This window comes from Trachurus japonicus, chromosome 8, assembly GCF_045865225.1.
Source record: "Trachurus japonicus isolate A0001 chromosome 8, Traja_1.0".
NCBI lineage: Eukaryota > Metazoa > Chordata > Actinopteri > Carangiformes > Carangidae > Trachurus > Trachurus japonicus.
This window is the reverse complement of record NC_140914.1, coordinates 19303363-19578400: the sequence shown is the minus strand read 5'-3', so window position 1 is coordinate 19578400 and position 275038 is coordinate 19303363. Positions and strand designations below refer to the sequence as shown.

General features: G+C 41.6%; 4 protein-coding genes across 9 annotated transcripts; 3 read left to right on the top strand and 1 right to left on the bottom strand.

Moving 5' to 3' along the window:
• The first annotated feature begins 53535 nt into the window (after window positions 1–53535).
• Window positions 53536–67227, top strand: sgsm3 (small G protein signaling modulator 3). Of its 3 annotated transcripts, XM_085784507.1 has the most exons (22): window positions 53566–53741; window positions 58549–58638; window positions 58909–58994; window positions 59298–59361; window positions 60220–60431; window positions 60626–60733; window positions 61187–61330; window positions 61447–61642; window positions 61769–61914; window positions 62110–62343; window positions 62428–62610; window positions 62826–62981; window positions 63091–63145; window positions 63244–63293; window positions 63388–63540; window positions 63651–63721; window positions 64027–64075; window positions 64302–64387; window positions 64482–64604; window positions 64851–64911; window positions 65031–65102; window positions 65507–65722. In XM_085784507.1, exons 2-21 carry the CDS (start codon window positions 58632–58634, stop codon window positions 65100–65102), a joined length of 2256 nt encoding a protein of 751 aa, XP_085640633.1. In that variant the 5' UTR covers window positions 53566–53741; window positions 58549–58631; the 3' UTR covers window positions 65507–65722. The 3 variants fall into 3 exon arrangements, with proteins under 3 accessions (XP_085640632.1, XP_085640633.1, XP_085640631.1); XM_085784506.1 differs by lacking the exon at window positions 65031–65102 and having other exon boundaries at window positions 53536–53749; window positions 65507–66239; XM_085784505.1 differs by lacking the exon at window positions 65031–65102 and having other exon boundaries at window positions 65507–67227.
• Window positions 67228–67470: 243 nt separating this feature from the next.
• On the bottom strand, window positions 67471–74801 carry gtpbp1 (GTP binding protein 1). Of its 2 annotated transcripts, XM_085784508.1 has the most exons (14): window positions 74308–74748; window positions 72863–72974; window positions 72547–72727; window positions 71784–71967; window positions 71250–71414; window positions 71006–71129; window positions 70789–70903; window positions 70371–70515; window positions 70100–70282; window positions 69535–69670; window positions 69243–69421; window positions 68774–68935; window positions 68425–68475; window positions 67471–68233 (listed from the first exon to the last, which is right to left on the bottom strand). In XM_085784508.1, exons 1-14 carry the CDS (start codon window positions 74500–74502, stop codon window positions 68117–68119), a joined length of 2049 nt encoding a protein of 682 aa, XP_085640634.1. In that variant the 5' UTR covers window positions 74503–74748; the 3' UTR covers window positions 67471–68116. The 2 variants fall into 2 exon arrangements, with proteins under 2 accessions (XP_085640634.1, XP_085640636.1); XM_085784510.1 differs by lacking the exon at window positions 68425–68475 and having other exon boundaries at window positions 74308–74801.
• Window positions 74802–79571: 4770 nt separating this feature from the next.
• Window positions 79572–83437, top strand: lgals2a (lectin, galactoside-binding, soluble, 2a). The gene is made up of 4 exons (XM_085784504.1): window positions 79572–79642; window positions 81694–81773; window positions 82380–82551; window positions 82783–83437. The coding sequence occupies exons 1-4, from the start codon at window positions 79634–79636 to the stop codon at window positions 82927–82929; spliced, it is 408 nt and encodes a 135-aa protein (XP_085640630.1). The 5' UTR covers window positions 79572–79633; the 3' UTR covers window positions 82930–83437.
• A 20374-nt stretch (window positions 83438–103811) lies between these two features.
• cacna1ia (calcium voltage-gated channel subunit alpha1 Ia) lies at window positions 103812–257199 on the top strand. 3 transcript variants are annotated; one of them, XM_085784484.1, is made up of 37 exons: window positions 103812–104821; window positions 145540–145804; window positions 181649–181760; window positions 187145–187278; window positions 192374–192471; window positions 197545–197704; window positions 202563–202911; window positions 203262–203354; window positions 206617–206941; window positions 208116–208510; window positions 212573–212724; window positions 214121–214306; window positions 216335–216452; window positions 216597–216752; window positions 217066–217156; window positions 218125–218279; window positions 218685–219443; window positions 220068–220168; window positions 221225–221348; window positions 221652–221720; window positions 223595–223773; window positions 223896–224022; window positions 224382–224507; window positions 225357–225446; window positions 225655–225847; window positions 226348–226499; window positions 227502–227611; window positions 231193–231326; window positions 231784–231854; window positions 235248–235326; window positions 236603–236724; window positions 238066–238509; window positions 242843–242992; window positions 248461–248595; window positions 251825–252011; window positions 252377–252615; window positions 252906–257199. In XM_085784484.1, exons 2-37 carry the CDS (start codon window positions 145557–145559, stop codon window positions 253635–253637), a joined length of 7095 nt encoding a protein of 2364 aa, XP_085640610.1. In that variant the 5' UTR covers window positions 103812–104821; window positions 145540–145556; the 3' UTR covers window positions 253638–257199. The 3 variants fall into 3 exon arrangements, with proteins under 3 accessions (XP_085640610.1, XP_085640609.1, XP_085640611.1); XM_085784483.1 differs by having other exon boundaries at window positions 248458–248595; XM_085784485.1 differs by having other exon boundaries at window positions 248458–248595; window positions 252470–252615; window positions 252906–253872.
• The last annotated feature ends 17839 nt before the right edge of the window (window positions 257200–275038 follow it).

Sequence of the window (275038 nt, the reverse complement as noted above, 5' to 3'; positions counted from 1 at the left end):
CAGACTGCTGGCTTAAAAGATATGGTGGCATGGCGACACGAAAACCTCCGAAGCGTGAATCAGTGCTCTGCTTCACGTGAACTGTGACACACAAACACATGCGCGTGCCGTGCACAGTGTACTGTTGGAGCAGATCACTAGGAAATATTCAGAAACTTCAAGCATTGGTCAGAACTGAACGCAGCATTCCTTTATAGCTTTCATTTCCATTCAATTATTAGGCAGGTGACAGGCATGTATTAGCACTGACCGTTGGTTGCAAATCCTTTCATTTGATATCAGAAGACCTTTTGTCTAATAGTCTTTTAAACCCATTAGCTTATTGTGTGGGAGATTAGCCTGTGTGGATAACATGCCAGATTTGATAAATGGGAAACTAGACTGTGTTGCCCTTCATGATAGCCACAGCAGGGCTTATGTGATGAAAATGAAAAGCGTGCCATTTTTTATTTTGCTCTGATGTGAATTTGTGTCTATCTAAAGAATGGAAGAGGACTTCGAGTAGAGACAAATGAAATATCATCTCAGTGTGACTGATGTCTCGGTCACTCTTCACACTTTTACGAGGCAGCTGTGACGGGCCGAGCACTGCCAACGCTTCCTTTCTGACTGCCAAGTACTCTGCAAAGGAGTTTTAAAAAAATGAAGAGAAAATCCCAAAATGAATGCCCCTGTTTGTTCTTGTTTGTCTGTGGCGTTTTTGTCATTCACTGACAACTAAATATTACAATGTTGCGGACCACACATGCCCATTTCTAATATGTTTTCACATCTCATTGGACAAAAATTAAAAACAATACAAGATAAATAGCTCAAAAAACAGGCATGTAGTCTGCACAGGGACTGATAATGAATTTATTGTCAGCTTTGTTGTGCAGGAAAAGGAATTGGAACTCCAAAATAAAGCATGGTTTCTGAGCAGAAAGGCATTTAAACAGGTAACCTGGGTTAAAATGGGCTAACATTTGCAACCTGATTGGATCTCTTTTTTCATGCCGATTTTTTTTCCCACAAAATATATATATATATTCTATATATGTTTATTTACACTTACACAATATGCATTAAATCTGCAAGTTTTAGTTTCCAAAGATGGATAAAGGACTTCAAGAAATATCTGTGAAATATCTGTGAATTTTGTACACTAGAAAAAGAAAAAAAAACATGCTAAGGTTATAAAAAAAATGCTTCTATGGATGTTTTATACGCAGCCTGATCTCTTGATATGTCTGTGTGTTTCTCTATTTTCAGTTGGCTGTTCGTCTTTGTTTATTTTGTTATGGGGTTTCTTTGGGGAGGGTAGAGGGTGGGGGTGGGTCAGTTACTGGGAATCAGGGGATTGACTTTTAGTACAATGATATATTATAAAGGTTTAAGAACAGAGAAAGCTTAACATAGTGTACTACATAAAAGAGAAGTTGTTATATTTGCATGATTCCCTGTATTTTTTGAGAGACAAAAATATATTGTTGTGTACAATGAGTGGACGTACAATGAAAACAAAAACTTTAGGGGCTGAAATACAGCATTGTCTTTAATTTGAACATTTAGGTTTAGCCACTTTTTTTTTAAATTCTATGTGACGTTTTATATTTACATCCTTATCTATTGTTTTGTTTTTTTTTTGGTTGATTGTATTATACACTGACACTGCAGTTACGATGTTACAATGTGACTCCTTCAGCCACAGGCTGCTGGAGTCTGCAGTGCAGCGAGGGGGTAAAAATGTTTGAGGCTGGTGGCTGTTCCATCCATCTATGATGAGAAACTGAACCACGCTCTACTGTTCTCCATTACTAAGCTTATTCTCCATCATAGACACTTAAAGCTGTCTTCTTTGGCTTGAGGTGGGGCCCTGTCACAGTTTGTGGTTGTATTTTCTTCCCTTTATGGACACATTTCCATCCAATTTTTCTATAATAATATAAGACAATATGTGCTGAAGAGGCGTGTGCTGAAGTGATGCCCGCGCACACACTTTGGTCCATTGTCTAATGGTTTTAACCTAATCCCAATCCATCACTTAGAAGTCATTGGCAAATCAATGCAGCATCGGCAGCTTCTCCTTCAGCCTTGGCCCACGGGCTGTTAGCTAAATCAGTGGTTTTCATTCCTCATCCCCTCCTCTCACAGCCTGCTGGTTTTCTCCCCACGCTGGTTAATTGAATTCACCTTATAACCAGACAGCTGTTAATCAGTCTTTTATCATCCATTTTTTTATGGTGCACTACTTTATTACTCCCTCACTAACTCAGTAGCTCTTTATGTGCGCAGAACAGGCTGACTTATTCTGTTCTGCCTTGATTCTGTAAAAGAAAATACCCATATAGAAAATAAATTGATGCATAATGTCTAAATTATTACACTGGTGAAATTATGTAAATTTAACAACATCGGATAAATTAGATAAATGGAGTCAGAATAACCACAAATAGAAATAACAATATTTGATGACTTTGGATGACATAAACTCAATGACAATATAATTAAATATAAGTGGCTCCAATGAGACAGAGTAGAGTCATTAAAGGAGGCAGATTCATTACATTAATTGAAGCAGAGTTGTTTTGGCCAATAATGTGTTGATAACACCACTGCAGCTCTGCTGATACATTACTTATTGCATTAGTGTCCATGCAGTGACAGCAGTTCATAAGTTACAGCCATGTTTACATTCTGCACTGATGATAAAAGACTTTCCAGCCAAGACGCTACAGCCCATTTTGTAGTGTAGCCTTTGCCACAACCTCCCCGTGTCAATAACAAAAAGGAAATGAAATGCATTAACCTCTGGGATAAGTCCGCATCCACAGCTTGTCAACATGGCTATGCTAAATTAGGCAGGTAGTTTATAATGTTATATTTTAATTGGTAAAACTGCACAGCAATCAGACAAGGCAGTTACTCTTTATTGGCACTAGAGGCTAATCTGTCACTCAGAGCTCCCACCCCTCTACCCTCTAATCAAGAGCGATGAAACTTTATACGCAGATGCCATTCAGTGTCATAGACCCATCACTCTGATCAGCAATGATGCTTCTGCTCTCACGGATGGCAGAGGCTGGTCATCCATTGCTATTCCGAACACACAGTCTGGCGCTGTGGTACTCCCGGAGGCAGAATGATTGGCCTTGTCAGTGCCAGAGATTGAAAAACTTAGCTGCTTCCAAAAATGGCTGTCAGTTCACAGAGAGAAGTCAGTGAGGAAATTAAATGTCTGTGGACCGATCTGTTTGAAAGCTAATAGTGTTTTGGCCTCGCAGCAACAAAAGAATTCAGTGTATATGTTTGCCTGAAAGTACTATTAAAGACTTAACTAAATCGAAGTATTATTCAGAAAGTATCAGTGATCGGGGAGTTGACTTCTTTACTTCAGATGTCAGAGACAATATAGAGCATGTTTCCAGAGGGTGAACCACGTTTCTTTTGCTTAATGAAATCATTTATCATCTTTTTGATGACATCGTCTTTGCCCTTGCATGAACCTAACATTAAATTCTTTTGTTTACAACAGGCAAGCCACTGTCTCACATGTTGTACCAGGTGAAAATAACTGCAGTACAAATACCGCCTCAAAGGATAATAGCATTTCCTGCCTGGTGTAACACTAACTATCCTTAATTAACAGTGTAATTACTGAAGTGCAGAAGTATAACCACCATCTGTGTGTTCCCTAAGGGCCAAGGGCCACAACAAATTCTCACATTAATATCATGTGATTTTAGTTCCTATTTGGACATGAATGTAACATTTGTGTCAAAAGATGGAGGTCTATACATATTCAAATGTGAGAGGTGGAAAGGGCCCCTAAGTGTATCAAATTAAAAGCTCCATGGTTGTACTCTATTCAAATCTTATGTGACTCTCCCCCCTGGTTTCAGCTCTACACCTATTCATGTTTAGAGACCACAAGGGAAAGACCAAACAAAGGTTTGGATGATGGGGACAATTCTTGGCTTTTTGCATTCTTTAATTATTTGTTGCTGATATTAACATGTTTTCCCTTTGCGATTTCTGTACAAAAGATCTATTTCTATATTTGCAATAAATTTGTAATTAAAAATTAACATGTGCAAGGTCTCTTTGATACACTGGGATATAGTGCTATACAAACATTCATAGTGCATGTCTTCTAGTGTGTGCTGTACAGTATATATAGTAACCTGTATAGAATACATGCTATTTTGGATGCAGATCCTGCAGCCTAATTCAGTTATTCATGCACTAAGGGCTGCTTTGTAAAGCACCTGGACTGTCTATTGTAAGAGATTGTGGGATTTCCCTTACCACCACCGCACACACAAACACACACTACAGGCCACTTGTACTCTATTAAAACCTCTCAGTTTTTTAGGCCCCTGGTAAACAGGCACTCAAAGAGAGGAAGGGGAAAAAATCACAAGTTGATGACTCATGAAAACGACATACACATCCACCTCAGTCATGGTTCCATGGAGAGTCAGATGTTTTAAGTCTAGCGTAAGCAAATGCTTTGCTGAACATACAAATTTTATGAGTATGATGACAAACAACAGCCAGGGAGTTTTCTGAACCTGAAGGCAAAAGAGGGTCGAGCATCTGGGCATTGCTGGTAACATTCAAAGTGCTGGTTGGACATGTTGGACACAAAACAGTTGGCAGGCTTTATATAGTCACAAAATGTGATGTGCAAAGGCTGGCTGCATAAAAAAAAAGTGAAAATCAGATTGAAGATTAAATACACTGTGAATTTTAAAGAGATGTTTAGAATTGGGAAAATGCAATTGAAAAGGACATTCATAATGCACATCCATGTATTAAAGATGGAGTATGGAAGAAATTTCCACCCACAGTGGTGAGTGGTCTGACAGTAGCACATACTCCATATTGTAATCACGCTGTCCAGATGGCAGAGGAGCATACAACGAAGGTCAGAAGAACAAGGGTCCCAGTCGGTCTGTAATGAAAGACCCCAGAGAGTTGAAGGGCATGAAGACTGGCGCATAGGTTGATCTGGTTCTGCTGAACTGTGCTTCACCAGCCAAGTTGGTTTGTCATGTTTGCTTACGCTTGTGAGAGCTAACCCTACCAGTTAGTTCACTAGTGTCACATCTGTTCACATTGGTCACAATAAATAACTCGCCCATACACATTTCTACTTTGCCAAGATGTTGTTGTTATGACCTTATCTAAAGAAAATTGTGAGTGTCACTGTTTGTAACCAATGTACTGGCTGCGGGAAGTGGGAACTCATCTCATTCTCTCTGCCTGTCTGACAGTTTTCTATTCACTTTAGTTATTGCACTTGGCCCTGTCTCAGAAATACCTTACCTCATAATATACTTAAGTCACTTTGGAAGGAATTACCTTGGTCTCCAGGGCTGCAGTGAGAAACCTTGGAGTCATTTGACCAGGACATGTCCTTAAATCCACATATAAAATGGGACTCTAACAGTCTCCTTCCACCTGCACAATATTGCAAAATAAAAAAGAGAAGCATCCGGCCTCAACTGGATGTTGACAAGTCCATACATTTGTTATATCTGGAGATTTCTATCAATTTATCATTAGCAAGATGTCCCTGTAGTTTTGTAAAAACAATCCAACAACTCATTTGGTTCAGTTTTTACTCATGTTTTGAGTAAAGTGTCATGTTTGACAATGTGTTTTTGTACATGTTTTGTTGAGATTCGCTCTCAGAGGACCTGTTTAACTGTTAGTCATGAGAGGGAGATTAGTCATCTGACTTTGCCCCGTTCAAAGTGAAGTCAGCGTGGCAAACATGAGCAGTGTTCTGTGGTAACACCAGTTCTATGATTAAAAGTAAAACCTCTCCACTGCACTGCTTTTCCTCTATAATCAGTGATATCTGATTTAGCTGACATGCTGAGATAAAGCCTTTCAGTGCCCATTTGATTCTTAATAGCTGTCATGATATTTTGCTAAAACAACAAAAACCTCATCCTCATGGTGGTGCTAGAGGGCAAACCACTTCTGTGCAGGTTTCACCAAAGTGAGTCGGACTCATCCTCTGGGGACCGCAGCATTATTTAAGCAACATAAAATGCTCTGTCAGTTTCAAATTTAATCTGATAGAAGCAGTAATCAGTAAGGATGTGCATGTGCCAGTCCGTGCTCATGTACTGTACAGTGTCAGCACATTCTACAAAAAGAAACCCTTGAAGACAGCGAGGTCATGGAAAAAAGTAATTTATTTTAGTCTCTCTGAGTGTCTGTCTCAGTACGGCCTGTCAGAGCAGAGGCTGCCTGGCCCACTTTTGTAACCTGGAGGAGGTGAAATCATTAAAAATGTATGTACCATCACAACTACCTCTGCAATCTGGGTTTCTATCGAAGTTATCCATCCATTTTATGTGAAAAAAAAGTGTGCAACTAAAAAGCCTATGTAATCTTAGAAACACATTGTAGACAGGGGTGTGTTCTTTTAAATTCAAATGTAATATTTATGATGTGAATGCCCTGCACAAAACGCATAAAACTTCATTTTAATATGTAACAGCTTGAGGCTGTGAAATATTCCAGGCACTGTGGCATCCAGTCTTGCTCTGTTTCTAACTACATGACATCATTCATCACCTCTTCCCTCTGTGTTTTACTCCTGTCTTATTTCTCTCTCTGTCTCTCACAATGTTTTGATTTGCCCATCTATTGTCAAATTAACAATTCCTCTCTGTCTGTCATCCTTATCATGTCTTCCCTTCCTGTTTTTCATCATTTCCTCGTTTCACCATCTTCTCTCAGACAGCCCCCCGCCCCTTCTCTTTTCATTGTTGCCTCCCAGCTAAGAGTTGTGTAAGCCAAACTTGGTGGCTATAGAAATATCCCATATTTCTAAATATCCATAACTCCCAACCATCCATGTTAAGCTCTTTATCGCTTGAGGATTAGGGAGTTGGATTAACCCTCGACTATCCATTCTGCATTTTAAACTAACAGTTAATCCTGCCTTCTATCTGCGTGTGCCCTTTCACGCCCGTATCTCTTATTGTGTTGCTGCATAGTGTGCGCATTTGTTTGTTAGCAGGTGAAAAAAAGACTGACAGACAAAGAGAAAATAAAAGATGTGAAAGAACAGATGATCAAAGCAGAGTGCAGGGAGAAAAAGAGAATAGAGACGACCTCAGATATTTTGTGGGAACTCCAGAGCTTCCATTGAGCAATCAGAGATTTACTGTAATCTCCCTTTGACCTCACATATCTTTGTCTTTCTCAGTTAGTTACACACACACACACACACACACACACACACACACACACACACACACACACACACACACACACACACACACACACACATACTTCTGATCATCCCTTGATCTTGATGCAGGAAACTGTTTGCAAGATTAAGAACAGCAAGTCCACTCAATGTAATGAATCAAAAGTGATCAAAGATACAAAGATAAACAGAAATGTGTGTGTGTTGGTAGATGTATGAGTGTGTAAGGGTATTTTGTGATTCTAAGATGTTTCCTCAAATGTTGAAGCATCTTGAGGCTTCTGTTAAACCGTCTAATGACTTTCATGTTCTGTTTTAATTAGGATCCTTAAACCTGCACAGCTTAAAGGAGCTCTTGGTAGGTTTTGTATATCTACTTTAATACTTTCTCTCTCTCATCTATGCCCACTTTGCCCCCTCCCCCTGCACCAACTTGCAATATTTAGCCTGTTGGGCAAAATCAGCAGATTCAGTTCTTCTGTTTCTTCATATGACAAGAAATGACAAATATATAAATGCGGAGCCAGCCCTTTCCTTTTTATGCATGCCTCTGTTTTTTTTGTTTTTTGCCTTGGTCTATCAATATAAAAAGAAAACTAGCATATTGTTTCAAGCCAGCACTTTTATCTGAAGTCTCACAGCCACAATGCTCAACATGACTCCTGAGAGTTTAATCAAACTCTGTTTTACCACCTCTTTTCCTATTCTTTCTTATCAAGTTATATGCTTGTGAGCTATTCTCTCACTGTTGGATACAATCAACTGTGGCTTCTAGTCTCTGCTGAAGAAGTAGCCTGGTGCGGTTCAGAGGTTCAGAGGGAGTATTAAAACCTCTTGTATTGCAACAATGGCTGAGGCTCTTGGCATGCGACCATAGTAACTATCATCCAGCAAGAAACAGTACTCAGCAGCAGAGAAAACTAATAAATAGCTCCTTTAAGCAACTTCTATTGGTGCGAAACACACAACACCACATAAAAATTATCCACCGAAACAGAGTGAAACTAATTAACTAAATTAATTTGACTGCAGTGCAAACACAGCACCAGAATAATGCATCTCTGGATAGGGTAATTAGGGTAGTTACTGCCAGAACCGGTCAGTTATGTCGGCTGTTGTCAAGTTTTTATTTCAGTTTTCTGTCTTTGTCTTTCTGTTTTATGTTTTAGTCCTTGTCCTACCTCAAGTTTCCAGCCTATGTGATTGCATGCCCCGCCCTAATGTGTTCCACCTGTGTCTCGTTATCACCTCTGTGTATAAGAGCCATGCTCCCTTTCACTTCAGTGCAAGTTCATCTTGTTATTGGTGTCTTCCACAGTGTTTTGCCTTGTGTCGTGTACTCCAGTGTGTTACCTCCCCAGTGAGTCCTTTTTGGTTTTTTTGGTTTTCTGAGTTGTTTTGACTCTTTTTGTGTTTTTCATGACCTCCGCGACTTAGACCCGTTAGTCCTTTTAGTTGGTACATGGCTTTCTTCTTGTTCACACTCTCTTTGCATTTGCCCCTTTTTGTTCCCTCAATCAATTCCTGGGAATCATTCACCTGTTTGTTTGTGTCTGCATTTGGGTCCAGCCCCTCTCAAACCATGACAGTTACATGAAGAAATCATGTTAATACATGTGGAAAGCCAGTTTCACTGCTTGAATCCATAGAAAGAGTTAGTGTTTTTTCTGGAGTCAAATTCATCACCTCTGGAGACACTCTCTGTAGCAAAAAGTACTACAAATGTGGATTTAACTCTTATCTCAATGGAAAAGTTTTCTCTCGGTGATAGGGCTGTGCAGGAAACACAATTCTGCAGATATGTACATCAGAATGAAACATGACTTTAATATGAGCCATGACTATTCTGTAGTCATGAAATAATATAGTAATGACTGCTGAGCACTCATGGACCAGATTTGTTAGATGCAAGGTAAACTGCGTCAACTCTAAGAGCCCAAACTTGCCTTCCCAGCTGAAAACCTTCTTTAAATACCAACTAGCCTTTGACATTTTTATGCATACCACGTGTCAGGCATGAGGTGTACAGTATGCACAAAAAAATTGGCAAGAAAAAAAACCTGGGGGAAAAAACATCTTTCAAAACAGACTTATCAATAATTCATTGTCTCTCTGGAAATCTTTCTATGTTCTCAGTCATAAATGGTTGCTTCCAAAGTTTGGGGAGGTGGAGGTTTGGAAAGCAAGAGCAGGAAAAATTGCAACTTTGCAGCATTAAAATTTTGCTCTCAGCAGCTTCTTCAAATTGGGAGGTGACCCTTTAAATGCAAAGCAGTAAAAGCTATTTCCCTTAGTTTGTTTTCTTCTTATTATTCACAGATTGCCAAAGTTAAATTGGTTGTGTAATTCACAGCGAAGACTTCTCTCAAACGTAAAGGGAACATTGCTCTGTCTGTTCAGGTGCATTGTTTGTGAAATGCTGGTGTTAGTGCAATACCTCATACTTATAGGGGCAGTGTGTCCTGAAAGATTACCCACTGTACATTAGTGGTTTACTGTGTTTTTCAGGTATTTGGTCATTGTTTTTCTGTTTAAGGAGTTGGTGCAGTAAAATGTGTGGAAATATGTCATTGCTTTGAACTCCCACTTTGAAAAACAGCACAGACTTTGAGGTGGCACCTGGGAGAAAGAACATGCACAGGGACCTGGAATGATTAGTGGTGCTTTCACAGAACTAGGCTACATGAACTCTCACTGAAAACACACTGTAAAACTAACCCTTTTCTGCTGCTGACACATCCATCACATGTCAGAGGTACTGTATATGCTAATGGGGGAGAAGGAAGTTTCCATCAAACTCCTTTAGAAGTCACTCAGAGTAAGGAGATCAAGGGTATGAGGGTGTGACCCAGAAAAGCTAATTAGGCAGCTTGTAGCATCCTCTAAGCAAGATGACACAGAATCAGCCTGAGGGATCACGTACACAAAATATTTCCCCTGATGAATAATGGCGAGAATTGAATGCCTTCTATTATCCCTTAGAGACTGACAATCATGTTTTCAAAGGATTCAATGGTAACATCAGAAAGGGGTGTTGGCTGCTGCATTCACTGATCTAATCATCTTTGTTCTTTATAGACTGCATTGTGCTTCCAAATCACAGTGGGTCAGTATTAACAGTTACATCTCAATTGAACACACACTTCACGGTAAAAGTTTTGGATTTGGATTAGTCCCAAAACGGTTCCACTAGTCCCTGTTTACATGGCCCATTGATGCACAATCTCTTGCTTCAACATAAACTGAAAAAACATAATCCTGACATTTGATTCGACATGAAGCATTGAGGTGCAGACCAGAGGTAGAAGACGATACAAACGCCACCTCTGAGACACACTCCTTCTCTATTTCCCTGCCATCAATCAGATGTTAGAACATTTTGCAGAGCTTCTGTTTCCCAGAGACCATCCTCCCCTCAAATAATGACACTATAGGGGGTCAGTATAATGATGGAAACAAAATAGGAAGTCAGGTCACGTTGCTATGGAGTGGATAAAGTACGCAACAAGAGCAGAGTGGATGATTGGATTGATGATGAGACACAGGAATTTGGCACAGGACATTGCATCTTTTATCCATCACCATTTCAACTGCATATTGTTGCTTTGTGACAGGGGTCTCCAACTATGTTTGTCTAAGGGCCAGAATTTTTCTCGACAGACACCTTAAGGGCCGGATATTCAAATAAAATGAAAAAGTAAATTCACATTTTTCGCCTAATAATATAGGTTCTGATATCTATTGTTTTGATATTTTTAATTTTCTTACAAAACTGAAAGTCAGGTTCCTATCACCTATTGGTTGATTTCGTATGAATTTTCAAAGTTTTGAAATGTAGAGGCTTGCAGTAACGCCACCATCAGGACTATTTTCTTGTGTGTCCAGCTGAGGACATCTGGCATTTTGGTATGTCATCTTCATCACCCTTGCTGGGGGTTGAACCCACATCCCCTGACACCAAGAACCGACCAGGCAGCAGTTGGTGATTTGTTTTTAACGATAAGTGTTTTGCATCATAAGAGAAAATCAGATGTCTGACTGCAGTTGTTCCCATGAGAGCAGAATTCAATTTTTTTCAGGAAGATTGAAAATGTATTTGGCAAGAATTGTATGTATTATGTTTACAACACTGTTCACAGTCAAACATTTTCATGCACTGTAGGGTCAATTTTCGATAAATCAAAAACCTGTGTGGATCGTTTGAGTAGGACAGTCTGAAGATGCTCTCTAGCAAATTTGGTGTCAATTGAGCAAAAATTGTGGGAGGAGTTTTACAGTTTTTGGTTATTGACATGTCATTGGAGATGAGTAAAGTAGGAATTCCTCAGAAGAAAAAGAAGAAGAAAGAAGAACATTGAGGAAAGGATACTGCCCGGCCCCTAATAATCAACTTCCTCAGAGGAAATTTGATACGCTGTTCAGCAGATCTGTTGTGGAATCTCAAGCTACTCAGGTACCTGTTACTGATAAAGTAATTTCAGTTTCTGTTGTTTTTTCAGTTGTTTTTATAGCAGGGACCACAAGATATTTTCTTTTCGATCTTCACAATTTTGGAATTCAGTTATGGGCTGGCTTGGAAGGTTCAGCAGGCCGGATTCGGCCCCCTGGCCACTAGCTGATGATCACTGCTATATGGTTTTTATTGTGGTCCTCTAACCTTTACTTCTGTAATAACTTTACTAAATCACAAGTATTCCTCCACCGTGTTCATTGTTGTTATCATGACGATTAAAGTATGGTTCATCATCGGCATGCTTGTAGGGGGCACTGATTAATAAATCTCTACAGGTCGAAGGGTAAGGGAGGAGGAACTGGACATAAGCATCATACAGCATGTTTTTGAAGACATAAAGGCATGGAAAATAAACAAAACCTTTGTCAATTGAATATCAGGATATATATAAGTTAGTTAGTTTATATATATATATAAAAGATCCTGATTAATGTTGACCGACACCAGTTTTGAAATACACACAAATAGTCTCTTAAAATCTTGTTACTGATAAGCAGTATCTGACTGTGATGTTCTTTCTTTCTGACACACAAGCACAGCACAGTCAGCTTCTGCTGGTAAGGATTTAAAAGCCTTTCCTGGCACCATGTAATTACTATGAATATTATGTGCCATCCTAGCTCCCGCATTAAAAGCATGTCAAGAATCACCCTGCGCAGTTTTAAAACTATTAACGCTCATTTGAATGTCTCTTCATCCCTCTTTTCAACCCTCTTTCACTCTTTTTTCAGACCACCCCCAACAGTTAATCCTTTTCTTATCTCTCTTTAGTTCATCTCTCTTCACATGGTATCCTCTCGTACAGTCGGCTGAGCGGAGCGCAGCTAATGGGGAATCCATGGTGTCAGTCAATTTGTTTGTTTCCACTGCTAGACAGTACACAACATTTTCAGCAGCCCCACCGTTCTTTAGCTGTGTCCACTAGAAATGCTGCAGATCTCTGTCAGCTGTCATCTTTTTGTTTTCAGTTCTCAGCTACCCTGGGTTTTCTTTGGTTTCCTCCTCTGTTTTGGAGGGGAAATAGGTGTGCCAGTCAGGTGTATGGTTCACCCCTTTCACCCTGACTGAACAACTACTGAATTGATTCCTAAAAAAGCACAAATGTTCATGTTTCCCATGAAGTTCACATTTGTGGTTTACTTTTTTTTTTAATTCACCATGAATTTGTCTAGAGTGCTAATTAGCAAACATCCATGAGAATGGTGAAAATTATACGCCCTCAACATCAGCATCTTACTAATGTCATTCTGAGCATGTTGGCAAGTTGATGTTAGCACTGCAGCACTCTAAGTGCATCCTCACACGGTGGCTTAGGCTGTCTCACCGGTGATAATGCTGGATGACTGGGAATCGTGTTTTTTTGAGTGCTTAACCTTGCTCAGTCCCTCCCTGTTTTTATATGGATGTGGAAACAGTGAATTGGCAAGAATGGCAAACTGACATACCCTGTCTGTGAACTTCACTTTACTGCTGCATTTAATTACCAACATTTAGACTACATGTGTAGACATTTCTCAATAAATAACCATCAAAATTAGTTTCACCACGCAATTTGTAATGGAGTGAACGTTTCATGGACAGCTTTTCTAAAACAATGGCAGATGTGTCAACTGTTTAGGATGTGCAAAAACTGCTGCATAACTTCAATCATTCTAATTACAATAATCAAGAATAGCAGCTTTGATTATGCAGTTCCGCACCATCTTGGAGGAAATAAAATGTGATTTTATTATAATTACCACAGCAGAGCCCTGCTGTTATTGACAGCAGTGAGATGAAGATATTAATTGTGCAGTGGAGTCAGTGCTTGAATACAAATATGTCATGGAGTAGAGCTGAGGTGTCCTAACAACATGGCACAAATGAACAACACTCACTCACATGGCTCCTCCAACCAGTCAGGCTCATTAAAAACCTGTTGGAAGGCTCCTCTGCATTTTTAATGTAGAGTGAGCATTCAGGATTCTGCCAGATGTTTTATTCATTGTGCTTAAATATAAATGGCATGTGATGAATGTTGAATGTGTTTTAGACGTATTTGCTCATAGCCCCCGTTGATTATGCAAGAGTAATGTGTGTGTGTGTTCTTCGCAACATTTCATTCACTTCTGTGTGTATGCATGAGTGTTCAAGAAACTGTGCAAGAAGACATAAGATGGGATGGGATGTATATACTGTAGTATGGCAATTAGAAATGTATATACTATAGATGTGTGTGCCTGCTTTTGTTTCTGTGTCAGATCTCCACTGGTGTTTTCGAATTATAAACTACTTCACTGCTGTAAGCAGGAGCGCTGAGGCTGGCTGTGTTAATTCGTTAGGGGGTAAGACTTTGTTAGCATTTCTTTTGATATTACTCCAACCCTCTCCTTCTTGTCAGTTCTGTTAATCAATGTCAATGTTGCATATTTATTTTCTCCAAGTTCTTATTGTTAGCCAACTAACTTCAAAGTCAAGCCGAAGTCGATTCATTGCCTTTCAACACAGCTGCTTTAATTATGATGATGCCAACTTTCCACATTTATGTTTAGCAATAAAGGGCAGGCTGCTGGACACACCTCATAAACTTCACCCAATACCGCTGTTCGAGGCCAATGTATGATGGATTCTTCTGTGTAGTAAGTGAGAAAGTAAGGGTGTGGAGGTCAAGGAGGCCAATATACCGCTAACCTGAACTCCCTGAACCCCTAACCCTGAATCAGTTGCCTTGAAGATACTCCAACCACTGCTTTCTTGCCAATAACCACAACCTTTTTAGCCTTTACTATACCATAGTTGGACACACTGGTACTGTATAAAAGCAGAAGAAAAGAAAGAGCAAAACAGTGGTTGAGGATGAGTCTGTGACCCATGTTTCTGACATGCACACAGCAAATATCCCCCAGGCATAATTTTTAGCATACCGTATTTATGCATTTAAGGTATTTGCAGCTGGCTCTAGTTATGAAAAAAAAAGAAATATTTAATAACATACTATTTTAAATGTGACAACCACCAGTATTAACACTTGCAATTGTGTCTTGAGGGAATACAACCATGCGCCCCTTTTGACCTCCACGCCAGCGTACTTTTCAGAAATAATATTTGGTGAACTCCCTGGGGGATGTTTGTGCCTGTTTATGTTTGTGAGAAGGGCTGTGGATCAGGAGTGTGATTCAGCAAGCTGCATGTGGGTGTCTGTGTGTGCGGTTGGAGACCTGTTAACCCCCAGCTTCAGTGACATCATTGTCCTCCAATGATCCATCAGATTGGGAGGCCAAATAACTGCAGTCGCACTCCAACAGCACCAAAACGCTTGCCCACAGAACTTCGACAAGCACATAAAAACACACACACGTACACAAACATATATCAGGGACTCAGAGCTGTTAACTCAGGCGTAGCGATGTCAGACCTCAGCTCAGCCTCAGCTTATGAACACCAGGCCAAAAGTAATCACCAACAGGCATTGACATACCCAGGAGCTTTACTTGAAACCTTGTGTATGTTTAGCCACTAGCAGCTGCTCTTGTCACAGCTATGCACACAGAGGCTATTAGCAAAGGAAAGCACATAATTGCACCTGTGAGACCTTTAAATATACAATAGCATCCCAGTATTGGCTCTCAGATCTAGGAAAACACTGGATATTTGCTCCTGTTCACATGAGAGCTTTCCATGTCAGCCCATAGACAAAATGCCAGAATAATATACTAAAAGTAATTTCAACCATGAGCAGAAAATAAGGATTTCAGTCTTTTATCTTTTCTGTAGGGAGCAGAAGCAGTTACATCATGTGAATGGAACATGATCTCAGAAATAGTCTTATCCCTCAAGGTGTTATTTACAAGTGGTTTTCCATCAGATGTTGTTTTGTTTTCATTTATACATATTGGTCTAAATTGTCATACTGGCTATACTGTTTTTAATCTAATGGTTCATATACATATACAAACACAAATGGCTATTTCAGTGCACCAGGGATGTATACCCAACATTATTAAACCTCAGCCATGAAATGATTCATATAGGTCACATCCAAAATACAAGCTGTATGCTACATTATTGTGAGCCCACATGCGCTATTTATTTTTGAGAAAGAAAGTGGCTTTTTTTGATCCTTTAAACCCTTTCAAGCAAAAATAAGATGCGATACAATCTCATATTCTCTCAATAAGAAACACAGGCCCTGCTTTACCCTTTGTTAGAAAACATTAGAAAAAAACACACACTGTTATAAAAACATTGTCATCACTCAGTGATTTTTCAGATTCTGAAGAGAGAAAAAATGTTATTTGTCCACTTCTGCCATCACTGCAACCTTACTGATACTTCACTTTCGACTAACCGTAATTCACTGCCAGACAAGAATAATAATCCTACTGACATCGATAAATGCTCAAATTAAGAACAAATAAAACAACACTCAAGCAATTTAGATGACACTTCATCATACAGCCTATAATTTACACTGTAATTCAATTATATGGATCAGGTACCAATAAAATACTTAATGGTTCCGACTAGTGCTTAAATGTTGGCAGAGAGGAGGAAAACAAGACTGTGGGGATCCAGAGTAAAACAGCAGGATATTTGAAGAAAGAAGAAGTAAATCCACAGCAAGTGCTTTTGTAAACACTGAGCGTCAGGTTACAGAACACAAAACAATACTGAAGGCTGGAGGTAAAAAAAAAAAAAAGTGTTAATAACCTCTGTTCTTACCATTCAATTAAATATTCAACAAGAGAGAGCAGTACATTTGATTACAATCTCCGTTGCTGGTTCTCAAAGGATTTGAAAAAATAATTTTCAGACATGCTTGTCCAACTTCGAAGGAGGTCAGAACAGGTATGGTGGTGTAGAAAACAAACACATCTTTAGAGCCATTCTGTTGGCACCTCAGAAGGAAATACTATATCATGAGGTCATTTGAAATAAAATAAAAATATAAATCAATAGTGTTAAATGAAATGTTAAAACCTAATATTATTTTGATTGCAGATGTGTAAAAGCCCAGTTTCTTGAAGCCTAAAAACAAATTCAAACAAAGAAGCAGCATCTCACAAACAGTGAGTAATGTACAGTATTACAAAGCACAAGCATAAATTGGCTGGGTTAACAAATAAGGCAGCTTTAACATAAATGTGCACTTAATGAGAAAGAAAGAACTGAAGGTGGCAAAAGCCAGACTGTGTTACAGTAATCAAATCAGGAAGATTCATTTCAATAATTCTATTTCTCGTGTAAATTTAATTCTTTGCTGACAGATTTCTTGTTGTTGTTGTTGCTGCTGCTGCTGCTGCTGTTGATTGCTTTAATATAGAGATTTTTTTCTCATTTTCATTTTGTCTCGCTTGGTTTTTTGGTTATACATTGACTGTTTAAACTTTTCATTTATTGGTTTCTTTTGAATACAGGACCTTCAAACATGAGCATAATAAAATTGCTACATTATCATTAAAATCATTTAATTAATGCTATATGGGACAATTCACATTTCTGAATGAGTTTGAGTATGACTGGTGGTTATTGGTACCTATAAATGTGTTGACAGTAGCTTATTATAAAATCATGGTAATGTGACTGGCAATGAGTGCCCATGTGCCAGGTTTTTCTAATTTATGGGGACTGAAATTGTTTGCTGACTTTGCAGAGGCTGTTGGAGGGACAGGAATTTGAAACAGCAGCAGAGACTGAGGCAGACAGAGTAAAGAGGAAGAAGCAGAGAGGTAGAGGGAGGCAGATGAGACATCACTTATAACGGCGAGGATACAGGAGCAAAGATAGCTACTGGATCCAAAAATGATACTTGGCATTTTAAGAGCTCCTTAATGGAAGACTCAAGTGTGTCAGGTAGGTCAACTACATCCTGACTTCAGCTGTGCTGGTTTCTCAGTGAAAAAGCAAACAGAAAGCTTATATACTAACTGATTCTGTAATCAAATTTTAAAATTATATAGATGACATAGAGCTAAACCAAATGTATTGGAAACAACTGAGCAGTGAGAAATTCTGCACTTAGATATGCTAACATCAACTAAAATTAGCTGATTGATCAGCTGAAAAGTGGGCCTAGTGCTCCAAAAGTCACTGACCATCTTCTTGGTCTTGGAGGCCATTATTACATCTCTGTAGCCTACACCTCTTCCTGCGTGTTCCTGATATACGCCACAATGAAAATGGTTCTGTAATCGTTGTAATTGTTTCTGGGTGTGGCAAGAGTCAGAGTTGTATATAAGGTCAGACAAGGTAAATAGGACTGGAGCCAGAACAGTCCCCTGTGGAGCCCCAGTGCTACTCAACACTGTTACCCAGACTGGCATGCTTAAATGTACTTTAAAAAATTAAGGAAATTTTCCTATCCACCTGGCTCAAGGAAGAAAGTTCAACCCAACAACATGTTTACAGATAAGACTCAGCACTTTGAATATCGGGTAACAGCTTTGAGATCTGTCTCTCTACAGACTTTTTTTTTTTATCTCATCTCCTCATGGGTGCTGAGCACGTTTTAAGAAAAAGAAAACCATTCAAACGGAGAAAAGAGTCAATTTTCTCTTTTTTTGCTTCACTGAAAATGTTCATTTCAAATCAACATTTCGACATGTCTATTGGAAATGATTTGCTTTACTGTACAGTAACATCCTTTTCCAAACATTTTCAGCCGTTTTTTTTCCTGCATCATACACTGTACTACTAAATGTTTCTGATTTGCCCATCTTTGAAATTTCTTTTCCATTGGTATATATTTTATATTTTGTGGTGAAGGACTACTGTCACATCCTCCAGCCACACTTGGTGCTGTGTTGTCTGTTACTGCTAATCCCACATGGGTTATATTGGTGATAAGGGTTTCAGTTTATCAATTACCTTTCTTTCTGTGTGTGTGTGTGTGTGTGTGTGTGTGTGTGTGTGTGTGTGTGTGTGTGTGTGAGAGAGAGAGAGAGAGAGAGAGAGAGAGAGAGAGAGAGAGAGGGCAGGTCTGTGCATGTGTTTGTTTGAATCTGTGCAGTGTTTACTTGCATATGTGCATGTACAGACTAGATACTGGGGGATATTTTCATAAAGTGTGATCTGAAAATTAATTTGTGTTGTGTTTGTTTGTCAGCTATGCTTTTTGTATATGGATCAGTGAAATATCCATGTTTATTTATATATAGCCACAGGACACAAATTGGTATCCAGATTCTGCCAGAAATTGGCTGTGGATGGCTGGTCTCACTTCTCTAAGCTACTTGTAAGTGTAATTTTATGCTGCTGTGGAATGCAAATGCATATATAACAAACCAAGGATCAGCATAGCTGCAGTGTGGTTGCTGTGCTAAGATTGTTATGACATGGTAAACATTGAAGATGCAATGTTAATATAACCAGTGTGGGAATTGTGTGTGGATGGTTAATTTTATTTTGTTCAGCCAATTTCTTGTGTCTTTCCCTGTGTGTGTGCGTGTGCATGTCTGCTAAATGCATGTAGGCTATGTGCTGCTGCTAACAGGCTACATATGTCCATACAGAATACAGGTTGTGGCACATTTTACAAAACCCCAAATTAAGTTCACTGTTGCATTATTGTGAATCTGGAATAACTCCTATTGCAGTATTTGAAAAATGAACTTGGTGGAAAGTCAATATGAACATTTGTTTACCCTGGACAGGGAACCAGTCTAGCACAGGGCTGACATATAGAGACAAACAACCTCAGAAACACACGTTCATATACCTATAGGGGCATAGAGTTGCCACTTGACTTAATTTGCACGTCTTTGGACCTGAGGAAGCCAGAGAACCCAGAGAGAAAACAAGCAGTGCTGGGAAAACATGCAAACTCCACACAGAAAGGCCCCAGGCACAGGGAGGGAATCCAGAACCTTCTTGCTGTGAGTCAACGGTGCTAACTACTGCACCACCATGCCACCCCATGGACTAAAGTCTAAATAGGATGATTAAAGCTTTTGTTTATTGTGTCTCTGGCCGGTGTTAACTGGTCATCACTAGCCTGGGTATACCCATGCTGCCTTGCGCACAATTTTATTTGCTCTGCAATTTTATTTGCTTTGCAAGTCAGCCTGGAAACCGTGGACCTCAACGAGGGAGCCAATCACAGAACGGGGGAGGGGGCAGCAAGACGATGACGACAGAAGCGACCGAAGCAACTTTGTTGACAGCTTGTCGATCCAACATGGCGGCAGATGCTTTACCTTTTCATGCAGCATTAGAAAGTGTTTTAAGTAGTTTAGACTGCAAGTTTATTTTGAAAAAAGAGCAATGTTTAGCGTTTTTTCCCTCATCGGATTTCTGTCGCTCTACATTGGGTCATCGGGTATGATTGATACGATTGGCTATATTGCAGCTCGGGGGTGATCAGGAAGGGCAGAAGACCGACAGACTGGGCATCTCAGACTCAATGCTGCAGCACAGGTCAGCGCGTGTTAAACCGAAACACCGGCTGGTCACGGCTTTTCACATGTCCGAAATCGTGGCAGCAGATTAACAAACAGGCGTTATTTGGATAAACTGACAGCATATGGGGAATCTATATGGCTGCTTTCTTGCCTGAAAAAATGTTAAACCATAATAATGGGACTCATAAACAGTCCCACTGTGAAAATTGCAGCTGCTTGTGGCTCTGCTAGTCTCCACTCTGTTCTCCTGCAGCCCTTGTCTATGGAGCTATTATTGTTGCAATATTATTTGCAAATGCGTATCTCAATCTGTGTGTGCGTATTCAGATCTGTGTGTGTAATATGATCTGTGTGTGTGTGTATTCAGATCTGTGTGTGCGTATTCAGATCTGTGTGTGTGTAATATGATCTGTGTGTGTGTATTCAGATCTGTGTGTGTGTAAAAAAAATCTGTGTCCGTATTCAGATTTGCAAGTGAAGACAAATCTGCAAGTGCATGCAAAGATCTGTGAATGTGAACACAGATCTGTAAGTGTACATAGATCTGTAAATGTGTAAACCGATCTGTAAATGCGTACTTAGATCTGTAAATGTCTGTCATCACTTACAACTCAGGCAGGAGCTCTCCATTGGCTGTGTTTTTACACGTGAATTTTGCAACACTTCTGCCGCGGCAGATCTGTGATCTGCAAATGTGTAGAAATGAGATTTGTCTGTGACCTCAGTGTTCCTTTGCCCTGAGCTCAGGCTCACAGGCTCACGCTGCCTGGCTGCAGTAGCAGTACCGACCCGGTCCGTGTACGAAGTATAATTCAATTACGTCGTTCACTTTGTACCATGAGAAATGTCGTTTTTACCGGTATTTCCTGTTTGATTGACGTGAGACGTATTAAGTATTTAATTCGTTTCGGAGTTTTTCTTCTTCTTTCTTTTAAATTGTCCGTTGCTGTAGCCATCAAAACGCGGAGCTTTTACTTTGAAGGCTGGTTCCGGCTCTCGACTTCCTTTTTCAATTTTCATTGTACAAGTTGGAGAAAGGAACAAGCGGGCACTTCGGTGCGCTGAATTGCGTTGTACGTCTCACGTCAATCAAACAGGAAATACCGGTAAAAACGACATTTCTCATGGTACAAAGTGAACAACGTAATTGAATTATACTTCGTACACGGACCGGGTCGGTACTGCTACTGCAGCCAGGCAGCGTGAGCCTGTGAGCCTGAGCTCAGGGCAAAGGAACACTGAGGTCACAGACAAATCTCATTTCTACACATTTGCAGATCACAGATCTGCCGCGGCAGAAGTGTTGCAAAATTCACGTGTAAAAACACAGCCAATGGAGAGCTCCTGCCTGAGTTGTAAGTGATGACAGACATTTACAGATCTAAGTACGCATTTACAGATCGGTTTACACATTTACAGATCTATGTACACTTACAGATCTGTGTTCACATTCACAGATCTTTGCATGCACTTGCAGATTTGTCTTCACTTGCAAATCTGAATACGGACACAGATATTTTTTTACACACACACAGGTCTGAATACACACACACAGATCTGAATACGCACACACAGATCTGAATACACACACACAGATCATATTACACACACACAGATCATATTACACACACAGAGATCATATTACACACACACAGATCTGAATACGCACACACAGATTGAGATACGCATTTGCAAATAATATTGCAACAATAATAGCTCCATACTTGTCCCCTAATGTCAGGTGTAACAGCCAATCAGAGAGCTTCTGACATCTCCGCTCAGAGCTCATTTGCATTGCAGTTTCTAAGCGTGGAGGACCAGAGGGGACACTGCTTTTCCAAAGTTGATTTCGAAAATCCATTTTCAAATCAGATTTGAAAATGCAATTAGGAAATGGAAATCCAAATAGAAAATGGAATTGCCCTATTAAAAGACTGATTAAAAGTTGCATTTTCTAATTGAGTTTTGAAATTCATTTATTTATTTCTGTTTTTCAAAATGCATTTTGAAATTGATTTTGAAATTCAGTTATTTATTTGGCAATTCAATAGTGTATTTTCTAAATGGTGTTTGTTTTAGAGTTTAAAATTCCCCTTTTTAATTGATGTGTCGCTTGTGATCCTCCATAGCATAATGCTTTCTTACAGTATGATGAAAATCTTAAATCTGAAAGTAAAAATATATAAGGAATATTGTGTTATGTGCTGTAGCAGCAAGTTGAGCGTGTATTGAGTCAATACTAAAATTGATCAAGAATTTGGTATTTTTATTTGCAACAGAAACATAAATGTGGTTGCCCAAAGTTTTAAGTGCGAAGGTTAAATTTCCCATCACGGTCTTTTAATTCAGCTCTTTACATTCACATCACACAAGCTGCTTAAACCTCTCTGTCCTAATCCTGCTGCTCCCATGTTGCATCGTGACTAACCTTTACCTCTTTCGCCTGCCTGAAGAACTGACCTTCCCAGAAGGCTGTGCACCATCAGCCCACCGCCAGGCCTGTCATGCTCCACTTGGAGCTCATCACGCCATGGACCCCAGCTGACAAGCTGTCGTGGCTGCAGACCTTGCTGTCCTCCTAGTGGGTCATGAAGGTGTTTTGGTGTTTGCTAAATAGGCATGTCTTCTGCTGCGCCCTTTTAGAATTATGAAAAATACCCCGAACAGCATTTTCACAATTTGTGACATTTTTTTTTAACATCTTTTCACATTTCATAGGCTATTTGAAATACAGACAGAAAAGTACATTTGAGTTAATAAAAGTTTCATTAAATTATATGAGGATTATCATTAAGCTTGCATATGAATGGCGTTTATTTCTCATTTGTTCGTATTTCTTCTTGTATTTCCTAATATTTCATTTCATGCTTACCAAGAATAATCAAACACAGCAGGAATTAAAATGTTCATAAATGACTTCCTGGGGTTTTAATAATACAGAAATGTCTCTAATTCTTCAAAATAAATGAATTGTTTCTTCCTTTTAATTTCTTTCCTTCAAGACATTAGTGTTAATTGCACATTATTACTTCAACGTACCTCTAGAATTTAAAATTTGATCACTCATATTTGGAGCTTGGAGACTCTTAGCGTCAGTGTTTTCAATTATTTGCGCAATCATCATCGCTACCAACAATTGTAATGGTGACATTTAGGATGCCCAGTGACAGATTAGATGACACAACGTCCCACATTCGAAAAGCACCTTTCACCCACTTATGGCCTGAGGCTGTACGTATATATGTTCTCAAGGTTCAATACCAGGGAAGAAACATTAAAATTTCAGTGAGGAATAACCTCTCAGAGTGCCCACATAAATATTTTATGTGCTCTATTTCTCAGTGCGAGGCCTCCAGTGTGTGAATGTGTGTGCATGAATGTGTGCAGACTGTAATTACGTCTCTGCTGCAAAAACACTAATAGAGGAAGAGAAGGAAAAGGGAGTGAGCAAGAGGATGAAAGAGAGGGCAGGATGGAGGGGAGGAAAAAAGTCAGACTACTCAGGAAAACATGATTATGATAATTTACACTGTTGAAGGGGCATTGTAAAGGTTTCAACTCCCCTGCACTGTAATTAGACGGAAGCATGTGTGCACTCTGGTGGGTGTACATCCGCACATGTATCCACACACAAATATCTGACTCTGGTTCGGTTGCTCAGAAACGGTGGTTGACATCTGAGAGACTCAGATAGAAGCCAAAGGACGCACAATAACTAAAATATCAAAAACAGGTATAATCAAGTGTTGTTCATATGTCAGTAGAGTTCAAAAATCTGAAAGTCCCCTGCACACATTTTCACCACCTGAGACGACTGACAGTGACCGCGCTCCAATCAAATCAATGTTTTGCTATTACTTATGTAGCTCTGTTGCAAAGCTATCTGAGTAATCAACCCTAAGGCAATACTTGGATAACTCCTGAATAGTCAAAAGTAACATTATCATGCTCTTGTTTCATGATTGCTACCTGTTATTTCACGTGATAGAAAAATTATTTTGTTATTATCATCCTCATATTAATGATAATTATCAAGTTATGCCTGAGGAATATGTTGACCAGTTGTGACTGTAGTAAATGGATACCATATGGTTTAGATTCATAGGTGAAGCAACCACAAGAACTCCGAAAGTCGTATTTTCTGTCTGAAATTTCTGACAGGATGTGCAGCTCATTAGTACTCACCCTCTTGATGTCATGGCAGGATGGTAATTAGGTCAACAAGTCAAAGACGAGGAATTTTACATTCACACATTAAACCACTGCGAATTTTAATTTGCACAGGACTGTTAGAACCTGAGGTAATGTTTGACAGAGCACTGAGAGAGAGAGGGGTGATGTGTGACATCGGTATTTGCTGGCACAGGAACATGCCAGTGACAAAAAGTGCTGGACAATGGACATTTTAACTTAAAATCATGATGCTTCTCTACAAAGATTTGTAATAGCATCAATGATATACTAATTGCAATAATGACCAAAGACAATCTACAATGGATTTTAACAATACAAGAATGCATATTGTTTGTCCTTTCCTTTTTCCATTGTCTCTATGATCTGCTGGATCAATAAGCTGCTTTAATGTAGAGGGTTAGAGCATCGAGATAAAGAGTCGGAAACGTAAGCTAGGATTTGAGGAGATAGATGAGACATTAAAGGGACATGGAGGTTGCCTGACTGTTGAAAGTGAACTGTTTAATTCTTTCCTCACTCTTATCTCACCCACCTCTACACTCCCTCCACTTATCTTCAGATAAGTGTTTCTTCTGAGACAATTTACCACTTAAGTGGTTTCTCTACAGGCATAAGAAAAGGGCAAATAATGGAGAACATGCAGGGATAACACGGTCATAAATATGGGGTTTGAGTGTAACCCCCCTCATGTGGAAATTGTTGAAATCTATGCTGCTGCATGAGTGAGAAACCAAACTGTAATATCAAAGGTTTAGCTGCAAACTTAACTGTCACTTCCTACACATACGTATATGATAGAAACCTTGAAAGGCAAAAAACTTTTAGAGGAACAATTGTTTTCCATTAGTGTAGAGGTGAAAGAACAGTTCATAGGTATAAGTACAATTAACATGATTAAAATGTGTTAAAAAGATACATAATTTGACAATAATATAGAATGTAAGATACATGATTTGATGATATACAGAGTTTAATGATACATCATTTCATTTAGTACATTGATTAAAAATGTTAAAAGCATACTAGAATTCATGTTTTATGTGATTTGGATTTGGCTACTTGCCCTTAAGACCGTATACACGCTACATATTCTGTTGATTTTGATCATGTTCAGTCAGTGCTTGAGAGCTAGGAAGCAAACGCTTTTCTTACCTTCCTTCCTGATTAGTAATTAGTTACAACAAGTGTATTAGCCAGCCACATTCATTTGTAAAGCAATGGAATTATAACTTTGAAACTGAGTAATAAAACTGAGATTTTTAAAATATTTTTTCTTTATTACAACAACATTTCTGAAGTGGACTTTTGTGGAACTGTAGCTGGGCTAGCTGCCTGTGGAGGTAACTAGGTTCTTGCTAGTAATAGACAACCGAGTAAGCCATTGCAAGATCTCAAGACAATTCAAACCTCAATTAGCATCATTCCAGGGTTGTACAGACCCTTGACAGCTTGAAAGTGTATGATTTGTTTCATTTTCAATAAAATAACAAACATTTCACAGCAGAACTACAGCGCCAGCTCCATAGGTCTGGATATTAAAAAAACTCCAGTTAATGATTAATGATTTTAACTTCACAGGAACAATTAGACATGAACAATAGAATTATTAGCCTCTATCAATCATAGTGAAAGTCATGGGTGAGCATCACTCAGTTCAATTATGTGAGTTTTCTATAGAAATATATTATGCATTGTGGTATGACATATGATCATCCTGAAAAAAATCACTTACCTATTGGGCACTGATTTTAAAGACAAAGGAAAAGAAAAAAAATATTGTTTTCTCTTTCAGGACTTCTGTATACTCTTTTTCAATATTCAATCTTGAATGAATTCTCTAAGTGACAACACAGTGTAATTTTATATCAACGTGCCTTGTTTATACAGTTATTGCACAGTCTGCATAATTTATTCCAACCAAATGTCATGCACAGCAGTAATTTAGTCGCGGCAGTGCCAACTCACTGATGCAAACTTACACATGCAAGTCATCCACTGGGTCGGCCAGAGTGCTGTTGGCTGGGAACATCAGGCAGTGGCATGGGAATAGCACATTGGTTTCACTGCCAGCAACATCAGGTTTGATTCTCAAATTATTATATTACAGTGTTTCTGACGGTTCAACCAAACCAGGTGCTCGTTGCTATTGTTACATTGCATATGACAGGAGGTGCTGTCTCTAACATGACAGGTGCAAGCTAGTAGAGAATGAATACTATAAGGGAAGAGTGACATATGGACTGTGGGTGTGAAAACAAAATTTAAGGACAAGACAACTTATCTTAACTCATGTGGTGCCCATCACAATGTTCAAGTGTGAGCAATGAGGTAACCACATATTGAGACTTTTCTGTATTTAAACAATGCAGAACATAGAACAATGACATTCAAAGCCTCTACTTTCATGAAGGAACAATGCTTAGTTGAAACAATATCCACTAGAACTCAGCCATGCATCATATGACTGCACTGTAGTATAAATCTAACAACTGCATCGTCTATGGCCCGACAATGTTTTTCTGTCATGTAAAATTAATTAACTCCTGTCAGGGCGCAATGCTTTCACTTGGGGGCTCGCTGACAACGTTTTTCAAAACCAATCAATATCAAAGTACCATGTACTTCATTAAGTGGAAGAATCAGACAACCGATCCAAAGTACTAATTTAATTCATCAATGTACAGTGTAAGAACAATAGAAGCACAACACACTGCCATGAGACGTCAGAGTAATACAATAATACTCGACAAAAATCAATGTTTTTGGTACACGCGGGAAGTCAAGCTTCAGCTATCACGTTTTTTTTTTCCCAATTTGAAATAAATTGATGAACATTAATTTACCAAATGATCGTGTCATTAGAAGTGCTAAAAGTGTTGTATGTCCTATTTTAATACATGAGCAAAGGTATGCGTTTAATTATGAGTTTCTCTGTATTGAGTCAGTGATACATGACATTATGACTACCGCAGATGTACGAGTCAGATCTTTTTCGGAAACCAGTCACTGGACAGAAGTCAGCCAGCACCATACAAGTGAGAAAAATGAGGAGAAAAGTAAATTAAAGCAGCCATGGATGAAGGAGCACAGAGGGCTGCTCTGTGGTTTGGCAGAGGGCTGAAAAATGCTGGGAGATATATGAAGGCTCATGATGTGAGGAGTGTGTGCTGAGCACAGACTCATTGTGTCTTTGGATATCATATATCATGTCATATGGATTTTAAAACCATATAGCGTTTGTATAGTGGTGAGAACACCGTCTTTATCTATGCATTACATTCAATCCCAAACTGTTAATTTCAGCCAGTCTGTGGTTGTCATCAATTTTGAGATACAGTATATGTTTAAAATGTTGACATACTGCTGGTATATTCCCAGGATATGATGCAGTTTTTCCAGACCATGTATATATCATTCAGTTAATTTGATCATTTTTGTATTATGGCTGCTTGCATGCACAGATACAGACAACAAGGTTATCATGTATGGAGCTAGAACAGTCTCATAATGAATAAATGCACAGAAATTAATAAATCCACAAAAGAAGATTTACAACTGTATTTGGGGGTTTATGACTCAAAACACATTTTCAATGCACACACAAATATGTTTCATTCCATATATAAGTAAAAAAGATTCACATATACAAAAATAAGACTTAAAAACATATTTCCGATGCACACACTAATAGAAAAAAAATTCACGAATATAAGCATGTAAAAAATATTAGCAATCTTCATCAAATACATATTTGGACCTGCATTTACAAAGTGCTTTTAATTTGTAAACCTCGCTCTATTTATGTGTGAGACTTTTGAGACTCCCCTGATGTGACTCTGATCCACAAATGCGTTTTTTCTAAGAGGAGATCGCCTGTAGCCAATCAGATGTCTCCCTCCTTTACAGCCAATCACATGAGTGCCTCAACACGAGGAGCGTTGACGTAATTAAAATGTGCGCAGGCGGCCAGAGGCTGCAGGTATTCAGCATGGATCGATCCCTTCCTGAACAGCCCCGATCAATCGCTACTGGCGGGCTAAAACTCTGCAGCCTCTGGCCTCCTGCATGCATTTTAATGACGTCATCAACCAACGTTTTACATGCATATATTTGTGATTTTTTTTTCTATTTGTGTGTGCATCGGAATTATGTGTATGAGTCTTATTTTTTATATGGGAATTTATTAATTTCTATGTGCATTTAGGGGACTGTTTTAGCTCCATAATCAGGAAATGTGGGTTTTTAATAGAATTTAGGGGAATAGTACTTTTTAATGGCCTAAAAGGGGATGCGAATGGAAAGTATGTGACTGTGTGCATTATGTACTGTACTTGTGTGGGTATGTGGGCATATACAGAAGTATAAATGGATTGATTTTTTTGTGTGTGTTTTCGTTCTGTATGCCAGGTGGATGGAGGGGAAGAAAAAGAAAAAAATGAAAGGCAGGCTGAGGGCAGCCAGGCAGGTGAGTGAGGAAGCCGGCCAGCAAGTTGAAGTGGCGTAGGCGGATGAGGAGGACACGCAATGGGTGAGAGATTGCAGGAATTCCTGAGCACTCAACACATTTAGTACAGGAACAAGGAAACACGGGAAATAGCTCAAGTATACTAGACACAGGAGTGGCCAGGAGAGTGACCACCGTGGAGGTTGGCTCAACAGTCCACTCATGAGTGGGCGAAAAGCAGGGTGTCCCACGTGGAGGTGAACAGGAGCCATGAGAGGGAGAACCACACCATTCACACACACACACACACATACACACAGGGTTGAAACAATCCCAACCACTTTGTCGTGGTTGGTGATAAAAAATTCACACTTCAACCTTGAACACACACAGTTTTGGTTTTCTAGAAAGAAGAAAATACAGTATATTTACAGTGTTCAGAGATAAATGATAAATCAACTGTGCTCTGTAACACTGTACATGTACAGGTCTGTGGGATTAAGATTGGATGTGTTTGTCATCTGTCATGTAGACACACACGTATAGACTGGAGAGGTGGAGACACACAGGAGACAGAGAGAGAAGGGAAACAACACAAGGCGTAGCTGGAGTCAAGATCTCTGTGGAAATTCTGCCATGACAGTTACACTGTTGTGTGTAAATATAGGCTACATTTGCAAGATTCTCAATGGATGCATTTCATTGGTGATCGTAATTTAATTTTATTGCTGGACAAGTGACAACTCGATGCCTCATGATGCACAGAGGCAGATACACACAAACACAGCAAATCTCCAAACACCAGCATTCACCCATCCCACCGGCCTTAAACAGCATATAATTGTAGTAGTAGTTAATGAGCACAGACTGATAATGGGTCGTTAACATAAAGTATTGCAGCTCTGAAAACTACAAGCAAAAGCAAAGCGTTGGATTCAGACACATGTTATGTACATGTTGCACTTAATGTTGTTTTTGTTATAGCTTCTGGGTTAAGGTATTTGACATCAACAAGGAGCACTTAAGTCTGTTTTGTATTTTGAAAATTGTACATGCCAAGGGTACACTGCATCCTCTCCAAGACACAAAGTCAAACACACACACTCACATGCACACTCACACACACACATCCACACAAACTGTGCACTGTAGGGCAAAGGGATCAGTCATGGACTCCCCAGAGCATGTCTGTGTTGTAGCGAATGCATTGCGACAGGGAACCTGACTCACCACAGCACCCGGGGAAGCTCGGAATCAGCGGCGAGCAGATCCAGCCAAGCGCTCGCAGCACCAAACCTCCTTTCGCAAAGGAGACAGCACCCAACGCGCAGGCATCCTACGACTGCCAGCGTCAATTACGATTACTTTTTTTTACAAAAAAAAAAAAAAACATCTTCATGCTTCAATTCATCTTGCCTAAGTGGAGCTGAATTGTCATCATCAGTTATGGTCTCAGGGGTTTGACTGAAAGTGCTCCACGATCAGACCTAATATGGGTTCAGTGTTTTCTTTGATGACACTGAATAAAAGTCAGTGTTAGAGTTAATAGTGCTTTTCATATTAGTGATAGCCTACACATCCCTCCATGGCCAGATACCAGATAATACAATGAAACGTTTGTCAGCTGACTGTGTCACACATGTCAGATATAGGCCTAATAGGATCAGCATTGCATGTTAGAGCATCAGTGTTCTGTAGGCTTTACTTCTGAATCCTGTGGGACGCAGTAAATCCCAAGAGAAGTTTTTTCAAGGGCATGCTAGTTTCAGAAAGGCGTGCTATTTTACAAATCTCTATGTTACATTGCTACAGGGACTGTTCCCCACTTCCACACTCAGATTACACATTGATTGAAAACTTTATTGAACAACGTTAAACAAGTGTTCAAAAGGATTAAAACACAATAAAGCCAAAAGGCTTGTTTCCATTGTGGTCCTGTGAGATGATAGACAACATGGAATTAAAACAAGGAAGACAACACAGGATTGATTTACGTTTCAAAGTTTCGAAGGTCCCATATTTTTTTTTACTTTCCCAATGTTTTACTTAAAAAGTTGATATCCACAAGAAGATGGATTTGTAATCTAATCAGTTGGGCACTCTTACTATAGTTTTACATCCCCCGATTTTCCCCACAAACTCATGGGAGGTGGGGTATTGGGTCCTAGGTTGAGCTTGGGGCATGGCTGTGGGCAGTGACTGTTTTATGTCACACCACAAAGTTATAGAAGTCCTAACGGTGTCTCTCGAGGCTCGGTTTTTAAATATAGGCTGCATGCATTTATCTAAGGACTGAATTCTTTGACACTTTCACAGTATCAATATTACAACATCAGCATTTTTTTTTTTTTAACTTATTGTTTTTCGCAGTCTGTAAAATTGCATCCTTAAATTCTAATGGATTAACTGTAGGTACATAATCCTATCCTTCAATACGATATAAGAAAGAATAGAAGAATGCATAATATTTAGTATTTTAGTATTGCGATTAAACAAATGATTTTTTTAAATCATTTGACAGCCCTAAAAATATCACATGGAAATTGCACCTACAGTATATAACATGTAACCTTTAAATAGGCCTACATTTGATGGTTTCTGAAGCCTACAACTTATCAAAATGAAACACAGTCGATTTCTCAGCATTTATTCCTTCATATAAACAGCTGTTATAGACCACTGTGGCCAGCTATGGTCATAGGAATTAATAATAACAATGTTTCCATTTCGTAGCTTTCGCGCATCTATTTTTTTTCTCAGCAGTTATTGTTCTCATATTGCCTAACATTCATTTTTATGCGCATAGGAGTGAGCGAGCAGCAGTGGTGACTCTGTCTTTTGAAATGCTGACACAAACATTTTAAAGCCTTCTCCCTCTCAGCTTTGATATCAACGTACCGTCTTCATCTTGGTGTTGATACTATAGATAGATTACAGATGGAAAGTGTCAAATAGTGATGAGAGGAAAACTGAATGTCTCTGCTGTGACAGAGTCTCATAATAGCCTGATGCCAATTGTTAAAAAAAGGCCCCTATTCTTGGTCCTCAAACCGTGTGAAGGAGTCACTGTTAGAAGATGTAAGGCATGGGACACTGAGTTTCTGGACTTGTCAGCAAAGAAAAGTTTCCTCATTGCATGTGCACTGAGAGACTGCATGCCCACTTTGGATCCACCTTCTTCTGTGAAATGTCATTTTCACAGATGAAAATATAATGAAAAGATGAAAAGTCCAGGAGGCGCTTTACTGACAGACTCCTTGCAGACTGCCTCAGACTGGTTTCTGTAGCTATGAGCCAAACAACAAAACACTCACAGACAGCATTCAGTCACAGCCATCACACTGGCTTCAAGGAGGAACACGGACTGCAACAGATTTGCCTTCTGTTGTTGGTGTGAAAAGGGACAGAGGGACATAAAATTATAATGATAAATGTAATAAATTGTATTATGAATCCTGACTTCCCAAGATGGAGCTATACAGTATACAAGATATACTTAAATTCAAATACAAACTATGTGGGCTAAGACTTAGTAAATGTATTTTTCTATCCTCAACTCAATATAAAAACATGTTTTACTGATGACAAAGGAGTGCAGTAGAAGAAAAACTGCCCACCAGTCATTCCCTGTCTCTCAGTTGTCATTCAAATCTCACATCTCCTTGTCCTTTTAGGCAAGGCATGACATCTTTATTTATATAGCACATTTTATACCAAGAGGCAACTCAATGTGCTTTATATAAAGACAAAGCATTTCAAAAGAACAACATGAAAAACATTTTAAAATTAAAACACACAGTTAAAGGCAATAACAAAGACAAAGAAAAAAAGAGAATATATAAAAGAATTAAGAGGACTTGCAGTGCAAATCCAAGATTACGATTTCAAATTCTTTAAAAGAGCTCAGCCATAAGCACATGCAAAGAGAAATGTTTTTAACCCAGATTTAAAAGTGCTTACAGTTGGGGCTGATTTCAGTTCTGCCGGTAGTTTGTTCCAGTTGTGTGCAGCATAACAGCTAAATGCTGCTTCACCATGTCTGGTTTGAACTCTGTGCTCTACTATCTGACCTGAGTCAGTAGATCTCAGAGTGGGTTTATATTATACTAACATGTCATTCATGTATTCTGGACCTAAACCATTCAGTGATTTGTAGACCAGTAGCAGAACTTATTCTGTGGCTGACTGGGAGCCAATGTAAAGACTTGAGAACTGGGGTGATCTGATCTGATCTCTTTGTTCTGGTTAAAACTCGAGCTGCAGCTGTTTGATACTTTTTTGGGGGAGTCCAGTCAGAAGACTGTTACAGTAGTCTAGTCTATTGGAGATGAAGGCATGAATCAGCTTCTCCTGATCAGTTTGGGACATAAAACACTTAATTCTGGATATGTTCTTAAGTTTATAAAAAAAAAGGCTATTGACTGATTTGATACTGTTGAAGGTCAGATCTGAGTCTATCAGCACGCCAAGCTTTCAGAGTTTCTAGAGACACGACTCTATGTGTTTACTGACAGCAACCCTCTTCTATTTATTACCAAAAACATTTACCCCATGTTTTTCTTGATTTAACTGAAGGACATTTTGGTTCATCCAGTTTTTGACTTGCTCTGCAGTGACACAATGTTCTATGCTCTTTCTGTGATTTCCTATGCATATATTGTTTTTCTTTTTTTTTTATAATTCACTGTCCACACTTGTTCTTATGCACGCTGACTTTTTTCTTTGTTTACTTTTTTTTTTTTACTTTCTCTCATGCTAAGGGACTCTGCTTCTGTTGTGTTCCCTCTCTCCTCATTGTATCTTCTCTTGCATATCTTTTCCCCTTGTCTCACTGAAGTCCAACCGGTCAATGGCGAACTGGATACAGAGCTTTAATTACACCCCAGAGGAGCTTCCTCCTCCTCCTCTCGCCTCATCCTCTTATCACTGCCTATTCCTGCTCTGCTTGCACACTTGCATATATATTTTCTTGCCTTTCTTTTATTCTCCATCTACATTGATGAAATTGTTGCATTTGCTGCTCTTTTTCTTGTAGCGTACTCTTTCTGCTCATGGTCACAATCAACTTGTCCTGCTCATTCTCTATATCCATGACAAGACTAGGAGTCCATAGCCTCTCCAGCAGGTCTGTAAGGCTGTATTTAGGCACAGCAGTGCTTTGACAGGTGTTGACAAAAAGACACGTGTTTTCTAGCTTCACAATCTCAGTTCAGTGTTCAAATCAGTTCACATCAAACACATTTAAGAGCATGTTAAAACATACAAATGGGAGACAGTCTAAACAGCAACAGTAAAAAATAAAATAAAAAAACAGAGAGAAAACACTATGAAATTACATAAAAATACATTCCAGTAGCTGTTGAGACATTTTTGTCTTGACCAAACTGGTGTAGTAGCCAGTGTACTGACTGAGTCTTTGACAATGTAGTGTATTGTTGAAGATGTACGACCACAATTTATTTTCCTGTGTGTGATGTACACTCATCAGATTACTTTAGCCTTTACTATGTTGTTGTTTTTCTGTTCTCATTGTCCTTTGTTTTGTAATTGCCCTTTGACAGTGGTTTGGTCCCTGTCAGGAAATTGTCTTAATGCTGTCCTTCCACAGGGAGGTCAAAGAATAAGAGTCAGCTCAAAAACGCTTCAGCAGAGCAGATGTTTGCTGTCATGTGGCCATGAACTCTCTGGGCAGCTGAGAGTCTGATCCCACACCACCATCTTGCCAAAGGCATCCACTGATTATGATTCACTCATCTGGATCTTCAGTGGTCTGGTGGTGGTTGAGCTGATGCTGAAACAACCCTAAGGTAGCTCAGCAGCTTAAGATGTGATAGGTCCACACTGCAACAAACACAACCCTGACCCTGCAACCATAATTACAATGTGGGGAGCCAAATAGCTCTATAACAGTGTAGGAAGTGGAAATGGTTGTCACACACACATTCCTTGATGAACATACTGTAGAAAGGACCTGGATCCCGAGGCCCATAACACTAACCCTAACCCTAATTTCACAGCAGGGTGCCAAAATGGCCCCATAATAGTGTAGTCAATGGAATTGGTTGTCACATTGAAATTCCTTGATGGACATAGACGTGACCTGGACCACAATGGCCACACTCAACGTGGCCAATCCCAAAACCCTAACCCTCGGCCCATAACCCGAACCCTAGGCCATTGGGGTTTTTCTTACACCTAAATGAACAAGTGCAGCAGAACATTTTAAAGATACAAACCCAAACGGTGTGAATCACTTTACTTATGGTGATAAAAAACAACAACACTGGGCTGTTATACTTGATTAGGTAAAAAGGTTACATTTGGCAAATATAATTTTCAGATGATGTTTTCTTATTTGGTTTTCATCACTGATTAATTTTTCAGGCAGTTGAGTCATTAGTCAGAAATAAAGACAAACCGATGATTAATATGTTTTGGTTAGTTACTTGCAGTGACTTTTGTTCTCTTCTCTACTTCAGGGCAACAGCATGAGTGGTGTTGGGGGACAATTTTAGTATTTGATGAACCAAGCTGTTTCCTCTCCTGTTGCTATTCTCTTTTTATTTTTAGTCCTCATGTCACTGTTTACTGAACATGTTAAAACAGTCATAGATTTTTACCATAAGAGCCAAAGTTTAAAGTTTTTTTTGTTAAGGACTATCTGGCACACTGCTCTTACTTAGCATCATATCTGATGTCCATCTAATCTGGCCATGGGTGGACGATTATCTATTTAAGATCATTGTTGCTTGAAGTATTTAAAATACTTCTAAGGTAGGTCTAGAGAGACAGAAGTGGTATTGACAAGACAAATTTTGATGCTAAGCGAGAGCAGTGTTTAACATACCTACATTTAAGACATTTGGATGTGCCAATATCTTAAAAATTATCCAAGTGTAATGAACACTGAGAACCCAAAAGCACAACACCGGAGACAGGCAAGTAGCAATAAGAAGTCAGTTTACTAAATCATTAAAGTCAGTCAGGCAGAGACAAAAAACCAGGGGATAAACAGAACTAGTCAAACAAATCCGATAAGACAGAGGCAGGCAGGAATCCAAAATCTGAAAAGGGTGACGAGCAGAGTTAGAACAGGAAGTTTAAACTAGAAATGCTGGGGAGCTTGACTGAGATACACAAGACAATCTGGCAGGGATCAAATGCAAATGAACAAGTATAAATACACTGAAGGACTGGTGAGCAAATGGGCTGCAAGTAAGGATATTTGCATGGGAGGGAGGCAGGATCTAAAATGATAGGATGGTTAATGATGAGATGTGGAAATAAATTCAAATAAGTTGTTGGGACAACAGTGGCACAGGAGGTAGAGTGGGTTGTTCAGTAACTGAAGGGTTGGTGGTTTGAATCCCGCTGGGCAAGACATCTTACCCTCCTTGCCTCATGCCGTTTGGTGCACATTGGCAGCCATGCTTCTGTCAGTCTGCAGCCTTAGCTTACTACCACCGGCGTGAATGTGGTATTAATGAATAATGGTTTCTGTAAAGTTTTATATGCAGATCCCTAGAGAGTCCCATTGCTACATCCTCACTACTATGGCATTAAGCTACAGTGAACAGCTTCAGAAAGGTGAGACTGTCTTGAGAGGAAATACAGCCAACTAATATTCAGCCTTCGCTGCCCCCGCTGGCCAACAATCTGTTTTTGTGGCACAGGACTCGCTTTGCCCAGTGCAGAATGGAAGCATCCTGGAATTGACACCACCTGCAGAGAATTATTGGAGAGTAGTCTTTGTTTTCTTTCATGCTGTTTATGTTAAGCTTTGAAAGGAATTCCACAAAGTACTACACAAAGCTGCCAGAAACATACCGTTTTTCTCATTTTGCTAATTACGCCAGCTCCAGCGTTTTGCTTCTTTGCATTACTTGTATTGCATTATATAAAACGGTAATTCTTTATAAAGGAATAAAAACTAATTGATTTCTCACATCTATCACTACTCAGATGTCAGAATGGCTGGATTGCAATCTTGATTTTTCTCCCAACATTCAGTATCAAGAGAAAACTTTTTTTTTTTTTTTTTTTTTTACAGTTGTAGTAATGCAGAATATTAATGAGGATTAAACAGACCTGCTCTGGCTTCTATCACATGTCACAACACCCCTTGTATCTTTATCAAATATATATTTCCAAATTCTACGTAACTTTATTCAAGCAACACAGGAGCAACAAGAAGGCTTGATCTAGCCAAACATTTCACAGGGACCTAGAGCTGCCAAGCCAGAAAAATTAATGTTCTGTTCATGAATTATGGCATTATTCATATCCATGTCTTGCTGCTTCAGCACTCCTATTGAAAGTGAAGCTAAAGACAGCCTTAAATTTCATTTCTTCATAGCCGGTGCTAGCCTGTTACCAGGTTGATGACTCATGGTGAAAATGGATAAATCAAACGTTTTCGAGTAACGTACATAAGTCAGTGTGTGGGTGTGAGTCAGTGCATGCATGTGTGTGTGTGCATGCGTGCCCCCTCTGTCTCTCCCTGTACACCATTCACATTCTTTGTGTGCAGCAGGGAGGAGAGCTGGTGAAGCGTAGCATTGCACAACCCTGCTTGTTATCAGGTGGAGAAGACGAGGACTGAAAGTGGGCTGACAGGCTGGCGAGTAGAGAGAAAGAGGTGAATAGAGGGATGAGCACAGATTGAGAAAAAAAAATATGGGAGAAGGGCACGGATGAATGGAGAGGCAGAAAGAAAAGGGATGGAGGGCAGCAGCAGGCATGGATAAATGAGAGAAAGAAAGAAAGAAAGGCAGACAGAGTGACACTTGAGTCTGTGCTGCAGACAAGAGACTAACAAATCCTCCTATGCTGTTTACAGATTTTAATACTGGTGATGGGATGCTTATCCCCTCTCTAACAGACCTTTGTCATTAGTAAAAGTTATATAATGATTGGTGGTGGTTGATGAGGTTAAGTTTGTGGCGCTGTCAAAGTTTAGTTTGGGTTTAGGCTCTAAAACTGCTTGAACTAAATCAGTGTAAGTCAAATAAACTGAGGAGTTAAAGCAGAAGTAAGCGATCCGGTCGTTTTGGCTAATGCTGCGTTCCAGGCAGGCTTTTGAAACCGTAAATTACAGCTTCAAGTCACAACTTACGACTTTGTAGCTTTTCAGGCAACCCACTCGTGTTTTTCCGACCTGTTTTACCTGTGAAAGTCACTATAACGGCCACTCGTAACTTCCGACCCGTTACTATTTAAGACTTATAAGACTATTTAAGACTTATATTAACACAAATATATCACTTACTTCTGCTTTAAAGGGAATATTAAAATGAGTTGTTTACCTAAAGACATTGGGAAATATTGTGAATTATGGGGGTGACAGTCTAAATATCAATTTAGGTTTGTTTACTACTACTAATTTCTTTACATGAACATGTTGGCTTTGAGTTAATTAATCCACTGCTGCTCTGAACCTTCTTTCTGGTCTCATGGGCCTGTTACACACACATACCACACCTACACATGCCACACACTAAAAAGCAGGGCAACATTTAGTATTGCACAGATTGTATTTGAAATCTATAAACACTCATGAGTATGAGTGTTGGTATAAGGAAAAATCTGAGGAAAAAACGTGGAAATATTGAGGACAAATGCCACTACGGTGTACATTTTAGGACATCCTCAGGATCAGACTTCAGTGTCAGACCTCAGATGAAAAGGTATATGGTCTGAGGAAAACCTCTGTCATACTCGCACCAAACTTCATCAGGTCTTCATCACTAAGCCTTCAGAGTTAGACTGAACGGCCTCACACGTTAGGCTGTCAATTATAAGCTCTCAGAATCAGCCTCAACGGCATCGCACGTTACGCTGTCATTTATAAGCTCTCAGAATCATCATGAACGGCCTCACACGTTACGCCGTCATTTATAAGCTCTCAGAATCATCATGAACGGCCTCACACGTTACGCCGTCATCTATAAGCTCTCAGAATCATCATGAACGGCCTCACACGTTACGCTGTCATTTATAAGCTCTCAGAATCATCATGAACGGCCTCACACGTTACGCCGTCATCTATAAGCTCTCAGAATCATCATGAACGGCCTCACACGTTACGCCGTCATTTATAAGCTCTCAGAATCATCATGAACGGCCTCACACGTTACGCCGTCATTTATAAGCTCTCAGAATCATCATGAACGGCCTCACACGTTACGCCGTCATCTATAAGCTCTCAGAATCATCATGAACGGCATCATGAAAAAATATGTCACAGTGTGTATCAGGACAACAGCTGATTCGCCAGCAACGACGCTGAAGTTCGCTTCCAACACACACACACACACACACACACACACACACACACACACACACACACACACACACACACACACACACACACACCTCGATTGCCTTCGTATTATCCTCGTCTTATTTTGAAAACCGGAAGTCATCTCGCTTGGTTCTAAACTAGCGCTAGCTTTGTCGGTGGACTCGGAGCATTCGCCGTAAGTTCTATGATACGGGCGCAGTTAAAATGTTTGTGCGGCTGGTTTGACTCCGCGAAGACGAACGACGGCTCATTTCCGTAACATCTATCTATCTATCTATCTATCTATCTATCTATCTATCTATCTATCTCCATCCATCCATCCATCCACCGTTTGAATAAAAAATTAAACTGGAACAACAGTTATTTCAAAATATAAATTCTTTATTTGAAACTGCATCTTTTATATTCATGGATTGCAGTGACGTCACGTCGAAGTGACCCCTAATACATCCATGAGTGACCCATACATGTGTATGGAAGTGACCGCTGCCGTATTTGTGTCCAATTTGACACTTCTCATCATGAGAGCATGCAAACCGCAGGATGGAAATGACAGTTTCTTGACAAAATGACAGGGTTTTTCATAGGCTACATCCTGTCTCGGTTTATTTCTCCATAATAGACAAACTCTATATTATCCCAAGTAGGACACGATTCATGAGTGAATTAATTTCATCCCATCGCAGTTATCTGATGGTGAGAGAACTTTTACATTTTTTCTCAATTGCTTTGGTGCTTTTTTCACATCACTCTTAACATTTGCACAACAGTTAGTGCATTTCTCAAAACAATTATTACCAACTGCAAAACCTAAGTGGACAACCTGCAAAAGCGCATCACTTGGTACACTTGCTCAAAATGGATAGTCCATCACTCAAAAGCAAGTAATTATGTCAGTGAAACTGTCAGTGTCGTCAAAATGAGAAGTCCTGACATCATCGTTTTTGAAGAAGACAGTCAAATGGCTTTGTCATGTTTTCATTATGGCACTTTATTCTCTATGTGTTTTTCAATCCAAAAAAAGATACTACCTGAAAATACTCAAGACAGCACCATACACTATACAGCCATGTGAAGTAGGTCTACAGTTACACATTAGGCTACTGGATGTAGTGGAGCTACTGAATGTTTCAAATTTTTACTGCATGCTCTTTGCAATTCTTATTTGTTCACAGCATTGTGCAAAGAGTAGGATTTTCATCTTTTAGGGAAATCTTTACTGTGTTTGCTGTAATACTAGCTACAGTAGGCTACAGTAAATCTGTTCTCTTGTGAAGCTGTAAGTCTAAATGTAAATCTAAAATATGATTGTCCCACTGTGGCTTACAGGACACAATGAGCAGTGCAGATTGTTTAGTGCTGAATTACCGTCCAATGCTATAGCTACCTGTTCTTCCTTATTGCAGATGAATAGTAATTTAATTTGCAGTGTTTCTCCCAACATTTACAATGAGTTTGACAGATTTTTAAAACTAGTTCAACAATTTTCTATGTAATGACTCAAGCAATGAAATGAGGACTATTAGCCTAGTTTTTTAGGGAAAGACTATTCAGCGTTCAAAAGTATAGTTCATTTTGACTGATGTTACACACTACTCCACTCCGTGTTTATTAACACAGCAATCTGAAAAACAAAACAACAGACACTTAATTGTGACTTGTAACATTTGTTGCCAAAGTAGCGCTGGACTTCCCTCATATCCTACTGGTTGCTACGACAACGGGGGCAGCCCGGCAGCAGCAACAAGAGCGACCATGTAACGTTTAGTACAATACGACACAACCAACACGATCCAACCGTCACGAAACAACCATGTAAACAACACAAACAACAGCGACTATGTCAGCACGTAAAGACGATACATTTACAACGTCGAGATATTGACGACATACCAACAACATACAACAACGGCCGCCAAATGCAGCCACCGAACTCTCACTAACTATAACATTTCTAACACATAGTAAACACAACGAACACCACCGCGATTGAAGAGAAAATACAGAAAACAGAGAAAACATCTAGACATGGGTGCTTGTGTGGACTAACGTTAGACTCATCTGAAAAAAACAACAACAACAGGCACTTAATTGTGGCTTGTAACATTAAGTTGCCAAAGTAGCGCTAGACTTCCCTCATATCCTACTGGTTGCTACGACAACGGGGGCCACAGCAACCACCCGCGGTTACCATGCGCCATCTACTGACGTAAGGTGGTAAACCAGGTCTGTCATTCCTGCAATCTATTAAAAATGTTCAGGGTGCCACACTGACATGACATTAACAAATTATAATGTTATAAGAATTTAATGAAAGAAACTTGTCCAAAAGCATTTGCTATTTGTTCAGAGGAAGGAGGAACTGCTACTATGATGTGAACAAATGACTAGGCTACATGTTGTGGAGGTTGAACTAATAGTTATGAGAACTTTCATTCTGATCTGAGAATAGCACCAAAGCGATTGAGGAAAAACTGTAGCCTATAACACTTAGGACATTACAAATGGCTTCAATGACTTCTTTGTTTGTTCAGTTTAAGTCATACGTTTCAGAGGAAAAAGTTAATGTCATTAAAAAAAAGGGATTTCATGAGTTAAATTAGTTAGTTGAGTTAAATACAAGCCAAATTACAGTACCGCCATCTACTGGCCGATTTTGGTGCAGCGGCTAGGATTTAATATTGAATGAAACCTTTATGCAGCAATCACAAATAATCTATCATTTTATTGTCATTGCAACAATTTCTCAACTTTCGCCACCAGGCCCCAGGGGGTTCCTGCACGTGTGTGCTGAAGGTGACAGGTTAACTTGACAGTACTACAGTAGTTCTGTTTGTTTATCATGTCAGTTTTGTGTGTGACAGTTTGTTGGGATTAAGAACATAATTCCCTGGTGATAGGCATGCTGAAAAGAAAAAAAGAGAGAGAGACGCGCCTGGGTATTGCAGCTGTAAAAAAAAAAAAAAAAAAAAGAAGAAGAAGAAGAAAGAAAAGAAATATGATGTGTCGGAATGGCGGTACCAAAAAGTGTGGGATTACCGGCATGTCTAGATAGAGGGATGTCGATATAGTATAGCTATATATATTTGATGCGGCCTCTTTTAAGTTGCATGTTCTGTCACTGCTGCAAATTTCTATTAAACTGTGCGTAATAGTCGCGCGTAATCCTCGCTGGTGAAACACTTCGTCCATTTATGGATAAATTAGTGGAAATTAGTTAGTAGCCAACATTAACTGAGAGTTATAATAATAATCATTAAAAAAACGACACACAACATTACATGTATGTTGAAAATAGTGTACTGTAGGCTATGGCATTGTGTGTGCCTTACAGTTTTATCAATCGGCCCGCTTCAAAACTCATTCCTGTGTGTGTGTGTGTGTGTGTGTGTGTGTGTGTGTGTGTGTGTGTGTGTGTTGGAAGCGAACTTCAGCGTCGTTGCTGGCGAATCAGCTGTTGTCCTGATACACACTGTGACATATTTTTTCATGATGCCGTTCATGATGATTCTGAGAGCTTATAGATGACGGCGTAACGTGTGATGCCGTTCATGATGATTCTGAGAGCTTATAGATGACGTCGTAACGTGTGAGGCCGTTCATGATGATTCTGAGAGCTTATAAATGACGGCGTAACGTGTGAGGCCGTTCATGATGATTCTGAGAGCTTATAAATGACGGCGTAACGTGTGAGGCCGTTCATGATGATTCTGAGAGCTTATAGATGACGGCGTAACGTGTGAGGCCGTTCATGATGATTCTGAGAGCTTATAAATGACGGCGTAACGTGTGAGGCCGTTCATGATGATTCTGAGAGCTTATAGATGACGGCGTAACGTGTGAGGCCGTTCATGATGATTCTGAGAGCTTATAAATGACGGCGTAACGTGTGAGGCCGTTCATGATGATTCTGAGAGCTTATAGATGACGGCGTAACGTGTGAGGCCGTTCATGATGATTCTGAGAGCTTATAAATGACAGCGTAACGTGCGATGCCGTTGAGGCTGATTCTGAGAGCTTATAATTGACAGCGTAACGTGTGAGGCCGTTCAGTCTAACTCTGAAGGCTTAGTGATGAAGACCTGATGAAGTTTGGTGCGAGTATGACAGAGGTTTTCCTCAGACCATATACCTTTTCATCTGAGGTCTGACACTGAAGTCTGATCCTGAGGATGTCCTAAAATGTACACCGTAGCCACAAATTTCTCACAAAAAGTCCTGTTAACACTAATAAACAATGTCATGAGATTTTCAGGGAGGTTCATGTAGAGGACAATTTATTCAAATGTCCAACAGCCCCGAGCTGGCAAAAGGCAAAAGGCGCTGCCGGAGAGCAAAACAGTTAAAATGACTGCAGCAATTGTGTCACTGTGTAATGTACTTTACTTTGAAACTCATAATTTGTCTCATCCCTGTTGTTCATCATCTGAAACCAGACAGCTGAATTCATGTCACATGTGCATCTAATGTAGGCTACCTCAGTGTCCAGAGTGCATGTGTCATCCCAGTGCAGCCACTGCATCATTTTGGAATGTGTATAATGTTTTCCCTATCTTTTACTGTCTTATTACACATGCAGTGCACATGTCAGCCTGTATCAAATGGAAGAAGAAGAAGAAGAAGAGCATTTCAGTCCTACTGATGTTCTAATCCCTGTGGGCTTCATATAAAGTGCTTAGGGGGATCTTGGATAACTAGGCAACACGCAGAGCCACAAATGTAATCTGGGCCATGGAATACTTGAGGCTGACCTCTTCTTCTTGAACATATTCTCCATGGTCAACGAATTGTCCAATGGATATATTATGAGTTCTGAAAAAAGTGTATTTCAAAGGCATTTTAGTCTTTACCTGGTGTGTGTGAGTGTGTGCATTTTCGTATCGTGAATATATCTTTGTGCATTCTCACGTAAATATGTAGTTTTGCATGCATATGTCCACAGAAACAGTCCTTTGTGTACCTGTAAGTGTGCAGCATGTGAAACTTTAACATAGAACTTCAATATTTGATTACTTGTACCAAAGCTTAAGGAATTAGTGATGTGAAATGAGTGTCTTAAATATTTGATCAGAGACAGGTACCAAATACTGCCATGAAAAAGTATGCATCACTGACTCAAAATAGATCATCTCATTACAAATTTTGGCTTTCGCTTGATACTGAACTAGTACCATTTTTTTTATCAGGTAAGTAAACAGCAGTTAATGCAAATGCTATGTTGCAATAGTAAAACTGACAACATAGCTCATTATAGCCTTATTATCAGGCTGGCTATTTGCATATATTGACAATAAAAATGACAGCACTTTCATTATTGTCAGATTCAAATTCTACTGTTCTAAATTCAATGAGCTGCTTGTTTACAACCATGCCTCAGAATTTTTTTTTTTTTTACATTTTACACAACATTTTGAGTTATGTCATAAAGTGATATTAGCACCCTACGAAGCTTTAAATTAAATACACAGGCAAAGGCAGAGATAATAACCTTTGCCACAAGAGGAAATGCACAGCAACCACTGTATTCTCTGCATGAGCATAACCGACCACTAACCGAGCTCTTGAGTTGGTAAACTAATTATATTGACCCCATGCAATGCAGGTTATTGAGAGCTGTTTCAAGCTGTCCAGGGGATTTGATGTGCAAAACACTTAAGTGAAAAGAGGCAGCTACTGAGCAATAAAATCCATAATATATTGATGCTGGAAAATCCTATATGTATAAACATATTTTACCAAACTGATGACCAACTTATTATCTACTCTACTAGATGTAATATCTCTAACAAACATGTGCGCTGCAATATGCACTTAGGCAAGCTGCATCTGGAGAATAAATAAATAAAACCCCTCAGCATTCATTAGTTGGCATGTTGCATGCACAAACCAAAGTGCTCAGACATACTGCTCCACTGGCACTGACTTATGGGGTAACAAAAGTAAAGATTAAGTCCAGTTGTTTGTCTTCTCATCTTGCTGCAGTGTATAAACGTGTGTTTTCCTGTTGCATCTGTGCCGTAACGAGTGCAACAAGAGAAAACAGTACAATACTGCTTTTCAACTGGAATTATGTTGCTATTGATTATAATTTGATTTTAAAAAAGCACAGCAAAAAAGCTGTTAAAACAGAAAGACTATACCTATCCATACTGACCTTACATACATTACATTCACCTAATGCACATACATTGACACACTAATTGTAAGACACCCACTGTAACTATATTTACTGTTTAAATTAGGAATTTGTTTGTGCTGTCTGGACCTTGTGTTGATGCTGCAGTTTGTACTCACTCAGTCAGACAGTCCTGGGGGGTTGCAAAGCTTTTAGGGCCATTTCACAGCAATAAATAAACCATTTGCTCAAAGCTCATTGCCATGTCTCTTTCTCACACATGCACAAATACAAATAGACATAGACACTGATGAGAAGAGATGGCTCTGTAAGAAACTGAAGAAGGTGTTGCAGCCTCAACCAATGCTGAGTTGATGCCATTGAAATTGGGAATTGGAAAAGTTTGTTGGTTACTCTTTGTGTGATTTTAGTCACTCCATACATAATAAATTAATAATGATTCTGTGAGTACTGAGTATATTTTGTATTTGTCATCTCCCACCTCCTCCTCTATCGCCATCCACTCCTCTTTGCTTTTTCCACCTCCTTCACTTCCTATTTTTTCCTGTGATTTGAATAAAGAGCCGCCACAATGTGATTAGCCCATTTGTTAGAAAAAAGACAAGCGTCCAAACAAGTCTGCAGCTACAGTTCATCACTTTCAAGCACAAGCTCAAGCAGAATTTTCCCCCCTCTTGTCATTAATTAAAAAGGTCCACGTATAAGTAAAGTGTATTTTAAGAGCAGTGCAGCACTCTATCTGCAATGCACCATACGTCATCACTGTATAATGTCCATAATGAAATTTCTCATTTATTTTAATGCTGAAATGGTGCACTTTGCACATTCTCTGACGCAGGGAGTGAGTGCATGTGATGGGATATGTGTAAGATGTTCTGCAGAAATATGTCTGTTCATCTGTGTTTTTGTGCAGGGCTTCATGTATTGTATAGCCTACCTGCAAACTGAGTTGAGAACAATTGATTTAGATACCCACTGGGATGTATTTAGGTTTTTAATTAAAGTCTCAGTGGTAACATTTAAGACATTAGTTGCATCTGTCCAGCATTTTTATTGAAAAGTAACCTCAACTGTGTTTATTCTTAGTCACATTTGTGTTATTATTTAACCTGTTTGTGTTTCCCTGCCATGTGATGCTTGAGTGGCTGCCTGGGATCTGTTAGAGAGACTGTCGAGGGCTTTTGCTGTCATCTCTTACCAAAGAACAAGAGATCATCAGGCCAGTTGGGAAGAGGAGACCCCAGTGACCTCTTTACTGCAGGCTCACACTAATACATATACATAACTATGACCTCTTATCCAGTTACACAACTGTTTATAGTGATGTTTCAGACACTCATACTCTCCGTCTTCACATGCATTTATGTTTCTTCTACTATGCACTGACACTTTCTTTCTTCTTTTTTTTTTTTTTACATGCACCCACACACACAAAAACCCGACAGCATTTATCAGCAGCCGGAGTGTTGACAGAAAGTAAACAGCACTGTCTCCATCAGCCGATGTGTATCAGGGCAACAGGGACCCCATTCATTCCCATTATCAGTGATTACCACCACTGAGTGCTCCTCCTGCTCCTGATGGTTATCTGCACGAGCAGGCAAAATGATCTCTATCAGACACTACAGGTATGAATACGTCCTTCATTTATCATTCTCTGTTAATTCATTCACACTTACAGGAAGAGGGTGAGGGGAATTATGTGATTGACAATGTCAATTATTTTCTCGGGGAAAATTGAAATAGATTTAACTGTGGACTTAAAGGGATAGTTCAGCTTTTTTTTGAAGTGTGGTTGTTATCAGACACAGACAGTAAACTGTTGTGAATGAGGGACAATTAATCAGAATATTTTCACCACCTACAAGAAGTCCCGTCTCAAAATAATACACCAGTTCAAGAGTACAATATAAAGTAAAAATGTATAACTGGTTGGAAAAAAGTTACCGTAGTTTATCTGGAACTAACCAACTCATTCAGTATTCCTCCACACAGACAGGTTCTGTAACGTGCTGTATCACTCCACCTATCAGCAGTAGAGTGATACAGCACGGAGCCTGCCTGCGCGGAGGAGTACCGAGGAGTACTGAGTGAGTTGGTTAGTTCCAGATAAACTAACTTTTACAGTACAAAAAGTTTGAGCAATAAATAGAGAAATACAACGAAATTTTGATGAAAAAGAAAAAGAGAGGGAAGTATTATGATTGCAGTCAGCAGGTTAGAGGAAATATCATTGTGTAATATAGTTTATATCTCTTCTGGGAATTTTATATATCTAAATATGACGCTAACCAAATAAACTGCCTGTAAATGATTTCTGTCGAGGTACCAACAGAAATCTAGAGCGCTATGACAAAAGACCATCTGTTAAAGCTGCATTACCACACACACACACATACATACACACTCACATGAAGTGGCTTCAGCAATTCTACTTTTAACAACTTTATTGACTGATCGACTTACACATGCATTTTCATAATCGTCCTGCTTTTTACCCATTAGAGCTTCATATCACGCCGTCTTTACTATCTAAATGTATGATTACAGCCATTATTGTCAATACATACTCTGTGTGTGCCCATTATTATTATAGCTGTGACATAAGTCAGCATAGGGATCAAGGACACACTGCTCTTTCATCCTCTTAGCCAGCACTTAGTGACAGATGTAGACCACATAGATGCACACACACATACAGTACATGTACACACAAATATGTAGACATAAGTCATGATCTATATTCAGCACTTTTTCTCTGAGAACTTTACTGTCCCCTGAATCTGTTGCTTGCCCTTTCTCTTTTCTCTCTCGACAGAGACTAATGGAGGAGACAAAGACAAGCTACAGTGAGGACCATCTTAATCCATCTCCATAAATGAAACAATTAGCATACACATCTTCTTCTGCCCACAGAGGAGCAGAGGCTTTTCGTCATAGTTAGATCAGGGTTTTTCTAACAATTTATTTGTTTCAGAATTATGTAACAAAAAAAAAGACACACATACACATATAGGCTCACCAGGATCTTAAAAAATACAATTTTGTTGAATTCAAGTGGATACTGTTCTTTAGGAAATGCTAATCCTGACACACCAGCTGACCATCTGTACAGAGATGTAGCCTACTGAATGTTGGTAATAACTGTGTCTGGGTTTAACGGCCTTATAAACCATAGCAGGAGCTCAGCAGTTTATTAAATGAACAACAGTGAAGCACACTCTCTGGCAACCCCACTGCTCCCTGCTGCAGTGTGTCTCTAATGCTTAGATGACAGGAATGTTTGGGGAAAAAATGCAAATGTTATGATCCATCTTATGAGACAGAAGCCATGTTCAGTTTCCCATAATGCAGGAGAGATCCCTAAAGTCAATATGCAGTTACTATTATCCTCTATTAGTGTGTAATGTGTATCACAAAACTAGTTCAGCCCATTACGCTCCCAATATTCAAACACGCGCTCTTATTATAGTCTGATTTCACCTCAACAAAAAACAACTGCATGAAAGCATCAGAATGCAAATGGAAAACACCAACAGTGTGCTCAGACTGATCTTTGCGAGAAACCATGATTGTCAGGGTTAGAGTCAGGGTTATTGTGGGGTTCAATTTTACTTTGATCATTCAAAACTGTATTTCACAATGTCTGAGTGAAAATATAATGCTGGGTTGAGGTAGCCTATGTTGTGCCTTCAGAACCACACTGCGGTTTTCACTTAGATTTGAACCTGTGTACATTAATCTGCTAGTTCTGCACTATTTTTAGAGGTCAGAATTAAATCCAAACAGGCACAGACACTGCAACACAGATAGCCAGGGGTTCAAGGGTTAACAAACATTACACTACAGGTCATTAATACAAGAAAGGAGGGGATGGGTTAGAGGGATTTATGTGGCGACAACATCCATTCATCTGTGTCTGTCACTATAAGACAAATAATGACTGGCCTCCCACCCAACAAATAGCCATGGCAGATGGAAGGAATGAAGAGACATAATTGTTATCCAAACAGCCACTCATGACAAGGAAGGAAATCAGTAATACATGACTGCATGGCTATACAAAGAACAGAATGAATGTTGTAATACAATTGATGCTATACTGTGTTGCAAAATTCAGATTTCCTTCCATGGTGATAACAGAGTGGCTCAGGGTTTTTGTGGTACTTTATTAAAGATTTTATTGCAGCGATGCATTAATGCGTGTCTTTTATATGCTGCTGTGAAAATAACATCAACAAATTCTGCTGTGGCTTTACGATCACAATCTCTTCCTCTCTCGGCTCTGTATTTTCCATCCCAGCGCTGTAAATCCAGCCCCCATGCTTCCCTCTGCCTCATTCGAACGTTCAGTATGTTTGTGCCTCTCGACCTTTGTGTCCATCAACACACTCACCTCATTTGCATTGCATCAACTCCCAGACTGCGTGGACGGGTTCGTATATGTGTGTCTACTTGTTGTGACTGCTCGGAGCATCATTACCCAAATGACCTGACCTCCATAAATAATGAAATATCCCATAGATGGAGAAAAGGAAACATGTAAGGTTTGCAAAGTCCATTAAAGATGTCATGATACACATGAGACTCCTGTCATTCATCCCCCCACCCCCAACCCCCTTTCATTCCTCCTCTACCGCTCACCCTCCTCATGACCCAGAAAACATGAAACATGACTTTTAAATATATTTTTTTCCTCCTGTCATGTCTATCTTTTTTTCCCCCACTTTCTCTCATCAGATCGATATACAGACATAAAACATGTTTTCCCTCCCTTCTCCTTGCTTCACGTGCTCCACCACATGTACAGTATGGATTTAAAAACACAGTCATAAATACAAAGAGCAGACACTCCCACTACAGCACCCAAGAGAAATCACTTGTCACCGCAATGTGTAGCCTAAGAGCGTCTGCCCTTTACCTTCAATCCCCCCTCATCATAGGAGAGCTCCTCTGAGACCGAGAGAACAGCTGCGTGAAAGCCCCATGACCCAGCCCAAGAGAGAAAGTAGTCTATCTTGGCCTTATATATACATAAATGATGTAAATTATCCCAAAGGCCAAGGCCACATCATTCAGGTTACATAAACCTGCAGGCTCTGAGTTGCTTAAAGGGTGCCCTATGCATTTCTGATATGACTGTGAAGACATTTACACTTAATCATGCTCCGGTTCAGTGGTTTCAATTTATTTCAAGTTGGGCTTAGTCCCCATTAAAATATTAGAGTGTGGACATTAGAGACACTTATGGCCCTTTTTTATTCCATTGTGCATGCTGGGAAATTTATATATAGGCGACATATAATAGAAATATTCATGCATGTGCACACATCAAGAATATGCATGGAACAGCCCTGATCCATGTGGGCACACAAGCCCGTTTTCGTAAGCATCACTACATGCTCGCACTCGTGCATATGCCGCCACACACACATTTGCATTTACAATAATCTACTCAAGTATGGCCCACATACATGTTTAATTGTGTATGGCGGCCTGATGTGATGCAACAGCGCTATCTTCTGTCCTGGGGAAAAACTGCAAGACTGCAGCAAATTGATCCAGTGTGAACAAGTGGTTCTCTGTGTTTTTTCTGTTCTTTCATCTATCTGCTGGTGTAACCTGCTGGTTCATCTGGATCAATGAAGTCTTTCACCTTACAATGAACATGTAGTGTATTATCCACCTGAGCTTTCTGCTCTAATATCTTATATCATCACCATGTATTACAGATATATAAAGATGTTCCATAAGGTGTTTAGTAACAGTGATAGATGGGACAGAGAAGAGTCACCCTTGTGAAATGTATCCTGGGAAAATGTGTGTTCTGTTAATCACATGTTTCCTGTGAGAGTCTTAACTAAGTTGATTAGCCTCATCTGGAGGATGATGCAAAGTCGTAAAATTACATAGGTTAGATCCTGCCTCATGTTCATGAATGTGGAACATGAACTGTGTATGTTAAACAGAAATAGAATTGATTAGATTTACAGGAAACGTGGAATGCTCATGTTAATGAGAAGCAATTATTGCCTAATATGGAAAACCATATCTTTATGTTTGGAGAAGGTGGAGTTTTGGAGTTAGAAAGCATAAAGCTATGGGTTTGAGCCATAAGGAGAGAGATCTCACATTGGCAACAGAGATGCTCTAGGATTTGGCATTTTTGAACACTGTTCTTCTTCTTGTTAATAAACTCCTTTTTGAATGCAAGTGAAGACGTGTCGGCGGTGATCCCTTCTTTTCATCAACACTTCAATATACCACAAACATGTCAGTAACACTTGTTCATGCGTGCGTACAAGCTTTTGAGCTGACTAAAAACCCATCCACCTATATACCGCCAGGCTGTGAGCCTTAGGTTTCTCTTTGTTCATGTGAACAATATATCAGAAAAATGCTACTTTCAGCCCACATCCTCTCTCCTATCTCTGCTTTCACCGCTCTCCACTACCTTCTCTTTATTCCTAACCTTACCCTGCCCTTAATCATTCCCTTTTCTTGTGCCTCAGCCACACACAGACACACACCCTCTTGAATCTCTTGCTCATCCTCCTGTATATTTTTTTTCCCACACACACACACACACGTCCCTTATCGCAGCTTTGTTTCTCTCCCCTCCCTCTCCTGTATCCTCCCACCCCCTCTGTGTTTCTCGATCTCTGTCTGTCTCCTCATTTTTCCCCTGACACCCTCCCACCCCTCTGCCTCTCTTTGCCTCTGTCTGACGTCATTGCAACCGCAGTGCACGATCCAGGGGCTCGCCTGACAGTCCACATCATTCTGTCAGAAGTGACGAAAACAGCCAGACAGATGAGCACAACAGCAGGTGGAGAAGGAGTTGGAGAGGGAGACGTGGCACAGACGGAGCGAGCCACACCCACACAACACAGTGGCATTTAAGGGTGGATGCGGTATTTTTAAGGCTATTTGGCCGGCGAGCTGTGGGCAAGGTCGGTCTAAGCTGCAGCATTTTTAATGATGTGACTCACAGTGGCATGGTGCAGCAAACTAGGCATGCAAGAGGCTTAGAAACAGCAGAGCATCACACTGATGTGTCAGAGGGCAGAGGCGGAAGGGAGGGAGACATAAACTTTTCATTGTATGTGTGAGCGTCACTGGCAAAAGAAGCAAGAACACAAGGAGCCTGAAGTAGAGATATGGGAACTGAAGGATGGACTCCTTTGTAGGTGAAATAGATAAAGACAGTGAAAGAAGGTGATTAGCATTTGAAAGGATCATTGAATCCTGCAGGAGGCTTTGCAATGTGTGATCTCATACACACACACACACACATGCACACAAAATCTCATTTTTTAAGAACAATAAATTAAAATGTAGTCTCACACTGTGCAAAATTTTCAGCTCAAGCATCAAAGCACCAGCTCCTGTCACGCATGAATCTTCTCAGAGATAGGAGAAGAGCGGATCATTTGGTTCCAATGCTCATTCAACTTGACTCCCACTAACTAATGTAAGATAACACAGGGCACTGCCCCCGAAGGCCAGTTGGTATTGCATGAGCACACATCTGCGAATATAGTCTAACATCTTATCACAGATGTGTGTGTGTTTGTGTGGGGTGTGTGTGTGTGTGTGTGTATGTGTGGAGATGTAGGATGGAGGCGTGCGTGGGCTGTAATAAGGAAAACACAGTATAATGTCTTTCATTCAGTGTTTAAGCTATAATGAGTGTGCCAGGAACTCTTACTGCACTAGAGACATCTTGTGGAGAAGAATGTAAAAAACATCATGTTATGTTGTAGCATAATTCACAAGAGAAACTGTTTTACAAGATGCTCAAATATCTAAAGATTCATTGTTGAATCCTTTTTTGTGGGTTAACCTATATTTTACAGTCAGATTTGTTTTTCCTGTTTGATTTAGCAATGTTATTTTGAGTAGTCTATAAAAAGTTAATAATATGTTATAGATCTAGGCTATATAGCCTGTGTTAACCTTAATAGAGCATAAACCTCTAAAAAAAAAAAAACCTTTTCTAGCACATAATGGCTCATAGGCCTAGAGCTTTTTCCTCTTATTGTCAGTTTATTAGAGGCAAACCTGTTTAAAAGCAAATACTAAACGGATAAACGCCTTATTCATACACAGACATCAACATAAACAAAAGCAGATCGGGTTTAGACCTCCACGATCATGTGCTGCTGATTGTATCTGACATGATAATATGCTGTTTTTTAATCGTGACTGCTGGTTGACGTCCGAGCTGCAGTGAATGAGGAAAGAAGAGAGGAAAAAAATGAATGAATGGAATGAAACACGTCGTATGCCTACGTCACCAGTCTTCTGCGGAAGGATACTTTCACCGAGAAGTGTAGTTCCGGGATGCGGAACTACTTCTCGGGGATTGCTAGGGAAAACGTTGAAGGGCGCAAGGATACAACGGAGGTGTGCGTTGCTAGCAGGTGCACAACGCAGGGAAATCACAAATACGGAATGAGTAATGGCATAGCATATGGCGTTTTACTGCTTCTAACGACCGAAGACTAGTCCGCCAGGAACCGTAACCGTGTGTTTTCACTGGGATAATGTCACGGTAAGTAGGTGAGTGAGGCCATTTAACAATATTGTATGTAACTGTAAGCTAAAAGCTAAAGGTAGCTTGTATTGCTAACAGCTGACAACTCAGTGATTACATTACTCTGATATATTAGACGGGTGTGTGTAAACATTATTGACATACTGCACGTTTTATATTGTAACATTTGTAGATAAATGCAGTCGACCACATTAAAAAAAAAAAAAATACGTGTCGTTCGTTTAACAGTCGTTTTACCCGACCTGACGTCAGCTGGGGTTTGACGAAACGTTAATTTGCTGAATTCAACATTGTGCTTTCTGCAGGATCACGATGAAATAACCGATTAGACACATGAATACCAAGTATGCAGAATACTTTCCTCACACCTAAAGTGAATCTTTTTTTGCTCCACCACTTGTGCGTCTAAAATGATCAACCGTGCACAACGTCAGCCTTAATGCACAACATCTGGTGCACTGGCTGTTGTAACAGTGACACATCCAAAGCGGATGAATTCTGCATTTTTTAATATTTGTGTATACACTATAATCTATCATCATGTTACACCCGAACATGCTGTATGTTCTCTAACCACCTACTAACCAAATCCAATTGAGTCACTTGTTGCTAGTTGTGATCCAATGTCTTGCGACTTGTTGTGAATTAAGTTTTAGAGCTATGGGCAGCTCAGTTTTAACCCAGAATGATCAAGGGATGTTAATACATATAAGCTCCTCCTCTGCCCTGTAGATTGGTGTGTTTAGACATGTATAAGTCCCTGGAAAGCAGAGGATTTGGGTGGATTGATTCTCCCATATCTTCTTATTTCCCTGTTCTTGGTGAAGTGATGTTCCTGTTCATCACTACAGCGACACATGACTAGCCTACATGTGTAACTCAAACTGTGAATGAATAGATGTGACGTGTGGCGGTGTGTGAATGAGACAGTCTGCCAAACAGAACAAGGCACTGTAATGATTCAGCCTAAGCAAACTTGGGGGAGGGGGGAAGGGGTAACTGTCTGACATACATGGCTGTGTGGGTGGGAGCGTTAAAGAGGGGAAACTGACTCATAGTTGTTGTGGTTACAGTGGGCACAGGGGGAGGTGTTGAGTAGGGCAAGTTGACAGGACAATAATAGAAATATGATAAGAACTTTCTCTACTTTATAGTTGGCAGGAACACACCTTTTTGTGTAGGGGAGGGTCTTGGGACAGAAGTGTGTTGTGTTGTGTTGTAATGCTCTCCCTTGAGGCTGTTTTGTGATTGTCATGTTGGGCTGTATAAATAAAATTTAACCTGAATTGAAAGCAGGATGTTAGTCTTTGCTATTCTTGCAGCAGGGTGTTGACCAGTGTGTGCAAACATGGGTGAGCACAGGCAGGCAGGCACACCTCAACAATAGCCAAGATCGTCTTGTGTTCAGAATAAAAGGGAAAGACTTCCTGTTCCAGGCCCAGCTTTTAAGTCTTCTGCTGTTACCAGATGAGATTTATTTTCTTCACTGTGTTTCTGGCAGTTTCTGACTGATTGAAACAAGTATCAGGGGTTATGTTTTAATGAGGCTTGTAACAGTAACTTACTGAAATGAATGATGTTTTCCAATGGGACAGCAGACTTTGAAGTCCACCACATTTTCTCTTCTTTAATCATCTGGTTGTATGTGGCCACTGTGGTAATGCTGTAAATGAGCAAGACTGATGTGTAGTTCACATAAAATCTCATAGACTTTGGTTGTGGACTGTTATTTATGTTTTGGAAATTCATTTTGATATTATGTTAATGGGTGGTCTTGACTAGAGCTGATACTGGGCTTTTAAGGTCAGTACCATTATTTGAATTTTGTAGTTTAAAGGCCATTATAATTGCTTCTATTCAAGGTTCTTTTTTATTTTTTAGTTAGTTTTTCAGTTTGCTTCTTTATTTCAGTTTAGTTTTAGTTAGTTCAACAAGTGAGTTTAGTTTTAGTTTAGTTTACATTTTTGAGGAATTGACTAGTTTTTATTTAGTCTTGGTCTAAGTTTTAGTTTTTCACGTATTAGGAGAAAGCCTGTGACCTCTGAAGATGAACTTCCCAATTTGTGTGATTTTTCCCTTCTAGTTGCATCCCATAAAAGTTTCCATCAGTCATCACGTTACTTTCACTCTTGTGAGTCGTACTCGAAGTTGTCCCATATTGAGCTGTGATGTTTTCTTCCTGCAACTTCAGCCATCTCTAAGAAAACTAAAACTAAGCAAATGTTATCTGCATTTCAGTTTTCTTTTTTTTTGCATTGCACATTGTATTTTTTTTTAATAGTTATTGTTTTTGGAAATATTTTCAGATTTCTCAATTATTTTTTCACTGCTAGTTTTAGTTTTAGTTAACTATGATAACTTTGGCTCTATTTCGTTTTAACACAGACATTTTTGACATGGTGTAACCATGAAATTATGCAATAGTAAGAAAATGTGTCATGTGTGACATAGCCTACCAAAATGGTTGATTTTTACAGTCACACCATACAAAATGTGAACCGGTAAATATGTCATAATGCTCTCAGAAGGATAACACAAGAAAACATTAATGCTCTCTAATCTATGTTCCTATATTTGCCAACATAGCCTACATTTAGGGCCTAACTGTGGTGGCTCAAAGCATTTGGTTGTCCTATAATTTTGATGTAATATAAAGTTGTTGATTGGTGATACTTTTAACTCCAAAACTAATATCAGCTGCAGTTATTTGATACTCAAAGCTTTAATGACTTGCTATCAAATTGTAAATATTCAAGTTGCTAAAAATGATATGATTTGCTATAATTATTTGCTGGAAGGATCAAAAATGCCCATGGTCACGATTTCACAGCGTTCATAATAACATCTTCAATTTGGACGAATGCTGGAAATCCAACAACAGCAGGTTTACAGTGGGCAAAATACGTTTTTAATCCCCTGCTGAAGTTTACTCCCCCACAAAGAAATGGACGGTCTATAGTTTTCATAAGTTAATTTTAACAAAGAGAGACAGAGTGTCAACAAAAAATCCAGAGTAATATCATCATATAAAGATTATAAATTAATTTACATTTGATGAAGGGAAATTAGAGCCAAAATAAGCTGGGGATCAAATACTTATTTTCCCCCACTGTAGTAGAGTATCGCATAAGACAAAGACAAAGCAGCACATCCTAATATTTAACAAACTAAGCAAATATTTGGGTTTTGTTTTGAAGAATGACTTTAAATCAATAGATTAATCAACTAATCATTTAACTCGCTGCATCCTTTGCAGTTACATAGTCAGTGCATGCAACAGTTTGTAGGGGGGGGGTTCTGTCATGTTGGTTTCCTTGGCAGGTGATTAAACTGTTTGTGTTCTTGTAAGGCAGCAGCTTCAAAATCCCAGTTCTCCCCTGAGCTCCACACAGAGCGAGTCTGAAAGTACTTGGCCATCCTCCAAACCTCAAATTGATTTCTCATCTCTCTTAAGTCCTAAATCCCTCTTCAGATGCCGCAAGTCTGCTGCTGGAATGAATCATTTTGGCAGTGTTTGCATGCTGGTGAGCCTCTTTTGGTTGTTTGGCTGTTGTGCGTGCGTGCGTGTGTGTGCACGCGGCCACGCGCGTGTGTGTTGTTGTGTGAGTGCTTGCATTTATGTGTCTTTATGTGTGGATTAGCAGCTTACATTCCAAATGCTGTCCCCTCTCACAGCTATACTCTACATTTTCTTCGACATATTGCCCCCTCATCTGTTTCACATGTGGTTTCACTGTAATGCTTAGGGGTTAGAGACTGATTGGGAGGAGCTGAGAGACGTTTTCCTGAATCTACTGAGATGTTACTGCTGCCGACTCATCAGTGTACAAGTCTTATTGTGATTTTATTGGCATACAAATTTCCTCCCCATACTCTTTATGGGTAGAATCTCTCCCTGTCTGTTTCTCTTCCTTTTTTCTATCACTATCTCTTTATCACCCTTTTTTCCCTTCTCAACACTAGATTTAGTTTGGCAGCAGCTTGCTTTGTTGTGGGTATTTTGGATGTGCTTTCTTTGGCTCTTGCTTCCACACTTCCAGTGTTTTATATGCAGCACATGTTGCTAATAGCAGTGCAACTCTGCAGTCATCCAAGAATATAGAGTAGCCTGAATGCCAATAGCCTGAGCAGAAATTGTTGCGACTGAACAAAGAAAAACAAACCACAATGAATCAGTTTGGGTGAACTGCTCTGTGGGTGTCATGCCAGCTGAATGTTTGCAGACAGAAGGAAAGGAGGAACGCGTTGGTGTTGCTAGACAGACACAAGATTTTGTTTTATTTGTGACAGAATTTTTAAAATTGCAGTCATATTCAAAAATTTACCAAGTGGTGGTGAGTTTCAAATCCCCAGAGAAAAAGTGAATACAGTCTTTGTTATGAGTTTCCAGACAGAAATGTCCAGAACTGTTGGTTAATTTTGCCCTAGGACTAAATAAAAATAGAGCATGAACAGACTGAAGCAAGATAATCAGCCTCTAGTAAATGCAGCAGTCATATGGCTAGAAGAGAGACAAGAATCTCTCACAAGAATCTTTCTCTCTCAACATCTCTCCTGTTGTTGTTTCATCCTTCGTGAAGTAGTGGGTATTGCTGCCTTTGTTCCAGGATTGTTTGATTTAAGTTTTGGACTCTGGTTAAGGTACTTGCGCTGTTTTCTTGAGACCAGCAATGGTAGGACACTGTCTGTATGGCAGGGTTAGAGAGTGTTACCTTGGCTTGTCTTACATTCTCTATACAGGTTTCCCATGTCCCATTTCCACCACCAACCTTTTTCTCTTTCTCCATTTGCACTGTCTCTACAGAGTGTGGACCATCTGTTGACCTTCCTTCTCCAGAGTGATTGCGGTCTCTGCACATACAAGCCATTCACTCCACCATCAACAAAATGTCAGGTATGGATTTGTGTAAATGAGCCTTTTCAACGTAAATGCTAAAAGCTCTCAGTCTAAAAGGGAGGGCTGTGTAAATTGGTTTCGGGTCAGCAGCACACCAACCTTGAACTGCAGAAAAACTGCCCCAATCATTAATATTTGATTTATTGCACTAGATTTAATCTCTTTGCCTTATATACAAATGCACTTTTAACTTTTAGCTTAGTTAATTTCAGAGTTTCCACATAGTATCTGTCATATTTGCTTTTCTAACACAAGTGTCTTTTGTAGGAACCTACACACCAGCCCCTGGTGGGCCATTCTCTGCTCTCACCCCAAGCATGTGGCCTCAGGACATTTTGGCAAAGTACCATCAAGTGAGTGCAAATCTTCATTAATAATTTCTTCTGTTTTGATGATGATACATAGAGATTGGAAAGAGATAAAGGATTTTGGAGCGAGGAATAAAGCTCATACAAATCACAGCACTTCTAAATAACAAAGCAACAGAAAATAAGATGACAAGTGACTCATCTACACAATATGATAATACGCTAATACAAAAAAAATGCCTCAGGAGTTTTGTCTTAATGTGATACTGATATCTGCTCTGTTGTCACCCAGCAGCATCTCTGTGCTATTAACTAACAAAAATGCATATTATTTGTTTGAATCTACAGAAAGACTCGTCAGAACAGCCTGAACTCCTATATGATGAGTTTGGCTTCAGAGTCGACCTTGAAGGTAGGCTACTAACACACACAGACACAACCTTTGTTTTCACGCCTTTTTGCCTGAATGATAAAATCCCTGAATCCCAGTCAAGAAGCACAGATCTTCATAGCTGGGTACAGTGGCTTCACAAATTAAGAGCATGTGATCTCAGAGTTAACTGAGTTGCTCTTTCAGTTTTTTGTTTTTCTCCGCTGGTCCGATTTTTTCCAGCAGCAGTACATTTTCTGCCTTCAGCTGATCAATGAAATATTTTATGAATACTTAATACATACACATTATAATTGAGAACAGTGCGTCTCCCATCAGAGAGTTTGAGTTTGGCCTACTGACTTACTTTCCTTGAGTTTACTTTTCTCTCTGTTTCAATCATGCTCAGTTACATACAGTTTTCCAGACTCACAGGTCACATTGCGTTTATCTATGTTACCATTATAATCACAGTGTTCCTACACAAGTATGGAAAAGCATGGGATTTGATTTTATACATTTCCAGGTCTGGAAAAGTATGGTCATGGAAACTATTGTATATTTATCTTAATACTTATCTGGGTTTGTTTTTATGTGAAGTTATTTGGGTTAATTATTTTGCTTGCCCTATTGGCTACAATCTCCTGGAAATTATTTGGTGACATAATGGCATACAAATTCAGAATAATGAAAATTATTAATTGCATAATTTATTTACACAATACACATCTAATTACTCAAATGTCACAAATTATTTTAAAAAAAAATTAACTGCGAACTCTGGAAATTAGGGTCTGGAAAAAGTATGGAATTTTGAAATTTCAAATGTGTAGGAAGTTGGAACCCTAAGGCAAACAGCTATGTATGTATATAGCAACATGTATTGCTCTTGTCATTTAGACGGTGAGGAGCCCAAGTCCTGGCTGGGCACTGAAGGCTCACCCCAGCGTGAAGACCCCCAGCAGCGACTGCGCTGGCAAGCCCACCTGGAGTTCACCCACAATCACACAGTGGGCGACCTGACATGGGAGCTCATCGACCCCGTCCTTTCGCGCTCTGAGCGTCTGCGTTCCCTGGTGCTGGGGGGCATACCTCACAGCATGAGGCCACAGGTAAATAGACTGGCACAGCAAGTGTGGACTATTTGTTGAACTGACTACAGGTGGTACACCTCTGGCTGAAGTGCCTTCCCTGTATTTGCATCCTTTATTGACACTAGCCGCAGTTCCCTTTGAGTGTTTACATCGTACAGTTATTAAGTACACAGAGGCAAGCTTTGGAGCTTTAAAGATGTTCTGTCTGCCAGCTTTGGATGCGTCTGTCCGGAGCCCTGCAGAAAAAGAGAACTTCTGAGATCTCCTACAGAGAAATCATCAAGAACAGCTCCAATGAGGAATCCACCACAGCTAAACAGGTAAAATCCCCTTGTGCATGTGCAAAAAACTCAATTCCATAGTGGTTATCATACCCAGCACTAAGGCACAGTGCTTCTGAAGCATATGACTAAATAGTATGGGAAACTACCTATGTGGAATGAGAGACTTGGTCTTCACTGGCTTGTTGATATTACACACTTTTGTAATTGATTACATGAATCCTGTTCAACCTCAAAACACGTGGATGAAGCAGCTATTAATCTGCTGCAGATCTGTGTAGGTATGCACATCATGTCCCAGTGCACCGTCACACCAAACGGTCAGCATTTGCCACGGTGCATTCACATGAAGAAAAAACAAGAACTACTGCGCCGTGAACTGCACAGCTGGGTTTAGTAAACAATCAAGTCTGACAGTCTGTTGTGGTGTCATTTCCATTTTAATCAGTGGTCTTTGTAATCATGATGTTATTTTTAACTTCTGTCTCTCAGATAGAGAAGGACCTGTTGCGGACCATGCCAACCAATGCATGTTTCTGTAGTTTGACGAGTGTTGGAGTGCCAAGGCTGAGACGGGTACTGAAAGGGCTAGCCTGGCTCTACCCAGACATTGGGTACTGTCAGGGTACTGGCATGGTAAGAAACACAACTGTCCACAGAACCTAATGTCCCAATTACAAAAACAACATTAAACCATCTCTGTCGTCCCTGCTGTCCTTTAACTGTCTCTTTCCCGTCCTTGGTTTCCGTAGGTCGTTTCCTGCCTGCTGCTCTTTCTTGAGGAGGAGGATGTTCTGTGGATGATGTGTGCCCTAATCGAAGACCTCCTTCCTCCGTCCTACTTCTCCTCCACTCTGCTCGGAGTCCAGACAGACCAGAGGGTTCTCCGACAGCTCATTGTTCAGTACCTGCCAGCCCTCGACCGCCTCCTGCAGGAGCATGACATAGGTATGGATGGGCATATTGAACGATGAGAATTATGAGATGGAACTGACTAATTGTTGTGTAGGTTTTTTTTGTGTAACAGCCTATTAGTATACAGAAAGTGTCATCCCTTTTATTTTGCACATCCAGAGCTGTCGCTGATCACACTCCATTGGTTCCTGACATCGTTTGCCAGTGTGGTGGACATCCGTCTGCTCCTGAGGATCTGGGATCTCCTCTTCTACCAGGGCTCATTGGTGCTTTTCCAGATCACACTGGGCATGCTCAAGATCAAGGTATTTCCTACTTCCCTGATACAGTTGAATTTGAATGTGCTAAAATGCTGTAGATTTATCTTTTTAATGAATTCTTTTTTATCGTTTCATTAATTTGTTCATCTTGCATGAAGGATGATGATGATACTGGTTTCTACACAGCACATTAGAAAAACTGCCTATTTATCCTTGTGAAATTTGCTCCCCAACCCCCAGGAGGAGGAGCTCGTAACATCAGAGAACTCTGCTTCCATTTTTAACACTCTGTCGGACCTGCCCAGTCAGCTGAGAGATGGGCCTGCAGTTCTTGGGGAAGCTATGAGACTAGCAGGGACGCTGTCCCAGGACACTCTGGAGGCCCACCGTCACAAACACCTAGCCTATATCTTAAATGAACAAGCCCAGCTCAACAATGGCAACAACACAGCACTCAACACAAATCTCAACAAGGTCAGTTCTAAACAAGCGGTGTGGTGGTACTTTTTATTAAAAGCAGTAATTAAACAAATGACTCCTTTTTTGTTTTGTGAGCAGGTGGTGAGGAGACAGTCCCTCCGCAGGAAGTCCACCCTGTCTTCCCTGCTGTTTGGGGAGGATGAGGCAGAGGCTCTCAAGTCTAAGAACATTAAGCAGACGGAGCTGGTGGCTGCCCTGCGAGAGGCCATAGCCCGCACTGCAGAGCACTTCCACTGTTTGGACCCACGTCACTCCAGCACGGTGAGTTGACACAGTGAAGAGTTTTCTAATGTCCTGTGGTAGACTGTGATTTAGCCAGAATAGGGTTAAGAGAGGCTTTCCTCCTGGTGGCAGCATGTCGGGCTAAGTGATTTACTCCTAAATTAACTAATGTGATACCATCCATTCATAGCTGTTACGATAGATGCCTATTTTTAATTCACATTTCCACCAATTCCTTCATCCTCTCCCCTCAGGACCTGACTCCTGACTACTCCATGGAGAGCCACCAGCGAGATCACGAGAACTTTCTCGTTGTGTCCCGCAACCGACGGAGACGGGCGAAGGCTCTGCTGGACTTTGAGCGACACGATGACGATGAGCTGGGCTTCAGAAAGAATGACATCATCACTGTGAGTCATCACTTACACGTAGATCCACGCAAACAAAACATGATGCAACACTTCATCTCCCAGTTCTTATCCTGCTGTGTTTTTATGTTTGTTTTTTTTTCTTCTTCAGATCATTTCACAGAAGGATGAACACTGTTGGGTAGGGGAACTTAATGGCCTCAGAGGTAAGCCAGCATCTCTTATGGATCCACACTGAATATTGCCACTTAATTTACTCCGTCATAGCTCATTTCACGGATTTTTCTGTGGGTCTTTGTAACAGGCTGGTTTCCGGCAAAGTTTGTGGAGATCCTAGATGAGAGGAGCAAAGAGGTAAGGACGTTTCTGTACTCGATTTGTCCAGCAGATGTTTGTTTACAGTCTCAGTCTATGTCATATTTAATAGTCGTCATCTTTGTTTCCACAGTACTCGTTAGCAGGTGATGACTCTGTGACGGAGGCAGTGACGGACCTGGCCAGGGGCACACTGTGTCCAGCCCTCAAGGCCATATTTCAGCATGGGCTCAAGAAGCCATCTATACTGGGAGGACCCTGTCACCCTTGGTTATTCATAGAAGAGGTAGGAGAGTTTCTTTTCTTTTGTAATTCCACATGGAACTACATTGCCCACTGCTGTTATATAAATTTCGTCTTCATCATTCTCTCTTTTTTTTCCTGGTTTTCTCTCAGGCAGCCAGCAGAGAGGTAGAGAGGGACTTCAATTCTGTCTACTCGAGGCTGGTGTTATGTAAAACCTACAGGTAGAACACGGACACTCACATTTCAGACAGCTCTGAAAAACTGTAATCTGTTAAAGCAAAAACATGTTTAAAAAAAAAAAAAGAAATACAACATGTTGTAAAGAGTAGAGCATCCAGTATTTTCAAAGTGTGACCAGGGAGGGATACACTTGACTTTCATTTGCAATAGTGAGCAAATCAAATGTCATTTGCTCCGCCCTGACCCTGTATGCACAGTGTGATGAATCATGTCTGGATAGGAGAAACACACTTTCAGCAGTCCAACATTATTAAGTAACAACATGTTGTGTTGTTGCATTAACCAGGTTGGACGAAGATGGGAAAGTGTTGACGCCAGAAGAGCTGCTCTACAGAGTGAGTAACCATATTCACGCACAAAAAACTGCAAGTTGGTGGTATTTAGCTGAATGTTTGATATTTGTATTTCTTTTTATTTGTTTTATCAACATTAAAAACTTGTCCCAGTATGTTTGTTCAAAGCTGTGTGGGCCCAGTGAGGTGCAGCCATGTCTCTACACAGGCTGAAAAAAAGATTTAGGCCGGTAGGAAGTACATGAGAGCCCTCTGTTGTCTCTTCCAGGCAGTGCAGTCTGTCAACATGAGCCACGACTCGGCACACGCGCAGATGGATGTCAAGTTCAGGTCTCTTGTCTGCGTCGGTCTCAAGTGAGTTTTTTTTTTTCCAAGCTTAAGTGTGCAAATCCACAAATGATGAGTAACATGCACTCACGCGTGGTTCTTAACCTGTCTGTTCCTCCAGTGAGCAGGTGCTGCACTTATGGCTGGAGGTGTTGTGCTCCAGCATGGCTGCTGTAGAGAAATGGTATCATCCATGGTCATTCCTTCGCAGTCCTGGATGGGTCCAGATCAAGTGTGAGCTCAGGTAAAAAAACAAAAAAACATTACACATGAAATTACTATAAAACTGCAGTCTGTCTTGAAACTTGCTGTTTTAGGTTTTGTTATCAAGGTTAAAGAGGATAAACTTTTTTACTGTATTCCAGGCTATGGCTGTCAATGTGAAATGTATTATATGTAAATCTTAATATCTAAAAATAACTGTAGGAGCAAGACACACGATCTTACCAATGAATCAAATACAGTAAGTCTGTTGTTTCTGTTTTCTCAGGGTTCTATCGAAGTTTGCCTTCAGTCTCTCCCAAGATTGTGAGCTGCCTGACAAGAAAGAGGTGAGCCGAGCTGGTGCCCCAGTATCTGCCTTTAGAGCAGTAGTAAGCACATCTCACTTTTCAAGGACAACTTATTATTAGTCAGGGGGGAAAAACCGGATGACTTTATGCTGTTTCAGAAATCCGCTATTCTCAAAGCAGACGTTATGGATGTGCTGGTTCAGCATCACCTCTTTAGTTGGGATCTCTAGGTAACATGTCATATATGCGATTGTAGATGCTATAGTGTAGTCATTCATAGGTCTAGTCCCTGTCCTTTTCACCATTCATTAGATCATGTCGTTTCAGTGAATAGTGCCTGTCCTTTTTGTGTCTTTGTGGAGCCATTCAACAAAGTGATAGATTTGCTGGTGTCAGTAGTCGTCAAAAGGCAAAAAAACATAAGAGTACTACCCTCTGTGTGTTGAGTATTGAGATCACCTCTGGGAAGACCCCAGTCAGTGATGTCAGCGGGTTTTCTTTCATTAGCTGTCAAATAGAAAATGCTTCCCTCTAAAACTGCTGATCGGTGTTTTGTTAGAGATCCAATATAATTGAGTTGCCCTCTGTGGTGTCATGTTTGTCTTTAAACACTTTCTGCATCTCTCATTTCCAGGAGAAGGAGCAGAGGCCGTTGAAAGAGGGAGTGCAGGACATGTTGGTGAAACATCACCTCTTCAGCTGGGACATTGACGGCTAGACCCCCCGTCCTGTGCGTCTTGTGTATATTATGTCATTTCACTTGTTACCCACAGACTGTCCATCATACATTAGACACCATTGTCTGCTAAAGTAAGTGACTACTTCACAGACTCTTATCTGTCACATCATCTCCTCAGCGTTAAACAATGGTGACACCCTAATAATGATGACTGAGCAACTCTCCACCACAAAGGTCGACTTGTTTGTAAGAGCTGGAGCGCGTGTGCATTACGGTGCATACTTTATTTTTATTCAGAACCACTATAGGAGGTTTCACTTTATGTTTAAAACTATATGTTATACAAGTTTAACACTCCTAGTACAGAATAGTCTGTACACACTGGACTGGAACACTTAAGTATTTCTTAAGTGCTGACTACACTGGCTGTTCAGCTTGTTATAGCTGACTGTGTGTTTTTGTGCAGGAGTGAGGCATGTCGTGGATTCTCTTTCACTGGTTGTGTCCATGTTAAATACAGCCTCAGGTGATCACAAACACTGAGCATTTTAACACGGTCCTAAATTCCACATTACCCTGTAAACTCCCCCAAAATTAAGACCAAACAGAACATTCTTAAACACTGAGTTGTAAAGTTAAGAGATGATTTTTGAGAGGAATGCTGCTTACCTTGTCATGAATTCCCCCCAAATTATTAATGAAATATTTATGTTGCACCCGCCAAGTAAAGCCTTTTCATACAAGACTATGGGTGTGTGCTACCTTAATAGTAGTGTGTAGTCTGCACTTATGACACTATGACATAGTGTAAATGAAGCAGATTATTACTTTGTGTTACAGTAAATGTTACATAAAAATAAATAATAAATATATATATATATATAATTTGTAATGTTTTGTGTATTAAGTAAACACATCTGTTGTTTGTGACTGTCTGTACCCTTGCAAGCTAAAGCAGCTCAACACTGAGGGCTTAATTACCACTCTTCTCAATTTCCGATGCCAACTTGTAATTGCACATGCATGAGTTAACAGGGATTTCTGTTACTAATTTAAACTGTGGACCATGATTGATAGTGCTAGATTGTAAGTAGGGAGTTGATGGGGTTCATATGTTAAAACATATACTGTATATTATATATTGATTATATTGTGATAATCAACAATCTAAAATTTAACTTTTCATGGTTTTTGATTTTGGGTATTTACTGTATACAGTAACAGTTGTGTTCTATTGGTTAGCCATGCCAAGCTAATTAGCTCTTCTAGATGAAACTGTCATGTAATTTCAGTGAAGTCTTTTTTCATTCTTCTCTGCACATGGGAAAGTTAGTTTCACTTCAATTTCTGGTTTTAAATGATTGTAGCATCTGTAGCCGGTGTCAATCACAATGTAGTGACCACCTCTTGAGATACAGAAAACCCAGCTGTGTCCAGCTATGTAAATGAGTTGCGGTATATTTAAGAAAAAGAACATAACCACACCGACAGATTACATAATATTGAAATAAAAAATTGAGGCACACAGAGAGAAAGAAGCACTGTTGAAAAGTTCAGTAAAGCCTTTTTATTAATGGTCAGTTTTTAACGGCAAAGTGGTTGTTGTTTTTTTTTTTGTCTTTGTTTTTTTTCTTAAATGTCACAACATGTTAACAGCAACAGGCCTAACGACAAGTTACAAGTAGCACTGCAAGTACTGCATGTCTTTTTAAAATCATGAGCAACTGTTGGAGTGACGGGATCATGTGCTGTTTCTGTTTGTACTAACACTACTGGTATAAGGTGTGTAGATAGAGGACTAACAGTGGAAGCATGAAGGATACTACTGAACCTTAAAGCGCAGATGAGAGTAAATGGAAAGATCCAAGACCATCCAAAAAGTCAACTTTCTGCATGTATGCCAAATAAATAACTGACAATTATAAAATGTAACAGCTTATATTTTCCATAGATCTAGAATTTGAAATCACTATGTGGCCTCTGCTACATTCATTTGTGATTTGCATACATTTTGTACAATGGCATCTTTCCAATCATAGCACAACTAAGAGCTAATTTACATATGCAGTATAAATAGTACATCAACTGTTTTTCATTGCAAATAAACACAGGGAATGCGTGGGGGAGTTCACTTATAGCTGCTCATATTGGTGCTGGACCCTTACTTTGGGTTTTGCCTCCCTCCCCATCACTGACACTCAGTCGGAGGACTGGACTGTAGGTTTCATAGACGCACGTTAAAGATGGATGAAATTAAATATATCATCATCATCCTGAGTGAGGCTAACCTCAGAAACCGCACTACTTTCCACTACCCAAACCATTCAAAAACAGCAAAGGCAGCTGACATTAAAATGTATTCAGGGTGTATGCCTTTCAGTTTTGGGACATACCCCTTTATGTTCCCTTTTTAAAAATAAAAACAATAGGACCTGGTGTAAAAAGGCAAGTAGTAATAAGACTGAGGAGAGTGTCTTTCTCCAAACATCAGTTTTTCTTTGTGGCTTGTGGAATGAAGACACTTGGTGGAGTGATCGCGGGGAGGGAGATTTGCAAGGGACGAGTTCAGCAGCCGCCTATCCCCGATGAGGAGGGAGCTGCCGTGGAGTTGGTGCTGCTGTTCTGGCCTTTTCCTTTGTGCCTCTGGCCACCCCTTCTCCTCCCACCCCCTCCGGACTTTGGCTACAAGGAGAGATGACAAAAGCATTTGATAAGGCCACACATTTTTAAGTCACAACTTAATGTAGTATCATAAGTCAGTGTGTTTTTGAAAAAGAGGGAGAACTCCACAATCTTGCTTTGTGCTACAAACACTACACTACATTCAGGTTCGCCATTCATGTTTTGCTTCATTTCGAATGCCCCCATTTTACCTTGTTCTCTTTGTTGCCCTCCTTTATCTGAGGGTCCTCATCTCCCTCTCCCTTTGGAAGCCAGCCACGCAAGCAAAGGAGAGGGGGAGAGTGTAAAGGAGCAATGTTGCAACACAATAAATGAGAGTTTGGGGGTGAAATATAACAAAATGAAGCAGGATGTAATGGGTGGTGGAAAAGATAATGCACAGAAAAAAGGGAGGAAGGAGGACACAGGAGTGTTAGGACAAGTGACACAGTAAGAGAAGAAAATGCATCTAGAAACACCAGAATAAACAGCACCTTGTATATATTTTTAGAATATTAATAGTCTTATATTATTCATTGCTTTCATTGACTTGTGACTCACTGGTTGTGTCGTGCTTGATCCTCCCGACTGTGCTATTGTTGCTACATCGTCAGCGGCCGCCGTGGTGCCGTCCTCTTTTCGGAGCGGTGCCTTTTTTGTAGACTGCATTTTGATTTGTGGAGGTTTGGAATTTGATGGCAAATTATTGGTGGACTGCAGCAGCTGAAAAGAATTGAAGTCAATAAATGAGCCTCAATTCACAAGGGAGTAGATTAAGTAATTATGTGAGGCATATTGTGCATTTTCTGTTAACGAGTTAAGCATGTGTCAGCTACTTATATTCTCGATCGATAATAATTTTCTTTCCTATTATTCTGTTCTGATGTGGGAATTGGTTGTCAGCAGATTCCCTTTGATAGAGAAATTAAGTAACTCCATCCAATTAGAGCTTTAGTGCTGATTATACAAAATCTTTGAATATACTGTGGCACATTGTAAACTTTCCTAATTGTATTGAGGGCTTTGCTACCTTAGTGATGGTCCCCACAGCCTTGGTACGTCCCTCTCTGAACACCAGCCTCTGGTCACAGTGCAGGTACTCTGGGGTCTTGATGAATCGGAAGTGGACTGAAGCCTTGTCCCCTGTCCGTAAGCAGTCCCTGTTCATGGACAAGATGGTGGCCGTCTGCCTTATGCTGCCACAGTGGACTGAGTGGCGATAAGAAACACGGAAAGACAACAGGGAAAACAAGGTTATGAGAATTGAGAGGGAACCGATGAGTCATCAACAACATGTGCCTTTGAGTGTCGTTACTACTCACCCATAGCCTGGTATCTTGGGGATATCGTAGTGGGATGATGAAGCACCAGGATCTCGGCCTCAAACTCCCAAGTAGCCTGTGGGCTCAACCTTGGGGACACCATCACCATGCCTTTCCTTATGGACGAACGCTTGATCTGTACGAGGAGTAGACATAAATGTTACTATTCCACAGTGCTGAAAAATCATCACAACTTCTCTATTCAAGTCCGTGGTGCTTGGACTGTATCGGATGATGTTCATCACCATGCTGGTAACACTGAACCTGCCAAACACCACTACATGATTTTAGTGGTAGTAGTTTATACAGCTGGTACATATATACATGTGTAGTGACTGAAAAGTGCCTGTGGTAATTAAAAATCAAAAAACAATATTACAGAAGATAAATAAACAAACAAGAAAAGTTCCACAAGTTTCATAAATAATACAGTATTATATTATGTTAAAGTTTTATAGTTAATTACTACTTTATGTTTGAACTTCCTTTATATTTGGAAATACAAATTCATTCATTTTCACTCAATGAGCAGCCGGCTTAACATGATAAACCTGACCATTCCTACCTTTTTAAGAGCAAACGAGGCAGTCTGGCCACCTCTAACCTCCTTCACAGGCATTCTCTTCCGGTGGATCGATTTGACGGCAATAGGGATGAAACTGCCCAGGGGGTCCGGCCCCAGTAGCATGGTGTCATTCAGACGTATGAGTCCACGTAAAGTAGTTCCTGACACTACTGTTCCCACTCCCTGAGATATAAACAGAACATGGCATTTGGTAGATGAAGAGAAAAGTAAAATGTATTTGGCGTTGAGTGTTTGTCGGTGGTCAACGCACCGGTACAGAGTAGGTGTCGTCTATCTGAAACTCTGCAGGCTGGTCGTCGCGGTAGGATGTCCTGGAGGAGAGCAGGTTGAGGAACATCTTGAGCAGGTCCATGTTCTCTCCAGTTACATTGGATATCTGAAAGATGGGACACATCCTGGAGACACACACACATACACAAGAAGATTACAAAGGTGTGTTTAATTCCTCTTCTGAATCAGGCTGGAGCAGACTTTTGATATGTACTATAATAGACTCTTTATTATGCTAAGAGGATTGCTACCAAACATGATCTTGATGTCTTTTTATAACGACAATCAAGAAAGAACAAGATCCTTACGATAAATAACATATCTACTAATCACGCATATAAACATCAACTATATTACCATAAATGATCAATACTGTACAGATGTAGCACCATTTATACCTCTCTGAACTGAAGTTTGAAGCGGTGACTATAACATCATCCTTGTTCTGTACCAGGACAGGGATCTTCCTACAGCCAGGGGACTTCAGTAACCTCTGGAGCAGCTTCAATGTCTCTGTTAGCAGGGAATTAAAAACACAAAAATTATAGCCCGATAAAGAGTGCAACACATTAGGCTTTTAATTACAAACACAAGAGGTGACGCCGGGGAACTGACCTTGTAGGATGTTGGCCGGACACATGTCTATCTTCGTTACAACTACAAAGACGGGCACATTCAGAGCTAAGGCCAGGCCCAGGTGCTCTTTGGTCATCCCTACAATACCTGCATTACTGCCCACCTGGAGAGGGAAGGGGGGTGGAATTTAATTTCTATACTTTAATGACAACAGACTAGACATAGGAAAAACAGATATAAAGTACAATCAGACATTTTAAAATAGAAATGTCCCCTTTCTGACCATGAGCATGCAGAAGTCAGGCAGGTGTCCAGTCATCCCAAACACAGTTGTCTTGAGGTATTTCTCGTGGCCGGCCAGGTCGATGAAGGTGATGACCTTGGAGGACTTCTCACAGATTTTGGTCCAGTCCAGGCTTCCTCCATGACTATCTGGTTTGTTCACCACCTGGGGACAGAGAGGGGTCGCCATTACATTCACAGCATTCGTACGGTCTCCTCCTCTATGTGGTGCTCCAAAAGGTCAATTCAATGTCTTGAACTGTATTTGTGCACTTATACATTAAGCACTTTTTCGTTTAACAATTCTTAACCAGTTTATAGGGAAAGCTGTGTTTACTTTATAGAACTACAATTTAAAAAAAAAAAACCTGAGAAAGAGAACCTAAGTTCCAATTCATAAGGGTGTCAGCCTGCTCCTTACTTTACTTTACATCATATTGACTGTGGTTTCTATGCGCTTTCTATGATGATAATGTGGTTTTAGAGCTGCAGTTCTGTTAGGGTCAAGCCAACAGCTAGACCTCTCTGCTCTCACCTGTCCCTCCTGGTCAAAGCCCAGGATGTCGTTGCCCACACTGCTGGTCCTGCCACTCTCCATCTCGTGCTTGTGCCTGAAGAGCTTCTGGCGGGCAAAGCCCCTGCCATTGTCCAGCTCCCCATGAGTTAACACTCCCAATAGAGTACTCTTACCAGCATCCACATTACCCACCACTGCAACCCTGAGGGATACAGGAGCACCAACATATCACTTAAACTGTATCAGGAAAGTCAAATCATACCTGATGAAATTGTAGTAAAAAAAAAGATTGTCAATCCATTCAGAAATGTGGTCAGTGTCAATAAACCCCAAGCTGGGCGGTGCGTGGTGCAGTGGTTAAGGCGGCCGCCCCATGTAGAGGCTACAGTCCTCAACGCAGGCGTCCCCGGTTCGAATCCCACGTCGGGCAGACCTTTCCTGCATGTCATTCCCCCTCTCTCTGCCTCCCCCTTTCCTGTCTATCTCACTATGCACTATCAAATAAAGGCAAAAACGCCAAAAAATATACTTAAAAAAAATAATAAACCCCAAGCTAACCTTTACTATTTATAGTGTGATTTTTTAAATCTGATAAACAAGGACCAAGAGGGAAGACAAAATAGTTTCACTGCTGGAAAACAACTGGAAATGCCTGAGAAGAACAGCTGACCTGGTAAATGAACGGGAACTATCTCCGTTGCTGTGGGCATATCGCGTGGAATCTACTACTCGACCAAAAACCATGAACCTTTTATATTCTCATCTCTGAGTGAGCACTCACCTGACCTCCAGGAAGTCCAGCTCACCCACACGCCTGCGAATCAGATAGTCACGAACCAGTCCAGCGGTCTCGTTGCGCTCTCGTAGTGGGATAAGATCAGCGTCCACCTGCTCGCACATGGAGTGAACCGTGGCCACTGAGGCCTCCATGTCTTTCTCATCCAAACCCCAGTCACCCCCATCTACACCAGAGGAAAACAAGAGGTAAGAGCATCGATTAATTCATCTGTTATTAATTAAGTGAAAAGTTAGTTTCATATACACTATTGTAACTTTATCATTTTAGAAAAAAAAAACAGTTTGTATGTGTCTCTCACCGGAGCCCATCCCAACCACATAGATGGTCTCGCCACATCCCTCTTCCATCCTGTCCCGTAGCTGGCGCAGTAATGAGTCATATTGCTCTCCATTTGGGCTAACGAGGGCCAGCTATTGGGGTCCAAGAAAAGGAGAGGCGGAAGAAACAGAAAGTTATTACTTCCAGTTATTACTTTACTTGGGTAATTGAATACTATATTTTATCCATGGAGTTCAAAAGTTGGGGGGCAAATGTATCAGGTGTGGTTCCTTGTGACTGAACTTTAGAGTATGAATCACATTTTCCCTTCTGCACAAAGTAGACCTAGAGGGAATGGTGAGTTCAAAAGCTGTTCTCCACACACAGCTGTCTCTCTTCCCATGAAACTCCTCAAGGTTACGTGTCAGCACAAAACCATTATGTCTGCTTATATGGATCTAAAAAGCTTGTTACTGGAAACAGTAGCCTAAATGAAGCACAACGGTATATTATGGTGGGTTTTGAAGGAATTAACCAAAAATGTAAATGTGTGGTTTATGTTTTGTTGTAGATAATAGATTGTGGCCAAAATGTATGCATCTATGGTGTTACAATAGCATATGCATTATCATTATTTAGTATCATTACGCTAGCACACAGTGTAATGTCTGATGGATAATATCTACTGATGTAAATCAAAGTTTGTTGACAAAGTAATTACTATCTGATGACACTGACAGAAGGCAAAGGTGAACCAGGAACTTCCTCCCTGATGCAACACCGTGTAAGCTGAGTGTATGGGACATGTAATACCTGTGTAGTCTGCAATTTGACCTGTTGTCCACACCAACCTGATGGCTGTCACTCTTGTACACAAACCCATGTCAGAGTTACAGCTACCTTTATTAAACCAAGTAGTTTGACAGAGGTGTACTGTATAGGCTGTTGTTGTATTTCCTCATAGTTGTTGAGCGGGGAAAACCCCACTATGTTGTTTTGCTGAATTTCACGAGCCTGTGTTTCTGTCTCTGGTTGACTCACCATCACCGTCAACTCAGTGTTTTGGTTTGTTTGACAACAGAGCTGTTCGTGCAGCTTTAGTTGTTGAGTTTGCACAGTAACAGCATGAAAAGAGTTGGTTAGCCTGAGTGAGACATGCTGTGGTAACATATGGTGCAGTGTGCTCTCTCACTGATAAAGGCGACTAATGTAAACCTAAGGTTGGGCTAGCCAGCGTTAGCCGCAACTAGCTCTTTACTTATCGTCAGCAAAAGCAATAACCCCGAGTCCACACAACCCGTCGTGCATTATAATTTGCTACAATAATACTCAATAGTTACAGTGTGGAGCAGCATGCAGTGGCTGGTAATTACACGGTTATACACAAATAACACATCATTTTTTTCATTCATTCATTCATCCAGTCCCAAGAGCAGAGCAGCTAGCTACCATTAGCTTGTACCTACACGCAGGGCCTAGCTTTACCTTGTTAGTAAAGTCAACCCCGCGGTCCTCGGGCTCGCCGTTGAGCATGTCCGCCTCATCGAAGCACTCGTCCCCGGTGTCGTCCCCGCATCCTCCCCGCTCCGGAGCGAAGATACTCGCCGGGACTAAGGCGTCAGCCAGCGGTACGGAGCCCGGGCTCACACCTGGCTCAGGCGCCGCTGCTATTGATGCCATTTCTATGCCAGCCTTTCAGTGATAAATTTCCAAGCTGTCCTAATTATTGTGATGACGGTTGGCAACCAAACACACACACTCGGTCGGTAGTCAGTGCACCGCGAGCTCCGCACACGCTCGTTGAGCAGACAGCATTTAGCTATGCCTCATACATGTAAGTTAGAGTCAAGTAGTATAAATGAGCTAACATACATACAATAACATGCTCCTTATTTATGTGCAGTCAGTTTGCATTTAAGCCATTTGAAAATAAATTACCAACACCACCTCATTCATACTTATGAGGAAGGTGCGTGTGTGCACGCCTATTTCATTTCTATTCACCAATGGTGACTCAGACTCTGTGGATATATTAACAGCGGACCAGTGGCAGTGAGGGGGTCGTTCATATGATTACAGTGTGGGCCCGTCCCTCACAGGGCCAGCAGGCCTGCCTGTGTTTGTGTAGAGATGTAATCACAGTGTACGTTCAGATGGCGCAATACTAATAAAAACAATGTAATCTCCTTCCAGTGCTATTCACCAGTTTTCCTATAGCCATTTAAATTACCTTTTTCTTTTTTCTTGTTCATGTAACAAATGTTGGTCTCACAAAAATAATAGTCATTTTAGAACTAAGCAACCAGATTATGAGTTATTGCTGTATATTGTGTTTGTTTGTTTTTGTGTGTTTGTGGTTTTTTTGTTGTTGTAGAAAACTGAAAAGTTGTTTTGGTAGCTATGACTGCTTTGGTATAATCTCATTGTGGAAGTGTGGATTGAGATTTGTAATAGTCAAGATTATGGCTAAAATGTGCATTTGTTGAGTGTCAGTAGATGTAAATAGACTAGACTCATGGTCGCCTACAATAGAAGCATATTATTTAGTATACACCAAAAGGTACATAGTGTAATGTCATAGGAATATCTACTTAAGGAAATCAAAATCTATTGATAAAGTTAGCACAGAGCATATCAGACAGGATGAATCTATCTGATCGGACTGACAGGAGCCAAAGGTGGACGAGGAACTGTCTCCCTGATGCAACCCTGTGCAAGCTGCTGTGTATGTGACATGTAACACCACTGTAATGCGCATTTTGACCCTTCCATACTAAGACCTGATTGCTGTCACCATTTTGCACAAACTCACTCAAAACTCATACTCATCTGTTAGAGATACAGCTGTAAACACGAGTTAATGACAGTTGAAGATAAATTGATGATTAACAACTTTAACAAGTAATGACTTATTACAATCAGTAACCAGGGTTTCAGTTAACTTGTGTCAATTCATTATTAGTCTATGCAGCCTTTAATTTTTAAATGTCAGCATGTTGTGTTGCAGTTCTTGAGATTGACCACTGGAGGGCAGTGGAAATTGATTATTTCAATAACACTCAGCTCAACTATCTACTCCACCCAGTATCAAAGCCTGTAATTCCAGTAAAAGCTCTTCAGTTGTGTTCAATTGTGTAAAAAAAAATCAGTAGCTATGAAGATAGTTTTAATTCTGGTTTATTATTGACAAGCAAGGTGTCAAAGATTCCACATGAATACAGATTAGTAAGTGTGATAATGATAACCACAATTATTTTTATCTGTTCAAATTATGTGTATTATTTCCACATAAAGATGTATTGCGGTGCTACTGTGTGTGTGTGTGTGTGTGTGTGTGTGTGTGTGCTGTTCCAATTTTTATGTGAAAGGTCTCTGCATCTGCTGACTGTCTTGAGACTGGGTCTTAGGGCACAGGAAAACATATCACATCTTTGTTACTCATTGAATTTCTGTTGCAAGAACTAGACAGTTGCAAGCCATCCTGATATATCTCTCCACAAACATTTAAGTGGAAGTGTGTGATAATGAATGCACACTAGAGGTCAATATAGATTGATCTTTGGCTTGGACACTGTCAATTCCTTGGATCGCGCAGACATGCCAGCTGTTTGAGCTAGACACAGACACTGTGTTTGTGAGCCAACATTCAGAACAGCTGAAGTACAGGAAATCGCACAAATGTGCTCTTGAAAATTGGATTAGCTATATGCTTGTTTGTCAGTGAGTATAATGTAAAAGCAGATGTGTTGTTAGTAATTAGGGATTGGGTTAATCAGCAGATATAATGTGAAACACTGAGCCTCCTCACAGATTTTCATTATGCTGAAAAGCAACACATAACCAAATAGGACATACGCTTTCACTGTGTGGGCTTGTATTTCTGTCTTGTTTCAATTTAAGTTTTAAATCGCTGTGGAAAACATTTCTGCATTAGCTTGTTTTCATTAAGGATTGTTGTAAGGTTTATTTTAGGTGTTAGGTGTTAGGTCTGCATAAAGTTTGGGATTTACATTTGCATTTACATTTACTCATTTAGCAGGTGCTTTAATCCAAGGCAATTTCCAATCGGGCAGTAGGAGACCATGGTGTAAGTACTAAATCTTACACCTATCCAATAAGTGCAAGGAGATTAGGTAAAGAAGCACACTAAAAGTGCATAGTAAGTGCTGGTTAGGCATGTTAGGGTCTTAGAGGTCTTAGAGACAAGGTTCTCCAAGCAGAGGTGAGTCTTCAAGAAATTCTAGGGATACCTCGATAGAAATCACTAGCTTACTTGACCTGGGGGAACCACAGATGAGTCTGGAATGCAAATTGCCTGTGTGCTGTGTTGAATTTGATTCAACTGGCTCTAGTAACGTGATCAGACTGTGTCCGTCAACAGTAACATATGGAAGGATATAGGGTTGCAGTGAATAAACCTGTCATTACAGTGATTACACCAATGAATACATTTGAGAGTACAGTGTCACAAAAACCACAGGCACTAGTCTACAGTCATAGTAATGGTAAGACGAGACAAAAAAGCTGGCAAGTGCATGTGAGGGTAGGCATCAAGAGAATGTAACAGGCCTGGATACTTGACCTCAACATGGAGGGGATCCAGTGGCTCTGTCACTGTACCAACATAAGATTGTTCTGATCAATCCTGACGAGGTGGTCTCTTAACAGTGCCCCACGGTGCGAGGTGACCTCCGACCTCTAGGGGGCGTCCAAACTCCCACCTGGCTTCTTTTTTTTCTTCTTAAAAAAATAAAATAAAAATAAGATAAAATAAAATCACTAAATTGAGCGAAATTGTGATGAAAGTTATTTTATTTGTAAATTTATTTGTAATAGAACACATCGCTTTTCACCTTTTTTTTTTTACAGTCTATGCTTTTCACGAGCACGAGGTCAGGTCAGGTCAGAGACCACGTCACATGGTAACCATGGAAATTTAGCGGCAAAGGACCATGGATGTATGCAAAGGACCTTTTAAAAACATTGTGGGGGAAAAAAAAGTTGGAGCAAATTACGCTGGATAACGTACAGCCTGCCGGAATACAAGCAGAAGAAGAAAGTTGGAGCAATGTAGCAGCAAAAAGAAAATACGTCAAAGGAAAACGACTCAGAAGTACTATTCTCTGGGCTTTATTTATTTTTGCTAGCATTAGCAGACGCTAACGTAGCCAGAGACGGTTTACGGACGTAGCAGAGGTTGAGGATAGCAGGGCCACAGCATCTCTATTAGCATTAGCTCAGGTGAGCACTAGCATGTAACAGAGGTGGAGAGCCACAGCCTTGTGACACCTGTTCACCTGCTCCACTCTTATCTCCACTGTACAGTGAGCAGGTCAGCAAATTAGCAGCCCCGCGATTTTTCCACAATTAGCCTACTTTCTACCTGTTTCCTGGGAACAGCAATGAAGCACCGACGCCTGAAGTCTTCATCAACACTGGCTACAAAGCCAGACCTCATCAGCAACCTGGATTTAAATGATTTGGAGGGTCTGACGCCACAGAGAAGACCTTCAGAAGTTCAGATGAGGTAGGCTTCTGCTTATTATTATTATTATTATGGACTAGTGGTCAAATCTAAGGTTTACACTCCTGTGTCCCAGCTGTTGTGTTTACACAAGGAGAAGTTGACTTGACTTTAGTTTGTTTTGGTTGCAATTGACTGGCTAATATGATGAAAATCCTATGCAGCTCAGGATGCATTAGGGTGCTTGTTGTGATTGATGGAAAAACTGTTATCTAGATGGAGGCAGTGATGATATTCAGTTTTACAGTATGTTAGGAGAATACTGTCACAGTTATGCACTATAAATCCTGTAAGGTAGAATACACCTACAGTGTTGACATTGTCCTTAAAATTATGATTGTTGGCTGTCGCCTGGCAGTGTAAGTTTCGAAAAATGTTTCTAACACATTGTAACCTCTATAGAGAATTAATAATGCAAAACCTTGGAAGTGTAAGGAGTGCGATGAGGATATGAGGGGTCACTGAATGGTTTGAGTATGAACATGATGTGAATCATATCATGCCATGGCCTTTGCAGATCTCATACAAACTCAAACAAACACACCTACCTATAGGAGATTTTGTCCCAAAGTCTTTGAGGTAGGATAATATCCTTGGAAAAACTGTGATCCATCCGTGCAGTCGACTTGTAGAATCAGTTTGTGGGTGCATTGAATCTAGTGTCTGTCAGCATGTGGTGGCTTTTTCCTTCTTTGAGAGATGAAAGTCTATCCTTTTTACTGTGAGTCAGATTAAATCCATTTTGAGGATTTGACTCACTCTCACCGATTCACTTTGGCCTTCTTCTCTAAGTTTACTTTACTGTAGTTCAGCAGTCAGACTGGCCTCAGACTCTGCCATTTGATCCTGCTATAAGTTACAGGCCGTCTACAGTAAGTGGGCATTAGGGCTAGAGGCTGTTCTAAATATTTGGTCGTCTCCTTGGCAACAAATAGCCTACATTTCTATTTTTGTCTGTCACTGGCCACTCTTCCCCTTTGCTGTCAGACTGAACCACACCAAGTTACAAAGTGTCAGTCTCATGGCAACAAATAATCTATCACAAATGATTCTCATTTCTCTACTTCTTGTTAAGCGCTAAATTAGTTATTTATGGTATATCACTTCACTTTGACTCCATTGGTTGAAGTTCACAGATAGTATGGATTGTATTGGCCGTTTGAAATGTCAGTCAGGCTGAAGGACCCTCCCACGCTGAATATATTCTCAAGATGCAGAGAGGAAAGGCCCTGCCTGCAGCACTCTCATTTCTTCTCAGCTGAACTCCTCGACACCATATCTGCAAAGATGATGAAAGTAAGTATGATTTTGATGGCACTTGCATGTCTTTACCCTCTGTATTTAATGACACATGGACAAGCAGTGTTGGGTGATATTTTGAAAATGTGGTTGAAATGTGCAAACTCACTCTGTGCCCTGCTAATGTAACTGGACCAGCTGAGCTGTGCTTTATTTATTTATTAAGTGGCTTCTTTAATCTACAGTATCTTTTATTTAGATGTGAGATTCTTGGCTTTATGGATTTCTTCCTTTTATGGTCAAAATATTCACTACTGAGCATACTGCACTGCACACTAGTCACCTTTTAACTGGATAACAGCATGTGCATGGCTTTTCAGCTGCAGCAAATTCATAAGCTAGTTATCTGTTTATGTCATTATATTCTTCTTGTGGTAATTTAATCAGGGCGCAGTAGAACTGCTTGTTAGCATTAGTTCATATTATTCCAATCATGCTCCCTCTCTTTCTCAGTATCTTGAACTGAACATTGGCAGCGATGCATTATGGCTGACAAACTTCAGGCTCATAAACTGAGTAGATTACAATAAAGGCCCTGTATCGTTCTGGCTTCTTTTCTTGGCCACAGGGGTAAACATGTGTTTGGAAAGAACACAGGAGAGTGGGGGCAGCAGGCCTAAATCAAATTACATGATGAAATGAAATAGTAATCATGTAGTAGTAATCATGCTGAGGTCGAAATAGATGTGACTGAACTGTGATTCCTGAGTTTACCTGTTGGTATAAAAGTGTCTGTTGGTAGCCACATCTTGACACAGTCTTATACAATGCAATATGCAGTTTATATGACCTCAGCCCAGCCCACTCCTCCAGTCTCTGCACCATGTGTTGCATACGCACCTAACAGCTGGACTCTAACATGGAAAGAATGTCATACCCATGTCATCTTATTCACCCTACACTCCCTGACTTTTCATTTCATTTTGGCTGCTCTTTCAAATACTCTTTTTAACTCCAAAATGTACCTCTCGTGTTCTGCGAGAACTAAAACCACCAGCAACTTGATACTATTTCAGCCTGTGGACATTCACTGGGAGACATTGCTATTTCAGTCCAGTGGAAGCAGCGTTTGTCTCCTTGTGCTAATCATTCTGACCCTGAACCTTATCAACTAAATAAACATGCTTTAAAGGTATTTTCAGTCAGAAAGTGTGGTCTCTTGTTAACTGTACCAAACATTTTTAACATCAGCAAGTGTGGTTCCCAACAATTGCAGTGCATAAACCTCAATAAAGATATTATTCCTATCCGCTGAAAAAGTGGGCAGGGTGTGTCAACCTTTGAAATGCTATTCAGTAAAAGTCACATCTGTTGATTTTTTCCCCTTCATATGATGACAAATTTGGGATTTACAAACGTGCATTTGCATTGGTGAATCATTCCCTGTTCTGCTTCTGTTCTGATTGCATGATGGTTTCATGATGATTCAACAGCTTGTATTTCTGCTTTTTTTCCTACCACTTTGACACATGTAGTTAACATGAATGTGAAAAACTGTAAACCTATAGGTCTATGTGTGTACTTGTTTTGTTCCCTGTTCCCCAGTGGCGATTTGTGTTTCACAATAGATTGCCCAATTAGAATTTCCTAATCATGACACAGCTCAGTATTCCCATGTCACATGTACAGTTTCAACCGAGCAGAGAATTTCTGCTGTGCTTAGTCCTTTTATCCCTACTGTGTACTTGCTATCCATAATTGCACCAAGTAAAATATCATTTGGTTTAATGGCTGGTCCTCGTCGTTTTCAACATTTCCAGCCTCTGCCAAAATTGGCGTAGTGGAAAAGGGCCATGGCAAGTGGAACAGGGAAGAAGTGGAATATGTGAGCAGGCCATCAATGGCTGTAAAATTGAAAACATGTGTTGGATGGAGTAATGATTGGAGGGTTGGCTGAGGCTACTCTGGTGGTGTTATTTTAATTTATTTCTTTGCCTGTAGGTGCAATAAGAACAGGATCTAGTAAAACCCAGTAGTATTACCAAACAATAATGTACTGTCTCAGTCTCACTATCCTACCTTACCTCCTGCCATATTTTCCTGCACAGGATATGGTTGTAAAGAACATGTCCTTCAAGGTTGGACAGATCCTGACTGTTGTTGGAGTTGCCAAGCCTGATGCTTCAAAGTAAGTGCTCATATGAAACTGTAAAACTGAATACGTTTTTTTGGTTCTTTTTTTTTTTACTTTCTTTTTAATTTTCGTTTTGCGACAACAAGACAAGCTGATCAAAGAAGTAACACAAACTCACAGCCTTCCGCTGTCACAAATCACAACATACAACACAAGATAATAATAATAATGGTTCTTATCGGTGCTCAGCATTACATTAACAGTATTTTACAAAACAAACACATTTCATGCTTGTTAGACAGAATGGTCTTCAAGTTTGATTATTTGTCTCGTTTAAATCTAATGATATATATAATATCAATACCAAATGTGTGATGTGAAATATGATTGTTTGAGAAGATTCACCATAAGGCTGAAACATTATGACCAAAATATTTTAATGGATATGGGTGGCAAAGTTTCTTCAGTTGTTTTCTCTGTGAAATGCAGTAATTGAAATGACCACGAGTCATCCCTTATATAAATTAATGGAAGCGGGATCTGTGTTCAGTTAATAACTACTTATTTATCTCTTCAGTAATGATTAATGATGATTAGAAAATGCAGTTGCTGAGATTCTTGATTACTTCTTTTAACGTCTTTATTTATCTGTGCCACCAGTTTCTGTATGAATATCGGCCCCAGCGAGCAGGAAATTACAATGCACATGAACCCTCGTTTTGACGCTCACGGAGATCAGAACGCGGTGGTCTGCAACTCTTACGAGGGAGGCAACTGGTGTGAGGAGCACCGTGAGGGGGGCTTTCCATTCCAGCAAGGAGAGGAGTTCACGGTGAGGCCTGTGTGTCTGCCACATGCAATCCATGTCATGACTCTCTCTGTTAGTGACCTCTGCTGGAGAATATGTGTCACTGTACTTCTGATAACTACTTGTTAATTTAGGTATCAATTGTGTTGTGTACAAAGATGAAATCCCGGAACGGAGAAGTTCAAGGTTTAACGTTTTTGTCTCCACTTTCTTTCTCCTTCTCTCTCTGTCTCTCACCTTTATCCCACTGTCTAGTTCACCATTGAATTCACCCCTACGGAGTTCCTCGTCACACTTTCTGATGGCTCTAATATCCACTTCCCCAACCGCCTTGGTGCGGAGAAGTACTCGTGCATGAGCTTCGAAGGGGAGGCTCGCATCAAAAGCATTCAGATCAAGTAAACCCCTGCACTCCCAGGAATCTTCGGATTGAAATTCTGTTTTTCATTTTTCAGTTTGTCTGACATCAGGTAACATCGAACCCCAGCTTTAAAATTCCTGTATTCATCACGTGGTATTGGCCTTACAAGCTTATCATGTATCATCGCATTATGCAAGGATTTATACTTGTTGACATGCACAGATGCAAATAACAAAATGAAAGATGGATAGATATCACAGACATTCTCATGTAGATTTACACAGAGAAATGTGTACAGTCAGGACTGTAACTGCCCTTTCTGCACAGTTCACAGAACATCTCACTAAATAGCAAACCAAACACAAAGTATTTCCAAGCCCATGTTATCTGACTTTTATTTACTTTGCAGTATTAAATTGAACAGTGATCAGTTGCTCTTTAAGGTGCCTTTGCTTTATGTTTTCCCTCCCAGACATTCCAGATTTGTAACTGACCATAATGCTTCCCTGGAACAACTTGCAATTAAAGAATGGCCTTTTATGAGAAAAATATGGACTTTGGTTATTTCTTAAACAGTCATGTGCACAGTTTCTATTGAAACAATTGTTTTCATTTGTACTTTTTACCCCCTCATTATTTCAGTTACAGTGTTGTAGACTACCCTGTCCTCACTTGCATACGTACATATCCAGTATGTAGATGCATATTCAGTCATGTCTGTCAAATAGCGCCTTTCTCTCCTAGTATTTGGATGATGGATGATATGGATGATATTGTTCCACTTTATAGATTGCTGTATTGACATCCACAGGCCACCGACACATGACAATTATTCATAATCCCTATGTAAATGAAAATGTAGATTAATAAATCCTGTATCTGTATTGATAATGACAGGTTCAGTGCCATATACCCTACCGCTTTGCAAGGGCACTGCATTCACTGAGCATTAGAAATACTGTGCTTGATGCCTCGCTTTAGTCTCAAAACAGCCTCAGGTCTTGGTGGTATTGATTCCACATGATGTTTGAAACATTCCTTTGAGATTTTGCCCCGTGTTGATGTGATTGCATCACACCTTTTCTGCAGATTTGTAAGATGCACATTTGTGATGCAATTTTCCCACTATATGAAATCCCAGTGGTTTTCCATTGGGTTCAGATAATAGCTTGGGAAGCAACTGAAGTCGACTGAACTTGACATTGTCATGTTGATGAAACTGGTTTGAGACAACCTTTACTTTGTGACATGAAGCATTAACCTGCCAAAGGGAGGAAGTACCATTGGGAGATGGTAAATGGAGGCATTCAAAGTAACATTAATCTGTATCAGACTGTGTCGAAACATATTCCCAAAACGTTACATCACCACCAGCCTGGACCCAACCCATGGAGTCAACTGGTCTTCATCTGACCAGTTTTGGTGAGCATGTGCACACTGCAGCCTCAGATTTCTAATATTGGCTGTCAGGACTGGAACCTGATGTTATCCCCTGTTGTTGTGGCCCGTCCACCCCAGGGCCGAAGTTGCTTTTTTGTTCACCGCAATTATAGCCTTCTTCAGTTTCAACCAGTCTAGGCATTCTACTCTGACCTCTGTCATCAACACTGTGTTTCCATGCACAGTCGGTCGCTCAGTATTCTTTTTTTTTTTTAGATTTTTTTTTGATATGAACAATACCTGGCTCTCCTGATCTTTAGCGGAATGAATTCATGCATTGCATTGCTGTCACGTGATTGGATAATTGCATGAATGAAGCCAGAAATGCCAAATGAAATGTTGAGTGAGTGTATCTTACTTCTACTTACTACAATATATTTATTACCCATGTCAGCCACTAGATGTCACCTTTAGTACAGTAATTTCATTTAACAGAAGCTGGTGGGAAAATGTTGGAGAATTTAGGATATATACTGTATATATTTATTATCAGTAAATTATGATCCCTGTGATTTTTTACCAGTGATTGTGCCCACTTGATTGCATAATACCAACTTTAATTGTGTGAACAGGATATCTCACCTCGAAACTGAAGAAAAATAGTGAGAAAATATCTGAAACAACAATCCTAATTTGACAGCTCTATTGATCCAATCAGCATGGGTGTACATACATGCAGTGGCGAACATATGGAAATGAAACTCAAAATTAGATCTGGAATTAAATCTCTGCAGTAGTTCCAACCGGGGCACAGTTTTTACGTGTGTGTGTGTGTGTTTCAGAGACTTCTGAGTATTATTATAATCTAATCTGATGTAACAGAAGGAAATGTGTGTGTCAGGCTGATTTAAGGAGAGAAAAAGAGGAAGTGAAGAGGAGAGTCTCTGTGTGTGTGTGTGTGTGTGAGAGAACAGGTTTCCGTGCTCTGATCCTTCAAAACAGGCTGACGGGCTCATCTTTGGATGACCTTACCTTTCTTTTGTTTGTCAGGGTTCATTAACGGCAATGCAATACCATCCATGTGATCAGTCTGACATGGCTTCTCCAAGTGCATACTGTACTGTATTGTGTGTGTGTGTGTGTGTGTGTGTGTGTGTGTGTGTGTGTGTGTGTGTGTGTGCACGTGTGGTAATGAGTTCTCTAAAGCTACCTGGCAGTGTCAAAGGTGATCTCTCTGGAGGAGGGAAGGAGCAGATTTGGTTGCCTTGATGACCACAGTCCAGTCCCTCTCTTCTTTTCCCATTCACCCTATTTCTATCTCCCTCTTGCTTTTTCCACTCCACCCCCCCCTATTTCCTCTGTATTTATCTCTTGTCTTCTTTACCTCTGTTACCCTTTCCTCCTTTTCTCTCTTCCTCTTTTTTGTCTGTAATCCATCCCTCTTTCCACAGACCTAATTGGAAATAACTCATTTTAAAACTTCCCCTCTTCATTATTTTGTGCCAGACAAGATCAATATCCAGGGCTATGTTGTTAGTGTGCTTCTGCGCTTGTGTTTGTTCCTCATCCACATGGATAATTTTAGCAAGGGCCGCAACTGACCTCTTCCCGTTCACTTTTTGTTCATTTTTACACACACCGATGGTCAAACTAATACAGTTAGATGATCTGTGTGTAGCTGATTGACCAGTGTATTTCAAAAGAGGGGATGAATCTGAAATATTACATGGGCTGTGTGTTGTTAATCCATTGTCTCCTTTTTTTTGGTGATTTCTTGTGAAGGACGACCCTCCAGTCGCTCCACACACATCCAATCAATCATGTCGGGGCTTTAATCAACACATTCAAATCAACTTGCTTATTGTAGGCCCTGGAGGAACGCACACACAGGCACACAAACATGCACACACACACATGCCCATTTATGTAAATGCATGTGATTCCAGGAGGCAGACACCACGCATATGCTGTGTTGTCAGTTCTCTAAATCCATTTCATGTAATCAGTATCAAAGATGTTTAACATATCCCAGTGTTTCCTTCACCTGTGCCATGTCACTTAGGCAGTGTGAGTGAGTAAATGTGCTGAAATGTGTGGAAAGGGATGATTCACCTCAGCTTACATAAAACCTTTGTCTATATTTAGCGCCAGCATGACTCCAGATTTCTGCACTGAAGCTATCAGCCACACATTGAGATGTGCGTGGGCCCGCCCAGAGCTGACTGCGGTCCTGTGGATTCATATTCTACATGCCTGCATCACCTCAGGCTTGGTTTTTATCTTATTAACATGACGATACACAAACACAACCTGTTGGTTTGCAGCATCATGATACCATCCGCCTTGGGAATTTAGATGTACAGTACATTACGGTTCATTTATCTGTATGTGAGCCATGAAACAAAACAATTTATGAAATAGAACAGCTGTGCAGGAGAAGGCAAAAAAAAAAAAAACTCAGGTGACTTTGGCTGTCCCCCAAAGAGCGTTTAGAATCTAGTTCCACACAGAAATGCAAGCTGAAAAAACAACTCAAACAAAACAAACAAAGGAAAGAGAGAGGAATGGAAGGGAATCTACGTTTGAAGAAGGATGTTTATTAGTGTGGAAGGTCTGCAGCAGAGGCCGAAGGATAGAGTATATTGGTGATGCAAAACACCCCAGACACACTGCAAATGTGCATTTATAAGATTACAGTGACCAGTCAGGTGGATAATTATTTAAATTCTGCTTTTTTTTTTAATGAACTGAAAACTTTTGCAATTATTTCACCAACACAATGAATTAACCCAAGAATAAAAAAAAAATCCTCTTTCATCATTCTTTAAATGCAAATATTATAATAAAGTTGACTTAACACTGAACTGATGATTCAGTTATTTGTTTGCCTTACGAGTAAAAAATCAACAAGCCTTGTGGAACTTTGCCTAATATGTGATCATTATGAGCAATGACACCAGTCATAAATAGTAAAATTCATTATTATTAGAAATGTAGCGAAGTGGTCTGGCTACTCTGCAGGAGAGAATACTAAATTACTGTTATAATCTTTTTTCTTTCTTTTTTTTCCCAAAGTACTTTTCCACTACTTGTTCAGATAGGTCATACTGTTTCTCAGAATGCCATCATTGCTCAGCTCAGCTGGTTAGCCCTCGTGTCAGTGATGTGAGATATCGGTCACCTTTGTGAAAACATTGGTATGACTTGTCTTGTTTGTTTGTTTTCTTTTTGAATATTTTTTATTATTCTTAAAATCTCTTATGTCAAGGATATGTTGTTGATATTGATAAACTGACAGATTAATTGATTGAGTGATTTGTTTTCTTGTATTGAGTGTTGTATGTTTTTATTATGGATCTTGAGTCTGATAATAAATGATGATAATGGTGCTGAATATTGCTGTATGATATGACTTTCCATCCAATTTTAAGTGTCCCTGGAGTGGAAATCCTGCAGTTCTTCTTCTCCTGCTACCTGATATTCAAAATGGTATGGCTGACATTGATATTCTTTGGTTGTGCACTGTGGCTGATAAAACCTGAACTGAGCTGTGACCCTGACACGCAGCTTGATTCTCAGAGGAGTAGCATGTGAAATATCTGTCTATAAATATCTATCAGACTGAGAGGGACCCATTGTACTCCCACTTTTCTTCATTTGGTGATATGAAAGGACTTAAGAGGAGTCAAAGGGAGGATTGCTGCTGTAAATGACATTACTGGAGTCATATGCTTGGTGTGTGAACCTGCAAGAAATAGCTTGTTTGTGTGAACTCGGCTCTGTCAGTCGCTCTTTGTCAGTATTTTGTATGGCATTACTATCACTGTTCTGTGTACCAGTCAATCTGCAAAGGTGGAAGCCCAGGGGAACTTTTAGTGTTGTCCCGGGCAAACTGCAGAACAGCCCTGACAGCTACACTGTCACTGATCTGCCACACAGTGACAGTGACAGTGACTGTCTGAGTGTGTGTGTGTGCGCAGACGAGTATGCACAACAGCACAGATGACCTTTTGCATGGAGGAAGCCCTTTCAAACATCAAGTATCAGTCCTTAGCCGCACTTATATCTAATGTTATCTGCTGTTACAGCCTCTAAGAGAAGAATTCAAGTAGAGTAATAGATGTACGATCTGTCTGTCTGCATCTAAGTGAGATAAATGTACTGCATAGTGTAGTAAAATGCAGTATACCACCTAGCCTATAGCCTCCAACCACTATTGTAATGCACCTCACACATATTGTGTCAAAGTTACTCTCCCTGTCTGCTTAAGTTGTCTTTAGGGCAGAAGTAAAGCTCATCACCATGTGAACTGACCACCTACGTATAGGTTTGATTTCATACATACATCTGGACAGCTGTTGTAATGCTGCAGCCTTAACTTAGACTGACCTCTAGTGCCACAACTGAAAACTGACCTGTGCCGTCTGATGTTGAATTCTAATTTCCCTGTTTAGAACCGGTGTGAACGTGTGTCTTTCTGATCAGAGCAACAAGTGGACATGCAGCTCTTAGGAAAGGTATGAATGCGCCCAAGATGCATTGGTATCTGACAACATTCAGATAAGTCCCAGCTCACAGTGAGGTGAACTGCCTGTACTCAACTGATGTGTGTGTTTCCTGTGTGTGATTACATACTCAGTGACGTGCTGTATCACTCTGCCTATCAGCTGTTCAGGGGTCAATGACGGGATGCAACCCAATGTTAAGTGGTGTAACCAGTATTCTTTCAAGAAAGAATCTGACTATATACAGGAAAATAAATTTAGACTCCAATGTGGAATAAATGTAATTATTTTTTGCAATGTTTCTTGACAGTTTCTACATAATTTGTCACATTATTTAGAAGAAAAGCAATGTTTTAGGTTCATGTCCTGCTCAGTATTGTCAAATACATTGCATTAAAATTTAAATATAGAAATACAGCAAAAATCTACTTCAATTTAAAGTTTGGTGAAGAAAAAAAAAAAATAGTAGACCTACACTTAAATCCACTGTAGGTGGATAAAATAATTAATACTTCTCATTCTTTTGTGGTTACACCATTTGATATTTTCAGGGCTTTCTTACTAATGTTTTTTTAAAAAGGTTCAAATGTCATAAAAACAACATGAATACAAAATGTATATTTTAACAAATCTGATGCATCCTTTTAAAAGATTTTTTCAAAGATATTTCTCAATTTCTTATCTTGCCAATCTTATTTGTCACTGACCCTTAGATCAGTGGTGTTTGGATACAGCGGAGTGGGTGGAGGAGTACTGAGTGAATTGGTTACTTCCAGATAAACAAACTATTTTCCGACCAGCTTACGCATTGTAAATTTGACTCTATGTCCTACTCTTCAACTGGGAATTTTTATCGTCCTCATCGGAATCGTCCCTCATTCACAACAGTTTACTGCCTGTGTCTCGGTGCAGCGCGATGTGCTGGTGTTTCTTGTGGGGGGGGGGTGACCTTTCTACTGCAGATAATGATATTATACTTAAAGGGATAGTTCACCCAAAATTCAAATTTCACCCATTATCTACTCACCGTCATGTCGACTAAGGGCTGGGAGAATTTTCAGAGTCCTACGTGCCTTCTCTGAGTTACGGGGGGGGGGTCCGGTCCGCGCAGCAGTATTTGTCCATATAATGGTTGTGAATGGTGCTCACTTTTCTTAAATTGTTCCGCCGGTCAGTGCAACAGGAAGAGCAGTGAACTGTGACACTGGGAGCTTCCGCTACAAACAAGCTTAAAACATAGACTTATTTAATTTTTTTCGGAACATTTTCTCATGTTGGAGCTTCAATACAAGAGGGACATTACAGACGAGCACTATGGAGGTATTTGGATGTTTTTTGGTGTGGACGAACAAAAGTGAGCACCATTCACAACCATTATATGCACAAATACTACTGCGCAGACCCCCCCATAACTCCGAGAAGGCACGGAGGACTCTGAAAATTCTCCCAGCCCTTAGTCGACATGAGGGTGAGTAGATAATGAGTGAAATTTGAATTTTGGGTGAACTATCCCTTTAATGGCCATTTGTACCTCATACAACCCCACTTCAAAAAAGCAGAACTATCCCTTTAATTTCAACTGGGTCATATAATCTCAAATCAAACTCTGCCATTGTGCATTTACTAGGAATAACGATCACAACATTTCACTGATTGTTGAACCTACCAAAGCTCCTCCTATCTAGGCCACCTTTTCAAAAGTTTGAAAATACATTGTGGTCTCTCCCCCTTCTGTTATGTAGCCGAGATGGCCATTGTTGATCGCAAGCATTCGTGGTTTCACACTTAACATTCTGACTACTTAGTGCAGCATATAGTAAACCCTCCAATCGTCACACTTGTCACTGTGAATACACTAAAAATAGCAAGTGTGAGTATGGGAGGTACACGCATTTGTGACAAAGCACTAGCCTGTGTAGTTTTCATTTCCAGGCCAGCAAAGTGAAACTGACGTACGAGTTTACTGGAGACGTATGTGGAGATGCGTTCTAATCTCAGGTGTGAACCGATGTGCTCAGAACTGTCCACTTGTGAGAGGCGTGCTAATGCCAGGTGTGAACAGGGCCAACATGTGTGAACAGAGCTACCACTCTACCCTATTCCCTCAATACATCAAACCTTCAGGGTGTGATGCAGAAACCACCGACCTAACTGTTCAGTCGAATCACTGCGGGTTCCTACTGAAGACTTACAGCCTTGTATCCGTTTATTATGCTTTTCAACCACTGATGATTAACCTCTATTCATAAATGCACTAGTTTCACAACACTTAGAATTATCTATTATATGCCAGTGTACCCTGTTTATGCCTCAGGAACATTTACTTATTATTTCACAAAACCCTTTTAGATAAATGTGTTTGCTAAATACCTAAGTTTGAAATTTAATTTGGGCCAGAGGTCTTACACTACAAATAATGGTTTTGCGAGTCAAGCATTCATTACAATGCATTGATCTGTGCTTACGTGCAATTCCGAGGGATCATAAATTTTCCTCTAGCAAGTATGTAATGAGTCACAATCAGGAAAGGCCTTCGTAATTTAAATGCCAGGTCCACCTTAAAACAGAATTTGTATTTAACATCCTCGTAAACCTGGAAAGCACCGTCACAATGCTGCAATAGTTTCAATCTGACCATGTCTACCAGTAAATTAAACTTCTGATCTATTACAGGGTCCATCAGGCGACTATAAATGTTGAACAGAGAGTTCCATTAACTGCTCCAAATATTGTAGGGACGGGGATGTTACATCAAGTAAATTGTGGGCTAAGTTGTGGGAGTTGTGTGATTCATATTTCAAATATGTCCGTAAGAACAATATACCACTCATCTGGTGGGGTGGGGGTGGGGGGGCAAAAACAATACAAAGCAAAACAGGTTCTTCATATTTCTAACGACTTAGGAATAAAAGACGATGCTTCATTAACGTTCTTTTTTTTTTCTTCCTCAGCAGAACTGTCAAATGAAACATTGTCCTAAATGACAAAACTACACTGAAGGAGCTGACAAGAAACACACTGTGATTGTATTGCGATTGTGGGTGTGTGCCAGAGATAAAATAAGCATAAGGGGCCCATAAGCTCCGCGGTGGTCCAAATCCACACAGCACTCTGAACGCTAGTTTGCTTACTGCTGACTGTAAACACAGGGACAGGTTTTCATATGTAGGCCCAGTGTTCTTTTGACGTACTCGTCCCCATCTGTCCGGCGTTGGCTGGCTTCGTCTGGCAGCTTTGCAGCACAGTCCTCACGCCTTACTGTCTCCCACTTGCTTTACTGTACATCACTTCCACCAACATTCAGTCTTGCTTGTGTCCAGTCAGTGTGGCAGCTTTACTGTGTGAGGAAATTAAGGTTGTACTCTTTTTTTTTTTTTTAATCAAAGAATCATCATCTAAATGAAGACTATTTTTCATCCTGTCATATTCTGTCCTTTCTCTGAGTAGCCATCTGTTTTTCTTCAATTTTATTTCATGGCTATCCTCATTTCACCGTGGCTAGTTTGTGGTCACTGAGCCTATATTTGGTCAGGACCTGTCTTTGTGTTTTAATTCTGAATGAACGCACATAGATACACAGCGACCGGATCATCTTTATTTAGGTCCAGGTAGCAGTGACGTCCGTGTTGTATTTTTATATGTATGACAAAGTTTTTTTTTGTCCCCCCTTGTCTTCTTCCCTCCCCCCCGTGCCTTTCTTTCCTGATCCCCCTCCTCCCCTATCACCTCGGCTTCTTCACACCCCTCCCTGAACTCATCTTTTCCTTTATCCGCTCTGTTGCCTCTTGCCACCACCTTTCTCTCTCTCTCACCCTCCGTCTGAAGAAATGTCCCTCGTAATCTCTCTCTTTTACTTCAGGTTTACTCACACTCGCCCCCTCAGGCAGGGTGAGTCAGGTGTGACCACATCTCTGGGTTGCAAGTATATACTGCTTGGGTTACATCTACACACACACACTCCAATCTCTACACCACACAGCACATGTTCCCCACGGTTTCTCTGTCAGATATGGGTTTCTCCAGCTGTCCGGCTTTTGCATCCACATCATCCATGCTGTTGTCACTTTCCCATCTCTGCTCTGTCTTGTGCGTGTGTGTGTGTAGGTATGTGAGGCATTTTCAGGTCTCTGCACTGTTGAAATGATATGCATCCTGTCAATTTGAATCAGTGTGCTCTGGACCTCCATACACCCACACAGTCTGTGTGTGTGTGTTTGTGTGTGTGTGTGTGTAATGTCAGGACAAAGAATACAGTGATGTAGACAGTTTTCTCATGTGTGTAGTATTACTTGGATACATGCAGGATCAAACGGAACTGCACAAAATAATAGTTTATGTGTTTCGGGTGTATAGGTAGCCATACGTTATTTCTTAAATGGACAAGTTGTGACCTGCACATTCATAACGCTATGAGATAATAACGGAACGTTACGAGACAGAGTTGTTTAAGAGATAAATTCATGCAAAACTGCTGATGCATGTTGCGTTCAGGGACAGTTTTTCAGCAAGCAGTCTCTGTATTTACCTCGAAAATAGTTCCGTCTAGTAACGTGCCATTATTATCTCATAGCGTGGTAAATGTGCAGGTCACAACTTGTCCACGGAAGCGTTTTGGGTTGTGTATTTTATGAGTTTGAAGAGGGAAACCAAGAAATTCCATTAGCCTCCGTAGCGTAGCTCTGAGCAGCGATTATGGCAATGGGCCAATTTGCCAAAATGTTGAACTATCCCTTTAAAGTGTGTTTCAACAAGTATAGTGTTATTATGTTTAAATAATGTTCCTGTTTTATTGTTTTGCAGGCGTTGAGGCTATCAGTATGAGTGTGACATTCCTTCATTTTTACCGGTACAGGTGGTGCCTTCTCCTCCCTTTCTCATTTTTACATCCCCCTGTCCTCATCCCTTTATTTCCCTTCACTCACCCACCCTTTCCCACCTCCACCCTCAAACCACAGTGGCCTCCGCTGGGCTCCGCTTGCTACTTTTCTTGCATGTCTGCCTGAATGTTTGGATCGATAAGAGCCGGCTGCGTAATAGAATTAGGCTCTAATGGAAAGTACAAACTAGCTTTCTATTTACTAAATCCCTCCAGGGGGGTACTGGGTAGGTAAAGAGCAGACTGTGAAATGAGACTGTAGACGAAGACGCTTGTGCACAATTTTCACGCGTGTGGTTGTGTGTGCGTGTGTGTGCGTGTCTGCACGTTTGTCCGTGGGATGAAGGGAAATACTGTAAACAGACTGGAGATCAAGTCAAATTGGTTTAAATTCTTCAGCTTCTGTCTCAACGTCAGGTAAATGGATTTTTCCACCAGTGACGAGTGTGTCTGGGGACAACAGGAGTTCATACACTTATTTTGATTCATACTTTCATTTTGTAAACCACATATAGTCTCGTTTTTATTTGTCAACAATATTGCATTATATATTTAATTATAGTTATCATCACATGACCACCATTAATGTTGTGTATCGTCTCGTTTTCGTCGCGTGACAGAGGTTAGTTGACGATGATATTTTGTAATTTCATTGACGAAAACAACACTATTTGACTGGTCCTCTTTTAATTACATCATCACCTTGCGCCCCCTTCTTCTTCTTCTTACTCTTCTATGGTTTCATGACACATGAGTGGAGCACCACAATCTGTTTATCTCGAGTAGCTTAATTTCTAATATTCAATGACTGCATTTCGATAAGCATCTATTGACGTTAAATCATGGATTTAGTTGCAACACCACAGCAACCACCTATGGATCAACCACCCCACCCAATTTGCCAAACTTGGAAAGACAGCCACAACCACAAAATTATGGAAATGTAACATTTATTTTTATGTTACAATGTTCAATGAAATAAATGGCTCTTCTTTATCTTCATAAGGTGTATGTGTATTATTAAACTATGTTTAGGCTTATATAGGGCTTACTGTAGCCTCGTAAACCAGGCTCTCGCGGAAATGCATTTCATTTCATTTCTCGGGAGAGTCTGGCCTCATCTCCCCTCTAAGCGTTTGGGGTGGGCAGGAGCTGGGCGGGAGTAGTAGCAAAGACGCTTTAATATCTTTGGTAGTAGCGTTGACAGACAACCCCATTCAGCTAATCAGCAAGTTGGTGTAGTGACGGGGCTTTGCACCAGTCGGTCCCTGATTGGCCAACGTGCTGTGTCAGTCACAGCGGGCGACGCTGATTGGCTCGGCCTTCTGAGGGTTTCAGTCCAAACGCTTAGAATGGGGATGAGGCCAGACTCTCCCTCGGAATGAAATGAAATGCACTTCCGCGAGAGGCTGGTTTACGAGGCTAGGCTTACTGTACCGATTAATCTTATTTTCATCATCATCGCGATGTAAACACAGCACAATAAATACACTGCAAAAGTTTGCCTGAAATGCAGTGAGAAAGTTTGGAGTTTGTTTACAGTGCACAAGCTTTCCGCTCTTCCTTTCTGTTTCTGGTGTATTTGTGTGGCAGTGTTACAGCACCACTACAGGCCTGCGTATGTACTACAGCATGTTGAGTCATCGCGATATTTAACAGTGTCATCGATATTCTGCAGGTCTAGTTTATAATATAATAGTGGCATAAAATAATCTGAAAAAAGACAATTACATCATTGATCGCAATTATTTGTACAGCAATTAATCGTCAACTTAAATTTCATTATTGTGACAGCCCAACTTGCATCTGAAGCAAACCTGAGAGAAAAAAATTGAGAATGACTTAAACGTATGTAAGAATATGAACAGGAGTGATACAAAGGAAAATATTGTTTAGTCGGTGTGATTTTTGTTAAAAACAAAACATTTGCTGCCAATGCACAAAGCTAACAGCACATGACACAGCTAAACAAACAATCCATCAGTCCACTGGGCATAAAAACAAAAATCACAGCTGGGGTTTAATGGAAGCAGAGCTGTTGTGCGGATTGCTTTTGATGCACCAGTGTTTACATTTAACAGACCAGGCCTAAATGTGAACATTTGAATTTGAAATAACAAGAACAACTTTTTTTTGTGAATTTTACTTCTACCTTATTGTTGCTTTTTCCTCATCTATTGGATAAGGTTCTCTGCCTTACGGCTTAACTTTACACCCCCACCCCCCTCCCACCCCTCTTTGGCTATCTATCTTTTTACCACTCTTTCCTGATCTGACCCTTCAGTAAGGATGCCTCAGTGTCGTCTAGACATGACTGATATGAAACATGCAGACATTAAGGGGCTTATTCACTCAAAGATGGACACGTGTCCAGTCAACTGGGGCTCTGAATGTTTTATAAAAACACAGGAGGTCACAGTTCATGTTTCAGTTGAGTAGGTCTAAGCGTGTGAGTGTGTGTGTGTGTGTGTGTGTGTGTGTGTAAAGGAAGAGAAATTGTATTTGACAGGCAAGGATTTTTTATGCAGCACAAAGCAAATTCAGAGTTCTTTATAAATCATAATAATTAATTATTCACATTTCATGTTACATGAGATTAAAGAGATGTATGTTCACATTTTAACAATTTAGTCATTAAATTGAACTCCTGGTGTGTTTGCCTGTCTGTGTGTATCCGCACACTACCAGTCTATACAGTAAGACACATACCAACAAGCTACAAAAACACAAGCACACAAAGCGTTTAAAAGTGTGTGAATCTTCATGTTAGTGTGAAGACAGTGGTTTTTAACACCGTTTGTATAGTTAGTGTGAGGTTTGAGCCTCTGGCACCGATCACTTTCATTCACATCCCTCCGTGCTCCATACCCCCAGGACCCCCCCCTCCCCTTATCTACTCCCAGAGAGGGTGAGAACCACACTTCACACATAGATACAGCTCACTCACACATATACACACATCTTGGAATGTAGCCTATCTCTTCCCAGCAGCCCCAAAGGCTCTGTACAGCTGTGTTTATACAGCATCTCTGGAAATGAGTCTCTCTCAATGTGGTCATCCACACTGACATACAACACCTGATTTAAACAAAGTTTCACATCACCTTTGCAGGCTTGTTTTAAAGCGGTGTCAAACAGAGCATTTAAATGTTGCCATGAAGCAAGCAATCAGTACTGTATCAGTACCGGACTAAGGGATGAGTTTTTGGTTAGGAAGTGTTTAATGAGGATAAAGTGCCAAAAATGCCAGGGGTCAACACTATGTCTAAGTAATTAAAAGAGTAGTATTTTGCATCAGGCTTTTGCACAGATGTGTATTATATTAGCAGTATGAATAGATGGCAGATAAATAGATATAGACGGACTGTCAGTACTGCTGTCAGTACAAATAATGGGTGATTTTCAGTCTGTCAGGTTTGGCAGTGAAAATCAAGCAGTAACGTTATTGTTCCGAATAAGAAAGACCACCGCCGTGACTCCTGTTGTGTTATTTCTCTGTCTACTCTTATTGCATTTCCTTGTTGTGATGCCATGCAGTGTGACACAAAGTGACTTGGTGTGATGGGATGTGATGTGACGCTAGGTGACAGGATGTGCCGTGATGTGATGCAATGCAACATGATGCTACATTCTCATTAGACATAGACATTCCCACTGTGTTTGGTAACTAATGTAGCCTAATGAGCGTTGTTAAATTGTCATGCCAAAGTGGCTCTTACCAAAATAAAAGCCCCCTTCAATTTTAGTAGGCGTAACACCAAGTCAGATATGAAGAACAAGCAACAAAAGTAGATAGGAAAAGATTAGTTTGGTATAGCTTGTTTATCATCAAAACACACAGGGTACGTAGCTTTGTTTCTTTGTTCTTCTTGCTAATTGCCTGAACCAAGCGTTGTATTTCCTCATAAGTGCCAACCCAGACAAAGCACAGAGTCAGCAAATGCCCCCCACTCCTCCCCCCAGTTCCAAGTGTGCTCCCTAAACCTCAATTATTCACAACTTATGAATAACGCACTTTACCTCAAGCTGGCAAGTGGGGGTATTTTTGCACATGGCGCCCTGAATTAGTCATAAACTCACAATGGCAAAACATACAATTTTCATGCCTCCAGCCTTTTTTCCTTTGTGGGGTTTAAAAGTGCCATAATAAGTATTTTGCTGTCAATACATGTAGAGAGTGTCTAATACTAACCTGTATGCTTTAGCATCAAAGCCATTTCCTGCTTTCAGCGTGACTGACCTGGCATGTGAAGGAATGTAGTCATGTTTAATTGATTTAAAATCTCTACAGCCTTTACTTTACACTTTACATTGTATGGATCAGCATTATTTCAAATTGCCATCAAACAATTAAAGACCTTTTTAGCTTGTGAAGTTCTTGTCCCAGATATTCTGTATCTAAACAGTGTGGTGTCCAACGTCAGTCTGCCTCTTTGACCTTCTGAGTATTGAAATATTTTTCTTTTTTTAATCATTGACATTACTTCATGGGTGGCATAAAACACCAGTGAGATTGTTCTTTCTCCTAAGGTCAGGAGGAGGGAGACTTGACTTTTAATGAGGGAAAAAGTGAAAACTGATACTTGTCATCTCAAAGGTGATGGTTAAAAACAGTAGTTAAATCCATGCTAGGAGGTATCTGGGCGCTCTGACCCCTCTGTGGAGAAGGTTAAGGCAGTTAAATGGAGGGAAGAAGCGCGTCCCATGGCCTACATTAATATACTTTCCAAATGAGAAGTTTTCAGCACGCTGGACAGCGCCCAACAGGACCTGCGCGCCTGTGAGCTGTCCATGGTGCTGAAAGAAGGAAGGCAGTGCAATGCAATGTGCGCGCGTGTGTAGCTTATCTTTTGGTATTACCAAATAATTTTCCTTCTCAACTGATTTTTCATCTGCATAAGCACGGCCACCTCTCTCTCTCTCTCTCTCTCTCTCTCTCTCTCTCTCTCTCTCCACCTTTCTCACTCTCCCAGACCTCCTCGGCAGCGAGAGTTGAATCGACTTTCTATTGCTGTAATGCAACATACAGTTACCTTCTTATGTCGAGGTGTCGCCCACCCACCCACCTCGTGCAGTTGTTCGTGCAAGAGTCCTTCGCGTTCACACTGATGATGCGTTTGCTTGTCCTGTCTCATGAAAGAAACGCTCAGGCCGGTTATCACCGCTGTGTGCGTCTCTATGTTATTTGTGTGTGTGTTGTGTTGTGTGTATGTGTGTGTGTTTTGCCATTGTGTCTTGAATCACAGTGCTGGTGTGAACTGGTTATAAGGCTAGAACTCTATATGCCCCATCAAATATTAAATCCACCACATAGCGTTTTCTCCTCACAGATTGCGTTTCCGCACGCCACACACACACACACACACACACACACACACACACACACACACACACACACACACACACACACACACACACACACACACACACACACACACACACACACACACACACACAATTCAGTTCCGATGGAGTCTAAATAAAATCGGGAGCCTGCCCCCTCCACACCCACACCCCTCCACTCAGCTTTGTGTTACTCTTCATGCACTCAAAAAAAGAATTCATTGGATGAACGTAATTTAATCATGCCATATATATCCCATCTAAACAAATCATGTTTAGTCAGTCTATCTTGATTGTGTTGGTCTGATTTAATTAAATTACGTTAGTGCAACACAATTTAATCGTGTTGGATGAACTAATACAGGTTTTGTCTGTTAAACTAATGTAAATCATGTTGGATGAACTAATATAGGTTTTGTCTGCTATACTAGTATAAATCTTGTTGGATGAACTAAAATAGGTTTTGTCTGTTAAACTAATGTAAATCATGTTGGATTAACTAATATAGGTTTTGTCTGTTATACTAATATCTTGTCTTAGTGTTGTTTTCACTGCTGGTGTAAGCATTATGTTTAACTAACATACATAAACAACAAGCATAACGTTTACAATTTTTATTTAACATTTGGGGTGCAACATAGAATTGACAACCTTACCATTGTCTTATTGTCTTTGATGCATCTCCACAATATGCCACAGTACAACTTAACTGCAGACTTAACAGTGTCTTTAAATCCTTCCAGCACTCAATGAAAAGCACATTTTCTCCAAAACTCATGTTGTTTGTGTCAAATATTAAAGGGATAAGTTCACCCAAAATTCAAATTGCACTCATTATCTCCTCCCCCTCATGTCGACTAAGGGCTGGGAGAAGTTTCAGAGTCCTCCGTGGCTTCTCTGAGTTACAGGGGGTCTCGGCGTAGCAGTGCATGTCCATATCACGGTTGCAAATGGATACCAACTGTCTTCGTCCAAAAAGACACACCAAAAAACATCCAAATACTCCATGCTGCTCGTATGTAATGTCCGTCTTGTATTGAAGCCCCCGAAAAGCTCCTCTTCCTGGTCTGTCCAGATTTGACGAACCGGAGAAAGGAGCTTCCGCTACAAACAAACTTGAAATATAGACTTATTTAATTTTTTTCAGAACAATTTCGCATTTCGGGGCTTCAATACAAGAGGGACATTACATACGAGCAGCATGGAGGTATTTGGATGTTTTTTGGTGTGTCTTTTTGGTATCCATTTGCAACAATTTATATGGACATGCACTGCTACGCCGAGACCCCCTGTAACTCAGAGAAGCCACGGAGGACTCTGAAACTTCTCCCAGCCCTTAGTCCACATGAGGGTGAGTAGATAATGAGTAAAAATTTGAAATTTGGGTGAAGTATTCCATTAACCATATGATGCATTTGGGAATGCTGTATTCAGAGTTCAGCATATACAGTACAGTCTTGCAAAATATGTGCATTTAAAGTTTAACATGCAAACATTTTTTCAACCTTTGTCAAACACAAAAACACACACACACACGATACTTTTCAACATAGGAGACAACAATCATAATCTCAGTCCACTGTGCAAACCTAAATTGCCTGTTGAAACATTTTTCTTCTAATCTTGAACTTTCAAAAACAAAAAATCTGCATTGGCAGATATGTGGGCAAATGCCACCCTTGAATCAGTCTTGATCAAGCTTATTCAAAAGCTTGTTTTTCAGGAGCTGTGCCTTGGATGACAACCTCCACCCATCCAAAGTGCATTGGAGCGTGGGTAGCTCAGGTTCAGACAGTCCAAATAACAGAGCACAGGCAATCGCAGTGTCCCCCAAACCACTGAGGATCCCCACACCTTCAATCAGGACGCCGATGTCCTCTGGATCATCTCCAGGCTCTGCACCCCTCCTGTATGACGTACACTCCCATCACAGATTGCTCCATTGAAGTCTTGGCCTCCGTGTTTGCACTCTATGGAGTAAAATATGACAATAAATACATTGATATGAGTCTAGACAAAAATGTGGAAATTAGGCTTCAACATCAGCAAGAACACTGCATAAACGTTAATTTTATGAAATTTTTTTTTCTAATTTATGCTTTCAAAGTAACAGTACTTAGCATCAAACAACAGATGTCATTTATGTTGAGGGATGTAAAATGATAATGTTACACAACAAACAGGCTCAATTCTGGCCAGGATTTGTACTAAATATATTAAAATGGTTAATAATATTGTTTTAGGACATTTAAAACATACATTCAGCCAATTATATCTCTAGTTTTCAACCTTGCAGAAATATGAGAAATAGCACATGATGAAAAACAAGGGCAAAGCAAAATGCACTTTAGTTATACAGGGTTAGTTATACAGGGTATCACGTTTTAATATGCAATATTTACCACCCTTGCTTCAAATTTAACACATCCAACAAGTAAATATGTGCTTTCTCTGACTGGCTACTTTGTCACACCTCGTGCATGTAACTCACCATATATTCTTTCACGGATTTCTCATGGTCTGCGTTCAGGTAGTCGCAAGGACTTGAGGATGCATGCTCATCTTGTATGTAGTGTCATCCTGGAAAAAAAAGGAACCCATTTTAACAATATTCTGCATTTTAGGCAGCAGTTCCAAAAAGAAACTCCACAGTATTAACGGACTCTCTGAACTTTTGCACAACTTTTGAAAAACTAAATACAAACCTTGGAAATGGCCACCATAGTTCTAATTTTTTCCTGTGCCGCTCCACCTTTCCCTCGAAAGAGCTCCATCATGCGTGGAGAGTGTTGGTCGAGCTCAGCAAAATGTTGATAGCAGAGGTACAGTTGATATGCGTATGAACTCGTTGTCGATCTGAAAAACATCAACAATACACTTGTCATTATTACTACTGTAGCTGTAAAAAAATCGATTCACAATACTATCACAATAGTATCAGCTGTCCGTCTGAGGACAGAGAACAGGTAGGAGGACAGAGACAAGGGAGGAGGATAGAGAAAAGGGAGGAGGATAGAGAAAAGGAAGGAGGACAGAGACGAGGGAGGAGGATAGAGAAAAGGAAGGAGGACAGAGACGAGGGAGGAGGATAGAGAAAAGGAAGGAGGACAGAGAGGAAGGAGGACAGAGAAAAGGAAGGAGGACAGAGACGAGGGAGGAGGATAGAGAAAAGGAAGGAGGACAGAGACGAGGGAGGAGGACAGAGAAAAGGAAGGAGGACAGAGACGAGGGAGGAGGATAGAGAAAAGGAAGGAGGACAGAGACGAGGGAGGAGGATAGAGAAAAGGAAGGAGGACAGAGACGAGGGAGGAGGACAGAGAAAAGGAAGGAGGACAGAGACGAGGGAGGAGGATAGAGAAAAGGAAGGAGGACAGAGACGAGGGAGGAGGAGACAGAATAATAATGATGATGTAGTTTATAATGTTTAAGTAATTACCTACTACTCTCTCTGGCGACACAAGACTTGCACTGCCACATACACGTCACTGAAAGAAAAGAAAGAAAATCAAAAACATTAACAAATGATAAATGAATACACACAGACAAAAATATTAACAACTTACCATGTATTTTTGAGGTGCACAATCTCAGGGCATGGGGACACTCCTTTATTTTGGGATGTATTTCTGGTAAAAAGAGAAATTGTTTAAAAAAGGTTAATACAACATAATGTTTCTATAGTGAATAATCTATAGATATAATCTATAGCAAGTATTACAATACTTGCAGTTACATACATTGAAGACATGACATGTCTTCATCGAGATGACACATAGCCTAAGTTACTGCACCACAGCTTTCATAGCATCATAGAGCATCAACAGATTTAGACCGTTTGCTACCTTCCCAGAACTGCAGCTCCAACTCATGGTCGTCCATCAGTTATTTAGCCTGCTCTTAGCTGAAAAATGACGAGCCATCACAAACGCCGGTAGTCGAGCAGCGCTGTAACTGTGTGTGGCTATGACTACATCCTGGCACGTCACACGCTGTTTAACCAGAGCACACAACCGAGGCGAGCACGAGCACACGCGTACACACGCGCGCGCACGCACGAGCACACACACACACACACACACACACACACACACACACACACACACACACACACACACACACACACACACACACACACACACACGAACGGACACCGGCTAACATGCTAAACGGACTCAGAAACCATAAACATGATGCGCTTTTTCCCCTCTTCTCCACTCGTTTTTGTTAGCCATAGCAAGTTAGCATTAACTGAGAAAAACGAGTGACTAAAATATGTCTCACAAATGTCTAATGTGTACAATACATCACTCACGCTGTTTAATTCAATACACTCTTGTATATATACATCTAAATTACTTACCAATATCACTTGTGGCAAACGTCCATCAAACTTTCCACTCCGACTTTTTTTTCTTCTTTTGAAATTTCTCTGCTTCCGGTGGGTGTGGCGCATGCGCAGTAGCTGTCCCTATCAGAGTCATTGATTTGAAGGACCTCAGTCTCATTGGACTGAAATGAATGAATCTGATTCATCTAACTTTTCCTTGATTCATGTTAAACCAACAAGAACAAATCATTTAATGAACATAAACATGATTCATTCATTTAATGTGAACATATTTCTAGTTTGTTAATCGAACACATGCCCTGGGTCAGTTTTTTGAGTGTGCAGTAGCCAAATGTTGCCCATTTGCCTAAATGTGACTCTCTCTCCCTCTCTCCCTCTCTTCCCCCCTTTCACGCTCTCTCTCTCCCTCTCCCTCTCTCTCTCTCTCTCTCTCTCTCTCTCTCTCTCTCTCTCACACACACACACACACTCGGAACTCTTCGCTGAGAATCCAACCGCAAGACGAGGTTTTGGCTCGTCGGAGCCAAATGAATAAACCCACGGAGTACAGGATTAATTAGGAAAAGGTCCACTTCTCTGTGCAAAGTGTTAACCCACACCTTTTGTCCGAGCCGGTCCTTGGGTGAACCTTGTTGGGATATTTTGGCAGTAGAAGAGGCTGGCTGTTTCCCACCGGGAGGAGGACTAGGAGGGCGCACGACGAAGTAAAGCCGACACACTCATTGAATTTCTTTTTTTTTTAAAGGTATTTTAGGCTGTAGGTGTTGAACTGTTGCAGACACGCCTTTTGGATACAACGTCGGGGAATAACGAGTTGAGGTGTGCAATTGGTGTCGGAACGATTTGAGAAGATGTGAAATATTCTTCCCATTTTTTTGTGGGAACTGGGAGACGGAGGAGATGGGTACGTTGTTAAAACGCGCCAGTTCGGACAAATATTTGCCTCCTGCTTCATAGGATTTTTTTTTAAATTTTATTATTATTATTTTTAGCTGTGTGCTCAGTCAACGTGACCGTGATTTTAAAAAAAAAGTGTTCCCAAATTCCTTAGCGCATGCAGCTTAAAGTGAAACTCAACAGAATGATTATCTTTGACATTTTCTGGCTGGAGATGGTCGTAGGCTATACAGGAGCCCCTAGATAAAACTTGTTTGATAGAAAACACTGTGCCGTTTGATTTTTCTTCTTGGTTTTTCCATGGAGATGTGAGTCCAGTGGAGACCAGTGCGCACCACACAGAGTCACCAAGGCTGCAACGCACAACCCAATTTTCCAGCGGGGGAACCGGGGCTTTGCGCCACAGCATCGCAACGACGCTCTCGCCTTTTCTCGCCTAAATGCCTCCCGGTGCGTCGCGTTTGTAGATGGCCAGTGGATACTGATTCTCCATGGTGTTCACCGGCCAGGGGTCTCGGAGAAGACGGAACGACGGCCGTTTTGTTCAGTAAATCCTGGACACACCTTTTTTAATGTCAGTCAAGGTAAGTTTGGCCTATTCCCACTTGGTGTTAATAGACGTCTGATAAGCATGTTGCTGCGGGGTCCTCCCGGGCGCGATGTTTTTTTTTTTTCTTTTCTTTTCTTTTTTTTTAGAGAAGCTGACCGAAAGCGCGCAGATGAGGCAGAGGTGTTGCTTGTTCATTAGACCTGTAGCCTCACTGATCCCACAAGTGATCTTCATACCTTTGTATTTGCTTCAGATTCCTGCAAAAGTAAATGGTGTAAAATGGGCTTAAAACAAGTTGCCATGAGGATAACATGGCACAATCTATAAAAAAAAATGGCTTAAAAAAGAAATTGAGAATGCTGAATATTTGTTCTTTAATGTTAAATTGACTCAATGAAATCAAGATCAGAATTCATTTATTCATACTGCTCATTTATTCACATGAAAAAATGTCACCCCCTCTGCTTTACACAGTACAACATGTGTGGCCCTCAATTTTTCATGCTTTCACCTGCACTGATGCACCCAAAGTTGCTGGGGCCTCTTGTGTCATGCCCTGGGGACACGTTATGAAGATTAACACAACCTCATGCAGCCTGTGATCAGCACCACTGTACGTTTTTAATACTTTCAAAGAAACGTGCCCAGTTCAGAGAGGTGCAAACATCTGATCAGAGAGAATATGATCTCATTGGAGTGACCGCCTATCCTCTTCTTTGCTCTCCATGCGCACATATTCACAACACTATCTTTACTTAGCACCCACTTTACATATCAGACCATTTTAGGATAAAGGGTTATTTGCCGTAGTGTATTTATTATCTGGATGAGACTGATTTTGACTATGGCACTCTCCACCCGTGGTTGCCTGTAATTTTTCTGGAAATGTAAGCTCACTCTCCTGCTGCACCCATTGTAAGTGACTCCGCATAAAACTGCCATCTTAAAGTCTACAACATAGTATAATTGAATTGCACACGCAGACTCACACATCGTCCCTGCATCGCTTCCAGTTGAAGAGTGGTAGACCTCCAATCTGTTGTCCTCAGATGAATCTTTTTCGTCCACGTTGGTAATGGAAGAATTCCTGCAAATGCTGAGATTGCTCTTAAGGCTCTGTAATAATGAAATGCCCCCGAGCTGCACGGTGAGAAGCAGCTGGCAATTGTTTTGAGTGAACCCTGACCCTTGGAACAAAGCATCAATAAAGCCTGATCATTCATATCTGCCCTCCCCTCCCCTCCCCTTCTATTGATATTAGCTTGTGCAGTGGTGTCTAACCTCAGGCTGCTGTTGAGAGGATTCTGGCTCAAGCTTCAACAAATGTCTGTTAAGTGTTAGGGTTACATACAGAACGGCTGCCAAAAATTCACATTGCTAAATGTATAAAAAGATTTCATTTGGATTCAACTCTGAAAATGACTCACAGCTTCTTCTGGGAAACCAGCTCCTATCTGGGATCAAAACTGTTGAAAAACACAACATTTACAGCGTCAGTGGCCATGGTGACGATCAAATGTCGGATTCTCGAAATGTCAGTGCCACTTTATACGGGCTGTGCTGCAGGATGGGATGTAGATTGTGTCCTTGAGACTCTTTGTGCTGCTTTTGGAGGGTCAGGATCTTGTGGCAGTCAGGGACAGTAAGCTAACGAATTCTCTGTTGTTTGAGAAACAAACACAGCAGGGAGAAATGCAAAAATCATTTGAATGAAGACAAGGAGGAGTGATACATCATGGTGACATGACTTTTATAAACCAGGGTCAGGGTGCATTTGCAGTTTGTTCCATTGAATAAGAAAAAAGCCCTGCTCACATGCCTGTATACACAAATGGCCTCAGTGAGATTTAGTATTATGGTTCACAGTAGGGGGACAGAAAGGGCATTTATGCTTCTTTTGGAGCAGCAGCTCACAATGACCTGAAAGTAATATGAGATATAATAGAGAATAGAGAGAGAAGGTGTGTGTATAGGAAATGAGAGAGGTAGAAATAGAAAGGAAAGGTAAGACAAGTTGACAGAAAAAAAATAAATAACGAGGGAGACTGATTGAGAGACAGGGAGTGGACAAGGAGTGAAAGATGATGATGATGATGAGTGATGAGGATGATGGGTACAGGAGGTGTAAAGAGCAAGAGAGATGTTGTGGGGGAGACATAAGGAGGGAGAAGAGGAGATGAAGAGGTGAAAATGACCACAGGCAGGAGGGGAGCACAGAGAGCGGGGTTGGGAGTGGGCCTGCAGTGAATGCTGGTATTATTCAGTTAGGTGAAACGATCGGTTTGTGCACGGCAAACTGTGCGACGAGGGCTGCCACATACTGCGCCGTGAGAGCCCCCTACGAAGGCCAGACGAAGCAAGAGGCAGCGCGAGACGGAGAGACCAGAGCAGAGAGGAGGGGGAGGCAGGGGGGCAGGGGAGAGGTTGTCGATATTCTGTGATAGAAAACAAAGGAGGAGGAGGAAATGTGATGGGTGGAGGGACAAACCCCAGCAGAGAGAGAGAGTTAGACACAGAAAAAAAAGTGTGAATTGCAAGCGAAAAAGGTCTGAGAGCAAAAATAATAAAATAAAACAGACCTTAATTGTCTGACACGATGTAGCGAAGGCGTGAAGTGGGGTTTTGAGTTTGTCTTTCACTTCACTGATATAAAAAATTCCCAGAATTTAGCTGAGTCTGTCTTTCAGATATAAAGCACCGTTTGATGAGTATTATGAATCAGGAGGTTTTGACTTTAGGCCTCTCATTCTCTGTATCTCTCTCTTCCTGGAAATGTGAGTCACTGTGAATGCCACCAACAGGCAAGGCTGTTGACTCATACAGTATATGCTCACCCACAGGCTATGCTATTGTTTCATACTGAACGTGATTGTGGCCCAATGTTTGTGTATGTATGCGGTGCTGTATGAGGTGGACCGCGGATATTGTACATCAAAGAAAAAGATATACAGGTCAAAATTGTCAAAAACACCTCATGGTGAGGTGGTCGTCTGACTGTGAGCATAACATCAAAATAAAGGAGTAAAACGATGGTTGTCAGAGCTGTAACTCTGTTCAAAGACCCAATGAATAAAACACATAAACTCCTCAGTTATTAAAAACTTCAAATATTTAATGAGGCATGGGGCAAAGTCTGAACAGTTATGACAACATGTGCCAAAAGATGTTTGCAGAGAAGAACAAGGGGGTAGACAAACACTTGCTAGTCACTACTAGACTCAAATATTAAAACTGAGTCAATATAGTTTATATTAATTTGTGTGTATTCATTTATATAAGCTAAAGCTCTTAAAGTTAGACATAAGAGATGTGTATATACATCTGTTATATACCTTTATGTTTAGCTTAAAGAGGTCTTATAGTAAATGGTATAAAAACATTTGTTTTAGGAAATTAGATCTAATGATAACTCTGCATTCTGCTATGGTTGTTAGCCAAAATAAAACAGTATATCCCATACACAATTCAGGTATTGTATAATATCAGTATAATGAGAGTTTGGCTCAGTCAGAAGGCAATGTGTGACCATAGCACTTACGAATTCATTATGCATGTACATATATGCATGCATATGTTTGCGATAAGCGTGCACGTGTACAGTACTTCCCTGCAGTTCAGTGGGAGACGCCAGTGAATTATTTCACAGGCCTCGTCGCCCTCCACAGCTCCATAACTGTCCCTCTCTTCTCCTCTACTGGAAGCATGTTCAGAGGAATCTTTTAATGGCCACTGTGAGCAGGAGTAAAGTCAAGTCCAATTTTATTTATACAGCTCAATATCACAAATCACAACTTTGCCTCGGGGGGGGATTTACAGTCTGAACAGCTTATATGACCTCCTCTGTCCTTTTACATCCTCCAATCAGATGAGGAAAAACTCCCCCTTTAAAAGAATAAGAAATGAAAAGCAATAGATGTCATGTGTGTGTTAAATAGAGATAGTAGATTTACAACAGCAAGAGTATTTCAGTGTGCATCCTTTAACCGCACATCTGTCTTTGTCTGACACAAAGTTACATGCATGTGCTCAGCCAATCAGGGCACACCTACTCAATGCTCCCCTGTGAAAGTACAACGCCAGCTGTCCATTTCCCTTTTCTGCTCTCATTTGACACTTGTAGACATCAACAAAAACCAGGTTGGCTTCACCAAGGTTCTGGGATCTGTTCTTCCTGGATCAGCTCGGATGCTTCGGTGGCCCTGCACTGACACTGTTTTATTTCAGCTTGCTGGGCTTCAATAAACCTGAAACAAACAGTAAATATTTACCATACAGTCTATATGATGATTGCCTCTTTCTGGCTTTCAGAAAAGGCACAGAAACCGTGACTGATAGAGGTTGCTGCTGTCATGCCTGGTGGAGAAAAAGTGAAACATTCCTCTACAGCACAACACAACAGAAATAAGCCCTAGCTATTGGAGTCTGAAGACCTGATATAATATATATCCTGACATTAAATTCTGGTGTTTTTAAGTCAGTGAAAATATTTTTTTTTCAGTGTATAAACCCAAACATCACTGCACTGTAAATATCTTGTAGTTCCTGCATTCAGCCAGACATAAGAGAAGGCAGAAAATAGTGTGTCTGTGTGGGTGTCTATGTTTTGTATCACTTTATTTTTGCATCTGTTATGTATAGGCAGGGTATGTATGTAGTGTGTCCTTACAGTATCGCACCTAATCCAAGTGCTTTCAGTCAGTGTGCTCAGGTGCAACAATAGATACAAACCTGCAGACACACACACACACTGCAGCTAATCTCTGTTGACAAGCAGCAGTTTCCTCTTCGCACAACATCCCAGTTACAGATGATTGTATGCTGCACAGCAAGTGAGGGTGTGGATTTGTGGTAACTGGGTGTGCATGTATTTGAAATGATATGTTTGTCATGTCAGGGATTATTGTGCCACCATTTGAATTCCCATGACAGCTGAGCATTGCTGGTGAAGCTGTGGGCCACTGTACATAAAATGTGCTGTTACATTGAGAGCTGAAATTTAGAATTGAAATGATTTCCCTTTATCTTTCATTTTTACACAGACAACAGAATATTAAAATGTAAATGTTGAAATGTTACAGTGCCTACTTAAGTACAATCAATTCCAAAAATGTGACAATTAAGCACTAGTGGTCCTGTTTATTTGTTGTTATAGAAAGTTGCATTAGTAGCTATAATCTTTAATTCATGAGCCTGAAGTTACCACCTGTAAATTATTTCTTTGATATGAACAAAATAATGTTTAAGTCATCGATCACCAGTGGCACAAAAATAGATATGCCACTTAATTACAGCTCTGAAATTTAAACAGAATAATTGCTTTAAGTATAACAATGTCTGCCAGCAGCAATTAGCTCAGTTTAGCACAAAAAGTGAGAAAATTAGGAAACAGCGACAACAGCACAATGGCTTATTTACATTTTTATAGACTAAACCTGCATTTGATGAATGCTGTGTTATGATTGCTCTAAAAGTGCTCGTACGTGGACTTTTTTTCAAAGTTCCTTATAAAGATGGTTTCCCTATCATGTTACAGTAAGTTTGATGTGCAGAAATGGTTTCGGTTGTACTGCACAGTCCTTAACACAGCACAGCAGTTTACTGCCGATGTATTAAGTGAGTGCCTCTTTAAAAACATAGGCTTTTACAGGAAAGGAGTGTATTAGAGAGACTGTGTGCTGTCTCTTCACAGGTGTTTAGTGGGTTTTGGACTAAATTGTCCCCAGAAGGCACCTCAGCATGTTCTTTTGTCCTGCTAACATCCAACCTCCCACCTGCTCTCCACATAAATGATCGGCTAACATTTATCCCACTCCACCATTTTTATTTGCTGCTAGATTTCCTTTATTCTTAACAAATATAACTGGCGCCTGTGTTCTCTCACCCACATGAAGATCTCGCCTCGCTGACATTAAACTTCTGGATTAACCCTAGATTTGTTATGGTTTAGTACATATGCATGATATTCTGATACAGGAACATGTCAGCCCATAAAACATACACTTGCAGGTAAATTTTATCATCCGATGTTTCCATATAAACATAAAAATCTCTCACTCTCATCCACATAGGTACACTCACACACCTATTCCCTCTCTGACACACGCAGGCTCACACATGGTCCCTTGGCATGCCTCTCTTGCAGCTGTTTTGTCACCTGCAAGGGCTGACACCAGTAAAGAAGGCCATCTCAGGCCTGCTCTACCGTTACTAAGTCATTTTGACGGACACCGCATCCCGCTGTTCAAACCCACTCTGCTCACTGATGTGAACAAACGGCAGCCCTATAGCATCAAGATTTGTGACCTTTCGGAGCTGGAGTGTCACTTGCGTAGCATTATTGTCTCATAATGCTCTGCATGGCCGACTGCATGATTAATAGATCATTTTGTAATTGGAAGGTAGAATAATACTGTACAGTAGTTATTTGGAGTAATTGTGCCTTTAGATTCTTCAGAGAAATTGTTATTATCACGCAGCTAATGAAAGTTTTTTTTTCCACCTATGATATTTTAGAAAGGACTTCTTGAATGACTCATCTGTTACTTGAAAAGGCATCATTCACGCAGGATCATTAACAGCAGCAATTGTTCCACATTACAGTAATTTTGTTCCGAGCTGTAAATTACTTGGGTCAAGAGAACTGTAACAGGTACGTTTCATGAGGCACTTCTTAAAATAGATTCACAACTTAACGTAGAAATGAAGCCTGTCCTCGAGTTCGTCATCTGGCCTTTCAATCATAAAGCAACCTCTGAAATTTCTGTCGCAAACTTGTAAAATTTAAGTTTGGTTATTATAAGTGGGGAAGGCTGTATGGTCCATCAACTTTACTCCAGTACTTCCTGCACCTCGTCCTCGACCCACTGAGCCACCAGGACTAATGCCACGCAGTTTTATAGAGTCAGCTTTCTGGAAGCAATTTGGAGACCCAGGGATGCATATGACTGGATTCAGGGAGACATCTGACTGGATGATACAAGTTATCGCTGGAAAACAGCTTCCTGCTTTATCTCGTCACATCTCTTGTTTTGCCCTGCATGCACGCTAAAGAATCTAATGCAGTGCTAAATTCAAGAGGCAGGGACCCAACAAAGCAAATGTCAGCATTTTGGTTTCAGAGGTTACCACAAAGTGGCAGTATTTTGTTTAGACTTAAGAAAAGTGGCATTAAAGGCTGTCATGAAAGCAGCTGTGTTACTTGGCAGCAGTGTGATAGCTGAGTAAAGATTTTTAACAGGGTATTATTTCTCAGTGTTGAAAGACACGGTTTCATAAAAACCTAATCCAGACACCAACACATCTGTGACAGTGTAAATGCCAGCAATTCCTTTCATTTTACATTCAGAGCAGAAATAGTTGATTAAGATTAGCATGTATGATTTCTAATGAGACATGTCATTGATCTAATGTCAGCAGTGACTGAATTGATGGAATATGATACCGCATTTTATGAAATGAAATAGGATAGTTCTTGCTAATCATCTGGACCGACTCACGTCCTCTGTCCCTCTGTTTTCTGCCAGTTGCTTGTAAATTAAAGGGGACTTATGGAAATATCACTTTTCGCTCTTTAACATGGGTGTTTGTCTTGACTTCCGGCCCCCAAAATGTGAGAACTGACAAAAAAATCTGTAATGTGCAGGCTACCTAAGTTGGAATCCACGTGGTTTTACGAGCTGTTCCCTCAGTTGTCTTCCAATGATGTAACTGGATTCGAATTTGCATAATACCACCCGTACCTGGGACCGGTAGAAGGGGTGGGGCGGGGCAAGCAGGGGTTCATTTGTATTTAAAGGGACAGGCACTGAAACCAGCCGTTCTCAACAGGGCTGTTTTGAGAGGATGAAAAGAGAGCTGTGATGTTTGATCCTTGGGGTATTTTGGCCAAGCATGTCACAGATATGTCTTAAAACACCTGGGAACTATTTTAATTTGTGGAAAGGGGGATTAACACTGACTGTTGCCAGGGGGTTTGTGCGAGTGTGTGTCTGTTTGCATGCAGTTGAGAGAAAGAAATCTAAGAGGAAAGGGAGTAGGTAGAAAATTTGTTTTGGGCTGGAAGCTTGTTACTCTCTCTCTACAATGCTCCCTTCTTCTTCACGCTCCCAATATTTGATAGCGCTGTTCAACTCACCTAACCCCTCTCTCTTCTCTCACCTATAGTTGCCACTTTCTGCTTCCTTCCCTTCCAGATGCACCTTCAGGTTACCACAGTGATAGTTCAAAACATTTTCTTCACAAACGTCATCTTCATTATCTCCACAAATACCTTGTCATCGCCGCCATCGCCGCAGCCATCATCGCATTCACAAGCAGCGTCAGCAGAATTACTGCCATTATCATTTGTAATTATCATTACCATCATTATGAAATCATAACCATCCCAGCTCCTTTGTTCATCCTCCCCTCACTCCTGGATACAACCCAGAAGCAACAGCTTGACAATATAAAATTATTTTTCTCATTTCTCCTTCTGCTTTATCACCACGTGCCAGTCAAAGGGACCAAAATATGCTTTTATTGAGAGGAAAAACTGATGACACACACACACACACACACACACATGCAAACTAAAATGCCATCTTCACCCTAACCTTAACCACTGACACAATATCTGCTTTTTCCTGGTTGGGGGCACAGCTTTTGGCCCCAGTTGGACAAGCCAACCCCAATTAACTGGGCCTAAGCCTGACATTTGTCCCCAAAAATAACTTCAGTTGCACACGCATGTGCACACACGCACGTGCATACTCACACACGTGCATACTCACACAAAACTGAGAGCTCTCTATTTGCTGACAGATTTGATTGATCTTATACAGTGAACTGTATGTGTGACTGAGGGAGTGTGTCCATGTGTGTGAATTAAAGCAGAAACACAGGTACATAATTGGTGTCATGAATTTCAGTCCAACAGAAATATCCACCACTGGCACTTTCCTTGTATATTGTCTATTTAATATTTTAAAGTCTTGCGTATGAAGACTGATGCCCCCAGCCACCCATCACATTTCAAGTATTTGGTGATTAACAGCTTGTCAAATCCAACATGTAGCCAGATCGTCAGGAAACAACGTCACCCCTCTTGTGACATCTGAATCCTGCTCTTTCTCCCTTAGTGTCACAGGCATGTTGAGTATCATAATGATGTGAAGTTGGAGTTATGGATTATGAGTAATTGCTGCAGTCATACAACATGACATACAATATCACCCAGAGAGAATGGTGATGGAGTTTGGAAAGGAGAAGCCTGGAAGGCTGAGTGTACATGTGTGTCTGCTGACATTTTGAGGCCACAGAAAAAGGATGATGTGATGTTGCATTAGATAATTGACAGAACAGACTCAGGACATGCTGGATTGTTGTAAAAAGTGAAGTGATAAAAATGTCCTTGAGATGTTTTTTTTTTTCTGTGAGTAGGAGAAAGTGTGTAACTTATGATTAAGTCTGGTGAGTTGTAATACTTAGCTTTAGACAACGTATTTTAACCTGTCTAGAAAGACAAGACAGTGTTTTAAGCCTAAAATGAGCAAAACCAATGTGTTAAGTTAGCTGTAGCAAATAAAAACTGAAACTTAAATATCAGTTTAACCAGTTTTCAGACTTAATTTTCGGTTCAGCCTTCTCAAAACTAAAACACTAAAACAAACTTTTATAGCTATACTAGATCAAGTTATTTTGAACATACAGTAATTAATATTTTACAAAAGTAATGTCTGAAAAATACACATCATATCTTTTCCAGCTCCTCCTCTGTGATACTGAGTCATTCCCAGACCACACAGAATATACTGTACAGACTCAATGTGTCTGCCCTGTAGCCTCCTACAAGTTTGACATGCCCCGAATGAAGGCACCCAGGCGATATCCTAACCAGATGCTTGAACCATCTTAACTGACTCCTCACAATGCGTCAGAGCTTGTTACCCTTTCTGTAGGTAACAATTCAGCTGCAGCATCTGCCGTCCCATTCTTTTGGTCACTACCTCCATCTTGTGACCATAGGTGAGGTCCAGAATTAAGATCGACAAATAAATCTTTTCCCCTTCCAGCTCAGCTCCTTTCTTCACGGTCTGTTACAATATACACTTTACTGCTGATGTTGCATTTATCCACCTATCAATCTCCCTCTCCATCCGTGAGCACAACACCATGAAACTTAAACATATTCACTTGGTAAACAGTCCAACAATCCACAGTTTTCCATATACTGAGCCGTTGACCCTTATAACAGCTTGTTCACACTCAGATGCAAACCCCAGTGCATGCTAAAGGTGAGTGGAAAGTCTGAGACCCCAAACCAGGTAAACTAATTCTGACCATACTTACCAGGAATGCATTTGTCTCCCTTTCTAAAATGTGTTTGACATCCTGCCAAGAAAAACACAACTCTCATTTTAGTCATACAGGAACTAGATATCACTTAGCAACAGCCCTAAATCCCCATATTTATACAGCAACCTCCACAAGATCCCAGTACCCACAACTCTTCAGGCTCTGCCTCCTCCTCAGATGACATATTAGTCAGGTTTTTCAAAGTGCCCTCCTGTGGACACCAGTATGCCCACTTCAAGCAAGCGACTCTCTGCTCCTGTTGAGAACAGCCTGGCCTAAGTCCTGCTTCCCCTTCCTGAGAGGCTGGATGGTTTGCCAGAGCCTTGAGGCCAAACAGTAGTTCTTCTCCATGGCCTCTCTGGATTCCACTCACAGAATGACTATTACATATGCAACCACTGCAGATCTTGGCACTTTTATCTGCTGGTATCTGTCTTCTTCAACCTGATGGCTACCAGTGTCTATTAGCAAGTTCTTGAGTTGTTGCCATGACTGACAGCTATATGCCCACTATGGCTAGGCTTTGGACATATCCCACTTGGATTCCAGACCTGCAACATTTCCCAGGATGTGTGAATTCTTCTTCTAGGGGTGGGAGTTAAAGATCTCACTGACAAGGACCTCAGCCAGACATTCCTAGTTCACCCTCACTAGGGTTTACCAGGTCACGTCACCTGCTAACTGACCACCAGGTGGTGATCAGCTGACAGCTCTTCACAGCTCTATCTAAACCATACTGCCACGGATCAAACAACACACCGTCAAACTCAATCCTGGAAGGCTAAGGCTTAAAGTGTTGTCATACCAAGTCAACTGATGAACCACCTTGATGAAATTAGGTGTTTGTTATGGCCAGGTCATGGCCAGCAGAGAATTCCACCAGCCAAATACCACTTAGGTTGAAATCAGGCACCAGAGACACACACTCTGTCTTTACTACTGTTTTCTGTATAACTGCAGACAATGATCACAGCCTTTCCCTTGGAAACTTCCAGCTGCATAGAGGCATCCTTCTTGTTCTCTGGGGAGAAGCCCAAACACAGTAGCACTCAGCCAGGGGCACTTTCATATTCCTACATTTGACAAGCACCTCAGGGCCACACCAACCTGGGTAACTCCAGACAGAGACAGAACCTGACCAGGCTCCAAAATGTCTGTGTGGAGAGATGTGAAACTGTACTGAGCCGGTACTGCTCTGCCTCCCTACTGTATATAGGTTGGTTGGTCAGTGCATCACATCTCGACTGACATATCGGAACAACAGGGTTGATAGCCTTAAAATTGCAGAAGGATGTAGTTTGGAGTGGATACAGCCACCATGAGTCACACATTTGGAGTTTTGAGTGAAATGTCTCAACAAAATATTACGTGAATTGACATGCATTAATTTTACCAACTAGAAAAAGCGTATTATGACATCACAGACCTGAATTGTGTGTTTGGCTGTTTTGTTTTGTTCTCCCCTCTCCATCTATTACTACATTTTGCCCTTTTCTACCTGTCTGATCTCTCTCTCTCTCTGATGCCAGCCATGTTTTCTAAGGACCGGAGAGAGGTCTGAAAGACATATGGAGCTATTGTGGTTGTTGATGGTGATGACGCCAAGGTTCCTTTGAGCACCTCCCTGATTCATTACCCCAAGGCACTCATAAAGCTACCAAACACAAACAGACGTGCATAAAAAAACAAATCCACAAACAAACACACAAATGAAAAGCATTGATAAACAGGCATACACACGTTATAGATGCAGAAATACACTTTTGTGCATTATACAGAAATGCATGCAGACACACAATCACACTAAATGCAACACTAATAAATACATGATCATTGATGTAGAAATACTGTAATGGATTTATACACACTCACCTGCATAAATACATAAACATACATCATCTTCTCCACGCACACACACACTCATTCCATGCAAGATTGCTGATACACTCTGTCCTCTTTCCCCCCAAGGATTCTGGTAATTAGATTCCTACAGGCCAAGTCTCTCAATTTCACTGCATTTAATTGGAAACACACACAGACACACACACACACACACACACACACAGACGGACGCACAGACACTAGTAGGCTCCACAGGTCCACGCTTGTTGATCACAAGCCAGGAACTGTGCGGCTCTAATAATTAATTTCTACGCTGGCCCCCCTCACACGCCTCATTTACCAATCAATCCCAACGTTGCTTTATGAATTCTATTAAGTTGGCCTGTGTTCCGTCACGATGGGATGGAGGGACAGACGAAAAGACGGAAAGATGAAAGACTTGGGTGAAGCATTCTTGTTGAACGACAGGGTTGAGCTGCATATTAAGTGTTCATGGATGGGTGGGCTGCATGGAGGTGAGCGGGTCGAAACGTCTGCATGTGGGCGCCACCCTTGAGGTATGAGGGCAGGCATGGTGGGGGGAAAAAAAGACAAGCACATCAAAATCCACATGCTGCTCCCTGAATGGCATGACGCTGATTGCCACTGACATCTCAGCCCTGGGCTTTCCTCTGTGTTAAGAGCTCTGGTGCACCTGAATCCAGACAGGCGTTTACTGTAGTTGATCAGGTGGTTGTGTTCTTTATACAAAGGGTGGTAGAAGCATGATGGAAACATTCGTGGCCACAAAATGTATGCTTAAAGAACAGACTTTTATTGGACTTGCTCATGATCCAAACTCACTCCCTCAGCTCATTGAAATGCAGTTTTTAACTTTGCACTTCAGTGGTCTGCAGCCGTTGTGGCTCAAACTCGAAAATTTCCAACCAGGCCAAAGCGAGAGGAGATTTTGGAAAAGAGCTTTATGGGCTTTTTTGTTGCAAGTTTTTAGATGAAAAACTGAAACCACTCTCAGGTCTGTACAGTAAACACGAAGCAACAGCCAGTCAGCTGGTCCGCACAGCTTAGCACAAAAACTGGAAATGAATGAGGAAACAGCTTTGCTCAGAAATATTGACCCATTCCTTTAAATTCATGATCTTTGATATTGACTACTTCCCTCTTTTATCATGTGAATTATAGTTCATAGTGGCTTGATTTGGAAATATCTCTCTGCAAAATGAATAGCCCAATGAAAAATGTTCTTAAACCTTTAATAACCTTCACCTTTATTTGGGTGGCAGTAGATTTCAAAGCAGATAATCAGGTTCATCTGTAGGGCAGGACACACACTAAGGTTTCTTTGTAACTTTAAGGTCGTCACGCACAATAATTATTACATAATGTGTGGTATCTTGAGGAAATGCTGGAGAGACGAAGCAAAGGTAGCTACTGCTGACACCTTCCTTGGCGGCAGCATCTGTAGAGTCTATATTCCACTGGGACTATGACCAGAGACCATCTGTCATTCGCTTACACACACACACACACACACACACACACACACACACACACACACACACACACATATAGACACACGTAGTGTAGAAGAAAATGCAGGGTTTTGAGGATGGATGGATGGATGGATGATAGATAGATAGATAGATAGATAGATAGATAGATAGATAGATAGATAGATAGTTGACTGTGTGTGAGTATGAGTTACTCAGCTATATAGCTCATAACAGGTTCCAACGCAGTGTTCCAATAATGGAAACAGCCTCATGTAATATTTCTAAATTATTCTTATTATTAAGAACTGGAGCAAGCAATTAAGGAAGACAGTTTAATCTGTTGTGGATGCAGACACAAGCAGTGAACTAGACCATGAAAGCTCTCTATTTTTGACGACACCTCTCATCCCTGGAGAGGCAGCAAGCATCCTGGGGCACTCTCGCTGCTGCCTACACACACACACGCACACACGCACACACACACACACACACACACACACACACACACACACACACAGTTGTACACCCAGGGGTGGGAGGCTATACATGGTTGTTCGAGGACATACAAATGCACAAGGGATATGTCTATATGTGAAGATGTTTTAGGGGCATGGGCACAGTGTGTTTTGCCCTATTCTCTACAGTTCACTTCGCTTTTGTATTTGGACATGAACCATCTGATCTTTATGTAGTTTGGGTGACGGAAGCCAGATGTCAAGCAATATTTTATTGATGTATTAGCATTAAATTAAAAAGTTTTACTTTTATTAGGGCTGTGAAACAATTAAAAAATTAGCATGATTAATCACAATACTACTCTGATTAATTGTGATTAATCACAATTAAAATACGAAATATTATACCAGTATAAACTAATATTACTTGTGTTTCCTTCTATTCTGTCTTATAAAGTATTGAAGGATGCATTTAATGCACCTACAGTGAATCCATTAGAATTTAAGGAATCAATTTTACAGATGGTGAAAAATAAAAACACTGTTTTTCACATGAGCACTATATTTTAATTAGTATATTAAACAAATGCCCATGTATCCGACTGCACACCTCAACATTCATAAACAAATCAAATCACAGGCTTTATTATGAATGCAGAGTGTATCCTCCTGAAGCATCCGTACATCTGACTAAACTGATAGTGCGTTAATTTTTCTTTGATTGTTTCCAGATTAATCACATGCGTTAATGTGGTAACATTGACAGCCCTACTTTTTATCTATCTCTTGTCTATCTCTATCTATCTCTCGCTCGTGCTGGAATTACTCTGATCATGTAAGCCTTGATACGGAGCCACACATACTTACATAAGTCACATACCCCTACAGGGATGGTTCCATACAGGCAATGGTGCCTGACATGCATCACATGTTTAACTTTGCAGGGGTTGAAAATGCTGCAGTTGAAATTTACTCTCATACACACACACGCACTGCAAAACAAACGGAAAAGTGCTCTGTGACGTGACTCATATACCAAGTCAAGAAAGCTTAAGTGACAACGCACGGCTCTCACACAACAATGAGGAACAACGACAACAGCCTTTGACATATAGAAAAATGCCCCTGTGAGAAGAAAGTTTAATGTGATTTGACATGGGCCTTACTCTAAAAAAGACAAAGGTCACTCTCCAGAGCAATGAGACATCACATCAAGCTACAAAGATATGTAACAGACAATGTTCATAAAGAAAAAGAAGCAAGTCCTTTTACTTATTCTGTCGATATTGTCTTGATCCTGATGCTCAACTTGTGTGCGTGCGTGCATGTGCCTGCATCTGGAGACCTACTGAGTAATGAGATGGAGCAGAGAAGCATTAGTATTTTTAGCCCCGTTAGCTTCACAGAAAACAGGGTGTTTTGTGAATGGTAAGTTCTCTCTCGCTCTGCCTTTTAGTCTGCGCCGCTTGTTAGGGGAGAACTGCAGAGGAGGGGGGTGGGGGGTAGCTGGGGTGACAGGAAGAGAGAGAGGGTGAAAACTTCAGAGAGAGAACAAAAACAAGCTTGTGTGTCGTCAGCGTCGTTCGTAATTGCGAGTGACTCTCACGCTACACAGTCATTTGATCATACATAGTGCACACATTCTAAGATATTACAGTGATAATAGAATTTGATCATCAGGCCTGTCTGTGTGTGAGTTTGCATGTTCTCCCCGTGCCTGGATGGGTTAGGGTTTCAAAATGGTGATTCACATGCATGAGTATCTGAGGTTGTTTGCCTCTGTAAGTCCCTGTGATAGACTGCCGACTTGTCCCCTAATGTCAGCCAGGACATAATATTTTAATATGATATTTTTAAATTTTGCATGACATTTCATCCTCTGCTGGCCTTGTATAGTTTAATCATGTTAGATTAATGATGGATTTGTAAACCGTGTCTTTGCAACAGTCTGTTAGACATGGAAGCATTCAAACTGAGGCTCATGTTTAGTGAGTCTATGAGAGAAGTCAAATATTTTCCTTTTTTTTCTCTTTTTTTTTAAATACAGTAAAGCGTTACTGCACCTTTTCTTCCTCTTACTTCACTTGTAGGCTTGGTGAAGTAGGGAGAAGAAAATAACGGGCTAAAAAAGAAGCTTAAAGGAGTGACAGAGACAACAGGAAGATGTGGTAGAGGCTGCAGCAGGAAGGTGCAGTGGGAGGCTGCATAAAGAGACGCTGAAAAGTGATATCAGTTTTTTCTTTCTTTCTTCACTGTACCTCTCTTCTGAAGGAGCGATAGCTGGCAACAGTATTAATTGCATCCGTCTGCTGCGTATTGAAAAGTAAACCTTACCAAGATGCAAAAAAGCTATCACACTGAGCGTTGCGAGCGAAAAAGACAAAGGAGACAGAAAAGAAAAAAGATGGGATAGATTGTGAGACAGAGAAAGGAGGGAGAGACATCAGAAGTGACAGATGAATTGAGAGGTTGAGATGCAGAGGGGGAGAGAAATGAGAGATGCATTGAAATGACGGGAGACCTTTGAAGATCAGCAGGTGAATCATTCCTTTGATAATAGCGTCGGCTTTTCATTGTGGCACTCAGCAAAGGTGTTTGTCTGTGTCTCTTTCTGTGTGTGTGTGTGTGTGTGTGTGTGTGTGTGTACACTGTGCTTGCATGTGCTTGTCTCTTTCCCCCCCTTTGTAATCTGGGACACATTACAACCATGTGCTCAGGGCTGAACGTCTTCTGCTACTACATGATATAAACGCAAACCAAACACGCACAACGACGAACAATAACAAAAATTCTTTACGGAACAGAGGCGTAAAAAAATTCAACCACTTGTCGGATTGAATACAGGGAGAACCGCGTGTCAAGCCAAGACGACTACCGTGTTGCCATACGTGTGTGCAGTATGTGTGTCATCATGTGTCAGTCTCTTTTCGCATGTGTCGCTGCGACCATCAAGTCAAAGAACAGCGTGACATATAGGGGACTAATGTGCGCCCTTTGGGAAACCTCAAAGCTTATTTCTTTGCGGATGATTTGACACAGTCACACTGGATTAAGCCGTACAAGTGTGTGCATTTTGAGAATTACTTTTGACATGTACATATAATACATACAGTAAATCCCGTCCTTGTGTGTGTGCGTTTGTGTTCACCTAGCCGGACAAATCTACTTTGACAAGGGGGTGGAGTGGCATCTCGGACTGGCCCAACACCTACAGTGATCGATGCGCTGCAGACTCTGCAGCCATCAACTGGCAGCATGTGTCTACTGATGATTGACAGTGTTCGATACAGCTTCAGGTCACAAAGCTAGACTGCAGGCCAAAGCATTGACTCGCCATAACTCCATTGAAACGAATGCATTCTCATTCACTTAGAGAAACCACATTAGTTTAATATTATAGCACTTCAGACATGAGTACTTAAAGAGGGCCTCAAAGTGATAGGGATAATAGCTTGTCTAGCCTGGGGTCTTACTTGCAAAACACCATCAAAACAATGAAAACAATGAATATATGTTAAAATGTAGTGACTTTAATAATATATTTTTGGGGCTTTTTCGCCTTTAATCGACAGGATAGTTGAGAGAGACAGGAAATCGGAGGCAGAGGCTATGACACGCATAGGGCCAGTCGGCATGGGATTCGAACCGGTGTCGCCTGCATTGAGGACTATAGCCTTAACACATGGAGCGGGTGCTCTACCAACTGAGCTAAACACCATGTATAGCCATTTTTAATTAGTTTCTTCATGCTAGGACTTCACCTGTCTCTTACAAATACTACATTAGGACTGCACAATATCAGCAAAGTGTCTGATGTGCGTTGACAGTGATCAATATCGTGATGAGATATTAACCTTAACCCTTTCTGAAAACGACTTAACAGCTGTAGTACTATGCCAGGCCTGTAGTGGTGCTGTAACACTGCCACACAAATACACCAACAGAGAAGAAGAGTGGAACGAAAACAAACAACAAAACAAACTCCAAACATTATGGGGCCGCCGTTGTTGTTGTTATGTTAGCGGTGTAGCTCAGGTTGGAATTAAAACAAACATCGCATTTTAGGGAACCTTTTACGATGTGTTTATCGTGATTACGATGAAAATCTGATGAATCTCATTAGGTTCAGCCCTTATTATTTTTATATCATATTTTTCTCATCAAGTGTACACTCAGGCCACTCAATGGGCTTTTTGACAAGTAGGCTGCATGATAAATTTAGTCTTCAGTTAGATTTCAGTATTATGTAAAATTAAAGCGCATACATTCAGTTTGACATTTATGTAAGGTCATTGCTCAACAGCTTTCTCTGCCAGGTCTGCGGTAATTGAATTTTGGATGCTGTGTTGCCTACAGCCATCCATTGCTTACAGGGCTTGGAGAGCACACACACACAGGTGCCTAAGTCTACCGTGTCGAAGTGAGTGCAAGCTGAGAGGGTACGCCGATGATCAATAATAAATGACATATGTGTTTATGATAATGTGGTTTCAATACTGAGTGGCCAGAATACTTCTACCCCTGTTTTTGCTTCACTTGCTTCGGGTTCTCGATATTGATATTTCTATAGATTTTTTTTCTACCATACTCTTTCTGCTCTATTTGGTAGTCTTTACTGTTGGCATAACTTATCTGACTTGTTTAGCTGGATGAAGGAGCTTGAGTGTGTCATCCAAGGTTGAGGAGACTGAGCAGTATTTGGAACCCTTTGATGTGTGACCTTCGCACGTCTGCTTCTCTTCATCTCTGAATGAAACTCACTGGTCAACAAAACACCTCAAAGAGATAAAATAGCGCTGTCTGAATGCCTTTGTTGGAGTCTCATGTAGCTCAATGTGGCCTCTATGGTATCTATCTCACAACACTAGCTCCAATATGTCTGTCATTTTCTACAGTGATTAGTCATTTCAGCTGCTCCTCATCTCCGTTTTATTTAATTCAGTCTGATCTGCACATGCTACAGTTGTTTGTATGTATCTGTGCATCCTGAGTCCTGGCCAGTTTCCGTCCTGAAGCTGAAGTACAGCTAATCACTTGACTGCTTCCCGGTGGACAGCCCTAATGCATTTAACCACTCCTGAGGGAGCTGATGCCTGACAGTGCAGAGCAGCTCTCTCGGCCCGCTGTCACAATATCTCTCCCCCTTCCTTTTTTTCATTTTATTTTCATTCCCTTCCTTTAAAACTTTTCCTCTTTTTCTTGATTTCTTTAAACTCTCCTTTCCAGCCGACTGTCCTTATCCTTTTGTTGCTGTCACTTGGTCTGCCTCTCTCTGTTCTCCTGTCCTGTGGCGCTTAAAGTTTAAATCTGAATCATTCCATCGGATGAATTGGGTCGTTTTAGCAACTGAAAGCAGCAGGACACCTTCAGAAGTAAGAGGGACAAAAAATGACAATAACCCGGTTGATTTAGCTGGAAACGTGTGTAAAACATATAGTAAAAAACAAACAAAAAAAGTTCATAATATTACGAGGATAAACACAGACCGAAGTTGATTTATTTATTTATTTTTTTAAAGTACATTTTTTGGCTTTTTCGCTTTTTTATTTGACAGTACATAGTGAGATAGACAGGAAAGGGGGAGGCAGAGATAGGGGGAATGACATGCAGGAAAGGTCTGCCCGGCACGGGATTCGAACCGGGGACGCCTGCGTTGAGGACTGCAGCCTCAACATGGGGCGGCCGCCTTAACCACTGCACCACGCACCGCCCCCCCGAAGTTGATTTATTTAAGTCAAAATAGAATGACATATACCAGTCCAGCTCAGAATAAGTGAAATGATTCATATTTATAAAAAAAATAAGTACTACTCATTTGCTGCTGCTTTTTGCTTGGTTTGTCCTTTTCTTTTTATCTTATCAGTCATCTATGAATTACTTTGAACTACATTAAACTGTATGAAAAGTGTTGAACTAATAACGTTCGATTAAACCTATTAAAGATTGATTGTTAAGCTTATGACCCCTATTAAATTTTAATTGCTTCATTTGAATAAAATAAACTAAAAAAGAAAAGAAACTCATACCATGACACTAGATTCATTTTCTTTATTCTTCATCTCTTCCCCTATTCCACTGTTCCTTCTATTTGTTAAAAGAGGAGAAAGTTAATTACTACTAGACGTGAATGTTTTATGACGGCCTGCTTCTTTGTTGCACAGTTCTAAGGTTTGGTCAATTTGACAACGATGAGCTGGAATAATTGTGTGGGACTAAAATGTTCAGCTCATCGGCACTGCAGAAACACTCTGTGAATCTCACTCTGAGTCCTTCTATTTGAACATCCATAGCAGCCTTTCTATTACTGGAGTTATGTAACATACGCACACACACAGCAAGCAGGATAAAGATGATTCATCTCAATGAGCACCTGCATCAAGGCTTAGTAAAAGTTAGATGGCATTATGTTAGAGGAAACAGATGAAAGTTACATATATCGCACATAATAATGAATCACTAAGTAAGAAGGATTTCTGCCACATTGTCTTATGTGCTGCTGTAGATTAACAGTGAGGTGGTACTGAATGACTGACAACAGAGGCTATTAATGGCTCAATTTTGCATAATTTTGTCATTAAAAACAAAAAAACAAAAATGTATATATCAAGTACTTTCTCTACTTTTCATCATCAGTGCTAAAACAGTTCAACAAGATGTTATGAGCGACTATACAGTATAAAGAGTGTTTACATTCTAAGATACAGCTGAGGAGGGAAACGGGCAGGTTGATGTACAGGTATTCAGCTTGCAGTGCTAGTGTCAGTGACATAAACCTTATTGAATAGGCTTGGTTCATAAGTGTTTTTGAAGCCTCTAATGTCCTCTCTTAGTCCCACAAGCTGTGCTCCATCCATTCACTTTGAGTGTGTCTCACAGTTTCCCCCTGTCTCTTATATCTAGTATTTTTTTCACTCCATGATATGGCACACTGCTTTTGATCCTGCTCTCTTGTGAGTCCTTGCGATCCCTCATCTCCATCTTTCTTCAACTCCTTTCTGTCTCTCTCTGTCTCTCTTCCACCTCAGTTTGACCTTCAGTCTCCTCTTGGAAGACTCCAGCTTCCTGCTACCTACCTCTGTGAGAGCAGACAACACTTTGGATTTAGTGGGATTAGCATTTTAGCAGATTTATCTGCTTTAGCTAATTAGCAAGTTAATGTATCTTTAGTCCACGAGACGAGACGCAGATATTTTGTTCAGCATTTTTAAAGCTGCATAGCGAGGCAGAGCGATCCCAGACAGACGGCTCATTATATTCAGGTGTAGAAAAATACCTGCATAGGCAACAGGATGACAGAGTGAGAAGTAAGAAGACCCTGTGTCTTATGATGAGAAGTTTGACACATTTGAGGTATTTTATTTCTTATAATTCATAACAATATCGTCACTAAACTCATGTGGTGCCTCATGACATTTTTGCTGCACAGCTGACATTTGTGAAAAGGCTCGCCAGCAGTTACAACTACCATCAAACCTTCCATCCATACTAACATCTGAGTAACTGCAGTGTTTATGGACGCGTGGACAAATTATTATAGTGAGTGTTCTGTGCAGCCTTGCAGAGCTGGATGACTTTGACTTTCTTGCTTTGAATAAAAATGAGAGAATGTGACATAAAGAACAACTTTCCGTTGCGAGTCATAAGAAAAATTCTTGGGAGAAGATTATTACTTCATAAAGAAATAATTATAAAAGGAAATAATCATGATTAATTAGGCGAGCAATAACCAAGACTGCACATTTTTAAGAAACGCAAAAAAAAAGTTAGACAGCCTACCCACTGTGATCTGATTCCAGGAAACTTCCCATTCACTTGATTCGTAATTGAAAAGCAACCTTTGGCAGAGAAAGACGAATAGAGTTTTAATTAAAGAAGGGAGAGGGAGAGAGCGAGCGAGCGAGCGAGAGAGAGAGAGACAGACGAGAGAGGAAGTAAAATGAGGTGAGAGGTAGAGACCACTAAAAGCTGAGTGGGAGGGGAACAAAACCCAGAGATGTGTACAGTAATGATTGGAGAGAGGGAGAGAGGGGTTGTAAATAATTCAGTGTATGTGAATAGGAGCGGTTAAATTTGGGGTTGGGATTAGGGGGGAAGATGGGAACATTAAAGTCAATTTGTTGCTGACAGGACTAGTGTACTCTTGCATCCCACCTGCACACTGCATTAACACCAGTATGACCTCAGCACCAAAGGTAGACATCCACATCACATCAGCTCAAATGAAAGACTAGCCAAGCAAAACCTAAACGATGTCTCGCTGGCAAAGACAGCATGGGGTTCAGCATTTTGCCAGAGGTAGAAAGTGGTTAGTTTATTCTCCAACTTCAGTTCCAAAACATGAAAATGACTCTTAGAAAGCTCCTTTAAGCCACAGTAAAGTTTTACGGAGATTTAGCCGGTCATGATAATAAGCAGAATATGCGTTGAATATATTTACTGTTAAATGTTGTTGTTGTTTAGGCTTTGTTCAGGCTGTGTCAGTTTCAGTGGACCAGCTGTCGGATTAGACTGGAACATCGTTGATTCAATAATTCAATATATTAGGATTTCCTCAAGTCTTGAACACAATACAAATGATAAAATATTTAAGGAGAAAAGTTGACTTTCCCACTGTAGCTTTATTCTGCTCTGCAGAGCTTCATGCTTACAGTAGACTGCAGTCGGGGCTCCAGACTGCCCCTAAATGGGGGCATTTTGCACCTAAAATTTGAATTAAGTTAAATTTGAGTAAAGTTTTCATCTACTTGCACATGTGCAACCAGTAAATTTGCTTTAAAAAAAAACAAAACAAAAAAACCCCTGAAAGAAGGTGAAAAGGAAATGTGAATATTTGCTTTGCAAGTCGATTTACAGTGTGCCCCTGTATTTTCTGCTTGCGCTCCTTATATTTTAATGGCCACTGTTCTCCTAGTGAAAAAACTTAGTCTGCGACCTACACTGTGCACTCAGGAAAGCATGTGCACACACATATTTACATTTCATGCATGCATCGAAACACATAGTGGCGATGCTGAGTTTATGAATGGCTTTGAACGTTCTACTTCGTGAGATGGTTGAAATGTAAGAGTGTACCGTAGCCCTAACCGCCTGAAAGACTAGATGTGATAGATGTACAGTACAGTAGCTTTGCAGTGTTTCTGTCAGTGCTCCGTGCGCTGTGATTCTCTGATGGGGGATTATTCATGAATCACTGTTGGTGATTAAACATGATTAATCACAAATTATCTCAGACATTCCACCAGAAATCTTTGCAATACAATTTAAACTGAGGCTGCACTGGATAAGATGAGTTTCAAAAGAAGAATACATTTTCCCAGAGAAAACTATTCCAGTGTAGGTGGAGCACTGAAAGAAAATGTGCCGTAAATGATGGCAGTGAAGCCTGAACATGGTAATATGAAATATGAGTACATTGTTCAAATTGTGGGAGCTACATAAGTTTAAAAATATTCTTTCAGACACCAACTGAAGACTGAGTTACTTCTCCTTAACAGGCAGAAACAAATACGGATAAACAGTGGAAATAGAAATTCACCAGAATAACAATACCAATATTTTATTAAGTAAAGTTCACAGTGGGGATCACACCATGATAAAGATATCTGTGAGGTATTGAAAACTAAAGAAAATAGAAGAAAAAATCATTTTCAGAGTCGTACACGTACAATAAGCAATAGAAATTCATAGAAAAACTAGGGAATGGAGGAACAGTATTAATAATAGTAATTGTTTGCAATGGAAAGCACTCCCACTAAAATGCCTCCTCCAACTCCTACATGTAGACCTAACTCAAGTAAATTAACTGGTCAGCCAGCACTCTGCAGCCTTCCCCTAAAACGCTGCAGAAGCCAGGAAGGCTGTAAGAGGTAGGACGGCTCCTCGGAGAAATATGCATTAAAAAATTAAGATGTTATTCCTTTTGAAATGAAATGCACTCCTTCCATGGTTTTAATCTAATGGCGCTTGTACTTCCCCCTTTCTGAGAGATAAATTTCAGGCTTTTGTTCAGTGTGTTCTCAAGTGTGAATGTGTGTGAATGTGTGTAACTGTGTGTAAGGAGCCGCATTGTTCCGCTGATGTGTTTTCAAGTTATCATCGTATGCAGGTCTGCACATTTTGACCATTTATGTGTGTGTACCAACCACGTCCTTTTGTTCTTGCTCCATCCTTCCTCCTGTAGCGTGAATAATACCATTTTATGAGTAAAAACCCTCATCAATAAATGGCACCATCCTCAGAATGAAATAATTCATTGAATGAATTTATTGATCAATATGATCTTTCAATCAGAAGCCATGGCATCTTTATTCAATGCATCACCAGTTCCTACTTTAAAGATCACATTGGAAGTTACCACTAGACTAAGTCAAACTTTTAAGTTAAAAAAGGGTGTAGAGACTCTTGGCTAGAGCCCAAGGTTTATGCGAAACAAAACTCTGACGCATTCTTTTTCTGTACAAGTTTAGAGAACACTGCTATCTGCCAGGTTACTCAAAAGTTGTAGAAAATCTTCAAAATATGAAATTGTGATTATGGGAAAAAAAATTCTGAGGCATTCTCCGTTCAGTTGCTTTTGACTTGCCTTATAAAAATAAAGATTGCACGTGTAGACAAAGGAAATGTTGCTTCTGGCACGTGGAAAAAAAAAAAAAAGGCAAACATTTTGAAATTAAGTGCAAAACTACGACAGGTTGGCACAGAGCCAAGCCTGACGGCGAAAAAAGCAGCAAGATGATCAGAAGCGAAGTGTGAAGTGATCACAACTGTTCTATTCCTGGTGTACGTACCAGGGTGTTACCCGTTTTCTCCTTTTGTTTCAGCTCAGAGGCGACAGTAGATTTCCATGAAACTTGTTTAATTGTTTATTAATTCTTTTAATCTGGAGTTTACCTATAAAACTTCATCGTCCAAGCATCCTTCGTCTTCTACCATCAAACATTAAATTGAACAAAAAAGACACTCAGAATAACAGAAATCAGCTATTCAAATTGTGGATTTCATATGATCATTTATGCTTTGATGTCCACTCCAAAAACAACAGCATCACACACAAGGTCGATGGTTAAAATAACTGCAGGCTTAAGTTCTTTTGTCCACATCATGGACGTGTGGAAGGAGAGAGTGGACTGAGGATAAGTCTTCACGTACGCCTGGTTAACCCTCCTGCATGGGTAGCATTTACAATCCCAATGTGATATGCTTTAAAGAATTAATGTATGAAATGAAATCGCCGTCTGTTTGTTTCAATGTACTTAATTGCTTTTGTTTGTCATCTCACAGTGGCATGATTTTGTAATTACGTGGGTGGAGGGCAATTATGAGAAATGAAACGCTCAAGGTTTGACAAGCTGTCTGACAAACCGTCACAGCAACATGTTCTGAAATCTGCCAGCTTAGGTCTAAGGTATTATCTTGGAGACATACATGGGAACTCAGATACTATATGTACATTGTTTTATTCTATTCATTGGGAAGTATTATTGGCATTAACAGTCCCTAGCCCCTTACTCCACTAAACCTGTGGTATAGTGGAATTTCAGACCTTATGAATCCAGTAAACCTATCCCCTCGCTGTCTCCCCCTTGTTTTTCTCTGGAGAGAGGCCAGCACTTGACACATCATGGCCATTTTATGCTCGGCTCAGTTTGGCTCTCTTCTCATTCCTTCCCTCTCTCACTCTCTCAGTGGAGGGTTTCCATTCAAAATGCAAAGAAAGGGGCGAACAAGAAGGTTAACGCATTTAGATAAAAGTCTCTCCATTTGTTCTCCACTTGATCCCTATCTGTGTTTCGCTTTCATCGCTTTTCAGTTTCTCTCCTTTGCCGAGTCCTTCTTCTTTGCATTCGTTTATTTTCTACCGTTCTGCTTCTCCTCTGCCTTCCACATCTCCCCACTCACCATGTCCTCTCCTCACCTTCCTGTCTCCTCCAGCTTCCTCCCATCATCCCTCCGCTCTCCTTCTCCCCCTCCCTTGACATGTGAGTATGCACTCAAGTAGCGTCACAATCCTTTATCTTTTACGAGTGGCCTTCGCTTTATGCGTGCGCGGACGAGGGTGGGTGGGGGGGTTTAGGCGAGCCAGAAAACGCTCCAAGAGCCATATTCAAATCTCATTTCACACTGCTGAGGGTGAAAAGACCTGACACAGCACTCTGGAAGAAAAGGAGGAGAGGAAGAGAAATAGAGGGGGGAGAATGAGAAGGGCTAGCAAAAGGGAGGGAAAGTGAGAGATGGGAAGGGAAGTGATGGCAAAGACAGCGCTGAAAGTGGAGGAGGAGAGCGAGGGACACGACGTGGGAGAGGAGGAGAATAATGGCTGTTGGCAGTGAGCTACCTACAGTATGGCAAAGGGAGCAAAAAAAAAGAGGGGGGGAGGGAGGCATGGAGCAAAGAATGAGTAGTACAGAGCCAATTCTAAAAAGGGAAGAAGAGGAGGATGGAAAAAGAAGATGGGATGAGAAAAAAGAGGGGCGAGAGAGCAGAGTGTCATCGGCGTAGAGAAGGAGGACAAGTTTTGACGCTTTTCTCACTGTCAGCAAGCGTCTCTCCTCTATTTCCAAAATTATACTCCTTCCTCTTCTCTCCAGGTGAAGCGCTCTCCTGCTCCTTCTCCGCGAACCACAGCCCACTTCCTTCTCTCGTGCACAGTGTGCATGTTTATGCAAATGAGGTAATTAGGAAGCTGCTCGGCTTCCTCCGAGCTTTAAGGTTTGGAGAGAGGTGTGAAGACAGGAAAGAGGGAAGTGGACGGATCAGTATTCAGGCTTTTGGTGTTTTGTTTGTTTGAAAGCATGCATGAGTGTGTATGTCTCTGTATCAGCATTACACACCCATAGGTTATCACATATTCACTTTAAACCATCACATGTTTCTGTGTGTGTGCAGTGAATATTTCCATAACTGTTTTTGCAGGAGATGCAGCCACAGCTGTCCAGAAACACTTGAGCTCTGTTTTTCTATTTTCCCATCTTGTCTGTCTGTTTTCTTCTTCTTCCTCCTCCTCCTCCTCCTCCTCAGCTCTCTCATCTCCTCTCATCTCCTACCTTCTCTCTGTCACCATGGCTTACAGGCTTCCCTCTTGCAATGTTGTCTCTCTCTGTCTCTGTCTCTTCTGTCTCCCTCCCCTCAGTCACCTCTCCCCCACCTCCTTCGCCCCGGCCCTCCAACTTATTTCCGTCTTTCTTTCATCTACATTTTCCCCAAATGTTCATCCTCTTTTTTTAAAAACTGTTTTCCCCTCTCCTCTGTTTTTCTCTCCTCTGTTTTTCCCTCCTCTTCTTCTGTTTTTGCATGTTTTGTCTTTATCATTGCTATTTCCTTCTCTTGCTTCAGATTGTGAGCTATCACTAATCAGACGCTCAGTTCCACGCAAATGAACAAACACCCAAACATTTGAGGGTGCGTACACTGTATTTTACAGTGATGGTGCAGGAAGCATGCATAATGAGACCTCACACACACACACACACACACGGACATGAGCTCACATACATGCACTGTCAAGACAGCCCTCATTCCTCACACTTGCCTCCTCAGGCTTGATATCAAGGCTTTTGTCTGCTCTCTTACTGCGCTCTCTTTGTCTCGGGCCCTCACTCACTCTCTCTCGCGCACACACACACACACACACACACAAAGCTCTAACAAACACATGCCTGCACACACGCACGTTGCCTCATGCCATTTCTCCCCGAGTTTTCAAACTTTGGATGGCAGTTTCCTGTCAGGGAATGAAAGCAACGGGGTTAGAATTTTTTTTTTTTTTAAAAAAGGAGAGGAAGAGACGGTGGAGAGACGGGGGGTGAGGAGATAAGGAGTGCTGACAGATGTTCAACTCAACGCTTTTTGCCCCACAGAGGAGAGAAGGAGGAATGGATCTGTCTTTACTTCTCCTCCTCCTCCATCACCCCCCCCCACTCTCTGTTCTTCTCCTCCCCTTCTTGTTTTGCCTTGTAAAGTTAAACAGAATTGACTTCTTCCCTTTGATCTTAAGGCATCGCAGCTTTTAGGTAACTTGAAATGGAATAGAACAGAATGCAACATAATGGAGTTACAGCTGCTAACAGACGCTGAGCTGCAAAATTCAAACCGCCACATGGTAACAAGCAAGTCTGAGTCCAACTTCAAGTTGGAGAGCGTGGCTGAGGGCTGCACAATAACACTAAACCACAAAGTCACTGCAGTACAATCTCACTTCCTCTAATGTTTTAAATTGGGAAGATAATAATGCTTCACGCCAATTAAGGAACACCTGTGACAATGATGGCGCCCACCGTCCTCATTACTGTTACTTACTAGCTACCTAGACTGAGTGTGTGTGTGTGTGGATGTGTGTGTGTGTGTGAGAAGCAGAGGAGAGCAGGATGGAGGATGGACAATGTTGTGGAAAAGCACAAAATTTGATGGAACGCAGGATCGTTTTCTCTCTCTCTCTCTCTCTCTCTCTCTCTCTCTCTCCCTCTCCCTCTCTCTTTCTCTCTCTCACACACACGCACATGCACCAAACACACATGCCTGCCAACAAACTACACATTATATGAACACCTGCAGCTGTGCAGCAGTGTGTCCCTAATGTGAATTGATTGTCCTCCGTCCCTCTGCCACTGCCGGTGTAGTCAGCAAAGAAGAGACAACTGCTTGATCACTCATACACACACACACGCACACGCGCGCACACACCCACGTATGCACATATAGACACACTTGCCAAATTTGGCAGTCTGCTGTAGATGCACTTGCACGTCAGCCTGTAAGATTGACCGTTTGTTTTATTTGGCACGCCTACCAGTGTGAGCTCCCTCTGCCTCACACATGACATTTATCAGGGTGAAAGAATGACGACGAGAGGTCTAATAGTAAATCATCGGCAGCATTACTGGACGTCCTCTCCCTTGCCGGTATGGATTTGTGTTGGGAGGCAGTCTGTTATAAATATACAGTTATGAATCAGTCAATAATGCACAGGATTGTGTGCACACAAACTTCCACAAAGCCTGGAAGCACAAATCCCACATACCTTGCACACACCTCTTACACTGACACACAGTGCCCATAAAGTTGGACTAATTTGGTTTTCAGACACATTCCTCTTTTTATTCCTGTTTATACACATCAGTAATCACCTTTGACCAGGTGCAATGATTACATACTGGGTCCCAGTTGTTTTGAAAGGTATACACTTTATCTATTAAGAATAAATCACATTGTCACAATCATTTCATGAGAAGAATAACTTTTTTTTTTTTTAATCCGACTTATGGGCAACCGTGTATAATGTAAGAGTAGCTGAATTCTTGTGTGCACCTGTCACTCCTCTCCTCTTAACAAAAGTGGGCACTGGGCAGCCTTTATGTATCTTGTTGTGAGATTATATTCTATTACACATTTAAACTTAATTTAACTTAACTAAAAGGCCCATGAGGTTCATCGGTATAATTTTTTCTACTCCAAGCTAAAGTGGCAACGATTCACATGATCAACACATAAAAAGCTTAGTTATAACAGACCAATGGAAGAACTATAAGAGAAATGAGTGAAATGAGTATGAATTCATATTTCATACACACAAAATTTAGCTTGCCACAAACTCTAAAAGCTAACAGTTAGCACTATGCTAATGATAATAGTTCTGAGCCCCTTTGAAGTGCAAAGAATGGTATTAGCCTCAGCATGAGGAAGGATTTACACAACAGAGCACTCGTGCTGAGTGAAAGACACAAAGATGCTCTCAATCTCCACACAAACTGTGGATGTACAACGATCAACTTGGCTACTTGGCTCGAGCTAATGCTGTTAAAACAGATTAGGCCGATGGGGCCACTGCTTCAGTGTAATCCATTGGCAGCCTCTCTCTGAAGATGATTTCTGACACGGCTCAGTATCCTCTTCATCACAGAGAGAGAGAGAGAGAGAGACAGAGTGAGAGAGTATTAAAGAAAAAGAGAAAGAGCTATAGGGATGTAATAAGAGAGATGTGGATAGAAAGGGAGTGCAAGTTAAAGGGGCAACAGAGAGGACAAAAAAAAGTATAAGAAAAAGTGGATGGCGAGGATGGTAGAAATCAAGACAGATTAAGAAACTCAAATGGAAACCGTAAATTTAAAATTCCAAAAGGAAGATATGAGATTAAAGAAGAATCAAAGGAAATCTTTCATCTGTTTCTCAGATCAAAAAGTTAATTGCTTTGAAGACCAAAAACTAGATTTGACAACATACACAGCAGAGCTGTCAGTTCCCTCCAGAGCTTCAAAATGTCAACTGTTTTAGCTCAGAGGATGATACATTTACTGTTTATGCATGAAAGCAGGCAGGGGCTATGAATGGACAGAAGTTATTTCCCCTTGCTAAATGAACAGTTTTAGCCGGTCTGCTTCCCTCCTCTTGCTGTGCTGGATGTAGCCACATACTGTTTTATATGAAGTGGATTTCTTTTGGTTAGCAACTAACAGTATTTAAGGAAAAACCTGCAGATTTCTTTTTTTTTTCTGTTAACGGAGGAAACACAAAATTTGATACAGAAAGAACACAAAATCAAAAGTTTTGATTCCTACATATTCATTGTGGCCTAGTTGGTAGACAAATAAGATTTTCTTTTAAAATGCAAAGTATCAGGTTTTCACTGGATTAAAGCAAATTGTTATTGCAACTGAAGTTGCTACTGTATGAAGCCAAACATTTGATATAACTTGTTTTTCAGATAAAGCCTGTATCATGTTTTATTTAGCTTGTTGAGAAAAGAGCTCAAAGTGAGTGATGGCTGCAGAGAGTTGGGTGTTAATTTTCAGTAGCAATAGGATCAACATCCAGCAGGAGCCATAGATTAACTGGTGGTATGAAATATCATGTACAAATTACAGTAATTGCTTTTGAATTAATCAATGTAACAACTTGTCAAATACCCAAGATACTTTATTTTTTTTGCAACTTGTCATTTCAGAGTGGATGGATGTCATTTTCACAAAGCATATGGCTGTTAGGGGGTAAATCTGCCCACTCGGCTGGTCTGTGATCCATAACAAATGTCAGGGCCAATCTGGATATTCTGCCGAGTCAGGATAATGGTGCTGGAAGCAGGAGATGGGACTGTCAGCCATATGTCACCTACCAACTGAAATACCTTTAGGTGTCACCACTGCAGTGACATTTCACTGCAGTGGTTGTGGTATTTTAACCTATTGCAAGTCAGGAATCTAAACTACACCAAACATACACCACACAACACTGTGGTAACGGTGATGCAGGATTTTGAGAAGTGTGGAATAGTGGAACTAATCCTGCTTTTGTGTTAAATCATATGTTGCCTTGCATTGAAGTTAATTTATCTAAAGAAGATAAAGATAATGAAGAAGAAAAAGATGCTCTTTAACGAAAGTCAACTGGGCGTTGTATGCAATTTTGGGATATCTCCAAGCTTTAGATTTGGTGGGGTAATGCTTTGTGCACACGGAGGACTCCGTTTTTCTTTTATTATAAAATGAAGCTAAGTGGCACCAGCAGTGTTCAGAGTGACATTTCCCAGAAGCCTCCTTCATTATTATTCCACCATAAGCCAATGAAGAACAGTAAAATGTATAAGAGGCTTTCGGAGGGCTCAGCTTTGCTCATCTAAATCTTAGCATAGTTTTTAAACAAAATACAGTGGATTTTGGAATATCCCTAAAAAACCTTTAGCATTAATATACTACCGTCTTTAGTTCAGCTCGGTTTAATTTATTTTTGTGTGACTCAAATTCGCCAGAAATGTGACACTCAGCTGTGTTGATGTCGCATGTCACGCTCCGATTGTGACTAAAAATCTGCCGAACCACAAAAGCCTTCAGATGACTGCAGCCTCTGCATGCTGCCCTGCGACAGCCTGTCACAGATAGCATTAGTGTTGATGCAGCATCCTGTGCCTCATTTACTGTCTTAAGAGAAATAATCTAGGCGCACTGCTCTAGCAACAGTGGCTGAGCTAGACAGTTGCTCTGATTTAGTTTAGCATTTTTTCCGCCTCCTCTTTAGATCTCTTAAGGGTTATTCTGAGTAAATCACATGGATCCTCATTTTGTGGTGCCATGAAAACAGGCTGGTGTAATTTAAGAAGCGGACAAGTGGCACAACTGAGAATAAAACAATGATGCAGTGATGCAGAATTTTATAATGAGCAATGAATCTAAACCAGCAAGGCCCTAATTCATCTGAACCGTCCTGTAAAGTTTAGCATAACCCTTTTAGATTGGGCAGTAACAGTGCTTGAAAGTCCATTTAGGATGACGTATTTAACAATAGCCCCTAAACTAGACATATAAGGGTTTATTTGGCAAGGTAATGTTGTCGAGTGAGAATTATGTTCCTCTTCATTTTGCAAGAATCGCATTTATCATATTTTCGAAGGCTATTTTATGGTGCTGTCAAAAAGCCAGCCGTCTTATTCACCGCTGGCTCCCCTGTCAGTGGCTAGTTTATAAATACATTAGACTCTCACTGAATATATTGATAGTCTCAATAACAGAGTAATGTACTGTTTTGATCACTCAGCAATAGGTGCCAAAGCTGGTTTGTCTCAGGTCACTGGATGAAGCATTGCTTGACATAACTGATGAGACAGGGAGTGTGTTTTATATACGTGTCTGTGTGTAGTGATTGTGCACAGGGTGTGTAGCTTGTTGTGTTGTCGAGAGACCCCTGGCCTGAAGTGATTCTAATAGCATTAGCCACTGTCTGTGTCTGAATGGTCCAGTGGTGCATTATGTTTCTTCTGACACACACATACACACACACACACACACACACACCTGGGACAGCACCAATCATCGGGGATCTGCCCTACTGTATGTTTTCTCATAATGCTCAATGTTCTTGCTTATTTTTCGGCCCAGTCACACGCAACTGTGCGCACACTTGTGTATATGTGTGTTCTCAAGTGATAATATTGTGTTTTGACTCCGAGAGAGAGAGAGAGAAGGAATTTAAAGAGATGTGAAGAGCGGGTGCTGTGTTAAGTTGGTGTGACAGTCATTTCCCTGGCTGTCTATGCGGACTGTGCTGGGCTCAGCATTGTCCCGCACCGTGCATCGCGCTCTTCCAACCCAGCTGTATTTCTCGCTGAAGGAAAATAAATTTAAAAACAGAGAAAAAAGAAAATCCTTCCCCTGTAACTTTCCACACCAATTTCGAAAACTTCTGAAATTCATAATGCAACATTACGGGGAGGCACTTTGTAATAAATTTTCCCTGTAGGAACAGAGGATTATGTGCCACATTGTGTCAGATGCAGTATCAGTTCTTTCCCAGATGTCCTGATTTTTCACAGTAGGGCTGGGCTCTCTTCCAAAGCCACACAACTGACTTTAAACATTGGGATAGCATAATGGAACACAGCATTTTACTTTTTCATTGGTTGTTATGCAATAATTGTGCCGTGAATATGAAAATCTTCCCCCTCTGAAACGTCATCCAAGGTAAGTATTGCTGTAATACAAATATTTCATAGAGCATAACACACGTTCCCCAAATGAATTAAACCATAACTGACCAACATAGTTCAAAAGTTCAAAGATGACTAAGTATGATTAGATATCAGAATCCAAACTCTGTGTGTGCACATTGTGTGCAGATATGTACAGCTGCTGTATACCCAGAAATTGTGGTTGGTATGTTTAAACAGCAGAGATTTAACATGCTAACCGTACTTAAAGCCCCTGTACGGAGCTTTTAACTGGATACGCAAAAGTCTCTGGTTTCTGCTGATGTGTCTGTGTCTCTGTTACCTACAACAGCAAATGAGCCCATCAGTGTGAAGATACGCTATTTCTAAGTAGTCTAATTCTATACCTCTGGTAGGCATGGTCGGGTCAGACCACTGAAGAAATGATGCGAATAGATACATTATGCTGCTAAAAAAAAAAGAAAAAAGAAGTAAGTCCTGTCTTCTTTCCGACGTTTCCAAAACAAATCTACACGCGCCGGCCCGACAAACGTCTTCATGACGGGGAAATGGGAAATGCAGTCTTCATTCCGGCAAACCACCACCGCTTTCGTCCACAGGGGCTGCCAAAACCAACACTAAATGAAAAGTCCGTACAGGACTATATGAATAGTCATATGAATAGGGCATCTGTAATTTTAACCCAGTTCTTCCCATTGGTGGTTTCTGATTTCTTTTGTCTTTTTGTAAATACGTGGAATGGGTTAGTTAGCACTAGACTTTTCAATGCTGTTATAGTAGGAATATGTGTCATGTTGGTCAGACTGAACCAACACAGCCCATCAAAGAGCAGCATGTGGTAATGCAAAGATGGGTATCACAATGCAAATGACTCCATACAGTAGGAATTCCACAGGTTTCCAGTCACTTTACTCCCTAAATGCATCCATGTACAATATAAGCTAGAATGACATCATAGTGATTATTCTACATCTTTGCCCTCACTTATTTGAGAACACAAAAGCTGTGTATGAGCTGTGATCTTGTGACAATCAGCTGGGATGGGCAGTTAAAATGACCGTGACGCTGAAGCAGCTAAAAGGGGAAGGAAGCTGTAAACCTGTGCACCTGTGCTTCACCTCGACCAAGGCACAGTGCCACCTCTGCCAAACTTCATCAGATCAATGATTTATTCACATTCCTGATCAGCCAATTGCATTTTAATACACTTCACAGATGCACTTGATGCACCATCATCTATGCTGTAATTTTTAAGTGCCAAAAGGATTGCTTTTGGCTTCATGGAGGCGAGCAGTCGTTACTTGTTTCCCTTCGTTAAGATATGTCAGATTTTTGATCTCATTGAAAGCCTCCCTCTCTCTCTCTCTGACACGCACGCACACACACACACATACACACACAGTCCAGCCTCTTCCTATGTCTGTCTCAGACTGTCGCAGTGAGTGTGTGTGGGAGGGGCAAAGCAAGTTTTTTCCATGGCTCATCACAGCCTTTAGCTCATAGTGCAGCTAAATGGGTGACTGTGTATCCGCTCCCCCAATTAAAGGTGTTAATGTGTGAGGAGAGTGTGCATGTTGAGATAGTGTGATGTGTGTGTGTTTGTCGATGTGTTTGTTTGTCACTGGTAAAACCGAAGTGAGAGCCTTGTGGATAGCCTCTCTCTCTCTCTCACTCACACACATTAATCAATCATCGTCATGAAACAAGAAAATAATAATGATAAAATAAAAACATTCAGAGGAAGCTTAACCATTATACAGGAATATTGCGAAAAGAGAGTAAGGAAAAGGAGCAGATATTATGGTGCAGAGAATGAACTACACACACACACAGACACACACATACACACAGACAATAGTCCTACACAGAATGCAAAGAGCACACTCCTTCCAACCATTTCTGCAAAGCTGTCTCCTGCTTAATTGTAGTCGCCGGTAATAGCTGCAGGGTCTCTCTAAGAAGCTTTGTCATGGGAAATAAAACACAGCAGAGTAAGAATAAACTTCCTGCCTCCACAGGAAGCTGCTGTTGCTATGGTAAAGCTAATTTAAAAGGCCAGTTATGGAAAAGCAACGCACAATGGCCTGGTTTTAGAGACAGTATCTATTTGTACGTACTGGGATAATAAATGGATACATCAGCACACTAATAGATGATTATTACACAGAGAGAGAGAGAGAGACTTAACATATCTGTGCGTAGCTGTGTGTGTGTGTGTGGTGGGTGTCGTTCTTCATTCTAATGTTTTTTGATATCTCCACCTGGTTTAACACCTTGTCAGAGGATTAGCTTCAGAGCTGTGAGAGATACCAGCTACTAAATCACCAGTGCCCTATTTTCTTAGCTTGTAATGAATAGCCTTTAATATCGTTACCCTGTAAAAAATAAAGTCTGCTCTCCCACTGGCTCTTAATCCTGGAGGATTTAGTGCAAACAAACACTAGTCCACACACACAGGCACACACACACACACACACACACACACACATAAAGGAAACCACACCTACACATGCATGTTTGTTGTCATTTTCTTATGTTTGTTGTGTAGACATACATGAAAAATCGCATTAGTGATATTAAAGACGAACATTTACACTCATACTTTACGTAGTTTATGGCCTATGTGGATATAAAGGGCAGAGGTTGTGTGTGTGTGTGTGTGCGTGGAGGTGGGAAGGAGGGGGGAAGTACGCAGGGCTGTGTGAATGTCCTCCTAAATCCATTTGATATTCTCCGTTCACTTTGGCTGCTACTACTTGTTGGCTAGTTCACTAATTTGATACATGCCTGATGAAAGCTGGCTGTCATGCATTGTTTTGTTTTTTTCAGTTTGCCTTTAAATCCTCAATTATTTTTGTTTCCCTGTTTTTAACATGAGCTGATTGACTCCAAGCCTTTCATTACAACAAATAAGTTATATGCAGTGGGGAGCTGCTGTAAAGAATTGTAACTTTAAAGAAATATAAGTAGATGTAAACCTGTAGATTTGGATTTGGACTTTTTGATTCTGTGTGTCAAATTTAACCCTCCTGTTGTCCTCCTGGGTCAAGGAAGGAAGGACGAAGGGAAAGAAGGAAGGAAGGAAAGAAGGAACATAGGGAAAAAGGAAGGAAAGATACAGGGAGGGAGGGAACAGATTGGGTCAATTGAGTCAAAAAGGAGGAAGTAAGGACGAAGAGAAGGAAGGAAGGAAGGAAGGGAAAAAGGATTGTGGAAAGACGGAAGGGGAAAAAGGAAGGAAAGAAAGATAGAGGAAGGGAACAGATTCGTTCAAGGAAGAAGGAAGGAAGGGAGGGAAAAAGGATTGTGGAAAGAAGGAAGGGAGAAAGCCAGGAAGGAAAAGAAGGAAGGAAACAGATTGGGTCAATTTGACCCAGAAGGACAACAGGAGGGTTAATTTATATTTGACAATATCACAAATATCACATAAGAGATGTACAGCAGACCTCTTTCCTTAGGCCCACTTATCATAATAGAAAACACTTGAAAAACACTTGACAACACGTTAACAGGCACAGGGAAGGAACCTCATCAAGAGCAGCAGAGGAGCGATCCATCCTCCAGGACATGCAATAGATGTCATGCGTACAGAATAGAGCAACGGGGTAGATGAGCTGTATGGACATTTGGGGTGACAAGAGTATAGATTTTAATGAAGGATATGATCTGATCTGGGACGACACTTCCAGGTGCTGCCAACAGACAAGACCTGAGCTGCATCGTGAAAATAGGACATACTGCACACACAGAGGCAAAACCAAGCACATCATTGACAAGTCCAGGAGAAGGAAATCAACACAGAGAAGGAGGGAGAGACAAGCAGAAGGCAGAGACCCCCCCCCGAGGATGACGATCCAGATCCAAAACATCAGGAATGAGGCACGGACAGCCAAGAGAGGGAGAGAAGTCCCTAGACGATTCATGGTCCAGCGCAGAGAGCCTGACTGAAAAGAGAGGACAGAGAGAGAGAGGGAGAGACTGCTCGGACACAGCTTGGACACTTGTGTTTGTGAATAAACAAACTGTGGCTCAGAGAGATAGTTTGCAGTGAAAGCATGTGCAGGACAACATGGACAATATAGCAGGTATTATGAGTAATCAAAGAATAATCTGCTAACTAAATGTTAAGGCTGAAAGATGAGGTTTAAGTATGGATTAAAATTCCTCTGCACAGTCAGACAGTCTGGTGTCAGCAGGAGCCCTGCAGTCTGAGAATGGAGAGCACAGGATGAAATACAGTGCATGGTTTTAGGAGATCGGACAGGAATGACCAGGCCTACCCATATATCATTTTGCCACTGATTTAAAGCACCTTACCGCCTGATGTGAAACAGATAGAAAGACGTTGATGTAATGTGGTCACATTTTTAGTTACAGCATTCAAAAACATTCAAGTCGTCTCAGTTCAAGCAGAAAAATAGTGTGGCTAACACAAAAGTGTGAATTCGGGTCAGAATCAGCATCTGCCACAGACAGAAAAGACAGAATATTAATCATTTTACATACATGAAAAAGGAGGTCTTTAATGTGCTGATCAAAAGAGAGGGCAGGATCAAACAGACCAGCGAGGTTCCTGGCTGTCATACTTTGAGAAATCACACTTGTTAGGGTTTTTCTTGCTTGATTAGATTGGTGTCTATGTCAGGCCTGGCCAGTGACCAGCACCTCAGTCTAATCTCAATTGAGGAGCGGGACATTTTTAAACATTGAGTCAAACAGGCTGCTAATTATACAGTTTGAGAAATGTATCATCAGTGTATCAGTGGAAATGAGTTTCATTACTAAAGCCTGCCACACAAATAAAGATAATCTGTCTGACTTTGCCCCGATTTTCCCCCTTCCGACCAAGGACAAAAATCGTCCAATTATTTTATGGCTCTCAAGATTATCCTATGAGATTATCCTGTGGTGTGAGGTGTGTTAAGAGTTAAATTCTCCCAACAATCGGCCCGGAAAACGACTTCAGCTAGCTAGCTTGAGCTTTAGATACAAGATCAAACAGGCAGGTAGTATGTTTTGAAACAGTAAAGCTCTTTCACTGGTCAAAAAAAACAAACAGTTTAAGACCTGCTGACCTAGGCTTTTTGCCACCAATGGAAAAGTATCCAGTCACTGTTCAAACCCGGGTAGCGTCGATGTTAACACAATACCAGGGTGAACCTGCTAATTTTAACTGGCATGAAAGAGTGTGGAAGCATGAAAAACAGAAGCATCCCTTCATAAAGTCTTCAAGGCTCCTTGCAGACAATATGACATAACCTTTTTACCAGTTTGCATGCTGGCTAGCAGCAGTTGTGTGTGTCCTCAATCTGAACAGAAAGAGGAAGCTGCCAGTGGAAAAGGGGTCAATTGGATTTTATTAGTGGGTTTACTTGCATTTTAGAAAACCCTCTTCCGCCTCCTAGTTTTGGTGGAAAGGGGGTCTAACTTAGACAATGATTCCAGTGATGCAGTCTTAATTTTATGTGTGTGTGTGTGTGTGTGTGTGTTTCCATATTCCAAGATAAAAGTGAATCTATTCATGAGCTAAGTGTTAGGAGATGGAAAGCCATTTCCTCTCCCTCAACGCTGCGATAGGGCTAAATGAATCATCAATGAATCTGCAATGACTGTTGACATTGATTTACTCTCGGCTGTCGTAACCCTCTGTGTGTGTCTTTGATTGTGAGAGGTGATTGCTATCAGTGAGCTCGGCGTTCTGTTATGCAGACAAGTGAGTTTACGATAAGAACATTTGATTCCGCGGGGGGAAAAAGAGAGAGCAGGAGACTAATGGGCCTTCGGGGCTGGAAAACAACAACTATTTAATACATGTATCTGTGAGATGTGAGTTGATGTTATGACACAGGGGTGATTAAGCTGTCTTTGGGAGTGACTGAGTAGCCAAAAGCTGTTGGGGCAACTTTCATGCAAAAAAAAAAAAACACACATACTAAACACAAATCAAAACAGGCATATAAAGGCAAGACAAGGCATCTTTATTTATGTAGCACATTTCATACCAAGGCAACTCAATGTGCTTTACATGAAGACAAAACATTTAAAAAGAACAGCATAAAACCAAACCATTTTTTAAAAATGAAAAAAAAGGAGAGTTAAAAGCAGGAGCAAAGAAGAATAAAAGAAAATCAAGTTTAAAGTTCTTAAAAAGAGCTCAGCTATAAGCACATGAAAAGAGAAATGTTTTAACCTGGATTTAAAAGTGCTCACAGTTGGGGATTTCACTTTACTTTCCTATTCAACACCATAGGCAAGGCAAGGCAATTATATTTGTATAGCCTGTTTTTACAAACAGTTTGTCTCAAAGGGCTTTACATGACATCATAACATCCTCTGCCCTTAGACCCTCACATCGACTGAGGAAAAACTCCATAGAAAACCCTTTTAACAGGGAAAAATTGGAGAAACCTCTGAGTGAGCAACAGAGGAGGGATCCTTCACCCAGGACGGGCAGACGTGCAATAGATGTTGTTACAGACAATGTCGCGACCATACGCCACCCTGGCAAGTTAAGTTTTACAGTTAAGGCTCTTACAAGTCTAGGCTTCAGGGCTGACACAGGTGCACATATTTCTATTACTAAAACCCTGGAGTCTGGTGGGGTTCGCTGCCATATGGTACAATGTTCGACTCACCGGTTGCTTCCGTTCATCACCTGTAGCTGGGTCCGAGCGGCTCTCCTGGCGGACCGGCGTCCAGCTCCAGTGGCACCGTGCCGGCCACCAACTCCAGCGTCCTGCGTGTATCGACCTCCGTCCGTCGTCACGCAGTCGTGGCTTTGTCAGTTCATTTGTGTTTAGACGAGACAATAACTAAAACAATAATTCAATCTTGAGGTGAAACGGGTCCTTTCTCATCGTCATCTTCTCTTGACTACTCAGCGGGGCTGCAGCCTCGTCTCCACACGGCTCTCACTTTGGCGTTTTCCCAGCATTCCTTGCTCCTTCCGCTCACGTCAGACTTAACCGGACAGGTAACCAGGCAACCAATCAAAACATTACACAATATGGCAGCCCCCCTTCTCACCTACGAAAGTGACCGTAACAACAAGAAAACAGTTTATAACACAGTTTACCATACAATTGGTAAACGTGCCCTCCTCAATTTATACCGATAAACAAATGCACATTTTTTTTTGTGCCTAGGCGTGTTTTGTTGTTTGTCTCTAATCCCAGTGTCCACTCCTGTTGTTTTTCAGATCTCGGCTGGGTTGCCATGACGAGCGAGGAGTGTCCTGTGCGGCTGGGGAGCATCTCCTCAGCAGTGCCAGGGCAGAGCGAGGAGTACGGCTCGGCGCAGGCTGATGACATCATCGAGGAAGTGGGTCCGGGCGACGATGTCAGCATCGGCAGTGACCTGAGCACTCTGGTGGTGCCCTTCCCGGAGCTGGCGCCCGTGGTCTTTTTCTGCCTTAAGCAGACCACCTGTCCTCGCAGCTGGTGCATCCGTATGGTCTCCAGCCCATATCCTTTCATTCACTGGTAGAAGTGGCTCCTCTGGCTTTAAAGATAACCTTCGCTTTATCCCGTAATTTTCATCAATCACCTCAATTATTCACCTGTCCTCATCTGTTATCAAAAACATCAGCGCTTCCCTCAGTTTTTTTTTTCTTTAAAGTCCCTAAGCTTCATTAATCCCCATCTCCCTTAAATCACACCCATCATTCATAGCGTCTTCTGTTCGTTGGTACACCTTTCACACAGCATTTATTCCCTCTCATTCCTCCACCTTCTCCTTTCATCTTTTTATCCAAAACTGCTTCTCCCTCTCCCTCTGTATCCAGCCTTTTCTTTCTGCATAGCCTTTTTTTCTCTGGCTATCCTGCTCCCTCTTTTGCACAGTCACAATTTCTCTTCTTTGTGATATATTCCGTCTCTGTTTTGTGTTCTTTTGATACGTTTTCATCCATCTTGACTCCGACGCCCCCTCCTCCTCCTCCTCCTCATCCTCCTCCCATCCACCCTCGCTTCTTTATCTGGTGGATTTGCTACCACAGTGCAGCAGACAACCCAGAATCTTCTCAAAGTAAGTGTGTTTGACATCCTTATACAACCATGACTGCAGTGATCAGCATTTTACTGCTTGAGCAATTGAACGCATACATTTGTATGTGTGTGTGCGTGTGTCTGTATTGTGTATGCTTGTGTCCAGAACAAGCAGTTGTATGTTTGCTGACTACACTGACAGTGGCAGTGGGACTCAGGATGATCCTTTCACAACAGGGACAGACAAGACCACACTGCTGCACAAATGTGTGTGTGAGTGTGTACATTCGACTGCAATATGTTTATTGGCCTATTTAGTCCAGGCGTTTACACCACCTTTTCCTTCACTGCCATTAAGATAATGGTGCATTTTAAAAGGTATCTTTTCACTTTAAACGACTTTATTGAGCCGATGTGTTCTTTTCAAACAACTCTGCCCTGCAGACTGTTTTTTTTATATTAATCAGCTGTAGTGTTTAATGTTTGACCTCAGGTCATTCAGCAGCATCCAGATGATTTTATTTACGTATTATACTGTCAGTAGCTTCAAGCATACCACTTGAGTCATACTTAGAAAATGTCTGGTTTTCTGGTTTCTCTATTACACTAATGTACGCACTGTAAACATATGGCTTTCTTTTTTTCTTCTTTTTAATAAAAAGACAAATAGACAGAATGGCTGGGAGAGAGTGAGGCAGGGTGATATGCAGCAAAGGGCTGCGGGTCAGAATAGAACTGGGCTACTGCAGTTAGGCCCGTTAGCCACGAGCTGCACCCCCATGATAATACTGTATATTGTTAACCCCCCATAGATATATATTGGGAATTTAGTGAATGAAATAATGTATGCATACTAGGGGTGTGCCAAAAAATCGATTCACATAAGAATCACTATTCTCATTTAATACGATTCAGAACCGATATAAAATGTCCCAAAATCGATTTTAAAAAAAGTTAAAAATGAAACAAATCTGCTGGCTGTCGGCCTCCATTTCCTTAGAATTTGAGAACAGCATGTTTTACTGCACTATTTTTTTTTAAATAAAGAGGCACTTTTAATTTTGTTACTTAAGCAAGATATTGCTTTTATGCAACAGTTTCAACAATTCCATCTAAGCAAGCATGGATAAATGTTTAAAACTCAATAAATGTGAAAAAGACATTTTAGTCATTCTGTCTTGCAAAGCAGACTGGAGTAGATCATGAGGATCCTTTGCACACCGATAGACTGAAGCAGAAATCATTACGAATCAAATCGTTTTGAATCGAAAATCAATTTTGAATCTAATCGTAGCCCCAAAAATCAGAATCAAATCTAATCGTGAGATAGTAAAAGATTCCCACCCCTAATGCATATGTTCACAATTTCCACTTGACTCACTTTGTGTTTAACATAACTGATAATTCGTAGTCAATAGTTTGATTTAGGTCACTTTTCTTCCTGATATATGTAAGTATTTTGAAGTGGTGACGCCAAAGTTTTCACCCGAACCAAAGGTCAGGCCGAGACAGATTGTGGTTGTGGTGGGTGACCAGAGAAGTCAGGAGTAACAGGGAGAGTGTTCCAGTCACATGTACAAAACTAGACAGCAAGACTTTCTGTTTGCCTTTCAGACTCCATCTTTGATGTTGGAGGGAAAACAGGCTTCAGAAGGATTTTACACTGCTTACTAATGGCTGAGCTCTGCTACTCTCAGTTGGCCCCATGCCACAGGGTACAAACATGCAGGTGCATACACACACACACACACACACCCTCCCCCCACGCATACACTCCAAATCTTATTTCACATCGCCTGAGCTTCTATCGCAGCTCATTGGTCGCTGGACACCCATGGTGGCTGAAACTGTAAGCATGTTATAACACAGTGAGACACATCCGCGTGTGTTAGTGTGTGTGTGCGTGTGTGAGAGAAAAGTAGAATGTGTGAGAAAAATATAAAGTGAAGTGTGTGTGGTGGTTGCAGGGAATGTTGTATTTGGTGCAGTTGAGGTGAGTTTCCTCCGGTGGAATCAGATAAAGAGACTACAAAACACACACACACACACATGTATGCACACGCCTCGCTGACCATGGCGGCTTGCGAGGTGTAACTTTTGCCCACTGTGACTGTGTGAGTATTGACAGTTTTGAAGCTTGCTGAAGCGCACGTGTGATGGTGCTGATGTGTGCACAGGCTTTGTGCCTTTACTTTATAGAACTAGGAGGATCTGTGTGTGTGTGTGTGTGTGTGTGTGTGTGTGTGTGTGTTCTTGTACATGCTACATTGTGAGGACCGGAACAAGTTTTTAACCCACAGAGTGAGGACATTTTTGGGAAGTGAGGACATTTTGGCCGGCCGGGCTGTTTGAGGGTTAAGACGTTAGGTTATAATTAGGGTTAAATTAGGTTTAGAGTAATGGTTAAGTTTAGGCATTTGTTTTGGATGGTTAAGGTTAGGGTAAGGGGCTAGGGAATACATTATGTCAATGACATGTCCTCACAAAGATAGATTTACAAGGATGAGTGTGTGTGTGTGTGTGTGTGTTTGTGTGTGTGTGTGTGGGACTTGAACTGGAGGGTTTGGATGTTTGATGTGTGATGCAGCGGAACGATGTTTTGTGGATGGTTTATATCTAGATGATTTTGGTTTGCTCATGTGCTGAGATGATAAAAAAGACAGCACATTTCTGTTTGTTTGAACATGAAATACACACTAGTGATGGCCTCATTTCACGTCATGGGTGTACCTGAAGTGAATTTTGGTGTGTGTTTTTTTCCCTCTGTGTGTATGTGTGTGTGTGTAGTGGGGGCAAGAAGTAGTTGTTTCACCATCTCTTTTCAGATCAATAATCCTGTCCAGCACTCAGCAGCTGGGAAAAGGCCTTCAGTGACACACACACACACGCATACACGCACGCACACACAATGATGTTTTCCCACGCTTGCCTGCAGCAGAGAGCCTAGAGCACCTCTCTATATTGCACCCCACACACTTCTTCTGCCTCTCTCTGTTTTTCTTTCTCTTCAGAGTGCACACTTCCACTCTGTACATATCATACAATATAGATAAAGCCTACTCCCTCTCTCATTGTTTTTAAACTATTTTATTCACATCACCTTCTCTCTCTTTTTACATGCGTATTACTGTAACACAGATGGACACATGTGTGAATGTGTGCTAAATCTCCTCTGCAAGCTCATGTACTGTGATTGAGCAGATCAGATGTATGATCCAGTCCAGTCCTACTCGTCTTGTTTATAGTGCATTTAAGGGCACATTTTATATTGTACATGTAAACAACCAAATGCATGCACTAATTTGATTGTAAGGTGCTTCAGACTTCTTTAACAGCAGCCACAGAAGAGATTCTGCAGTTGTTGCTGACGAACAGACTATAGGCTGCTGAACCAATTACATAATTATTCATTCACAAAAACAAGATGTTCTCTCATCTATAGCAAGTACTCAGTTCCCCAGTGGTTTCTCTAATGAACTGTCTCTTGGAGCAGCTATATAGTGCTGCAAGTGTGCCAGCATTAAAACATGTATTTTGCAATTGGCAGTTCACAAACAGTAGTGACCCGCCACATGCCTATGAAGACATGTTTAACTTAAGGCACGGTGTTTCCAATCATCACTACTCAAGGTTAAACCTATGGATACACAGTGTGGGCTGAAAAATACATTGCTATGCGCTGAATGCTTGCATAGACCCCGCGCTACACCATGGGTTATGGGTTACAGGCTACTCTGCAAGTTCATATTGTTTCCCACCCATCAGCTATACTGCTTATCCATGCAGGGTCACAAGGGGCCGGGGCCAGTCCCAGCTGACACAGGGCTGAGCTCGAATTACTAGTACTGATATTCTAGCCAGTATTATTTTGTTCTATATTTTTATTCTGAAATGAGCCATTCCATGCAGTGTTTTTTTTTTTAATAATTTGAGTATATTGAGGCAAGTTGATGAAAACACTTTTATTGAACCAACATTTTAAATGCAGGACTTGCAACACTGTTTCTATAATGAAGTGTCTACTTTTAATGAACTAAATTTACCAAAGGAGCTGAGTAATTCTTCCACTGAGATAGTAATTCTTCCACTGAGATAGAAATTCTTCCACTGAGATAGATACGCACAGGGAGAGAAGCACATCCAGTCCTAAAAAGGTGACACTAGCAACCCTAACCCTTCTCAATGTTACACTATACGCATTTAAATAATCTGTATAGCTCAAGCTGTTCTTCAGCTCTCCTCACCTCCTCAGCATCTCCCCTGGGCTGCAGTGGATTTAACCGGCAAAATAATTAAGGGGTCATTGCTTTTACTTGGTCATTGTCCCGAGTAGAAAGAACATGCCATAATTCCATACAGGCAGTGGATTATACCCAGTCAGTCGGCTGCACTGTGCGTCTCAGTTTCCCATAGGGAAGATTAACTCTCATTAATGCTTTATTCTTCAGATCAAGATGAGATCATGTCAGGTCAGTCACACTCTGCAATCAGCTGCATTCAGCGAAGCCTGACCTGTCGACGCTTGCTCATGCTGGAAACACAGAGGAGCACAGACAGCAGTTTATATAGCAAATGTCATGTACTGACTTACCTGAAGGTACAGTGCCTTCTGTTGAGTTTAAACCTGCATAGATGATAAACACAAATGATAACATGCTGCATCTTTAAGAGCAATAATCTCTATTTTTTCTTTTCTAATAGGATAGGACAAATAGGATCTACTGTTGTGTGTTTTTTTTTATGCACTGCTTGTTCCAGACTCCTAAACTGCAGTTATAATTGCAAAGTAGGCAAACTGAATAGTGATTTTTTTTAGGCTCTACTTCCAAAGTGAAATAGGTAATTACTTGCAGTATACAGCATTTCTGAGGGAGAGTGCATGTGCCGGGATGTGCGGATGAGTTGTTTCAAAGCAAAGCATTGATTGATGTACATTATGGCTATGGGCATCGTGCTTTGTCTTTTACACGTCCAAACATCATAACACTTGCATGCACTTCACTAGACGTTCGCTTCCCTTCCACTCTGCCTTTCTCTCTCTCTGAAATTAGCCTTTTCTTTGCTTTCTTGACCTCTCTTGTCATCCTCTTCTCTGACTGTCAATTCTTTGCAGTTGGTCCCCCCACCCACCCACCCACCCACCCACCCACCCAACACCAGCAACTACTCTTCTCTTCACTTTATCTCCCCCTCTCCTCTTCTGCTCTGATTGGCTCCTGTGGTGTTCAGGCAGAGTGACCGGCCTCTGTGGCCCATGATCCTCTCTGGCCCTGACAGCTTGTTATCTCCATGGTGACGGATGGCAGAGGCGTTGCCGTGCCTTGTTCTTAACTACTGCTGAGGATAGAGCACACACCTGGGACACATCACCTTCTCTTCCTCACCTTCTCACTTTCTCTCTCTGTGGTTTTCTTAGTGTTTTTTTTTTTTTTTTGCTCTCTCCCAACTTTTGCTCTTTGTCTTTCTGCGTTTTGCAGATCTAGTTAGAAAAAGTTGCAGCGGGGCTACGTCGTAGATCTTTTCTTTTTTCTTTTGTATTTTCTCTCACGGTGACACAACGCTGTGAGGTGTGCCACTTGATGGGTGTGTGTGTGTAGATGTTGAATGGTTGTGTCTCATGTTTTGACAAATGTTTTATTAAAGGACATCAAGATCTTGTCTTTAATTCACTACGACAACTGTGTCGTTGTGTCTCTCTTTTATCTTATGCTTGTTCTCCTGTCTCTTTTCTCTTTTTTTGCTTTCTCTCGCTTCTTCCTTCTCTCAGATTCATTCAGTCCTTTCGACTTGCAACCCCCCCCCACCTTCCTTAAGATGTCATCTGTCTTATAATTTCCATTTATACGTTAGTCTTGTAGATAATAAGAGTGTTCCACTTATTTTAATGAGACTGTGCTTCAGATATGAACTGTTGTCCTTTTACCACAGGGTAAGTCTCCTTTATAAAAGAGTAGCAAACATTAATGAGACATACCTCCATTAAGGATAAATTAAAACGTATTAGAATGCTTATGCTTCGTAACATAAATCACAGTGTTAATACAAGTAACCACCAATACTGATTCTAGCGATCCACCCACTCATCACTCCTTCTCACTTTGTCTTTCCTCCCTCCTTCTTTCCTTCTTTCCCCTCCTCCTCCTCCCTCTTCTCCCTCAGGTCTAGTCTAAACTCCATTAGTGCCTGTGCTGTCTGAGAGAGGAAGAAGAGATGAGAGAGGAAGAGATGAAGGGCTTAAAGTGACTCTAATGACTACTGTAGTACCAAACCTCGGTGCATACACACTCTGTGTGACCTCTTTCACATGCATTACTCTTCCATAGTAGTTAGGTTGCACCGAACATGTGCTTTTTATACGACTGCAGCTTGAGGTTCATGTTTTTTTTAAATGTTAAAAGATAAGGAGAAACGCTAACAGACGATGTGCAACGCCACATTATGTTACTCACACATCCCACTTTGTTTGTTTAATTGCTTTTTATTCTGAAGGACACAAACATTTCTCAGAAATGAAGCAACGATTTTCCAAGAATCTCTGAATTAAATTCAAGAGTAGATTGGACTGCTCATAACATTTTCTTAACCTGCCGCCTTCTGACAATATTTTGTCATCATGGGTGTGATCCCTCATTGACATGCAGTGCATTTGTGAACAGTCACAGTCATCTGCAGCTCTGTGCATCCGCTGTCATGGAAATGGAGAATTAGTATGTGTGTGTGGTTTAGGCCTCATCCACTATTCAGATTTGCTAGTAATGCTATTGAGGAAACGTGTTGGTGTGTATGTGAACAGTTAGCCTCAGATGCCTCCGACGAATCTTATTTCTAATCTTTGTCTTGCTGTTTATATAGAAAAGCGGGCGGGTATATGATTGTTATTTACATGTGTTTAATAGTTTTGCTGGTGTTTGTGTGTACATATGCATACATCCATATGTACAAACGGGCTTGTGTGTGTTATCGCAATCCGCCACTATTGGATTATGGATTATGTACACGCTATTCTTGAATTGCAGCCCATAACTGTGCCATGGTTTAGTTCAGTGTCACATTCTTTGAAGAGAATTACATCCGGATGGCTGGCCAACATTATCCACAAACTGCTATGGCATTGTGTTGAGCTATACAGTCTGCTTTCTATGGCAGCAATACTTTAAACAGCAGCGGCTGTTTGTCTGAACTCAGTAACAGCAGGGCAGATTGCTTTTGGATAAACCGCACAGATAAATGTCAGAGGTGCATAAAAAGAAAAGGCGTAAGCGTACTGGCACTCGAACACACACACACACACACACACTCACAAACATGTAAACATACACTTACACGCACACAAGCATGAACAAATACTTTTTTTTTAACCATCTTTTTGTTTTCCGCCTGTCATCATCGCATCCTCGTTGCCTTATTTTTTAACTTATAAAAGAATCATGTCTTCCTTTTTATGTCAGCTCAACTCAGAAGTATTGCTTTACACAAACTGGGACTCTTGAGAGAATTTAATAAGTCATTTAATGGCTCCATCACCACTAACTGCAGGGTACATTTTATCCAAGTGAGTGCTTTGTAGTTTGCTATTTCTCATCTATTATCCACAAAGTGCTATATAAATTGTATGAGTCATTCTGCACTGCAGTGGGTCTGTTCTTTGCTTCCGACCTACCTAAAACTCTCTTGAACAGATGTGAATTTTTCAGATACAGTTTTTCTTAAAAACATGAATATATGATTTACAAAAATGAAAGTGTGCCCAATAATCAAATGAAGCAACGGTGCCTGATCAAGTTAGGAACCAGACCATCACTGGTCGTCAGTCAGGAAGAAGCTCAGAAGTTCAATATGAGGCCAACAACTTCTCCATATCTCTGCTAATGTAAGTCAACACACGCCCACCACCCAACCTCTGTTCAAACGCATGTTTATCAGTCTGCAGCTTCATGATGTTTTGGAGTGTGCGTATATAGCTCCACATCCCATCCATCACAACATGAACCCGTGATGAAAAAGTGAGCATGCAGACAGAAAAATGTGAGGAGAACAGTTTAATGTTCCTAAAATGAGCTGCTCTCCAGTCATGCCTGCATATTTGCTTTAAATCTACTGTTATAGCTCTTTCTCTTTTTTCAAAACTATCATATATTTCTTCCTTTTCACAATAAAATAAATCAGTCTAGCAAAAATTGAACCTCTGGTAGTCTTAGTTTGGAGTCTGGTTCCTCGGTGGAGATTCAGGAGTACCGGTGCAGAATGAGAATGACTGTGTGTGTGCGTGTGTGTATACAAAAGCGCGGATGAACCGCACTGAATGCTAAATTTCATACACTGATAACAAACAAAATGTTATATGCAAGTGCATTTTTTCTGGTAAAAATGAATGCTACGGTAGAATTTACTAACTGCAATATGGAAATAGAGAAGTCACAGGCCAGTGCTCAGCCTCGAGTTAAAGATGCTCCATGTCTTAAAATGAAATATGTAATAAGCACTCTGACTTGTATTTTGCTTCTTGTGCTTCGTCAGAACAGAAGCGCAACTCTCCATGGCACTGTCCTTAAAACAGAAGGAAACAGCAACAAAAGCTTACATGTTATTAGTCTGAATATGAAATCCATAGTTATTACCAGAGGCAGCTGGAAAGACAGCTACAGATAAGCAAAGCAATAATTATTGTAGTCCAAATATTCTTGTCTTATTATTGGAGAAAGCTAAAGAGCCAGCAGACAGAATTACTAATAAATTATATGACAGCTCAAAGTTTTTTTTTACAGAATACATTTTATCTTTTCATTACATGTTCTACTGTGTTTTGCCAATGGTGAAAATTCTAGCTGCATGTTTAAACAGGCTGCTGTTATACATATATATGTACATCTTACTTATATTTGAGGAGATTTGTTCTTGGATGAGACATCCAGGATTTATATAGCGGGAGCAAAACCTCCAACCGCAATGATTCATGACATGTGAGGAAGTAATGTGAGTTCATTTTTGACTCTTACTTTGGAAGGTAGAATAACTTGAGATAATTATGAAGGTGGCTCTGTAGAGATTGTGTCAAAGAACATAATGTTTCAGAAAGGAACAGCTATTATGAACCCAGAGAACATTTCCAGTCCGGTTTAGTATGTTTGTAGGAAGTGTGAGGATGGCATGAGTCACTAAGGGATGTTTATGAATATTCTGCTTTTTGATTGATCGTCAGTATGTTTCCGCATGAACCATTTGCCCACTTGCTGTGCAGGCTTTGAGGTCTACCCCTCGGTAATGAATACTTATGAGCACATTAGCAGACCAAGAAGATTCATTACAATATCAAGGAGAGCAGCAGATCACATGCCCTTTTAGTGCCTTTGAGTAGAGGTTCTGTCTTTGTGCCCATGCTATATGAGGCGTGAGCGTCGCGTTGCGAATTCATGGGTCACAATTATACCAAGCTCAGATGTGCCCTCCCCAACCCTCACCCCCACGGACGTGTCCTTTATACATCGGAGGTAAAGTCGTAGAAACCTCTCAGGCGGTCAAACGCTGAGTTTCATTCACTAGATCCTGGCTGCGTCACTGCACACAGTCTGGGACGCAGTTTGCGTGACGTAGTCTCTGGACACACACACACAAAAAAAACAAAAAAAAAAGCTGGTGTGTATGGTCTCCTTAGTGCACTTCACAGAAGATGGATGACATACAACTGCCCACAAGACCACAATGGCCGTGCTCTAAGATTGGCACTGGAAGTCTCCCCTGATGAAAAGAGAGAAGGAGGCTTATGGCCAAGCCGGTGTTCACCTGGGAGAGATCAAAGTGAGTTTCACCGGCAGACAGATGGAGGAATTTCATTTCTCCAAGGCACTCAGATATTACAATGTGGCACGGCTTAATAGGTGGAGGAAAGTTGAAGATGACCACTCAAGTCAAGGAGATTTAGATTTTCTTGAAGGAGGAGGATGAGGCCGTTGTTGTTGATCCACAGTAATATGCCTTAATAAAATAGTTTATTCTGAATTTTCCTTGACATGTACCATCATCTTCCCTTTCAAAGTTTGTACTCTTGTAAAGTCTTTTTTTTTTTTTTTTTTTAAAGAGTAGATGTATATACATGTATGCTGGATATTGCATATATTTGTGCACTGACTCAACTCCATGTCACAAGATGTTAGAGTTTGCCAAGACGGCTGTGCAGATGCATGCCGTTTCACTGTAAACATACTGTATGAAACCCTCTGAAAACGAAGGAAAATAAGTATGATCAATAAGCAAATAACTAGCTGAGCGGGGAGAGGAAGATGGAGCTGGTTCGATGGGAAGGGGTAATTATTGTGCTGATTCCCAGGGAGGGACTGGAAATTAGTTGGAGGCACAAAAGTGAGACGCTGAGTGAAGGACAGGCTTGTAACGTTTCTCTGAGAGGCAGATGAAAGGAGGAAGAAAAGAGATGGAGACGAAAGAAAAAGGATGGTAGCCCTTGGAGAGGCGGGCAGTGAGAGAAGGGGAAGAAGTGAGAGATTGCTAGTTAGCACTTTTCTTGAAAAGGCAGAGTGTGAGAAGGAGACAGTGTGAAGGAGGAAAAGGAAGGAGGAAAAGAAAGGGAGATAGTTAGCACTGTGGCAGAGTGAACTTTTGCCCAGTGCATGTCAGTACAGAGGACGACAGAGGACAGCGTGTGCGTGCGTGCGTGAGTGTGTGTCATGTGTGTATGTGTGTATCCTTGCCTTCTCTTGACAGTGAGGAGGAACATGAAGTCTCTAATTGCTCTGGTGACTGCAACTTCAGACCCCTTCCACAGTGAAAGGGAGAGAGACGGAGAGTGGGAGGGAGAGCAGAGTAACACTGACATCAGGACAAAAAAAGACAAAAGGTCTTCGTAACAGGAAGAGAGACTAAATGAAGTTTTAACTGAGCAGTGCGCGGAAATCCTCAGACGGATAACGGAAATCGCACAGGGCACAAAGACATAAAATGAGACACGACAACACGAGTCGTTGTAACAAAGCCTCACCCAGCCGCTGTTTTATGATGAGAGAAATACCAGGAAGAAAGGTAATGTTATAACAGAGTGTCAAATTCTGCAGTGTGAGGAGGTCAAGTAGACTTCAGCAAGGGACACCAAACACAATGATGGAAGTATTTGACCTTGTTAACATATCTATTTTGAGTTTTAGAGTTTTTTTTGTATACAATACAATACATACAGTATTGTGGGTAAAATAAGCAGAGAAGATAGTCTTGTTTTTTTTTTTAAGTGATTATGAAAAGCTAAAATGACCTTTCCAACTGAAATTGCGATGCATATCAAAATTGCAATCTGCCCATATAATCACAATATGATGGGTTTGGCTTATTGTGCAGCCCTAATACAGGCAGCCAATGTTTATGCTGTGTAACCCAATGAACCCCATCAAGTTGTGTGCAGAAAGCGTTGAAGTTTGCATTAGCATAACACTGTGTTTAGCCGCAGCCGGTTACAAACCAAAAAAATAGCGTAAACAATTCAAAGTTGCAAAGTAAGCTAACCATTCCCATTAGTACGGTCACAACACACTCATCTGTGTCTGATCCACTGTTTCTTCTGATGCTAAATGTCTTGGCATGCACTGCTGTGTTCCACCTGCCAGCAAAGTCAGTGGTGGTGGGGCACAAGGCCTGATCCAAAAATTGTGGGAAAAACATGTTATATTGGCTGATAATAGCAATATCTTTACATCTTTATTATTTATATGGAGAGAGGAACTAGTTTCTGTTGTTATATAACTGGTTGGTTCCTTGATGAAAAGTGTCTCTGACCAAACTTCGCAGGCATTACAGTGGAAAAAAATGAGGTGCAGTGCAATGCCAAAGCGTGAATGACTACTGGAACAAAAGTAATGAAAATGCAAAAATATTCAGCAAATTAACATTTTTGAATATGTCCGACCCCCCCTCTCCCCGGCTCATCTACACCTCCTTCCCTGCCTTGAAGTGAGATGAGATGTGTGTTTCGTAGAAGGGGCGGGTTGGGGAGGATGTTGCGTTTTGTAGAGAGCGTGCTGAGCGGTGATGTAGTGGTTTTATTTTTGCGCACCTTGAACTGGTGGAAAGATGATAGATCCATACCGCCTCTGTTTCAACACTGACCCGCGACATTTCCCTGACTTCCGTCCAGTGACCCTTTCTGTCTCCTGGGCGCGTTCCTTTATCGCTCTGTCAGCTCTAGAAGGAGAGAGAGAGAGAGAGAGACAGAAACAGGATGGGAAGAGGGGGATGGTTGACTGCAGAGAAGGCGAGAGACAAACAGAGTGGAGCTTAAGACAGAGGGAGAAAAAAAAGACAGAGAGAGGTGACAAAGGGAGAGGAAAGAGTTAGTGACCACCAGGGACCTACCGAAATGGCCCTGCTTTGTCACTGTCTTGCATTCACACACACATAAACACACAAACACGTACAACTCTCTCCCACTTTGCCCTCTCTCATATATACACATAATCCCAGCTGTCAGATATATGTTACACATGTATGGATCATACTCTGCCTCAATCCTTCTCCAGTGTTTTTCCACCGGCTGTGGTGTATTTGTTGATGTGTGGGCGGCATCTGTCAGGGCGGATACTAAAACCCTTCCTCTGGCCAATGATAAAAGCTCAGCCCTCGTGTATGAGTGTGTGCGTGCGTACGCTTGCGTATTTGTGTGTCTGACCACCCAGATGTTTGGACATAAGTTGACTGCTGGTATCTGCAGCTCAAATGAGCCTTGGGGCTTAGGTCATTAAATATCAGCTTTAAACTTACTAGCAGACACACACACACACATACAGACACACACACACACACACAACCGTTTTGATGTTCTCCCCAAGAAGCTGAGTTGGTAAGTTTCCTCTAAAACTCTATAGAGTGTCATGTAACAGAATCAGCGCCGGAGTCACTGACATTACCTCAACAAGCTGAAGTGATATCAGCCCACAGAGGGACACACTGTTCAGTGGGGGAGGAGGAGGAGGAGGGAGTGGGGGGAAATAGGGGGAGTTAGAGGAGGTATAGAGGAGTAATAGATGCAGCAATGTGGTAACATGGGAAATGCTGCCATTTTCACCTGCTGTCCAGATAAAATGGCTAGTCAACAAATTGGAGAAAAAAAAAATGCTTGAGAAGCAGATGAGGGGGATCAATCTACAGCTGCAGGTGGGAAGCCAGCAGGGGATCATGTCTTTACACCAGATTCCTATATTGCCAGGGCACCTCCTAAGGGAAGGAGGGAAATTGCTGTGTTAAACTCTCATGGTGATAATTCTCCTTGTCTGGGGAGTGTGTGTGTGTGTGTGTGTGTTTGGTAGGGGGTGAACACAAGGCATTTTACACCCTCCCCAGGCCAACAGAGGAGTTGGCAGCCATGAGCTCCATGACAGAAATGTGAAACTGTGAACCACAAGCTTGAGAGGAAATGCACATTAACTTTAGTTGGGTTAGGATTCACATTACTGATCATCATACAGTAGCAGTATCATAGCATAACAGTAAAAGTTAAATTAATTGTCGGAAAACTAGTAAAACAGTTTTCAAGAGCAGATTTTATTTTTTCAAGATGCTACTAAAACAAAATTCAAATTCAGTTTTAAAAACAAAATTGTTTTCATTTTGTTCATACTAGTGTTATTAACATAGTGATGATATAGATGAGGATAGATGATGGTTCATTGTCAATAGCACACTCAGTGTGCGAAATGCCCGTCAATATTCGGGGGGGTCCCCATCTCCCGATTGTTGCGCAACACATCGCCTTTTATTTTATTTTAATTTTTTTTGACAAAATTTGAGACCCCCTTCAAATTTTGCTTTTGAGGCTTTCAGGGGGTCTCATGAGTTAATCCAGGGGGTCGGACCCCCCGTATTTCGCACTCTGGTTCCACTAATACAGACTTGTGGCATACCCTGTCGTTTCCAACCATTTTGTGAATGTTCAAGAGGAAGAGGTGATGTTTTGTCTGTATATAGTTACAGTAATATAGTGTTAATTTAATAATTGTTTTATTTGCTGTTATTATGCGTGGACTAAAGGAAGACTGGTGTGGACAGTGCGGAAGCTAATGAATATTAAAGAAAGAACATTTTTGTGAGGGCAAAATGGCCAACACATCTCTTCTTTTTGTTCGTATTGCAACCTACTGTATAAAGACTACTGATGGCCTCAATTAGAGTTCCTATTCGGGTCAATTATGTTTGGTTGAGTGCTTCATATTGGTGCTGTATCATGCGCAGAGCACATCTTTCCACACATGATGTTTCAGGGCAACCACATTCACACACATTCTCCCACCGCCCTTCACCTAAGACTGCACACATTATGACCTAAACCTACATACACAGAAATAAGATGATTCGTCAGAACTCACCAAACAACCTGCTGTCTTCAAGTAATACCCAGCGCGCTAGTTCTCCCACAAATAAGACTTGACAGCACAATTTTGTACAATTTAGTCTCTTGGCAGGGGCAAGAGAGGGGGAAGTGGGGGGGGGGGGGGGTGAAATGTAAGTGTGTGTGTGTTTGTGTGTGTGTGTGTGTGTGTGTGTGTGTGTGTGTGTGTGTGTGTGTGTGTGTGTGTGTGAGAGAGCGAGAGAGAGAGAAAGAGAGAGAGGGAGAGAGAAAGAGTGCGTGTCCTTTTGGCCCATCCTTTTGGCCATTTTCCCAGTCAAACGAGTGTGAGCGCGAGTGTAAAGACAGCCAGGGCCCGCAGAGAGCCAAGCACTGTTTAAATGATGTTATCACAAAACATTTGTTTCCACTCCATCTTTTTTTCACCCGTGCATTCTCTCACTTCCTCTCCCTCACCCTCTTCATTATTATTATTTTTCTCACTCAATATGTCACTATAAATATTGTACTGGCTGTTATTTATTTCTTATGTGTAATTGTGGCCACTCTGGTGCTCATTTCATCCACATGTGTTTATTGTTGGGCGGCTGTGATTCACGAGGTAGAGCAGGTTTTCCATTAACCAGAAGGTCGGTGGTTTGATCCCCAGCTCCTCCATTCCACGTGTTGATGTACCCTTGGGCAAGATACTAAACCCCCAGTTTGCCCCCGATGTGTAAATGGTTAGATAGATATATAGAATATGGATATGTATGTGAATGTGACTGTAGGGTAAAGCACTTTTAGTGGTTATAAAGACTAGAAAAGCACTTTATAATTGCATGAAAGAAACTATGACGCTTAACCACATACACACATACACACCTACATCCTATCTAACATCCCTCAGGCAATGCCCCTCATCATCAATAAGTTATTGATCAGAATATGCTTACAGTACTACAGGAACCTGTACCCTGTACAGTCCGGAGGCCGGCACTGGTGTGTGAGTGCCTGTTACAATGGACCATAGACTTAAGTGACAGGTTTCCTACTCAGGGTGTACTATGTGTGTTTTTATTGTATGCCTCTGCTGGTTTGTGTGCATTATTTTTGATCTGATAGCATTCCCAAAGCATTTTGTGTTCCTTTACCCTTCATCTATACATATTTTGTCTCATCCATATGAGCTACCCAAACAAAAAATGCACATTGATGGTATAATAAGGTAACGTGATCAATAGTATTGGTGTAATTTCGCTCTGAAGCCTCAACACAAAGGATTCAGTAATGGAGATATTTCTTTAGTCGGACATTAATTAGAGGATCGAGTTGCTGCTGATGTGCCAGTTACTCCCAGGAATGTGCTGAATCTGCTTCCTTGCCACATGTGATTAATAGTGTTCCTATCTCTTCTTTATCGCTCGCCCAGGTTTGTCACTCTTCTATCCTTTCTCTCTTTCTCTCTTTCTCTCTTTCTCTCTGTGCTTCTTTGAGTTACAGTTTCATCAACTGATCTGTAAGACAAAGTTAAGCAGATGGAATAGAGTATAACAGGAAAAAAAGGGACAGAGAGTGTCAGTGTGACAGACATCATTCACAGAGCCGTAGGCAAGTCAGCGAGCAGATGTCATGGTAAATTGGGCCAACACTGGTATTGAGTGGGTGTAATTTCCTCCATTTCCGTCATGTCATGTAGGCAATTTTAGGACAGGGTTGGAAAGGTTGTTAGCATGAGTGAAATTGTGCTAAGATTAGAAACCAGGACTACTATGCACAAATGGTAACAAGTAAACAAAGTCAACTTGATGAGGCAGAGTTTATTTGTCCACTCAGACCGCTGCTCAGTTGAAGGTTAACAACACGCTGCCAATCCTCATTGGGCTGTAACCGCCTTGGTGGCGAAGAGCTACACTGAGCTGCCTTTAATTTGTACTGTAGCTGTCAGATTATTTCAGCAACATTTGCCTTTAAAGTTGCTTTTTTTTCTCTCGTCACTCTTGCCAACACACCTGAGGTTTAGACTTGTCAGTTAATTTCAGTGAGCACCGGGAGCTCCTCATTAGAATAACAATGTAAAACATGCTGGTGAACTTGTGACTGAATTTTAATGTTGTTTCTAAAACCGATTTCTTTTTTCTTTCTTTCTTTTTTTAGATCACTTTTACATTTTTTGCTTCATAAACATGACGAAATTATTCTTTTGCTCTGGGTATTGGTGATATAGTGTTTGCAGTGTTTAGTGTTACTGTAGGAATCAAAGCGGAGAAGGTGTGGAGTATTTTCTAACTTTCTGTGAGAATCTAGAATCAAGTGGTAGTTTGTGTGAACAAAATAAATAAACTTTGTTAAAAATATAAATTAAAGAAGAACTACGCAAGACTTTTACCTTAATTGAACAGCTTCGGAGTAATTGTGATGGTTAAATGACTTGTTGCATCTTTTGCCTGTGTTTGCACATGGAAACATGTGTGAACTGACATAAGCTTAAAGTCCGTGCATGTCTGCCACATTGTGCACTAATACATGTGCATGTCTGGTGTGCGTGTGTGTGTGCTCGCCCATACTTGAGACTGTAAACCTGCAGAGATGTAATCCCACAGGGTGCAGTCACTGCCAGCGCCTATTAATATCAATTGTAACCAGTTGAGCTGCAATGACTGTCTTAGTTTTTCTGTAGCTAACCAGTGAGGTAACGTCGCCTTTACAACAGTGCTACCTTTTCTTCGTCCAGGAGTTGTCCACTCTTTTAATTTTATTCACATATCACTGATTTGTAATGCAAATGACAACTCTTACTTTTCATGTGCATGTGTGTTATATTTGTATTAACTCCTTAAAACTAGTTGAAAGCAGGACAGCGTTTCTGGCCTCACCATTGCTCCACATCATTTACCCAATGAGACCTGAAAAATGATGGTCGCAAATGACTGCTTTTCAAAATTTACCATCGTTTCATTTTTAGATGCTGACACACACCCACGCACACACAGCTTGTCTCTAGACTGAACTCTGACATCCCCTCAAGGGAGACTTTAGCCCCGGCACAGTGAGAGAAAGACGAAACTTCCTGAGAGAGGGGGAGAGAGAAAGAAAGAAACATAAAGCAATACCACGACTGAAAACTGCTCCTGTTTAAACAAATGGAATGAGAAGACGAGAAGCAAAAAGTTCTTTTATTCCTTCATGTTCATTTTTGTGTCACTGCGTTGTGAACTTCAATGGGCTTTTCGCACTTGATGCCACATTTGAAGCTGCAATATGAGATTAAAGATGAGCCTTGTTATTCTCATTGAAATGGTTGGCAAAAGGTGGACCCTCTCATTTCCAACCAATTTTTGTCACACCTTACAATCCCTCATCTTTTTTTTTAATCGTTTTTAATATCAGACAGGTGATTTTTGACATCAGTGGTGGAATAATCATCACAGAAGATTAATAATACATAGAACATGTTTCTTATGTCAGTTTTTGGAGCATGCAGGCGTTTGTCAGTATTGTTTTACTTTATAATTTGAAAGCTGCATACTCGCACATTGGCGTTGCCCAGCGCAAACACACTCTTGTGCCAATAACTAACAGGGCCACTGGAGCTGTTGAGGTTTACATGCCTTGTACAAGGGCACCTTGATGGCTCAGAGACTTTAGAGCATCTTGCATCCACGTTCCCTGCCAAGCCGTCCCTGCCTGCCCCAAGGACTCTCTGACAAACCACTGATGTTGAAATGACTCATTGTTATTGCACCATAATGTTTAGTCTTAATATTTGGTATGTAAACCCATTGGCGAGTGTCCTGCCCTCCTCTTTTTTTTTTTTTATCATATTGTTTTAGTTAGCATTCTGGCGGCGAGACTTGGCAGCTGTGCTCACATTGTGCCCTTCACAAGTAGGCTGATTATGTGGCACATTAAAATGAGGGAATGACTGTTTGACTCTTATAATGATGGCAATGAAAATGAGAGTATGGGTCAGCCCTGTGGAGAAGCTTTGGACGCATTACAAATGGTAGTTATGAGAGCTGGGAGCAACATACAGTGGGCAATGCCATCGCTAAGCTAGGCGGATGAATAATGCAAAGCTAAACAACCGTTTGACATGTATTTTTGCTTCCTTTGGCACAGAAATGTTGCTGTGTGGCCCCACGGAGAAAAAAAAAGAGGAACAAATCTGATCCGTATGAATATTGCATGTCGTGTATTGTCCTTGGTTTTAGCTCATTGAGGTTTTTTTTGCTGGGTCATGCTAGCAGCCTCCAGTTGCGGCTAGCAGCTTGGCTCGTCATTCTGCTTCATCTGCTCCTTCAGTGCCCTTTTTGGCCTAACCAAGCATGAGTAAGTAGAAGTGCAGGGGGGGATATGGGACAAATTACTAGGTTCCTTTTGCTACTATGAATGTATGTGTGTGTGAGATGCTGTTGGTGACAGGTGTGTGTGTTTTGAATCTGTGTACTTGCGTGTGTTTTGAGGTCTGGGTATGTACGCGCAGGCCACTGTGTGTGTTTGTGTGAGCAAAGTATGTGTGTGTGTGTCAGGTAGTAATTAATAAAGACAGGAACATTGGCTTTCCTGCTGTGCTGACATGCCTACAAGGGCCCTGCCACCAGTGCAAACATTCACACACACATACACACACACACACACACGCTGCAGATAAAGACAAAGTTATTCCGACCAAGTGCGCCAAGCTTAAAACTTTCTCCGGCAGTTAATACGTAAACTTGGACCTCATAGCCAGTCAAGCTTGCTCTTCATTTCAATGTCCTAATTTTGTACAAGCTTCACCTGAAGCTAGCGGTACTGAAGAGGGTGCTATGCATTATTGAGTCCCTTCTTCTACTTCATTTCAGTCTTTCAGCACATGTGAATTAATATTGTAGTAGTCTGATAAGGACAAAAAAAAAAAAATGAAGGATTTGCCCGGAGAGAGCCAGAGAGAATAGGGTGTGTCGACTTAAAAAATGGGTGAAATACTTTACTCACCCCCCCCATGAGCTCTTTCTCAAGAAAGTTACCTTGCAAACAAATTAGAAAGGCGAGTCAGGGCGAAACCACTTAACGGGACGTGAACTTGCAGGGTTCAGCGCTTCCCGTGAACTAACCACTGACCCGGCTGTGTTTGCCACACACTCGCTGCAACAGAAGCAATCAGAATTCTCTGAAGTGAACAAACTGAGGAAAATATAATAGAAAATTCTGTTTTTTGGTGATACAGGTGGTGAGGAAATCGGTGTTTCTGTATGTCTGTATGTGTGTGTGTGTGTGTGTGTGAGTACATACACCTGCTTTCAACGGACCAGATATCCTTGTTGTGTCTTGTAGAAGAAACAGCAGCAATAACATTTCACAGTGAGGAAATAAAGATTAGGGTTTTCTTTTCATTTAGTTGTAATGTGGAGTTTGCGGCTATAGCAAATCATTTTTTTCCCTCAATGTTTTGATAACATGAAACACTGAGCCAATGTACAATCAAACACTATGTTGTACTACTATCATGCATTATTCCCTTTGTGTTTTAAATAGATAAGCATGGCTGTTTGTATGTGTGTTTTAAATTTTCACACACCATTTTCTCTACTAAATAGCAGGTAAAGGATGTCTGGTTGAAGACTGAGGAAAAAAGTTTCTCAGAATTTTTGTTTCCACATCCTTTACAGACAGATTATAAGGTCACAGAGTCACCCCTTCACACACAGTGAGAAAGAAAATAGAGAACAGAAAAACAAGGGCAAAGAAAACAAGGACAGGGGAATTAGAAATGATGTACTGCCTTTTGTTTATGTGTGCATCATTTCTCTTCCTCCTTGTCCTTCATCCTTTAATATTCAATTTGAAGATTTTACATCGGCTGCAGACACTTTTAGCAATAATGACTGAAAACCACAGTAACTTTCAAACTTAGATAAACTGAGGCACAACGCATAATGAATGAATGAATAGTGGCTTTTCTTATCAGATCATGTTGGGGGATAAACAAACGTCTCACTTCTGCAGTTTCAAAGTTAAAGCTACTTTCATGTTACTGTATATTTTCCCAGGACTGAGGAGCTTTATTCCATTCAGCTATGAAGGCGTTGTTCCTGTCAGTCATGATAGCTGTCAGTCACTCTGTATCCCTGAGCCAGCGTGCCTCGTGGCTTATACTTTGGGAGACAGAACTGACTGCTTTGTTTTGGGCTTTTTTTTTTCTTTTTTTTTTAAGGGAGGGGGGCTGGTGGAGAAAACTACTGCAAGAACGGCAGCAGAGAGAAAGCTGTCACAGCAGCTCTACTGAACCTGGGATGAAATTTAGGCCATCGAACCTCTGTACTTTGGCATCAGCTAGAGTCCACAGTAGCCTCTGTTGGTTTACAATAAAGCATGTGGAGTACACAACTGTACATGCCAGCATTTGTGTGTGTGAGGCTGTGATAGACTACACTATTCTCTGGGGTTATTTGAGAGGAAACTTAGATATTCAAGTGAAAAGCAATTCATTATCATACTTTTGTATACACATAGTTCATGCAGAGAAACCAACCTGCTGTTAAATCCCACCCTTTTTTTTTGGCAAGTCACTCATCTCCGCCTCCGGGATGTGGCTTTGACAAAACATGTTTGCACATCTTGAACATCTTCTCAGAGCCAGTACGAGCTGTGCCAGACTGTCAAAGACAGAATCGTCCTCTGGACACATTTTGCATTATTTAATGGCAAGAGGAAACTCACTAAATCTGTAACATAGGCTCAAGGGCAAACTGAGGTTTATATGGTCACGATAAAAACAAAACTTAAAAGAGATTTTGTCAGTTTTGCTATTGCTACATAGTGAGCATTAGCATTATCAGCTATTTACTTGCCGGTCTAGAAGAAATATTCAGCTTCATCTATTGTACTTTCCAAGACCTGTTTCCAGCAGTGGAAAGCCGCACCAATGTCAACTCTTTCACGTCTTTTCCTCTTTGGATATTAGCATGCTAGCTGGGCTCAGCCTGTGCAGGAAGTCACTGTAGCCTCCAATCTGCGTTGAAGACATATAGTACCATTTATTTTGACATACCTTTAGTTGGCATACCTTTACTATAATAAAAACTGTGGGGACTAAAGCTTAACATAACATCAGGGATCCATATCATTTTCTATTCTGGTCACAACTTGATTCAAGTTCACCTAAAACTTATGTGATACTACAAGAAGCTATTTATGCATCTGCAATACCCACATGTAAAAAAACAGTAAACAAAGAATGGGTGAGAGACAAATAAAGACAGAGAGACCTTCACCTTTTCTGCTGGAAAATTAGCATGGCAAAATGGCTGGATCACAGCCTATTAATAATTCTTTTTGTTCTTAGTGTCTCTCTGCCTCTGTCTCACTGACTCTCACACTCCACTCCCACTCTGCGTCGCCTCATTCATCCGCCGTGCTACTCTCGGCTTGTTTGTTCCCCTTTCATGAAACACCTGTGAAGCTCTGGGATCCACTCGCCATGCCTGCAATTAGAGGCATATACGCTCGGGGAGCCAGCAACCAATCATGAGGAAATCGATTGTCAGAGAGATAAAACGATAAAGTGAAAAGTGACGAGAAAAATCTGAAAGTTCAAGTGTATCCCTGTGGTCTGAAGAACAGGCAACCGCGCCCGTGTATGAATGAGAGAGCTCATGCAGACTTGCTCTGAAAGACTTTTTAGTCAAAATACGTTTCCTACAATTACATTTCATCATGTGAGGTGTGGCACAACTGCATGTAAATATCAAAATCGGGTGAAATTTGCAAAGAAAAGAACAAGATGTCAGATCCCGCCGCTATCAGCTGAACCCATCTCTCTTGTTTCCTTCTCTTACTGAGCCCTCAGTCCGCTTCCTCCCTCTGTAACAAGGGATCATGTCAGCCCATTAGACCCCTGTTGAAATATGGATGAAGAGATGAGAGAGAGATGAGGGCTTATAGTTCTCTTCTCAACCAGATCCCCCTCATCCCCGTCTCCTCCCTCTGATCTCTGTTATCCTCACTTCCCTCTGTCGGTTCAGAGAGTGATGAGGGTGTTGTTTGTGTACTACCCAGGGGGGGAAACCTGAAATTCAACATGGTTCACATATCGCATGCATTCTCCCAAGGAAACATCTAATTAATTTCCTAACGTGCTGACTCCATACATGCATCCCCCCCCCCCCCCGTTAAGATGTTCCTTTCTTTCATCAGACGTTGTAAATAAAGCGAGATCGCCCCGGCTCAGACTTGGATTATTTAATTACAATATCTTAGTTCTGGTTTGTCCAGTCCATCTTGAGTAATATGATGAAAATGTGCTGCAGGCAGTCAGTGAAAGAACACAGGCGAGTAAATTAATCACAGCTTTCAAAACTGAGAGCAGAGATTATGATACCATATGGGCAGATTTCCACACTGACTTGTGTCGCATTATGTGGCCCCCGAGGAGATGTGTAAGCGACAAGCTTCCCAGAAAGACTTTCCGCTACTCACCCAGAATCACTGCCGTGGCTGTGCTACTTGCATTGTTGTGAATAGAACAAATGGAAAAGGGGCTGATTTACATGTAAAGATGTTGGAACAGATGCAGCAGATCAACTGTTTGACTGGTCACTCCTCCGTTTGTATCATCTTCTATCAGGCTGTTTTCCGTCCTTTTTTTTGTTAATTGCATAGCGCAGGTAATTATAATGTGCAGAAAAGTAGGTGAACTTTCACCTCTTTTATCAAATGAGCCTCAAGAAAATCACTGTTTTGTGAAATGAGGCATCACTCTCCAAGAACAAATGTCAGGAGGTTTCATACAATCAACAAAACACCTAAAGGCTACCTATTCAATTCAAATCAATTTTATTTGCATCGCACCAAATCATTATATGCATTACTGTAGCTCAGGGGCTTTTACAGGGTAAGGTCAAGTCCTTACTTTTTTATAGAGCGAAACCGCACAGTTCCCATAGAAAGCAAGCACTTTGTGACAGAGGAGGAAGAACTCCCTGTTAATTGAGAGAAACCTCCAAAAGGATCAGGCTCAGTGTGGCCGGACGTCTGCCTCAACCGGAGGAGAAAGAGGCAGGAGAGGAAGAGACTACAAATTGCAGTATATACAAAGGATTGTTAATTGTAACAGTGGAGATAATAACTGTCCTACACATATAGGTGATGGTATCATATCTTGCTGTTAATCCTTAACTGTTATAACCCAAATGTATTCACTCTCTCAGTGACACAGTGGTTACACCCGCCACTCAGCAAGAAGCTTCTGGGTTTGATTCCTGGGCCTGGGTCCTCTGTGGGTGCAGTATTCATGTTCTCCCCATGGCTGTGTGGGTTCTCACCTGGTCTCCTCGCTTCCTCCTCCCACAGTCCAACACATTCACACTAGGTTGATTGCCCATAGGGTGTGAATGCGATTTTGGTGTGGATTGTTTGTCTCTATATGTGGTCCTGCAATAGACTGGGGACCTGTCCAGACCCTGCGGATATATAGACAATGGATGGATGGATGGATGGATTTAATCTTTCATTCAACTTTTATTTTAACACAAGAATACATACTGTAGAGATAGAGACCTCATTGTAGCTGAGCACAAGATGAATTAAAAGGTGCTAGACAGAAGAAGCACAGATGTTGAGTTTCCATAACAGCACTATAAAATCAGAAATATGTCAAGAACAACAACAAAAACTATTAAATAAATAAATGCAGACATAGTAGGAATAACAATGGTAGAGATGTGGTTTGGGAAACTGTAGCATAATGCATAAATACTTTATCCATATAACTTCTGCTAGAACTGCTGAAAACCACAGTGAAGTTATTTACATCCTGAGGTGACTTTTTTTTTCTTTCTTTTTTTTTATCCAGCCGCTGATTTGGGACAAAAGCTTCTAGTCAATCTGTGGCCGTGCTCCACATGCTGCGACCAAATTAGTCGAGCGCAGAGACCCACAGACGAAAAAAGGGGGTGAGAGGCGGTGGGAGATATGTGCCAAGCTCTAATAGGGTTGTCAGTCCATTTAATGGCAACAATTGACCCGTTGGAAATGCTTTTTTCTTGTTTGCCCTCTCTCTCTCTCTCTCTGTCTCTCTCTCTCTGAGCGCTAATAGTGCTGAAGACAACCAAGTACTTTTTGGAGCAGACAATGTCCAGCTTTGCTCCTCTCTTGACATTCCCTCGCTTGTCCTATAGCGGCTGCAAGTGAGGTGGGAAGTCGGCGGAGAGATCACGGAGCAGATGGCGTCACCACATGCCACCAGTCGAGTTGCGATGAAGCACCAATAGGGGCTCCGATAGTTCTCGCATTTGGAGGCGCACACGATTGTCATTAGTGTTCCTTGATGAGCACTCACAGTGTAATGGCTGACTTTTAGTTGTTGTTTTTTTTCTTTTTGTGGTTTTTACTAAGGCGATGGTTTTACTTATGACAAGAGATGAGAATACATTACGGACAGAGAGGGGGGGGGGCAGTTGGCTGAGAGCTGGTGAGGATGGTCGCTTGTCACATCAGTCTGACTGGTCACTGCAGATGTCAGCAGCATAGTCCTGTCATCGTGTCTCTTTCTCCTCCTCTCCCCCTCCTCACGCCCGTTTCCGATACTCTGACCTAATGGTTTTAGAGTACACTGCATGTGCTGCTATCCACTAACCCCCCCCCAAAAACTCTCTAGTCTTTATCTATTTCCCATCCCCTTCCCACCTTTCTATTTTTCCCCGTGCAATGCCTTTTTTCGCATTTTTTCACGCTCGTTTTTACCGACTTCCTTTTTCACCCCCGACTCGCCTCTGCACGCTCAGTTTATATTGGTCTCCTTCTGTCTGTCTTTCAGTTTCCTCCTTTCCGTCTCACTGAGTCATGTCGTTCTCTCTCTGTCTCTCTCTCTCTTCCTCACACGCACACACACACACACACAAGTGCAGAAAGTCAGAAAGTATTGGCTTATATTTCCCATGGTGTCTGCAATACATTCAGCTTCACTAGCGGCAGCAATGTACTGGAGCAAGGCACCTGCTGTGCTGAGCTGATATGAGAAGAACGACAGATACACAGCCGCACACAAGCGCACACACACACACACACACACACACACCATGAGCCTTCAAAGGCTCAAATATGGATGGGAAATGTAATAACCCTCTGTCTGTGAATGCAGGCGCTGTACATAATTAGAAACTTACACAATTACAAACTACATAGTCCTGTGTTTTCACATTTACCCACATATAAATGTGTTGTCTAATACACGAGTATTGACACACACAGTTTGCGTTGTCTCGGTGGCTGGAGGCAACCCGTCTGCTCCCGTTGCCTTGGTTACAGGCCATACTGTAGGCTTGTCTTGAGAGGTGCTCCAGGTCTCTGCCTGCCATGTCAGGCTGTGTGGTTGGCAGTGTGTGTCCGTCTGTCTCTGTCTCTTTCTGTTGTTGCCATATGTGCGTCTGCGTGCGCATCTGTGCACTCGAGTATAAGGGATTGCCGTTATCAAATTACGCAGCAGTTTCTTGGATTGTGTAATGAGACCACTCCATTATGTGCAGCTTTCAAGAGGATGCTGAAATTGTCTTACAGGCAGGAATGCTGTGGAAAGTGTTTATCATTTGTAAGACTAAATTGGGGCCAGATTTTTGTGCACAGCACTTGGAGCTATTGAAAACAATGAATATTTGCAGCCTTTCCCAATCTCCAATCAGACCTGTGTTGTCAGTGGACCATTCACAGAAAATGATAAAGAACATCTCCCCTCCTTTGTTGTCCTATATTGACCACCATCAATGCCAAGATTAAAACAAACTTTGTGTTCCACTTTTATATTTAAATTGACAAACACACACACACACACACACACACACACACACACACACACAGCTTACATGTCTCCATAATGCTGAGCACGGGCTGACACGGCATTGTGTGCGCTGTTTTACTGCAGAGTGAGCAGCCCACTGATGCTTTCATTTATCTTTTAGGAATTTATACTGAATACTAATCTTCACAAGTCCTTGTGTGAGAGGTGGAACTCAGATAAATTAAATTACAGAGAACACTGATCAAAGTAAATTGACTTGATTAACTTTCTTAAGTTTTATCTTGTTTTGAAGACTTGGGTAATTTAATGAAATGCAAACTTAAGTTGATAAAGGCAAAATCTAATAAAAAAAAACTGCCTTGATTAAACTTTTCATCACAACTCTGCACTTAGTCGTTCTTTCATCGTATCATTCATTTATTTTTGTGCCAGACAAAAAAAATCAACAACCCAGAAGTGACTCTAATCACTAATGTCTTCAGGTATAGCACTCGCGCTCTATCGTGAGTAATGGCATTGACTGGCTTTTCATTCAGCTTTAACAGCTAGAAGGTCTAAAGGAGTAATGAGAGAAACCACTTTAAACCAGTGTTAAACCAACCAAAAGAGGAGAGTCTATCAAGTTACACAGATGCTTGGCTCTATGCTATTAATCACATAATGTGCCAGTGTAAATGCTCACACAATGAAATCAAGCGACTTTTTAGCAAAACGTTTGAATTGGTTCACTCCTCCTTTACCTTTATTGTGTAAATTTCTCCCCTCATTTTTCAATTATTCAATAATACATCGGTTTTTATCATGTACTGTAATTTGTGACTCCAAGTGCTAATAGTTAAAAAGCTGTTTCCGCTGTGTGATGTGACAGGTGTCAGGCTGTTGGCAGTGCACTTGTCAGCTTTGATTGCTCCATACTGAAAAGGGAGTGTATTGTTTGATCTTAGCAATTATGGCAATCACACCAAAAATGCCTCTTAATTTTAGTTTTTTTTAATGTTACATTCAGTACTTCAGCAGAGTCATGCCATGCACTCTGCACCCTGTCCTGTTGTATGGTACTACATGGTACTACAGTACATTTATAATGTGCATACAGCATCTACTATTATTTTAATAGCATTGAAAGGCAAATACTGTATGTATTTCTTCAACATTTTAGCCATAGCATGACACACTCTTTTCAAAAAAGCCCTTATATTTTGAGGAAGGTCTTATCTTAAACACTGCCAACATTGTTATTGAGCAAAGACGGATTTTAGTGCCGTGGAAATATGCAAAAACATAATCCCTCAAATTTGAATTTGTGGATGGGAGGGGCGAAAAAGTATATTCTCATAACACAACATATTCTGGAGCTGGAAAAGTGAAAGTTACATTTGCTGAGACAAGCATTGCTGCACTTATAGAACATACTGTATAAGAGTCTGCTTGAGGCTTTTAAGGCGCTGGTTTACTTGTTACACTAGGTTTTCCATCGCGTGTGTGTGTTCCTTTGGCTGGAGAGCTTTTGCTCCTCTCCTGTAGAGGCGAAGGCTTTGTTGAGAACATTATGAACGCTTTGGCATCGCCTTCCGTCATTATTAAAGGTTAACTCGAGGTACTTGCACAGCTGGTTGCATAGATAGTGAGAGGTCGGCACATTTTAATTGGCCCACAAGTTTCTCAGTTGTATTTTAGCAAATGACTATTCACGCTATGAAAAGGTGAAATCCGGAGTGTGTGAGACATGAAATGATAGAGATCAGGCATATTGGGGAATATTAGAGTGGGTGGATATTATGAGAGGATGGACAGAGAAGCCTTGGTGGACCAACGGAAAATGAGGCCAGACAGAGCAAAGCTATATGAGCCGCCCAAAGAGACTCATTGATCAGTTTTCCCACAAGGTATGAGGGAAATTAGGCGGGATAAGAAGAGGTATAATGCGAGCAAGGGTAGGTAGATGGGGAGATCCCTGGCAGCACGCCACACTCCTTCATCGTGGAGAGAGGGACAGGGAGACGGGGAGCGACAGGGCGAGAAGCAAGGGCACAGTGCAGCAGTTACAGAGTCAAAACAAAAATGTGACTGTCTGATGCCAAGGACGGCGCAGAGACACGCTCTGCATCAGCTCCAACACGGATTCACCTGGACGTCACTCAGTCACACTGACGGATCCCTTCCTCCGGCAGCTGGGACCTTTCTCTCCGTGTCACGCTCAACAGCTGACACCGTGACACACGCCACAACTGTGCATCTTCCTCAAGACAGAGAAGCTGAAAACACAACCAACTAGATGGGACAGCGGTTGTCACAAAATTGGCATTGCAGGCAGGCAGCAGGGTGTGTGTTTGTGTGTGTGTGTGTGTGTGTGTTGGTAAGGATAGGAACACTGCTCTAGTTTACTAGGACTAAACATGCGTGTGTGTGTGTGTGTGTATGTGCAACAGTGTGTGACCTATCGTGGTGTGTTCTCACTGGGAGAGGAGACAGTGCCACAATATCATTTTGATTCACTCTGAATGAGACTGATCCTGAGGGTTTTCGCAAGAAGTCACACACGCATGCACACACACATACTACACTTACACATATGGACGCACACACGCACATGCGGGCGCTAAGGAGACGAGCTCTGTCGAAAATCCTCATTGTAAAGTACAGAGATCTCATTCAGTCATGAGTCATCCTGTTCTTAACAAACACACAGACACACAGTTGTTGATTTGGCGCATCCATTTAATAGAGTCAGTCCTACATTTTCCATGGATTACATAAATGCCCCCCCCAACCGCCTACCACACACACACATGCACGCACGCACACACACACACTCCTTTTGCTATTTTACAGAAGCGAAAAGAATCATACCGAAATAGATTTTGGTTCTTAAATTATTTACACAAATAGGGAGCCAATTTTTTGTTTTGCAGTCGACTTGTGATGGTTCTCATCCTCCGGCTCAGTCTATGTGGAGCAGTCATCATTACACATGACGGAAAAAAGAAAGGAATAGAAGCTGAGACTGAAAGAACTGTAAGTTAGAAGTCCTTAACTTAACCGACTAACAGTCGGTATGCGTAGTCAGCTGCTTCTGGATGTCTGCTGAAATGGAGCCAATAATGTTTGTGCTTTATGCTGTGCACTGTGCTATGTCTTATGATAATATTTAGTGAACTATTACCAAGAAATTATGTAATTTCTGATTAAGCTCTTAGTTACTTGGATTATTAGCTACCACATATTAAGGCTACACCATTTACCGGGGCCGTTGACAGGAATTCTGGGCCCCCTTAAAGAATATTAAAGTGGGCCCCTACCCCCTAACTTATCCAGTTTTTTTTTTCTTAGACTACGTATGTATTATTATTTATTATTTAGCCTACTTTGTTTTGATGCTAATGCAGCATTACTATGAGTATTAGTCAGGTCTTATGCAGAATAAATCAGTCATAAAAAGATTAGACTGGGGTTTTTTGTGGGCCCCACTGGGCGCTGGGCCCCTTGAATTATCATCACCTTTCTCCCCTATACAACGGCACTGCCATTTACTCATGTACTGTATACAGTAGCTGGCCATGTCAGCCCAATGAGCCGGGAACTTAAAGGGGGCAAAACGAGCAAAATTGGGGTGCAAAGGTTAAATACTAAGCACATTATACTAAATCTCAGTTCTAAGACGTCTCCTGTAAAATGTTCCTGTGCTGCATTCAGCAGGGACTGCAGTTTGTGTTTGGACAAAATAAATAAATAAAAAAGCACTCAGGTAATAAATTGGTTTTTGCACCGGAGCCCTCAATTTTTACATTTTAATGATTGGAATAATTTGTTTATTTTCTGAGGATGTTTTCCAAGTGAAGGTGTGGAAAATAAGGTCAAAGTGGGGCTCCTCAGCTCTCACTACTTGCATGCATCGCAGACGCAGATAAGTAGATGAAAAGAGAAATCAGTGACTCAAGGGGAAGATCCTTAAATGTTTTGTTGCAGAGGGAAACGGAGAGCTTGATAAAGTTGAAAAGCCACAAATAGGAAAGAAAGAGGAGGGCAAGTGTCTGACCAAATCTGCATTGATGCGGAGGGACAGGCATAAAGAGATAGAGGTAGAGGTAGAGAGGAGGAAGAGGGAAAAGATGAAAAGAGGAGGCCCTGTCCGCATCCTAAGAAGATTAGACAAACAGGAGTGTAGAGAGGAGGGAAGAGGCAGAGAGAGAGAGAGAGAGAAAAAAGGAAGCTTATTTTAACAGTAAATATGCCACTAGAAATCCCTCTAAAAGAACAATCAAATTAAATACCAAATCTCTGTAACAGCACGACTGGCCTTCCTTTCTCCTCAAAGCATCCTTAGTGTCAGATTCGGTTAGCATCCTCCCGACATGACTGGGGAGTGACATGACCGGCCATCAGCTAGCGCTCTGGAATCAGCTGTGCGTGAGTCAGCCGCCTGCTGCTGCTTCCCCCTGCGGAGGGAAAGGTTTGGGGGTCAGTATGACAAAGAAACTGAACTCAAACCAGCACTGATTCACTTCACATGTCAGCGCAGACGGCGCTAACACGGTTTTTGTTTTGTTGTCTTTGATGGGTTGGAGGTGAGGAGTCCATTGGGGGAGCGAGGGGAAGGAGGAGGGCAGGAGGTGTTTTGAATGTAACGTTCTAAACGTGCACCGTTCAACTGCGAAAGCATCTGTCAATTGCGTTCATAGCTAAGTCTCAAACACATTTTCCGCCACACTTTGGGGTCATGCGTGTTTATCTATTCTCTCTCTTTTCTTCTTTCTCTCAGCCTGTCTGTGTCACTCCTTTCTCTATGAGTTCACGCCGTGCCTCTGTTCTTGGCTCTCTGCTTTGCTAAGACAGAACCTCAGGGCAGGTTCTCTAGTTGTACAACAGCAGGGCTTTACACACACTCAGGCACACAGGTTTACACACACATACGCACAATGGCCTGATTGATTTTTCATTGCCTGTTGAGGCATAATGTGTCCCAAAGTGTTTGCGTTTGTTTTTGCTTGGAGGGCAAAACTGTCCATCGTTTGTGCTATCGCACCTGGGAATGAATGAAAGGCTGAGATAGAAGGAGAAGGTAGGAGAGGTGACACCTGGGAAATTGAAATGGTACTGAGGTAAAGGAGTCACAGAAAAAAAGAAAGAAAGAAAAAACACTAACCCAAAGGGGGTAAGGCCCTCATTTCAAAGAAGAGGGTTTGTGCTTAGCTAAGGAAAATAAGAGAAGGCAGAGAGACTTAATAAAAGTATTTTCTCCACTCATCACTGTGACATTATTTCTCCCCATTTCACTGCCTTACCCTCAGAGAGCAGTGCTAAAGAGATGGCAGTCACAGTGGAGAGACATACAGATTAATAGAGAGTACAGACCCTCTGTGTGTGCAGGAGAGAGACATAGAATAACAAAGATGTTTGCAACCACATAATCCCTGAATGAAAGGAAATTTTAAATGTTTGTGTGTGTGTGTGTGTGTGTGTGTGTGTGTGTGTGTGTGTGTGTGTGTGTGTGTGTGTGTTGCACAGGCATCGACCTTCTTAAAAGTGCACTTTAAGATTTCTTTACTGTAGAAGATACATGAGCTGCAGAAAATCACTTCAAATAACTTTGGTTTTGATTTTTTTCTCCTCATGACTTGGGTTGAGTTATAAATTAAGTGTGTCTTAGCACATGGCAGGTTCAGCGAGAGGTTACCCACAAGGATGTCATACAGCTGACAGTGAACTGTCTCCTCAATGTTGTTATTATTGTATAGTTGTAGTGGGATTCAGTGGCATTTCAGTGGCAAGGAACTCAGGGTAACACTTAAAAATAAATACTATACGAACAAAGCATTAGTTAATCAATATTAAATACTTAAATTCATTATTTATAGTGCATTCTTTCATACAAATTAGTATGTAATTTATAAACACATTCATTCATTCAGAAATTTTATTTAATAGGATAAAACATAAATGTTTGACTCAATTAATATGGACATGTATAATATGGTTTATAATTAGGATTATATTTCCATTTGTATATGTACATTCATGCTGCAGTTATAGTATAGCATAATAGATTATGAATTAACTAATGTTTCGAAGTGTCTAGTTATTTAAAAACGTAACAATACTTAGAGATCTCATGACATTTAAAGTGTTTGTACATGTACTGTATGTAACATTCAGAAAACCCTTGTTATTGATCACATGATGGGCTGTTGGGAAACTGCAGTCTGTATGACTGTATAGATGTATGGAAAGGTCACCATGCAGGAGCAGCAGTCAGACCTGCTGGATGTTTGACAATGACTCAAATAGTGTGTAGATAGGTCTGGCCTGGCAGGACTGTAGTTTGACCAACTAACATGTGTTTTTGTAATAGGATTCATAAAGTATAAAATCATTTACAGCTGATGTTACTCATGTTTTCTCCAGTGTTTTTTTCTATCCGTTGTTATTTTCTTGTGCTTACACGTTAATACAAGTTCATGCCGACATCCGTCTTGTGCTGGGAGCCAGTCGATTGCTGATGTTAATGGAGTCCATTTCTGATCTAACGTTAGCCAGTGTTGCACACTATTAGCGCTGTCGGGGAGCGGAGGGAGTCAGAGAGGCAAGGCACTCGGGATCGCACATAAACATCAATTCTTGGGATTTTGCCAGAGAGTGTGTCCTTTACACAAAGAACAACCCACAGGCTGTTCCAGGCGACTGAGGAAATCAGTGGAAGCTCTCATTATAGATACACTACAATCCATTCACACATTGGCAGTAAAAAAGTAATACAGGTTATCGCTTCATATTATTTCCTATAGTACATTTAAGTAAAAAACATCAGTCATTTCTTAAATGTTGAATTGAATTGAACGGATGAACAGACTGAAATTATCTTTTATGGGGATTTTACCAAAGTTTATATTTATTTTCAAAAAAACATTTGTTTGTCTTTTACTTTTTAATTTTAATCTTTTAAGATGAACGGGTTGTAAATCAAACATTATTCTTGCGAAAATAAAGGCTTAAGCTTTCATTGGCACTGTTTTGAATTTGGTAATATCTTTCTCTACCCATTGTACCTTTCATCTTTTCAAATAAACATGAAAAAGTTGTTCTATCCCTTGGCGCATTGAGGCTTCAGCATCTCTGAGGCTGTTTTTGTGACTCACACAGCCATGCAACAGAAATAGCTTGGAAAACTAGTAAAACTAATTCTGATCTTCCTTTTCATTGATAAATTGTTCACAGGCTATGTTGCAGCTGCCTGACCTCTTGGCTTGCATGATGTGTAGCGTACATGCAGTATGAGTGAGTCAGATACTGTAAGCATAGACTGATCCTGATAGTGATATGAATGTCTGCTTCTCTACTTATTCATAGTTTGGTGCAGAGCCATAAATTCACAGTATTTTTGAACATGGTGATGATTGATTTTTCCCATTTTGAAATTCAAAATTGTTGTAGAAAAAAACCCTGCGGTCGTGTGAGGACAAACCTTTTTAAAACAATCAAAGTCATATCAAAATTTGTATTTATTATTGTTATTTATTATTATTATTATTATTGGATAATAGAATAGAAACCTTAATTAAGTTGTTGACTAGCAAAATAACTGTTGTGCTGACTGTACACTCTTATTTTTGAGAAGTACTAATTAGGGAACATGTGTTTAAACTCATGACAGGGTTCACACAGTGGGAACGTCTGCATTTGTTTGAAACCACGGCCGTGTTTGGAGCTGTTTACCGATTTTACAAGTTTATTAGCTCTGTACTGGGACGTTATATTCATGTTAGCGCCACTGTGTCCTGTCAACACTACACATGCTGTGTGCGCGTGTCACAAGTGATCACACCCAGACTCAGTCATTACTGCAGCGGTCGTGGGTTCTCGAACTGCTTGTCATCTACTCTCTCTCCTCCCAGCTCTCCTGTCACTCTCTCACTGTCCCCATGGAATTTGCACACACACACACACACACACACACACACACACACACACACACACACACACACACACACACACACACACACACACACACACACTTTTTGGCAGACATTAACACAGGTTGAAGTCATTTGCAAAGGGCCCTGTAAGTATCAGAGATTCAGGAACATACAGTAACTGACACCGTGAAACATGCTGCATTCAAATCTTATTCATCAAGCAGGGCCGTTGTACAGTATAGGGGAGAAAGGTGATGATAATTCTTGGGGCCCAGTACCCAGTAGGGCCCACAAAAAACCCCAGTAGTCTAATCTTTGTATGACTGATTTATTCTGCATAAGACCCTGACTAATACTCATAGTAATGCTGCATTAGCATCAAAACAAAGCAGGGTAAATAAAAAATGATAATACATATGTAGTCTAAGAAAAAAAAAAGGAAAAGTTAGGGGGCAGGGGCCCACTTTAGTATTCTTTCAGGGGCCCAGAATTCCTAGCAACGGCCCTGTTATCAAGTAAATGTTAAGACCACAGAATACAGTAAGTTGAGTTGAGTTTAAAGATGTTTTACAGTGCAGTTACTTTACCCAAATCTTGTCTTTAATGTCACCTTGAATGCCAACTGTAAACACTATGTCAGGCACCTGCTTTTCAACGACTGTTATCGGTCTTAAAGTTAAAGCACTCCTCCATGTGCCATCAGAATTTTAAGATAAGTTTCTCCTCTTCTTTTTTTTCCAGAGTGAAGGCAGGGTGAGGAAAATGATCGATGGGTGAAAGTGAAGGAAAATCCAGGGCCACCAGAGTGGAGATGTTTCTGTCTTCACAACTGATTTTAAGATTTAAAGAAGAAAGATAAAGGTGGAAAAGAGATACAAAAAAAGATAAAGAAAAGAAACGATTCAGTGCCAACGCAGGAGCTGATCCCCAGGAGTGATGCAGAGACACGCTGAGACTGAAGTGTTGAACTAAACTAATTCAAAGGGAATGATTGAAAATTATTTAGTACTTAAACAGTTTATTTTATTTTTTACATCAGTTTAAAACAATACAGCAAAATTGACAGGTGTCTGTTTCGATAAAATGAGTATGAGTCAAATCCCTGTGGGTTTAAACATAGTGTGGGTTCAGTTTTATTCCAAACATTGATGTAAAGTGAAAACCATGCTAATTGTGTTTGGTTTAATCCAGATGTGTTCATCAGCGGAGGTAAACTCAGGTCTCTGTGGCTCTTTCTGAAACACATACAGTGTTTGTTGTATAGCTGTGTATTTCTTCTCAGCTGCATTGCTCCTTAACCCCGATCCTGTTTCTACGTGGTTCGAGAGGATTAGCATCATGGTGATCCTGCTCAACTGTGTGACACTGGGCATGTACCAGCCCTGTGAGAACATCGACTGCACCTCAGACCGCTGCCAGATACTGCAGGTAAGTGTGTGTCGGTGCACGTGTGTGTGTGTGTGTGCAACAACATGTCAGTGCACTGATGAAAAGATAGGACAGAACGATCAATTATATGACACAAACTCAGAGCGGCTCACCACTCTTCTTGTCACTGTTCCTCAAGCTGCGATGCAGGCGCGCTGCGGCTCCATTATATCCCTCCTGGAAGGTTTATATTTCCTCCTGCTCTCTGAACAGGGAATTGGGATTAAGTTTGTTTTAATACAGTCTAGCAGAGCCACATGTGATGTTCCCACTTGATGATGAGAATGCATTTGACAGGTGCCAGCAGATTAAACTGTGGTCATTGATGGCCACTGAAGCTTCACCCACAGGCTCTTTATGCTAATTTAGCTGCAATTTGTGATTTAAATCACCGACTCTGGTTATGTGTCGATGAAGAATTTCATTTTGAATTCATTCAATATTCCTCCCTTCCCCATAGCTGTCCCCAGACAATTAGCTCTATACTGTATCTGCACATAGGTGTGATATTTCTCATTATCAACGCTTTCATATAAGAGGAAACAGTGCACCTTGTTTTGAAGGTGACAAAATCTTTTCAGTTCCATCATTTCAAATTTCACCAGCTGCTTGTGGAGTTGATTGATCCAAAGGTGTTATTATTATAACAAGTTGAGCCCTTTTACAATCTGCGCCTATACATATGATATGATATGATATGATTGCCAAATTGCTAATGTTTTCCCTTTGTTTCTGTTTGTAAGCCGTGTTGGGCTGATGTGGGTTATGTGTTGCTGACTGGGTGATTTGCCAACTGGCCGAGGACGTGGTGTGTACCTCTGGGATTGTAATTATTTTTCATTGAAGGAAAAATTGGCAGGCTCAATTCCAGGTGTGACAAGAATGACCTAATTCTGCCTCCCACGCTTTTTGTTTGTGATTTGTTTAATGTCCGCTGACATTGAAAGTCCGACTCTACGGCTACCTGCATGGGAGGTTTCTGTCGCTATAGTTTTTTTCCTCATGTGCTGTCGCTGTGTTGACTCACTGTGCTGCTGTATCTCACTTGCCTACAGCACATTAGGGTGGATTATAATATCAAATAAATCCCCTTAGACCAAACTATAATAGGTTTATTTATCTCAGATTTTCTCTTGACTGTGCAGAGATTTCAAAAAAGGACTCGGTGCTCTTAAAAAAAACTGTGTGACATGTCTTCTTCGTCTCTGTCTCTCATCCTACCTTCTTTTCCAGCACCATCTTCCTCCTCCCTATGTTCCTGTTCTCCAATCCTACACATTCTCTCTCTCTTTCTCTCTCTCTTTCCCTTCCTCCACTCTTTGTCTCTCTAACAAGCATATTGTCTCCCCAGGTAGTGTGAGGGGTCCTGTTCTGGTGGTTGCTAATGGTAACAGGAGGGATTTTGCTGACAGGGCTTAGATAGTTAGAGTGGCCCTCACATGCCTCCCTGGCCCTCTTTGAAATACAGAACCCCCGCCTCACTTCCTGGAGCAAAAAGAGACGCAGTAATAACCACAAACAATGTACACATCCACTGCAGGATCAGCTCAGATGGCTGTCAAGGAATCTTGCAGGAGTTAAATTGGGATTTGGAGCCCTGGACCTCAGGGATTAAAAGCCTAGGGGTGCAGGGGACTTGGGTCCATGTGGTAGACCATGATTTGCTACACCTTGGTCAATAATTTAAAATACAATCAAAGTTAAACTTACTGCCAGAAGCTGCGGTTTAGGATGGAAATTGTACCTAAGGCAGTGAAGGTCCTCTCCAGTCGGCCCCAATTTACTTCCTGTCTGTATTTGCATAGTCATTTCTTGCAAATGGAAAGTTGTTATTCTACCTGAACTAGACTCAGATGGGATGGGACTTATTATACCTTTAAATCAGGAGCTGTTCAAGCCTCTTAACAGAGCTTCAGAGGTTCAGAAAACTCACTGACACTTTGTAGAAAGACTCTGTCAGGTATTTCTTCTGTCGTATTTGTCTCTCACTGGGAAATGAACATTTGTCCTCGCGCTGCCTTCAGTTTGATACACTGATTAATCACGTCAGTCACTGGTTCCACAAGTAGAGGAGGAGACACATGCATTATTTTATTTTAAATGGTACCATTACAATCCTGATGGCCTACTTACCACGTCCTCTCCTCCTGCCAAATAAGCAGCACGGTGACAGCATATGAAGTAGTTTCCACCACAGCTCCTATTTCAAATCATGAAAGGGCCCATCACAAGACAGCCTCAACCTCTTTACAAATCATGTTGACGATGAAACCTGATAGGCTGACTGAAGAGCAAGCTGGCGGTGGTGACAAATAACAATGATGAATTCATTCCCCTTTCAGTCAGCGCAGAGCGCAACAGGGATCCGACTGGTGCAGCCAATGTCGGATTACATGTGAAGCGTGCAGCCTGCATTATTTATCAAAACATCATTTAAACAGCATGTGAGACTGATCGTCTCACGGTTCCCTTTGCCCGCTGCCAGCACTGTATGCTGGCTGTGTGTGAACTCATGCTTGTGTGTGTGTGTGTGTGTGTGTGTGTGTGTGTGTGTGTGTGTGTGTGTGTGTGTGTCTGAGCACATATGTCTCCTTCAAATACAGTACATTACAGCACAGGGTCATGTCCACACATGCGCACTTTAGAAAAAAAAACCCACAAATCACAGTTTTATACATTTACAGTTTTTCCTCACACCGTCACAAGTGCACAAATTTGCTTTCTGCTGTTAAAGATTCAATCCCTACAGATAACAAATGGTGTGGAACATCCATCTCTTTACTCTCGCTATTTCTGAACAAAAAAGGTGCTAGTGCATGAATAAATCCACAAAATTTCACACACCATTTGTCTCATTGAATGTGGTCTATAGATGAAAGCAGCATCCCACAATTGTTCATCAGTGCTCCTCTCTAGCTGACGTTTATTACTCCTGGTTGCCCCAAACGCACCACATATCAGTGTTTTCTAGCCTGCTGTGGGTTATTGTTGAGTCTCTAGTTTGACATTTAACTTTTGCCTGAAACCCGAAAAAGGTAATAACCTTAAAGCACTTGTGGAGAATTGTTTTCCCATTGCAGTATGTGTATTGGTTGGTGGTATGTGATTTGTGTGAGTGCACAGACTCTTATTGTCAGGGCATAGTTACTGTGTTTTAGCAGCTTAGAGCACCATTCAGCTCGAGAGTCCTAGTGAAAACCTGCTTCTTATTTATCTGTGAATTCAGTTGCTTGAACCAGTTATATTTGAATTAGGGCTATCAATCCACTGGAATATTTAATTGTGATCAATTGCATGGGTGTCCATGGTCATAGTGTCCATTTAATTTGTTCAAATTGTACCTTAGATTTGTATTTTTTAGGTGTTTAATGATGGACAGATATGCTTGCATCATGCAAATGTAAGTTCATTATACATTAACCGAAAACAACGACAGATATTGTCCAGAAACACTCAAATGCCTCACTGTATTTGGCATAAAAAAACCATGATGATGCCATCTGGATGTTAATGAGAGATGGTTTATCTTGTGAATGCGAGCTGATTCATTCATTATTCAGCCTTGGTGGACGCTAAAATCATCAGTCAATTCTACTGTGAAACAAATGCAAGAGAACCATGAGCCTCAGCGTCCATGTAGCTGACAGACCCAATCCCTACAACCGGCTAACGTGAATAACTCGAGGGTGGCGCTTCTTGTGGTCATTAGCTCCCTCTCCAGACGGCTGACTCAGGAGGTGAGTTTTCATGCACCACCAACATGTCGACCTGAGTTAGAGTAGTTTACACCGATTACGTACAGGCTCTTCTTCTGGCTCGCTGTCGACCAAACAAATGTCCAACGGGGCATTTGTGGTCATATGTCAGACTGCATACATCTTGGTGTAACACTGACAACTGATTAAAACTATGGCTGAAGTCAATGGCCGATATAACAGAACAGACTCTTACTGTAACTGTGTGTCCAAAAAATAGCTGTGTTAAAAGGAATCTGTGTTTATTGTGTTAACTTTGACAACTCTAGTTGAATGCCATGGCATGTTTGCCTTATAATACATTGTAGCCTTGAGACTTTAACAGGGCTTTAACCTCTACCACATATTGTTTGAAAAGCAATTTACATGGGTGAACATTCTTTCATTCGTTTCATACTTGCTCCACTCGGAGATATGACAGTATCCAATTTGAAAGAGTGAAGCACCATGTTAGTGCAGGGATATCACACTGGTTGACAGTTTTAGAGCAAAGAACCCTTGTCATCATCAAAAAGCCAAATTATGACCAATGACTAATCAGCAGCCATAGCTTCATTTTGAATTTCCAGACCTTGAAAGTCTCTGTGTCAAGAGGAAGCAGCTTGAGTTATATGTGGTAGGAATCCGTAACAAGGCGAGCGAACGCAGTCATACAGCCTAGGGCAAAGCACTGGGAAAGAGTTTTGTTCCCAAAATACAATTGGAGGTTTAGCTAGTGATCTGAACATAATAACGCAAGCAGGACATGGCAGAGATTTTGGCTTATATGACTCTCTCTTCATTTATCTCTCACTGTCTCGTCTCTCTCCATCTTTTTGTTTTCTCTGAGGTTTGACCTGGATCTATCTTACCTTCTTTTTTTTCTTTTCTTTTCTTCTTTTACAGTATCTGTTCACGTCTTACTTCTCCTTTGATTCACTGCTGAATTGTGGGTCGGTTCACATTGAACACCGTGTGGTTTTGTGTGGTGTTACTTTGGCAAAGTTACAAATAATGTGGCTGTGCACAAGGAGACATTTGCTTGTTTTAAGACTTTCATATCACAACAGCAAACTTCACGCAGGCACACAAATTGGCCTTGAACTCCACATGTCCTTATGATGGTGTGCTTTTAACAGCAAACTTCACTTGTTTCCTGTAAAATGTTGGAAAATAACTAATTTGCTAATTAATATAACATGTGAAAGACTGCCTTTTAAATATGAAAAATAGTTCAATGATTGGTTAAAGGTGTTTGAATGGATACAGGTTTTATAATACATTCAAGGTCAGACTCAAAAGTTGGCTTTAGATTTGAGAAGCTTGCGTGTGTGCTTCAGGCCGTCTCTCAGTGTGTGCTGTGGTGCGGTACGTAATAGTTTTTTTCCTTTATCTAAAGCCCTACTGTTAACAACTAAATAGTTTTATTTTTTGTCAAGGCAACATGTTTTCAGCAGAGATTACAAGTTCTTCTCATTCACTAAGAAACTGAGTTGGGTGAAAAATATGCAACATCTTGAGCCTACTAATTTCATGAGCACACGAGAGAGAACAGATGTCTGGCTCATGTGTTTCAAGCAAAAATATATCAAATGCATCTTCTTTTGCTCACACTTTCTTGCATCTTTATCTCCCTCTGTCTTCCTGCAGGCATTTGATGCTTTCATCTACATCTTCTTTGCATTGGAGATGGTGGTCAAGATGGTGGCTCTTGGGATATTTGGCCAACGCTGTTACCTGGGGGACACCTGGAACAGGCTGGACTTCTTCATCGTCATGGCTGGGTGAGCTACGTTACCAATGTGAATCAGGCAAAGCTTCTATGTCATAAGCTTCAGGGAAGTTTGTCAAAATGAAGGCGTGGGGGTAAAATAAGTGAACATTTTACTTTGTGCCGTCATAAACTAAAGTTTGTCACTGAATTGGTTAACTTTTGGTTAGAGTTTCACACTGGCAGGGCTCCATGCCAGCATGTTCAGGCCGAAAAAATAACAGGTTCCTAACCTGAAAAGTCGATTCTCAAGGGAACCAAGAAATAGTTGGTTCTTCCCTGCGAACTGTGACACCATCAGTGGGCGTGTGATATTCTAGGCTGCGTCGTCAGAAAGCACCAAGTTTCTGAGACTTCAGAACGGAGCCAGAGCCAGAACCAGAACCGTGTCCGTCTGAAAGACCCTTTGAGTTCTGTATGTGAACTTTTCTATAATGAGTTGGTTTTTTACCTGCTCTGAAACAATCTGAAGCATATCATCGACGACTATTCGTGCATTGGTTTTCTAACCTCCAAAACGCTGTCAAGTGCTGTTAAATGCAACATGATTTTCATTCACTCCGGACATTTTAACATTTTCTCCTTGTGAGTCTGGGCGGTGCTGGTGATGCAGGATGACAGGTCACGCAAACTGTCTAATGTATGAGTAACCTGTCAGTCCATGCAACATGTTTGTAACATGTTTCAAGGTTGGAGAACATGAGTGTGAACACTAAACAGGCTAGAAGTGAAAAGCTGGGGGAAGTGAGCTACAGAAGAGAATAACACGTTGTCACTCACATTCTTAATCCGCTAATTTGCATTCATACAATACAAATCTACAAGAAAGTTCATACAATACAAATCTAGGCCTTTGCTGTTCACACAGTTGTTTATGGGGTGACTCTTGCATATGTGGCTAATCTGCCAAGTAAATAGTTTGGTAGACAGACGGGTTTGTGAGAGACACTGTCAACTTACAACAACATTTGTAACACATGCCCACAAAAGCTTTCACATCTATATAGACACACACATGCACACATTCACACACGATGGATGGATGCAAACAAAAGCAAAGCACACCTGCTCCAACACCTGCTGTGAACAAAGTGAAATGAGAGGCTCAGACGTGGGTGATAAAAAAGTGTGTGTGTGTGTGTGTGTGTGTGTGTGTGAGACTGTGTGTGTGAGAGAGATGGATAGGGAGAGTGGCTGGTATAATAGCATACAAAGAAAGGTAGAGCAACAGACTTGCCAGAGTAGGTGCTGGGACATTTATCTTCATTTGAGCTGAAGCAGTTTATACCCAGTGGAAGCTCATAGTCTGTGTGTGTGCGGGCATGTGTGTGTGTGTGTGAAACACAGAATCTCACACAGAGATTACAGTCTGTCGGCTTCTGCATTTAGAGTTTGTTTAATCTGTGTATGTGCGCATCTGTGCTTGTGTAGGCATTTGTGTGAACGCCTCGGTCTTCCTTTTCCTCCTGGCAGCATCCATTAGATTAGCGTCGAGGCTAATTGCAGAGGGCAGTGCCAGCCTTGCCAGGCCAAATCACAGCCGACAGTCTGCTATAAGCTCCATGTCTCTTACCCACGGGCACCGCGTTGCTCTCTCACCTTCCTCCGCCCTCCCTCTCTCTTTCTTTTCTTTTTCGCACGCTCGAATGAGCAGGCTGTGAAAGGGGGCTTCGTTCCTCTGCTCCATAACGCTGCCACACACATAAAGTGCCTAGCTGTCTGGAGTTTATATGCTGTATATTTTATTTTCTCCAAATCCACTGCACTGAGGCTTATCTCCTGGTATCTGCCGCAGTAAACGGAAAAATCGCAGGACATCCCCTTGTGTTTGTCCATTGCGCTTCTTGATCCAGCCATGAATCCAGTCTTGCCTTTCATATTTATTCTAATGCATGCCTACGACAGCTGGAAAAATCTACCAGGTCCAAAAAAAATGATAAAAGGGTTTCTGCTGCTGAGAAAGACCAACTGAAGTTTATATCAAAATTAATGAGAATATCTCTCCTCAACCTGGCTGACATACCTGAAACATCTTTTCAGGCATCCTGTATGCAAAGAAACAAAGAGCTGATTGCAGTTTGTGGACCTGCCCCTCCAGTCTAAAGTAGCTTGGCTGTAATACATAATTAAACAGGACTGAACAAGACAGCACTGCAGGTGTTGAATTTCAGCAGCTCCTCACTATGGAGTCATAGAAAATAAAAAGTCTGTGAAAGAATAAGAAAATAAATAGAAATGAATTAAATAATGAACAAGTCAATAAAATATGCGCAAATATAACGAGAAATAAAATAAAAAGAATTTTTAAAAAATAGCGTTTACCTAGAGACTGCAGGAAAGATTTGTAACTGTACAGTAAGTGGGTGTGTAAGAAGGGGGCGTGACTGTGAGTTTGTCCAAATCACACAGAGCCACACAAGATGTCAAAATGAGATATTTCACAACATTGCAGAACATGTGAAGACAATAGCAGCTGGACACTAGAGGACAAAAATGACTGTTGGAAGCCTGTTACTCAATGATTTCAAGGATAATTCCCAAGTACTGCACATAATGAGAAATGAAAACAGGATTTTAAAAGTAAGGCTTCATCAATGTTTGCCACCGCTCCATATAAAACACGCGCACACACGCACACAAACACTCCGACCCGCTGATTGTCAATGAAGCGCTGCTGTGTTTAATGAGAGCAGAGGAGATCGACAGACGACAGAACACTTAGTTTGGTTCTTCGCCTGCTGCTTTTTAAGATTGTAAATAAAAATTCTAGGACAGTCAGACAGAGAAAGCGAGACGGAGCTGAAATAAACTGCTGTTTCTCCACGCCTCCTCCTGCTGACTGAGAGTGAATATTGTGAATTAATTAATGCTCCACTTGTGATGACACTTATGCATAGTCAGAAAAAGTGTAAAAGCACTCCAAGGAAAGTGTCAAGCGAGACAGGACACACTCTTTGGTCTGAGAGACTGATTAGGCTTGTATCAAAATGTTCCACCCCTCCATATTCTATAGCCTCTCCATGTATGGGTCACAGGGGCAGCAGTCCATGCAGGGCTGCCCTGATGTGCCCCCTCCCCCCATGCAAGTTTGCCAACTGTCTCTCTGTTTGGACTGAGAGTGATCTGCTAGGTGCCGTGCAGACTGGTAAAACAGATGCACGCACGCACACAAACACACTACTCACATAAAAGCCTGAATGAGATGAAGGTGTCACGAGCAAAAAAGGGAATGTGGAAAAAATAGAAAACAATCATAGAAAGGATGCTTGCGGCGGTCCACTAATTACCCTCCCAAACACAGCGTCCTGATTGATGTGTAGAGGAGGAGTCACTTGTGTAGAGCGCGCACATGCGTATGCGTGAGCCAGACGCTCACAAAGACACACATGTCCAAAGACGCACACACACACACACACACACACACACTTGTGCAGGCACATCTGTGGTCCTGTGTTCTCTCTTTCACTGGATTTGCTGCTCTGTCTATCATCCAGATGCAAATGAAACAGCGCCTGTGCCGTATCCATTAATGATGATGTTATTTGTAGGTGTATCACAGCAGTTATCACTCACCCTTCAAACATGATCAAGAAACATAAAGAAAACATCAAGTCTGTGCCCTAAAGCTCACTAGGAAGGGAGCATGATGTATGTTTTAATTGCTTTTACCACTATTATGTTTGAAACAGGTTGTAATAACACCATTATTACCATTCTTGGAGAAAAAAAAAACTAACTCTGGCCCCAAAAACAGCTGGTCTGCTCTTCTCTATACTGTGACATTTTCATCAAGCTGCTGTGTGGCATTTGTGCACTTTCGACTACACTGGGAATAGAAAATTGGTCTGCGACAGGCAGCCCATACATCCTCACAAAGACGTGCACTTTTCTTTCCCAGTGTGGTACTCCTGAGCTTTAACAGTGTAAGAACAATAGAATTAGACAGTTACCACACATTGAAAAAAGTGAGGTAAGCAGCATTTCACCTCAATGCGTGATCCAGCACCCTCATGTGCCTACAAATGTATAGTGGTTTTGAATATTTTACTACTTCATGAATAAATTGTCAGCGGTTAGAGCATGACAGCTGTAGAGCAGTTCAAACCCTTGTTAGAACAAGTCATCCCACTCAAGTGTGAGCCGTGTTGACAACTCTGTGCTGTGGTGAAGGGCGAATGGAGAGAGCTTCCCTGTGGGATCAATAAAGTACATTATTGTAAATAGTGATTCGTAAGTCTGTCTACGCCAGAGAGAGACTGTGAACTTTGGCTTGTTCTGTCGAAGCCAGTAGCTGGAGCTTTGGGTGTTGTTACTGTAGCTTGCGGTGACGGCGGTAGTGGTGGTGGTGTAGATGTCATGCTGTCCCAACACTGCTGTAGCCCAGGGCTCATCAATTTGAACACAAACTCACTTAACTGCTATTACATAATGTACACCATTTGCACAGTCGCCTTTATGCTTTCATTTATCACACATACATTTTCACACCCGTTCACTCACTTGAGCTTTCTCTGTGTCAACGATCACGGTCACGCACCTTGGCACAATCGAACATACACACACACACACACACACACACACACACACACACACACACACACACTGTATGGCAAAATGTGGCCATTCTCCTGTGAAAGTGGTTTGGGTTTGGGGGCACAAACAGCTTAGCCATGCTGTGGAAATGACTTGCTAACAGATGCCAGGCTCTGACTGAGCCACAACATCCTGCAGGCAACACTTAGAATAGAATGAATCCCTCTTTTTTTCCCCCCTTTCTCTCTTTCTCTTCCTCGCCTCTTTTTCATGTTATTCTCCCCTTTTGATGCTTTGTTACTTTATCCCTTCCACTCTGTGCAGTGCTTTTTTTTTTTTCTGTCGATGCTCACACAGCTCCAGGAGGGGACAGGTGAGACTAGAAACACACACACACACAGAAAATGACCACTGTTGTTGAATCGTGATCAGGGCTCTCTGTCGTCCAGCTGAAGCCCTTTTTCTGTTCGATTTTGAACATGTGGCCCTCCATGTAACTACAGCAACGTCAAATTATAGTTTTTCCCTCTTTCTGAATTATCATTCTCTCCTTCTCTCTCTGTCTGTTTATTCAGGATGGTAGAATACTCACTGGACTTGCAGAACATCAACCTGTCGGCCATCCGGACGGTGCGGGTCCTCCGACCTCTCAAAGCCATCAACAGAGTGCCAAGTGAGAACGTTTAAAATGTTTGTGTGTTTTTGTATGTGTGTCACATTTGTAAGTAAGTGACGGCGTAGCCCGCTTCCTGTCTGCCTGCGCTTGACGTTCCTCTTTGTGCCCATGTGCTTCTGTCAGTCCACATAATGCGTCTGCATGAAAATGCATGTAGATGTATTACATCGCTGGCTTTTTTGTGGATCCTCATGCCACCTGTTCCCTACGGGAATCATTAAACATTCATCTTATGCTTAATCACACAGCCCATTCAGGCCCTGAGTCACAGCTTTATCAGATTTACAAACCATCCATTAATGCTGCTTCACTGATCAGTCCGTGACCATAACCACATCTCTTTCATCTAAAACTCAGCTTTTGGCCAAACTTTTTAACTTCTATTGATTTCTTCGTGTCGCTGCTATATGAGCCAGCTTTTAATCATTGTAAGCACCAATTAGCCTGCTGAGCTAAACTCCGACTGGTCTCCCTTGGTTTTAGTATTATCAGCTAGTGCTTATTGTAGGTAAGTTTAAGAATTGTATTTAGAAACCCCTTCAATGTGTTGATGAAAAATATTTACTTTTTTTTATTTTTATTTTTTTATCTTTGTCTTAAAAGTACTATAAGTGGCAAATAACGCATGCTGCTTTGTCCTTTTCTCATTAAAGTGAATATACAGGACAGTTGGCTCCTGTCCTTATCGAACGGCCTGCAGTTTGTCCACCCTGCAGAAAACCTTTGGATAAACAAAGCACGTAAATGTAGAAACTTTTCCCTCAGTATCTAAAGCTCACTGAGAGAGACTGTCTCTTCCACTTTTAAATAAGCATGAAATGAGTCTGCAGCAGATGGAGCTGATTTCATAAAAGCCCTGTTGCCTGATTCAGTTTGGACCTTGGGGACAGATACTGTAGGAGAAAGAAACGTTTCCAGTGACTTTGGACAGCGAATTTTAAATCTTTTTAAAGATACTGTACAGTATACGGGTACCACGCTGTGGACGGCCGATAGAATAGATATATTTTTGTGTGCATGCGATATACACAAGAACTGTTGCTGTGGCGACTGCACGTCCACACGCTACCACAACACTTCTGCCCACAAGGTTAGCCTCCTTTGCGTTATCTCTACAATGTTTACATCTTCTTTTTCACCCCAATGTATTATGCAACCTTTGTAGCTCATAAATCCTCTAGTTTATTTCTCTGCTTCCAACAACTCACTCTGAAACTCCTCTGTTGTTGTTGTTGTTGTTTTTTTAAAAGCAGATACATGCACACAAATCTAAAATGATAGCTCTCCCTCCACCCCTGAGCAACTTTTGCTCATCCCTCTAAACATCCCATCACGGCAGATTCTTCGTGTTTAGTGTAATTACCTGAAAAAAAAAAGTCTCCTGCCTGAATTGCCTTCAGTTTTCAATGTTTTGGACAAGTTACATTTCAGGTGGAGCCGTCATCAAGGAGCCCACTCAGCCTCATATTTCAGTCTGAGAGTGTGGATGTTTTAACTGCATTACTCTTCAAGTGGTGTGATTAGAAGATATTGTGTACAGCCGAGTGTGTATGTGTGTGTGTGTGTTTCAGGGACAAGTGCACAGATTGTAAACAAATCAGCTTTTTCTGGAGGTGATTATGCATCATAGCAAGAGTCTCCTTATCCACGGGTTTGTTAGCATATGCATATTTGATACAGCAGATGTATGCGTATATGTTTTTTTAAATATTTGTCCATACGGTGGTTTTCAGTTGTGTGTTGTTTATGTTGTTTTCAGTCAGGAGTGTGTAATGAGTGTGTGGTGCCCTGATTACGTCCCCCTATCCCCGACCCCATTAGAGGTGAGGAAACATGGGGAGGAAGCTATTTGTTCCTTGTTTTGTTGGATCGCTGCGATACACAGGGAGCACGGGCGCATCCTGACCCCTCACACATCTCAATTTGTAACCCTCCGACAAAATGGCAGATAATAGCCCTCTGCTGTGTGTGTCTGCGTGTGTGTGTGCTGTTGTGTTTAGACCTTTTGATGAAATTGGATCGAGATAGAGGAAACGTTACACAGAGCCGGGGTGGGAAAGAGGAATAAACAGCATGGAAACTTAAACAAGGAAAAAAGAAGAGAGGGAAAGACAAGAGGACTCCTCTGGTCTGTGGTGAACAGCACAGGCAGGTAGCTGTAAATGTGTTTCCTCTGTGGCCCAAGGGGAGGCATCCATCTTTATCTGGGTACAGCAGGAGCTGGCAAACTGGTAGAGCCACCAGGAGGGGAGAGCGATGGAGGCAGGTAGAGGGGGAGAGAGAGAATGAGAAAAAGACTGTGATACCATATTGTTTCTTTTCTCTGTAGTCTGTTTCATTTTCTTCCCTTTGAATATATGTGTTATTTCTTTCTTTCTTTTTTCTTTCTTTCTTCCTGACTTTCTTTCTTTCTTAGTTTCTGTCTTCCTGACTTTCTTTCTTTCTGTTCTTTCTTATTTTGGCACTCCCTATTTTTCAGCATGCCCTCGGGCCCTGTCTCATCCTCGTTCTACCCCCGTCCCTCCCTCCCTCCATCCATCTCCCTCTCTTCACCCAATTAGGCCTAATGGAACGGTGGCCTAATGACAAGAACCCTGGGGAACAAACACATTTAGACTCGCCTCCAGTCGCCACCAGAGACACATACTCACCAGCAACGCGACTGCTTTCCATTTAATACCAGTTGACGAGATGAATTAACAGAGGAGAAGAAAAGAGCACAACCACCTCTGGAGAAAGTCTCTCCTTTTGCAGTGTTGAGATAAAATACCCACACTTTTTTTTTTCAAACTTTCTTATGTAATAAAGATTAAATCCACACATAACTGTCCTGTTGAACTTTTCTTACCGCGGGACAGGAAATCAATTGAATCAAAGTTAATTCCACATGCAGACAGGCATATGAGTACAAATATAATTTAGACTGAGTAGAAATCAAAAGAGACAGTGATCGGCCATTAGAGAATAGAAAATCCTTCTTTAATGAGGTTTAATATTTGATTTCTTTACTGCCAATATTTGTGTTAACATGATTTTGTGTTTTGGTAGCAATTGCAAACTACAGGTATTTGCCCCCTCACCCGTAAATACTGTCTGCATGTAGGAACATCATCCTCATTACTCTCTCTCTCTCTCTGTCAGCCTCTCTCCTGTCATTCAGTCTGTTGGCAGTTTAGACGCACTGTTGTGTTTATGACACATTAACCTACTGGTGAGTTGTCATTCACGGATCCCAGTGTGGCACTGCAAAACACAGCATCAGATAAGTAGAGTAGACACCCACACACACACAGTGATAATCACACTTACACACACACACACACACACACACCTCTCAGTGGTTCAGGGTTGCTGTGATCTCATCAGTGGGTCTCACTTCTCTCTCTCGTTAGCCCAATCAGCTGTCATCATGTTCCGCTAATCACCGTCTCAATATGTCATCACTGCGGGACAGACCCAGCCACGGGGGATGAGGTCATCATTATTCGACAGGGGACAAGCTTGTGTTTCTGCAGTTCGGTTTCATCTAATCATGAATGGGGCCTCACGTAGCCCAATTATGCTTGTGCGTTCATGCGGTGGACGGTGGTTAACAGATTTGTGTCTGTGCATGTGGCTGTTTTTGTGATATTCTACCTTTAGAGCTCTTGATGTGTTTGAGAACAGTAATTGTACAACACACCTAATTTGATCTCCCACTCCTGCCTCAGATTTGTATCTTACTGCTCCACACTTTCGCTGCTGAACTCTTTGCCTGTATGTATGTGTGTGTGCAACTCCATGTGTCTTTTCCCTCCACTTCTTCGTTGTTCTTGAGTTGTGCTGTCAAGTCATTTTGCTGTCAAAAGCAGAAATTGAACCACTGTTGTGGTTGTTACACATAAATACCCAACAGTGGTGGGAATGCTTTGAAGCAACTCTTCTGTCTTCTGAAAGTGATGCACAATTATTATTAATATATTTGAAAGGGTCACTCTCAGATCATATAATATTTAGCAAAGAAATTGGCTGAAATATGAGAACAATGAAGGGTTTGGTTAAGTATTGAAAATCTCAGGACTGATAGAATGTGTTTACTTCATTCTAGGGGGTCCACTGATTATCGGCATGGCCAATAATATAGGCTGATATTCAGCATTTTTTCGGCCGTTTTATTTTTTCACCAATAACTGATCAAATAAATGTATTTCATGGTTTAGTAAATGACGTGTAACTCCTGAATGGAGGCTCTCTACCTTCCACCCAGAGTCATCTCTCGTCTGTGCGCAATGCGACACGAATGCGCCCCGTAACCCGTAATCTCTTGTTTATGACAGATTAAACTACACAAATATACACGACGTAACATCATATATGATATATAATGTTATCTACCACTCTATTGATTGATTTCTCGCTGACTTCATTGTAAACAAATGCACGTGGTCAGGAGGAGGGTTAGCAAAACAGTGGAAAAGCGACCCGACTTGCATAGTTCACCACTCTTGGCTGTGTAACAGTGTCCCGCCCACAGTCCCCACTAATTGGTTACACGGCACAAGTGATACAGTCACTCTAATCCCAGGCGTGTTATTCTAAATTTTCAATTTTACTGCAAATGAATATTGTTTCTAAATATCAGTTTCCTTCGCTACTGATAATCGGTATTGGTCAATCCATACTTTTTTCATTATCTACCAAAAACACAATCTTTCTCTGACATTAACCAACATCATTTAGAAACGTAAAACTCAGGTCACAACTATAGTCCTTCTATTTAAAAGCCTACGATGCACCCTGATCACCTCTCTTAATGGAATAAAAATGTGCATCCTGAATTCAAAACAAGATGTGATGAACATAATAAAGACATTGATAGTTTTCCTTTAACAAAATGTTTTTTGTGAGACAGGGACAAATTTCATTAGTAGGCGTATTACTATATTCAGTAGAAGTATTCATGAGGTAAACGATCAGTCACTGAAGCAATCTGTATGCAAATAGTAAATCCCTTGTTGTTGTTGTTTTTTAATCAATAGTGTAAACCTGTGATAATCTGTTACTGATTGATTGACCTGCTGGAATATACAGGTATGCGAATCCTGGTGAACCTGCTGCTGGACACTCTACCCATGCTGGGCAATGTGCTGCTGCTCTGCTTCTTCGTCTTCTTCATCTTCGGCATTATCGGCGTGCAGCTGTGGGCGGGGCTACTGAGGAACCGCTGCTATCTTGAGGAGAACTTCACCCTGTGAGTTAATCAGTGTAAACGTGAAGTTAACGGGCCACAGATTGAAAGTTGTTGGTGTGTGTGTGTGTGTGAGAGAGTGACATTCAGTGTTCAGTGTTTGGTTTCATGACGTTCTCTCAGTTTTACTTACAGTTTTTATGCTGGCGTCAGCCGGCTGGAAAGACACAAGCCTCTGATGTGTGTCTATGTAAATGAGTCATATATATACCACTCTGTGCCTCTATGCATTGGTTGTGCTGACACAGCGTATACTAATGACAGATCTAATGGCCAGATGAAAGGGGACACATGTCCTGTCTGCTTTGTCCTCCTCTTAAACTTCAGAAACATTTACCCTAACAACCTCTACATTAATCACAAAGTTTGAAATACCTTTACTCTATCTTCAGCAGCTTGGATCTTAAATGAAAGAGCAAATAGCAGGACAAACTGAGGACCACTACACACTAAGATTTCCTGTTTAGATTTCATTTTCTACTGTATCTGAGGGATCAGAGTTTTACTGTGTTTTAATCTAACTCTAGAAAAACAATTTCCTGCCATGTACACTCTCAACTCCCACATTTGCTGATCAGTGCAGCTGTAGGCTTTCAGCTGTGATCCCACATCAAAATTGAGTGTTGCTTGTTATTTAAGCAAAGTATTATTGTTGCATATTATTCTAAAGCATTGTGTTAACATTTCATGCAGGTTAGTAAAGGTGCTTGAGTAGTTAATTAGGAAGGTCCTGTGAGTTAGCGCTTGAGGACTATTATGCTAAGTAAAGGGCTAACATTAGCTCTCTGAGAGGTTATAATGGAGTGGGCTAAGTGTCGCAGTCAAGTGCAGCATTCGCTTTGGCATTTTACACCCTCTCTCTTTTGATCTCTTTCTCATGCCTTAATCCACCTTATTCTTGTCTTCATGTTTTATTATTTTATTTCTAACCAAGTCTCCAATTATCCCGCCTACTGCCCCTCTCAATAATTTAACCCTGTGCAGCCCCCTTTCCTTTTCTTCTAATCCTTATTTGTTTCTGCGCATCAAGGTGAAAATATTACATGAAGACCTTGGGCAATTTGCGGTAGAGACACATTAGCACCTCTAAGCTGCACCGTTGCGAAACCCATCCTGCACTGTTGCCTCCAGAGAGCAGCCCAACAGTGCTTCAAAGGACATTTTTATTATGAAGGAGAATTTATCCCATGCACTTTCAAAGCAAGATCATGTGGGTTGGTCTATTTTAATATGTTATCTGTGCTCCTTCAAAACCAGTCTTCCCTCCGCAGCTGTCCCAGAATCTCACTTGGTAACGTTGCGGCGAAGCGTCTCTTTTCTCTTCTGCTCTGTGAGCCTTGATTCTTCCCTCCATCTTGCTCTCCATTGGCAGGTGTTTTCTCAGTGTGATGCCAGGTTTTGCTGTGCCACGCTGTGCAATGCCAAGTCATCAGCAGGGGGGGGCAACAGCCTTCATTCATGCTCCACTACTCTGACAGGGGTCGTTTTTTTCCCCCCATCTCTTTTAACTTTCTTTCACTCTGTCTGTTTCCTAAGTTTTTACCCCTCTCTCCGCTTTAACGCTGTGAGTAAAGCGCAGGTTTGAACGCCACCCACGGCCTCTCTCCATACTCTTTATGACCATCTCTGTTGTCGATCCTTTGTGTCCTCCATTGAACTGGATAAACTCTGATGTGCTGTGAGTCTCTGTGCGTACCTGCAAACTGTGTTGTGCCATCAAGTCAATGCATGGTTTTTCCAAGCCCCTCTCAATGGAAGACAGTATAGACTGATACAGTCACTGTAACTATTGATCCTGGAATTAGTGCTCATGCGTGTGTGTTGTGTGATGGCTTTGTGGTCGAGGAAAAAGGAGAAATTCTCCTGCTATATATGTCAGCACTATCTATAACGATATTGACTGGAGGAGACGGGGTAGCATCAAGAGATTTAGAGAGGAGAGGAAGGGGGGGATGAGTCGGGTCAATCTTAAAGAGAGAAGAAAGAAGACGGGGAATTAAAGGAGGGGCAAAGTAGACTGGAAAGGAGGGCAAAGGAGCAGAAGAGAGAGAAGATAGAGAAAGAGAGAATCAAAGAGGATATAAGAGAAACACAAGATAAATAAAGAGGAAGCGAACAAGCTCAGGTGTTAAATGCACTGTAATGCAAGCGGACATCTGTATTCTTTGAGGTGCGTGTGAGTAGATTCGGCTGAGCAGTGTGTGTGCAATTACATATCATTTGTCTAGCCTGTCCCCATGCAGAAAATAAGAAACACTGATAAAAACAGAGAGATGGTTTTGTGGCGAAATGTGGGGAAAAGCATAACAACAGCATACAATGAGTAAATCCTGTAGGTCGAGTGACCCTGAATGTACGTGCTCAGTAATGGGTCTGTTGATAGAGAGGGTCTAGTTTTGTTTACTCCGAGCCCCGGACCTCGAGATGAGCATCCACACACACCCTGCACTCACCTAAAAATGCACAGTGACTGATAAGTGTGAGTCGCTCCCAGGTGGACACAAAGTGAAAAACCAGACTCTTTGGCACGCTTCCATTAAAACTGAGACGTGTGGGTGACATCTCTGGAAATGATAAGGTGCTTCAAGATAGTGGCAATCAGTTGGATTCACATGTGTGTGTCATCAAGATCGGTGGGAATCAGCCAAAGACACCGCTCACTCTCACCCACCCACCAATAAGGAAGGAGTTATTTAATTGAAGGTGTGTGTGTGTGTGTGTGTGTTGTATGAGAGCGTGATCTGTTTTTCTAATGATTTCATGCTAGGACACACACATGCACATTATCTCACATACACTTTCCACATGACTTCGTTTACATGATTAAAGTTGTTGTCTGGCGCTCAACACACTTATCTCCAATGATGTGCCTGTCAGTTGGTTAGTTAGCTTAGGAAATCATTTTGTTTTGCCTGCATGTTTCATGGCAAATGATATAATTGTTGCTTCTATATCAGGACATTTGATAAAGATCATGATGAGCTCTGAGAATAACAAAAACAGTGTCGAGATTACAATACATGTTGTTTCTCCTTTAGGAAATATACGGATGTTCATCTATCAGTTCATCTGCCCTCCACTGACCTCTCGGCGCTCATTAAAATCCTACACTTCTGAACGTGTTGCATCTCAGATTGTGATGCAGGATTATCTTCACCTATCACAGTCCCAGTCAAATTAGGCCCAGCTTTCAGCAGGGTAATCAGGGCAGCGGCGCGGAACTGCCCCTGTTTCAAATGGCAGAACACACCTGTTATTTCTGCTTTGTCAAGACCAGACCAATTATTTACTTGCAAGGCCTTGTAGGAGCGGAGCTTGTTGCTGCCAAATAACAAACCTAACCCTGATTCCCCAGTTGAAAACTCGGATCACGGTCAGTGCTGCTGCCAGCTTCTAGCAAATTGTTGCCTTCATTTAGTTTACTTTTTAGGGAAATGGAGCAGCACTGAGAGAAACATTGGTAGAGTTTGTTGGGATGTAGTTCTTTCCATCTTGTTATAGTTGTTTTCAGACCTTAAAGGTAAAGATTTGAATGTAAATGGAGTAAAATAACTCCCATAAAGCTCTTGTTGCTGTTTGGAACTCTCTCACCAGGGCTCCTCCTTGTTTTTAACCTGTGACCTGAAACTAGACGAGAGCAAACAAAATACAAACTAAGCTGTAGGATTCATGGAGCCTCCTCTTTGGCAAGGACGACAGCAAATAGCACTAAATGAATTCTAACTCCATGGATGTCTGACTCACACTAAACAGAGTAGTTCCCAAACTCCCGAGTCCCCTGCTTTTCTTCCTCACACAGATAAATGAAGGAACACCTGTGAGTGAATGTGACCTGTCTGGCGCTGCTTGATTTCTCCTCAGGACTCTCATTATGTCGTGTCCTGACCAACTCATGACCCCACCCTGTTTTCCACACCTGTCTTCACTAGCTCTAGGCAGTGTTCGCTAGTTCACTGCTAGATCAGGCTTTTCTCACACACACGCACACACACACACACACACACATCACCTACAGCAGGGGTGTCAAACGTGCGGCCGACAGGCCGAAGCCGTTGCGGCAGAGGGTCCGATCCGGCCCACAGGATGAATTTGTCAAGTGTAAAAAAAATTACAGAAGACAGAAGAGGCATAATATTGCCTGAAGTTGTACATATTTTTTTTATCAAGAAATTTCAGGTTGTTCATAATGTATTGTAAAAGGATAGTTCATTAACTGTAAACATCTTAATAATGTACTAAAACAAAGGGAAAAAGTCAAAGTTCTTTTAATTTATAGGTTATTGTGTTATTATTTCACTGGTCCGGCCCACTTGAGATCAAATTACACTGTTTGTGGCCCCTGAACTAAAATGAGTTTGACACCCCTGACCTACAGCTTCATACTTTATTTTCCTCGTAACTTAAACTGCTTCATTTATACTATACTGGAGAAAAAGGGGTTAAAGAAGAGAGAGGCATGTAGGAGAAAATTAAAAAGGAGTGTATATATGCTGTGTAATCTACAGTAGTACTTGTGTATATGTGAGACTGAGAAGAGAAGAGAGGGTGCTATGCTGCCTGTACATGGAGGATCATTTGCATTTCCTTATGCTCTTGCATGCTTTCAATGATGCGTTTATCCTGCAGGTTTGGTGGAGTACTTCCAGGGATTTACTTAAATGACTGCGCTATATAACATCTCTCATTTTACATTCTCGCCTCTTACTCCCTCTTGACTCTCCCTCTTTCATTGAAATCCTCGTGAAAAATTCCCCCAATTGAGGTAATGAAACATGATGGAAATCCATTATGACCCACATCATGTGCGCAGTTTCTGTTCCATAACCAATTAACTGAGTTTCTTACCGTCTCATCCATCCAGATCTTCAGGTATGGCGCTGCCGGCTCCGTACTATCAGCCGGAGGAGGACGACGAGCGGCCCTTCATCTGCTCCCTGGCGTCCGATAACGGAATCATGTCGTGTACCGACGTGCCGGCGAGACGCGAAGGAGGCCGCACGTGCTGCCTGGACAGAGAGGACGCGCTGCACAGACAGGCTCTGGGCCTGAGTCCCGAGCCACTGGCCAACGGGAGCGGGGCTGGTGAAGCAATGGGTCTGTGCATCAACTGGAACCAGTATTACACCCGCTGCCACACGGGAAATAGCAACCCCCACAAAGGTGCCATCAACTTTGACAACATCGTCTACGCCTGGATCGTAATTTTTCAGGTATGAACCTTTTGAGTGTGATCTGTCAATCTGATCCTTTAACTTTATTATTCTAAATAGATATTATAGTGTTTTTGTTACTACAAGATGTATTTATATTTGTTGATATGTTAAAGGCTGATTCTATTTTGAACAATGCAAATCTGGTTTATTCAATTCTATTTATCTAAATCTGTATTTTATACTCTTTTATATGTTAAGTTTTAGTTATGTAATATTGACAAACTCAGAAGAGTGCATTGGATTAAAGCGTTTTATATGAACCATGCTGCACTATAGGTAAATATTTGGTAGCAAGTAAAGCTGTTGTTAACCTGTAAATGGTAAATTTCAGTCTAATGTTTCCTTAGGTGATCACACTGGAGGGCTGGGTAGAGATCATGTATTATGTAATGGACGCCCATTCCTTCTACAACTTCATCTACTTCATATTACTCATCATTGTAAGTAACATTTATTACTACTTTCACTGAATTATTAGTACTCTTCATTCCTTCCAGCTGACTCATTCACCATGAAGTGTGATTTGTTGATTAAACCATGAATAACTAAAGAGTGAAATGTAGCAGGGGTGCTGTAGATAAAAAAGAAAAGAAAAAAATCCTTCAAAACATTTTCAATATACTGTATGTGGACATCAGGGGTCTCCTGCTGTCGATACATTGAAGGTAGATATTTTCCTGAGTGGTGAATTGTGTTAATAGACTTGTGAAAATCAATAGTCGCATAAAGGACCGTCAACAATCAATATCTGCAGGAGGGATGGAAGGAGGTGGATGTTACATAAATGTATCTTTTGGTGGTGAGGAAGAGAAAGGGGAGAGGAGAGGAGCAAAGACAGCTGAACTAGACCAGTATTTCCAAAAGTGAAAAAGTACTGAATGTACACTGCGTGCAGGAGCTGGGTCAGCTTTTCAGCATGTGCTGCCAGGTGGCAGCGCAAAGAATGATGTTTGATTTCCGCATTCATGTGCCGCTGGCAAACCGCATTCAGTCACTCAGAGTATAGCAGCAGACGTGAAATGACAGAAGTCCCAGATGTTGCACTTTTCCCACCAGCAGGTGAACACAATAAAACACAGACACACACGGGCTTTTGCAAAAGCTGGAACGCGATATCAAGAAAACAACAGAGGAGATGAAAGGAGACGAGAGAGGACAGCTGCAAAAGAGGATAGAAATGAAGACACAAACACAAACACCAATCAGTCACAATCACACTCACTTCTGCACGACTTAAGAGTGTAAGGACGACCTTACAAAGCGTTTGTCTGCTGCTTCGCTTCACACACACACACACACACACACACACACACACAGAACTCTGGCTGTAAATCTCATCCTGTTTTTTGGCAGATTTGACCTGAGGTTGGCTCTGCGAGTGTAAGCACCTTTTGGAAGATAGTTGACATGGTGTCACATTACAGTGTAATCACTTTAGCCCGGTATATGCTGCTCCACGGATCACAGCCCGCAGCCATACAGTATAGACCGTATTATACGACGCAACAAGCTTCCGCTAAAGGAAGTGACCGCACAAAAAAACAAACAAGCTAATTCGCTCTCAGGTTCAATACACACTGTAGAGCTCAGAGGCTTGTGCGACGCCTAACAGCTAGACAATCACATCGTGGTACATGATTGATTGGCACCTTGTTAGTACGTGAGAGCTTCTAATGGATGCCTCGGGAGTGGTGTTGACACTAGGAGAAGTTTGCAGTCAGGCACTTTTATTGGCCCCTAAGGTGCTGTTCACACACTCAGGGTCACCTTGACGCTCTCTTTCTTTACAGCTGCAGTCCTCTCTCTTGTTCTTTTCTTCTTTCCTTTTTCTTTTCTTTTCTTTACTTTTCCAGTTTTTTTAGTGTGTGTGTGTTTGTTGTCATTAAGCTCTTAAGCACCATGTCCTTTAACACGTGTTTGAATCTCACCTCTATCTGCCTACCTACCTTGCTACTTCATACGGGACTACTGTCATGTGCTTCACCTAAGTGTCCATCTGTGTGACATTGAAGTGTATATGAGGTAATGGATTGTGTGTCTTAGAGCCAAAGGCTACCAAGGGGGTGATTATTGGGAGACCATGTAAACACATACACTCTGCGACAGCTGCTGCGTTGAGGCACATAGACACATACAATCATTTGTGAGCTCAGTCTGCCATGTTAATTTGTGTGTCTGAATGCGTGATACTGGGCTGCCATCCCTGATTATGCAGAAAGCTGTCTACTGATCAGAATCACCGAATAGACACACACACACACACACACACACACACACACACATAGAGATGCAAGCCGGGAGGGAAATCAAAGCCTCACACACCTGCAGACCTGCTTTGACCCACAGGCCACAGATGGGCATCTCTCCTCCTTCTCCTCCCATAGACACACACACACACACACACACACACACACACACACACACACACACACACACACAGGTACATCCTGTACATGTTTCCCCTCTCTTTCTATGAGTGAACGTCTCTGTGGTGTCTCCTTTTTCCTTCCTCCCCACTTCATCTCTCTCCTTCACCTCGTCCTGCATCTTTAATCACTGTAGATGAAGGTCTATAGGTAGAAGTTTGGATTTTTCATATATGTGTGGATGTTCTGTGAGTGTTCCTCCTCTTGATGTTTTAGCCTTATTCGTGTGCGTGTGTGTGTGTATGGATGTCTGTGTGTGTTTTTCTATCTGTCTCAGAGCCTTATCCAAGGAGAGAGAGCGATACATGTTCAGATTTGTAATGAACAAAACCAACGCTCTGCTACAAGCTGCTCTATCCATCCAGCAGTCTGGTTTTTGAGTTGTTCAGCATTAGCCATTATTGATCTGATCATTGTTCCGTAACCAGCTCGGAGTAGTCCAATAAAAGCCATTTCAGCAGTCCTGTAGTGATTCCCATTACTGCCACTAAAAGGGTCAGCCAACACGTATCATTCACAATGCACTCCCCCCGCTCGAACCCTCACTTTTTGACGCCTGATAAGAAAATGAAAGCTCTTTTGTGGGGGAAAAAAGAGGGGAAAAAATTGAATAAAATAAAAAAATAGGTAGTGATTGGTGAGGAAATATACAATGTGGCCATGTGCTGTAAATGATGGGCACATGTTGCATGAGAAAAGTGAAAAGTAAAGAGAGTTATTGAATTGGAGTAGGGGTGGGAGGGATAATTAAGTCAGGTCAGAGCCTGCGTTGAAAAGAAGAGAAAAAGAAAGATAGCCAGATGCTGAAGTGTGCTCTGGGCATATGTTGGCTCTGTCTGTCTGCTCCAATCAGCCTTGGTTTGGTAGGACGCCAGCACTCGGAGACCTTTAGCATGCAGGCTAACATTTCTACAGGGAGAATGGCACACGTTATGAGAATCTGTAAGCGTGTGAGCTTGATGAGAAACAAGTCTGGATAGACACATCTGCACGCATAGGATTTCTCCCTAAATGAGCAACTTCCTCCTCACCAATTGACAAGTTTTGCTGATCGTTGTGCTGTCTCTTGTTTTATTTAGGTTTTGCTTCTTTAGTCCCTTTTATTTTCCACAGCACAGTTTATTCTTTGGGGCAAAATACATGCAAGATTAACTCTGTGTTCCCTGCAGTAATTTCCCATTAGTTGCACCAGCTTAATCTGACTTCATGTACTGTATATCTCAACTCACTCGCCCATTTTTCTAACTTTTCTGACTGGTGTTCCACGTCCACCCAGATTGGATCATTCTTCATGATCAACCTGTGCCTGGTGGTCATAGCCACCCAGTTCTCAGAGACCAAACAGCGGGAGCACCAGCTGATGCAGGAGCAGAGGGCACAGTGCCTATCCTCCTCCACCCTGGCCAGCATGGCTGAGCCGGGAGACTGCTACGAGGAGCTCTTCCAGCTGGTCTGCCATGTCCTCCGCAAGGCTAAGAGGAGATCGGCGGCTCTCTACTACACGCTGAGGGGCAAGCCCCCGCCAGCTGGTGGAGGCAGGGGGAACAGGCGCGCTGGTGGGAATGTGAACGGAGAGCGACATCATTCAAGGCACACGAAATGTGAGTAAGAGGGCCTCCGAAGATGACATCTGAATGTGTCTTATTATGTAACATTTGTGGAACAATCAGGATTGAATGTCGTTTAAAGGGATAGTTCAACATTTTGGCAAATTGGCCCATTGCCATAATCTCTATAGTCATAGCAGTAGGTTTGTTACCTTTAATTGTCGGTGTGAGCTATTTTTAGAACGGTGGAGCCGAGCCGTGAACAAAATGCAGAGACTGCTTGCTGAAAAACTTCCCTCGTCAGGAACGCGCATGAGTGGTTTTGCATGAATTTACCCCGAAAACAACTCTGTCTCGTAACTAGGGGTGGGCATTGCCAAGGACCTCACGATACGATACGCATCACGATACTTGAGTCACGATACGATACGATATTGCAATATCCAAATTTTGCGATATATTGCGATATTCTACGATATTCTACATAGTTCACTGAAAAATGTAAAAGGCATTATGCATCTTAAAATCCGAGTTGTATGTACATCAGATGATACTGATAATTTATGGAACAAACTGAGTCAAAACAATGTAATTCAAATTATCCATGCCATTTTATACAAGTGCAAGTTACAACAACATACTGTACACCACACTGTCTGAGGTAGCAGTACAGTGACACCTCGCGGAGCAGAGGTGCGGAAGTCGTACTGGATTTACGTCTGAAACATGATTTATTATTTGAAAAAAAAATTTGAATTTTTTTTTTTTTTGAAAAAAAATAATCGATATTTAAATATTGAATATCGATATCGTATCGCGGTATAAAGTATCGCGATATATTGCCATATCGATATTTTTGCCCACCCCTACTCGTAACGTTCTGTTATTATCTCAGAGCGTGGTGAATGTGCAGGTCACAACTTGTCCACGAGAGCGTTTTGGAGTTGTTGGATTGTGTATTTGATGAGTTTAAGGTATAAGGTATAGTAAAGGTAACGAACCTACTGCTATGACTATAGCGATTATTATGGCTAACTATCCCTTTAACAGCTTGAATGGCATTGAATGGTGCAATTCATCCACAAACAGATATTTTGTGTATCTTCTAATTCAGTTTCTAAATGTCTACTTTAATCTTGTACATTTTTCATCGTGGGAAAAAACATTAAATCTGAAACTCAAGTGCATCTCATATTCTTCCTACTCCCCTGTCTCTGCACCTCTCCAGTGTCTCACTGTCCGCACCAAAACAAGCAAGACCACGGCCCTCAGCCGCTGGCCAACTCCATCAGCCTGTCTGTCCCTCAGAATCCCGAGGACTGCCCCATATGTAAACTGTCACTGAAAGAGGGGGCAAGAGCCGCGGGGGATCCTGCCAACGAGGAGGAGGACGAGGAGGATGCCGTCAAGGAGACGGGCAAGGAGGAGAACCACCTGGAGGAGAAGGAGGATGGGGAGAGGAAGAAGAAGAAGAAGAGGTCGTGTTTCGGTCAGTGCCGGGATTTTTGGACCGACATGAGGAGGAAGCTCTGGGGCATCGTGGAGAGCAAGTACTTCAGCAGGGGTATCATGATCGCTATTCTCATCAACACCATCAGCATGGGCATCGAGCATCATAACCAGGTAAAGTCACAGGCTATCACACAAATATGGTTTCAAGTCAAATCAATTTTTGTTTGTATACCACCAACACAACCGTACATACATATTTCAAATAGCAGAGATCTAGGCCTAACTGTTTGATATACTAATAACAACGTTTGATTATTTTTGGAAATGTATTTGATCACGTTTGAGTGTGTGCTTCGATTTGTGCCTGACTTTCTGTCTGTTGCTGTGTTGTTCAGGGCTGAAAACCAAACTCACGTCATCCATGTGTTTCATAAAAGCATACCAGTGATTCAGAAGCTGTAATCTTCTTACGTTTATTTTGAAATTGCCGCAGAGCGCTGCATTTCATTCCCGTCAGGTTCATACCTAGAAAGAACAGCAGAAACGATTCAGCGATAATCAAAGGGAGTGGAAAAACACCTATTAAGAGAAAATCAGACCTAAAATACTTTTATGTAAATGTATACAATATAAGACTAAATATCATTTCACACAAATGGTTAATATCACACATGTGGATAAACAGGGATGTAACCTGAAACAAATCTATGGTGGCAGTAATTCTATACAATATAAATAAATGTGTGCGTATGTGTGTGTGTGCTTATTATAGTGATTATTTTGTAAATTGGTAATGATCGTTATCATCGTTGTGTAGCGTTGCATTGCTTGCCATACGACAGTGTCAGTGGTGTGTGCTGGCATAATCATTTCTCTCTCCCCTCTCACTCCCACAAATCACCACAGCCTCAGCAGATGAAGCAGCATCACCGCTGATGAAGCATCGCTGCTAGAAATGTTCTAATAGCAGATGACGTTCAGAGGGATGAGAGTGGGAGTGGAGCATCGCTGCCATGCAGCTCCCTGACAGAGGTGTAAACATTTAGCCTAGCGGTAGACAAAACCGAGCTGGCTTTTAACATTGGCCAGGCTCCTCAGAGGCAGACAAGGCAGGTGTCTGGGAGCGAGAGTGGGAGAGGCATGCCAAGAGTGCACACACAGACACAAACACATGCATGCACGCAAACACACGCACACAATACACATTCATTTGTGTCCTGTGTGTGTGTGCATGCACATAAACAAATACTGTTTTGTTTTTGTTTTGTTTTTATTTTGCGCATGCAGCAGCAGGAACACATGCAGGAACATACACTCACAAGCTGTTACATAAAACAGCTTTTTCTTATTTCTTCATCTCTCTCTCTCCGTCTCTCAACTCTTGTCATTCTGTTTCCTCTCCTCACTTTCTCCCCCCTCCTCTCCCCTGCTAATTTTACTTCCACTTCTCTCCCCTTATTTTCTCCGTAAATCCCTCTGCGCACCTCTCCTTTTGCATGTATGTACCCCCACTTGTTCCTCTGCTCCCCCGCTGCCTTCCTCCCCCCCCTTCTCCCTTCCTCCCATCTTTCCCGCTTTACCCCAAGTGTCTCATCTACACTCTGTGCCTCGGTTTTTACCTCCATCGCCGTCTCCCCACTTTCCCCTCCGTGTGTCTCTCTCTCTTCTCTCATCCACCCACGCAGTCTTTGACAGTGTACAGAGTAGCTGCTTTCTCTCTTCTCCAAAGACTCTAAAAATAAACGAGGGTTGCAGGAGGGGGGGGCGGCAGCGATGGTGATGGTGGTGGTGATGGTGGTGGTGGTGGGGGGGTTGGAGGGAGAGTGCAAGGCAGACGCCGGTTACACAGCAGTTTTCAGCTCAATTCCCTGTGTGATTCTGTGCAGGAGTGTGAGTGTGTGTGTGTGTGTGTGCGTTTCAAAGTGGGCGTGTATTGAGAAACACAAGTACACATTTGCATGCACAAACTCGCAGAGGTTTTGTCTGTCTGTCTTTTGAGTCTTTCTCCCTCTGCAATTTCCACAGGCTGGCACACAGGCAGCAGCAGCAGCAGCAGCAGCAGCGGCACAAGTGTGTGTGTCTCTGTTCCGCAGTAGAAAAGTCTTACCTCATGCAATTTGATTCTAAAACAGGAACTGTGGAGCTGATGCGCGTCTCTCCCTGAAAACCGACGATAAACAACAAAGCTGCCTTGTTTGCACCTTGCCGCAGTTAGGGAAAAACATTCACATCACAAAATGCATATTGTTATATAAATACATGACCTTGCAATTTTTGATTGTGATCTTGTGATGATGGGTGACATGGCACATTAGCAAGTTAAAAAGCCAATCTGCCTATTTGCATTCATTTTATGTGCGTGCATGTCTGGATGTTTTTGGGGTTGTTTTTTTTTTGGAAGTGGAGCGGGGGGAAAAAAATGGCACATTAGAATTCAGGCTTGGAAGTTGTAGCTCTTTTCATTCATGTTTGAGCAGCACTCAGAGGCTGACTGAGGTCATATTTGGAGAAAGAAACAGAAAGAGGACACATTTGTGTGGAGCTGGGAAAAAAAAAAGGAAATACTGTACCAGGACAAGTAACATGGGAGAACACGGGCAGAGGAATATGAGGAGAGACATGGTTAGGGACTGAAAGGTATTGGAGCAAGAAGAAAGCAAGCAGAGAGGTGGGAGGAGGCGAGGAGAGGGTGGAGTGATGGTATTTTGTCTGAGTTAAACTGTGATGTCAAGGGATGTGATGGTTCTGTCAATAGCAATAAATCTCATATCCTGTGTTTGGATTTTGGACCAGCGAGGGAGCCATAGGTCAAGGTTAGAGCTTACTGTGAAGAGATGAAAGTTGCTCTTGTGCTTTTATTACCATTGTTTCATCCTATTCCGACTCCTTTCAAGGTAAAACTAAATGTAAAACCAGTCTCCAGTCCTGTGATTGGTCCCGTTTCCTGATACTGAACTCAAATGAGTCTCAGCAGACTGACATGTCGTAGTTAAAACCCAGCTCATGAGATTTAAGGCTGGTTTTTTGAGCTTATTTCCTTTGTTCCCGTTTTCCTTTTATCATTCGTTCTCTTCCTCGCCTCTGATCAAATATTATTCTCCCCACTCTTCTCCTCCTCACCCATCATGTCATCATCTACTCCCAAACAACCCCTCTGATGCCCCCTCCCTCCCCCCTCCCTGTTCCCTCTCTCCTCCAGCCGGTGCTCTCCCTCTCCCGCTCTCTACCCTCCTCTGATTGACGGGAGGATATTGATTGGGAAGAGATGGGTCTGCCTGATAATGAGACTCCGAAAGAGAAAGACAGAGGGATGGAGAACTAGGGGGGAGATAGATTGGGAGAGAAAGCGGATTAGAGGAGGTGGGGGTGGGGGCGGAGGGGTTGGGTGGCTTGAGAGTGTGTTTTTCTCTGCCACGGTTTGCTAACTTTGGCAGGGCTAGCTGGCTATTTCTCTGCTGGCCTTGAGAGTGAAAATCACAGGGGGTATCAGAAAGGCATCTGATCTATATTGTGCATAATACACACACAGGACAGCACATACAAAAATACACTCTATACTTGTATAATGTGAGTCTGCTTATGCACATGTACATAGAAATGCAAATAAACTCAGGGCTGACTGGAGCATGAGTATGGATTTTTTTTTTTTTACAGTTCCTATTTGTCTGTGTTCCTTTTCCTGTTCCAGATAACACACACTAGATAAGACACTACACACTCTCCATTCCCCTTGTTCATATTTGCTGATGTACTTTTTTTTTCTTTACAGTTTCACTTAAATCGTTGAAGATAGAGATAAAAAAAAACAACAACAATTTGTTCCCATGCAGTCTCCTCCCTGCCTCTCTGTCTGCTGCCTATCTAAGATAAGGCATGTGCTTTAATTTTATTTGCCATGTAGGGAGAGCTCTCTCTTCAAGTGACTGACAGGTTGAGTGACAGCGCTTTCCACACAGGCGGAGGAAAGTGATCTGTGCGCGGTTGTTTCCTTTTGCAGTGCAGCGCGGTATCTTTTGTTGAGGTAGCTGTGATTGCAAAGCAGTGGTTTAATATCAACCAGGTTTTTATCTTTTTGTCTGCACCTGCCTCCCTCTGTCTATCACTGCTCTGTTTTTAACCTCTCTTATCTTTTACCTACCGTTCTTTGTGCCGCTCTCTATACACCCGCTCCCACATCTTACATGCTCTTCTAATTTCCCCTTCTTTTTTTTCTGCGACTCCTTCTCTACCCAGCCCGAGGAGCTGACCAACGTCCTGGAGATCTGCAACATTGTCTTCACCAGCATGTTCACGCTGGAGATGATCCTCAAGCTGACTGCTTTTGGCTTCTTTGAATACCTAAGGAACCCCTACAACATCTTTGATGGCATCATCGTCATCATTAGGTCTGTGATCTATATATACGTATAATATATAAAATAGAATTTGATCAATGAAATTTGTCCATGAAATGTGATAAATATCATATTGTGATTATATGGGTAGAAATCTCAATTCATTTTCAATTGGAGTGGTCATTTCTTATCTTTCTTACTCACTTACAAATGTAAATTTAATGATGTGATTTTTTTGTTTGGTCTTGTACCAAACAAACATGTCCCTTTTATATCTACGTATAGATTATGATTTGTTAGCCGGAGTGTCTTCATAGCAACATTACACTTGATTTGGATATTGCACTTGAGCTTATTGCATTTTTAATTATGGGTGCAGCCATAAAATATTAGAAACCAGTGGAAAATGGTGGATCAACAGTCCAAACTCTGAAGATATTTCAAAATCCATGAGAAATACAGGTATATGATAACCTCTCTTATCAGAATGACCGTAGATCAGCTGTGCCTCAGCGGCTCACCTGGTAGTGTGCACCATATGGACATGGTCCTAACCACAGCGGCCATATGCTCCAGTCTGACTCACCGTCCTTCATCCCCTCTCTCTCTCACTTCCTGTCTATCTCTCAGTAAAGGCATGAATGGCCAAAAGATATCTTTTCACAAATTAGTTTTAACCTTAACCCTAACCCTGTTGATCACCTAACCAACCCATAATTTCTGATCTCTAAAAAGTATATCCTTAATCAAATTCAGAGCCTGGCATTCATAGTTCCACTGTTTGCCTCAAAACAAACATGTAATGCCTCTTCTCATCCAGGGTTTCTGCCAGTGTGCTTACTCCTGCAGGGCCTCAGTTGACCTCTCCCACACTGGTCCCCAGCATCAGGGAATTTGGAGACAGTACTGTAGCTGTAAACCTTGATGTACTGAGCACCCAGTCTCTGCAGCGCTGCTAGAACAAGAACAGACACAGTTGAAATGGCCACTGGTCAAAACAGGATAATTCCTTGCGGGCTGTTGCATCCATTCAAAAAATCCATAAAGGTTTTTTCTTGCTATCAGGCCCTGCCGCGAAGCCACACAGTTTCTTTTATGTGACAAATGTTTAATATAGGAACTATTCAGCACCTCAGGGATAAACTATGTTAAATACAGCAATATTCTTTATCACACCAGTATGGATTATGTATTGTCACAGACTTTCTGTATCTTGAAAATGTGCAGTAGTGTTGTTAAGTACAAAACACTAACCTGTTCTCTTATCTAATCTTCTTTTTTCTGGTCTCTCCTTTGTGTTGTATTATTTTCAACTCCCCCTACATTCCTTCATTATGGTAATACACATATTTCCCCTCTACATTTCTCCTTATCCTCTTAATTCCTCACTTCCTCTCCATTTCACACTGTCATACACACATGTGCGCGTGTGTCCGACACACCCCAGTGTGTGCGAGATAATCGGCCAGGCAGACGGCGGTCTGTCAGTGCTGAGGACCTTCAGGCTGCTGAGGGTCATTAAGCTGGTGAGGTTCATGCCTGCGTTGAGGCGGCAGCTGGTGGTACTGATGAAGACGATGGACAACGTGGCCACTTTCTGCATGCTGCTCATGCTCTTCATCTTCATCTTCAGGTAACACAGGGGCAGAGGGGTGTGCACTTGTACATTTTATACGACACACAAAAGAAATAGACAAAAATTCAGTCGGGGGGAAGACAAGTGTAAATAAGAATGTGAGAAGAGGCGAGTGTGTGTACAGTTTTTCCACTTCCGCTTTTTTCTAGAAATACAAAAAAAAATTCTAGAAATATTTCATTTTTTTCCAGAAATTTCTCTATAATGTTTCCAAAAATTCAAGCCATTGGCCCTACTTGAACATACATTGACTAAAAAAGTGGCGTTATTCAGTCTCAGAACAAATATTTGTGTATTTCTGGTGTTTGTTTCAAAATTTTGTTCAATGAGGGGGGCTCCGTAGTCTAATTTGTGTCAGTTTAGGGGTCCTTGATGTAAAAAAGTTTCAGAACCACTGGTGTACAGGATGCACTGTGAGCCAAAGACAGTTTGTTTTGGATGCTCACACAAAATATAATAGTTAAGCACAGTGCAGGCAGCCATAGCCTAAAGCCTGCACAGTGTGTTTAAAATAATAGGATTATCTTCCAATTATTATAATCTACCCCATTTCTGCCCAAACCGTAGCATCAATGATTTTCTTTTGACCTGCCTCCCTCTCCAGCATTACCTCCACGATCACCATGACGGTTACGAGTAGCTACCTCCCCTCAGTTGTCAGTCAGCTGTGCATGTCCCTGCACAACATTTGAAATTCCATTAAAATAAGACCGACAGACCTTGGGCCAAAGCGCAGTGATAACAATAAACTGTAACTCTTAAACTAACAGCTAGAGACTCATTTTGAAATTATTACACAGTAATATTGCTTTAATTCAAAACTGTAAAAAAAATTGTTGGTAGTGCTCCATTAGCAGCACTTTTCCTTTACATGAATTCAGCCCACAATCATACCAATCATTTCACTAGGCCGAGTGTAAAATCTAAGTAATGGAAAGGTTGAGTCCTAATAATTTTCAAAATTATCCACTTAACAATTAAATATGAAATGCAGCATTTACATTGCACCATTGCGATGTGGATGCTGAAAACGGTAATTTTCAGAAACATTATGATTCGGCCTAATCGCACCTCTTGGTAATATTCCCCAGGACACACACAAACACACACAGATAGACACACATAAACCCCCAAACACACATGTCACTGCTCTGTTTTCCTTCTAAATTCACCTCTCTAGATGATATTAACACAATTATTGTTATGTGAATAATTTGTCCTAATTGTTCCAAGTTAAATCATTTTTACACAGTAAATGAGTTCTGCAGCAGCATAATAATACTGTATCACCCCCCCCCCCCCCTCGTGTGTGTGTTTACCTGCACTGGCCAAACCTCGCAGCACAGCAATCGAAAACAAGTGTGGCCACTGGCCAGACAGATGGCTTCAGAGCTTTTAGTCAGCTAATGCCATCCTGAGCCAGTGGCATTTGGCTTGTACATGTAGCCAGTTAATGTACAGCGCCACTCAGTAAGACTCTAACTTTTAAAACCTCTCCGTAATTGCTCTGAAGAAGCCAGTGATGAATGAGAGAACGAATGAGACTGACTGTGTATACAGTGTTGTGACGGCAGCTAATGGAAGAATAGAGTGAAAGAAAGTAGACTTTGAAATGAAACAGGGATGATAAAGGATTGTAACGGTGATATGTTTTTGTATATGTGCCCATCCTTACATGTGTCAGATCTGAATGTATAAACGTATGTTGCAGGTTTAGACCATAGTTGTGTATCTGTTGTGTATTTCAAACTCTGACAGCAAATTCTTGAAACCAGCTCACCGTGTTTGCAATTTTGTGTTTGCATCTGCTTTACTAATTGAACAGTAATTCTTTTTTATTTCAACTTTGAGCATATTGTCAGTGAATCTTCACTTAGAGCCCTTGATACATTTAACCCCCCGGAGTCATTTCAATGCACAATTCAATCACACAAACAACCACATTGTGTTTTTCAATGACAATGTCTGTGGCTGATGGTTTTTTGTGGGTGAAAACCTTTTTTTTTGTGTGTGTGTGTGTTGCAGTATCCTGGGGATGCACATATTTGGTTGTAAGTTCAGTCTGAAAACAGAGGCAGGAGACACGGTGCCGGACAGGAAGAACTTTGACTCCCTGCTCTGGGCCATCGTCACCGTCTTTCAGGTACAAATATTAGATTTAAACCACGCACTCACTTTCAACAACCTCAGCCTGAACAGATGTGATTGTGACTGTGCACATTTACAGTATCATACCTCTATCCACATCTGTGTGTGTCTGTATCATATGTGTGTCTTTGTGCTGTAGATTCTGACTCAGGAGGACTGGAACATGGTTCTGTACAACGGCATGGCCTCCACATCGCCCTTTGCTGCGCTCTATTTTGTGGCTCTAATGACATTTGGAAACTATGTGCTCTTCAATTTACTGGTTGCCATCTTGGTTGAGGGTTTTCAAGCTGAGGTAAGACGTGGGTAACAATCCTGCTTTGATTTCCTGATTGATTTCCTGATTGATGTATTGTCATTTATTGTAGATGTTGTGCAGCTCTGGACAGTTTTTACACTTTTCAAACAGCAAATCAGCAAAATCAAATGTGATCAAAATCATACAGTATGGTTGATGTTAAGGAGATGATTCTCTACGATTTTCACTCTTTTTTTATTTTGCTTCTTCCCCTCTTCTAATATCTTACCATGCCTGCCCTGTCCTTCTCTCTCTTGCTCTCTCGCTCTCTTTCTCCCCCATTAATTTTCTTTTACTATCCCCAATACAGGGTGATGCAAACCGTTCTTACTCAGACGATGACAGGTCTTCCTGTAATTTCGAGGAGAATGATAAACAGAAAGACTCCCTGCATCTCTCAGGTATTAAACGCCATTAACAGCATGTTCTCTCTGATAAAGATTGATTTTCTCACCTCTGAAATTATATGACCGCCTCACCCCTAGAAGTGGTTTGTGGCATGGCAAGTGTGTACTAATGTATATTTATGACTTGACAATTACAATAATTAAAACTTTACAACTGCATTATAAAAGAAAATTGCATGCTTTTAAATTTTACCCTGGAGTTGCCATTAGCCCACACCATTACCTTAGTAAATCCTTCGATCTGATTGGCTGAGGTGCCACCGTGTAACCGATCTCCTGACCTTTCAGCGTCACGGAGAGTTATCAGCTGTTTCGTTCCGCCCCGGGCAGGGCGTTGTACGATTTCCATAACAAACATTTCTAAGCATCCGTCTGAGATGTAACCGGAGCAAAGTTTAAATGATGCATGTCCGACGCCACTTGTGCATCCACTCCTCTCCCCTCCTTCTCCCTGTGGGCATAACAAACGTGAATTCATCAGAACCCAGCCAAAGCATCATGCAGTATAGAGCAGCATTTAGCAGCACATTAGGGAGGCCTCTGATTGCGTCTGACCGTAGCTCTCCCTTTTTAAATGTCAGTTTACTTGAATGAAACTTTGAAATTGGTATTGTTTCTTCAGGCCTGTTCTAACTAATATATATGTGTGAGAATGGTCACACACACACACACACACACACACACACACACCCCTGGCAGAAATTCTTCATTTTTTACAAGCTCCTCTCCGGCTTCTGCGAGGCAATTTAGTGTAAATCAAACCTTCCTCTGTCTGAGCCCTTAACGTTGTTTCAGGACATTTATGGCGTACTTCGATGGGAAATAGCATCGCCAGAAAATGAGCAAACAAAGAGGGTGAAAGTCTTGTCTGATGTTCTTTCATCCATCCATCCATCCATCTTAATTCTCCTCCTTCTTCTCCTTTCTTATACCTCCCTCTCTCCACTCCCTGTTTCCTCCAGATCCCAAGATCTGCACACTGACCCCAAATGGGCACCTGGACCTCTCCTCGCTGCCCGCTGGTCTGTTTCCAGGAGAGAGGTTAACCTTTGCTCTTGGCTCCAGGAAGAACAGTGTTATTTCTCTTGGCAGGGCCAACCTGGAGCAGAGGGCTGTGGTAAGTGGAAATAACTGTAATGAGAGAGGCTGGAAAGTACATAGCTGCTGGGCTGTTTGCTCCTTGTTGGTTGACTGGCTGGCCCGCTGCTGACAGAGAGACAGGAATATTATGGCTCTGAAAATCATGTGTCAGGTCATAACTACATTCATAGATACCATAATGACATTGAATCAATTTTCATTGTCCCTTTGAGTTCAAGGACAATGATATATGCAAATATTTTCAGCAAGTTTAAGGAGGGGATGCTTTCACAGAAGCGCCACATGTATTATATAATCAGTAGCAGATGATTACATTTATCCTTCTTCATTCCATTATCATGGGATATTTGTTAGTAAACCAGACAGGATATCAGTCAGAATGACAGGACATGAATAAAATCTCCATCTCTGTCTCACTCAGTTTCCAGGTCGGGGTTACCACAACTGGGGACGTCCGGTGTCTCCCCACCCTCAGGCCTTGTGGGCTCGTCGTTCCAGCTGGAACAGCCTGGGAGGCGGCCGCCCCTGCTCTTCCTCCTCTCCCTCCGCGAGTCCGGCCTTCAACCCCGCCTCCGCCAGGCCCTTCTACGGCTACGGCCTGGGCAGCCTGGGAGGGGTGGTTGGAGGAAGCCTCCGTATCCGCGGCCCCCGCGCCTCCTCGTCCCCGCACCGGCACCTCCAGCACGTCCACCCGGACGAGGAGGAGTCTCTTCTCTCCCCTCCTGCCGTCGTCACCCCTCCTCCCCCCGTCGCCCAGCTCCACCTTCCCCATCCCATGCTCCCGGGTCACTTCGTGCCCAGGAGGGACCGCAGAGCTCTGTCGCTAGAGCTGCCCCACCTGCTGCAGGTCCCCGGACTCCCCCACCCTCCGCCGCCGCCGCTTCACCCGGTGCCCCCCATGGCCATCCACGCCGCTCACCACAGGAAGAAGAGCTTCTCTGGAGGGGTGGTGATCAGTGGTGGAGGTGGTGGACTGGACAGTCTGGGCGTCTTAGGAGGAGTCCACCAAGACTGTAATGGAAAGACCCCCCTGTCTCAGCTCCTCCAGCCCCCTCCTAGACCACAGACTGAGCAGGCTGGAGGGGGGGCCAATCCCCAGAGCCAGCTGATGGCCGACGTCTTCCCTCAAGTGAACCCACGCAGCAAGGACAGGGAGGACCTGGATGACGACATCGACTATGTAGGTTACTCTGTTACTGTATGTGTGTGTGGGAGGGAGGGAATTAAACAGTTACAGCATTAGGACAAGCCTGGTGAGTAAGTGAAGTAAGGTTATGTAATCCTACTACTTTCCTATGACACGCAGTCTACTTCCAGAGATACAGATAAACATAAGTAAAACTGTGTGTAACGGGGGGGGAAATAAAAGAACAAAGACGCACAATCTAGCCTTGTGATTCTCAATAACCGAATCATTAGCTTTTGTGTTAAAGTAGAAGAGTTTACACATGCAGTAATCTCCGGCTCTCTCGTGTAGTATCCTCAAATACTTTGTGCAAAGCCTGCTCTCTCCATCACCTGGGCCTCATGGGAGTCCAATTGTTTTCATTGTAAACAAGCCTGTGTGCGAGAGAAACAAGGTTAATTAGAAAGGACTATTTAGACAGCGGGGGAGAGAGCTATACAGATGGTAATGCTGGAAGATGCTCGCAGCTATTGCTATAGAAGTGTTGCAATTTCGTAAATAATTCAGACAGGGAGTCGAAAACAGGAAGTTTCTCCGTGTGTCTTTTAGTGTTTGCTGCCGGTGCCGTGCTTTTTACAGGCTCTTCTTGACGTGTGCCGATGTATGTTTTCACTGCAGAGCCTGTGCTTCCGCATCCAGAAGATGTTAGAGGCGTATAGACCCGACTGGTGCGAGAGCAGAGAGGATTGGTCTATCTTCCTTTTCTCCCCACAGAACAAGTGAGTCACCGTTATCCCCGGCTCTGCTTTTTCTTTTCTTTTTTTTCTTTTCTTTTTTAATCTAATGCGTTGTATCGCAGCGCGGCGCTTTTAGTGCTGGAGTGATTGACTGCATCAAAAGTGCGTTGACTCAAAATGTAGACAGTGTCCCTCTCTCTCTCTCTTGCACACACACATTATGACCTGGCCGCAGGACATATCTCACCAAAGCAATATCAAGGATGTGGTGGTGGTGGAAAGATTTCTGTTCCCCCACCTCATCAATAGGAAGGGACAGGTTGCCAAGCTTCCACAGAGAGAGAGACTACATTAGAGTATTGATCGCCGCACCTTGCAAATAACAAAACAACATTTCCCACCCTGTCCCCTTCTGTCGGACAAAAGAAACAGTGGCGCTGGGGGGTAAATTTAATACCATAGGCTGCTCATTCATTACAGCTGGCATTAACATTTGGTGACGTCGTGTCGCAATCTGCGGAGGAAAGGTTCGAATAGACACAGTGGTGTGTTCAAATAAAAGGCATTTAAAATGTCTCAATGTGTGTTCCAAAATAGTTTAGAATAAATTCGATCCCTCTCCCAGTTGATTCATTCTGCTTCTTTTCATCCGTTCCAATAAACACTGCGGCGAAGATATTTAATTGCTTTTTGGCAGTACACAGTGTCACATGCTAAGTTTTGAAATGCATATTCAGTATTTGTATGTCCTCTCTCTCTCTCTCTCTCTCTCTCTCTCTCTCTCTTTTTTTTTTGCTTTCTGTTTGTTTCTCTCTCTCATCTCTCTCTTCTGTTTTCCCAGCAGAGCACTGTACTCAGGAGTCTAGTGCTTCAGAGAGTGTTGTTAATGTAATTTGTTTTGAATTAGGAGTGATGTAAACAGGGGGCTGAACGAGGCTATTTACTCACCAAGATTCGAGGGAGCTCCCGTGCACTGTCAGGGAACTTGGCTCCGGCTCTGATTGGATGGAAGGAGACTTTGTTTTTAAATTGTGTTTGGACAGAGTGTGCCGTCTCTCCCCCCTCCCCCCTCCTCACGTCTCTCTCCTCTTGTTCCAGGTTCAGACAGATCTGTCAGTCCATCATCGCTCATAAGCTGTTTGACTATGTGGTGCTGGCCTTCATCTTCTCCAACTGCATCACGGTAGCTCTGGAGAGACCCAAGATATTACAGGGCAGCTTGGTAAATCCATCTGATGTGCTCGTGTGTGTGTGTGTGTGTGTGTGTGTGTGTGTGTGTGTGTGTGTGTGTGTGTGTGTGTGTGTGTGTGTGTGTGTGTGTGTGTGTGTGTGTGTGTGTGTGAGAAGCTGCAGCTCCTCTCTGCACTTTCTGTGTGGTAGCTCTCTTTGTATTCTCTGAGGATAAATTCAGTTTTATTATCTAAAAGGTGCAGTAAGTAAGCTTTTACTGCCCCTAATTGCCCCCATCTCCTCTTCCTGACTGCCAACCTCTCTCTGCCCCCTCCTCCTGTTTGTTCCTGTCCAGGAGAGAGTCTTTCTAACCATCTCCAACTACATCTTTACTGCGATCTTTGTGGGCGAGATGACACTCAAGGTAACGTTTTACAACCTGTCTGTCTCTGTATCTGCCTGTGAGTTTGTGGCCGTGCACAGAGGCATCTTTTTCTGTCCGTCTGTCTCCTCCTGTTCGTCTCTATCGCTGAATTGACTTTGCCTCAGTCCTCCCACGGTTTGACCCCTTCCCTTCCCTTTCCCTTCTTTCATGGCAGTTCCCGTGTTCCTTTGGAGAATAGAGCAATTAACCAATGTCATTAATTAGTGGCTGGTCCTCTCTTATGGACGTGGTCTATCTTCAGCACTCCGATGTTGACTTCTTGGCTTCTTTTTTTAAAGTCTGTGTTTCCACTTCCTTAGGGTCCCTCTGTTCTCATCAAGTCCCTTTTCGGGCTCTCGGCCTGTCTTGTGTCTCGGTCCTTCCTTTATTTTATTTGCTCTCCCTCCCTGCCTTCCTCCCTCCCTCCCTCTGCCACTGTCTCTGTGTGCTCTGCGAAAGGCTCTGGCACAAGTGGGCCATCAATTATGCACTCCCACAATCAATTATTAACCAATCTCAGCCCGTCAATGAGCCACAGACTTGTCAGCCCCCTGGCCGAGCCGTACATGTCTCCCTCCATGTCTCTGTCTGTCTCGGCCTTGTGTGGCTGCATAATTTGTGTCGGTGTGTGCTTGATTGTGTAGCATCAATCTCTCTATAGGAGTTTCCACCAGCGGGTTTGATGCTGTGTACAAGATGTGGCCAAATAAAAAGCACGGCACAGCGGGACTCAGGGATGGGTCGGAACGATGCTCAACTTTTCAGAGAGTTATTTCACGAAGCAGCTTCAAGCCCAGCGAAGCATGCTCCGAAATACATCTTCAAGGTCTAATGGCCGTAGTTGTACGCTGCTATAATAAGAAATGCTGTTTCCTGTACTATTTCTCAACACAAACACAAAGATTACACTTTTTGTGTTTGTTTTGGACTATTGTACATTCAGTCTACAATTTGGCATTTAGGCTTAAAATGTTTTCCAGGCACTGATCTGTCAACCATCTTGATATGTTTGCACGCCAAACACCCCCACTCCCTCCACCCACACACACACACACACACACTTCCTCTGAAGATTTGCCGGACACTCGGCAAACACTCTCAAATGTCAGTGGCAGATTTTTTTTTTTTTTTTTTTTTTTTAGCAGGCCCTGTGCTCCCACTGCTGCTGCAGCTGCTGCCGCTTAGCCAAACACTGAATCAAGCTCTGTGCATGTGTAATGCAATGTCTACACAACATACACCTCCCTGTGTTGAACTCACAGAGGAGTAAAGCACCATTATATGTCAAGTAATTGTTTTACAAGGCGAAGGCAGGGGGCATCGGGGCTTTATTCCTGTAGCCCTGGATATCAAACACACTGGTACCTGTACATGTGTGTGTGTGTGTGTTAGAGTGTGTGTCAGTTGCAAATGTGTGTGTGAGAGTGGTCTCTTTTAATTTTTCTAATTAGTTATGTGTGTATGTGTGTGCATAGTGTATGTGTGACAGATAAAGTCACCATCCGCTCTGGCTGCTCTCTAGGCAAAGCAGGTGTTGTTTGAAGAGGTGTGTACATACATCTGAATATATATGTGTGTGTGTGTGTGTGTGTGTCTGCTTGTCAGGCACATTGTTATTTCTGCCAGGTGAGAACATGTTTTTAATGTGTTAGTCCTACACCTGCTGATGGCTTTTTATTTTTTTTTACCTTCATATCATCTCTCATCCTTTGGTTTCACTCTGATATCCTTCGGTGCAGCACATTGTTCTTTTCACTGTTTCCCAATGTTGCAGAGCTGGTAGAGACACAGTCAGTGTACTAATGTCTTGTAACTACAAGTGTAGTCCATGCTCTAATATGCTGCTTCACCGCTTTTCCCCCTCTCATCCTCAGGTGGTGTCCATGGGTCTGTACGTGGGCGAACAGGCTTATCTCCGGAGCAGCTGGAACATTCTGGACGGCTTCCTGGTTTTTGTGTCTTTGATTGACATCGTCGTGTCCATGGCGGGAGGGGCCAAGATCCTGGGCGTTCTCCGAGTGCTCAGACTACTGAGAACATTGCGCCCCCTCAGGTATAAGCTTTAAGTTGAGTTAAGCAGACAAGCGATCCCTTGGCAGTCGTTATCTTTTTCAGTTTTCATTCCTGCTGCTTCATGTACTTGTTTTTTTTTTCTTGCTCCTCTCTTTTCTCCAGGGTGATCAGCAGAGCTCCGGGTCTGAAGCTGGTGGTGGAGACGCTCATCACTTCTCTCAAACCCATCGGCAACATTGTCCTCATCTGCTGCGCTTTCTTCATCATATTTGGCATTCTTGGGGTACAGGTAGGAAGCGCGTATTATTTGCACAGATGTGTTTTTAAATAACCCATTTGCGTACTCTCCCCATTAGCATGATTTTTTTTCAAGTCTGTTCCTCTCCCTTCCCTTCAGTCGTAACAACTTTGAAGCACATATGCTCATGTATTTTTATATTTCTTTCTCTTAAGTAAACGCCCATTGTCTCCCCACTCCTTTCATCACTGCGCAACATTTTCAGTTGTTGGGATCTTTGACCAGCTCATTATTTCACTCGAGCATCCTTTCATCTCATCAGACGCCTCTGTGAAAGCTTACTTATCTGTCTTCTTCTGAGTAAGCCGGACTGCATCAAAAACTCTGTGTGACTGTTCTTCTCCTGACAGCTCTTTAAAGGCAAGTTCTTCTACTGCTTGGGCCCTGATGTCAAAAACATCACCAACAAGTCTGACTGTCTGCAAGCCAACTACAAGTGGGTTCACCATAAGTACAACTTTGACAACCTGGGGCAGGTAAGTGTCACTTGTGTTTTCTCGACATGTGCAAGAGGTTTCTTATAGGAATGCAAAACAGAGAGTAATTAAATTTTTGGTAACACTTTATTTAACGCCTATCTCTATAACGCATTATAACCATACTTATAATGACTTATAATGCAGTACGTATAACTATAGTTATAAACACTCATAAGTTATCGTAATTCCTTATAACAATAATAACACACTATAAAGCATTTTATCATGACTTTCAAGATCAGGTAATACGTTATAATTGTTAGTAACTCGATGACAATGGCTACATCAATAATGCATTATAAATATAGTTATAATGTGTTATAATTGGTTTATGAACGTTTATAACTATCATTATAAACACTCTTAAACATTATAGAGCACTATAACTCTATTATAATACTTGACATTATAAGCAATTATAAAATGCTCTATGATGTGCTATGCTTATTGTTATAAAACAATTATAACACATTCTAACTATATTTATACTGCATTATTGATGTGGGCATTGTCAGCAAGTTACTAACAATTATAACGTATTATAATACCTGACCTTATAAGTCATGATAAAATGCTTTATAGTGTGTTATGATTATTGTTATAAAGCATTATGATCATTTATGAATGTTTATAACTATAGTTTTACAGTGTTATAACTGCATTATGATCATTTATGAATGTTTATAACTATAGTTTTACAGTGTTATAACTGCATTATAATTCATTATAAGTATGGTTATAATGTGTTATAGAGATAGGCGTCAAATAAAGTGTTGCCATTTTTTTTTAATCCATAAAATAAACATACCATCTTTCCTTTCTGTCCTCTATCCTTTTGTTATCCAGGCTCTGATGTCCCTGTTTGTTCTCGCCTCTAAAGATGGCTGGGTTAACATCATGTATCACGGCCTGGATGCTGTGGCTGTGGACCAACAGGTATCCACATATATAAGCTGTGCAACTATAGTTCTTCATAAACAAAAAAATATTCCTCATCTAAAAAGGAAATCTTACATTTTCCCCTGACTAACTCCTTTTTCTCCTTCTCTCTCATCTCCAATTTGTTTCTCACCTCCTCATCTCACATCATGTTGTTTTATATCAAAAATCAACTTCACGTACAAACACGCCATCTCAATCCCAGCCGGTGATCAACAACAACCCGTGGATGCTGCTCTATTTCATCTCCTTCCTTCTCATCGTCAGCTTCTTCGTCCTCAACATGTTTGTCGGTGTGGTGGTGGAGAACTTCCACAAGTGTCGCCAGCACCAGGAGGTGGAGGAGGCCAAGAGGCGAGAGGAGAAGCGTCAGCGGCGCATGGAAAAGAAAAGGAGGAGTAAGGGGGAGAACTGACAAGAGAGAGGCCACAAACAGAGAGGAGGAGGAGGAGACAGCAGTAGAGTGACAGAGGATAGAAACAAGGGGACTGATAAAAAAAAGAAGATGCAGGAAGGAGCTTAATGGCCTAAAAAATACAGGACACATTGAAGCTACATACAAAGAGCCTGAAAGTAAAAGATTTATTTCCTGTTGATAGTAATACCAGCTTGATCAAAGCTCATGAATTTTGCATTTCAAAGCGCTCAGTGTGGATCAGGTCTTCTGTGGAAAATACCTCTCCACCATGTGATAGAAATCATCTGATTCTGCAAACACGTTGTTTAGCATTCACATAAATATCTATGTAAATACAAATTCTAATAGCATATGCATTTAAACATATATCATTAAGGAAGTATTTTTAAATCACTGCAGAGGACGCATTATACTCTTTTTTTTTTGCTATCACATCTGAGACAGACCTTTTAAAAACTTAACATGTTTTTCTACCAACAGAAGCCCAGAAGCTGCCCTACTATTCCAGCTACGGTCACATGCGCCTGATGATCCACACACTGTGCACAAACCACTACCTGGACCTCATCATCACCTTCATCATCTGCATCAACGTCATCACCATGTCCCTAGAGCACTACAACCAACCTCGTGTAAGAAGAACATGTTTACATTACCTGTGTGTGCAAATACGTGCCTTTAAAAGTTTGCACAGGGGCGCATCTCCAGTCGTGTTTTGTTCCTGTTGTCGCATTCATGTAAAAAATGTGGAGTTATGTTAGCTTTATTCTCACTTCGCCTAAAGCACATTTTCCACAAAATATGGACAAAAAAATCTGCGTTTTCCTACAAGCTCAATCTCAGGAGGACAAACTAACACTTGTTTTTTTATGCAGACTACTAGTTTCTATCAATTTTGTAGTTGTTTTTCTGCACCACATCAATCAGCATCTTAAAAAGACACTGACTGGTCTGCCACCTTGAAACTGCATCCAGGCTCTGAAGCTGTAGCGTGTGTTGTGAGTATAGCTGCAGTTCATACAAAGAGCTGTGATTGCACGGCTGATTTGACGTCGGGTTAGGTCTGCTGTCAGAGTGCTGTTAGCTTCCCAGCGCGTATATCTGTCAGCACCTGTGCGATGAACAGAGGTTCAAAAGCCTGATAGCGTTTTTTTTTTGTGAGGGAGAGAAAAGTGATTATCCTTGAGATAAGATGCCCATCTGACCTTTAAAATGGAGCAAGCTTTCTCAAACTGACCGAGCATCAGATAAATATCACAGGTCTTGGTTGTATTTGTCAGCTGTTGCTCCTGACATTTGGCAGCCTCCCACTTGCTAGAAGCTACGACTGTATTGATGGAAAGAGGAAACAGTGAGCAAAGTAATTTCCAGTCTCTGCAGTGGACTTGATGTTAAGACAATTAAAACATGCTTGCCTGTGGAATATTTGAATACTGGGCGAATGTTCTTTAGCTTAAAAAATATGTTTGTCAGGGGACGTACTGTGTGTGTTTATGGTGCTGTGAATGGAGGATGCTCTGTTTTTCCTCTGGCGTGCTTGATTTTACTCTGCAAACAATGGGAGCAATTTCAGTTCTACAGCTTCAGACACACACAAAAAAAACACACACACGTTTTTTACTCTTTCTTTCCAGTCTCTGGATCTTGCCCTGAAGTACTGCAACTATTTCTTTACCTCCACTTTTGTGCTGGAATCCATACTCAAACTCATTGCCTTTGGCGTTCGCCGCTTCTTCAAAGAAAGGTACAGTTTCTATTCGTGCCTTACGTGTGGTTGTATATATGAGAGTGTTTCCTCTTCTGTCTGCATCTAAGTCTATCTGTCAACTTATCTGTCCCTCTTTGTACACATGTAGATTTGTTCATCTTCTGTGCTTACCATAGACTGGTTCCTCCTTTCTTTTCTTTTTTGAAATAGACTGGTCCGATCTGTACTGTACCTGAAGGAGAGTGGTATGGTGACTGTCAATCATCTTTTAAAGTGGAGATTTCACTCCCCGGGGAATGACAGTGTCACAGTGCTGAATAGTGTTTTTGTCTATTCAGCTAAGTCACTTATCACATATTTGATGTGAAAAAAAAAACATGAAAGTGTCTAACATGGCTCTAGACACATGCGATAATCTCTTGAATTAACATATAATATAAATAGTGCCACAATAACAGTTATTTAGTTCAAAGTGTAATAGCTGAACAAATCCGCCTTTTGCTTTGATCATTATAAATGGAAGAACGAATAGCAGCTTTAACGTGATAGAGGATTATGAAATATGTTTAAATATGTGAGCTGGCTCTGATGTGTTCTGTTGTTAAGTTGACTAAGCCACACTGTGGTGCAGATACTGATTTCATGACAATTATCACACATCATCACTGTTATGAATGAATAAACAGGAATGTCCTGTATTAGTTTGCAACTATTTATAATTATATATATATATATATATATATATATATATATATATATATATATGTATAATAGTATTTTTTTCTCTCTCTCTTTTTTTTGGACATCAACCAATCAATCTTTGGTTCCCTTATTCCATCAAGTTTTTCCACAATGCTAATACTAACAGTAACTCAGTTATTTAATTAAAACTTTAATTTCATCTCAATATGACAGTCCTTCCATAATGAGAGTTTTTCATTGTATTAATTTGAGTGAACTAATGTCCATCTAATTAGAGAAAAAAAATATTTAAATACTCCATTATTCTGCTCAACAGAACCTAATTGTCTATTAGTTCTATGCATGTGATGCTGCACTTCCCATTTCTCCAACCTACTGTAAAGACCTTTATGTGACCTCTGCAGGGAACACACCTTATCACCGGTGGGTTCACTCCCACACTCACTCCCACATTAATTCATTCAGAGCTCAGATTAATTGATTTGTCACTCATCGTGTGTGCGGTGATGAGACTGATGTCTTATTCTTTTCAGGGACACGTGGTGAGTAATTAAAGGCAGAAACAGATTTAGTGTCTTATTATACACTGATGGTACTATAATGTAATTGACCTATTTTAGTTGGTGAAGCAAAAGAGGAGAGAGAGGGGATACAGAGAAAGGGTTAGAGCGGTGGGAAACAGAGACACACAGGAAAGAGAAAGATAAAATATAAAAGGGAAAGTTGGGCTGATGGAAGACAAAAAAGGAAGCGGACAAATGAGTGATGAATGGAGAAAGAGAAAGAGATGGACGGATAGAGACAGAATTTATCACACAGTTATCAGCTGGCACTTTGTCTCTTTTTATGTAGTGTCAGCAACAGCCATGAGCAGGCGTTGTGCATAGTGTGATTTATAATCCGGGTTGAGTCTCGGTCCAGCTTTACAACTGGGCCACTGGAGTAGCAGGTAACACACAAACACACTTCCACGTGTTCCACCAGCCGAACTACATTTGCTGTAAAATTACCCAACTCATTTAATTCAACCTTTAGATGTGTAACTTGCCCCCGTGTTGTACGCTTGAGATTGCCTCCGTGGCTTTGATGCATTTAAGCGATTGAGGAACAGGATGCCTTACTGTTTGTGCTGCTGTCCTCAATCTTAAACCACAGAGGACGATGCAAGAAACAGCAATCAGAGGCAGTCTCTCATATATAAACTCAGTACACAGGAAGTCAGTCTGGTGTGGCAAACAAATCCAAGGGGTGAGGCAAAAGGCAAAAGGCTTGATAAGTGAAGTAAGTGTGAGTAAGTATACACACAGGCTAAACACAGTAAATGCCAGGACACTTGATACTGGTAATGAAGACAAAGTGACACAAAAGACAGGGAGCTCACACCTGACGCTAGGAGGGAAAGACAATGAGACACAGGTGCAGGGTCGACAGTCACAAGAGAGGGAAACATGATGGCAGGAAGTGTAAATCTGAAACAACTGAAAAGGTAACGGTTTGTTCCATTGGGACCCGAAAGTCAGATTTTCCAAGTTCCCATGAAGTTGATTACGTCATCAGAAACGTTGCCTCAAGTTGGAATTTCAACTCGGAAACTCCGAGGAGCCTGAGCTCACAATCCAAGATGGCTGCTTCATCCGTCAACAGCAAAAAAAAAAGGCATATTACACGGTTTATCAGCCACTTAGTTTAGTTTTTTGTGGCATTTAATTAGTTGTTCCGGCAGTACTGTGCAATATACACCTGTAGACATGTTGTTGTGTTGTTTTATGGTCAAACTATCATGTAGTGTGTTGTTAGCGGCTGGTATTAGCTCACAGTGCTAACAACAACAAGAGCTAATAAAATGATTGCTTCTTCTGACTTGTTACAAGCTCATAACTTATGTAACGTAATTAACCTGGATGTTGCGTCCTTCCCAGCTTTGAATTCTAACTTCCAAGGTGAATGGGATGCACCATTAGGCAAAAGCAAAAATAAGAAGGGAGGTAAAAAAGCAAATATGAAGAAAACAGAAAACATAACCTTGGACGGGACTCGACAAAACCTTTTGTAGCCAGGAACAACAAAAAAAGGAGTAGTCCCTCAGTCGTTCAGGCCCTGACAATAGAAGGAAACAAGATCATGTGGGTGTGATAGTGAGTCACAGGCTGTGATTGATACACTGCTGTCACTGTCATTTTGAATCACAGAGTTTGGCAAGCATTCTGACAAATAAAATGGCAGTGCCAAATATTTACTGTGGGTGCCTTTCTGTGTGATCCCAGATCAGATGTGACACCTCATTTTTCCAATTCCCATAAAAACCTGCACAATTTCCAGCTCTCCTTGATGATTTCACGAAAGACATGTACTTGTTGACCATCTTCCAAAATATCAGCAGATAAATGAGGACTGCACGACCCCCCTGAAGCAACCGCATGAGGTAATAAAGGATAAACGACTGTGGGGAAGTTTGAAAAACTGGACAGAAGGAGTATGGTGGCTGCGAACTCTCTGAATTCCAACTATACTTATCTGGTTTGGTTTCATCTGTTTCTCATCTGTCCTCAAGCCTTAGAGAGAAATTGTCTGCCAACCATTTTGCTACACATGATGGATTAATTAAGGGCTTTTGGGGCTGAGGCACTGTCGCAGGAGGATGAGAGTAACTTGTTGAGAGGTAACTAATAATTAGCTACATACCTCCTGAGGCTGAGAACTTTTCAAACAACCCTTAGCGCAGTACTTACAGTCGACGCCAACATGTGAACGGCTACAGCTTTGTAAGTGTCACTACGTCTTTTCATCATTTTTTGTGTACATTTTCTTTATGTGTGTGTGTGTGCGTGTGTAATCTGCGCGTGCTGGTCAATTCCTCCGTGTGCCTTGCTCCATCATACGAGTGTGTGTATCCTGTATGTGTGTGCTTGTGCTAGGTGGAACCAGTTGGACTTGGCCATTGTGCTTCTGTCGGTGATGGGCATCACCTTGGAGGAGATTGAGATCAGTGCTGCCCTGCCCATCAACCCCACTATCATCAGGATCATGAGAGTTTTGAGGATTGCACGAGGTACATTAGCCACGCTAGTGTGTCACGCGCGCACACACACACACACACACACACACACACACACACACACACACACACCCTTTACAACTACACTTCCTTTCAGTGAAATAAAACATTGATTTTTGTCTTACTGTCTGTCAAAATATGATGTAGCATAGCAGCTAATGGCTAAAGTGTGTGTACATGTATGTACAAATGCGTATATGTGTGAGTGTGTGTGATACACGGGGTGTAAATTAAGCACTGACCTTTCCACAGTTTAATGTTTCTCATTTAGTCTGTAATTGAACCTGAGGGATTTCCCCCTAAATGCCCACACTTAAAATCTATCTCTCTCTCTCTCTCTCTCTCTCTCTCTCTCTCTCTCTCTCTCTCTCTCTCTCTCTCTCTCTCTCTCTCTCCTTCTCTCTTACTCTGTCTCTTGCTCTGTCTCTCCATCACTAACACACACACACAGTGCTGAAGCTACTGAAGATGGCGACAGGAATGAGAGCCCTGTTGGATACAGTGGTCCAAGCCCTGCCTCAGGTATGCACACACACACACACACACACACACACACACTCACACACTCACTCTTTTTACCTCATGTACACACACTGCACACTCCCAGAGAGAGAGTCTTGGCCAATCTCAGTCAATAGTCAGGGGGGTACGAGCCCCCCCTCCCCTTCCCTTCCTCTGTTGGCCTGTAGGCAGCTCTAAGAGATGACTCATTCATACCACAGACTGTTAGACTGGCGCTCACACGTGCACACACACATGAATACACATGCATACACATGCGCACACACACACACACACACACACACACACTTTGGCTTATTTTCACTTTCAGTACCATGGAGAGTACCCAGACTCCCACTGCGACCACAGTGTGCTAGAAACAGCGGGGGCTTCTTAAACCAGACTGCAGTTCATTTGGTGGTGAACTGTCCACAGAGGCAGACAGTCTCCGCACCGTCCCAGTGTCACTGTCATTCCTGTGCACTGAGAGTTATTTGACACAATGAAAAATCCCAGAATGCATCTCTGGTTGCTGTTCTTTCTAACAGGAAGTATTCTCTTTATACTTTGCCACATCATTTTATGTATAAGAAATAAAATAGGACACAACAAAACAAAGGTACAGTTATGTAATATATGTGATTTTTAGAGAAAGGTGTTGATATGTGGCTCTGTGGTGTGTGGGTTCAATCTGCACAAACATCTACTGTATGTAGCCTCAATATATTCCATACAGACATGAGTGTGGTGTCACACATAACAGGTGTGCAGCCTTGTTTATGGACATGCAGCACTTAGACAAACACACACACACACACACACACAGTTTGACCCATTGACCATCAAAGGTAAGATGAAGCAAACAGAGGGAAACAGGTGGTGTGGTGAAGGGAGGGCAGGCAGAGGTGAGGAAGAACAGATTCCTTGTCTTTCTTTTCTATTGATCCCCCCCCTCATTAACACTGAGCCCTTTGCTCTATCCCAAGGGCATCAGGGGAGGTAATTAAAACTGGGGCTAATTAAACAGTTCCATGAGGTTTCTGACTGTGTGTATGCGTGTGTGCGCTCATTGAGGTACCGAACGAGTGAGAACAAAAGTGTTACACCTGGCGAGAGATTTAACCTGCGGCAATATTGCACTCTTATTTCACTGTGAAAATGAAATGGCAAGCTGCCAACTTTTCGTCATTACATCACATAGGATATCGAGACAGTATTGACATTTCAACAAAGGCTTCAGGATACAACTGAACAAAAGAACAAGCATATAGGTTTAAGAAGGCGAGGAGTATGAATTGTGCAGTCAGGCCTCGCAGGGGCAGATGTCGGCTAGAATGATAACTTACAAGATTCAACTTGATGAGGATGCTTTGCAAGTTTCATAAGCAGTTTAGATATCTAATAGGCCATAGCAGGACATGGGGATGTAATGAGAGAGCCATATACTTACACTAAACGGATGGGTAAGCTTAATAGATCATTGAAACACTAAGAGAAGTGCATTTTCATGGCTTGTCTTTGCAAAAACACAGCAAGACAAAGTCATTTTAGCCACAAGCATCCTCCATTATCCTCTTCTCCCTAACTGACGCAAGATGGCTACAGCACACTATTCACTAACACTAATAGCTATCCTGTTGGTACTAAAGACAAGCCAGTTGTTTTATATATTTCTCTGGGAAAAGCTTAGAAGCCTCCAGAATAGGCTTTGGCAATCAGGGCTGTACAGTATCTCGTGAAACAATCTGTATAGAGTTTAGAAGATAATGGTGGTCACTTACCAAATTAAATCAAACCTTCAATTGTGAATTAAATCTTACAGTATAAGTAAAGCCAACTGAACAGTTGTTGTATAAATTTGAATAGAATACAATATTTGCCACCGCCCTGTAAAACTGGGGCCATTATGATGCACAGATGTAGGACAAAACAAACTTAGAGACAGATTTGAGTTAATCCCAGAAAACAGTCACATTTGTAACAATTACAGCACGCCATTGTTTGTCATTGACCTCCATTACCTCCAGTCTGCAGAGACCCATCACGCTGTCCTTCATGAAATGGGCTTTGTTTGTACATTTTAATATTTTAATGAATGTATGAATATAAACTAACCAGGTGAATAATATTAGTCCATTTATGGAAAAGTCTTTAGCGGCCTTAAAATGCCGACATCAGTTCCTCCTCAGTAATCACTGCAGTGAGGTTTTACGAAGGGCAACACAGAAACAAAAGCGCCTCATTTATCCTAAATTAAATTACAGTCCCCCCTTTTTTTTACTTGGCTCCTTCTTACTGAGAGCTTTCCCTTCAAACTCCTTTTTACTGTGATTTTTCCTGTACAAGAAGACATCTTTAACCTTGAGAGGTTGAAGAAGCTCAATTCAAGAATCCATCTTGTCAGGCTTAAGCTTTTCAGTTGTAGCTGAACCACAGTGGCTCGGACCAGTCCGCCTCCTACGAGGGAGCAACTTCTGGCAGCAATCAGAGAGCTATGAAAGCACGTTTAAGCACAGATTGTCCTTTAAAACACAGAAAGAGATGTCTACTGACATGCTGTGTCTCTTCCTTAGCTGTCTTCTACTACGTCATGTGATTGACGGTTGGTTCATCAACAGCACCTGCCCGTTTCCAAACAGTTTCCAATGAAACCCTCCCAGATGTTCTGTGTAACAAACCATCTGGTGCGTCAGGTTAAGACGTCTTTATAGCCCTGCCAATCCCACCTCCAAATAGAGCCACAAGTATCTCAGCAAAATATCATTTAATAAACTTTATATGTGTATATGTGGGGTTGTGTGTAATATCTCACATAGATATATACAGTGTATACAAAACTCTACATGTGCTTCCCTGAATAGAGAGGTGAAGTGATCTGAAGCTCTCCGTAGAACACATTGTATTTATAGTAACTACTTATCAGTGCATATCCTCATTCCCAGTGGAGCAGTGCTGTTAGCAGAGTGTTAAAGACAGTGAATAGGAGACAAGGTTCTGTTTCCCTGGAATGTTGATTAGATTTTGCCCCGGCTGTTTACCGTGCAGTATTATCATCGCCATTAAGTTGTTTTAACAGACGGCTGTTTTGTGGTGGAACCGAGCCAAGTCCCCAAACTTAAAAACTCACAACAGGGGTTCCATTGTCTCAGAGTCTCAGAGGGAGGGAGTTATGCCATAGTTTGTAGAGCCGCATAATGTGGGAGCAGCACAGTACAAACAGGTTGGAGTCCTGTGTGACCACTTTAATCCACACATTATACATTACATTATATATTACCGTATATTCCTTGTTGTTAATAGCAGAGTTTAAAAGCAAAGACACAGTAACTCTGTGACCCACTCAGAAAGGAACGAGTCTTGTGCTAGAATAAGAGGTTGTCCTCTTGTGTGTCTGTGTGTGTGTGTGTGTTGCAGGTGGGTAACCTGGGCCTGCTCTTCATGCTGCTGTTTTTCATCTACGCCGCCTTAGGAGTGGAGCTTTTTGGAGAACTTGGTGAGTGCATGAAATCCACTTGTGATGCTACAAAGGATTATGACACATGAAACAAATTTTTCTTGGATATTTTTGGTTTTCTTTTTTTATTTAAATACAATTCTTTACAGAGACTCAACATATGAACGTCGTTATATTTAGTCATTTATGAATATTTATCCAACATAACTGGATACAGGACAAAAGGGACTTCTGTTAAGCCATAACTCTCAGCTTCCGGCAGGTCTTCAAAGGGAATTGTCCTAAGAAGAATCTCTTCAAAGATTTTTTAGTTTTGGACAGATTTTCCTCTGGCATAGGATGGATTACTCTTTGATCTCAAAGCTTATCTTAAAACCTTTGAGGAACTGCGTATTATCATGTTTCTGGCATGGAACTTAATATGCAACACATATGTAGTCATGCACATACGCTCCTCCACTAGTTGGATTAATTTTTTTATCACATACATGTTGTAATACGATGAAAGGATTATGCCAGCTAATCAAAGACCATATTGTCCACAGTGGACAGATCATATAACTATGCGGTGGGTGCAATGAAAAATCAGCATGTGTCAATGTAGATGAATAAAAGTGTGGGTTCAAGTTTTGGTGTACTCACTATCTTGTGCACATATAAGCACAAGGAGTTGCTTCACTTTTATTGTGAAAATATCCTGAATTCTTTTTCATCAGCTCCCTCCTGCAGCCAGACAGCCAATAGGGAATCAACCCACTCTCTCCAGTATTCTGATACATAACCACTGTCCCCAAAAATACCCACATTGAAGTTGGGCGATATCTTCCAGAACTGTCACATCTCGCTTGTGTGTTGCAGCTGCAGCCAGTGGCAACATCGCTTCCTATTGGAGCTTGGCAGGAGAGCGGATTAGTGGCAAAAGCAAGTGTCGCTCTTCTTGAGGCCATTTCAAAGATTATCTTGGGATAGAAGCTCAAAGATAAATAGTGTTTGGTCACGTTGCCTCTTATTTGACAACAAACTGTGTCTACACCGAGTTGGCTTGTTTGGACAATTCTTCCAAGCAGCTTAGCGACAGAAAAGGCACTTGCTTCTGCGCTTTTTGGGAGCGATAACATGTTAAGTGTTGAGTGTTCATATTCACAAGTCTCCTCTTCTTTTCTTATCCCTGCGCCCTTTCTGTACCATTTTCTCTCTCTATTACCCTCTCACCTCTCTCTTATCTGTGACCTGATAACTTTCTCTCTCTCGCTCTCACTCACTCACTCACTCACTCACTCGCTGGCTCCATCCACTCCCTCACTGTCATCCTCAGTTTGCAATGAAGACTACCCATGTGAGGGTATGAGTCGTCACGCTACTTTTGAGAACTTTGGCATGGCCTTCCTTACCTTATTTCAAGTCTCCACGGGCGACAACTGGAATGGCATCATGAAGGTACAGAGCTGCACCCATCTGGATCCTCACTCACTCACTCAGATTTAATGCATTTTGAAGGTTTCACCCCCTTAGGTAGAAATCCTATTTAGTGTGCTGCAAAGCTTTAGTTTGGTGTTTATTTTATAGCGCAGAGAGCACAAATAGGAACTGAAAGGAAAGCAAAGATTGAACACTGAAAGGACATCTGAGAGAGATGAGATAGACTTTTCCTGCTTCTCGTGCATCCTATCCTTCAGTCTGGTGATAGTTGCTGCTGATGTCAAGGAAATGTGCTCGCTCAGCACCAGCAGTACAGATTTCTTTACTGTTGCGTGGGGGAATGACTGCGCCCCGTTGTGCAAACACATACACAAAGCACCAATTTTCCCCTGAACACACATCTCGCTACCACCAGCAGCTATCACCACTCCTCCGCAACAGCTAGGCTGCGAGGGGGAATAGAGATTATGCTGGAGCGTGTCGGGCGTGGACCATTACACATGCGCTGGGCTCAGGCAGTGTGGATGGTAGCGGGCCATGAAGCAAGCCAGAGGGCCACAGATGCTACCTTCCTGAGTAAATCTCTGTCACGTTAGCTGTCAAATTAGAAACTGGGCTGAGAGGGAGGTGGGCCCGGTTTGGTTTAGTCTGAAGCAGGTGAGGCAGAGTGGTAATTAGTCATGCAGTGATGATGGGGAAGAGAGAAAACAATGGGAGCGGGGGGGCAGGAGGCACTGGCTGTGATAAGTGAAGGATGAGAGGACAGTGAAGGAGTAAAAAGTTATTTATTTAGCTTGAGACAAAAATGGAGATTTGGTAACAACAGAAGAAATTATATATATACAGACGTACTGTGTATAAAACGGTGGAAAGGGAGTGAAGGCAGGGAAGGGAGATGTGTGAAGGAGCACAGTGTGTAAATGTCATGCCAAATTATGGAAAAGACCAGCTTCAGCTCAGAGGGCTGAAACGGTTACGTGTGGTCACAGCCTGGGTGAGATATGTGTGTACTTCCTCCAGAAAACACTTGTCACTTTGGTTCTGCTCTCACTGAACTCCACTGTGAACAAGTTAACCAAGGTGGAAATGCACTGTAATAACTCTTCCTGTTGTTTCGCACAGAGGCAAAACAATTAAGTGCACGCAGATTATAGGAGATGTCAGGAGTATACAGACAGCCGAATCAATTTTATTCTTATTTTCATGTGAATACAGATGTCGGTGCAGTGGTGTAATGTACAGATAAAGTGACAGTGTACAAATAATGTGGCATCCATGATTTGTTTTTGTCTTTTCAAACGTCTTCTTTTGCACTGTTCTGACCTCCGTCCTCCTAAATCTGCCTTCCTCCGACACCAGGACACATTGCGGGAATGCCCACCAGATCACGGCACTGATGTGGACTATGCCTGCAATCCGAGCCTTCAGTTTATCTCGCCCATGTACTTTGTCTCCTTCGTGCTCACCGCCCAGTTCGTGCTCATCAATGTGGTGGTGGCCGTGCTGATGAAGCACCTGGACGACTCCAACAAGGAGGCCGCAGAGGAGGCGGAGATGGATGCAGAAATTGAGCTGGAGCTGGCCCAGGGCACCCTCTGTTGCATGGGCGCCCCCGGTTGCGGGGGTGGGGGGGCGGAGAAGGGACTGGTCACGGCCGCTGGATCCGGGCCCGGAGGCATGGTGGACGCCAGGGGAGGAGAGAGGGGGGAAGGGGTGAGACGGATGCGACACGCGGCAGCCACTGCACTCCAAGGACCGTACAACTCCCGCAACTCCAGTCGGACCCTGTACTCACCAGCACAAGTGAGTATTTGTAGTTCTGTGTGTGAGTGTATAAGAGAGAGAGAGAGAGAGAGAGCGCGTGTATTGTTAAGTTTGTTTGCTGGTAGAGTGAAGGGCCTGTTTTGTATGATTGGTGTTTGATTGTGCGTGCGTGGGTGGGATTTGTGTGTTTGTTTGTGTCTGCAAGTTGGGATGTCTTGAGCCAGTCTGCAGGATCAAGGCTTTTTTTCCCTCTTTTTTTTGGTAAATGTTTACATAAACAATCACATTCATTCAGATCTATTTCTAATCCTTTTTTATATATATATATATATATATATATCTTAGATGTAACCAAGCTGTGGATTAGCTCTAATTCTTTATTGTGCATTGTGCAACTGAACCATTTGCCTCGAGTTGTGCACAGTAAGCAAATGCACAACAGAGTGAGCGACAGTGGTCAACACTTTCTGGTAAAGTTGCACCGAAATTAAATGAAAAAATTTTTTTTTTTTTAAATGGTTTCCATCCATTTTGACCTCAATTTCCAGGTGTGTGGTGCCTCTAAAGTTCTGCTGTCAGTTGGAATCTGCAATTGAGTTTCTGTATTTTTTCTGCAATTGGGAGCAAGACAAATTTGTAGCGTTTCTCTTTCTCTTTCTCTCCTTCTCTCTTCCTCCCTCCAAAATCATTATATAACACACTGTAGGGCGCCTAACAAGATATAGATCAAATCAGGCAATGTAGGATGCAGGCCCTATTATCATTTACATAGTGATTCATATCTAAACCCTCTGTATATAATTTGTTGCAGTAATCAAGAGTTTAACATAAACATACCTGAGGCTGAGGCTTTATGCAGGTAAATATGAATCTGGACTGGACAGGAGAACCAGCAGAGCAGATACCAGATATTTGAGGGATTAGGGAGAAAGAAAATGTAATGCAGATGGAGAAATCCAAGTACTTGCAAAGAATCTTCCTCTGGCTCTGGCTGTCTGTCAGTTTGCTTCTCTTTGCGCCGCATCAGTGCATCAGCTCAAGCAGAGAAAATCATGTATTTGATGCTCAAGCCCGAAGATTACAAAGGCGTTAAACAATATGGCAGTGATTTCTGAGTAGGGTTTGAATGGCGCTGCTGACACAGAGAGAGTCATCACTCACTCGCTCTTTGTGAGACACTAAACTGTGCCTTAATGGCAACAAGAAGCCAATTACTAATGAATATAATAACAATGGGCTGGAATTAAAGGAATTTTCTAGAATGAAACCAAACTGCCAGAGTGATATGAGACTGATGAAAGTCATTCAAAGTCATTTAATTTTACCTTTTGGAATTATGTTTTAGTCTCCTCTTACTGTAGTCATGGCAACCCATGTTATCAGCAACGAAACGGCACCTTCCATTGTTTACTCACTTAGCCTTTTCTAATTTAAGCCTTATTCACCTTTCTCGCTCGAGACTGTGTAAGTTAGTGCACAGCCTAGGTTACATTTTTTAGATGATAATTGCGCTGCCTACGATCTGTGTGTGAGAGTAGATGGTCCCTCCGAGTCTGACAGCAGAGCAACACGCTTCCATTATGAAATCGCTAATGATAGTCTGAGATATCTATGCAGAGACACACATGAAGATGAGTCATCGGCAGCCATGAGGAGTTTCACCTTTGTGGAGCTAAACTTGGCTTCATGGAGCCATTTTTAGCTCAGTGTTGGCTGACAAAGGAACTTAATGCAGACCAGGGAGAACACACTGGCAGCATCCTCCCCCTCTCTTTCTCTCTCTCTCTCTCTCCCTCCATCTCTATCCATCTCAATCTGCCTCTCTCTCTCTCATGCTATGCCTCTCAAGTGATGCAATAAGGGATCTGGCAGACCGGTGCAATTTATTCAGAACACAGGTTCCTGTGTGTGTGTGTGTGTGTGTGTGTGTGTGTGTGTGTGTGTGTGTGTGTGTGTGTGCAAATGAACAAAGATCATGTTAAAAACTGTACAAACTCAAAGACTGTGACTTCAGCTCCAAACTAAATCTCCATACATTTCCATGATATTACCAGTTAATTTTCCTGTACTTATATTTCCTGTTATATATTCACATAAAACATAAAAACATGAATTATATGATTTGAAACGTAGAATACTGCCATCGGTGAGCCATTGAGTCTATGCACCAATCGAATACTGCATTATTTACTGAGAAACATTATTGTTTCATATCCAGATGTTTCTGAGATTAAGTACCTTCTAATTAGCCAGAATGAATTCTTCTTGCGGTTCTAACACCGTAGCCTACACAGGAATTTGCCACAAATCTTTTACAGCAATGAAGAAGTAATTACCGGCAAATGGTATAAAGTTAGTCATTAGCAAAATGTTACCCAAATGAAAGCAACATATTAAGTATTTATCATTTTAATTTCAAGGGGCGGCACCAGTAAGATAACAGATTTTATAACAAATTTGTCAGATCAGTACTCCGTATCGACCAATACACAAGTTCAGGTATTGGAATCAGTGTCAGGAAGGAAAAAAACAATATTGAAACATCTTCACACAAATGTTTTAGTCGTCCTTAAAATGGATGGAGTGGAGATTTGATGATGTAGAGAGACTGCACTGTGGACATTATGCAGCTACAACTAGTATATTCTGTAATGTTACACAACGGAGCAGTCATGTTTGACTGTCTGGTGAAAGACTTGGTGATAGTAATGTATTGCATAGGGGCTTGTGGAGACACTGTAGAAGGTCGACATACACACACACACTCACACACATAGTATATACAGGGGGAGAGAGAGAGTAAAGGAATAAGAGAGGAGAGATAATAGCTGAGCCAGTGACAGTCAGATAGAGGTAGTAATTAATTTCAGCAGTCTCCTCTTCTCTCTCAACTTCCATTCCCTGTAGACGGGCCCTATTGTTGTCCACTAATACAGTTATTAATGGAGGCCAGCACATAGGCCACCACAGTCAATCAAACATTATTTTTATATCAAGCTCTCCACCTACATGGATGAACTATCTTGGGACTGGGCTGCCTGCGAAAGTGTGAGAGAGAGGGAGGAGAAGAAGTGCAGGTTTTTATAAGTGCATGTATTCAAAGCGCTGGACATGGCACAGTCAGTTTGTCTCTGAGCCAAAACGTGGCACTGCAACACTTGTTTCATAAAGCACCATCATGTAGGTACACTTATATTGCTGGGAGTACAGTAACCTGCTTCTTTAATTCTCAGCCCCCTCGTTTTTCAAAACATGAGCCATGAGTGACTTTAATATAACAGCGTGAGTCAGGAATGTGTGTTTGCATAACTGACCTAAGTATAGTGCTATAAGCAATGTTGTGGAAATGTTTTATGAAGATAGGCTTGTGTGGGGATTGAAGAGGAGTGACCTTGTTTCACAGTATCTTTTGGGATATATCTAGCTGATGTAATACAGTTATTTTGGCCGTTATGAATGTGCTACAGGCACAATGCATCCAATTCATTGTGAAATACAGCGCCCTGCCAAGAAACACAGAAATCATTTTTAAAGTAGTTTCCTTCTTCTGACAGTAGTTTCCTTTTTCTGCCAGATTGGTTTCTGGGAAAACCAATCTGGCAGATGAGATTTAAGAAAAAAAAAAAAAAAAAAATGGGGGTGGGGGGGTATCATTTAAGTCGAAGAAAAAGTCCTGACTGATTCAGTCTAAATTGCTTTAAACCTAATAATACCCAGAGCACAAAGCAAATGCTTAAATCTTAAATTGTTTCAACAAGGTATTGAACAGTCTAATTGAGGTGATACATCAAATGTAATTGCAGCACTCAGTGCTCTCAAGGCTTTGATAGTAAAATTATGTGTTACTTGGCTAATGAGGGTTTGGAGTCATATTATTGAGGAGCCTTTTTGCAAAAGAGAACTCTGTTTAGCCCTAAAGGCCGACAAAGTATTGGGGGGGGGGGTGTTATGGTTTATTTGTACATGATCTCTGACACGGTGAAAGTGTTTGAGATGCTGTTTTTTACTATTTGTGGAGAACTTTTATAAATGAAGACTTATGTAATGTTAAAAGTCTACTGTACACGTGTGTGAGTGAATATGCACATGTGACTGTGTGTGTGTGAGTACATGATGAGAAAGTGTAAAAGCATACAGTACCTGCGTGTGCACTCAGGCATTTTTAATAACCCTCACAATGGTGTATGCATTTCCCTGCGTGTTCTCTGTCCTCGCATGTCCGCATGTGCACATGTTTGCGCCTGCGTGCAATACCGGTCTGCCGGCCTGCGTCCTGTGCGTATGTGTCTGTGCGCGTGCGTACGTGTGTGTGCGTACGCGTGTGTGTGTGTGTGTGTGTGCGTGCGTGCGTGCGTGTGTGTATGTGTTCCAGGAGAGCCAGTGGCTGGACAGTGTATCTCTCCTGATCAAGGATACATTAGAGGGGGAGATGCTGATGATCGACAACCTGTCCGGTTCTGTCTTCCACCACTACTCCTCTCCTCCACCCATATGCAAAGACTGCAAGGGCCACCCACAAGAGGTACCACCCTGAACACACATAAGCACCCACATATACATGCAATTCACACACACACACACACACACTCACGCCTGATACAAACAGAAGCCACAGACTATAAATTCAAAAACAACACAAACAGAACCACGTAGATCCATTTTTCTGTTGTCCTACCTTTCACTATAACAGGCAGACGCATTACCATGGATACCAGGCATAGATACACTTTTCAAATGAGCATTAGTGACAGGCTGTACCCACTCAGGTCCATATTTATCAAACATGTCAGAATCACTTCTATTAACCACACAGAGTATTTTCTAGAGTTAAGGATATTCCTCCCTCAGAGTAGAAAAGCTATTTATGAAGAGACACCTCCTCAGTGTTGCTAATTTAGCAACTGTGACACTTTTATGACCCCTTGAGCAAAACTAAACGTAGCAACAAATCTAATCATTTTTTGGGCAAGCGGAGTGCTTTCCCCTTGAAGAGAGTCGCAGGTGAATTTGCAGTCCTCCTCGCTCTCTCGCTCTCTCGCTCTCTGGCTTGCTGCTGCTGCTGCTGCGGCTCCGTGGGCCGACAGCTGTGTTCAGCGAGTGACGTTTGGCCACACTCACTGAAATACTGTACAAATCAAATGGTAGGATATCTATAGGGTATTTGAAAATGCCACGCTTTACCTGCTGTGCTCATCATCATGATTCAGCAAACCAAGGCTTCCCGAGGCTTGATTCAGCGCCATGTGTAGCGGAGGGGGGAAGGAACAGTTTAGCTTTGAGACTTTGAGATGCATCAACGCAGTCACAGAAATGAGGGATTGAAATCCTTGCTGCTGCTGTTGTCGTATCAATTTTACACAGTTTGTGTGGAGGCGCAGTTTTGTAGAAGAAGCGAGGACAAAACATTTAAAAGTGTAGGTTTGGATCACATGCTTTTTTTTTGGTCCTTGTCCATCTGCTGGACATCCCAACAGGTAAGGTGGGAGTGACTCCTTGAGGTGATTGGTAAATATGGCCCCTGGTGCTGGATGTAAAAATAAGAGGTTTAGATAAATTCACACTGGATGCAGACCCCAGTCATTTGGGTCTGACTATTTGTTTAGTGAGTGTGCGGCGGTGACACACTTATTTTTAGTTTTATTAGAAAAATCTTCTAAAGCTATAACACACACAAACACGTTCATGCACACAGACTCACACAAGAACACAACCACGACGTTTCACACTAGATTACATGCATGCAGATTTGGAACAGGGACACACACAAGGACATGCATTTGCACACACACACACACACACACACACACACACATACAGGGCTTCATTCATCACACAAAGCACTCTCAATGGAAAGTGCTGTTGATGCTTTATAAAGCATCTCAACCACTGTATGTGCTATTGTGTTGCAGTCTAACGGGGAATTTCAGCCCTTAATTAAACACAGCATCAACACAATATAATGTCAACATCCCATATGTGCATAACTGTGGATTAATGAGGCCCTCTGCATGCTTACACAAATGTCACCCTTCCCGATATCCATGCATGCAGGCAAGCAGCGACACTCGCCTTTACTTGTGCTCGTACGTATTTTGGGGGGTTTGTTTTGTACACAACAGATAGTGAATAAAAACACACGCTCACAAATCTACCGTCTTGTGCCAGTGTTGTCAGTCAGAGTGACAAAGTGCAGCGGGTCAGCTCAGAAGAAGCAATAACTGGGCTCGACACCTCCTCACCTGTCAGTCTTGCTTTCTGCCTGTCTGCAGATGCTGTCAAACCATCAGTCTCTCCTCCCTCTTTTACATGCTTCCTCTTTCCATCTGTCCCTCCACTCCTCCGAATGTAACTACCTCTTTCTGATTTACTGTATCTGATCCAGTGCTGTTCTCCTTTTAATTTCCCATGTTCTCAGACACGCGTGTGTGAGTTTGTTTGGGTGCGTGTGCGAGCGAGAGAGAGAGAGTGCGTGTGTGGGTGTGTGCCATTTTCAGACAGATGAGCCTTTGAGTGCCGAGAATTAACGTACAATGTTATTATGTTTAAAGGGACGGGAGAGCACGGCGGGACACCTGGGTGCAGTGTGTGACAGCGTGTGTGTGTGTGTGTGTGTGTGTGTGTGTGTGACAGTAGAAATATTCATCAAGTAACTGCCGAATAAGGACTTTGGGATCAGCCGCAGCTTGAGCTCGACTACAAGTGAATCTGCAGGGAGCAGTTCAGTGGAGCAGCGGAGGCCTGTAGCATTCGTTCAGCCTCTAGCAAACAGGCAATCCTCAAGCATGCAAGAAGAGTGGTTTTGGAAGGACAACATCTTGAAAGGCAGCATCAGAGTCTTAGATGGTATTTTAAAAGTAAAGCTCTGAAGGATACCTGAGGAGTAACAGGCTAAATCACCAGGTCATAATAATATTAAAAATATTTTACGGTAGTTCGTAAGGACCGGTAGTGATGTTGATCCATGGGCATCAGTAAATACTGTGGTCAAAGATGGTGTTTGTCATTCATGCTAGTCAAAAAGCTTGCAAAAAACTTGCAATGGTAGCACATGTTAATTAGTAAATTTGAGGACAAAATACTCACTTTTCACATGATTTATTCTGGCTGTGAAAAGTGAGTATTTTGTCCTCAAATTTACTAATTAAGATGTGCTACCACTGCAAGTTTTTTGCAAGTTTTTTGATTCATATTAAGTCTTTGGTTCTGATTTGAATGAGCCTTTTTGTTGAAGTGCAACCTTTTTTTGTGATTCCATACTAGTCTTTCTCACTGCATGGTATATACTGTATATATAATATATATTACAACAAAAAACATTTCTAAGAAAGTTTAAGAAGAAGAAGAAGAGGGTTGATACAGAGGTTAAGCTCTGTTGATGTTGTATAATGTAGCAAGCAAAGGCGACTGCTTTGATGCACACATTCATTAAGATATCTATCAAATCAAAGCACAGTGTTTCTGACTCTGGAGGCAGAGATTTAGTGGTTGTATTGAGAGAAAAAAAAGAAGAAGAAGCTGTGGCAGGAGGTGTGCCTGTTTGTGCATGAGAGTTTTGTTGAAGATTATCATCTGACTGTCGGTACTCTCGCTTCACATGTTTAGCGTAAATGATATTGCACATGCTAACTAATCTCCTGGCTAGCATGAATCATATGCAATGTGGCCATGACATACTACTAGTCATGCTTGTTTTCTTTGCTCAGTCTCCCAGCGCGGTCCCCTCGTGGCCGCCCAGCGACGCTGAATAACTCACCGCAGAGGACACTTTCAGTTGGTTCTTGTCTGAGTCACCTGTTTTTTTGTTAGTGAAGCTTTCAACGTTTCTACATTTACCTTGAAAGCAAATGGGTAGCAACTCTTCTGTAACCATAGACTGTAAAAAGAATGGACGTAGTGTCCGTGACGTCACCCATTGGTTTTGGGGAGTCGTTTTTGTGACTCAAATATGGCGGCCTGAACAGCGCCATGTTGGATTGGCCGGCCGAGAACCCGCCCACTGGCCTCGAAGCAGCGGTCCACGGAGCTGCTCGGACCTGTCACTCAACGTTTCCGCGCCCTGATTGGCCAGAATTTTAACCTAATAACAGTAAAACTATAGAGTTAAAAAAAAATTCACCCCCCTCAGAGTGTGTGCGGGGGTAGAAACTATCGATTGAGACGAAAAAACGTTCTGACACCAGGCTTTTAACATGTTTACTGAGGATGTAAAGTCGGCGATTTTAACATGGGGGTCTATGGGGAATGCTCCCTTCTGACACCAGCCCCCAGAGGAATCCGAGGGGATTGCAGTTTTTTGAACGCGGAAGTGAGCTTCACTTCTCAGACCCACAACTGCCCCCTTGTCTGTAACCACTGTGCCTTTTTTTCATATTGTCTCAGAAGGCACAGCCATGAACACAGGAGGAAAAGGGGCTGCAGTTTCCTTTACATAAGGACTAGCTCACCTCTAAGACACAGAACAAGTTAGCAAATATGGCGCTTTCTCACACAGCAGTAGCTTCCGATGAAACAGAAAAAAACTGTAAAGTGTTCCTTTAAGTTGAACAGTTGCATTGCTCTGCTTCTGCCTTGCTCCCTTGCCTTGCCTCACTCCACTTCTCTCTCTCTTTCTCTCTCTCTCTTTCTCTCTTTCTCTCTTTCTCTCTCTCCTTCCTCGGGGGCTTTGGCAGTGGTAATTTACCGCTGCATATCAGCCATGAATCTCTTTGTCTTTCTCATCTACAGGCATGTGTTAATGTATCGCTACCAGGCCTCACTCCATTGAATTTCACTTGGCCTCTTTTTAAGTAGCCTTTTTAATTCCTCTCTCTCTCTCACAAACACACACACAAACACACACCATCTCTCTCTCTCTGTCTCTCTCTCTCCGGCTATTTATCGCTGTGTCTCTTTCCAGACACACTGCTTTAGCACCTCATAGCAGCCCCAGAACCCTGAAATTCCACTCCGGCTCACTGATTGCACTATGTTTTGAAATTTTGCTAAAAAAGAAGAAAGAAAGAAGAAAGAATAAAGAAAAAAAGGTGTTGCACTGTTAGGGGGGGTAGAAAAGAGCATCAGCGAAGAGGCTTGCATGCAGAGACAATTTAAAAACCATTTCAATAACCATATGGGCTGAGTTACCTGCAGCCGTGATGAAAATAAACATAGCTTGAGCAAATGTGAGGGGGAGCTGCTAAAAGTAAATGTTCCCAATTATTGTGTTGGGTAATGTTGTCTCTTTAGCGTCGGTGTATGGATGTGAGACTATGACGAGTACTGTGAGACAGCATTACCACACACACACACAGCAGCAGCAACATCTCAATGTACAGTACAGTTTTCTATAGGGGCAGAATTATGAGGTTCTGGTGCCACTACAGCTCCGTCTCCTGATGGAAACAAAAAGCATCTCTCCACTCTGCCTTACATACATACATACACACACATACAGATACCGCAGGTGTGCAGCACATACACGAAAACATTCACACATACACCCACTGTACACGCACACTGCTTGGATATCTGCCTCTCGCCTCCCGTTCAGCCTCTCTCCTCACATATTTTTTGTGGCACTGGGAAACGTGTGTTCAGTTGATGATGATGACAAAGCAATGTTATTACTTCTTGAAATCTCTCACCCTGCTCTCTTCACAGACAGGTGCCACGGCATTATGGCCACTTTGAATTGTCAACATCTGGTGAAGCGTATCGAAGCTTGGTGGAGGTTTTACTTATCTTGTCTGTGTAGCTCATGTTGGCCTATAAACGTGCTCAAACCAGACTGATCCATCATTCATTTTTATGTGTTTTATACATGTTAACAAATATGTGCACTACATAAATCATGGTTGTTATGAGCCCTAGAAAATGTCACACATCATTAAACTGAGCAATGATGAGACCACGCTCTATTAATTCAACTACTGTTCAGGAACTGTTGCTGTTCCCTTTAACTATTCATGTTGTTTTGAGACATGAATAACTGAGGCCGATCCCTTGCAGCAGATCAAGATGGCAGAGATTGAGCAGGCGTCGCTGAAGTCGGAGCAACTGTCAGATAAGTCGTCATCCCCTGTCCTGCCGGATGACCTCAGCCTGGACGAACATACGGCCTACCAGCTGCTGGAACGGGAGGGCAAGGTGGGTGTAAGCTAGCCTCGCATCACCAGGCTCTTCAGACAAGCGAAGAGCCTGGTGTCCGTTACCTCTGAATTAGTCTGCATTCTGGTTCCTGTCTGTAGCGGATACCGAAATCACCAAATTCACCAAAATAAAAGTGTTCACCAACATAAAACTTATAAAATAAACATTAACTTACAATACAATAAAATCGAAATGTTAACTTAATGGCTCGGGGACTTTCTTGTAAATTATATTCCTTAAATTAAAGAGTTTTACCGCATTTTATTAGCTTGGTGCTTTTATTTTGAAGGAAAGGTCTGTCTCTCTCGCCCTGGATCCGTTTCCTTCCCAAAACAGCGAGTCAACGGCCCCAGACTAGGTGTAAGCAGAGTGGGAAGAGTGGGAAGAGTGGGAAGGGGAGGTTTGGAAAACTCCTCAGAAGTGTGTGTTCCTCGAGGCCAAGGTGGAAGACAGAGTGAGGAATAAAAATGTAGTTGTCACAGATATTGTGATTCACAAGTCAGACACTGGCAGCCAGGTATTTAAGGGAACACCAAGTATATGAAGGACAGCGTGCATGTTCTAGCTTCTGGTTTACTTGTCAGAAAAGTTGGATGTGAGGTTTGATTTGGAAATTGGTCTTCAGGTTGATTTCAGAGAAACAGTGTGGGCCTGTGTATGTGTCACAACGACTCTAGGACTGGAACCAAATGCACAACTCGGAGGGCAAAGTGCAAAATAAATAATATTTTATTAACAAATAACCAAAGGAAAATTACTCGAACATCAATCACATCAAAACCACTCTTTCGAGGGGTCAAAATGATAAAAGACCAAGGTGGGTGGGTGGGTGGGTAGGTAGGTAGGTAGGTAGGTAGGTAGGTAGGTAGATAGATAGATAGATAGATAGATAGATAGATAGATAGATAGATAGATAGATAGATAGATAGATAGATAGATAGATAGATAGATAGATAGATAGATAGATAGATAGATAGATGGATGACAGGCTCATAGAAAACATTTAAAACAAGCATTAAAAAACAAGATTTAAGTGCAATCATGCTAAAAAGGAGGGTGGTTATTGCAGAGACAGATTTTGTATAGATGTTTTTCCAGCCAGTGGAGCCTTATAATGTTTGCCTGATGGCAGCAGCTGGAAGCGGTGGTGGAGGGGGTGAGAGAGGTCTTCTGTGATCAGGGTGGGAGAGACAATGAGGCCATCAGGAGCATCTACGGGGAAAAGGGGCAAGACACCTGAAATGAGAAGAGAGTGAGATTTCAAAACGAAACAGGAAGCCATGACACAAAATAGACACAAGACAACAACTAAACACAACTAGGATTCCTGGGCATGACAGTACGTGTATGTGTGGTAGAAAGACTAGGAAAACTGCTTCAGTGTTGAGTTGCATATTTGTCGTCTTTACACAAAATTATTGCAAGCCATAGCAAACTAACATTTGTGCCTGTGTAAAAACAGCTTGAGAGAAAATACAGTACCAATTGCACCACAAAATTCACAGTGGTTAACCTCTGCTATGCCCACCGCTTTGTACTTGACATGCACCGTACACCAGCACTTTGCTACTCCTACTCCCCAAAGGGAATGAGCGCAAACAATGGCAGAGGCTCACTCCTGGTTTTTTTTTTTTGCCTACTCACAAAACAAATGACCATTATAAAATCTTTTTCTAAAGCCGTTGCTTTAGGCTCTCCCGTGGATTGCAGATATAAACCTCAGGTTCTAAATGCCCCTTTATCTCTTCCTCTCCGAGTATCAGTGGTAACTATCTTGTCTTTGAAGAATCGACAGTCTCTATCCACCGTAGACCTTCTCATGAATAAATCTTTCCACCAGGCTCTCCCTAGTTGCTATCCCAGGTGGCTCTCCTGCCTCCCTCCCTTGCACCCACTCTACCCTCTTTCGGCTTTATCTTTCATGTTTCTCCTTTCTCACTGTTATCCCTCTGGTAATTGCACACCTTCTCTGCACCTCCCTCTAGCCCCTCTATCTCCGTTCCTTATCATCCGTCCTTCCTAGATATCCTCCTCTGTAATGGGGTAATGCTCCTTGGTTCTGGGTAGCCAGATAAGCCCCCAGTCACCAAGCATGGCTGTGAACCGCTGCTCATTAGACGCTGGGAAAGAGAAAGACAGAGGGAAAGACAGAAGGTGAGGGGGGATCTAAGGTTAGGGATTTTATTTGTCAGGAATTGTTTGGTTAAAAAATTGCTGTGTGTGTGTGTGTGCGCGTCAGGGTGGCATTACGTATGTGTGCCAAGGCTGTTTGAGGTTTTGTATGAATGTGGGTGGGTGGGTGGCTGTTTGAAAGGGGGCTTTTCAGGGGGCTAGGACCGAGGTACAATACACTAATGAAAGCACAAAAGTACACTCACCCACCCACCCACACATACACACGTGCACGGACACACACTCAATGATTCTGCAGTCCCGACGTGATGATAATTAAAACACACGAGGTAAGCGCTTACAAAGCTGAACTCCTGCCTTAATCCGCCGCCTGCTTCCAGCTTCCAGCTGTTGCAGCCATCACACACACACACACACAAAAATTTATAACCAAGCGTTTATTGTTACAATATATAACATTAACATGACAATAGCAGGCTCTTTTAGCCCATAATCAGCTCTCACGCCTTCACTAGCACTAAAATGGAAAGCCCGAGGGATGATGTGAATGAGAGGCCATGTTTGATATCTGCAGGATGCCCAAGGGGTCTGCTTTTTTTTCTCTCTCTCCTCATTTTCTATCAGGCTTGGTCTGAACCAGGCATTGTCATATTACAGTATAGTGCAATGCAAATCCTAAACTCTAATTGTTCCTTCAAGAGTTTCAGGCTAATTTGAAGATATGTTACTGATTATAAACAAGCTCTAGCAACACAGTTTGCCTTGTTTTGAATGTTTAATCAACCCTACATGTCAGGGAGGTTATGTTTTTGCCCAAGACTTGATCTGTTTGTTTGTGACTGATGTTCAGATTTCCCCTGGACTTGGTGGAGGGATGGGACATGGGCCAGGGAAGAGCCAATTAAATATTGTGGCAGATCTGATTTTTTTTTTTTTTTTTCCTTTTCAGTCTGTTGTTTGACATTGGCCTTGGTGGAGATCTACAGTCTCTGAGTGCTTTCCTAATTGATTTTCTTCTTTTTTAAAACGTTGTTCTATTATATTTATCAGAAAACACTTTCTCTTCAATATGAGGTTGTCTGTTCTCTTACAGGGAAGGTGCAGCAGCGACTCGCATAGCTCTGAGGAGGCTGGAGGCGTTGGAGGCCACCAGACTCATACTGTAGTGCAGAGCCAGCCCTGCAGGGCCCTCTGCACCGGCGTGGAGATGGAGACCAGACTACAGGAGATGGAGATGCAAACACACCAGCCACATATGTGCTCACCGCACTGCAGCCCGGGTGAGTAAACCCAGAGCAGGTACATTCACTGTGTTACCAGGCCCATTTCCAAAGAAAGACACAAATAATTTAGAGATTTAAGCTGTATTTGGGCTAGCACACAAATTAAATTCAGTGATCCATATAGAGAGGTTTTGCCAAACAAGAGGAACAACTTAAAAATATACATATCTCAGAAAAAAATATTTTAAAAGATGTCAGTTAATCTACATGTATAGGTCCCAAAAAATAGGAAATATAGAAGGAGCCACATAGTTCATACTGAAAAATATCCTCCTCAAGCAAGGAGTTGTCACTAGAGGTGTGGAAATATCTCATGTATTGACATCAGAATAGAAATGGAAAGTGTGTATTCCCTCCTGAAGGTGGTGTGTCCAGCAGCAGCAATAAGGAAAGAAACAAAGATGGAGGAGAGGGAGGGGCCAGTGGCATTTCTCCTCTCTTCCATCTCCCTGCAGAGTTCTTCCACCCTGCAGGAGCAGTCATCCCAGCGCCTCCGCGCAGCAGGAGCCTGAGGTTGACGAGGGGCCTCAGGCTGACCTCCCCGGCCTCCTGGGCTTCTCTCCGCTCCCCGGGAACCCATAGCAAGATGCTCTGTACACAGGTAGGGGGGGCATTTACTAAAGAGGTTAGGCGAGAAATGTGAACATGACAAAATGATGGTAGAAAGAGTAGATGTATTTATTTTTTTGCTCATCTGGAAAATAAATGGCCTGAAGTTTGGTATCTTACAAAATATGATAATTTATGAAAGAAAACTGTTTTATAAGCAGCATTAAAGATGCAATATAAATGCCAGTGTGGTCTGAGCATAATGTTACATTTCCTAATGGAAAAAAAAAGAGGTGGATTTATGTGCATCTCTTTTTTTTCTCCACTCCGCTCTCTCTCCAGTACCCCTCCCACAGTGACTCATCCCTGGCTACGGGCAGCTCTGAGGGCAGCCTGCAGACCACCCTGGAAGAGGGACTGAGCTTCAGCGTCTCTCCTCCACAGAACCTGGAGCTGCCGTTGCCGACAGCCCCCTTACCGCTCGCGTGTCCGCTCCCGACGCCTGAAGACAGGACAATCCTCTCCTCCCCGGTCCAGACGCTGAGACCGAGGCCGAGCCCCTCGTCGGCCCTGACCCTCCAGGCCACCAGGGGCCACCAGCGGAGCCAGAGCAGCGGGCGGGGCAGCACCAGCCCGGGCTACACCCGCGACGACTCCATCGACCCGTCGGACGAGGACCTGGGCATAGGCATCGGATCGTCCATCGGCGGTTGCGGCTCCAGCCAAACGGGCAACAGCGAACACTTGTCAGAGACGCTGAGCAGCCTGTCGCTGACGTCGCTGCTGTCGCCCAGCTCCCTGGTGTACCCGGGAGGAGCGGTCAAGAAGTGCAACAGCACAGGCAGCCTGGACCAGGGGGGGATGCTGCTGTCGTCCCGGGGCAAAGAGGGCCGCAGGGAGATCCTGGGCCTGGAGCTTATGGACCCCCAGGGCTTCCTGGCCAACCCCTGGACGGGGGTGTTGGTTGATACAAGAAGAGGGGATGGAAGAGGGGAAATAGGAGATGGAGAGCAAGGATTCAAAGGGAAGAGCTCAAGCCAAACAACAGTAGGGCCTTGTCGGAAAAACAGATGAAACCTACTGTTTACTCTTCCTTAGTCTCTCCATTCCTTGGATCTAAACCCATTGCTGTCCCTCTCACTCTCTCTGCTCCCATCAGTGAGAGAGAGGCTCAGTGACACATGATGTCCTGTACTCCAAAACCAAACCCTCATCTTGCCCCCTTAACCCCCTTTCTATACATTTGTGACAAGCCCATGTCCTATTCTGTGCTACCTAGGGGAGTGGTCTTGGTTACGGTCTGCTGGTGAGGAAAAGTCCTGCAGAGTTTAAGAGATGAAGACAGGTCCTTACACCCTCTTGGGGGCTGTACCTGTTAATGGAGGCTGTAATAGGCTCTGCTCACACTGGAAGACCAAGAGGCCCATTCTTATCAGGGAGTCAGTAGGATGAGAGACAAAAGAGCTTAAACTCAAAGACGCAAGTAAAAGTCTTGTTGTTGCTCTAGCTTAGTTTCCTTTTCTCCGTGTCATCTCGGGTTGACTGAGGTCGAAAATGCAAAAATAGAAGTACCCAAAACTGAATAGCTATCCACGCCAACAGAGACTGTTTTGATTCGTTTATGTCTCCGAGGCAGTGCGGCAAGTTAAGTGGGCGGAGGCTCAGAGATAGCGGAATAAATCAAAGCGGAAGTAAGGCTGGGAAAAAGGAGAAGGCAGGTCATTTGTTTGGCTGGGAAAGTAGAAAGCGGATCTAATGTCCATCTGTTCTGGCAGACGGAAACAACAGGTTCTACTCACTCTGGCACAGGACCTTCTGCTGAGATCAGAGTAAAATGCGAGGTGGAGGAGAGTTCAAGAGTGTGCGCTCATATAGTGTGTGTTTGTGTGTGAGAGAGCACTGCCTCAGGTATCCAAGGCATGGATTAAATCATTGTCATCCCCTCACCACTGCACCTCTGTATTTAAAAAAAAAACAAGAAAAATACAAAAACAGGAGATAGGTATTGACTGATCAGAGCGCCGTCAACTTGCTCTTGAGTGGCAGCGGGAAATGAAAAGAAATTGACAGATTTGCGGAGGTATAGCAATGCATGGGGTGATTCGTGAAATTGGTTATTTTTCTTTCTGTCTCTGGCGTCTCTCGCTCACTCAAACATGAAGGAATGAGTATGAAAAGGAGCGGAAGGTGGATGGAGCTTTACAAAAAATAAAAAAATAAACAAAAAAAAAAACCCATGAGAAGAAACATTACCGTGCGCTTGGGGCAGCCTTGTGTGCACCAAAAAAACATGGTTCACAGCCGCTTAATAGAGTGAGACTTGAAGCACACTCCTTTTGACACCACCTCCTCTCACCAAGCTTAAGGATTTAAGGTGAACGGACAAAACCGCAAGAGCTGCAGGGGACCTTGACTGCATGATGGAACTGCATTTAACCAAGATTTTTATCTATATACAGAAGTGTATCAAGATGTCAATGTTGGGTGATAACCATGTGATTTCTATTCCACTATTTTTGTAGAAAAGAGAATAGGCACGTGCAAGTGTTGCCTTTACCTTGTCCCTGTTCAATCCAACCCATCCGGTCTCTTTGACTCGTTGTCTAGGACTTTTTGTCTGCCAGTGGCTTCCAGTTTTATAACATTTTTTAAGGTGTGGACAGTGTACAAAACAACAAAGCAAAAAATTTCAAACAAACTTTTTTTTGCGCTGAAGTGATTGTTCCCTCCAGCACATTTCTCTTTGGGAACACCGGTTCCTCTTGGATTTTTTTTTTTTTTTGTTCTCCTCAGTTGTTGGAGTCCCAGAGGACAACCAGAGATGGGAACAGCCATATTCACGCACATGAGGATTGCTCTTATAGCTCACAGACATTCCTGGCTGCACACAGGGAGCTTTGTTTGCTTTTCTAGCCACCTATGCTAAAAAAAAGAAAAAGAAAAAAAAAAAAAAAACATGAATAGCGTAAACCATTTCTATCAAAGCTTTAATTTGAGAGTTACACCACAACATATCGATTATGGACACATTAGTGTTCCTTGAGCATGGTTCTGGGATTGCAATACAAAGTATGTTTTTATTTTCTTGAAATGACCCTGATGCACTCATCTTCTCTTCCCCATCTCTTTACAGAGACAGTATGTTGTAGCAACCCTTTCACACACCATAGTTTGATATCAAAAGCTGACACTGTAACAATGAACAAAACTTTTGCATCTTTTAATGCAAACTTATTTTGGCTTCTGCCACTTGATTAGTTGCTCCATCCATAAAGGAGATGCTCATCTTTAAGCCTGATTTCTAGAGGTAGACTGTTGTACCCCTAGTGTTCTGATCATTACCTACCTTTTTTTTCTCAAAAAGAGGTGATGTGAGAAAATTTGAGGGTTTCACCTTTTCTATCATGCAAAATCACTTTGATGACTATGTTTTATCACATGGTGTTGGGTATTAATGAATGAATGAGTGTGTGTGTGCGCGCGTGTGCGCACGTGTGTGTGTTTATGACTTCAGGTGAAGTGATTGCCTTTTCCTGAAGTGTCCTGTTCCGTCCGTGAGGATACGGTGAGGTTAAAGGTTGAAGAGGGAAAACACGAAGCAACCAAGGGCTGTTTTAGCTTCAAAGATATATCCTCCTATCTTTTCTGAGACAAATCCTTGTGTCAATGATTATGGCATCAAAGGTTAAAGCCTGAATACACAGCAATAAATGTTCTATGTGTATGACCTGAGTAAATGATGTCAATGTGATTTTTATCTCCTCAGAATACAACAGTATTCATTACTGTCTGTTTTTTGGTTGTTTTTGTTTGTTTGTTTTTTTGCTTCTACTTGTGTGAACTTCAAACCAATCAGATAGCACCTCTTGCCCTCTCCGTGACCAATCAGTAGAGAGATGGGCTGCAATTGGACAACGTAAACAAATGAGATTATTGAACTCAGGTCAGGGGGTAAAAACCACTAGTAAAAATAATAAGAAAAAAAATAGCTGTAAAGGTGTGCTCAGACTGAACGTGAAGCAAATTTTCACCTTGCTTTACTCACACAAATTGTACTGGAGTGTTTTCACGCTCCGTGTTTATACGTTACAAATACACCAGATGTTAGCTGAGGCTAGCTAACAATGTCCCAACTGTGAGTGTGTGTGTGTATGTGTGTGTGACGTGCGTGTGTGTATGAGCAGAGCGTGCCTTTGTACAGTACGTGTGTGCTACAGCTCTGATTCAGACTGACAAAACTTACCGAGAGCCCAAGTTGTTTCCATCATTTGCCTTTCAGACATTTTTTCCCCCTCCTTGTCTGTGTATGTTTGTGAAATGGAAGAACAGTTTGGGATAAGCACACACTTCTTTCTTCTTCCTCTTTTCTGTTCAACTTTCAGCATTTTCAACCTGTGCAGACGCCTCTTTCGCTTCAGTCCACCCTGCCTCGAGCAAACCAGTGTCCTCATCCACTTTGAATTTGTATGCAATCACGACGCCTCTGAAATTTGCTCTGTGTTCAGTCTGAACACACCTTAAGAGTGTACAATTCACATTTGTACATATCTTTGTATTTGATCTGCATGTGTGCATTGCTGCCAGTGACCATGATTATATCATTAGTATGGATTTCATAAAATTGTACAAAGTAAAAGGGAATGACCCAGTGTTTTTTGACTGTTGCCATGAAACCACTGAAAATAATCTGTCCAATCCACAAAGAAGAAAAAAAACCAGTACATCCTTCACAAATGATAAAATATCACATTTTTTGCATAATTAAAAAGCTGCACCCTTGTCTTTATCTTTATACCAGTTATTTAAATGATGTGACAGCAGGGAGAAAATGTTTAAAAGAGAAAGCCAAAGACAGGACAGAGACACAAAAGAGTAAAGTGTACGTAGTTGACACGTGGACAGCTGGACAGAGTGAAGCCAACAGTGTGAGAGACTGCGGTAGCGGGATGCTGCAGGAGCAGGAGACTTCTCCAGACAGCTTGTCATCAGGCGGCCTTGGCCAGCAGAGCCGCCGGTGCGAGAGAGAGCACATTAGGCATGCACGCTGAACTCCGAGGTGTTGTTTACCTCACACCCCCAACCAGCGAGCCAGCCAGCCCTCCACCTCATCTAACCTCTCAAAACCAGCTCTCCCTGCAGGCCCCTTGTCCTTCAAATGTCACCACAGGGAGGGTGAAGGTGTGTGTGTGCGTGAGCGTGTGAGCATGTGGGGTGGTGAGCGGTAACTGTGAGTGCACTTTGTGTGAGTGTTGACGCGAGCACAAACAAGTACGTGTGAGCAGATATGTCATTGCTTCAGTCATCTGCAAGGTCTTTTTAAAGAAGTGTACTGTCGTGAAATTTTGGGGCGTTAACTCTGCTCTGCTTTTCATCACTTGAAGTACAAGTGCCCTCCTCCTGCAACATGAACTCCTAAGGTCAATGTGCATTAAGCCTCTGAGGAGCTTGTGCTATGATTTGATTGATTACCTCCATGACAACACAGTGCCCTGAGACGACCATCTCCCCAGGCTACAAATCATTTTTTCACCCCACCTGGAAAACCCTACTGCTAGTGTCTCAGTGTCACAAACTGGCCCAGTGAATGTGACAAGGAGGGAGCCTGCATATTATTCTTATTTTCCACAAATTCAAATAGTTCCCAGGTGTCTTAAAGACATGTCTGTCAAAAATATCCCAAGGATCAAACATCACAGCACTTTTCATCCCCTCAAACAGCCCTGTTCATGACGGCTGGTTTCAGTGCCTGTCTCTTTAAATGCAAATGAGCCACTGCTCGCCCCGCCCCCTCTACCGGTACCGGTACTCACAGGTAGGGGTGGTATTATGCAAATTTGAAAACTAATGACATCATCGTATGACAACTGAGGGAACAACTCGTAAAACCACATTCATTTCAACGTCAGGAGCCTGCAAATTACAGATTTTTTTTTTCAATTCTCACAATTTGAGGGCCAGAAGACAAGGCAAACAAAGAGCCTTCAAAAAGTGATATTTCAATAATATGTCCCCTTTAACTAAGAACAAATACTTTATTGTAACTAATACATGAACCAAATGTACAATGAGGTGTGGAAGCCTGTAAAATTTACCATGGATGAGTGGTCTGTGTGCTGTGGAGGTGTTGATGGTGAAAAAAGCCAAAACCAAGAGGGAGAGAGAGCACAGCTTTTATAGGGTGGAGCAAATCAGCTGACAACCCTCAATTGGCTGCCAGGTCAGCCTCCAAATCCATGAGAGGGTCGTCACACTCAGCTCCAAGTTTTATAACACTTCAGAAGAGCATAATCTTTTCTTCTTTTTTTTCTGAGAAGGGCTGAATGGAGATGAAGTGGGTTAAGGCTGTTTTGTCTGCCAAAGATGTCAGGCCAAAAGGTAGTTAGGAAATCAAGAGAAACGTAAAACTGTCAAAGTTTTGTCAAACATAAAAGTCTGATAAACAAAATCTAAACAGATGTGTCTCATTACTGTTTGTCTCTGAGCCTAAAACGGAGGGGGGGGGCGAAAACTTCAGACAACAATCGACTTGTTTTCATACTGTAGATGTGTTGCTTTTTTTTTTTTTTTTTTGCCTTTTTTCCCGCGGGAACTGAAAAGCTTCTTAGTCAGGAAGTGAGTAAATTAGGAGCTAGTTTTTAAGGCTCAGTCACCTAATGAGTCGCTTAATCTAGCAGAGTTTCTTTGATGTGTGGAGAAGTGGCCTGAGAGCCACTTAAAGTGAAGAACATGGGCCACCAAACACTGACTTCAAGCAGCTATCATCTGGATGTAACACTCTGCCAGGGTCAGTGAGCATCATAGGAAATTGTCCCATATGTTGTTGTGAAGCGATGTAGCTTCACTTTAAAGGGCTGGAAAATTAAGACACACGAGTTGTGTTCTACTTTCTAATGCAGTTTAATGGGATTATTATTGTGAGAATGAGAGTGCCGTCGCTTCTTCCCTCACTCTATCTCTTTCTCGTTTATTTAATCACATGAGTCTGCACAACATTTACCGCACACCTGAGTCTCTGCCAGCACACACACATACACACACACACCATGCATCAAGGCCGTGCATGGAAACCAGCTCCTGTCAGCCGTCAAGGCTAACTGCCCAGGGAGTTGTCCAGCCCCGTCGATTGTATCAGGGGCTCCAGGGAGAGAGCCAGATAAAGGCAGGCTGTGAAGGTGGCACAACAAAAGGATGAATGAGGTGCCAGTGAAATGAGCCGACTATATAAGATCAGGGAAAATGGCTGTCAATCTCCAGGTGATATTTAAAATGAAATCTAAACTACTTCTAAGGATTTATTCTGTCTCATTTTAGTGTGTCTTTGTTGTTCACCCCCCCCTCCACCTCCTCTCAGCCCTTCCCTTCCTCTCTTTCCCATTATAATCTTTTTTTCACCTTTTCCCCTCTCACTCGCACGTAGAAGCTCAATTTCTTTCCTTTCCCACTTTCTTGGACTTATATGGGAGAAATTTAGCCGTTATAAACACGTTTCTCTGGTTCTAATTCAAATTGGCGGCTTATGAACTTTTAACATTATTTGCATATCAGAGTTTTTTTTTTTTTGAGAGGCACGTTTTTGGACCCTCACCCCCCCTTCCACTCCTTCAGTCCCCGGTTTCCCTGTGTTTCTCCTGCTTTGCCTGTTCAGCATAAAGCCATTAGCAGAGAAAGAGACGCTGTGACAGCTGAAACCATGAGATTGGGAGCAGTGCTGACACGGCTAGTTTTCAGCCTCGCTGCGCTTTCATCACGATGGATGATTGACTGGTTTTCTCAACACCTTGCCCGCTGTTTTGTAAGATTATAGTGAAAAATAATACGGTAACAATGTCAAGCGACTGGTTTAGGCTTTCAAAGGTTTATTCAAAGTGAGCTCCAGCAGCTCCTATGTGCTGGGCTGTGTTTTTTCAACAGAGAGATTTTTAAAATCCCAGTTCAAGCTGTCACATCTCTGCTTTGTTTGAATTTCAAACTCTTCAATTTTCCTTAACGTGAAAACAATTTTGAAGGTGGGCTAAACTTCCCGGGTATTTCTGAGAAATCTCCTCATTACATTTAGGCTACCGCTGAATAGTGAGTGGATGAAAGCATCAGGACAGTAAACAAATGTTGCTGACCCCAATTTCAAAACAAGAGGGAAAAGCTTAAAGAAATTTGTTATTGTCATGTGTCACGTGGCAGTATGAAAATGTGATTGTGGTGCACTTTCAGAGATTAAGCAGTAGAGAAGAATTACCTGTGTTTTAAAGCTGGTTTCAACTCATTATTTAGTTTACTTTTATTGCTCCTGTAGTTGCCATTTTCAGCCGTAGCAATCAGCAGCTTTTTTCCAGCTCAAACAGGCCTAAACAAGTTTGGGGCCAAAGAGTAGCAGACACCGTTTGTTAGCAGCTAGCTAACTGATGAAAGTGTATTATTGGACTTAAAATTGTGAAGTCAATAGGAAAACTGTTTCAAATTAATGATAACATTTCTCTGCTAGATTTGCTCGCAAACAGGTTACACACATTAGCTTCAAAGTTAATGATAGCTGCATGTTGTGTTTGTATTATTAACCAGAGACTTTCTATCAAGGTTGCATGTTCACTAAGGAACAGTGTTTTGTTGTGGTTCCTTTATGAGTGAGAGTTAGACAGTAGCTATACCGGCAAGACCCAGCTCCTCTTAATGTTTCATATGATACCCAAGATCAGATTAAAATACCTGCAGCACCATGATGGCTGAAACACAATAACTCCAAAAAGGCCTTACACTACAAAGAAAAATGATGCCCTCTAAAGAAAAGTTACATAAGGTTACTGGATAGCACCGGACGCAACTTTGCTGAAATTGTGATAAAGTTTGCTCTTCTATGAAATGACGGTATAGAAAACATTTATGCTTTGCCCTCCAAATCAGGAAGCATCCACAGTAACAAAGGCAGCTCTTTTTTTTTTTTACTGATGCTATTTATTTGATATTTTGTTGGACCTTTAATTATGGCAACCTTGTAAAAATCTGTGCACTTCAAAGCAATTGTACATGAAAGTTATTTCAAAGTGAGGCAGTGGGCGAACAGGGGGCTGCTGCTTTTAGCTTTGCTGGCTTTCTACTTATCTCAGCATGTTTTGATGCTGTAAATATGTAAAACTGAAGAGTCCTTTTATCAAAGATGCCTTAATCAATAAACGTTTACTGCTCTCTGACGCCGGCTGAAGCGAAACAAGTAAGCTAAGGTACTGTATATGAAACACGCCAGAGGTGCTGAGTGGATTTTATGATGAAGTGTGTGAGTTTGACGCCTGTTGCAGTTAAAAAGTTCAATTTCTTAACGCTGGGTCTCGGTGTAAAAAGCTTTGGGCTGTATTCTCTTGTGCATGATGGACTACAAGCCCGGTAAGAGTGAGAATACGGCGTGGGACACCGGCTTGAACTCAGAAACACACTGAAATTCACATTATGCATGACACAAGGTTGCAATGAAGGGCAAACCATGAAGACACTCATGAATTTCAAAGACCTTAAATTCAACTGGGCACATCTTAAAGAAGAAAGAAGTAAAGAATAAAGTCCTCTTCATGTGTCTCAGATTTAATCAGAATTCAAGAAGGTGAACTTAGTCTTGCCCTCAGATCTGTTTAAGTCTGTACCGAAGTGTCCATGAAGATGTTTATGCAGTCTGAAACAAATTATTGACATTTTACCTCAACCTCCTGTATTCAGCTTGTCACTTTTAATGATGGCGGAATTATGAATTACACAAATCCTCTTATTCCTTTATGCCCTTTATCTGCTTTATTCTTGAAGTTTATCTAAAGGATTACTGCGCATTCAGACAGTAAGCAGAGACCTTCACATTTTATTATCTTGCAGCTGTATGCTAAAATTGCATTTTTTCCCTTATATGTCCACACTTGGTAATAAAGTCAGAACATAATTTTAAATAATGTTAAAGGAAAAACACAGATGTGCTGCTACACCTGAAATCTAGCTCAGATGCCTCTTCAAGATGTTTCTACATCTTGTTTGGAGTCCATTAGTGGTAAATGAACTTGATTGGAAAGACACACACAGCTGTATATATAAGTTCTCACAGTTCACACTGCAGGTAAGGTAACACTTTACAATAAGGGTCCCTTAATTAACTTTAGTTAGTACATTATTAAGCATTAATATATAAACGAATGTGTTAATTAATGTTGAGTATTGCATACATAATGATAACTAATTACATTATTCAACTTTTATTATTACTTAATAATTTATTATCTAACTTTGAGTAGTAAACATTAATTAACTGCTTACTAATAGGCTACATTAATTCATGTGTTTCCTAATCCTAAGTAATACATAATAATGATTGTTAATATATCTGTAAACAGTTAATTAATGCTTAATAATGTACAAACTAATGTTAATTAAGGGACATTTATTGTAAAGTGTTACCCACACTGCATAAAAATAAACTACGAGGTGAAAGAATTGTCTGCAAAGCTTAGAGACAAGATTGCATTGAAACCCATAGATCTGGGGAAGTAGGCTACACAAAACGTCTGTTGCACTGAGGTTCCTGTCAGCACAGTGGCCTCCATACTTTCTACATGGAAGATATTTGGCCTAATCAGGACTCAGTGGAGCAGGCTGCCTGACCAAACTGGGCAATCAGGGGAGAGGAGACATGGTGCAAGAGATGACCAAACCCTGAAGACGGCAGGACTGAAGCTTCTCCTCAGTTCAGGTTTACAAAAGAAAAAAAACATGTAAAAACACTGTCAGACAAACAAGATCCTGTAGTCTGATGAAAACTGAACTCAGCAAGAAAGGCAGCTTCATCAAATCTTCAACATGAACCACATCATGTCATCAAGACTCTTAGTTTTAGAGGAATCCTTTTAGTTTTGAAACGTTCTCCAATCTGAGAATAAATACAAGGCTGTTTAAGCCTAATGGACTGAAGACTGTGCTGCAGCACTGTATTTCTGAGATGTCTGTTTCTCCCGGTGTTTCTTTTTCCCTCTGTGCTGCATTCGTTCCTCTGTGGATAACTAACGCACTTATTGTGTGTGTGTGTGTGTGTGTGCGTGCGCAGTACATTTATGTGTCTCTGTGTTAGCCCATTAAACAGCCACCTCCCTCCTGAGGTTCATATGAGGAGAGATTTTACAAGCCTTTGTCTCTCATCTCCACCATCTCATATTTCTCACTGCAATTAGGTGCTCTGCTGAGCGTATAGGCCCACACTGGGCAAGCATTTCTCCTCCACTGGAGAGCCTGTCTGCCATGTTTACCTAAGAGCCTGCTGTGTGTGTGTATGTGTGTGTGTACGTGCATGTGAGTGTATGAGAGAGAGAGACAGAAAGACAGAGACTCTGCTATCTTTGCTAGAAAAATGGAGCTCTGAGAATGTGCTGATTGTCTGCTGCAACGGCTCCAAGACTTCCTTTGTAGTAAATGTTGTCTTTTTGTCCTTTCTGTGTCTGTGCTGCTCATATGGAGTGACGGTATCAATGGCAGACAGAGCCAGTTGAGAGCGTGAGAGAAAGACAGGTAAAGACAGAGTGAGGGAGACAGAAGCAGAGAAACAGCACGGTGGTCAAAAGACTGCGCAGACCAAGTGGAGGGGTGAATGAGGTTTAAACAAAATTGAGAAACCACAGGAGAAAGAGGCCAAAACCATTTAAGAAAGCATCAGCGAGACATGGTAAAGCAGAGCATGTGGCACTGCTTGTCTACAAACTCCACTGGCAGAAGATAAAAAGGTCCAGATTTAGCTTTTGAACATATGTTGTATATCCACAGGAGCCCAGGAAGTGAAGCTGCAGCCAAAACGTCCTGCACAGGATGTAAGACAGGGTGAGAGTTAAGGTTATATGAGGGTAAAGAAAGGGGGGGAAGCAGGGGGGAGCAAAGAGGAGGACGACTGAGGGAGGAAGCAGTGGAGAGGAGATGAAAGGTGAGGCAAGAAAAAGTGGGAGAGGAGAGTGTGGGGATGAAAGGAAAGGAGAAACATGGGGTTCACAGGCCACGAAATCAAGGATGCAACAAACATATTGATGGATAGTCATTAAAGAAAAACAACTTTATTTTATGCTTAATGAACATCCAATAGTAAGTTCACCACTGAATACTCAAACAGGTTTTGCTTGGTGTAATAATTGACCGGCTGTGAGGAGATCCCTTCATAATGTGCTTCCAGTTCTCAGTTCATGTTCTGTGCATAAATATTTTCAAAGGTCTATCTGAGACTGATGAGGCTGCATCAAGACAGACTTGGAAAAAGTCAACTTTTCCTTTAACAATGAAGCTGTTTTGAAAAAGTTAAAGTTTCCTTCAGCTTTGAATAATTTTCTCACCCTATGCAGGGGGATGTAATTCAAATGTCAAGGCAATTCTACATCGGTACTACTCTAGGACTCATACTCACTTAAATGAATTACTAAGACATTACATTATTTACACCACACCATGCTGCCTGATACTGTCTTCCAATACAGTTGAATGGAGGTTTGCCATTGGGGTGGTAATGAATTGTTTTTGACTGGGACCTCCTTTTGTCAAGGTCTCTGCCACACTGGCAAAGACTACAGGCTTCAAGATAGTGTGTGTGTATCTGTCTGTTATTGAGGATTACGCCAAAAAAAAAAAAAAAAAAATGTAGTCATGACCGCTTACAGGAGTTAATCTTCTCTAGGCCAAAGGCTGATGACACACTCAAATCAAATGTAGTAATGTGTGCTTGTGTTATTTAGTATTACTAGCATGAACAAAGTGCTAAGTGCATTCAAATGAATGGCTGTGTTACATTTTTGATGTGGCTTTGATGTGGAGGGAGGGGAGACGAGGCGAGGGCAGACATTAACAGGCAGAGGGAAAGGAGGAAAGCGCTGATGCAGGGATGCTTCTACGAGATGACTTTATAAAATGACTGGTATAGAGGCAGGAAGTGCAGTGATTGAGATTTAAACACGGGTTTTATTTTCCGTTTATGGCACCACTGTTAGACAGCTTTCCTGTTTAATCGAGTGTTGTTTAAAAAGATCACATGAAATGAAAGAAACCAAAACCAAAGGAGCAAGGGCAAGTGCTGCACTCAGACTAGATGTTACCTCAGTCTCACATTTGCGTTCTTGGCTCTATACGGATCACCACACAGACCCCAGTGTGATCACAGGGACAAGAGGTTACGTATATTTGGTTTTACTATTTGTACCTGTGCTGCTTTCCTGCTGAGTGTCACCTATGGATGCCCGAGAGGATGCGTGGAGTTTCACTGCAGACTTTGGAAGTTACAGGGATCGTGACAGTGATAAAAGAAAGAGCCTAATGAGCGAACTGAGAAAACTCCATCAGAAAAGAGAGGAAGAAAGAAACATTTAACTTAACCTTAAAGTAGTATTTGTCTTGATGTTGCTGCAGAATATGGAGTCAACCACAACCATACACCACTTTATTGCTAAAATAAATAAAAATAAGAAGACAATTGATGGATTGTGATCAGTGAAGAATCACTGAATGTGATTAAGTATCAGGGTCAAATAAATGTGTAGAGGGTTATTTCATTAAATGCATCATTAAAGGAGTGAAAAGCGTTTAAGTAAACAATAAAGGCAGTTTTTAAAAAAAACAAACACACTTTCAAAGACCAGCAACTGTGACTTTCAGTTATGATCTCTCATTGTTGGGTATAATTACCAAGAGCAATTGAAAGAAAACTTTGATGGAGGAAATGAAAGGATACGCTTTGTTAAGATTGGTAAAAAATGATCTGAAAAACATTGTGACAGCAAGTAATTACTTCTTTCAAATTGTTTATTTGTTGCTTCGGTTTGATGTTGATGGATTTAACCTATAATAAAAACAAATACGACTTCTGCTAAGAAAATAAGTAAGACAGACACAAATTTGCCACTGCCATAAAAAGGCAATTTACTTCAATTCAAATTCATTTCACTCAAAGTAAAATCCAATTTGGCCGTCTAAATGGGCTCATTCTTATGTGGGCAAAGAACATTGGGTGAAAGATTGTTTTTGGACAGGTATTTTATTAGTTTGCGTGGTCTCAAGTGACACCGTAGGCTAATTTCCTTGGTTTATTAGTTTTACAAGAGCTGGAAAAGTGTAGTGTGACTGTGTTCTGCTCTCTCGGGGGGCTGTGCATCGTGCTGCAGGTCTGTCGCTCTTGTGTGCGTCTGTATATCCTCTCCATGTCGTAGCAGATGTTCTCTCTCCTGCACATATGGTCACCTTAAAAAACACTAAAGTAGATGTCCATTCTGCATTTGCTGCTCTGTGTGCTGGAAACGACAGGGGAGTTTGGTGTGCTTGTGTTTGTGTGGCTATAAGATTAGCAAGGGCCATTTCCCAGCAGCACTTTGCATCCATATGTTACGTAAACAGTTTAAACAGCATATGGTTGCAGCTCAAGATGCAATATAAGTTGCAAAACTGCACACGTGACTGCTCTGATAATATAAATGAGCTGTCCCTGAATTGTGTTTGGAATTGACTGTGACCCTTTGGTTTTTGGACAGGAACAAACCGCCCAATCACTCAATGTCTCCCACTTCCTGAGCCCAGACAGGCCCGTCCAGCAGAGCGCTGCTCACCTGGGGCGTGTGATCTCATTATCTACACAAAGCTCTGTGTTGTAATAAAAGGGTGGGTGGGGAGGTGGGATTTATTGTACTGTAGGTGCAGCATAAAACCCAATCTGTTCTGCCATTTTTACAAGCAGCACTGTGGCCCTCTCAGTCAGCGTTACACCGGGATTAGGCATGAATCCACATCACTTCCTCTCCAGTTGTGTGTTTTGTTTTTGTTTTTTTAATAAAGTGACACCGCTCTTGTACTTTCAGCACAGAAATGAATGAGTCATGTCACAGAATTTGGATTCTCACCAAGGGAGCATTTATCATAACATCATAACATGACTCATCAGCTCTGACACTCTAAGCCCTGCGATTAGTGTTATTTGTCCCATCAGGTGTAGAATGGGCTTTGTTGATGTCTGAGTGATATTAAACATATTGACACAAGATTTTGTTCTAATGCCCAAAGTAGCACCAAATTTCCTCCAAGCTTAAATCTAAATTGCAATCAAACATGTAGGGGGCTCGGGGGAGCTATGGAGCTTTAACTTAAAACCTACGAAAGCAGAGATGTTTGTGATTGTGTGTGTTTGTGTGTGTACAGACAACTGTGTGTAGAGCTGCAGAGTGGACCTGCTCCTCGTTTTGAGGTGAGAGTCAGGTGTTTGTCGGTCCGCACTGTATTTTCCACTTCAGTGCACATCAGTGCAAATGTCAGTACTCATTGACTTCATCCCCAAAAACGCACACGACTACACACTTGTACACAACATATACCCAAACATACTCCAGCAGCACATAGGCTACACTTCACTGCGCCATGACGGTGCTCAGTATAGCCTATGTAATTTTGCTGTTTACATGTGTTATTTTTATTTGCTACTATTATGATTTCCCTCTCATCTGTCATTATGTTCATCACGCAGAGCTGATGGAGTCGGGCGTTGTGTGCCATGCTCAAGACAAACAGACAAGTCATTTTCAAATTAATCTGAAAACACAGGTCTTACTGTGTACTCAGTGAGCACAGAAAATTGCACAACAATCTTCTACTTTATTGCAATTTATGTCCCCCCTGCTGCTAATTTTACCCTCTGCTTCTTTCAGAGATGTATTTTTGGTCTAATTTCTTCAGCCTCTCCTCCACGCTCCCCTGCCCCTAGCTCTCTTCTTCTTTGTGTTCTCTCTCCTTCTGTGTCATCCTCTGCATTAGTGCTGCGGTGTCACTCTCAGAGACAACGTGGACGAGAGCAGAGTGAAATCAGTCAGGGAGGTGGTCGGCCTCGCTCACTACTGTCCGGCGTCGCCCGTATAATATCCTCGCTTGGGGATGAGTGTGGTGCTGATTTGCATGATTACCCAGCATCCACCAGACAGCACAGCGCTTCATTACTCACCGCAAACGCTCGCGGGGTGATTATGGGAAAACGAGTGAAGCCACACACACATAAACGGCGGGTGGAAACACTTACAATGAGACACACAAGTGCGCACAAATACTGTACATCAGAGTGATGCCATCTGACACTGCAGCTGAGCGGTGGCGAGCGTGCACGACACGGGAGCGTGCCTATGTTCCCTCAGCCCTATGTTCCCTCAGCCCTATGTTCCCTCTGGACTCTCTCTACCTATCTGGACTCTGTCTATCTGGCCTGTCTAGCCTCTACCTGGTCTTTTTACTAAACTTAACCAACTCCTTTCTTCATTGCCTAAACCCAACCAATGGTGGGACCAAAGGGCTGTGGGAATAGGGCCTAATTTTCAGTGACAAAAAAAGTTAGAAATGAGGGAACATAGGGCTGAGGGAACATACAGTAGGGCTGTGGGAACATAGGGATGACCCCCACGACACACCCAGGCACACATGCACGTAGGCTACACACTTTCACATTGATTTGAAAGCTCATGTTTAAGGATGCTTAAATCTTCAGGTGTTTCAAAAAGCTATCACTTTGAACCACATTGTCTATACGCATAGGGGCCTATAGCTTGTTAAACCTCACCTTTCACTGACTTGTCTCTATAATCTCACTGCTGGGCAGGCATAAAAGACAGCACTGCTGGCCACAGAGCATCTGTGGACAGGTACATGACTGATCTCTGTACAAGGAAAGAGGGACGATCAATACAGAGCTATTGAAGCCCTGGATCGATGAAAGGCCAAAGGAATCACAATGCAGAGGCCACCTCCCAACACCCTCCCATCGCTTCATAGTGTGAGAGCCGTGCATTAAAGCTTGTAACAAAATGTGTGTGTGAGTGAGTGTGTTTGTCTGTGAGAGAGAAAGTGACTTTTCCTTGTGGCATCTGCACAGATACACGCTTGAACATCCCCTCTCCTCCGCCGTCACCAGAGAGAATGAGCGTTCACGTTGGTGTGTTTTTATTGTCTCCAAGGTGCCAGGACAGCCCACCTTTGTGAGAACAGCATGGATCAATAGCTGCTAGGCAAATTTATTGAACAGATGGCATCTTGGGCTGGTGGGGGACCTGCGGGGCCTCCAGGAATTACAGGTTTGTGAGAGATTTACACCTTCAGGTTACTTAGCGCTAAACATGCCTGCCACATTGTGTAGAAGAAAGCACGAGGGTAATGCTATGCAGCTACACTAGTTTTGGATTAATAAGGCTTAACTTGATCGTTCCGGTGAGGATAAACTGGGGCGCCATATTAACGTACAAAGGACGGGATCACTAAAAGGTGGGCAATTCCAGTATGAGATTTGAAGGTGATTCAAGGTGAATTGGTCAGGATATAGTGTTTCCAGTGAGATCTCAGACTTTGGGACCCCACGGTGCATATTCACACCATCACGTGTGCATGTGTGTGTGAATATATGCACCATCCCGTGTTTGCATATCCTCTTGGAGCCCCTGCCTTCCGTGAACGCAGACTTGCTCTTTGAAATCACCAAGGCACAGACTGTGTTTCACTCTGCTCCTATTCAAGCAGCTGTTCCGCTTTGAAGTCCAACACGAGGCTTTTATCTTGTTATCTTGTTATTTTCATTGTATTTTCCCTGCGCAATGCCATGCAACATCCCGAGGGGTACAACAAATACCCAGGGCCCTCCCTCTCATCCATAACACACGGCCGACAATGATGGCAGGAGAGAGGGGAAGGAGGAAAACAAAAAGGTCCATTTTATGTTTGAACTAGAACAGAGGGGAATTTCCAGTTGACCATATACAGTAATGATGAGCCTAATTAATCAGATACATTATTCATGGGGTGGAAACATGTGCGGTGAAAGGGAGGGGGTGGGTGAGGGAGAAGACAAGATTGCATCTTCAGCATTTTCTTGGAGATGATAGAAAACAGTGTGTGTGTGTGTGTGTGTGTGTGTGTGTGTGTGCACTTGACCAACACCAACAATAACACCACTATGGACAAATCATGGGGATCCAATGGCAAAATGAATAAGATTTGTAGAGACTTTCACTACACAATAGGTCAAAGCATGTGACATTTTCACTCAGTCAAAGATGAAAACACAACTATTCTCTAGGTCACTGCCATCTTTCCTGATACACACGAATTCCACAGTCACTATGTAGCTGGCATTCATTCATCAGTCCATTAAATAAATGCTTAGCTTGATGTACTGGAGAAGAGGTTTGTGCAATATGCTTTAAATCAAATATGCAGACATGTAATTAAAAATTCCTATAATGGTGCAAACAGTAATAATAATAGAATAATCAATAAGGCATCTTTAGCAGTGTAACGCATAAGCGTGAGATCAGTAATGCGTCAGTACTGACGGACAATGAATTCATCGATCTGGTCAACAGATGAGTGGGTCAATACCAATAAACCTAGTGAACGGCGATCATTCACGACTGACAAATATTCAAAAAAGAAAAAAAGAAAAAAAGCATTGTGTATTCAGCCTGTAATAAGGAGCCTTTGGCTGCCACTGTCTGAGATCAATAAGTAAATATAGGGGATGTTAATGATCCTATAATGATGCTGCAGCTCAACACAGGGCTAGAATTTATATATATCACCCCATGCAGCTGAAACAAGGCACAGATTTGTTTGGCCAACTTTGTTATCTTTGGCTTTACATAAAAGAGGAGATACGATCTGTAATGATGCTCTTTTCCTTGTTGAACATTAGTCAGCCAGACTTTGGTGGGAATTGTCATTTGTTGTGCTCCAGCTCTCCACCAGGTTTCTCTCCCCTGCTGGCTGCGTGGGGAGACACAGAGGCAGGGTGTGTTGGCTCTGACGTGTCTATGTGTGTGTGTCTGTCTGTCTGTGTGTGTTGCATTATCCTCATTTCACCAGGTGCGTATTTCTCTCTGTGTGTGTATGTGGCACAATTGGTGGTTGTTGTGGTACAAATTAGGCAAGGTCAGCTTGAGCTGTTGCTATGGAGACAGGTTTACACCAAGAGGTGATTTGGTATCGTGGTGTCAGTGGGTATGTTCTTTATGGGGCTGAGTGGACAGACACTTTCATCCACATGCTGCACCAGATACGACTGTTTATCTAAATGTCCTCCACCGGCTTCATTTGACAGAATCAGTGTGAATTCAAAGTCTCTACTCTGATTATTTTCCACTAAAGATGCTCCAAATTCCCGCCTCTCTATCCGCACTACATGTTATTTCCTGCTTACAAAAATAATGCAAGTCATTATGCAGAAAAAAAATACACCTCATGTTATTTTTTCCTTTCATCCTCATCATTCTCGGTCCAACTATTCCTTCCTGAGCTTCCAGAGAGGGAGACAGCACAGAGGACGGGCTTGTTGTCCCCACTCCAAAGCTCACAAAGGGCTTTGACGCTCAGGTGAGAGGACTGAAAACTCTCAACTGGCTGCCACCCCGGGCACCTGGCTCCAGGGTGGCTCGTACAGGGCCAGAAAACTGCAAACACTGCGGGAAAATAAAGAGGGAAAAGAAAAAGAGAACATGAAGGAAGGAGATAGTGGTGAAAGAGAAAGAGAGATGGAAAGAAAGCTGCTGGGCTGTTACTCCTCGATTCGGAGCCCATTCCTGTGGTGGAGCCATCTGCTGAGGGAAGGAGAGAGACGGGAGTCGAGTGCAAACACTGACGCGTGAGCTGCTCTGGTTCCATCACTACTAGTGGGAATGTTGATTGTAGCATCCGATGTGCAGGTATGAAACCAATGAATGGTGAACTGGACCCAGACAGTCTAAAAATACACAATATAGAAAACATATAAGCTCCTGTGCAATGCAGTACATCTTTGTGAAGCTGGTACTGTTTAACTTAAGTGGAGACTGTTGCTAAAGTCAAGGTGACTCAACCCTATGGTGCTTTTTGAGGTGCAGTTAGTAGTGCTGTTGTAGTGCACATCATTCATCTGACTGGTGCCACTGATCATTAATAAGTGCTGCAGTTTGTCCCTCATCGTGCTTTTGCCTAATGCTTCACCATGCCAAGCAACGTTCAAGGCAAACTGTCCAGTTTGTAAATTTGGCCTGTCACAGGAAAGAAGCAGATGGACACAGACGTACTGTATAAAGACTGCCATATGCACAACTTAATCAAATACTAATTGAAATAAAAACCGGCGGATCATAGTCAAATCTCCACATATGGTACGCAGTGGAAGAACAAAAATGACTGGATATTATTAAATGTGACTCTCAGGGACATATTTCTATGGCAGCACAGAGACCAGTGAATACTGAAATTCACTTAAACATTGTGTTGGAAACAGGAATCAGTCTGCACTTTGCCTATATATTAGTATGAGTGATTCTTACAGTATCTGCTAGTCTCCACTACCCCACTTCTCTTGCAATTGATGAAATCCCTGCAGCACCTGAAGGCAGCAGGTTGATAAATCTACAGCAATGCTGTCTGAGTGCAGTGCCATTACACACTGCCTGCTTTGTTTAATCTTTTAAAGCAAACAATACCAAGCTGCTTCCCAGTAAGTCCATACATACAACACTACACAAATCAGCTTGCTTCATTATAAATATGGTGTTCTGTTATTTTAGTGGGAGATGTCAGACATTCATTAATCCTGTGCTTCGTTGCCTCCTTGCCAATTTTTTGGTAGCAAATGTAGCTTTTTGTGTTTTCTCCATGAGAGCACATCACAGTGCAAATGCACCCGTGTCACATTTTATGGTATGATGTGAGATAATAAAACTGAAATCATGTTTGATTGATGTGGCTGTAAACGGCTTCATCAATTATTTTTTTGTATTTATTTCAATCATTGCACAAGTTCAATAACAACCCCACACCATCTGCCTCTGGCTGCACATTGGAGCTCCTGTGTGTTCAGATTGCTGCTCTGCACCATCCACACAACAATATGTTTTTATTTTTTCTTTTGCTGTTTTTTTTTTTTTTGAGAAGCCTCTGTGCCATTTGTTGAGCTGTGGTTGTCATGCATTTCTGTGACTGGCACAGTTGTTCCAGTGCTGTGAAAGCAGTGATGTGACTGGCTAAGGGTGAATTTATTCAGCACCACACCCTCCAATTCTTTTTTTTTTAAACTTAACCTCTGCCAGACCCTTTTGCACCGCTGTACTTACAAGAACCAAAATAGCAGGTGCACTTGGAGACGCTCGCACAGTTGGTGCTCCCAAGACCCTCCACTCTCATCATTACGCTTGTGCGGTTGAAAACAGAGCCCGGTGTGCTCATGTTGCATTGTGACATTATAAAGATTTATCCAGGCAAGAGACCTTTGTGTTTAGATCCTCTTGAAGAGTCAGTGTGTATGTGTGTGTGTTTATGTATGTAGATGGTGTTCTGTTACCTCCATGTTAATTTGGCAATGTTACACCCTAGTTTTTTTAAGACAGGCATGACTAACATGACCGACGTGATTTTTTTCTCATGAAATATGTAGTACATCCGCCTCCCCCACCAAATACTAATGACATTGAAGTGGAATATATTTGCTGCCATCCACTACCAGAATTAATTGGTAGCAATGAGACATTCATGTGCGGCCACACAAGACAGTGAGACACTACTGCCACCATTGGCTACAATGGGAAAGATACAGTACACAGCCGCCTGCATATGAATGCTGGTAGTGGGTAGATATGAAGGTATACATGTGGTTCTTCCAGCCAAATAAGACGACTGATACTTCCCACACCAAATATTAGGATTTTAAAACATTGTGGCATATGAATGCACTAGGATTTGCACCAACATAAATAACACAATGCTGCAGTTTTGCTCCATATCCTGTAATAACATAAAGTGAAACACTCAGCCACAGCTGCACATGGGGTATGCAGCAGGCACTAGCTCAGCACAAATGGCAGACGCCTTAAGGGGAAATTATATTCCCCCATCAGAACATGACTGACATCTGACATAAGCTGGGAGTGTGTGTTGGAGTTTCGATCATTAATCAGACAGCACGCCGGCAGCACTTGATGAATTGCCTTCTCTACTGCATAATCTACATGCTGCTTGCTCTCCCTCCAGCTTCTCTTCAGATCCACTGTGTGTCTATGTGAAAGAGGGGTAAAAGTAGAGAAAGTAGAGGACAATCTATCTCCATTATCCTTTTTTCACCCTGGTTATTTAGCGTCACATCAGGCTGGCTCCCTCCATCTCACCCCTTGTTTCCTGCTCTATCACTTTTTCATTCTCCCCGTCCTTTCAGCTCACTGTCTTCCTGTTGTTTCTCCCTTCTGTTTTTCCACTGGCTGCAACTCTCACCCTGGGGAAATACTGCTTTCCTAATGACATGTACAGATTGTGTGCTGCAGAGAGAAATGGGATGTTAATGTTGCCTGAGTGTGACACTGTTTAAAGTGAGTTAATATTCTCAGGGTGTCTTCAATGCTCCTGTGGGTGAATGAGCAATCTATGATATAGGTTCAATGTCTCAGGAAATACTGTATCCACACTGTTGTGCACATGCTATGTATATAGTCTGGTCAAAAAAT

Bases quoted from the DNA above. Each gene is read 5' to 3' on its own strand.
- lgals2a (XM_085784504.1), top strand. The intron at 81,774-82,379 runs GTAAGTGCTCAT...CTGTGCCACCAG, and splicing joins GCCAAGCCTGATGCTTCAAA to TTTCTGTATGAATATCGGCC. The intron at 82,552-82,782 runs GTGAGGCCTGTG...CCCACTGTCTAG, and splicing joins AGCAAGGAGAGGAGTTCACG to TTCACCATTGAATTCACCCC.
- gtpbp1 (XM_085784508.1), bottom strand. From the start codon at position 74,502: ATGGCATCAATAGCAGCGGCGCCTGAGCCAGGTGTGAGCCCGGGCTCC. The intron at 72,728-72,862 runs GTGAGAGACACA...CCTCTGGTGTAG, and splicing joins TGTGGTTGGGATGGGCTCCG to ATGGGGGTGACTGGGGTTTG. The intron at 69,671-70,099 runs GTAGGAATGGTC...CTCCTCGTACAG, and splicing joins CCTCGTTTGCTCTTAAAAAG to ATCAAGCGTTCGTCCATAAG.
- cacna1ia (XM_085784483.1), top strand. From the start codon at position 145,557: ATGACGAGCGAGGAGTGTCCTGTGCGGCTGGGGAGCATCTCCTCAGCA. The intron at 192,472-197,544 runs GTGAGAACGTTT...TGGAATATACAG, and splicing joins AGCCATCAACAGAGTGCCAA to GTATGCGAATCCTGGTGAAC. The intron at 223,774-223,895 runs GTATAAGCTTTA...TCTTTTCTCCAG, and splicing joins AGAACATTGCGCCCCCTCAG to GGTGATCAGCAGAGCTCCGG.
- sgsm3 (XM_085784505.1), top strand. The intron at 63,294-63,387 runs GTAAGGACGTTT...TTGTTTCCACAG, and splicing joins TAGATGAGAGGAGCAAAGAG to TACTCGTTAGCAGGTGATGA. The intron at 64,605-64,850 runs GTAAAAAAACAA...CTGTTTTCTCAG, and splicing joins CAGATCAAGTGTGAGCTCAG to GGTTCTATCGAAGTTTGCCT.